At 50.6% G+C, this 288,358-nt stretch overlaps 1 non-coding gene and 1 pseudogene across 1 annotated transcript; both read right to left on the reverse strand.

Moving 5' to 3' along the window:
* Window positions 1-4,032: 4,032 nt before the first annotated feature.
* LOC140428023 (N-alpha-acetyltransferase 20 pseudogene) lies at window positions 4,033-4,945 on the reverse strand (annotated as a pseudogene).
* Window positions 4,946-157,718: 152,773 nt separating this feature from the next.
* LOC140428958 (U1 spliceosomal RNA) lies at window positions 157,719-157,881 on the reverse strand. The gene has a single exon (XR_011948960.1). It is a non-coding gene; the product is annotated as a U1 spliceosomal RNA (small nuclear RNA).
* Between the last annotated feature and the right edge of the window lie 130,477 nt (window positions 157,882-288,358).

The raw sequence follows: 288,358 nt of genomic DNA on the forward strand, positions 1-288,358 counted from the left end.
GGAAAATACAAGGCCAGTTTCCTCAATCCTTCCTCAAAAACAATCCTGCCATCCCAGGGATTATTCTGCTGAACTTCAGTTGCACTCCATTGATGGCAAGTATGTCTTTCCTCAGATAAGGGTCCACTGGCGCAGTGGGTTAGCCCTGCTGCCTCACGGCGCCGAGGTCCCAGGTTCGATCCCGGCTCTGGGTCACTGTCTGTGTGGAGTTAGCACATTCTCCCCGTGTTTGCGTGGGTTCCACCCCACAATCCAAAAGATGTGCAGGCTAGGTGGATTGGCCACGCTAAATTGCCCCTTAATTGGAAAAAATGAATTGGATGCTCTAAATTTTAAAAAAAGATAAGGGTCCACTTGTTTGCAATAGCCCTTCCATTATAAATCACATTATGTCCTAAAGACGTAACCATATTGCAATAAAGAACACTTTAAATGGTGAATTCATAAAGTTTATTAACCATTAAAAAGGTAACAAGTCAAAGATAAAAAACAAAGTATCAATTCACAGCATTTCGCAGTAATTAACAGTAAGAGTAGAAAGCTTAACTTTAATAATTGATTAGAATTCTCACCACCCATCTCAGACCAAGTCATGAAGTGACAACAGGCAGGATTCTCTGTTTGAGAGACTATGGGCTGGATTCTCCGTTTCAGCGGCTAAGTGCCGGCTTGAACGGAAAATTCGCGGGAGGTTTACGGCCAAAAGAATCAGCGCCGACCCCTCACAGATTCCGGGACCGGTGAGGGGCTAGCAGTTGCGGCAGGTGAAACTCCCGCCTCCCGCGCCGAAAAGAGCCGGAGAATGGCCGAGTTCCTGGTCGCGCATGCACATGGCTGACGACCTGCAGCGGCCGCGCCGTATAATATGGCGCCGGCCGTGAGCGGACCCGACCCAACATCCCCTTGCCACACACGATTTGGGCGTCGGTATGGATTCTCCGTCTGATTGCCGATTATGATATCGGCGGCGGGAAATGGAGAATCCAGCCCTATGTTCTCTTGCTGGAGCTGAATTGTGCCTGGTTTGCACTTAAATTAGGAAGCGAGTCCCAATCTTTAGCCATGCAAACGTTTGAATGCCGAAGACTGCGAGGGAATCCCTAGGGATTCCCTCTATAGGGCCGCCATTATGGGCAGGTGGCCTGATAGCGAGGTCCCGCGCCTGCCCCCCACCAGCAATGCAATTTAGCACACACCTGAGATTTTCTGGGTCACCTCCCCTTAAAAAAGAGAACCCCCACAAAGCCCCCCAAAATAAAGAGAACTCCCTACAAGCACTCCTGAAGAGAGATCCCTGTCAGGAACCGCACCCCTCCTCCCCCCCCGCCTGAAAAGATACCGCTGTTTAGAGAGCTGTCCAGACAGAGGCAGTGAAACAATCACTGCTTTAACATTCACCTGGGCAATACATCTGCTGGCTCAGCAGAGGAAGCATCATCTGTCAATTCCTGGAAAGAGAAAAACAGTCAGCTGGGTTTAAACGCCTTCAGATCTTTTGTTGCTAAATGTTTTCTCTCTTTCGTTGGCTCTGAATATAGCGGTCAGTATGGTCGCCTTCCTTAATTCTAATTACGTTTGCTCTGGAGTCGCCAGGTATCTTTCGATACCGCCACAAGGTTCAAACCGAATACTGACCAAAGACTCGATACACCAGTTAGTTAGTTCAAAGTCAAATGTCCTTTTTATTTACACACACAGTTAAATATACTCATGCACAAATACTACAGACTAAACTATCAGGATGGTCGTCTTCCTTAACTCTAATTACGTTTGCTCTCGAATCGCCAGGTATCTTTCGATGCTGCCACAAGGTTCAAACCGAATACTGATCAAAGACTCGATATACCAGTTAGTTAGTTCAAAGTCAAATGCTTGTTTATTTACACACACAGTTAAATATACTCATACACAAATACTACAGACTAAACTATCACTACTGTTAAAGCCTATACTTAGCTTCGGCCGCCCACTCAGTCAGAGGAACAATGGGCGTTGTTCAGATCTGAGGCTGTTGGGGTCGAAGTGGTGAAGGGGGAACAGTTAAGGTCATCTGTCGGGTAGCGTGCGTTGACCTTGGACTTACTTGCTTCTGGTGCAGCTGTTGAACAGGTCTCTCCTCGGTGAGAGCCAGATCCAAGAGAACAATTCTTTCTTGGGGGCTCCTTCTTATACCCAAAGGGGCTTCGCGCACTTTGGGGCAAGCCTTGAACTTGGCCCCAATCAATTGGGCTGTTTCTCGATCGTTCCTATCGATTTCATCCAATAAAGGGGTGGGTGCCCTGATGGTTGGGCATGTCCTAGGTGGCCGTTGGCCTGCTTTGTTCTGGTCTCCTCGGGCACTGGGGTATCTGCCTTAGTATCGGTTACTCAAATGTTACTCTTTTGTTCCCGGAGATGGGCCATTAGTATGCTAATTGGCCTACAGTTTTGGTCTTGTCTGGGAGCTGCGGCTCCAATATGCAGACACACCCTGAACCTGCTTGTTTTCTCAGTATTGTCCATTTTCCCTGCAATCTTTGCAAAGTGTCCATTTTGTAATCGGGAAGTGGCCATCCCAGATGGCTACCCTCCCTCCTTGTGATCCTCAACGCGAAGCGTGAAGGATCACATTACTGCGTGATCTTCATTCTCTGACCAAGTGGGGCACCCATAAGCAGTTCACGGGCTCTACACTGCCCTATCCTATGAAACTCAATTTTTACCTTAAATCATTTTACATACATAGATCATTATAAAACTCTATGGGGCGCTATGACATTCAGGCATACATTACAAAATAAAAAAACTGGAACCTCTAACTATCCTCAATAAACTATCCTCACTCAAACAATCAAAAATAATCTAGAACACTTTAAACTGTACAAATAGCAGCAACACAAGTTTATCTGGCTTGGCAGTCAAACACAGTGGTTTACATTGAACAAACAAAACACACATAAAGAAAAACGGATGCACTTTCATTCATTCAAGGGTGAAGGATCAAGGTTTGGTGAAGTCCGAAAATAGGGGACCTAAACGTGTATAATGGGGTGTGAGAGCGGGAGGCTCTCCTTCGCTATTTTCTGAGTCTAAGTGTCTGCACAACACTGCAGAGTATCATCAGTACTAAGAGTGATTTTACTATGTAAGATAGTGAATACCAGGTTATAAACTTCCCACACCAGGTTGGGGTGTCGGTAACTGTCTCGGGGGTAATTATCTCGGGGTTAACTATCTCGGGATTAACTATCTCAGGGTACAGTGTATGGCAGGGGTGGGAATCATTCACGGCCTGTGTTGTAGGGGTCAGGGGGGTAGCGTTCGCATGCAACTGAAGTGATCCCGCTAAGATCCAGGTGAAAAGCATGAAGGGTGTCTTCATCTTTCCTTTTGTCGGTCTTCTTCTTTTTCTTCCTCTGGGGTTCCTGAGGTTCCGGGGTTCTGTGGACACAAGCATAATATCTGTTATTATATTGCTTTTTTAAATTTTTTTTTTTTAGTTTCACAGTTTATTACAGCACCATGTTAATATTACAATAAAACAGAACAAATATTAAACTTCTAAAGAAAGTAATTTGAATCAACTCAGGAGATTCTCTGATCATCAAAATGTTGGACTGCCAAGACTATAGAATTTTCTTATCTTCCCTTCCCATTCTTCCTCACAAACCGCAGGTGTATCAGCTGATAGTTGGACTAACACAGCAAATGAAAATAATTGCTGTTTTCTGTGATACAGATTTCTGCTCTAGTTAATAGCATGAAAAAAACTCCATAAAGATACTACAGGCCTTGAGTTTAAAGTGCCAACATTATCAGTATAAATTCATTAGATAATACTTTTCCCAGTGATTAAATGCAATGGTGTTCTTCACCGCACTTGTATGCAACGTCAGTGTTGCAAATTTAACTCCACTCTCAGCTTTCCTGAAACATTGTCGTCTTCCTCAACAGAAAGCCTCGACACTTCTGCCTGCAATTGTTTAACCAAACAGAAACAGACTCAAAGAGTCAACATACAAACATATCACAAAAGTGATTTAAAAAATTAAATTTTACACAAAACATTTATGATGTAAATACAAAATCTCTTTGCAAACATACAGAATGCAGTTCCAAAGGCTATTATTATCTACCAGGGGGAGAAAAATGCTAAACAAACATTATGATAAAGCTGTGGCTCTTGGGACTATAAACCAAATGTGAGATACTAGGCCTCAAATTTCTCTTTAAAATATAAATTCGACGTTTACCTGCAGTACTGAAATACTGAGGAATACGCTGTCCTTTAATAAAATATTCAAACTTTCCTTGCAATTCTCAGCATTCTCATATTAAAACAGCAAAAGTAATAGTTTTCTCTTGCTTTACAAATTGCCCAAGAGCCACAGCTTAAGGTTATTCAATATCCTCAGGCCTGACTGGATGAGGAAGGGGTATTACTGATTTCTTCTCTGTATCTCTTGATAAGGCTTTTCTCATATCGTAAGCATCTTCATCAGGTTCTCCATTGCTAGCTGAGTAGTATTCTATCACAGTTCGGTAGACACTGTAGCCAAGCTGTTCGTACATGTTCACTGCGACTTGATTGGATACTCGTACAAATAGACCAACAAAGAATCCACCCTTTCTTTCAGATATTTCCTCCAGCAGTTCCATTAGTTTAGCTGCCAACCCCAAGCGTCTAAATTCTGGAGCTACAGATAAAGCCGTTATGTGTCCATGCCATTCCTCTCTTGCCACTGATCCTTCAGCTTTCCCCATAATGTATCCCATTAGCTCTCCTCCAGGAGCCTCCGCAACAATGAAATACTCTGGCCAATGAGCTAGATATTGCAGGTAGAAGGGAATCCCATAAGTTTCTGTAAGGGGATCCAGATTTATGTTGTTGAAGCGAAAAAGATCATCACAGCAGAATGCTCGTAACGTTGTCATTTCGCCAACCAACCTTGCACCGGAAACTAACCTTTCCCGTTATTATATTGCTTAAGATCGCGTATGTCTGTCTGTCTGTCCTTTGTTGCCAATTACCCATTATAATTGGTCACCATCTGTGACTCTCTCATGTAAAAAAATTTTTTTTTAAAAAACCAAATATTTGGGACAAGACATCCGAGAAAAATACTGACACAGTGCGAGCCATCTCGCAGCCTATGCGATCTACCATCCTAGTGTTTGAGGATGTAAATAGCATATGGAAGCAACCTAAGGGTCGCCAGAAATAAACAAAAGATTTTCGAACTGAAAGTGCCAAAATAGGGTGCGTATGGGCCGCGGCGGTTAAGAAATGGGTGGAATCCCCGGGTAGGATGGTGATCAGTGCCGTTTGTGCACTACCCGAGCGTAGCTGACCAAAGGGGGGGTCCTCAGGCAGGGCTGGGACCAGTGCCGTTTCTCCATTGCCTGAGCGACTGGCAAGAATGGGTAAGAATGTGGTCGTCGTGGGGGCTGCTTCTCGTGATAGAATCAGAAGATTAGCTATGAGTGGTGTCTGTTGACAAACTTGTTCCATTAACTGCCATTGGACGTCAAAAGGGTCGTGGCGTGGGGCCATGAAAAACTTTCAAATTCACAAACAACATTTAACATGTACGTTAAACGAACAAACATACGACAAACATGGTGCAGGTTCCATCAAAAAGGACATTGTATCTCTCCATCGGTTCCTTTTTGCCATCATGTGGATACCTCATTGCTCAGTAGCGAACAGAGTTGCAAAGGGATTCGCTTGGTGGGAGTCAGACTCTATGTCATCATCTTCTCCCGGCTGCCATACTCTTGACTGGAGTAGTTTGGCTAAAGCTGCTTGGGGCGAATTGAGGTCCATCTCATAATTCTGGATGAGCCTAAACAAATTGTCACGGTGCCAGAATCGTGTGTCGAGGTTGGAGCTACTAGGTTTTAATCCCTGATCGTTGGGCGGTGGGTCTGGGTCAGGGGCTTTGATGTATGTGATTTCGAAGGGGTCACTGGAATCATGCTCGGATTTGCTGGAAATGGGGCCTGGTGCAGGGGTATAATCATAACGTGGTGTGCTGTGGCTGGCGTCATTGCTATCACTATCACTGTCGCTGTCGCTGCTGGTTGAAGGAAGGGAGAGGCAGAGTCGTGCCTCTGGGGGTGGAGTTGAAGATGTGTCTGAGGACGGGCTGGACTGGCTGGGGGAGGGTAGGAATGCGTCATCTGTGGGCGGGGCGTGCTCGTCTGCTGCTGCAAGCGAGTAGTGCTATGCATGGTTGTTCTGCGAGCCATAAACCTTAAGCTGGTTTATGTGAGACCATGCAGACTTGCCATTGGAATATGTGATCTTGTATAGAGAGGGGCTGACTTTGTCCGAAATGGAGTACAGTCCGGAAAATATTGGGGAATGGAATGAACTGGGGTTGTATAGGGAAAGCATCACTAGCTGCCCTACTACAAACTCGGTGGCATGTACCATTTTATCGAAACAAGCTTTGCTTTGTTTCCTCCTGGTCCCAGGTCTCACAGCTGCTACGAGCTGGGCTGCCTTTATATTCTCAATAAGCTGCTGTACAGCATTTTCATGCGTGAGGGCTGCACGGGTTTGGCTGACTGTGTCATCTTTAAGTCGACCATCTAATAATAGCTGTGTCGGTGTGTGTTCAGTGAGAATGGTGATGGGGTTGAGTCCTGTAATGTAGAAGAAGTACTGCACTGCCCAAAAAACTGCGAGCAGGTGCCTTTCGCAGGCAGAAAACCCTTGCTCAACAGGATCTAACTCGCGTGAGGCGTATGTCATGGGGCGTAATTGGTCATGGCATTCCTGGAGGAGCACGGCTGAAAGGGTTCGGTTGGTGCTTGCTACTTTGATTGCGTACGGGGAAAGTGGATCTGGGACTTGCAATGCGGGGACTGTGCTGAGGGCTCTCTTTAAAGCATCCACGGCATCCGTGTGCTGTGGAAGCCATTCCCAAGGTGCCTGCTTCTTGAGAAGTTCGGATGGGGCGCTGCTTTTGAGACGAAACCGTCGCTCATTGTTTCGGCAGTAGCCAACCAGTCCTAGAAATGTCCGGAGGGCTGAGACATTATGGGGAAGGGGCAATTTGACGATCGAGTCAATTCTCTTTTGCTTGATCTCGCGTTTACCATGAGTGATTACTGTACCCAAGTAAATCACTTTTTCCTGCAAAATCTTGGCCTTATTTGACTTGAGTCCCTGTTTGAGCATGGTCTTGAGACTCGTGGCTATGGTGGGGACTGCTACTGGGGTTACTTTGTACAGTTCCTGGTAATCAATGGTCAGTCGCCATGATCCATCGGGTTTCCTGACGGGCCAAATTGGTGCGTTGTCCATGAAGGCTACTGATCTGAGTATGCCTTGATCAAGCAAAGTCTGTATTACCTTTGAGATTTCTCCCTCTGCCTCTTGGGGGAAACCGTACTGCTTTTGGGGTCTGGGGTCAGGACCTGTAATGTTCACCAAACCAGCTATTTTGCCTCAGTCGTGCTTGTGCTGTGCAAATGCTGCTTTATGTTGCTGCAGGACTTCCCTAACCTGTTTGTCCTGACTAATGGCTTGAGGGTCGAACCAGAAGTCTCCTACTGCACTAATTCTGTTTTCATACTCTCCAACTCTGAGCGTGGCGGGGGCTCGTGCTGCCTTTGCCATTCTCCATACACATTTATTAACCGGATTAAAAGAGAGATTGTGGAAGCTCATAAAATCGATTCCTAGGATGTGTTCAGCTGTCTGGGGTAGATCGACCAAAACTACAGGGTGTTTAGTCGTAATGTTCCCTATTTGTATCGCTACAGGGGCTGTGATGTGTCCTTGTTGTAAATGACCTGTAAAGCCGCTGAGTGTGATGGTGTCTGTTGTGGGTCACGTGTCTCGCTGAAACATCGTGGAGGAATTGAGTGTGGTGCGGGACCCTCCTGTGTCCCAAAGAAATTCTACGGGGTGTCCCCGGACTTTGCCTGCTACGACCGGTCTACCGGACTTGTCCCAAAGGGTGTCGCAGACCCAAGTTGGGGAGCCTGAACACCGTCAGTCGGTGCTGTTCATGTCTATGTTCTCTGAACGGGCGCTAACGCTATGGATTGGCTTTGCCCTATTCTTATTCATGGTGCCTGTCTGTTGGTTTCTCTACTAATTTGGAGGCGTGTTGCACTCTCGTGCATAGTGACCTAATTGTCCACAGTTGTAGCATTCCTGGGATTTAGGCTGCTGCGGGCTGTTCCTGCCCTCATTTACCCATGCGGGGTTCTGGTGCGTCCTAACTGGATTCATGTCTGCCTGCTCTTCCTCTGGTTTTGCAAATGTGGTTTTGCCTTGGACGGATTGTTTCCAATGGCAGGACAATCTTTTCAAAACCCATTTCTCGCTGTGGGCCTCGTCTGAGGGGGCGTAATTTGCGCTAGCTCTCTGTCCTGCCTCTGTCGCATGAGAGACTACGATTTGAGTCCATTTGGCCATATTATCTGCAGACAAATGGGCGTGGGCTAACTCTCCGAATACTGCTGTGAAATGTATCCACAAGCGTCCAGCAAACGATGTGGGGTGCTCTGTTTTCTTTTGCCTACACTTGTTTACGCCTTCTACGGGGTCTCCTCTGTTATCGCCGATCGCATCCAGGATCGCTGTGTGCATTTCTTGGAGTGTGCCTCCTCCTACATTCTGTGGGTCAGGAAGGGCTGCCACGACTGAAGGGTCGAGGCTTAAAACTGTGAGCTTCGTCCAGGCCGTACATGGTAGCCTGCTGTTTAACTCTAGTGAAAAACTGGTGGGGGTCTGATGTGGGAAGGAACGGTGTAATTTTTCCAGTCGCGTCCCGTAATTGGGTCACGGTTAACTGGGTTGTATATAGGAAATCTGTGTTTCCTTCTGCTGCGGCCCTGCGGTGTGTGGTTGCAGGGTTCATGGGGGTGTGTTCTGCCTGTTCAGTCGGGGATTGGGGTGCTTTTCTTTCCTGTGGTTTTTCTTGCATGCATGTCCCATGTACGTATCTGTGGGCAGTTTCATTTAACTCCTGCCAATCGGGGCCGTTTTCCTGGTCTAACTGGGGTCCAAACGTACTTTGAAACCCATTCTGGACAGAAAGCAGAGATTGCAATTCTGCAATTTGCTTCCGGCACTTTGCGTGATCTACGGAGCTTTGCCTTTGTTCCGTCGTGGAAGTATGGAAGGCTCGTAGGGCTGCTTTTAAATCATTGCACTGTTTCTGTAATTGCTCTACCTGTTGCTCGGTTTCTTGTCTTACCAAGACCGCACGTTGCGTCTCCTGGTAGGCCTTATCGTACTGGGTCTGAAAACTACTCAAATGGGCGAGAGAAGACTGGTGTGCCCACTTGGCATCATCCACCTCTCTGTTCCTCGCTGCTAACTGTTCTCTTAACTCCTTATTCTCCTTCTCAAATTCGCTCACATCTCCCTCACTATTTCTATCTCTCTCCTCAATCTCTCCACAGTGCGTCCTAACAACCTCCTCTGTGCCTCGCAATTGTGCCAAGCAGGACACGATTACCATCGGCTTGCGAGCTTTCCCTAAGCTCTTCTTGTGGATCTCTGACAGGTTCTCCTACCAAGTATGTTCTATACTCCCGGGACCTGTTTCATCATTGGTGCAGAATTCACTCCAAAGGGGCCATCCTTTCCCTTTGAGATATTTCCTGATCTCTTCTTCCCATACGGGACACTGTCCTCCTCTAGTGGCCGCTGCGACCATGAATTCCTGGGGGTTCATAAGGCGTTCCACTGCCTTCATTGCCATTTTCTCTCTATCTCTGGGTTCTCTACTGAATTTGGAACAGGGGGTGATAAAGTGGTGATGTAAACACGGGTACGGCTCACGCTATTTTCTGTCCTACAAAACTCCCGACAGTTTTACGCAACAAAATCTCTCAGGTTTACCTTATATCCCTGTTAGTACGCATGCATTAACACACTTCCGAATCTCAGAGCTTTGATCAGTATTGTTCTTCCACTTGTGGTTTTTCTGTTTCCAATTGGATTCCAATTCAAATTTGGGTTCTCTCGGGGTGACTAGGCCACTTCTAGGTCGAGTCCCGTCAGAGGTCGCCAATAAATGTTGTTAAATGTTTTCTCTCTTTCGTTGGCTCTGAATATGGCGGTCAGGATGGTCGTCTTCCTTAATTCTAATTACGTTTGCTCTAGAGTCGGCAGGTATCTTTCGATGCTGCCACAAGGTTCAAACCGAATACTGATCAAAGACTCGATACACCAGTTAGTTAGTTCAAAGTCAAATGCTTATTTATTTACACACACAGTTAAATATACTCATACACAAATACTACAGACTAAACTATCACTACTGCTAAAGCCTATACTTAGCTTCGGCCGTCCATTCAGTCAGAGGAACAATGGGCATTGTTCGGATCTGAGGCTGTTGGGGTCGAAGTGGTGAAGGGGGAACAGCTAAGGTCATCTGTCGGGTAGCGTGCGTTGACCTTGGACTTACTTGCTTCTGGTGCAGCTGTTGAACAGGTCTCTCCTAGGTGAGAGCCAGATCCAAGAGAACGATTCTTTCTTGGGGGCTCCTTCATATACCCAAAGGGGCTTCGCGCACTTTTGGGCAGGGCTTGAACTTGGCCCCAATCAATTGGGCCGTTTCTCGATCGTTCCTATCGATTTCATCCAATAAAGGGGTGGATGCCCTGATGATTGGGCGTGTCCCAGGTGGCCATTGGCCTGCTTTGTTCTGGTCTCCTCTGGCACCGGGGTGTCTGCCTTAGTATCGGTTACTCAAATGTTACTCTTTTGTTCCCGGAGATGGGCCATTAGTATGCTAATGGGCCTACAGTTCTGGTCTTGTCTGGGAGCTGCGGCTCCAATATGCAGACAAACCCTGAACCTGCTTGTTTTCTCAGTATTGTCCATTTTCCCTGCAATCTTTGAAAAGTGTCCATTTTGTAATCGGGAAGTGGCCATCCCAGATGGCTACACTTTGATCTGCAAGTCATTTGTGCATTTCTCTTTAATATTGATTTTACTCGTCTGTGATTGACAGCTTCCACACACCCCTAGCTGTCAGCATTGTTCCATTCATCTCTCTTCACGGATTGTGACTTTGAAGTGGTCAGCTGTAAACTAACAGCACTTAACTCTGTCTGAAGTGGTCCAGGAGCTGTCAATTAGAATTTGATGTTTATCTCTTTATTCTGTGGACTGAAAAATGCACAATAATCTTATTCCCACAGCATCTTAAGAGTCTGTATTAACAATTAAGTGTTAATAATGGCCAGAAACACCTTCTCCAGTTCGTGACTTAAGTCGCATGTCTGCCGCACATGCGCAGCATGAAGCCCCAGATGTGCGGGTGCACATGCATATGTGCTGGAAACATGCAGCATTAAAACCACTGGCCGGCTTTTCTTTCCTTTCTTGAAGCTATGCTTAAAGCGTTGGAGCTGCTCAATGAAAATTCAGGGACAGCGTTAACTTGGTCCACTTGCCCCGATGTCAGGTGAGTTTTTGCAACTTTATTATTTGCACTTTTATATTTCAGTCTAGGATAATTGAGCAGAGGCAGGAAGATGTCAGGAGACATTTTTTTGGCCGGTTAATGTTTTATATTATTAGTGTTTATAAATATGTTTAAAATGCAAATAAAGGGAAAGAAGATATATTTTTATTTTTTTTTAAACTTTGTTTTATCATGAGACTGTTAATCCCATTAAAAGGTAGTTTACTTTATAAAGTGGGTTTGGAGTCACAGAAAGTGAAAGAAAGGTTTATTTTTAACTTTGGTTTGTCATGAGGATGTTAATTCCATGATGGAACTATAATGAATAGAATGTGGCAATCATTCGCTAACGGGTACGATTGTCCACCTAAGATACTCCATGTTACTGGTCACAGGTTCAGTGGGTCTTTGCGTGGCTGATGAGCCTGATCTTAGAGCTGCATCCTCAATCACTCACTTGGCAGGAGTTTCCAAATGGTGGGATGGGTCCTTGGACGCGAGGTTACTGGTATTCCTTTCACCAGCTCCTTTTCTGAGCCTCCTCCTACCGCCCGGCGTTCTTGAAGAATTGTGTCCCTTCAATCAGTAGGTTCCTCCAAGTAGGTCTGTTCTGAGCAAAGGTCTCCCAGGCATTGACGTCTATGTTTCATTTCTTAAGGTAAGCCTTCAAGGTGTCTTTGAAGAACTTCATTTGTTCTCCTCTTTTTTGTGATCCTTTCTTGAGCTGGGTGAAGAAGATTTGCTTTGCCATTTGGCAAGCTGACATCCTATGGGGGGCTTGGCGGAGTTGGTTGTGGATGATCATGGCCTCGATACTGGTGCTATTGACTCCTTCAAGGACACTAACTATAGCACGCCTGCCCTCCCAGCTGATTTAGAGCTAAAGTACATTTGGGTTTTGCAATGTATTTTAAACTGTGTTGTTTAAGAGTCTCCCGGATGTAATGGTCCACCTTTCAAGCCTCAGTGATTACTTCAGATGCTTTAACAAAGTTTAATGCCTTAGTTGACATATGCAAGTCTCTTGTAAGCTAATGTGAACCATCTCTCTGACAGGTATCGCAGAATACAGTGCAGCTTCATAATCTGTAATCATGCTTCACCTCCACTAAGGTATCACATTCATAGTTTGCTTCTTAAAGTCCTTGAATTTCTTCTGAGGCTTTGACACAGGTGCAGAGATCAACAAAGAACAAAGGAAAGTACAGCACAGGAACAGGCCCATCAGCCCTCCAAGCGTACGCCGACCATGCTGCTCGTCTTAACTAAAATCTTCTACACTTCTGGGGTCCGTATCCCTCTATTCCCATCCTATTCATGTATTTGTCAAGATGCCCCATAAACGCCACTATCGTCCCTGCTTCCACCACCTCCTCCGGCAGCGTGTTCCAGGCACCCACTACCCTCTGTGTAAAAAACTTGCCTCGTACATCTCCTCTAAACCCTGCCCCTCGCACCTTAAACCTATGCTCCCTAGTAATTGACCCCTCTACCCTGGGAAAAAGTCTCTGACTATCCACTCTGTCTACGCCCCTCATAATTTTGTCGACGTCTATCAGGTCGCCCCTCAACCTCCTTTGTTCCAGTGAGAACAAACCAAGTTTATTCAACCTCCCTCATAGCTAATGCCCTCCATACCAGGCAACATCCTGGTAAATTTCTTCTGCACCCTCTTTAAAGCCTCCACATCCTGCTGGTAATGTGGCGACCAAAATTGAACACTATACTCCAAGTGTGGCCTAACTAAGGTTCTGTACAGCTGCAACATGCTCAGATCATGAGAGAAGTGTCAGGTATAATTTCCACCTGACGAGGAAGCAAGTCATTATCCACCCCTAAGACAAAGGACATCATATGAAATGATGTCAGAGGAGATGTGTGTCAGGTGACTGCACTTCAGCAAGGAAGCAATGGGACACCTTTGCGAAATGTTGAAGGAAGACCTGAAGCCGAAATCTGACTGCCACACAGTGGAAATGAAACTCACGACAGTGTTGAATTTTTTTGCGTCTGGGTCCTTTCAACGTGGCATTAGTGACATACGTAACATTTCACAGAATGCTGCGAGGACCTGCATCACAAGGTAATGAATGGAATTTATCATAAGGCTTTGGAGCTTATTACCTTTGACACATCCCCTGTGAAGATGAAGGAGAGATGACGATAGTGTGTGATGCACAAATGAGGATCCTCACTGTTAATGCAAACTACCGGGGAAGTTCCCACGACTCATTTGCCCTTGAATGTTCAGTGTTACACTGGTCCATGACAACATCACCAGGAATTAAAGGATTGTTACTGGACGATAAAGGACCCATTTTGAACATGGCTTCTGACACCATTCCGGAGGACCAGCAATGAACACAGAAATGATACAACTGTGCACATGCAGCAAAACATCAGGTAGTGAAGAGGACAATTGGTGGTTTGAAATCACGTTTTCGATGTCTGGACAGGTCAGGGGGCATGTTACAGTATGCACCAGAGATAGTCTCAAAGATTGTTACAGTGTGTGTGCAATGCATTACTTTGCCATTTAGCATGGACTGAGCATCCATCCAGACAATGATCTTGCCACCAGAAATGGGTGAGCTGGAGGAAGGCATACCTCCTGGTGCAGGAGTACAAGCCCAGGCTCCAGGTGATGCAAGAGACATTCAAGATCACCTGGCAGCTGCTGCTTTCGGACATTGAGCTTGTAAAATTAACAATTGATATGTCAAAACTCTTCCTCTCCCCTTCTGCCCCTTTGACCGCTCTTCCCTCCCCACCCTTTGCAAATAGTCAGAACCTTTGTGTTTATGTGGAAACATATATTTTATTGACCATTGTGTTTTAGTGAGACAATATATTTTATTGCAAGAAATTTGTAAAAGTTGAGGTATTTTATGTCGTTGTTCAACTGATAAAGTTAAGCGTTAAGTTCAATGTTAACTAGTTTTAAAGTTTTGCATTGATAAAATTATTTTTGTTAATAAATGTTTCTGTTAAACTTTACAAGCTTCTGCAAATGTCTTACTGAAACATGAGAACACAACATGGAATAATAAGATAATTATAAATGAATAAGATAATTGGAGTAAACAAGGCAGAAACATAAGAACATGATGGCACACTGGTTAGCACTCACAACATCAGGGGCCCTTGTTCAATTTGGACCTTGCGTGACTGCGGTGTTTGCACATTCTCCCAGTGTCTGCATGAGTTTTGTGGCACCACAGAATAGAACCATAGAATTCCTACAGTGCAAAAGGATGGATGGAATATCTGAGCCCAGTAAGTGCGCACATTTTCCTTTTAGAATCGGCGGCCCATGGGTTCCCGCCACTAGCCGGAGGTTACGGGCCAATATGTTTATAAAAGTTATAAACATTTGTGTTCGAAATAACATTTCTAGCCTTTATAACATATTTATTAATGAATTACTTATTATTTAGTTGTCTCATGATTAATGCTGTCGACTTAAGTAATCTGGCTGGTTTCCAATAATATTGGTTTAGTTTTTATCAAAATGGCTTCCATCAATTTTAGCAGAAAATGCTGACAAACATATTGAACCATAACTTCCTCTTCGCGAAGGAAAGCCATGGGTCACCAAAAATGAATGTCCTTTTTGCATACTTACCTCTGTTGAAAAGTTGCAATGGAACTCCTGATGATAGCAGCGGGCCAGAATACACAGGCCCCAGTGCGATGCAGGAGGTGTGTATGGTGTTCTTTGCGTTGCTTATTTCAGGATGGTTGGCATGGTTTTCACAAACACCACAAAATAGCTATAACTTCTACAAAGCTATGATTTTATTTATACTACTAAACCTGGATTCGTAGTCCGTAAGAATACACAATTGATCAATAACATTTAACTACACTCATCTACTGCTAATCTCACTCCTGGTATAAACTGTGATGCGGAGATGCTGCCGTTGGACTGGGGTGGGCACAGTAAGAAGTCTTACAGCACCAGGTTAAAGTCCAACAGGTTTGTTTGGAATCACTAGCTTTCGGGGCATAGCTCTTTCATCAGTTGAGTGAAGAGGTAGGTTATATAAACATATAAATAGACAAAGCCAATGATGCAGGATGATGCAAGTATAAATATAATCTAATCTTACTCACCCTATCTGTTCTTGTGACCTTCACTAGCTAACTCCTGCATACATTCCTCCCCTAAGGTCTAGTATCACTGCCTTATATAGTCGTAACTGTAGCTCCCTCTAGTGGCTACTCTCGACACTACATTAACCCTTGCAATGCTGATAGTTATGATAATACCACAGAGTACTGCCCCACCCCCTTATAACAGGGCCAGATTGAGAACATCCATTGAGGGTGTGTTGTAAAACAGCAGTTTTAAAGTGCAGACAGAGACAGTTAAAGATTCCCTGCTGTTATTAATGTATGTGGAAGTGATTTTTAGCAATTTATTTTGTCATTTCTTTTAAACAATTAATGTTTTGCCCCTGGTTCTTTTAAAGTGTAATTTTTATTTTTATTTTTCTTGATTTTTGACAATTAGTACATAATATTCATAAGTGAACATAAGTTTTGGTATTAGTTTTTAATCTATGAAACTTCTATGGCCGGAATTCTACGGCCATTAACTCGTGGCAGAATTCTCTCATCCCACTGACAGCAACCCCCCACCTGTGGGTTTCCTGGCGATGTGGGGTGGCTTCAATGGGAATTCCCATTGACATCGGCGGGAGCAGAGAATCCTGCCACCAGCAAACGGGTTTCCCGCCATTGAGAAACACTCGGCTGGGAGACTGGAGAATCCCGCCTTATATAAATCGGCAATATATTATTATCCAACTTTACGTGTGGCATGCTTAAAAGTATTCATATGTTTTAATTTAAAATATGGCAACTCAAAATTTAGCCGTAAAGAAGAGAAGTCAGAATGTCATGGGTGAGGTGTTGGATACAGTGTGTATATATCTTAATAGATAACTAATTTCTAAAACTTAAAATCCTAGTCTCTGACTGTAAAAGTTAAAAAGGGAATACTCAGTTTTTGATGTAGTTGAATGCAATCTTGGCAACACACAATGTTGTCTATTTGCTAACTTTCTGGTGTGTCATAAGATGCTTTCACCTTGCTCCTTTTTTAATTGTGCTGTGCAGCTTGCCGCCGACTTGATGGAAAGGGCTCTTCACAATAACTTCATTACAGTGTTAATGTAAGCCGACTTGTGACAAAGATTATTATTAGGCTGGTTTAGCACAGGGCTAAATCGCTGCCTTTGAAAGCAGACCAAGGCGGCCCAGCAGCACGGTTCAATTCCCTTACCAGCCTCCCCGAACAGGCGCTGAAATGTGGCGACAAGGGGCTTCATTTGAAGCCTTCTTGTGACAATAAGCGATTTTCATTTCATGTGTTTTGAAACAACTGATTTTTTTTGATTGGTGTTTATCATTTGCATGTTTCTGCCTTGTTTACTTCAAATATGTTATTCAATTATAATTTTCTAATACTTAAATGTTACTTTTTAATGTTTGAGTAAGACATTTGCAGCAGTTTGTAAAGTTTCATCGTGAACATTTATTAACAAATATCCTGTTAGAAATACAAAACTTTGATACCATGTTAACATTTAGGCTGAGGTATGACATTTTGTTTTATAACTACCTCAACTTTTCCAAATTTCTTGCAATAAAATGTATTTTTTGGCTTTCACAATGATCAATAACATATTTAGATTTACTTTAACACAATGGTTCTGTGGCTCTTTGTAAATTGGACAGGGAGGGAAGAGAGAGGGACGGGGAGGGAAGGGGATGGAAGGATGGAGGGAGCGGAGGGATGGAGGGAGGGTTAAATGTCGAAAGGCTGCAGCTGTCAGGTGATATTTAACTGCCCTTGTGTCACCTGGAGCCTGGGTTCCTCACCTGCACTGGGAGGTATTTCTGCATCAGGCTTCGTATTGCCCTCTTGAGCACCATTTCTTCCAGGTGAATGTTCAGTCAATGCTGATGGCCAAAGTTGAGAAATGCACAACACACTACAACTGCCGGGAGCTTCATCTTCACTGTGAAGGCACTGCGGTAATTAGAGTTCGGCTTCAGGTCTTCCTTCAACGATTCACAAAGGCATCCCATTCCATCCTTGCTGAAGCACAGTCTCCTGGCACACACCTTCTCTGACATCATTTCATGATGTCCTTTGCCTGTATACTCTCGGGAGGGGTTGATTCACTTTCTCATCAGGCGGGCATATAGCCTGACTCCAAATTTTGAATCTGCACTGGATTCTGCAATACTTGTCGGAGAGATAGTTCACATTTATTAGCTTACAGGAGGCTTGAATATGTCAACTAAGGCACTATGTCATTGCTAAAGCATTTGAAGTAATCAGAGGCTTGTAAGGGTCAACATTACATCAGGGTGACTCTTAAACAATGTACATTGCAAAATCCCAATGCACATTAGCTGAAACTTATTACACTCCAAACCCACTCTATCCATTATAGTTCCTTTAATGGAATTAACATCCTCAGAACAAACCAAAGTTTAAAGAAAATTCTTTCACTTTCTGTGAATCCAAACTCACGTTTTACATTAAAGTACTTTTTAATGGAATTAAAAACCTCATGACAAATCAAAGTTTAAATAAATGAGGGCGAGGTCTACCAAACGTCAGTGTGGCGCGGTGCAACTCGACCGATTGGTGCCGGGTAATCCCTCTTCCGGGATCTAACTGGCTTGCCACGCCTCACGAGATCTAACACGATCTTGCGAGACATCACAAGGTGAATCCCAGCCATTGTGGGTGCAATCACTGAATTCCTATGATCTACCCAAGTCATGGGATCTAACTCCTCGCCTTAATCTCGGGTGAGCGCATTCAGTGCTGGTCCCTACAAATGGGGACCAGACAGAACGGCACTTGAGGGGGTCTCCCTGAGAATCGAGGGCCCAGAGGTGCTTGTCATCAGGGCATGGTGGCACCCTGGCACTGCTGGTGCCACCTGGGCACCTTGGCAATGCCAGACTGGCACTCCAGCACTGGCACCCTGGTAGTGCCTCCTAAGTGTCAGCCGGGCATTGCCAAGGTGCCCAGGTGGTGCTGGTAGGGGCACTGCCAGGGTGCCAGGCTGGCATTTTTACCATCGGGCCTGAGGGTGCCCTGTGTGGGTGCAGGGTAGTGCGGGGGAGCCTGAGAACCCCATTATTAGTGAGTTGGGACATGGAGGGTTTCAAAGGTAACATCGGGGGTGGGGGTGGGCATCAAGAGATCGGGCAGGCAATTTTAAAGGAGCAGAGCTCCTCAGTGTAGAAAACGGGTCTAAGTTCCCTGCTGAGGCCCCCAATCTACCAGAATAGCCTGGCTCCGAGCATGCAAAAGTCCCGGCTAATCATGCACCATTCGGGTAGATTGCAACATATTTTTTTTACTTCATGTGCGTATTAAACATGATTATAGACATTATTATAAAACATTAACACACCAAACAAAATGGTCTCTGATGTCTCCTGCCTCTGCTTGATGATTCTAGTGGGAAAAAAGGAGCAAATAAACAAACATAAAAATGTATCCTGTCTATCTCCCTTTACAGCCTCTTTGGGCATGATCCAACGGCCAAGCTATGCCAGAAATGCAGCTCGCTGCGGTGCAATGTGCCCGTTGAATGCTGGGAGACCCCGATCCCGTGGTTCAATGCAAACTTGCAAGACATTGCAAGGGGAATCCCGTCCATGGTTTAGCAAATCTGCATATTAGAGAGAGGCAATAAGCCTCACTCTAATGTGCAGATTCCTGAGGTACCTGAATCTTTGGGATTCAACCCCTTTGCCTCAGAACCCTCAGCACTGGTCTCCACAAATGTAGACCAGGTGGGGTCTCCAAGGGTATTGGAGGCCCCCAGCTGCATGCTCTTTGGGCAGGGTGGTGACAAGGCAGTGCAAGCCTGGCACCCTGGCAGTGCTGCCTAGGTGCCAGCCTGGCACTGCCAAGGTGCCTGGGTGACACTGGCAGCTGGCATAAGCACTGCCAGTGTGGCAGGTTGGCACTGCCAAGCTGGCATTTTCTGCACCAGCACGATTGGGCTAGGGTTTCCTGACTTGGGTGTTGGGGGGGGGGGGGGTGTATTGTTTCGGGGACGTTGGAGATTGGGACAACATTTTAAAATGGCATCCCAAACTTTTGTTACAATGGGGAGTTCCGGTGAGCACTATGTGAGGCCTCGGCTGTGCATTCCCATTCAGGCCCCTTATTCAATGCGAGTTGCGTTGAATAACCATCTCTTTCTCAGCACTGCGAGTGCTGGGAAACAGGTGTCTAAATGCGCTCGCTAGAGGACTTTGTTCCCTTTTGGGAGAATCTCACCCTTTACCTCTTCTTAACAAATTCAGCTAATATTCATTCAGTCCCTTCAACCAGATATAGATTGTAAATAACTGAGGCCCCAGCACTGATCTGTGTGACACTCCACTAGTTACTGTTCGTCAACCCAAAAAAGACCCAGTTATTCCTACTCATTGGTTCCTGTTAACTAAGCAGTCCTCTATCTGGCTAACGTATAACCCCTAACACCATGAGCTGTTATTTTGTGTTGCAACCTTTCATGTGGCATATTATCAAAGGCCTATTAGAAATCCAAGGACATCCAATCTCCAGGTTTCCCTTTATCAACCTTGCTCGTTACTTCCCCAAAGAACTCTGATAAATTAATTGAACTTGATTTCCCTTTCACAAAACCATCTAATCTTATTACCATCTAATCTTATTATGAATTCCTCAACATCTTGCTGATGACCTCCTTAATAATGGATTTTAACAATTTCGCCATCACAGAGGTTAGCCTAACTGGCCTCTAGTTTCCTTCATTTTGCCTCTCTTCTTTCTTGAATAAAGGTGTTGCATTTGCTATTTTCCAATCTGCTGGGACTCTTCCAGAATCTAAGGAATTTTGGAAGATTATAACCAATGCCTCGACTATCCCTGCAGCCACTTCTTTAAAGCCCTCGGAGGTAGGACATCAGGGGCAAAATCCCCCTCCCCGGCACGGACCCCAACCTCCTCCCCAGCACGGACCCCCCATCCTCCTCCCCGGCACGGACCCCCCTCCCGGCACTCCCCCGGAGCCCAGCCCACTCTAACCACCCCCCCCACCCGCCGCACACACACACACACAACCCGAGACACACCTCTCCCCACACATTCAGACTGCGGCCACGCCATCACCTGCCCAGCGGCCAACCCCCCAGGCCTTCACTCACCTCCACGCTGGTCGGCGTGAACCTGGAGCACAGGTTCACGCCGATGAAAAGGAGGTTTGATTTACGTCGACGTGAATGGTCATCACGTTGACGGGACTTTGGCCCATCCGGAAGGGAGAATATCGGCAAGCCCAAAATCGGCTGCCTTGCGCAGACCCGTGCCATTCTTCGACGTCAGCGGCGCCATTAACGCCCCGCCGACTTTTCTCCCTTCTGAGACTTCGGCAACCGGCGGGGGCGGGATTCACGGCGGCCAACGGCCATTCTCTGACCCGCTGGGGGGTCGGAGAATGACGCCCCAGGTTCTTGAGCCTTTTAGTCTAACAGCTTTCTCAGTACCTTTTCCCTGGTGATGATTGCTTTAAGTTCCTCCTTCCCTTGCATCTCTTGATTTCTAAGTATCTTTAGGAAGTTTTCTAAGTCTTCTCCAACGAAGACAAACACAAAATACCTGTTTGACCCTGCCACCATTTCCTTGTTTTCCAGTATTAATTCCCCAGACTCACTCTCCAGAGGATCAACATTCACATTTTGTTACTTGTTTCCTATTTCAATGCTTGTGGAAACTTTTGGTATCAGCTTTTATATTTCTAGCTAGCTTTATCTCAAACTCTTTCTCGCTCTTCATTAAATTATATTTGTAGTCATTCTTTGCTAGTTCTTAAAATCTGTACACTCTTCTGACCTCCCACTAATTTTCACAGACACGTATATCTTTCAGTCTGATACTATCTTTAACTTCCTAATTTAGCCACAGAAGTTTGATCCTTCTCAAAGGGCCTTTCTTTGTCACTGGAATAATTCTTTGCTGAGAGTTATTAAATATTTCCTTAAAAGCCGGTCACTGCGTCTCTGCTGTCCTACCTTTTAACCTATTTTCCACTTCACTTCAGCCAGCTCGGATTTCATGCTCTTACAATTACCTTTATTTTGGTTTAAGTATTCTTTTTCCCAGAAATGAGTGGAGGTTGGGCAATTGAATTGATGCAAGGTGGAGCTAGGTTTTTGATGGACAAGTAAGCCAAAGGTTAAGGGGGAGGACAGAGAAGTGAAGCAGACGCCACAATCAGATCAGCCATGACCTTGTCGAATAGCAGAGCAGACACAAAGGGTCGATGGCCTACTCCTGCTACTATGTTCCTATATTTCTCCAAAAACTGCAAAGCAATGTTTCAGAAGGAAAAAAAAATCACTTGTAATAACCAAGGCTTTTCGTATGTAATAAATCATTCAGAGGATATTGCCTTGATTCAATTTGAGAAAGAAATTGACTCTAGATAGAGTACTTCTATAAAATTAACTAACTAGATCTACATGAGCTGGAACTCATGTAAATGAGAGTCAACATCGATAGGTTTTGCATTCAGTGATAGGATTCTGAGAACATCTGGATTTACAACTATTTGAGCCAGTATAGCTTGAAAATCAATTGTTTGCTATTTGCTGATTTTCAGATCGGTGTGATGTTGTGCGATGGTGGCATAGTGCTGAGCACTGCTGCCTCACAGTTCCAGGAACCTGGGTTCGATTCCCACCTTGGATGATTGTCTCTGTGGAGTTTACACATTCTCCCAGTGTCTGCGTGTGTTTCCTCTAGGTGCTCCGGATTTCTCCCACAGTCCAAAGATGTTCAGGTGAGCATGTGTAGGCCATGCTAAATTGCCCCTTAGTGTCCATGTACTGGTTAGGTGGGTTATCCATGATCAATGCACAGGGGTAAGGGTATCGGGCTGGGGAGTGGCCCGGGATACAGTGCTTTTTCAGAGGGTCGTTGCAGACTTGATGGGCTGAATGGCCTCCCCCTGCACAGTATGAATGCTATGGTGAATATATATGTAGCCCCTACGGAGGCCCGGACGGGGGCTGCGGAGCTAACCACTGGCCAAGGCAGCGCCAGCCAACAGTAGCCCTGGTAGCAGGGATGGGTGCCAAGGCCAGGGCAAGAGACCCCATGGTGCTGGGCAGCGACAGAGCCAGGGGTGCAAGGATGAGGGAGGAGGGACATGAGGGGCAGAGCCCGCAGTGCCAACCAGGGCCATCATGTAGCCCAGTGGACCTGGTTGGGCACTGCGGTATGCGCCATGCTAACACGTTGGCCTTTCACCCCCTTGCGACAATGGACATTGGATGCAACCAGCAATGGTTGCCTTCCTCCTAGTCACTGCAGCCCTGGGGAATGCCCTGTGGCTGTACAGGTTGGCAGTGCTCAAGGAGGAAGAAGCTACAGCAGCTGAGCATGCAGCAGCGGAGCGTGCAGTAGTGGAGCCTGCCCCAGAGGAACTGAAGGTAACAGCCCAGGATGGAGAGCCGGCCGCCCAACAAGCCGAGGAGCAGGAGGTGGAAAGGAGCCGGACCGGGCTAGATCATGGTGCACCTGGCACCATGGGGGAAAGGGGTAGGGCACCCGCTCGCAGTGACTGTCAAGGTGACAGTTTCCCTGAACGCTTACGCCACGGGGATCTTCCAGGTGCTGAGTAGGGACCTGTCCGGGACCACAGGTGCATCCGCGCCGTCACGGAAACCCTATATGCCCAGGTGGCACAGTACATCCATTTCAACGAGGACCCAGCCCACCAGGATGCCGGGGCAGCGGGGTTCACTGCCATCGACGGGATGTCCTGGGCTCAGGGGGTGATCGACATGATTCATGTCCCCCTACGAACACCTGCAGATGACAGGCTGCTCTACACCAACCAAAATGGGGTCTATTCAATGAACGGGCGGCACGACAGCACAGTGGTTAGCTCTGTTGCTTCACAGCTCCGGGGTCCCAGGTTCAATTCCTGGCTTAGGTCACTGTCTGTGTGGAAACTGCACATACTCCCTGTGTGTCTGCGTGGGTTTCCTCCGGGTGCTCCGGTTTCATCGCAAAGTCCAAAGATGTGCAGGTTAGTGGATTGGCCATGCTAAATTGCTCTTAGTGTCCAAAAAGGTTAGGTAGGGTTACTGGGTTGTGGGGATAGGGTGGAGTTGTGGACTTAAGTAGGGTGCTCTTTCCAAGGGCCGTTACAGTCTTGAGGGGCCGAATGGCCTCATTCTGCAGTGTAAATTCTGTAAATTCTGCAATGTGCAGCTGATATGTGACCATCAAATGCACATCATGCGCTCAATACCTGGGCAGTGTCCACGGAGCCTTCATCCTGGCACACTCTACGATTCTTGACATGTCCGAGATGAACCCCCGGCTCGGAGGTTGGCTCCTGGGTGACACGGGTTACCCACTGCGGTCGTGGCTGATGGTGCCTATCCAGAGGCCACAGACCGATGCGGAGGCGCACTACTACGATGCCCATTCAGCGACCAGGGGCATGATTGAGCGGTGCTTCAGCCTCCTGAAGATGCGATTCAGGTTCATGGACTGCTCTGGAGGGGACCTCCAGTATGACACTGAGAGAGTCGCCAGCATCGTAGCGGCCTGCTGCGCCCTCCACAACATCGCACAACAGAGGGACAACATGCTGGAGGAGGAGGATGAACACCAGTCCTCGTCCATTGAGGAGGATGCGGGGGAGGACGAGGATGGGCAGGGCATGGGCCCCAGGCAGGCACGGGTGGTCGCTCAATGTGTACGCCAGGCCAATGCGCACAGGATGTTCCGATCACCTACTGGGGGTAAGGAGGGAGAATTGGCCAGGGGCACAGAGACCACAGGCATCCAGGCAGGCAGGCATATCACTAAACTATGCCCTGCACCTGTGCCGACTTAACTGGTGTTTAACTTTCTGACCTTATGGGCTCTAGCGCTACGTCTAGGTGGATCCCCAGATGGTGCATCGGGAGTGGAAGCGGCCTGTTGTGATTCCCGCCCTGCGATTTGTGTCCCCTTGGCGGCCGTCTTCTGGGGCGACTGGGACTGGATGGGCCCGGCTGCTGCTTAGGTGTCCCAGGTGGCATGCTGCTGCTCTGTTCTGCCATGATGCTGCCCACCGGATGCACCAGGGACAGGAGGGGGGGAGTCCAAGGTTCTGTGGTGTTCCGGCCCCACCCCTGGGGAGTCAGCGGCACGGGCCCATCACCTCCTCCTCCCTCAGAATACCCAGTTTCCTCTGGGCTACTCCATGGGACAGTGTTGCAAGTGGAGCTATCCCCTGAGTCTCACCCGCCACCTGGCTCTACCACTCTGGTCTTGCCCAGGGTCAACATTCTTGCGGCCATGGAGCACAGGGAGTGGACCATCACCTTCTGAGCTTGTGTCACACCAGCTAATGAATGCGCATATCCCTCTGGGTCTGGGCCACCTACCTCTGTGCCTGCGCCACGTCGGCCAGCGCCTGGGCAATGCGATGTCCAGCTGACTCTGGCACATGGCTGCCTGTGAGGTGGTAACCCTGTCCTGGGCCTCAGCCAGTGCCTGCACAGAATGCCCCAGTCCTTGAACATGCTAATCCATCACCAAAATCCTTGCCCCCAAAGCCTTCACTGCGGACGTCACCCGTGTGGTGTTGACCTGGGTGGCAAGCATGGTCGGCATCACCTCATACACCTGCATGCAGTTGGACTCCTCCAATTGCATCTGCAGGTACTGGATGCTCGCCGACAGCCCCTCATGTTGTCCCTGGCTCTGCAACTGCATCTCCACAATTGATGGGACTGTCCAGTCCAGAAATTCGAAATGTTTCTGGACGGCAGCTGGTCCTGGGTTTGCTCAGCCTCTGACCGTCTGCCCCATCGGGAGTTCCGACCTCCATCTGATGTACTGGATCAGCTGTTTGGTACGCACCTTATAGTGTCCCAGGTGCCTCTTTACTAAAGTACCCAACCGAGGTGATTGTCTCTGGAATGATGGAGGCTGTTGGAGACAGGGGGCGGGATTCTCCGACCCCCCGTCGGGTCGGCGAATCGCTGGGGGGCGGCGTGAATCCCACCTCAGTCGGCTGGCGCAGGGGATTTGGCAGGGGTGGGAATCAGCGGCTGCTAGCAGCGCCCCCCCCGGCAAATCTCTGGCCCGCGATGGGCCGAGTGCCCGCCTGTTTTCGGCCGGTCCCACCGGCGTAAATTAGAGTAGGTACTTACCGGCGGGACCTGGCTGCGGGGCGGCCTCCGGGATCCTCGGGGGGACGCGGGGTGATCTGGCCCGGGAGGTGCCCCACGGTGGCCTGGCCCGCAATCGGGGCCCACCGATCCGTGGGCGGGCCTATGCCGTGGAGGCACTCTATTCCTCCACGTCAGCTGCTGTGGTCCTCCGCGATGGCCGATGTGGAGATGATCCCCCCTACGCATGCGCTGGGATGACGCCAGCACACGCTGGTGCTCCCGCACATGCGCCAACTCGCGCCGGCTGGCGGAGACCCTTTGCCGTTGGTTGGCGTGGCGCAAAGCCCCTTCCACCCTGGCCAGCGGGGCGCAAACCACTCCGGCGCCGGCCTAGCCCCTGAAGGTGCGGTGGATTCCACACCTTCGGTGCGGCCTGACGCCGGAGTGGTTCAGGCCACTCCTTCGCGCCGGAGTTGCCCGCCCCGCCGGTTCGTGGAGAATCCCACCCAGGAACTCTGTGACGGGAAAGCTGTGTCACCCTCGGACTCGAGCTTCGGGGTGTCTTGGGCCTCTTTTCGGGGGCTAGTGTCCGTGCTGCTCTCCTCATCGCTGGTCGGCACCCGGGGGGGCTTGGGCTGTGGCACTGGCTTGGGGCGAATGACACCAGATGGACCCACCCCATTACGAGCAGGACCGGCAAGATACAAGACAAGATGCATGATGAGGCCGGGGGTAGTGGTGGTGGTGGGTGTGAGGGTGAAGCCGAGGGTGAGCGTGGGGGTGAGGGCGGTGGAGGTGAGGATGAGGGTGGTGTGGGGGTGAGGGTGAGGGTGCTGTGGGGGGGGGGGGGTTGACACATGTGGCATGGGGAACCGCAACTCAGCAGGGTCTCACTTCCTCGTCCACGGTTGATCTCCACCGCAGCGACCTCCCTTTCCTCGTCCAGGGCCCTCTGCTCTGCCATGGTGAGGGGCCGCAGGTCTGGCCCCCCTCCAGTTTTCCCCCCGCTCCTGATAGTTATGGGCGGCCTTCTGGGTGGGGGGGAGGGGGGGGGGTGGAGACAGAAAACTACAGTGTTTGACAGTCTATATGCAGCCAAGGGGGTGGGTAGCTGGTGGCCTCAGTGGCCAGGGCACCCGGCCATGGCGGCCAGTATGTCAGGGGCGCAGTGTTGCCTACTCACCCTGGTTGCCCTGAGAATGTTGTGCAGTTCTCTACGGTTCTGCAGGCCAGTTCGGACGGTGTTCTGGTGGCGCTGACCGCCTCTCCCACCTGCGGCCAGGCACGGTGAACAGCAGTGGCGGCAGCCTCCTTCCCAGGCCGGGGTACAGGATCACCCACCTCTCGTCCACTGAGTCTAGGAGGGTCTCCAGCTCGGCGTCTGTGAAACGGGTGCCGCTCTCCTTGACAATATTGAATTCTTTACCCATCAGTCAGGCCTCAATAAAACTCGAGATATATTTGTAGGTATTATTTATTTTTAACCAACTTGCAAGGCTGACTCGCTCCACAGAGATTCAGAACACACAAGCGGTCTCCTGGAGCTCCAGAACCGAGTGAGATCGGAGACAAAGAAATCTTTACAAATCTCATTCAAATGGCATCAGGTTTCACATACAAGATTCTCATAGGTCATCCTATACACCTCCTGACCTGGCCATATATCCTGATTGGCTCACTTTGCATTCCTTAACCCTGGGCCTCTTGTTACCCAGCATCCTTTTCCCTCTCCTTGCCATGCTTTCTGTATCTCTTTGTCCTTTGTTTGTGAACTCACTACTATCAGACTGGCTCACATCTACATTATTGTAACTGATATTTGAACTAACTATTGTATATCACATTCGTTTGTTCAATTCCTCATTCCATCCTTTTATCATTTCATGATAACCTATCTGTCCAATCCGTAGCTACGGCCCCTCATCTAAGAAGATTTGTCGCTGCATTTCCAATTCCTGTTGCAGTCCCCCATCATCCGCTGCACCCTCGTGGATCCTGAGAGCCAAGATTCTCGGGGCGACTATCTGTTCCAGTGCACCCTGCATTTTACCCATCACACATTTAAGGATGGCCAGGCCCACAAAGATGCAGCCGAATGCCACTGCTAAATACATGGCCATATTTATCAACCAGTCCTTCCAACCTCCGAATCCCCAGTTACCCCAAGCAGCTTATCATACTGTGAGTGGGAATTATCCCGAGGAAGGGGAAGGCAAACAGCTGGTGGTGCTGAACCCGGATCGTAAGGAAGAGTGACTTGCTCGGGCGGTGGCTCGGAACGCTGACAATGAAATTGACAGGAAATAACCTAGACACCGCTGCGGGGTTCGGGTAGCAGACAACCAATCTCTGGCCATACAAGCGGTGGTAGATCTGGTAGAAGAGATTCATACTGCCCAGGTTTCCCTCATTCTGGGTCCTAAATGAATTAAGTATATCTCCTGATAACCTACGTTCTAGTTGTACTCCCCTTCTCACATGCTCCGTCCTCTCTCTAGCCCCCCTCTCTCTCTCACAACCTCTTCCTACCCTCTCCGCGCGGTCTGACTTTACATTTATGGCACCAATCCTAACACACCCAAAATCAAATTTACATGTCCTCCAAAAACAAGGCAATGTCCATGCAATGTTCACTTCCCATCGCCGGGACCGGTGCAATTGCTTCATGAGTCCTGCATTGTCCGTTAATCTGATAACCTTCCATGAGTCGATACCATGTCCTCATATATGGGGGCAGCGAAGAACGTCACCTCTGCATAAGTGAAATGTCCTTGTAGCTTGGTTGGGGTTACAGATGCAGATGATATTTCCCTTTTCCATTCCTGTCGCCGATGTCACTCCAAGCGAGGTGAGGCCGAAGATTACACAGGCGGTGCGTAGCCACCCCATCATGCTCCACACCTGTAAAACAGCACTGGGGAAGGGAGGCACGTTAGTGACCGACCTTTTTACAGTGGTGGAGGTGGACCCAAGCACTCCGCCCCTCCACTTTAACTGCAGTGGGGGTGGTAAGGAGAACTTGGAAGGGCCCCTCCCATCATGGCTCTGACCCTTTCCGAGTCCAATTTTTGACAATGACACAACTACCAGACTGCACTGAAAGCGAGCAATGTAATGGGGACGGTGACAGGTGAGCCGCGCGGACCTGGCCATGAAGCTCCTTGAGGACCTTAGTGAGGGCTAAAACATAGGTAGTCATTTCTTCAGTCATATGGTGAATCTGAACCAGTTTGGGAACATGCAGGTTCGAGGGAGATCTAAGGGGCGTGCCATAAAGGATCTTGGCAGGAGAGAGCCGGGCCGGTCCCGCAGGTGTAACCCGCAGCTGGAAGAGGGCAACGGGGAGCAACTTAAGCCATGTCAAAAATTGGACTGTGTGTGTGGGGAGTGAAGTGGGCATATGCGGCTGCAGCTTGTCAGCCTCCTGAGTGTCAATAGCGAAACCGGCGAATCCCGCACCGTTCCTTATTGGAGTCGATTGTGTTCCACGTGCTGCCGGTACTGGGCCTTAATTGTACCGGAATTGGTCCAGGTGCAGCGCCAGTTTTGCTGTCGTGGAACTCCAAGAATTCTGCTCTGGCGTCAACACTTAGTCTCTGGGACGGAGAATCCACCCGATATGAACTTCTTTGACATGTGCCTCAAAATCAACACTGTGGAAGTACTTTACACTGCTGCCATTGTACATATCACTGGAGTTGACTGTGATTTTTGTCTTGGCAATTTGCACCTGGCATCTATCTGAGTGATTAATGCTTGTTGCTTTATTTCTCCATCTGCTTGGTGACTTAGTTCTGGATCAGGTCTGCTGGCCCATTCTAAAAGACTACCTCGGTCCATGTTTTCTTCGGGGCTTGGCACTGTCAAATGTTAGATAATTGTTTTTCTATAATCTGTTATTTTGATTTCACAACCGGCAGCACTGAAATTACATATCCCTGCGTGTTTGTGTTGAGAGTATGTGCACAAAATCATCCACATATTTCAATCTTGTACTGATTGGTCTTTTGAATCACCAAATCAGAAAATCATAGACCATCATAGAATTTACAGTGCAGAAGGAGGCCATTCGGCCCATCGAGTCTGCACCAGCTCTTGGAAAGAGCACCCTACCCAAGGTCGACACCGCCACCCTAGCCCCATAACCCAGAAACCCCGCCCAACACTAAGGGCAATTTTGGACACTAAGGGCAATTTATCATGGCCAATCCACCTAACCTGCACATCTTTGGACTGTGGGAGGAAACCGGAGCACCTGGAGGAAACCCACGCACACACGGGGAGGACGTGCAGACTCCGCACAGACAGTGACCCAAGTCGGAATCGAACCTGGGACCCTGGAGCTGTGAAGCAATTGTGCTATCCACAATGCTAACGTGCTGCCCCGTGGCACAGACCAGAGGCTAATACAGAAAGGGGAAATTTACCCAAGCGAGTCTGCACCTGCTTTTCAAAGAATTTTCCAGAAAAGCCCTCTCACCTGCTCTTTCCCCATATCCCTGCAACTTTTTCTTATTCAAGTAATCATCCAATTTCCCTTTGAATGCTACAAATTTTTCAGTCAGCAGTTAGGAAGGCAAATTAAATGTTAGTATTCATGTCAAGAGGGCTAGAATACAAGACCAGGGACATACTTCTGAGGCTGTATAAAGCTTTGGTCAGACCCCAATTGGAGTATTGTGAGTAGTTTTCGGCCCCGTATCTAAGGCCTTGGAAAAGGTTCAGAGGAGTTCACAAGAATGATCCTGAGAATGAAAGGCTTGTCATATGAGGAGAGATTGAGGACTCTGGGTCTGTACTCGTTGGAGTTGAGAAGAATGCGGGGGAATCCTATTGAAACCTACAGAATATACTGCGAGGCCTGGATAGAGTGGATGTGGAGAGGATGTTTCCACTTGTAAGAAAAACTAGAACCAGAGGACACAATCTCAGACTAAAGGGATTATCCTTTAAAACAGAGATGAGGAGGAATTTCTTCAACCAAAGAGTGGTGAATCTGTGGAACTCTTTGCTGCAGAAGGCTGTGGCGGCCAAATCACTGAGTGTCTTCAAGACAGAGATAGATACGTTCATGATTAATCAGGGAATCAGGGGTTATGGGGAGAAGGCAGGAGAATGGGGATGGCCTAATTCTGCTCCTATGTTTTGTGGGGTTATGAACACTATCAGCCAGTGCATTCAAAATCCTAAAACTCCCATTGCAGAAAGACATTTCCGATTGTTTTGCCTCTGGTTCTTTTGCTAATCACCTTAAATCTGAGCCCTCTGGTTATTGACTCTTCAGCTATTGAAAATGTTCGGTAAGATTCTCTGGCCTCCCCTTGGTGTGCTTCTTGACAGCAGGATGCGGCCCACCATTGGCTGGTGGTGGGATCTTCTGGTCCCCCGCTGTCAATGGGATTTCTCATTGAATCCACCCCACGCTTCGGGAAACCCGCAGCGGAGGGTGCGCCATCAGCAGGACCGGAAGATCCTGCTGACGGGAACAGCCTGTAGATCCCACCCACCTTCTCTATTTTTTACTCAATCTAAACCTTTCATGATTTTATACACCTCTATCCCAGCTCCAGAGGGAAGAACCTCAACCTCTCCAATCCCACCTGGTAACTGTAACTTATCATCCTTGGAACCATGCCACTAAATCTCTTCTGTATAATCTCTAAGTGTTCACATCCTTCCTGAATGGTAGTGCCCAAAATTTAAAAAAATACTCCAGGTGAGGCTAAATTAATGTTCATACATTTAGTACAACTTCCTGGGTTTTGTGTCTCTGCCGCTATTGGTAAAGACCAAAATCACATTTGCTTTATGAACTGCTTCGTTAAACTGTTCTGCCACCCTCAAAGACTTGTGCACAAATACACCCAGATCGCTCCTTCCTGCACACTTTTAAAATTGCACCATTTAACTTATATTGGCTCTCCTCATTTTCCAACCAGAATGTATCAGCTCACACTTTTCTGCATTGAATTGCACCTGCCAAGTGTTCCCCCATCCCATCGCCACTATGTTCTTTTGGAATCACTGTCTTAACCACTATTTATAGCATTTCTGAGTTTTGCACCGCCTGCGCTATATGCCCAAACCCAAGTCTTTAATGCATATCAAAAACAGTTGTGGTCCTAATAGTTCATTCTGGAGAACTCTACTGTACACCTCCCTCCAATTGAGAAAAAAAGTTATTCACTATACTTCTGTTTTCTATTCCTTAGCCCTGTGTTTCCCAAACCTTCCTGGCCACAGAACCCTTTTGATCTCCCAAGAGAATTGATGGAACGTTAAGAAATATTCTTATTATGTAGAAGAGTTAAGCCACAAAAAATTGATTGATTTTGTGCAATAGGTACAAAACATATAAAAGCAAATTTAGAGCAGTATTTTCAATTATCATTTATTATAATTAAAAAGCTCTCTTATTCAACAAAGTACTTAAGTCTTACTTTTTGACATTTTTGAAGGGAGGAGTGATGCTACTTCTTTTACTCACAAATTCATTTAATATTAGGAGTGATGCTGGAGAGCTGAATTCCCATATTAGACACAGACACAGACATGCAACAAACGTGGGGAACAACCCGCTAATCCCACTGTAAAAAATCCTGGTGACAACCCCATGATTGCTGATCTCCTCTGCAACCTCCACCCAGGCTACTTTGGTCTGACTCGTAGGTCTGCTCTTCCTGTCATCAAGCATGAGGAACTCCCACCAATCATTCAGGTCACAACCATTATCAAATCATGAGGCCCCTCAACAACTCTTCCAGATCCTTTATTCCCGGGTGAGCCCTGACATTTTTCCTCTCATTCGGGGTGCGCCCACTTACTCTGAAGCAATGGAGCTCCTGAAAGGACATTACGTTCGGCCGGTCAACAAACTACATGCCAGGCACCTCCTGTCCACGAGAACGCAACTCCCTGGTGAGTCCCTAGACGATTTCCGGCGTGCCCTGCACATCTTGGCGAGGAACTGTGACTGCCAGGCAGTTTCGGCAGTCGAGCATACAGAACTTTTAATCAGAGACGCTTTTGTTACGGGCATGGGGTCCAACGCCTATTTGAGGGGGGTACGCTTGATCTTGCGGGAACCAGGCAGCTCGCGAACTAGTTAACAGTGGCCTCCCGTAACAGTGGCCTCCCGTAACGTCCAGTCGTACGCCCCCGACCGCACGGCACACTCATGGGCATCGTGGGCCCCACCAGCTACCGACCCCAGCCCACCGCAAGCCTGCGCTGCGTGGCAGCCAGCCAATCCCGGGGGGCCCAAATGCTACTTCTGCGGGCAGAACAAACACCCCCGGCAGCGCTACCCGGCTCGGAGCGCAACCTGCAACGGCTGCGGAAAGAAGGGACATTTTGCCGCTGTCATAGAATTTACAGTGCAGAAGGAGGCCATTCGGCCCATCGAGTCTGCACCAGCTCTTTGAAAGAGCACCCTACCAAGTTCACACCTCCACCCTATCCCCATAACCCAGTAACCCCACCCAACACTAAGGGCAATTTTGGACACTAAGGGCAATTTAGCATGGCCAATCCACCTAACCTGCACATCTTTGGACTGTGGTAGGAAACCGGAGCAGCCGGAGGAAACCCACACACAGACGGGGAGAACGTGCAGACTCCGCACAGACAGTGACCCAGCCGGAAATCGAACCTGGGACCCTGGAGCTGCGAAGCAATTGTGCTAACCACTATGCTACCGTGCTGCCCAGGCCCGGTCGGTCGCTGCTATTTCCAGGCCCGGCGTTCCTACACCCTCAGGTGCGGCCCGTGGGCGCCGCCACCTTCTTCTCCGCAGGCCACGTGCGGCCTGTGGGTGCCGCCATCTTTAATGCCGCCCGCCATGTGCGTCCCGTGGGTGCCACCATCCTCGGCGCCATTTTGGACGGCGCCTCAGGACCCCTGTCCGTCGGGAAGCACTTCCGGCCGCTCATTGCCTGCCGCCACCGCTGACCAGCCCGGGGCCTCCCAGCATCAGCCGCAGCTCACCTCGATCACCCTCGACCAGTCCCGGCCCCACAATCTCGCAACCGCAATGACAACGGTGAAAATCGATGGGCACAAGACTTCCTTCCTTTTTGACTCCGGGAGCACGGATAGCTTCATCCGCCCCACTACGGTAATGCGCTGCTCCTTCGCGGTACACCCCGTTAGCCAGAAAATCTCCCTGGCCTCTGGATCCCAATCCGTGGAAATCCGGGGGTACTGCATTGCCACCCTCACCGTCCAGGGCATAGAGTTTAGCAACTTCCGGCTCTACGTCCTCCCCCACCTCTGCGCTGCCCTGTTACTCGGCCTGGACTTCCAATACCACCTCTAAAGCATAACTTTAAAATTCGGCGGACCCCTACCCCCCCTCACCGTATGCGGCCTCATGACCCTTAAGGTCGATCCACCTTCCTTGTTTGCAAACCTCACCCCAGATTGCAAGCCCGTCACCACCAGGAGCAGATGGTACAGTGCCCAGGATAGGACTTTCATCAAGTCGGAGGTCCAGCGGCTGCTGCGGGAAGGCATCATTGAAGCCAGTAACAGCCCCTGGAGAGCCCAAGTGGTAGTAATAAAGACTGGGGAGAAACACAGGATGGTCATTGACTACAGTCAGACCATTAATCGGTACACGCAGCTCGACGCGTACCCCCTCCCACGCATATCTGATATGGCCAATCAGATTGGACAGTACCGGGTCTTTTCCACAGTGGACCTGAGGTCCGCCTACCACTAGCTCCCCATCCGCAAGGAGGACCGCCAATACACTGCGTTCGAAGCAGATGGCCACCTCTATCACTTCCTTAGGGTTCCCTTCGGCGTCACTAACAGGGTCTCGGTCTTCCAACGTGAGATGGACCGAATGGTTGACCGGTACGGACTGCGGGCCACCTTCCCATACCTAGACAACATCACCATCTGCGGCCACGATCAGCAGGACAACGATGCTAACCTTCGCAAATTTCTCCACACCGCCAAACTCCTTAACCTCACGTACAATAAGGAGAAGTGCGTGTTCCGCACCAACCGCTTAGCCATCCTTGGCTATGTTGTGGAAAATGGAGTTCTAGGGTCCGTCCCTGACTGCATGCGCCCCCTCATGGAACTCCCCCTCCCCCACTCCCCCAAGGCCCTGAAACGATGACTGGGTTTTTTCTCCTATTATGCCCAGTGGGTCCCTAACTATGCGGACAAGGCCCGCCCACTCATTCAGTCCACAGTCTTTCACCTGATGACTGAGGCCCGCTAGGCCTTTAACCGCATCAAGGCAGACATCACCAAGGCCACGATGCATGCGGTCGACGAGTCCTTCCCCTGTCAGGTCGAGAGCGAAGCATCGGATGTAGCTCTGGCCGCCACCCTCAACCAGGCAGGCAGACCCGTGGCATTCTTTTCCCGCACCCTCCATGCCTCCGAAATTCGGCACTCCTCTGTCGAAAAGGAGGCCCAAGCCATTGTGTAAGCTGTGCGGCATTGGAGGCATTACCTGGCCGGCAGGAGACTCACTCTCCTCACTGACCAACGGTCGGTTGCCTTCATGTTCAATAATTCACAGCGGGGCAAGATCAAAAACGATAAGATCTTGAGGTGGGGGATCGAGCTCTCCACCTATAATTACGAGATTTTGTATCGCCCGGGGAAGCTCAACGAGCCCCCCGATGCCCTATCCCGAGGTACAAATGCCAGTGCACAAGTGGACTAACTCCGGGCTCTACACGATGGCCTCTGTCACCCAGTTCTTCCACTTCATCAAGGCCCGCAACTTGGCCTGCTCCATTGAGGAGGTTAGGACTGTCACCAGAGACTGTCAGATCTGCGCGGAGTGCAAACCGCACTTCTACCGGCCAGATCGAGCGCACCTAGTGAAGGCCTCCTGCCCTTTGAGCGCCTCAGCATGGACTTCAAAGGGCCCCTCCCCTCCACCGACCGAAACACGTACTTTCTGGACGTGGTCGATGAATACTCCAGATTCCCCTTCACCAGCCCATGCCCCGATATGACGTCTGCCACGGTCATTAAAGCACATAACAGCATCTTCGCCCTGTTCGGTTTCCCCGCTTACGGCCACAGCGACCAGGGATCCTCATTTATGAGTGATGAGTTATGTCAGTTCCTGCCCAGCAAGGGCATTGCCTCGAGCAGGACGACCAGCTGCAACCCCCAGAGAAACGGGCAGGTGAAGAGGGAGAACGGGACGGTCTGGAAGGCCGTCCTGCTGGCCCTACGGTCTAAGAATCTCCCGGTCTCCCGCTGGCAGGATGTCCTCCCCGATGCGCTCCACTCCATCAGATCACTCCTCTGCACTGTAACTAACAAAACCCCCCATGAACGTCTTTTTGCCTTCCCCAGGAAGTCCACCTCCGGGGTCTCGCTCCCAATGGCTGGCAGCTCCTGGACCCGTCCTCCTTCGCAAACACGTGCGGACCCATAAGGCGGACCCATCAGTCGAAAGAGCCCAACTACTGCACGCGAACCCGCAGTACGCCTACGTAGCACACCCCGACGGGTGCCAGGACACAATCCCGCTCCAGGACCTGGCACCCGCTGTATCCTCATCCACAGCCCGCTACCCGAAACCCCCCCCTTCAGTCGCCCTTGAGCCACTCACCCTCCCCCCAGCGCACCTCACCGCAGCCCCTGCCCCAAGAAGATCCGTCCTCCCACTGGTTCCACTTGGGGGCGATGAAAACGAGGACAACATGCTCCCGGAGTCACAGGTGACCAAGTCGGTGCCCGCATCACCACCAGGACCGAGGCGATCACAGCGGAGGATCAAGGCCCCCGACAGGCTGAACTTGTACATTTTTCCACCCCCCCCCCCCCCCCCCCCCCCCCCCCCCCCCCCCCCCCCCCCCCCCCCCCCCCCCCCGCCGGACTCTTTTCATAACAGGGTTTGAATGTGGTAGTCACCACTAACTGTATTAGATGTATATTAGATGTAGTATGGTAAGACTCCTGTACTAGAGGTACATGGGTAAATCCCTACCTGCTGGCTCCGCCCAGTGGGCGGCGTATAAACGTGTGTGCTCGCCGGTGCTGCTCCCATTCTGGTAGGAGCTCCAGGAGGCCACACAGCTTTGCTCAATAAAGCCTCGATTATTCACTACTCTCATCTTTGTAGTAATTGATAGTGCATCAGTGACCATGACTGATGTCCAGTTCACAGCCTGCGACTCACCCCCCCCCCCCCCCGCCCCCCCCCCATCCCCTGTCCTTCGATGTCACACCCTGGAGGCCTGAATGGATAAATTGCCCACCCTTCCCTTACCTGGCTGGATGGCTTCCCACCAGGCAGCCATTAATTAGGTGCAAGACACTTTATTCGGCACCTTTCAAACTTGGAAGTGGGAATCAGTGGACTGCATACTTTTGCGTTGGACCCCGGCCTACCCCCAGATTCCCCCGTCAAGTCAAAAATGATAGTTTTGGGACTAATCCGCACTTTTGTGCAATTTAGTAGAGAGGTGGTTATCGTCAGATTACAGCCTTCCCTGATGGGGATTTATTTTATATCAACAGTATTTGAGGACTATACTTTCAAGCCCCACACAAGTGATGCAGGGTCACATACAAAGTCTGCAGCACAAGCTGTATATCTGTGAGTAGCTACACTCTCTCCACCTTAATCCTAAAATCGGAATATTCGTTCAAAGCTTGCAAAGGTTAGCTGCTCTCAAGTGCATCAGTTCCATTAATGATGTGTTTCATAATGGAAATTAAATCTATTATTTAATTTTGCAATTTAAAAAAATTAGAAGAGAACATTAAGTAGAACAGAAAACACCTTTTTATATGTATTTTTCCAAGTAGCTAACTGCTGAAGTTAATCCAATGTTCTGGGGTTCAGTGCCGAGAAGAATTAACATTAGCAGTGTCCCCCCCCACGCCTTCACCCGTGTGCATAGCATGTCTGTCAATACCTGACTACGTTGCTGAGACATCTCCAGCATTCTCCTTCTCAACAATGGCCCCAGAGGTCAGCATCTGTGTCCAGCTGAGCAGCATTTGGCTGCGGGTTTCCTGGCGGTGTGGAAATCCCATTGACAAGCAGGAAGACAATATCTCGCTGCCGCGAATGGCTGGGGAACACAGGGCTGGGGAACCGGAGAATCCAGCCACTTATTTCAGCCTCTATTAAGGATAGCTTCAACAATCCTTGGGAAAATTCCCAATGCATTAAAAGTAGTAATTTGCTTTAAAATGGATAGATACAGCATAAAATTAATTGGTATTCTTTTCCAAAATATTTGGAAATTGACCCACTCTCAAAAATGTAACAAAGCTAGATTTTAATGTATAAAACGTTTGGATGAATCCCATTGAGGCTTTCATGCTGCAAGCAGCAGGAAGGTTAATTGGAAAATCCTTACTTCTTTATGTTGAAGAAAGTGTGGAGAGATGCATACACATTTATGTTCTGTGAAGCTGTTTATATTTGTGACAAATTATTGTTGTGTTTTTTCATGCTGACTTATAAAAATATGTTCATTGTGAAAAATAACTCACAATATTGTGGGAGTAGAGCATTTGGCACAATTTAAAATTTGCACATTCCATTCCTGAAATATTTGCTGTGCGTGAATAGAAACATCGGTCCCAGTATTCCAATATTAATCTGAATTTTGGGGGCGGTGGGTTGTAATTATGTTGGGGGGAGGAAAACTTGCAAGTCAACTAAGTGGGTTGGAATTAGCTATGTGAATTCAATTTTACCAGTTCATTTTGACTTTTGGATTTCATATCTCCATGCCGTGCAGTGGTTAGTGATTGTGTTCCTGCATGATGGATTATCAGCTGTATTGAAAGCGACAGTACAGCAATGGAGATGTTCAGAATGAGTAACGGGCGTAGCAGAAAGGGAACCCAGCTTTAAATACTGTTGAGTGCAATCATGAGTAGGAGGGACATACCTTTCCCCAGCAATTGGAGAAAAAACATGTTGCACTCTCTAAGGTTTTGTGTGAGGTGCCTGAGGAGGTGAGCCAGGTCATGCATACAAGATAGTTTGCAGATATCACCAGGTCAGGAAAAATGAGCACATTTGCTGATGTACCTGCATCGCATGCTTTAAGCCCCCTTCCATTTCAATCTGTCTTGCCAAGTGTCCTCTTCACTCCTCACACGTCCTCAACTTTTAGTAGCCCCCAGCCTTCACTTCCAATGCACTCCTTTTCTCCATGGATCTATCCCCTGCTGCCATTCACCCCAGTCCGTACACACGTATTGCATCAGCCTCATAGTCACCTCAATTGAATAAACAGCATCCAACTGGAGAATATCTGACCTTCATTCACTCACAGGCCTTCTTTCTTGTCCCCGGTGGAGAAGAGAATATAAAATAGCTGGTGTCAGGATTATAAATATCACTGGCACAAATATGCTGATCTTATTTCATCAATGATGACATTTTGACTAGACTGGGTTTGGTGATTGTCAATATTGTGACTTTGGCATAATTAAATCATATCCTTTTCTTTTTTTCTTGGTGTAACTTAATTCATAAAGCAAGTGTTGCTGCACTGACCCAGGAGCATTCCTTTCTGAGATTGCACCATCGTAGGATGTAGTCATGCGCCAGCAACGATTCTTGCACTTTGGTGGGCCCAGTGAGAGAGTTAGTTGGGTTGTCAATTGGTCATTCACACCTCACAAGTGTATATGAGCAAACAGTATTGGTAGAGGCAACTGAGGAATATCCACATTCAGAGGGGAAGCAATTCTTTCCAAGTGCTGCTCAGCTGACCTCTGGGGGCCATTGTTGAGAAGGGAAATGCTAGAGATGTATCAGCAATGTAGTCAGGTATTGACAGACATGCTATGCACACAGCAAAGACAACAACGGGATCCAAATCTATTACTAATGGATTGATGAAGCAGGGAATTGTGAGCATGTCTGTCATGGAGACACAATCCGCTTCCATGGAACTTTATGCATGGCTCACAAATGAGTCCACTTAGGCCATGACCACATCTGTGCAGACTTTGGAGGCTAACATGTCTGCTGCCTCAAGCAGGTGAACTGATACTTACTTGTGACCTTATACCATGTCACAAATGTACACCAAGTTGTTTTCTAGTAGAGCTCAGGAGAGATGTGGTGCTAGCCCAGGTGAGGGATGATGGTGAAATGGAACGGGGAATTTGGAATGCTATTCAAAAGCTCTCACTTCTCAAGCATTACGCCACCCTCAGCCTGTCCTTGACATGATGATGCCTCTCGGTCATTGACTGAGTTTGCCTCTGCCCAGGTAAAGCTGGAGCAGTCATTGTCCGAGTCCTCAAGGCTCTAAAACCCAGAAGATGTGGGCAAAAGCATTTCAGCGGTTAGGACAGGGATCTGAGTGTCCTGCCTCTGCTAGAGCCACCTGTGATGCACCATGAGAAGTGGTAGGAAGAATTGAGTTGAAGAAATTGTACTTCCCTGAGGGTATGCACATAGGAGTTTGACAAAATGTTTATTTGTCGATTTTTCTTTTTCATTGGGCTGCATTAAATGTAATGATTTGTACACTTGCAGGTCTTAGTCATTATTATGTCCTGAGTGCCAGCTTGCCATCTTACTTCAAGATAAATGTCAATTCAATACTTGACCCATTAGGCAGATATGTACCAAATGAATGAATGGTTGTAGGTGTATTTTGTGCAAAGCTGGGTGGGTGTCGGGAGTGGGGGATGTGCTCTTCTTGTGCTGGTGGTGGGAGCAGGTGACAATATTTCAATTGTCATGAAATGACTACATATTTTGGCATTTGTGAGATCAGGTCAACCCTGGTATCCAGGACAGCAATGTAAACGGTGGGTCTGGCGATGGGTACCCCAACTTTATATATTTCATCCTGCTCCCCCATATTCTCTTCATCCAAAGCTGAGTGAGGAGCCTCTTCATCTTCCTCTACCTGGAAAGCTCTGGGCTGTGCAATGGTTTCCAGGCATACACATCATTATGATTCTGAATAGCCAAACTGATGAATACTTCCAGCCATAAAGATCATAGAATTGTCAGTGCAGGAGGCCATTCAGCCCATCGACTCTCCACCGGCCCTTGGAAAGAGCACCCTACTTAAGCTCCACACCTCCACCCTATCCCCTTTATCCCGTAACCCACCAAATTGCCCCTAAGGGCAATTTAGCATGGCCAATCCACCTAACCTGCACATCTTTGGTCTGTGGGAGGAAACCGGAGCACCCGGAGGAAACCCACACACACACGGGGAGGATGTGCAGACTCCGCACAGACAGTGACCCCAGCCGCAAATAGAACCTCGGACCCTGGAGCTGGGAAGCAACTGTGCTAACCACTATGCTACCATGCTGCCCAAAATATCTGAGCATCTGAAGCACATCTTTATCATTCCAATGGCTTGCTGTACGACTAACCTGGTGATCATTTGGCTCTTTTTGCAGTCTTCTTGTGCCTCATTGATGGGATTCCTCAGATCTGTGTCATGAGAGAAATTTGAAGTCGCTATCCCCTGTGTCCAAGAGTGAACCTTCTAGTTTGGTATTTGGAATGAACAAGTATGGAATGTTGGAGGAGCCAGGACTGCCACTGTGTGAAAGCATCATGATAGCTTACAGTAAACCCACTGCACGTCCGCCTGGACTTCTTTGTTTGGCTGGACACGAGTTGGCAGAATATGCAACGTGATTTATAAGAACTCCAAGGTTGGGATTTTGTGCTCCCATTTGCAGTGGGAATATTGCCAATGAGAGTGCAAAATATTGCGAGTGGCCCAAATCACATAATTATGCTAGTGGGATATGCGAGTGTTTCCACCTCCTGTCAAGACGTAATGGGTATCCTGATGGTTAATGTAGAAGAGCCCATTACAATGAATTTACATCTAATTATCAGGCCTTAATGCCCAATTAATACATAATCCATTTGTGAATTACGTCAGGTCTCCTATGGCGTACACCTGGCTAGCAAAACCCACCAGGCGAGTTCAGGTGAGTGCATCGCTGAGGGATGTTTCATTCGGGTTGGGTGTTGTTGGGTGGGGGAGGGGGGGGGGGCTCGGGTGTCATTCTGGGGGTTGTATTTTTAACATTTTATATTGGGCCGAACACTATGGCGGAGAAAGCCTCTGGCCCCCTGCCATTTTTCCTGTCTGCTCTGTCACTCTGCCAAAAAATTGGAAAGTTCTGCCCCGGTTCCTGTGGTCATGCTCTGATTGCTATATGTGCAATCATTGCCACCTTGTAACTGGTGAATTCAGAGGGAGACAATGTCTAGTGACCACTCGTTCTAGCCATTATCAGAGGAGAAAGTTATGTAAATATTAACCCCGGCAAACAAGCCAGCCATGATCTTCTTTATGGATTTTTCTTCCAGCCAAATGGAAGATCCTGCATATATTGCTAGGAGAACCCTAGAAAGGTCTGGAGGTGAGAGAAGTTGAGGGTGGACCTTTCCACTGCCATTGCTAATGTGTGGCCCAGCAAATCCAACAGAGGGCAGATTTTCCTAAAGGAGGCTACAAGTGCTGGCCATGACTTGATGTGATAACCTCAGCTGACTCAAGCATTGTGTTTCTGAGGGTCCAGGAAGCTGAGCTCTAAAACTGCAAATCCTGTGTTGTGGGTAGTGCCTGCTGTGGCCTTGTGGCCTTGTCGTCGTCCCCCCCACCCCTCCGCCCCCCCCAATGCATATCCCTCCTGCGCACCTGCTGATCCCGTCACAGTATGTCGTCTTGCTGTGGATGGTTAATGTCTTTTCTATTCTGTTGTGGTATCAGGCTAATAAGGTACCAACCATCCTGCTTTGGTTTGTTTGAAATCCTCAAAGGTTTAAAAGCAGCTGTATCCTCACAAAACCTCTCTGCCAAGTACTTGGTGGAGGGATTTCAAACATCATGCAATAAGTGAGCGTCTATTGAGATGAAACAATGACAAATTTAAGTACCCATCTGAATTTCTGTTCATATGCAAGCCCCCAGGAAACCCATGTTGTTCAAGTCAAATTTTGAATCAAGTTAAAAACATGTTAAAAATACCTCATCAAAATTGCCTAAGGAAGTTAATTGTGGTATCATCACCGCAACTTTGGTGTGTAGGATTCTTACCATCAGCTGAACGTGCCTCTGTTACACCCAGAGGTTGGAGCCGGTTTGCGTTGCATGCTGTAAAATGCAAAACCTTTCGCACCCCCTGACCCCAACATGTCCTGGTGATTAAAGTTCCTCCCACAGTGCACTTCAAGTCAAAGATCTTGAAAAGGTACCAAATGTACATGTGGCACATTATGCACACCCGGGTACTTTACCAGCGCAACTAATATTACTGGGTCATTTTTTTCAACTCTTCCTGAAAGAATATCGTGAATGTGGAAGAATGGATAATATAATTCCACAATGGGATCACATTTTACTTTCAGGGCAGCATGAACACACAGCCAAACTAATAATATTAGGAGATATAATGAGGCTGGCCTCTGAGATCAACATTAGTTTCCTGTTCTTTCAGTGCAGCTTTACTTATTTGCCCAATGACTGAAGTACCCAATATTTATTGTTCAGTGCTGATATGATTCAGGATTTTTTGGGATTTCATAGTATTTTAAAAGTTATTTCACCTATTCAAAAGGATTTGGAAGCTTCTTGCTGAATTCTCCAATTGTGAATTATGCAGTTAAGGGCAGCTGTCAGCAGTGGAGGTCCAAGTGAGGCATGTTAATAGCAGGTACCCAATTTGTAGCTGATCTGCCTCCATGCCTTGAAAGTACTGATCATCATTACATGCCTCATTTGTTGCACGAAGGATCTAATTGGACACCAATTCTATTTGTCATTGCTTATGCAGCTTCTTCCATCTTACAAAATCAATGTGTGAATTATTCTGTTCATTAATGTTTAATTAATATCTACGAATTAGCAACTGATGGAATTATGTATCATGATAAATCAAATGTTGTTATGCATTATACTGTACTTGCTTGAAAAGTCTCCATAAGTAAGGAAGTTAATTTAAAAGGTCTCACACGAAGAAACCAACACGACTAAAAACAATATGTTGGGCTGCATTCTCCATCCTGCTACGCCAGATTGCTGGTTCAGCACGCCGGTAGGATGCTCTGTTTTGCCGGCTGGTCAATGGGGTTTCCCATTGTGGGGCAGCTCCACGCCGTCGGGAAGCACCCGAGCTGCCGGAAAACGGAGCATCCCGAAGGCGGAGAATCCAGCCTGTAGTGTTTAACTTTGAAATTAAGATCCAAATGTTAATTATTGACGATCTGTAAAATATGATTCATATCTGTGGGTGAACAGACCTGACACATCACCAGGGAAGAAATTATGAGTGAATCCTGTTGTAACTGGAATCTGGGTCATATCTTATGAGTGTCAAATTTATTCTCCATATGTAGGGCTGAGTTCTCCGCTTTACAGTGTGATCGGTTGGAGAACTACACGATGACATGTTCTGATCCTTTGCTGGTGGCATTATCGAAGTTCGCCTCTCGCATCGGTGTCTCCATGTAAAACTGTCACTTGCATGGATTTAAGTATCATTAGCGGCTTGGACATGCCATGCTCCACCCCCTGTGATGCTCTGTCCCTCTTAGGCAGAAGACTCGCGGGTGTGAATTGGTGCAAGTATTTACAAGCGGACACTGGCTGCCATGGCTGCTGACGGGAAGCGGGAGGGTAGAGAAGCTTGGAAAAAGCCTCAAAAATTGTTGGGCTTGCTGGGGGTTGACTGGGGACAGTGGTAGGGAATGACTTGGTGTCAAGTACGTGGACTCAGTTGTCCCCCTCAGGATAGGGGGGGCCTGGCTCAGACCTCCATTGCTGCAGTATGTTGTGTAAATGCGCCCCTTTGGCACTACTTACAGGCTCCTGGCTTCTCACACTGCTGACTGCTCACTGTGTCCTGTGAATGCTCAGATTTTTCTGGTCATCTGGGTGCCCATCTGCGGCACATCCTGGGGAAGAGGGTGTCCCTTCTGTCCTGATTGGCTTTGAGCAGTGGGTCCTTGGGGCAAAGATCTTCTCAGAGCCATCTTTATAGCTGCAGTGAGTGTGTGGTAATTGGAGCGTTTTACAACAGCTCCAGCTGTCAGGCTCTTTAACGCTAAATCTGGCCCCAGCAGTTACAACAGCCACTGGGCCGGGAATTACTTTCAATTTGCGCCGGCAGAGTGCTGACCCATTTGCATGCACTTACTCATTTTCCGAACAGCGCCCCCAATAAAAAAGCTAATCTTATGCTATTCTGTCCCGGCGGGAACACGTAGGGCCAGATTCACCGTTTCTGAGGCTGCGTGCGGAGTATCTGTGGCATTTTATCTGGAAAGAAATCGGCGGTGCCCCCTAACCAATCCTGTGATCGGTGAGGAGCTAACAGCAGTCCCACATAAAACACCCGGCCTCCACGAAATAAACGGCCGGAGAATGGTCGGGTCCTTGGCCGTGCATGCGCACGGTGATGACCTGCAATGGTCGCGCCGTAAAACATGGTGCCAGCCGTGTGCGAACCCAAACTGCCAGATAGTGCCCCCCTGGCCACCCCTGGCCAACTTCTGGCCACCCCCACCAGTTCCCACAACGCCCGCAGAAGCCTTCCCAGCCAGCAGCATGGCTCCTGCCCGACTGTGGTGACACGGGACACAGTCCGCAGCTGCCACGCTGGGTTCCTGACCGCTGAAACCATACGTCAACTGCGCGGTCAGGAACCCGGTCCATTAGGGACGGAGCATCGGGGAGGGCCTCCAGGTGACGCGTTGAGGTCGTCCCAATGGCGTGCGCTGCACGCCAACGATTACGCCATTTTGGAGTAATCAAAACCTGCGTCAAACAGGCGCCGCCCCCAATTTCACCGTCAAATGGGATTCTCCGCCCGGTCGCCGATTATAAAATCGGCGCTGGTGAACGAAGAATCCCGCCTTAAGTCTCCCAAACGGAGAATCCCGGCCGTAGTGTCAGGTTTGTGACCAAAATAATATTAAGCTAATAGAAATATTCATCATAATTGCAATCCATGGGGCTCAAATTCTGCATTTGTGTATTGGTCACCCAGACACAGGATTGAATGATGAAACATTTAGGGTGTGATTCTCCGGCTCCCCAGCTGCTTGTTTCGTGAAGGAGCCCCATTCACTGGTGGTGGGATTCTATCTTACTGCTGCTTGTCAATGGGATTTTCCATTGTAGCCATCCCACGCTTTCGGGAAATCCGAATCAGCAGGAAAAGTGAATTGCAATAACTGCCGATACTGGATCACCGCCTCGCCTGTGGCAACAGATCGAACTGCATCTGCAGCTTGCCAGGAGCTCCATGGTAAGGTCACATGCAATCCATCTCCATGATATCATCCGCTAATCTCTGCCATTCCACTCTTACCTTGCTATCCATATGCACCTAATATGATATGATCTCTCCTCGAACAACTGCTTTCAAGGTCTCCCAAAGTGTGAAGGACGAGACAGACTTATATCTATTAAATTGTGCATACTCGCCAATGCCCTTAGACATACGCCCACAGAATCCCACATGCACCAATAACCCTACATCTAAACTCCATGGTGGGCGCTGAACGGTACTCCACTCCAAAATCAAATCCACCAGATGCAGGGTGTGATCCAAGATGACAATGACCGAATACTCTGCCCTCCTTACCCAAGGCAAAAGAGACCTATCCACCAGAAAAAAGTCACTCCTTGAATACACCTTGTGGATTGGAGAAAAGTGCATGAACTGCCATAGATCTCTCCCCCGACCCCCCGACCATCCCCTCCCCCCCATCTGTTCCATAAACGCTAACGGTGTCTTTGCCACATCCGAAGGAGCCAACGACTTTGGTCCAGAATGATCCAACTTCAGAGCAAGTACTCAATTTAAATCACCTCCAAAAATCAGTTGGTGGTATCCGCATCTGGAATGGAAGCCAACAGCTCTCCATGTTTCTTTGTTTCTTTTATAAATGTCATATTGTCCCAATTTGGTGCATATACATTAATCAATACCACCTGTGTACCTGCCAAGACCTGGAGGGGAGGGTTTAAACTAATATGCCAGGGGGGTGGGAACCGTTGCAAGGAGTCAGAGAAAGAGGGAGCATGGACAAAAACAAAAGGTAGAAAAGGGAATGAGAAAAGTGATAGGTAGAGAAACCAAGGGAAAAATTCAAACAGGGCAAAAGAGAAAAATATTGGGAGCAAGACAAACAATGTGAAGAAGACAAACTTAAAGGCTCTCACGGAGCATATGCAATAAAATGGATGAACTAATCACGCAGATAGATATAAATATAATTGGGATTACGGAGACATGGCTGCAGGGTGAGCAGGGATGGGAACTGAATCTCCCAGGGTATTCAGTATTTAGGAAGGACAGGCATAAAAGAAAAAGTAGTGGTTTGGCACTGCTGGTTAAAGAGGAAATTAACAGTAGTGAGAAAGGATATTAGCTCTGACAATGTGAAGTCTGTATGGGTAGAGTTGAGAAATACCAACGAGTAAAAAACATTAGTGGGTGCCATATATAGACCCCCAAACTCCAATGGTGAGGTTGGGAATGGCATTAAACACAAAATTAGAGATGCATGTAACAAGGGTATATTGGTGATCATGGGTGATTTTAATTGTCACATAGATTCGGCAAATTAAATTAGCCACAATGCCATAGAGGATGAATTCCTGTCGTGTATACGGGATGGTTTTCTTGACCAATACGTGGAGGAACCAAGTAGAGAGCAGGCCATCTTTGACTGGGTACTGTGTAATGAGAAGGGAATCATTGCCAATCTGGCTGTGCGAGACCCCTTGGGGATGAACGACCATAACATGATAGAATTTTTTATCTAGATGAAGAATGAAGTAGTTGATTTGGAGACTAGGATGCTGAATCTTAATAAAGGAAACTATGAAAATATGAGGCATGAGTTGGTCTTGATAGATTGGGGAGAGTTACTTTTTTCTTTATAAATTTAGAGTACCCAATTCATTTTTTTCCAATTAAGGGCAATTTGGCGTGGCCAATCCACCTAGCCTACACATCTTTGGGTTGTGGGGGCAAAACCCACGCAAATATGGGCAGAATGTGCAAACCCCACACAGGCAGTGACCCAGAGCTGGGATCGTAACCTGGGACCTCGGCGCCATGAAGCAGCAATGCTAACCACTGCACCACCGTGCTGCCCTGGGGAGAGTTACTTAAAGGGATGACAGTGGATAGGCAATGGCAAACATTCACGGAATGCATGAGGGAACTGCAGCAACTGTTCATTCCTGCCTGGCACAAAACCAAAATGGGTAAGAGGGCCAATCCATGGCTTACAAAGGAAATTAGAAATAGTATCCAATCCCAGGAAGAAGCATACAGATTGGCCAAGAAAAATAATAGGTCTGAGGATTGGGCGCAGTTTTGAATTCAGCAAAGAAGGACCAAGGGATTGATTGAGAAGGGGATAATACAGTACGAAAGTAAGCTTGCAGGGAATATAAAGACTGACACTAAGAGTTTCTATAGGTGTGTGAAGAGAAAGAGATTGGGAAAGACAAAAGACAGAAACAGGGAAATGCATAATAAGGGACAAAGAAATGGCTGAGCAATTGAATACATATTTTGATTCTGTCTTCACCAAAGAGGACACAAATCAGGGGCTGGATTCTCCATCCCACTGCGCCAGATTTCTGGGGCGAGATTCTCCGACCCCCCGCCGGGTCGGAGAATCGTAGGGGGCTGGCGTGAATCCCGCCCCAGCTGGTTGCCGAAGTCTCCGGCACCAGAGATTCGGCGGGGGCGGGAATCGCGCCGCGCCAGTTGGCGGGCCCCTCTCCACGCGATTCTCCGGCCCGGATGGGCCGAAGTCCCGCCGCTAAAATCCTGTCCCGCCGACGTAAATTAAACCACCAACCTTACCGGCGGGCTCCGGGGTCCTGGGGGGGGGCGTGGGCCGATCTGGCCCCGGGGGGCTGCCCCCACGGTGGCCTGGCCCACGATCGGGACCCACCGATCCGCGGGCAGGCCTGTGCCGTGGGGGCACTCTTTCCCTTCCGCTTCCGCTACGGTCTCCACCATGGCGGAGGCAGAAGAGACTCCCTCCACTGCGCATGCGTGGGAAGCTGTCAGCGGCCGCTGATGCTCCCGTGCATGCGCCGCCCGGAGATGTCATTTCCGCGCCAGCTGGCGGGGTACCAAAGGCCTTTTCCACCAGCTGGCGGGGCGGAAATTCGTCTGGCGCCGACCTACTCCCTCAATGTTGGGGCTCGGCCCCCAAAGATGCGGAGCCGTTTTGGGCGCTAGTCGGCGGACATCGCGCCGTTTCTGGAGAATTTCGCCCCTGGTTCAGCATGCCGGTTGGATGCTCCGATTCACCGGCTGGTCCATGCAGTTTCCCATTGTGGGGCAGCCCCAGGCCATTGTGAAATCCCCGGGCTGCTGTCAAAATGGAGCATCCCGATGGTGGAGAGTCCAGTCCATTATTTCTAATCTAATAACTCTGGTATATACTCATTCTAGTTTGGTGTATGCTTTCTGATACAACTGCTTTATCTCTGGATCCTTCTGTTGTAATTCTACCAACTTTCCTGAACTAAGTGGATCCACTTGATCCTCCACCTGATTTGTTCTTTATCAACCAGGTCAAAGGTTGTTTCTGATAATTGAACATCAGCCTCTCTACCTTTACTCCTCAATTTCTCCTCCTCCTGTTTCAATCTGTGGCTTTGTGATCTTGGGCAAAATTCTCCGGTATCGGCGCGATGTCTGCCGACTGGCGCCCAAAATGGCGCAAATCAGTCAGGCATCGCGCCGCCCCAAAGGTGCGGAATGCTCCGCATCTTTGGGGGCCGAGCCTCAACCTTAAGGGACTAGGCCCACGCCGGACGAATTTCCGCCCCGCCAGCTGGCGGAAAAGGCCTTTGGTGCCCCTCCAGCTGGCGCGGAAATGACATCTCCGGGCGGTGCATGCGTGGGAGCGTTAGCGGCCGCTGACGGCATTCCCGCGCATGCGCAGTGAAGGGAGTCTCTTCCGCCTCCGCCATGGTGGAGACCGCGGCGAAGTCGGAAGGGAAAGAATGCCCCCACGGCACAGGCCCACCCGCAGATCGGTGGGCCCCGATCGCGGGCCAGGCCACCGTGGGGGCACCCCCCGGGGCCAGATCGCCCGCGCCCCCCCAGGACCCCGGAGCCCGCCCGCGCCGCCTTGTCCCGCCGGTAAGGTGGCTTAATCTACGCCGGCGGGACAGGCATTTTAGCGGCGGGACTTCGGCCCATCCGGGCCGGAGAATCGCGGGCGGGGGGGGCCCGCCAACCGGCATGGCGCGATCCCCGCCCCCGCCGAATATCAGGTGCCGGAGAAATCGCCAACCAGCGGGGGCGGGATTCACGCCATCCCCTGGCGATTCTCCGACCCAGCGGGGGTTCGGAGAATCTCGCCCCTTGTTACTACACAATCTGGAAACACCCTGGATATGCTTCTTGCAACACCTCAGTTGTTTGACTTTCCAACGGATTTTCAACCATAATTGGCATCACTCCTACCTGCGATCCAGCCAAATCATTACGCAGAATAAACAGTACCCCTGAAAAAGGTATTTTTTTTGTTACTCTTACCACCACTACTTGCCAGACTCTCCAACCTTGCCTGACATAATGGAATACTACTCACTTCACCAGGAATCTCACATATTACCACCTTTTCTGGAAATACTCCTACTGAGTTACATGTGTCCTTATCTCTCACCATTAAAGATTGACTTGCTCTGTACCCCTTAAGATGTTAACCTCCTTACTTATTCCACCTTGTACACATGAGTAAACCTGACTTTCACAAATTAAATTTTTGGAAATATCTGACAGCTTCTTATCAACCAACCTCTGACCAAGCTGTGCACTTTTGCCTAAACTCCACTTATCCTGTTTTAAAAAACCAGTCTTCCCAGTACTTTTTTAAGCCACCAACACTGCAACTTTGTGTGTCCAACTTCATTACAATGAAAACATTTAAGACTTCATGGGCGGGGTTCTCCGCTCCCCCGCCGAAGTGCCCACGCCGTCGTGAACGCCGTCAAGGTCCACGACGGCGTGAAACGGCCCCGATCCCGACCGATTCAGGGCCCGAAAATGGGCTAGGATCAGGGCCGCGAGAAACTCGGGGGGGCGTGTCGCGGAAGCCGAATGACGAATGACGCGGCGGTGCGTCATAAATGGCGCGATCCGCGCACAGAGGACCCGGAGGAGAAGAGAGAGAAAGAGATGGCTGAGCCCCGACGAGCCACACCGAGGTTCCGGGACACGGACCTGGATACCCTGCTGGATGAGGTCGAGCAGAGAAGGCACACCCTCTGCCCAAGACGTGGGCATCGCCAGCCATCCAGCGCGGTGAGGCGCGGTTGGCGTGAGGTTGGCACCGCTGTCAGTGCTGTGGGGCAGACCCCCCGGACGGGGGAGCACTGTCGTAAGAAGCTGCACGACCTCGCTCGGGCTGCGAGGGTAAGTGCCATGAGGGTGCCCCCAGCCCCCCTCCCCCGGCACGAGGGGGGAAGTGGGGTGGTGGGGGGTCAGGGGGGGCAGGGGGGGTTTAGGGGGGTTAGGGGGGCATTGGGGCATCAGGGGTGGTTTGGGGGGGTTGAGGGGGTGTTGGGGCATCAGGGGTGGTTTGAGGGGTCAGGGGGGCATTGGGGTATCAGGGGTGGTTTGGGAGGTCAGGGGGGCGTTGGGGCATCAGGGGTGGTTTGGGAGGTAAAGGGGGCGTTGGGCATCAGGGGTGGTTTGGGAGGTCAGGGGGGCGTTGGGGCATCAGGGGGGGTTTGCGGGCGGTCAGGGTGCCCAACGATTTACTCGCCCCACATGAGCCCCGGGACCCCACCCGGAGCGATGCCATGGTGTGCTGCCTTGTGAACCAGCAAAAATGTAGTTTATATCTGCACGCCCTGATGATACCCGCCTAATTGTGATGCTTTATCCCCACCCCACCCCCTCCCCAGGACAAGACAGCTCACAACCAGCGTGAGCCTATAAGAACCGGGGGGGGTTCTCCGGTCCTGCACCCCCTAAACATTCACGAGCAGAGGGCCCTGGACCTCACTGGGGGATCCGCCACCCGGGAGGTCGCGACATGCCAGCTCGGAGGCGCAGAAGCAAGTGAGACAACCCTGCATGTCCTCACCCCCACCCCCCCAACCCGTCATCGTCTCCCTCACACATTGCCCACTGCAGCCTCGATCCCCTCCCCCCTCACACTGTGCACCCACCACCACCATACACCCGGGACACCGTGTCTAACGAACCCCGAATCTTTATGTTCCCCCGGGCCAGCCGCCGGAAGTCCAGGGACGTCTCGGCCAAGAGACAGCGGAATAGCACCCAACCACAAGTGCACCCAGGGACGCACGCCAGAGCTTGGCAGTCGTTTGGACAGGAGGGGAAACCTCTCAGTATGGGACGCATTACCAGGGACGTCACACCACGGAGAGAGACAATAGTGAGGGGCACAGGGCAGACATTGACGATGAATCGCTCATCACGGCCACACACTCGGTGGAATCACCTGGAGGTCAGCACGACATGGCCGGCATGGAGCTTGGGCCGGGCCATGAGTGGGAGGAGAACAGACCAGGATTCCTAACGGATGATGACCTCGAGCTTGCGGCACTGCTGTCTCCCGCACCATTCACCATCGCAGAGACACTCACCTCGGTTGGGTATATAAGTGATGAGGCTCCCGGGTCACGGTCTGGTGCGCACCCCACAGCCGAGCCGGTACAGCAGGTGGAGTTTGGAGCAGCCGAGGGGCTGGATGGTCGGAGGGCAGCCCAGGCCCAGCAAACAGCTGCCACCCAGACGGTTCCCAGGTTCCTGGATGTACTTGACCCACCCGGACAACCGATGCATGTGGACACCCAGGGACTGAATAACGGGATGAGGGCCATCTTCCAGGACCTGCACACACAGTTGGAGGAGTCCATCTGCATTCAGGAGTAGGGAGTGGTGCCACTCATCGCAGCCGCACGGGTGGCGTCCGCGGTGGAGGCAATGGGTGAAAGGGTTTTGGCCATTGGTCAGGTTCTGCAAGGCGTTGGGCTTAACGTGCACGCGTCATCCATGGCCCAGGAGAGGGCTGCCCTCTCACAGGTAGCCATGCGCCAGAGCCAACACGACATTGCCGCCGCTCTCCGGGCCCTGGCCGAGTCTCACCATGCCATGGCCCGGTCCCAGCAGGTGATGGCACAGTCCCAGCAGTCGGTCACGGAGAGCATTGACCGCCTGGCGCACGTGATGGATGGCGTGGCCCACTCACAGGTTGAGATCGCACAGTCCTTGGCAGGGATGTTGCACTCCCTGGGCTCCGTCTCGGAGAACATTCGGACCGTGGTCGATCCCGCTGCAGGCCTCCAGGACTGGCAGCGCTAGGTGTCGATGGTGCGACGGGGCATGTCTCCGATCGCATCTCCGTCCCACAGTGAGGCCCGGGGCCACCGGGCACCCCGAGGGAGGAGGAGGTTCTGGGGCCCGTCCCGGTAGCTCCATCAAGGGACGTCCCGGTACACTCAGCCTCCCCCCGTTCTGTCCCTGGTGCATCTGGTGGGCAGCGGGCAGGTCAGGGTGGCACAACGCCATCCAGCACGCCCGCCGAGCAGCCTGGCCCATCGAAGCCGGGCCGCCACAGGAAACACGTGCCGACGGGGAGCCACGTCGAAGGGCGTGATTCTCAGCAGTCCGCCTCCCCTCCTGCTGTACCATCTGGGAACTCACCTAGACGTAGTGGTAGGGCCCGTAAGGCAAAGAAGTTAGGCATGTAAGAAGTTGGCACGGGTGCAGGGCACAGTCTAGTTGTAGTGGGTAGGGCACCTATGTTAAACACACAAATAAACTCACTGTTGAATTTGACTTGTAAGACTGTGTGCTATGTCCGGTGCTAGGGGGCTCGGGAGGGTGACCGAGTGGCGTCGTGGTATACGAGCGGTTCAAGGTCTGTTCCGGATGTGCTGACCCTTTCCCCCCTGCCTCCCATAATTGGACACCGTTGGCCTCGGTACACCGACGCCAGCCACCCCACGGGCATGTGGTGAAATATCCATCACGAAGGCTGTGACCACCGGAGTGCATGGTTCAGCTATAGTCATGAGTCAGACCTCGGCTGGCGAATCTGAGCACACAGCTCATCGCAGAGCGGGCTGTCATCATTCAACATGGCACTGTTCACACCCGCTTACCCAATCATCACTGTTGTGCAATACCGTAGTGCCGCAGTGGTAAGGTGATGTGGAATTGGTGCCGTGAACGCGGTGCGGGGTCCGGGGATGTGGGGGGGGGGGGCTGCTGTGTGGTGCCCATGTGCAGGAGTGACAGTGCAAGTGGCAGTGTTCAGCGAATCCCACCCCCACAGTCCGTGAACCGTGCGGCCACCAACGCGTCGCATGCCCGCTGTCCGTGGCGGTGCCGTCGCGCAGCCTCCTGGACGTAACTAGCACCCGGGCAGTGTCTGTGTCCTGCGCCCCTCCCCCACCCTGATGCGCCCCATCATCCTCCTCCTCCGCATCCTCCTCTTCCCCATCCCCCTCCTTCGCGTTAGCTCCGGTGCCGTCGGGTCCTCCCTCCGGCTCCTCCACCAGGGCATCTCCCCTCTGCATGGCAATGTTGTGCAGCGCACAGCAGACCACAACTATGCGACTGACCCTGTCGGGCCGGTACTGCAGGGCCCCTCCGGAGCGGTCCAGGCATCTGAAGCGCATCTTCAGCAGCCCGAAGCACCGCTCCACCACACCTCTGGTTGGTGCATGGGCCTCGTTGTATAGGCTCTCCGCGTTAGTCTGAGGCCTCCGTATTGGCGTCATCAGCCATGACCTCAATGGATAGCCCCTGTCGCCCAACAACCAGCCCCTCAGCCGGGGGGGCATCCATCGAACATTGCGGGGATGAATGACTGTGCCAGAATGTAGGCGTCATGCACACTCCCGGGGTACTTTGCACACACGTGCATGATCTTCATGTGGGGGTCGCACACCACCTGAATGTTCATGGAGTATGCGCCCTTTCTGTTCATGAACACTTCCCTGTTGTCTGCAGGTGGGCGCATGGGGACGTGCACACCATCGATGACACCCTGGACCATCGGTATCCCGGCCACCTTGGCGAATCCACGTGCCCGTGCTTCCTGCTGTGCTCGTTCCTTGGGGAATTTTATGTACCTGTCCGCGATGGCGTACAAGGCGTCGGTGATGGCCCTGATGCACCTGTGGACCGATGCCTGTGATATCCCGGAGAGGTCCCCGCTTGGCGCCTGGAAGGAACCGGTCGCATAAAAGATTAGGGCCACCGTCACCTTGACAGAGACTGGTATCGCGTGTCCTCCACCCGTTCCAAGTGGTGCGAGGTGCTCCACGAGGTGGCATATATGTGCGACCGTCTCCCTGCTGAACCGTAGTCTCCTCCTGCATGTGATGTCCGGTAGGGCCTCGAACGACATTCTGTCACGGTACACCCTCGGCCTTGCTGGACGCCTGTGGCGCCCTGGCACCACCATCAGTGGATCCTCCTGCTCCTCCTCCTCCTCCTCCTGCTCCCCCCCAAGCACTTCCTGTGCATTCCTCGCCGCCAGGGGGTCAATGTTCCCCTCGGCATCCCTCTGTGCATTCGGGTTCTGAGCTCCTGCGGCCTGCGCGGTGACGACGGGCCACTCCGCAGCCATCCCCTCTGCTGCACCGGCAACCGCTGCATCTGCAGCCACTGTGGGCCGTCTGAGTCTACGCTGCCGGATGGCCACCTGCAGAGCTGTGGCTCCAACCACGGCAGTGAACATCGCTGTCTGGTTGGCATACATGGTGACCTGCAGGACGGTGGTGGGGGTCATAGAAACGACATGTTACACGGAGGTTCTTCCACACCTCGCCAGCCGGGTTGCATGGGATACCTGTGTGCCCCGGTGGGATGGTTGCGCTTCAGACACGCAGCCAGCCTAACACCTGGTCACTGTCAGCGTCCAACGGTCAGTTCACACCATACTCCTCCCAGTGTGCCAGTCGCCTGTGCCCATCAGCCACACGACAACCTGCGGCCGTGTCCTCGTCACCGTCCTGCCATATCAGGGCGGCTGACATGTTGCATCCGCGGATGGACGATACCATCCACACTCTCCCTCACCACCCCACCCTCCTCCCACCTGCACACTCTCCCTCATCCCCCCGTTGGCCGCAGCCTTCCTGGCCGAAGCCGACCTGGTCTCCAGGAGCTGCGGGTCAGTCCGCTCACCTCCTCACTGGTCAGCGGCTGGCTGACGACTTTAAATAGCAGGTGTGAACGGCGACGGCGCGAACTGGGTTCACGCCGTCGGTACTTCGGCCCATCCAGCCCTGAGAATAGCGGGGGTGCCGGAGAATCGCCATTTTGGGTGTCTCGGGCGATTCTCCGGCCTGCGCCGCGCGGAACTTGACGGGGCCGTTCTCGCCGCTCGGGAGAATCGCGGGAGGGCGTCGGACCAGCGTCGTGGGAAAATCTGGTGACCCAGGCGATTCTCCCAACCAGCGCGGGAGCGGAGAATCGCGCCCCATATCTCTCTTCCACTGTCAGAAGTTTCCATTTTAACCTGAGGCAAAATCTCTTTAATATCTCCAACTATACCTCCTTTGCCTCGACCACCTGTGGATTTCTCATTTCCACAGTTTCTACCCATCATAAACTTAAATTGATGTTGAAAACAACATCTTGATTTATGAACAAATTCAAAATCATCTGACACTTCAGCTGCTTGTCAAGCTGTTTAACCCTTTGCTCTTCCACATGACTTCTCACTACTAAAGTGAATCTTTAAATTCCTCCAAAACAATCATTTCCTTCATATGTTCGGTCTATTTTTAATGTTCTTATCCAACTATTTTGCATATCATAAAGAACTAAGTTAACAAGATAAAATTAACAGAGGGATAAATTAAGGGGACAGTCTAAAAAGGAAACTACCTTAAACAAAAAAAATGCATCACAAAGGAAATTTAAGACATTAAATCAAAACGTGATTAATGCGGTCAATAAGGCCCCTATCAAAATGGTTTTGTTTGATTGTTTCAAATTCAATATACATCTGACCTGGCTCTTTCTTCTGATTTCTAAATTTCTGCCTGTTGGCTTCTGGCACTAGTACATATACACTTAAAAGGCTTTTCTCACCTCATCATAATCCCTAAATATCTCCTCTGACAATGATGCAAACACTTGACTAGCTCTATCTACTAATTTTGATTGAACCAACAATGCCTCATGGGTTTAGGGTTTCAATTGTTTAACTACTTTCTCAAATGAGATTAAAAAAGGCTTTCACTTCTTTCTTGTCAAACCTTAGTAAGAAGTCTTACAACACCAGTTTAAAGTCCAACAGGTTTGTTTCGAATCACTAGCTTTCAGAGCGCATCTCCTTCCTCAGGTGAAGCTGGTGTTTTAAGACTTCTTACTATACACATCCCAGTCCAACGCCAGCATCTCCACATCTTGTCAAACCTTGGCAGTGCTGGAACATATTCAAACATATCCCCACTGGGTTTTTGACTAGGGAGGGGTCTCTCCTTCTTCTAGATTTTCCTCAACATCTGCATTTAACTGTTCACATCCCTCTTAAATGCTGTTGCAGGCTTCTTTCCTCCAAGCTGCTCTGTTCCTGCTCTTCCAAAATGTAAACAAGGGACTGGCAATTGGAAATCCTATAACCGTAACTCTTACGTGATGGGAATGAAGAAATATCCCCACAAACCTTCAGTATCATACAAGGAGAGTCAGCTGTTGAGGTGAAAATCACAAAAAAAACTGTTCAAAAAGCTCTTCTGTCAATGCCAACAAACAATCTTCAAAATTTCTTGAGGCCACAGCCATCAAAGTATAAAGCATTTCTGCTTGTGTCAGCTGATACTCACAATAGGTACCCGTATTTTAAATCACCATTAATTTCCATTGGCATTCCAATATTCTATCACAATCTTCACATGATATAACCTTACAGGGTGGCATGATGGCACAGGTTAGCACTGCTACCTCACACACCAGGGACCTGGATTCAATTATGACCTTGAGTGACTGGCTGTGTGGAGTTTGCACATGTTCCTGTGTCGGCGCGGGTTTCCTCCAGGTACACTGGTTACATCCCACAGTCCAAAGATGTGCAAGTTAGGTGGATTGGCCATGCTAAATTACCCTTAGTGTCCAAAACATTAGGTTGGGTTACGGGGATTGGGTGGGATTTTTAAAAAATCATTTACGGAGTGTGGGCGTCGTTGGTTAGGCCAGCATGTATTACCCATCACTAGTTGCCCTTCAGAAGGTGGTGTTCTTGAACCTTTGCAGTCCATGAGGTGTAGGTACACCCACAGTGCTGTTAGGGAGGGAGTTCCAGGATTTTGCCCCAGCGACAGTGAAGGAATGGCGATATATTTCCAAATCAGGGTGGTGAGTGACTTGGAGGGGAACCTCAATGTGATGGAGGGGAACCTCTGCTGCACTTGTCCTTCTAGAGGGGGAGGTTGTGGGTTTGGAAGGTGCTGTCTAAGGAACGTTGGCGAGTTACTGCAGGGCATCTTGTAGATGGTACACACGGCTGCCACTGTTCGTCGGTGATGAAGTGTTTGAATGTTTGTGGAAGGTGGAGCAATCAAGTGGGCTGCTTTGCCTTGGATGGGGCAAACTTCTTGAGTGTTATTGGAGCTGCACTCATCCAGGCAAATGGAGAGTATTCCATCACACTCCTGACTTGTACCTGGTAGACAGGCTTTGGGGGGTCAGGTGGTGAGTTACTCATCGTAAGATTCCTAGCCTTTGACCTTCTCTGGTAGCTATTGTATTAATATGGCTTCTCCAGTTCAGTTTCTGATCAATGGTAAACCCTAGGATGTAGATTGTGGGGTATTCAGCGATGGCAAAAGTATTGAATGTCAAGGTGCGATAGTTAGATTCTCTCTTGTAGAAGATGGTCATTGGCCAGCACTTGTGTGGCACATATGTAACTTGCCACTTGACAGCCCAAGCCTGGATATTGTCCAGGTCTTGCTGCAGTTAGACATGGACTGTTTCACCATCATTGTGCAGTCATCTGCGAACATCCCCATTTCTGACCTTATGACCGGAGTACCCGGAGGAAACACACGCAGACACGGGGAGAAAGTGTAAACTCCACATAGACAGTCACCCGAGGCTGGAATTGAACCCAGGTCCCTGGAGTTATGAGGCAGCAACGCTAACCACTGTGCCACCATGCCGCCATTTACGGGATGAGGGCGATCGCTGGTTAGGCCAGCATGTATTACCCATCCCGACTTGCCCTTCAGAAGGTGGCCTTCTTGATCCGTCGGAGTCCCTTGAGGTGTAGGCACACCCACAGTGCTGTTAGGGAGGGAGTTCCAGGATTTCACCACAAGTCAGGGTGGTGAGAGACTTGGAGGGGATCAGTCCAACTGTATGCGCTCCACGGGCCCTCAACAATGTTACAGCTTGGCGCTTGTTTTCTGCAATATTATTGGCTCTAAAGAAGTACCACATGTGCTCTGCTTACTGATGCCAGGTTTCCATACCAAGGTTAAAGGCATCCAAATGCCCAAACAGAGGCATTGTGAATCAGCCAACTTCGCAGTGTTGTCCAGAAGAAAAAAAAATCAACATGGGAAGGTGGTTCAGCTGGCTAGATTGCACATGAGCAGCCCCAGGTTTACCCTTTTTGTCAATTTAATAAGACTCAGGGAGTCCAAAATAAGCAAAAGTCAAAGTAAACAACATTTATTTTACAACTATATCCAAGATTAATATCTCACCAAGCACTCTCTCCTGCCGATCAGTTCCAGACTGGCTGACCTTTTATACAAATGCGGGTAAGCTCCCCGGCCCTAGTGGGGGAGCTCGTACTCCTCAAGGAGCACGGGGAAAACAGTCATCTCCATACCTTATGTCCCATGCAGATTATTACAGTGGGAGAGTGGGCCTTGGTAGGATGCTCCTTCGGAAGGTTGGTGCAGACTCGATGGGCTGAATGTCCTCCTTCTGCACTATAGTGATTCTATGTAGATGCATGTTATCAAAGACAGGACCAGACCACAGGAGTTAATTTGTCAAATACATTTAAGGATTGGTGGAGAGCAATAGAACTTAATAGTTTTAAAACGTGCTGTTTGACATGTGAAAGTTGCTTTTTTTAATTGTATTTTATTCCAAATGTATATGAAAAGTTACAACACATAAACAGTTCTGGAAACAAACTTCCCAACACACAACTATACAGTTTGTACAAATCTTTCCCCTTTTCTAGCTTAAATGGCATCCCCCCTAAATTGGCTCGCTGACCCAACTCATTCACGGGGAACACTTCGCTTTTCCCTACAATTAACTGATATCCCGAGAATGCCCCAAACTTCCCCAATAGGCACATGATCCTCTCCATGCACCCCAGTGCGTCCGAAACATACCACAGTCGGTTGTCAGCATAGAGCGACACCCGTGCTCCCTTCGTCCCCTCATAATCCCTAGCCACTCTGCCCACCCCCTAAATCTCTGTAAAGATTTAATCACCTGCTAATGCTCGCATTCCAAGCATTGTTTGGCATCTTTGAATTTGTCTATATATGTGTTTCTGGAACAGACCTCTTCATTCACCTGAGGAAGGAGCAGCGCTCCGAAAGCTAGTGACATCGAAACAAACCTGTTGGACTTTAACCTGGTGTTGTAAGACTTCGTACTGTGCTCACCCCAGTCCAACGCCGGCATCTCCACATCATCACCCCCTAAGAGCCATTGCCAGAGGCTCTATAGCGACCGCAAAGAGCAGAGGCGACAGCGGGCATCCCTGCCTTGTTTCCCCGTGCTGTTCAAAGTTCCGTGAACCCATGACATTGGTCTGCACACTCACCCTCAGTGCCACATACAGCATGCCACAAACTTCGGCCCAAACCCAAATCTTCCCAGGACCTCAAACAGATACCATCACTCTAGCCGGTCAAATGCCTTTTCCACATCCATGGACACCACTACATCCAGCACCTGAGCTTCTGATGTGGTCAGAATCACATTTAACAGTCTCCTTATATTACTAGAAAGCTGCCTGCCCTTTGCAAAGCCTATTTGGTCCTCTGCAACCAACCCCGAGACATAACCTTCCATCCCTCCCGCCACCAATTTAGCCAGCACTTTCACATCTGTATTTAACAGCGATATGGGCCTATACAACCCACATTCCAATGGGTCCTTCCACTTTTTTGGAATTAACATGAGTGTTGCCTTTGTCATCATCTCTGGCAGCTCCCACTTCACCACTGCCTCATTAAACCCCCCCGAGGAGATGTGGTGCCAGGTCCATTGCAAACTCCTTATAAAATTCTGCCGGGTAGCCATTGGGCCCCGGGGCCTTCCCCAACTTCATACCCCTTATACTGTCCAATATCTTCCTCAGCCCCAGGAGCTCCTCTATCACCTGCCACTTCTCTTCCTCCTACTGTGGGAACTCCAGTTTGTCTAAGAATCGTCCTATGCTCCCCTCTTCACTCCTGGGTCAGCCCTGTACAATTCCTTATAATAATATCTAAACGTCCCATTTATCTTCCCTGGCTCTGACACCACATCCCCTGTCCCAGTTCATATCTTCAATATTTCCTTGGACGCGGCCTGCCTCCGCAGCTGGTGCACCAACATTCGACTCTCCTTCTCTCCGTATTCGTACTGTACCCCTCTTTCCCGATGCAGCTATCATACCACCCACCCCATTGTCAGCCTATCAAATTGCCCCTGTAATTTTTTCTTCCTTGCCAATCGCTCCATGGTGGGCACCCTCGAGTACTCCCGACTTACCGCTACTACCTCGTTCATTAGCCGTTCATATTGCTCCCTCCTTTTCCTATCCGCATATGTCTTGAGATAATCTCCCCTCGGACCACTGCTTTAACGCTTCCCAAAAAGTGGTCGCCAACACCTCCCCGTTCTGGTTCAATTCTACATAGTCTTTAATCACAGCCTGCACTTTGTCACAAAACCTGCCAACAACCATGAATCGAGCAATCACCCTGGCCTCTAGTCCCAGCCCGATCTATGCCAAATCTCCAGCCAATGGGACGCATGGTCCAAGATTACAATCCCCACCTCCTCTGCCTCCTCCACCCTGACCAGAATCTCCCGGCTCACCACAAAAAGTCAATTCTGGAATACACCCTGTACACATGCGAAAAAAAGGAATACTCCTTTCCTCCTGGTTTCTTAAACCACCACGGGTCCACCATACCCATCTTTTCCACAAATCCATTCAGCACATTTCCATTCGTATCCTGCCCAATAACCTGGGGCTCGGTCAATCTACCCTCGGCTCTAGGACACAATTAATCTCCTCCCATAATCAACTGGTGTGCGGCCAAGTCTGGGAATGTTGCCACCAACCCCCTCATAAAACCTACATCATCCAAATTCGGAGCATATACATTCACCAACACCATCGGCGTTCCTTCTAATACTCTGCTCACAATCACATATCTCCCACCTGGGTCCCTCACTTCCTTCGCGCTCACAAATCCCGCTTTCTTACTCACCAAAATTGCCATGCCCCGCGACTTTGAATCAAACCCCGAGTGGAAATCCTGACCCACCCACCCCTTCCTTAGCCTAACCGGGTCATTCACGTGGAGGTGCGTCTCCTGCAGAAAGTCTATCTCCGCTTTCAAGCTCCTAAGTTGCGCAAAGACCTGAGATCTTTTGACTGATCCATTGAGCCCTCGCACGTTCCACATTATCAGTCTCAACATTATTCCTCCTCCATTCTCCTCTACCGTCCGCCATCCTCCCCTTTTGGCTCTACACCCTTTAATTTCACCCTATACCTGGCCCGTCCAACATGGCCGCTTTCTCCGCCCCTGACCATGTTTCTTCTCCAACCTCGCCTTCTTCTTCCCTTCCCCCCCCCCTCACCATCTTCCCTTCCCCCCCTCACCCTCCCATTCCCGCCTCCCCCTACGGCCACCACCCTTGGCTTTCTCCCCCACCTCACTTCTGTTCACCAGCATTACCTGCCGGCGTGGCAACTCCTGCCTAGAGGCTTCTCCCACTGACCCCCCACTCCTCCCCGCCCTCACTTCTCTGTTCTGTGAAGAAGGCTCCCTGTGATCCGCACCCTCCCGCAACTAAACAAAGTCTCATTTCGAACCACAGGTCACCTTCCCCAAGAACAAACGAACAGAAAAGAAAACAGCCCCAGAAAGCAGGATGGGAACAGCCGTCTCCTTACAAACATTTCACCTTTGCTGCCCTTTGTCAATCCAACAGTAAAAAAAGAAAAAAAAACTCCACATCGGAGGAAAAGAAAATCCCCCACTCCCTCCAACCCCCACTCTACCCATGTTCCCAATTATTTCAAAATGCCAGCACCTCAGTCTCCCAGAATTGTTCAGTTCAGTTCTCGCCCAGTTTATGCTCCTTGATAAAGATATTGGCCGCTTCTGGGGTCTCAAAATATTGTTCCCAGCTTTCATATGTCACCCAAAGCTTTGCCGTGTAGAGCACCCCAAACTTGATCTGCCGTCGATATAGCACCACCTTAGCTTTGTTTAACTCCGCACACCATTTTGCAAGCTCAGCTCCAATGTCCTGGTATATTCGCACCTTGTTCCCCTCCCATTCACAGTTGCGCTTCTCCCTGGCCCAGTGCAGAATATTCGCTTTCTCCACAAATTATGGAGCCTCGCGATCACCGTCTGTGATGGCGCCCTGCTCTAGTCTTCTGCCTCAGAGATCTGTGCGCTCTGTCCACTTCAGGGGCTGTATCCAACACTACCTCTGCCACCAGCCCTGCCAGCATCCTTGAAACGTACCTCGTGGCACTCGCACCATTCACTCTTTCAGGCAGGCCCACTATCCACTGATTGTGCCTTCTCGGTCTATTTTCCTGCTCCTCCACCTTTGCTCTCAACATCTTTCAAAGGTCTCCTAAGAGCCCCATCTCTGCCTCCAATGCCGCCACCTGATCACTGTGGTCCGACATCACCCTCTCAATCTCTCGGATCTGCGACCCCTGCACCTCCAAACATTTCTCCACCCTCTCCATCAAGCCCTGCAGGGGTGCCACAGCCCCTTCGATGGCCTTCGAGCAATCTCCTTGCATCTCCTTCCTCTGCTGGTGGAACTCTTCCTTGTTGAAGGCCATCAACTGTTCCATCTGGGGCTTTCCGACTTGCACTAGCCCTTCCTCCTCCGCCATCTTTCCACTGGCTGCTTCGCCATAGGTCTCTTCCAACTCCTTGGCCAGGTCTTTCACCTTCTTCTGCTGGGTTTGGTAACCAGCAGACATACCACTCCCGGGGAGGAACTTCTCCTCCGACCTTCAGCTACACTTTTCTGTTGAAGTTGCACCAAATTGCAGGTAAAAAGAGCTCTTTTTATCGCCTTCAAGCAGGAGCTGCCCTGTGTGCAAGCACTCACACCATGTCCGCCACCAGAAGTTCTGTAAAGGTTGCTTTTTTAAAAACACATTTTCGTTCTGATTAACTGCGGTCCAAGTGGTTGTGTGTCATAACCTGCACTGGACTTACCAGGTGGCAATGATTAAACTCCCCGTGAGCCTCGCCGAATATGAGCTCCCCTGTTAAAGGGGGCGGGGAACCTTGAACCATGTATAGTTTTCTTCTGAATAAAGTCGGCTAATTTTGGCATCGACAGGTGAAACCCGGCTGGGGACCTTATGCTGTGTAAATAATAGTTATCATCATCAACATTTATTTCCTTTCAACAACTCGGTGTGAGCTCTTTCATGGTCTACAAAACTGGAAATTCCTGATTTATAATATATCAATATTCGCAGGTGCTTCAATCTGAAAACAACCTGTCATATCATGCATCATGAATTTTTGTTCATGATTGAGACTATTTGCATTTTTGTGAGGCGGGTTGTAAAATATTAATAGAAACAATGTTTTGGTTATATTAGATCATATTATAGTGGAACAAACTTTATATGGAAGAACTGTGGTGATTTTTAGTTCAATATATATATATGCAGCAAATCAGATGTTCAGTCACATTTTGCAGTCCAATCTTCTTTAATATTTAATTGGTGAGGTCTTCACCTTGAAGGGCCTGCAGCAGCACCTTAAAGGGGATGGGTAAAAGCACTTTGATTGAACAGGAGATATGCTTTATGATGGCATGGTGAACTCCATTCTCTGGAGTAGCAAGATGAGCAAAGGTCTCTAAGGTCAAAATACACACACGTGCATGCCATAAAACTCAGCAACAGAACTGCTTTTGTTTTTTTGTGATTGCAGCAGGGAATCCTTTCCATCACTAGAACTCATTGTGTCCTGACCTGTATGGTTTGCAAGCAGATTTGTGCAACTCGTGGTAGCGGGGAAGGTATCAGGGTATCAATGACATCATTTGCTCATGAATTGCATTTATTGATTGGTCCTCCACCTGTTCCCAGTGTGACTTCTGGCTGCCCAAGTCAAGCCCTCCTGAAGAGTGGATTGGATTTGTTTATTATGTGTACCGAGGTAGAGTGATGTTGCTAACTTTTGCCTTAGTTTAATTGCTCTGTTTTATCACCTTTGCTCTTGAGTCGCCAGGTATCTTTATGATACCGCCACGTGGTTCAAGTCCGAGTAATGATCAATAATCCAATACACCGCTTAAAAAGATTTAAATCAAAGCACAATTATTATACACAGTAATCACTACTCATGCATAAATTCAATTCTATGTCTAAGCTACTTCTACGACTAACAGGCCTATACTTAACTCGGAACTGGCCCACCAGGTCAGGGAAACGAATGGCTTTTTGTTCGGGTTCTGAGCCTGCGGGATTCAAAGTTGGTACAGATTGATAGCTAGGAGCGCCTATCTCATAGCGAGCGTTGAAGTAAGACTTACTAGATTTCAGCGATGGCTGGACCGGTCACTGTCAAGGGTTGGTTCGCGTTGCTGGGTGACCCAGTCAAGAAGAACGATTTGAACTTGGACTCTATTCTTATAGTCCCCAGGAGCTTCCCGCCTTTCGGGGTGGACCCTGTACCTGGTTCCAAGTGATTGGACTTTGTCCCACTCACTTGGTTCGATTTTCTCCAATGCTGGAGCGATTCCTTGATCGATAGGCGGTCTTGAGGTGGTCGTTCACCTCCCGTTGTATAGGCTTCTGCTGGCACCGACGAGTCTGGGTTGGCTTTATGTATCTAAATGTTGCTCATTGTTCCCGGGGATTGCTCATTAATATGTAGATGGCTGGTGTTTTGTTATGCTGATGGTTGCCGGTATCGATCTTGTCTGGCCTTTCCAGAGGTAAATACACACTCAACCCACAGCTGCTTGTTTGTGTCCTGTTGGCTGACTTTCCCATCAGCCTTTGCCGTTCGCCATTTTAAATCGGGAGTTATCCATTCTAAATCGGGAGTTAGCCATTTTAACTGGCTAAAAACCCTCCTTGTGATCCTAACGCGAAGCGTGAAGGATCACTAACTATGTTGCTTTCCATCCCCTGACCTGGGGGGGGGGGGGCACTTCCTTCATGGCCTCTGCACTGACCATAGCTATGCAAAAACATTTTAACTAACAATTCTAAGGGCGCTATGTCAAACAGGGACATGCATTACAAAACAATAAACTGGGAACCTCTAACTATTCTTAATACACTACACTCACTTAAACATTTCATTATCCTACCTTCCTCAATCATACAACAAAATCATAGCATTTCATATAGTCTTTCCTGGCTTGGCAGTCAAGCTCAGGATCATACAATTTGCTCATGAACAGTTCTTTACATTTCTTTATTTACAATAAACGCAAGGGAATGCACTTTATTATAGATCGCGGGGGTCGGGGGTCTGGTCGTATCCGAACATAGGGGATCTGATCCTATATATCGGGGTTCGAGCGCGGTAGGCTCTCCTTCTCCATTTCCGTAGACGCATAGTCTGCACGATGCAGCAGAGTATCGCTAATGCTAGTAACGTTTTGATTACATAGGACAGAGAGTACCAGGTTATAAACCTGGCACACCAAGATGCTGTAGTGTCGCTGGTGACTGGGCTCTGGGTACTGCGGGGCAGTGAAACATTTTCGCCTGGGGGGCTTGAAGCCATGGGGTTCGCGTTCACACGCAACCAAATGTCCAAAATCATGGGGGTGATCCACGTGAAGGAATTCCTCATGGTTCTTCTCTTTCCTTTTCTTTCTTCTCTTCTCCGGTCCTGGAGCTTCTGGAGTTCTGTGGAAACAAGCATAGTGTCTGTAACTATCTTTGTTTAATGTCTTGTACGCTAGTGTGTCTGTCCTGTAGTGCCAATTACTCCCTTTATAATTGGTCACTATATGTGACTCCCTCATTTTTTTTTTCAAAAAACAAATTTTAGGACTTCCCAATAATGAACCAGTGCTGATTTACCATCCAAATGTTTCAGGATGTAATTAGCATGTGGTTGGCAACCTAAAGGTTACCTAAACAAAACAAAACTTTTTGAACTGAAAGTGCCAAAATGAGGTGCGTATGGGCCGCGACGGATAAGAGTTGGATGGAGTCCCCGGGTAGGACGGCTACCAATGCCGTGTCTCTCCTACCCGAGCGTAGTTGACCAGATGGAGGTTCCCAGGCAGGGCGGGTCCCAAGCCGCTTCTCCACTGCCTGAGCAACCGACAAGAACGGGCAAAAAATGTAGTCATCGTGGTGGGGCTGCCGTAGTGGTTCTATCCTTCGAACCAGAAGGGCAGTTACGAATGGGCGTCTGGTTCCGTAACCAGTCTCTGCAGACAAGCTCTCCGAGGTTTCAGCCGAACTGGTGTCTGGCAATGGTGAGTTTCTGTAGGCAAGTCCTCAGAGGTTTCGGCCGAATAGGCGTGGGGCAGTGAGAAATAAATTCTCCTGTCGGACATACAACATTTAACAAATGTACACACAACATAAAACATTCTGCAGGTTCCATCAGAAAGGACAACATTTCTCCCAAGCGGTTCCTTTTTAAAACATCATCTGGACACCTCAGTTCTCGGTTGCGAACAGGGTCGCAAAGGGGTTCTCGGTTTGGGAGTCAGACCCAAGGTCATCCTCTTCTCCCGGGTGCCAAACTCTTGAGTGTATCAGGGCTGAAAGGGCTGCGTGGTGTGAGGTGGGGTCGCTCTCGTCGTTGCGGACAAGTCTGAACGAGTTATCTCGGTGCCAGTAATTGGTGTCTAGTTGTGTGGGGACAAAATCGGGGTCGTCAGTGTGGTTCGGTGGTCGGTGGTGGGGTTTGTTCAGGAAAGTGATCATGAAGGGATCACTTGGATCGTAGTTGCAGTCGCTGGGTGTGGGTCCTGTTGCATGGGGATAGTAGGGAGGCGTGCTGTGGCTATCGTCCGAGTCACAGTCGCTATCTCTGCTGTTGCAGTCTGTGGGCGTTCCGGGGCGGAGTGTATATTTCGGGGGTGGAGTCGAGGTCGAGTCCGTGGCTGGGCTGGGCGTGGTGGGGGTTGGTAGGGTTACGTTGGCTGTGGGCAGGGTGTGGTGTGCTGCGTCGAGCATGATGTTGTGTGCGTGGTTCGACAATGTTCCAGCCTTCAGCTGGTTAATATGAAACCACGCAGTCTTACCATTGGGGTACTTTATTTTATAAACGGAAGGGCTTACTTTGTCCGCAATGGAATACGGACCCGAGTATTTTGGTGACAGGAATGTGCTGGGGTTATATACAGAGAGCATCACTTGCTGTCCGATACTGTACTCAGTCGCATGCACTGCCTTGCTCTGTTTCTTTCTGGTGCCCAATTTTACTGCGGCTGCTAGCTGAGCCGTTTTAACATCTTCCACTAATTGTTGTACTGCTTTCTCGTGTGTGAGGGCCGTCACTTCGGGGCTGGTCAAGTCCAAACCTAACAAATATTCTGTGCCTTTCATGGGGCGTCCGGTCATGAGGGTGTGTGGGGTGTAACCTGTGGAAGTAGAAATTGTGTTACGCAAAAACATCAGCGCAAAAGGGAGGTCTGAGTCCCAAGTGGTGTTGTTCTGCTGGACCATTTTTCTGAGGGAGGATTTTAGGGTCCGATTCATGCGCTCCACGATACCACTCGACTGTGGGTGGTATGCTATGAGGGATTTTTGGGTGATGCCAAATATCGTGAGGACGTTCTGCATGACACGTCCCGTAAAATGGGAGCCTTGGTCGGATTCAATGCTACGGGGGAGTCCCCATCTTGTAAAGATGTGGTGGGTCAAAATCTTGGCTGTGGTTTTTGCCGTGTTTGTGCGGGCCGGGAATGCTTCCACCCATTTTGTAAATGTGTCAATTACCGCAAGTACATATTTATAGCCATTCCTGCAAGTGGCAATGGTCCTATAAAATCGATCTGGAGGTTAGTCCAGGGGCCATTAACGGGTCGGGTGTGGCTGAGTTGAGCCTTTTTGGCATATCTGTCCGGATTATTCTGGGCACAGATAAGACAATTCTGTATGTAATGGTTTACATCTTCCTTTAAATTCGGCCACCAACAAAGCTGCTTGAGATGGGCTGTAGTGGGATCGATTCCCTGATGTCCATGACCGTCATGGAACAAGCAAATCAATTGATTCCTGTCCTGGTCAGGAACCACATAAAGGGTGTCTTTTAACACCACACCGTCATGTGTGGTCAGTGCATTTCTAAATCTCTCATAGGGAGCTGGATATTTCCCTTTTACAATCTCCCTGAGATTGCAGTCCTGCTTCTGGGCCTCCACTAGATCCTCGATCTTTGTCTGTGAGACCACTGGTGCGCTTTCGGGGGGTGTCCAAAGGTATCCGTGTCTGGAACCTGCTTTGGCCAGTGCGTCGGCTTTTACATTTCCAGGGGGTGAGGAACGATGGGTGGCTGCTGACTTTGATTATCCCATAAGTCCTGTTCTGGGTTCTTTCAAATATGACGGAGCAATGGGGCTGAGGGGAGGGTTTTTCCGTCTGCGGAAACAAATCCTCTTGCTTTCCACAGGGGCAGAAATTCCGTGAGGCTGTCCGAGTATATGTCTGCTGGGCTGGGGAAGGAATCTGGGTGCTCAACTATATATGCGACTGTCGCGAGCTCTGCTGCCTGCGCGCCTAAGTGTCCGGGTAGTTTTAACAATATTTCCTCGAGGGCGCGTCCCTGCGCGTCCTCGACATAGATACCGCAACCTGTTATGCGCTTCCCATCCAAGACTGTGGAAGATCCATCCACATAGATCTTTATGGGCTCACACGTGTCTGTGTGCTGGGGGGCTCTGGATTGAACTACCTATCTTTCTGGGGTTGTTTTAGCGATAAAGAGGCCTGTGTTGTGGTGTGGAGAGATCATCTCACATTCATGGGGGGTTCCGGGGTACTGTAAATTGTCGGCTAAATAGGTGTGTGTCTTTGTCCTTTTCTCAGTGATGTCCCGTCCCTGCAAGAGAAGGGTCCATCTAGCTGCTCTTATTTGACTGACGGTACCGTCCTTGAGTCGTCCGTCCAATAAAAGTTGGGTGGGGGTGTGTTCTGTGAGAATTGTGATGGGGTTCAGTCCGGTAATGTACGAAAAATACTGGACTGCCCAAAATACTGCGAGCAGGTGCCTCTCACAGGCTGAAAATCCCTGCTCCACAGCATCTAAAATTCTGGAAGCGTAAGCTACGGGCCTTAACTGGTCGTGCAATTCCTGAAGGAACATGGCCGAAAGGGTGCGGTCTGTGGTCGCTCCCTCTATGGCGTAAGGGGAAAGCGGGTCTGGAACTTGTAGTGCAGGGGCTGCTATGAGTGCCTGTTTTAAAGAGTCCACAGCATCTGTATGTTGCGGAAGACATTCCCAGGGGGCTCCTTTCTTTAGGAGGTCTGAGAGGGGTGCTGCCTTGCTGGCGAAACCGTCAATGTGGTTTCGGCAGTAGCCAACCAGTCCTAAAAATGACTGGAGGGCTGAAGCGTTCTGGGGAAGAGGCAATTTAGCAATCAAGTCAATCCTTTTATGCTCGATCTCGCGTTTACCGTGCGTGATAATTGTTCCCAAATATGTCACCTTTTCTTCCAAAATCTGGGCCTTTTTGGGGTTGACTTTACAACCGATTGAGTGTAATAGTTCCAGGAGTTCGGACAGAAGCTCAATGTGCTCTTCCTTGATGTCTGTCTGCAGTAGTAGGTCGTCTACATACTGTACCAGACATTCGGGGCGAGAGAATTTGGCTAAACCATTTGCCAGCTGTCGGTGGAAAATGGAGGGAGAGTTGTGGAATCCTTGTGGCAGGCATGTCCACGTGTACTGCTGTGCTTTAAAGGTGAAGGCAAATTTGTACTGGCACGCCTTTGCCAATGGAATGGACCAGAATCCATTACTGACGTCCAAAACCGTAAAGAATCGGGAATTGAGTCCCTGCTTGAGCATGGTCTCGGGACTTGTGGCTACCGTGGGGGCTGCTGTGAGGGTGACTTTGTTGAGTTCCCGGTAATCGATGGTCAGTTGCCATAATCCATCGGGCTTTCTCACTGGCCAAATCGGGGCATTATTAGTGGAGGCTACTGATCGAAGTACGCCCTGCTCTAATAAGCTTTCTATTACCTTGGAGTTTTCTCCCTCTGCCTCTTGGGGAAATTTATACTGTTTTTGGGGTCTAGGGTAAGGTCCTGTTACTTGTACGGAGCCAGTCATCCGTCCACAGCCGTGCTTGTGGGTCGCGAATGCTGCCCTGTTCTTTTGCAGAACTGTCCTAAACTGCTTGTCCGTACTAAGCGTGGTCGGGTTGAACCAAAATTCGCCTACGGCGCTAATTTTGTTCATGTACTCTCCTATGTTGAGCGTTGCGGGGGCTCTTGCGGATTTTGCCATCTTCCAGACACACTGGTTGACTGGATCGAATGAAAGGTGGTGGGAATTCATGAAATTGATTCCCAGAATGTGTTCTGCTGTGTGGGGCAGGTCAACTAAAACCACGGGGTGCTTGGTGGTGATGGTGCCGATTTGAATTGGTACAGGGGCTGTGATGTGTCCCTGCTGTGAGTGGCCTGTAAAGCCGCTGAGGGTGATAGTGGCTGTAGTGGGCCACGTGTCTTTTTGAAACAGGGTGGAGGAATTTATTGTGGTGCGGGACCCTCCTGTGTCCCAGAGAAATTCGATGGTCTGTCCCCGAATTTTTGCTGCAACTACCGGTCGTCCGGACCTATCCCAAAGGGTGTCGCAGACCCAACTGGGGGAGCCCGTACACCGTCTGTCCGTTCCGGTCAAGTTCGTCTGATCTGAACGGGCGCTAACGCTATGAATGGGCTCTGTCTTTTTCTTAATCAGAGTGCCCGTCTGCTGGGCTCTCTGTGGCTTTTTAGGGGCATTGCACTCTTTTGCGAAGTGTTCCCAACTGTCCGCAGTTGTAACACACTTGTGACTTGGGTGGGGGGCTGTTCTTTCCCTCATTCACCCATGCGGGGTTGTGGTGTGTTGTTTTTACTGTCTGCATATCTGCGGCGGCCTGCTTTTCCTCGCTATTCTTAACGGTGGGTTTACTTTGGACAGATTGCTCCCAAGTGCGGGACAATCTTTTTACTACCCACTTCTCGTTATGGGCCTCCTCTGAGGGATCATAACTCGCGCAGGCTTTCTGTCCTGTTTCTGTGGCATGGGAGATAAGGGTGCGGGTCCATTTGGCAATGTTGTCTGGGGACAAATGGGCACGGTCTACGTCTCCAAAGACTGCTGCAAAGTGAATCCACAGGCGTCCAGCGAACGCTGTGGGGTGCTCGGATTTCTTTTGCCTACATTTGTTGAGGCCATCTACGGGGTCACCCCGGTTATACCCGATCGCATCCAGGATCGCGGTATGCATTTCTGTAAGGGTGCCTCCTCCTACATTCTGTGGGTCGGGAAGGGCTGCTGCTACTGACGGATCTAAACTTAAAACGGTGAGCTTTACATGCTCTCGCTCATCCAGGCCGTACATGGTTGCCTGATGTTTAACTGTGGCAAAGAAATGGTGGGGGTCTGAAGTGGGGAGGAACGGTGTGATCTTATCGCACGCGTCCCGTCATTGGGTCACTGTTAAGGGGGTGGAATATAGAAATTCCGCATCGTCCGATGTGGCTGTGCGGTGGGTGGTTACTGGGTTCATTGGAGCCTGATCTATCTGCTGTGTGGGGGCATGGGGCGTTTTTCTCTTTTGTGGCTTTCCCTGCGCACATGTTCCCTGAACATATCTCTGCGCTGTTTCATTCAGTTCTTCCCAATCAGGGCTGTCTTCCTGATCGAATCTTTCTCCAAAGGTTTCCTTAAAACCTTTTTGAACAGAAAGCAGTGATTGCAGCTCTGCAATCTGCTTCCGGCACTTTGCGTGGTCTAATGTGCTTTGTCTATGTTCTGTGGTGGCAGCATGGAGTGCTCTTAATGCTGCCTTGAGGTCACCACACTGTTTTTGTTATGCCTCTACCTGTTTTTCCGTTTCTTCTCATACCAGGACTGCACGTTGCGTGTCCTGATAGGCCTTTTCGTATTGAGACTGGAAGCTGCTTAAGTGCGCCAGACAAGACTGGTGAGCCCTTTTGTCGTCATCCACCTCTACATCTTTTGCTGCCAATTTCCTTCTCAAGTCTAAATTCTCCTTTTCTACCTCTCTTACATCGACCTTACTCATCCGATGTATGCCTTCAACTTCTTTCTGGAGCATCCTAACGACCTCCTCTGTGCCTCGCAATTGTGCCAAGCAGGACACGATTGCCATCGGCTTGCGAGCTTTCCCTAAGCTCTTTTTGTGGATCTCGCTCAGGTTCTCCCACCAAGTATGTCCTATACTCCCGGGACCTGATTCCTCGTTATCACAGAAATCATTCCAAAGGGGCTATCCTTTCCCTTTGAGATATTTCCTGATCTCTTCCTCCCAAATGGGACATTGTCCCACTCTACTGCTGCTGGCCGCTGCGACCGCAAATTCCTCAGGATTCATTAGGCACTGCATTGCCTGCATTGCCATCTTTCCTATCTGAATGCTTCTTTTAAATTTGGAACAGGGGAGCTAAGGCGGTGCTGTAAATACGGGTACGGCGTTCGCTACTTTCCGATATACAAACTTCCGACAGTTTTGACGCAACAAAAATCTATCAGTTTTACCTTATAGCCCTGTTAGTTACGCAAGCATACACACACTTCCGAATTATGACTATTGATCAGAACTGCTTGAACACTTGTGGTTTTCTGTTTCCAATTGGACTTCTAATTCAAATGCTGGGTTCTCCCGAAGTGGTTTTCCACTTCTAGATCGGGTCCCATCAGGATGTCGCCAAATAATTTTGCTCAATTTTGCCTTAGTTTAATTGCTCTGTTTTATCACCTTTGCTCTTGAGTATCCAGGTATCTTTCTGATACCGCCACGTGGTTCATGTCCGAGTAATGATCAATAATCCAATACACCGCTTAGTAAGATTTAAATCAAAGCACATTTATTATACACAGTAATCACTACTCATGCATAAATTCTACGTCTAAGCTACTTCTATGACTAACAGGCCAATACTTAACTCGGAACTGGCCCACCAGGTCAGGGAAACGAATGGCCTTTCGTTCGGGTTCTGAGCCTATGGGATTCGAAGTTGGTACAGATTGGTAGCTAGGAGCGCCTATCTCGTAGCGAGCGTTGAAGTAAGACTTACTAGATTTCAGCGATGGCTGGACCGGTCACTGTCAAGGGTTGGTTCGCGTTGCTGAGTGACCCGGTCAAGAAGAATGATTTGAACTTGGACTCTATTCTCATAGTCCCCAGGGGCTTCCCGCCTTTCGGGGCGGACCCTGTACCTGGTTCCAAGTGTACCTTTGTCCCAGTCACTTGGTTCGATTTTCTCCAATGCTGGAGCGATTCCTTGATCGATGGGCGGTCTTGAGGTGGTCGTTCACCTCCCTTTGTGTCGGCTTCTGCTGGCGCCGACGAGTCTGGGTCGGCTTTATGTATCTAAATGTTGCTCATTGTTCCCGGGGATTGCTCATTAATATGTAGATGGCTGGTGTTTTGTTATGCTGATGGTTGCCGGTATCGATCTTGTCTGGCCTTTCCAGAGGTAAATACACACTCAACCCACAGCTGCTTGTTTGTGTCCTGTTGGCTGACTTTCCCATCAGCCTTTGCCGTTCGCCTTTTAAAATCGGGAGTTAGCCATTCTAAATCGGGAGTTAGCCATTTTAACTGGCTACAGTGAAAATTATTTTTCTACGAGCAGCTCAAACAGATCGTTTAGTACATGAAAATAAAAGGAAAGAGAAAGAAAATCCATAATAGGGCAACATAAGGTACACAATATAAATACATAGACACCGGCATTGGGTGAAGCATACAGGGGTGTTGTATTAATCAGGTCAGTCCATAAGAAAGTCATTTAGGTGTCTGGTAAAAATCGGGAAGAAGCTGTTTTTTAATCTGTTTATGCGTGTTCTCAAACTTTTGCATCTCCTGCGCGATGGAAGAAGTTGGAAGAGTGAGAAGGCTGGGTGGGAGGGGTCTTTGATTATGCTGCCCTCTTTCCCAAGGCAGCAGGAGGTGTAGGTAGAGTCAATGGATGGGAGGCAGGTTCGTTTGATGGTCTGGGCTGTGTTCGTGACTCTCTGAAGTTTCTTGTGGTCTTGGGCCGAGTAGTTGCCATACCAAGCTGTGATGCAGCCAGATAGAATGCTTTAAAAGTTGGTAAGAGTCAGTGTGGATATGCCGAATTTCCTTTGTTTCCTGATGAAGTATAGGCGGTGTTGTGCTTTCTTGGGGGTAGGATCGACGTGAGTGGACCAGGGCAGATTTTTGGTGCCGTGCACACCTAGGAATTTGAAGCTGTCAACCATCTCCACCTCGTCCCTGTTGATGCTGAGAGGGGTGTGTACAATACTTTGCTTCCTGAAGTCAATGGCCAGCTCTTTAGTTTTGCTGGCATTGAGGGATAGATTCTTGTTGTTGCACCACTCCACTCTGTTCTCTGTCTCCCTTCTGTATTCTGACTCGTTCTTTTTCGAGATCTGACCCACTATGGTCGTGTCATCAGCAAACTTACAGATGGAGTTGGAACCAAATTTTGCCATGCAGTCGTGTGTATCGGGAGTATATTGGGGGCTAAGTACGCAGCCTTGCAGGATTCCGGTATTGAGGACTATCGTGGAGGAGGTATTGTTGTTTATTCTTACTGATTGTGGCCTGTGGGTCAGAAAATCAAGGATCCAGTTGCAGAGTGAGGAGCCAAGTCCTAGGTTTTGGACCTTTGATATGAGCTTGGCTGGGATTATGGAGTTGAAGGCGGAGCTGTAGTCAATACATAGGAGTTTGATGTAGGAGTCCTTGTTGTCGAGATGCTCTAGGGATGTGTATTGGGCTGGGGAAATGGCGTCTGCTGTGGACCGGTTGTGGTGGTATGCGAACTGCAGTGGATCTAGGTGTTCTGGTGTAGCCATCTGGGATGGCCACTTCCAGAATACAAAATGGACAATTGCAAAGATTGCAGGGAAAAATGGACAATGTTAAGAAAGCAAGCAGGCACAGAGCCTGTCTTGCATATTGGAGAAACAGCTCCCAGACGAGACTGAAACTGTCGGCCCATTAGCATATGGATGGCCCATCTTCGGGAACAAAGGAAGGTACTTAAGTAACTAATCTGGCCCCAGACCTCGCGGTGCCAGTTCCCCAAACTGAATGCAGAAAACAAAGCAGGCCAACGGCCACCTAGGACACGCCCAGCCATCAGGGCACCCACCCCTTTATTGGTCAGGATCAATGCGAATGATCAAGAAATGGCCCAATTGATTGGGGCCAAGTTCAAGGCCCGCCCAAAAGAACGCGAAGCCCCTTTGGGTATAAGAAGGAGCCCCCACGAGAGAATCGCTCTCTTGGAATCGGCTCTCACAGCGGAAAGACCCTTCCACCAGCTACACCAGAAGCAAGTAAGTCCAAGGTCAACGCTCGATACCAGATGGACGACCTTAGCTGTTCCCCTCTACCACTTCGACCCCAGCAGCCTCAGAACCGAACAACGGCCATTGTTCCTCTGACGCCCGAAGCTAAGTATAGGCTTTAGCAGTAGTGATAGTTTAGTCTGTAGTATTTCGTGCATGAGTAGATATTACTGTGAGTGTAAATAAATAGGATTGACTTTGAATTAACTAACTGGTGTACCAACTCTTTGATCAGTATTCGGGTTTGAACCTTGTGCCGGTATCGAAAGATACCTGGCGACTCTAAAGCAAACGTAATTAGAATTAAGGAAGGTGACCATATTGACCGCCATATTTAGAAACAACCAAAGAGAGCAACACTGCGATTATGGAGATAATGCACTTCATGACCAACCTCTCAAAGCACTTCATTACGATTGATATCAGGGCCACTGGACGGTAGTCATTGAGGCGCGTTGCCTGATTGATTCCTGAGACTAAGCGTTGAAACTAGGATAGGATTCATGGACTTCCACGACAGTAAAACTGGCGTCGCACCTGGACCCATTCAGCGACCGTTGAGGGGCTAGCACCGGCACCACGTGCAACACAATTGATTCCAATGGGAAATGATGCTGGATTCGCCAGATTCACGATTGACACTCAGGAGGCCGATAGCTGCAGCCGCATATACACACTTCACTCCGCACACACACGAGCCCAGCCAACAAGATGACACTGGTTGCGCTGGAGCGCACCCATACGGCAGATGGGTCGGCTGGGGCCAGAGGGCACCTAGGGGGGTGGCCTGGGAGGACACCTATACATCCCTTGGCACTAAGTTCACAGTGGGCAGTCAGCGGTTAACGCAGCTGCATGGCTGCCTTGCATGCTGCAAAAATGGTCTTCCGAGCCCGTCCACCCTGATCCCACAGCCCACCTACTGGCCACCCACCACTATTACCCCCATCCCTGGCAGAAGCCGCACGGCCAGCGGCACAACTGTCAGCACATTATGGTGCTGTTGGACACTTTCCTTACCCCCTCTCACTCCCTCAGCAGCCACGGCACCTGTTTCACGATTCATAAAAGCACAAGTGATCCTCGCCATCGGGAATTCGGTCCATTGGAAGCAGAGAATCATGGAGGCCCTGGAGTATACCGGGTCAGGTCCGCTCATGATATGCCAAAGGTTGTTACTGTACATGCATTTTGGACATCATGATGGTGCAGTGGTTAGCACTGTGGCCTCACGGTGCCGAGGTCCCAAGTTCGATCCTGGCCCTGGGTCACTGTCCATGTGGAGTTTGCACATTCTCCCCGTGTTTGCGTGGGTTTCACCCCACAATCCAAAAGATGTGCAGGATAGGTGGATTGGCCACGCTAAATTGCCCCTTAATTGGAAAAAATGAATTGGGTATTCTAAATTTATTTTTTAAAATGTTACTGTACATGCGTTCTAGAATGCATTGATGCTGCTGTCGAGGCAACGGAGAATTGCGATTAGGCGTGAAATCTGCACCCGTCACGATTTTGACGTCGTAATCAATTCTCGATTGAATTCCCGACAGAGAATCCCGCCCTGGAATTGGGCTGACAAAGAATAGTAATTCAGTTGGTTAATCCTCCACCTGATGTGCTTTCAGTAGTGCTTCGTTTTCAAGGCACAAATTGGGTAAAGCTGAGACAAAAATTGCCCCATGGTAGAAGGCTTTTGATTGGCAACATAAAGCTGAATTGGCGATTGTGTCGCTTCATGTTTGTGAATCATCTCCCGAGAGTTTAATATGATACTTTAATGTCCCTGTGTTCATCAGGTTCAATACATTTCAAATTTCTAATACTTTCCATGTCTTCTGTACTATTCCTTGGTGGAGGGTAGGCAGGTGGCCTGATCTTAGGCTTCTGGCAGTTCCACTCTGTGGTTGCTCAGCATTATGTAAGACCAAACCATAATAAATTACCAATTGATGTGACTTCCCTTCCTGTGGGAAGCATAAAGCATTAAGCTTGGTATCTGCAATTACCCCTTAATCTGTTGCACAGCAGAGTTCAGAAGATAATCGAGTGGGAAAGTTTTATAGTACCAAATAAATGTAGCAGTTCAAAACCGCATCATGTTCATTCACACTTACTGCTTAAACAAGAGTAGAAATTGTTGCTTTAATTCCAATAATTGGAACTGCAGAAATAATTTTAAATGATTTTCCCAAAATTTGTTTTCATTTAGCAAATGTGAATGGGTTAAAACAACCTTATTTTGCAAACAAGTATAGTATTGAGAAAATGCCTTTGGGCTATTATTGGATTGAAACATGAAGCCATGTTAATGATTGCATTGTTCCTTGTCAATTAACCAACATTTCCTTAATTTTTCCCCTTTCATGTTTGCTTTTGACTGACTCCATAATAACTAATTTATTCTGATGACAAATTACTTTCCTGTTTTATTGTAGGCTTTATATTGCAGTAATGTACTAGTTTATTATAATGCTTATTGGATTAAATACACATTATTGGATTATTGTGAGTCTCTGTATTGAAGTTATAGTCTACTTAATGCACTGAGAGACTTAATTCAGGTTTGCCTTTGCTGCATTCAGAAGGCAAATCTGCCTCTGGGCAAGATTTTCCCTGCGGGTGCCTGAACCCTGCTATCTAGGCCCATATGGGGGTGAGAAGCTTTTTCGTGAGGGAATCAGTTGGTTGATGTGATTTTCCCAGGAACGGCCAGTGAATAGTCAAAGGGCAAGGTCTCCATCCAATTAAGGATGATCTACAGGGTCTCAAAGCTGGAGGGCCAATCAGAACCTTCCAGCTTGAGCATAGGTTCAGTAAACAATGGAAGGTAAGTGAAGGAGAGGACGCTTCAAAATGGAAGCACCCCCACTCCAACCTTCTTAAAGTTTAGATAAAAAATGACTTTTACAGTCACACCACCAATGCAGTATAACCTGTTGCTGCTACAGCACCCAGGCTGACAGGGAAAACCTCTAAGCTTGCCTGGAGTGCTCCCCCTCCTGCCAGCACCACTGCCAGGAGGCCTGCAGTCAGCTAAACTGGCCTCCACCACCTCTGGGTACTTGGGAGTTGATTTGAAAATCCCAATTAGCCTCCTTTAACAAGCCTTAATTAGCCATTAATTAGTTTAATTAGCCACCTGCACCATGCTGCCTTCCAGAAAATGGCCTGGGAGCGGGATAGATCTGGGGAACTTACATGCAGGCTGACTGGCCCAGAATTCATGCCCTTTAAATTGCTGGCTTCATATCAATTTAGAGCAGTTTCAGGGTGCATCAACTGCTCTAAATTGATATGAAGCCAGCAACTTATCAATTGTATATATTATTATATATTCAATTCTATATCTATTGCTCTGGAAGTGTTTTCAAATGACATCAAGGAAAGATCCTTGGGGACATCATGGCCGGGATTCACAGATATCGCGGGCAAGTATTGACGCCGGTGTCGAAACCGGCGTGAGAAACGCCGGCGTCAAAGGGCCTCCAAGCCCTGTACTTCGGCGGCTAGAACGGCGCCGGAGTGCTGTGTGCTGCACCGGCGCCGAAAACCAGCCCAACATGGCTGGCGCAGGCCCGTGGGCGTGGTTGCCGTCTCCGTGCCGGCCCGTGGGCGTGGTTGCTGTCTCCGCGCCAGCACGGATCAGCATGTCGAAACCGAACAGCAGGCCTGCACGGCAGGAGGTAGGCCCCCTCCAGATCTCGGCAGCCCGCAGATCGGAAGCCCCCGATCGTGGGCCTGGACCCCCTGGAGGCACCCCCCCCCCCACCCGAGTCAGATTCCTCCCCCCCCCACCAGGACGCCCACATCGGCCGTGGGTCCGGGCTCCCACCGGATGGTACCAGGTCTGAACCACGGCGGCGGGACTCGGTGGGAGTTCGGCCCATCGCGCGTGGAGAATCGCCGCGGGAGCCTATTTCAGCGGCACTCGACTGGTGCTGCGGCGACCGCGCGGGCGCGATTGGCGCCGATTCTTCGGTCGCCGGAGAATCGGCAGCCCGGCGTCGGAGCGGTGTGGTGGGATTCCCGCGCCCACCCCGGCGATTCCCCGACCAGGCGCGGGCTCTGAGAATCTCGGACCATAGGTCTCAGTACAGGAGTGAGGAGAGAAACCATTGAAAGTGATGATATGCCTACAACTGGATAGATAAGAATGGACGCAGGTGTGTGCAGTACGGCACAGCTGGGTAATGGTTCAGAGTTGTGGGAGGAGGATGGCATGGTTAAGATGAAAAGATGCAGATAGGTTGGGAGGTTTACCTTCATCGCAGTCACATAGAATGTCATTTGTGACTTTGACAAAAGCTTTTTCAATATTGTGACAGGGACAAAAACCTATTTCCAATTTGCATGTTGCCTCTCAGTGGCATCATCTAAAAGCACAGCATCATCCCACATGTGTGCTGATGACATTCAGCTGTACCTCATGACCAGCTCTCTCAATCCTCCACGGTATTGTAAACGATCAGACTTCGTGTCTGATATAGAATACTAAATTAGCAGATATTTCCTCCAATAAATTATGAGGAAGAACAAGACCATTGTTTTCAGAACCCGGCCATAAACTCCATTCCCTATCTGTACCGGATTCATCAGTTTCCCTGACAATTATTGGGAATTCAATTATTCCCGTCCTTGGTGTCATATTTGATTCCAAAATGAGCTTTTGACCATATGTCCTAGCATCATTACCATCTATTCCCACCCTTGTAACATCGCCTGACTTCACCCCCCCATCTGAACATATTTGCTGCTGAAACCCTCATTTCATATTTTATTGTCACTGGACTTGACTATTCTTTTTAAAAAAAAGATATTTATTAAAGTTTTTTAACACAATTTTTCACCCTTACAAACCCCCCCCCCTCGTAACAAAATAGAAAGAAAACGCACATAGCAAGATATAAACATGGTAAAACGATATGTTACAGAGCTTTGTACACTGGATTCCTCACGTACATGCCACTTTTCCAGATCTTTCATGTGTTCTCTTGCTCAAATACCCCCTAGGCAGACCCCCCTTCCCCCCCCCCACCCCCTTCACAAGACAACCCCCCCTCCCCACCCCTCTGGGTTGCTGCTGCTGCTGACCGACCTTCATCTAACGCTCCGCGAGATAGTCTAGGAACGGTTGCAACCGCCTGTAGAACCCCTGCACAGACCCTCTCAAGGCAAACTTTATCCTCTCCAGCTTAATGAACCCAGCCATGTCGTTTATCCAGGCCTCCACGCTGGGGGGCTTCGCCTCCTTCCACATTAGCAAGATCCTTCGCCGGGCTACTAGGGACGCAAAGACCAGAATGCAGGCCTCTTTCGCCTCCTGCACTCCCGGCTCGTCCACTACTCCAAATAGTGCTAGCCCCCAGCTTGGCTTGACCCGGACTTTCACCACCTTAGTTATTATTCCCGCCACTCCCCTCCAGAACCCCTCCAGTGCCGGGCATGACCAAAACATATGGACATGGTTCGCCGGACTTCCTGAGCACCTCCCACATCTGTCCTCTACCCCAAAAAACCTACTCAACCTCGCCCCTGTCAAGTGCGCTTTTTTTGTCTACTATGTACGTACTGTGTACATTCCCTTGGCCGCAGAAAAATACTTTTCACTGTACTTCGGTACATGTGACAATAAATTAAATCAAATCCAGATGTAAGAACTCCATAAGGTCACCGAACCAGGCTGAGGCACTGGGAGACCCCTCCACCCAAGCAGAACCCGCCTTCGGGCTATGAACGAGGCAAAGGCGGTGACATCTGCCTTCACCCCATTTGCAGCACTGGCGTGTCTGAAACCCTGAAAATAGCTACCAGCAGACATGGTTACAGTTCGATATCAAGAATCTCTGACATGGTGTTAAAGAAGGAGACTCAGAAACTTTCAAGTCTCAAACACTACCAGAACATATGGGCATGATTCGCCGGCCCCCAAGAGCAATGCTCACACCTATTGTTCACCCCCGAAAAAAACACACTCATCCTCACCTTGCTCACATGCACCCTGTGCACCACCTTGCACTGATTCAAGCTGAGCCCAGCACATGAGAAGGTAGAATTGGTCCTGTGAAGAGGTTCACTCCACACCTCCCATCCAAAACTGGACCCAGTTCACCCCAACACTTCATCTTCAACTCATCCAATGGAGGCGCCTACTCCGCAGACAGGATCAGGCCATAAATGTGCAAAATCGTTGCCTCACCTGCACCAGCCAGAGATAAGGGGTGGGATTCCCTGTTTGGCTGATGCCAAAATCGGGAAAAGCGTTTGGGCGGAGAATAGGTTCTGATGCCAAAATCGTGTCGGGCGCCGATTTGATGCCAAATCTGTTTCGGCCTCCAGAAGATATGGTCCAGGTGCCTGGAACGCATTGGAGGGGCCCTCCAGTATGATGCTGAGCGGGTCGCTCACATCGTGATGGCCTGCTGCGTCCTCCCCACCGTCCGTGGGGGAGGTGGGGAGCCTGGGCCACCCACAACACCCGCCCATTCCCCCCCTCCACCTCCCCCGACAGCCCAGACCAGTTCACCCCTCACACCCATCTGACAAAGCACCAAAGGCAGGTTGTAACCATGGTAACAGGTGTTTAATGTGGACAAATATATACAGGTTTGTGCCCTAGCCCCTATAACTAAACTGTGCCCTGCACCCATGCCAACTGAACTGGTGTCTAACTTTCTGGCCTTACGGGCCGTAATGCTACATCAAGGTGGTTCCCCAGGCGATACAGCAGGAGTGGAGGTGGCCTGCTGTGATTCCTGCCCTGTGATCTGGGTCCCCATTGGAAGGCGTCTTCTGCGGCGACCGGGCCTGGATGGGCCCAACTGCTGCTTGGGTGTCCCAGGTGGCGTGTGTGATGATATGCATAAAGTAATTATGTGGACAATATTATGCATGACCTCCGACCACCAGGTGGCAGTGTTAAACCATCACGGGACCCTATGTCTGGGAAGTTGGGAGTAAGTTGTGTTGGAGGATAGATGTAATTTGCAGCAGCTCTATAACAGTTAGTTAGTTTAATAATAATAATAACCTTTCACTGTCACAAGTATGACGTTACTGTGAAAAACACCTAGTCGCCACATTCTGGCGCCTGTTCGGGTAAGCTGGTACGGGAATTGAACCCGCCTGCTGGCCTTGTACTGCATCACAAACCAGCTGTCTAGCCCACTGAGCTAAACCAGCCTATTTTAGAAGTTCACTATTTTATTAATTCTAGTTGTCTTTATCACGCAATTGTCTCATATTAAATTATTTAAACTAGATGTTCTGAGGTTCATCGTTCTTATTGGCCAGTCTACAGAGCATGATATTGTGGCTCCGCCCTGATCCACCCGCTGCTCAGCAAATGCACCAGGGACAGGAGTGGGGGAGTCGGAGGGTCTGCGGTGTTCTGGCACCTCCCCTGCGGGAGTCACCGGTACGGGCTCCACCACCTCTTGGGGTGCCAAATGGCCCCCGGGCTATTCCATGGTATGGGCGTGTGAGCAGAGCTATCCCCTGAGGCTCCCCTCCACCTGCCTCTGCCAGCCCTGGAGGCCCGCTCTGGTCTCAACCAGGGTCTGCATGCTAGCGGACATGGAGCACAGGGAGTGAACCATCTCCGTCTGCGACTGTGCTACATTACGCTGCGACTGTGCCACCACTTTATGGGTGTGTGTCAAATTAGCCAGTAACTGTGCCATCTCCCTCTGGGACTGGGCCACCTCCTTCTGTGCCACGTTGGCCAGTGCCTGGAAAATGCTGCCGACATTCCCAGCCATGGCCTGCTGTGACTGGGCCATGCTCAGGAGCGTCGCTGTGATGTCCAGGTGACTCTGGCACATGGTCGCCTGTGAGGCGGCAATCCTGTCCTTGGCCTCGACCAGCACCCGCACAGAATACCCCAGGCCTTGGCCCATAGCCAAAACCATTGCCCCAATGCCTCCACTGCGGACGCCACCCGTCCGATGTTTGATTGGGTGGCACGCATGTTCGGCATCACCTCCTGCTCCTGCACGCGGTTGCAGTCCTCCAACTGCACCTGCCAGTGCTGAACGCTCACCGACAACCCCTCATGTAGTCCCTGGCTCAGCGACTGCATCTCCACTATGGATTTATTCCTTCGGCATAGGTTCCTTAGTCTGACTACGCTGATATCTTTGGCATCTTTCACAGTTATCCACCAGCATTTCAATGTCATGGTTTAATCCTGGCCAATAGATTGCCTCCCTGGCTCTATGCTTGCACTTTTCCATTCCCAAGTGCCTTTCATGCAGCTTCATGTGAATCATTGACTGCAGTGCCTGTAGAATCACAACCTGCTGATTCCGCAACAAAAATCCATTCACATCACTTAACTCGCACATTGTAGAAGGAAAAGAAAAAACGTTTATCAACACAACTAATGTTATAGGGCGGCTGAGGACCCGGGTTCGATCCTGGCCTTGGGTCATTGTCAGTATGGAGTTTGCACAGTCTCCCTGTGTCTGTGTGGATCTCACCCCCACAACACAAAGATGTGCAGGGTAGATGGATTGGCCACACTAAATTGCCCCTTAATTGGAAAACATTAGTTGTGTACTCTAAATTTATTTTTAAAAAACGAATTTTATAAATAAAAAACTTTGAAACTAGTTAAAGTTTAACTTAATGTTTAACTTTATCAGCTGAACAATGACATAAAACTATGTCAACTTTTACAAACTTCTTGCAATAAAATATATTTCCTCACTTAGGGTGGCACAGCGGCTCTGTTGTTAGCACTGCTGCCTCACAGCTCCAGGGATCCGGGTTCCATTCCCGGTTTGGGTCACTGTGTGTGCAGAGTCTGCACATTTTCCCCGTGTCTGCGTGGGTTTCCTCTGGGTGCTCCAGTTTCCTCCCACAGTCCAAAGATATGCAGGTTAGGTGGATTGGCCATTCTAAATTGCCCTTAGCGTACAAAAAGTTAAGGTGGGGTTACTGGGTTACAGGGATAGGGTGAAGGTGTGGGCTAAAGTAGGGTGCTCTTTCCAAGGGCTGGTGCTGACTCGATGGGCCGAATGGCCTCCTTCTACACTGTAAATTATATGATTATATGATAGCGGTACTTTAAGTTGCCAATATCCTAAGCCCTGGAATTTCCTCCATAAGCCTCTCCATTGAGGTTGGGAATTACATTAAACACGAAATTAGAGATGCATGTAATATGGGAATATCGGTGATCATGGGTGATTTTAATCTTCACATAGATTGGGCAAATCAAATTTGCCACAATGCCGTAGAGGAGGAATTCCTGGAGTGTATACGGGGTGGTCTTCAGTGGTGCCGCTGCTCTAGTTGCTGCTGTTTTCCCCTGATTGGCTATTTCCCCCCAACAGTATCCAAAATGGTATACTTGTTCGAGAGGGGGACGACCACAAGGGATTCCTGCACTGGCTGTCTGCCCCTTCTGGTGGTCACCCATCTCTCTGCCTGCACATTGGGTGTGACCACATCACTATAACTGCTATCTATGACGCTTTCCACCACCTGCATGCTCCTTAGGGCAAAGTACAGTATGAAAGAAAGCTTGCAGGGAACATAAAGACTGACACTAAGAGTTTCTATAGATTTGTGCAGAGAAAGAGATTGGTAAAGACAAATGTAGGCCCCCTACAGACAGAAACAGGGGAATGCTTAATAAGGGACAAAGAAATGGCTGAGCAATTGAATACATACTTTGGTTCTGTCTTCACAAAAGAGGACACAAATCAGATACCAGAAATGTTGGAGAAAGAAAGGTTTAGTGAGAGGGAAGAACTGAGGGAGATCAATATTAGGAGGGAAATGGTGTTGGGAAAATTGATGGGATTGAAGGCGGATAAATCCCCAGGTCCTGATAATCTGCATCCCAGAGTGCTCAAGGAGGTGGCTCTGGAAATAGTGGATGCATTGGTGGTCATCTTCCGGGATTCTATAGACTCTGGAACTGTCCCTGCAGATTGGCGGGTAGCTCATGTAACTCCAATATTCTAAAAGGGAGGTCGAGAGAAAGCATGGAATTATAGACCAGTAAGCCTAACATCAGTAGTGGGGGAAAATACTTGAATCGATTATCAAGGACTTTATTGTGGAACATTTAGAAAGCAGTGGCAGGATCAGTCAGAGTCAGCATGGATTTATGAAGGGAAAATCATGCTTGACAAATCTGTTGGACTTCTTTGAAGATGTAACCAGTACAGTTGACAAGGGTGAGCCAGTCGATGTGGTATATTTGGACTTTCAGAATGCATTTGATAAAGTCCCGCATAAGAGATTATTATGCAAAATTAAAGCACATGGGATTGGGGGAAATGTATTGAGGTGGATAGAAAACTGGTTGACAGAGAGGAAACAAAGAGTAGGAATTAATGGGTCCTTTTCAAATTGGCAGACATTAACTAATGGGGTGCCACAGGGATCGGTGCTGGGACCCCAGCTGTTCACAATACATGTTAATGATTTGGATGAGGGAACAAAATGTAACATCTCAAAGTTTGCAGATGATACCAAGTTGGGGGAAGATGCACGGATCCTACAGCATGATCTGGACAGGTTGCGCGAGTGGGCAAATCAATGGCAGATGCAGTATAATTTGGATAAGTGTGAGGTTATTCAATTTGGAAGCAAAAACAGGAAGGCAGATTACTACCTGAATCGTTGTAAATTGGGAGAGGGGAGTGTGCAGCGGGACCTGGGTGTCCTTGTGCATCAGTCCCTGAAGGTGAGCATGCAGGTGCAGCAGGTGGTAAAGAAGGCTAATAGTATGTTGGCCTTCATTGCGAGAGTAGAAGCAGGGATGTGTTGCTGCAATTGTAGAGGGCCTTGGTGAGGCCACACTTTGAGTATTGTGTGCAGTTTTGGTCTCCTCTGAGGAAGGATGTTCTTGGTTTCGAGGGAGTGCAGTGAAGGTTTACCAGACTGATTCCAGAGATGGTGGGACTGTCGTGTGAGGAGAGATTGACTAGGTTGGGATTGTTCTCACTGGAGTTCAGAAGAATGAGGGCGGATCTCATTGAGACTTACAAAATTTTAATGGGACTTGACAGGGTAGATGCAGGGAAGATGTTCCCAATGGTGGGTGCGTCCAGAACCAGGGTCACGGTCTGAGGATTCAGGGTGAACCATTTCAGACAGATATAAGGAGACATTTCTTCACCCAAAGAGTGGTGAGCCTGTGGAATTCATTACCACAGGAAATAGTTGATGCTAAAACATTGAATATATTCAAGAGGCAGCTAGATATAGCACTTGGGGAGAATGGAATCAAATGCTTTGGGGAGGAAGCAGGATTAGGCTATTGAGTTGGATGATCAGCCATGATCGTGATGAATGGTGGAGCAGGCTTGAAGGGCCAAAAGGCCTCCTCCTGCTCCTCTCTTCTCTGTATCTATGTATCTCCTTAACTCTCTTTATTCTTTTAGATGCTCCTTTTGACCAAGGTTTTGCCCTAATATCCTCTTGTGTGGCTCGGTGTCAAATGTTGTTTGATGATCACCGGTTGTGAAGTGCCTTGGGATGTTCTATGACATGACATGTGCTATGTAAATAAAAGTTGTTTTTCAAACTTATTTTCCAAACTTATTTGATATTAAACTGGAAAATAAGGTCTGCGTTTTAACATTCAGCTGCTTTCAGGAGATATGAAAAAGACCTTATAAGAAGACAAATAGATCTACTAGCCAAAAACATTCAAACATATTCCTGTGGCCAAATCTTATGTAGATCTCAAGGTCAATTAAGTTATTTCAAAGGCTACGAAAAGTTACAAACACAGCAATAACATTATATTTAACAGATAAAAGCGCAAGTATTTTTGTTAAGAAAGGCATCAAAGGCAGCAGTCGGAGTGGTTGATTTAGGAGGAAAGTTAGGACTCACAAGTATAAGCAGTAGGACTGACACAGATCTTCACTTTTTAAAAATAATCTTTATTAGTGTCACACGTAGGCTTACATTAACACTGCAATGAAGTTACTGTAAAAATGCCCTAATCCCCACACTCCGGCGCCTGTTCGGGTACACAGAGGGAGAATTCAGAATGTCCAATTCACCTAACAGCTTCCGAGACATGTGGGAGGAAATCGGAGCACCAGGCAGAAACCGGAGCACAGACAGTGACCCAAGCGGGAATTGAACTTGGGACCCTGATGCTGTGAAGCAACAGTGCTGACCACTGTGCTACCATGCCACCCTTGGTGACTGTCATAATATGCATCTATGTGTACAATGGAGTGCAGGCAGGCAGTGATTGACACACAGGATGACCAGTAAGCACACAGAACAGAGCAGCCAATCACCAGACAGGACACGACCACTGTGGTAGTATGCATTAGGGGTCATGTGGGACTGTGAAGCCATGATGTAATTGGCTGACAGATCCCGGGTCCTGGTTGGACGTTGACCTCTAGCTCCGCCCTGAAGGCGGAGTATAAGTACCTGGAGTCCTCCCCCGCAGGCAGTCTACTACTGAACTGCGGGGGAACAGTCACGCTTAATAAAGCCTCATCGACTTCACTCTATTCGTCTCTCGGAGTCTTTGTGCGCTACAATTTATTAAGCGTGACTAAAGGACTATGGAGCTCAGGATCATCCCGGAATGCCTGAGGATCAGCCCCCACGCAGTGAACGCGGCAGCAGCTTTCAAGCACTGGCAGACCTGTTTTGAGGCCTACCTCAGAACGGCCACCGGCCGGGTCACAGAAGACCAAAAACTACAGGTCCTGCACTCGAGGTTAAGCACGGAGATTTTCTCTCTCATCGAAGACGCAGAGGATTTCCAGACGGCGTTCGCAGCACTAAAAAGTCTCTATGTCCGCCCAGTAAACCAGATCTACGCTCGCTATCAACTCGCAACGAGACGGCAAAGTCCCGGAGAATCGATAGATGAATTCTACGCCGCGCTACTAATTTTGGGACGAGCCTGCAGCTGCCCGTCGGTGAACACAAATGAACACACGGACATGTTAATGCGCGATGCTTTTGTGGCAGGTATGAACTCCTCCCAAATCCGCCAAAGACTTCTAGAAAAGGAGTCGCTAGGACTCTCAGAGGCACGGGCCCTAGCAGCCTCCCTAGATGTGACCGCGCGAAATACCCGCGCCTACGGCCCCGACCGCACGGCAGCCCTTTGGGCTCCGAACGTACCCGTCGCGACAAACCCAGCCCCCCCCCCGGACACCCCACAGGCTTGCGCGGTCCAAACGCCAAGTCGCACCGGGGGCGCCCGCTGCTATTTCTGCGGCCGGGCGAAACACCCCGGCAGCGCTGCCCGGCCCGCGCAGCGATCTGTAAGAGCTGCGGGAAAAAGGGCCATTTCGCGGCTGTGTGCCGGTCCCGCGAGGTCGCCACTGTCCCGGGAGAACAGGGAGCCCTGCACGCCGCTTACGCTCCCCAACCCCCCCAGCGCCCCATGCACGACCCGCAGGCGCAGCCGCTCTGGGTCCCGACCACCGCTGTCCCGGGAGAACAGGGAGCCCTGCACGCCGCTTACGCTCCCCAACCCCCCCCCACGCGCCCCATGTATGACCCGCCGGCGCTACCACTTTGGGTCCCGACCACCGCTCTCCCCGGAGAAGAGGGAGTTCTGCGCGTCTCTAATGCCCCCCAAACCCCCCCCGTGCCCCACGTATGACCCGCCGGCGCTACCAATTTGGGTCCCGACCACCGCTGTCCCCAGAGAAGAGGGAGCCCCGCGCGTTCCTAACGCTCCCCAACCCCCCCAGGGCCCCATGTGCGACCCGCAGACGCCGCCATTTTGGTTCCCGGCCACCACGAGGGGAGGAAGGGCGCCGCCATCTTGGACCACCCCAGACCTGTACGACGCATGGGGGCGGCCATTTTGTCCACCCCCGCCGCCATCTTGTGACCCCCAGCCATGTGCGATGCATGGGGGCAGCCATCTTGTTCACCCCCGACGCCATCTTTGACGGCAACAACGGACCCCAGTGTCGACAGCTCCACGGGGTTCGAAGAAGACGCTCAACTACTACAACCACGTCTCGCTTCAATGACGCTGGACCAAGCTCGGCCCCGGACACTCCAGACGACGACGACAACGGTGCTGATAAACGGGCACGAGACACCATGCCTAGTCGACTCCTGGAGCACGGAGAGCTTTATCCACCCCGACACGGTAAGACGCTGTTCTTTGACCACCCATCCCAGCGCACAAAAGATTTCCCTAGCTGCAGGATCCCACTCCGTACAGATCAAAGGCTTCTGCATAGTTACCCTAACGGTGCAAGGGAGGGAGTTCAAAAACTAAAGGCTCTACGTCCTTCCCCAACTCTGCGCCCCCACATTACTGGGATTAGACTTCCAGTGCAATCTACAGAGCCTAACCTTCCAATTCGGCGGCCCAATACCCCCACTCACTATCTGCGGCCTCGCAACCCTCAAGGTGCAACCCCCGTCCTTGTTTGCAAACCTCACCCCGGATTGCAAACCCGCCGCCACTAGGAGCAGACGGTACAGCGCCCAGGACCGGACCTTCATTCGTTCCGAAGTCCAGCGGCTACTAAAGGAAGGCATAATCTAGGCCAGCAATAATCCCTGGAGAGCACAGGTGGTAGTAGTAAAGACAGGGGAGAAGCAAAGGATGGTCATAGACTATAGCCAGACCATCAACAGGTACACACAACTAGACGCGTACCCTCTCCCCCGCATATCCGACATGGTCAACCGGATTGCCCAATATAAGGTCTTCTCCACCGTGGACCTCAAGTCCGCCTACCATCAGCCCCCCATCCGCCCAAGTGACCGCAAGTACACAGCCTTCGAGGCAGACGGGCGATTATACCATTTCCTATGGGTCCCATTTGGCGTCACAAACGGGGTCTCGGTCTTCCAACGAGAGATGGACCGAATGGTTGATCAACACGGGTTGCGGGCCACGTTCCCGTATCTCGACAATGTAACCATCTGCGGCCACGATCAGCAGGACCACGACGCCAACCTCCAAAAATTCCTCCAGACCGCTAAAGCCTTGAACCTCACGTACAACGAGGACAAGTGCGTTTTTAGCACCAACCGGCTAGCCATCCTGGGCTACGTAGTGCGCAATGGGATAATAGGCCCCGACCCCGAACGTATGCGCGCCCTCATGGAATTTCCCCTCCCGCACTGCTCAAAAGCCCTAAAACGCTGCCTGGGGTTCTTTTCATACTACGCCCAGTGGGTCCCCCAGTACGCAGGCAAGGTCCGCCCCCTAATACAGACCACGACCTTCCCTCTGTCGACAGAGGCTTGCCAGGCCTTCAGCCGCATCAAAGCGGATATCGCAAAGGCCACGATGCGCGCCATCGACGAGTCCCTCCCCTTCCAGGTCGAGAGCGACGCCTCCGACGTAGCTCTAGCGGCCACCCATAACCAAGCGGGCAGACCCGTGGCCTTTTTCTCCCGAACCCTCCACGCTTCAGAAATCCGCCACTCCTCAGTGGAAAAGGAAGCCCAAGCCATAGTGGAAGCTGTGCGACATTGGAGGCATTACCTGGCCGGCAGGAGATTCACTCTCCTCACGGACCAACAGTCGGTAGCCTTCATGTTCGATAATGCACAGCGGGGCAAAATCAAAAACGACAAGATCTTAAGGTGGAGGATCGAGCTCTCCACCTTCAACAACGAGATCTTGTATCGTCCCGGAAAGCTGAACGAGCCGTCCGATGCCCTATCCCGCGGCACATGTGCCAACGCACAAATTAACCGCCTCCAAACCCTCCACGAGGACCTCTACCACCCGGGGGTCACTCGGTTTTACCACTTTATCAAGTCCCGCAACCTCCCATACTCTTTAGAGGAGGTCCGTACAGTCACAAGGAACTGCCACATCTGCGCAGAGTGCAAACCGCATTTTTTCAGGCCGGATGGTGCGCACCTGATTAAGGCTTCCCGCCCCTTTGAACGCCTTAGTCTGGATTTCAAAGGACCCCTCCCCTCCACCGACCGCAACATATACTTCCTTAATGTGGTGGACGAGTACTCCCGCTTCCCATTCGCCATCCCCTGTTCTGACATGACCGCGGCCACAGTCATTAAAGCCCTGAACACCATATTCACACTGTTCGGTTGCCCCGCATACCTCCACAGCGACAGGGGGTCCTCCTTCATGAGTGTCGAGCTGCGCCAGTTCCTGCTCAGCAACGGTATAGCCTCGAGCAGGACGACCAGCTACAACCCCCGGGGGAACGGGCAAGTAGAGAGGGAGAACGGCACGGTCTGGAAGACCGTCCTACTGGCCCTACGGTCCAGGGACCTCCCAGTTTCACGGTGGCAGGAGGTCCTCCCGGACGCCCTCCACTCCATCCGGTCGCTACTGTGTACTAGCACTAACCAAACGCCTCATGAGCGCCTCCTTGTCTTCCCCAGGAAGTCCTCCTCTGGAACGTCGCTGCCGACCTGGCTGGCGGCCCCAGGACCCATCTTGCTCCGAAAGCATGTGCGGGCGCACAAGTCTGACCCGTTGGTCAAAAGGGTTCACCTCCTCCACGCGAACCCGCAGTACGCTTACGTGGAGTACCCCGACGGCCGACAGGACACGGTCTCCCTGCGAGATCTGGCGCCCGCCGGCAACACACACACCCCCCCGACACCAATCACTCAACCCCCCCCCTTCCTGCCACCGCCGCACCCCGCGACCGCCACCTTCCCGGGAGGATCAGTCCTCCTCCCAGGCCCGACCAGGAATGAAGCCCAAGCTGAAACCGTAAGGCTCCCGGAGACGACAACACCGGAACAAGCACCACCACCACCACCGGGGCCGAGGCGATCGACACGGACGACCAGACCACCCGACCGACTCGTGGCGTCGATCTAACAGTACAATATGTGGACTTTTAACGAGAACATTTTGTCTTTTCCTGACGATTACTGTAAATAGTTTGAAACAAAAAAAAACCTTGTACATACTGTAATAACATGCAAAAGTTTTCCTCCCAGGACCAGCCTTGTAAACCCTTACCACCATGCGAAGCATCACCCCGCCGGGTTCATTTTTAACAAGGGGTGAATGTGGGAGTATGCATTAGGGGTCATGTGGGACTGTGAAGCCATGATGTCATTGGCTGACAGATCCCGGGTCCTGGTTGGACGTTGACCTCTAGCTCCACCCTGAAGGCGGAGTATAAGTACCTGGAGTCCTCCCCCGCAGGCAGTCTACTACTGAACTGCGGGGGAACAGTCACGCTTAATAAAGCCTCATCGACTTCACTCTATTCGTCTCTCGGAGTCTTTTTGCGCTACAACCACTATAAAGCCAGAGGGCACCAGTTTTCCCGCTCTCTCGGGACCTAGCCTCTGAGACAGTCAGAGTTAGTGAGCTGGCCAGTGCAAACACCATGTGGTAGCTAGTAAGTCTGGTTAGGCTAGTTTCAGGGCTCCAGTCAAATCAGCATATTGTCAACCCACAGTTGAACATGTATAATAGTTTAGATGTTAAATAAAATCGTGTTGCATCTTATCAAGTGTTGGAGGTCTGTCTCTCGCTACACTGCATCAAGTGCAGTCCACATCGACCCAGACTACCCAACACATCAGTGACGTGACCTGGAAATGACTTACTTTGGCATTGGTAATGAATTCCAGTAGTGGAAAAGTATCCCAATACCTATCAATGACAGTTTTCACCTTGAAAAACACAAATATTAGCGCTAAAATCTGACTAAAATATAAAGGAACCATCTAAGCTGACAGTGGGTCAGAATGTGTCATATCCCCAAGATGTAAGTTCAGCAAAACATCTGGACATTGATCTGAGTGACAGGTATGCCAGCAAATGCATACAAAACTGAAAGGTCAGCTTTGCTGGTACATCCAATGAGAGCACATCCAATGCCTCTTCGGTGACCTTCAGGAGCTTTTACCTCAGAAGGCACAATTACAAATTCCCCCATTTCAGCAATCACTGAGTCAGTCTGACCAATCTGGCATTCCAGCACCTGACAAATGCTGACTGTGTGGGAAATGGGGGAATAGGCACGCTGCCAGCTAGAGAAAGTGCATTTTCCATACTGTTACTGCCAGCATTGCGCTTCAGCACTCTCACTGATCTTTATAAGGAGAGTGCAGGAGGGATATGAAAGGAGGAACTTGTACCCTGCTTTTCTTCATGCTTGGAAGGTTACAAGTCATATTCCAATCAATGTCAGCAGTCCGAGCTGCCATCCAAACTATCAGAGCTGTTGCAACAGACTCTTATCAGGATAGCCCAACTGTAGTTTAGCTAGAGGTGATACATAATTGACTGCAATTCTTTGATGCAATACATGAGTGGCAGTTCAGTACAGCACCATGTAATACGCGGGTACGGCGTTCGCTACTTTCCGGAATACAAACTCCTGACAGTTTTTCGCAACAAAATCTATCAAGTTTACCTTATAGCCCTGTTAGTTACGCATGCATTAACACACTTCCGAATTATGAGGATTGATCAGAACTGCTTGATTGATCAGAATCCCGATTGGATTCTAATTCAAAGTATGGGTTCTCCCGTCAGGGTTCGCCAGTAAATGTTGCTAACTTTGGTTGGCTCTTAAATGTTGCTCTGTTGTGTCTTTACTTAATTTGCTCTGTTTCAATAACCTTTGCTCTAGAGTCGCCAGGTACCTTTATGATACCGTCACGAGGTTTAAGTTCAAGTGCTGATCAATAACTCAATACACCAGTTAGTAAGTTTCAAATCAAAACACATTTATTATACACAGTCAATCACTACTCATGCATAGACTCTACTTACTAGACTATCTCTATTACTAAAAGGCCTATACTTAGCTTCGGAACTGGCCCACCAGGTCAGGGAAACAAATGGCCTTTTGTTCGATTCTGAGTCTGCAGGATTCAAAGCTGGTATAGACTGGTAGCTAGGAGCGCCTATCTTGTAGTGTGCGTTGACTGGAGACTTACTTGGTTGATGCAGCAACTTAGGCAGGTCACGTTGAAGGGTTGGTTCGAGCTGCTGAGTGACCCTGCCAAGAAGGACGAATTGAACTTGGGGACTCTACTTTATAGTCCCCAGGGGCTTTGCGCCGTTCGGGGCAGACCCCGTGTCTGGTTCCAAGTGATTGGACTACGTTCCGATCACTTGGATTGATTTCTCCAATGCTGGAGCGGTTCCCTGATCGCTGGGCAGTCCGTGAGTGTCCATTGGCCTTCCTTTGAATTGGCTCCTGCTGGCGCCGAGGAGTCTGGCTTGGCCTTATTCACCTTAAATGTTTCAATTGTGCCCGGGGATTGCTCATTAATATGCAGATGGCTGCTGGATTCAGTGCTGTCTGGGTTTCTGTAAGTTCTAATACACAGGAAACTTTGCACCTGCTAGTTTTTCCTGGCTTGACTGAATTTCGCTGCATTATTTGCGGATCTCCATTTTAAGTCGGGAAGTGGACAACCCAGGTGGCTACAGTACCTTCTATGCTTGCAGGTTGCCCTCCATGCATTAAACCCCTGGTAGCCTCTTTCGTTGGTATGAACACTTAAAGGTTCAGTGAAATATGCTGTTGTGATTGGAGGAGATGAAAAGTGAGACAGGGAAGGTTTGTGACTGTTGGATCTACAGGTTGTGCAGGGCTGAGCAGAGAGAGATAAATCTGGGAATAAATGACTTATTTTAGCTGGTCCAGTAAAATCATTGGATTAGTTTGATACTGCTGGCAGCTGCTATACTGGGCACAGATACCTTCTTGACCACAAGGACGCTAACAATCAAAATGAGAAGACATTGATACTGACAACTGAGGGACAGTCACCGATGGCCATGACCTCTGAATGCTGACTGTTTGTAGGGGCATTTGAAGAGATAAGCAGAAACAAAAAACTTAGCTGTCCGAGGAAAGAGTCAGAGCAAACAGAAACCAGTGAATCCTAGAATCATAGAATTTACAGTGTAGAAGGAGGCCACCCGTCCCATCGAGTCCTGGGAAAGAGCATCCCACCCAAGCACACACCTCCACCCTATCCCGGTAATCCAGTAACCCCACTTAACCTTTTTGGACACTAAGAGGCAATTTAGCATGGCCAATCCTCCTAACCTGCACATCTTTGGATTGTGGGAGGAAACCAGAGCACACGGAGGAAACCCACTCAGACAGGGGGAGAATGTGCAGACTCTGCACAGACAGTGACCCAAGCCGGGAATCGAACCTGGGATCTTGGAGCTGTGAAGTGACAGTGCTAACCACTGTGCTAATGTGCCACCCTTCACAAGTGCTACTGTGCCACCCTTCTGCGGCAAGTGTGACAGTCTGTCATGCTAGACAGGGCTCCTGATCCACACTAGACGATGCTTAGCACAGAATTGACCACTACAATGCAAACCACCATCTCAAGAGACAGAAGGCTGCCGATGGGACACCATCATCTCATAATCTTCAAGTGAAGGCAAAAACTCCAATGGCACGATTTTGAAGAAGAGTAGAGGAGTTTATTCTGGTATCCCAACCAAATTATTCTGGTATCCTCAATCAAAGTCACTTAAACAAATTATCTGCTCATTATCACCTTGCTGTCTGTGAAACCTTGATGTGTGCAAATTGGGTACTGTGTTTCTCATAGAACAACAGTGACTACAATTCAAAATGGCTTAATTGGCTTTAAAGCACTTTGGGACATCCTGTGGTTATGAAAGACACCATTTAAATGCAAGTCTTTCTTTTCTGCAATGTTTAATTCAGGTTCAAATGTCAGCTTTTTAAAAACTGCTGTGATTGACTAAGTTAAAGAAAAGGTTAAACAGACAATTAATGTAAGAATAAGCTTTCAGTGAAATGTTCCGCTCATTTGGCTTCAATTCAAGCTAGGTAGGCACTACATTGTGAGCTTTTAATTGACAACAAATTAAGATAAATAAGGCAAATTATGCTTAACATGCTGATCGAGTTTGAAAAGCAATTAAAGAGTAAAGAACAAATCAAATAGACAACCAGAGATAACCTGAACTGACAATTATCTTGAAAAATATAGGGCGCAATCCTGGCCACGTTGAGCCCGAAAGGCGGCATGGCTGGTAGATGCTGGAAGATCCCTTTTCCGGGATCTACCCGGCTCGCCATTCCTCGCGAGATCTAACGCGATCTCACGAGATGTCGTGATCTGAATCCCACCCACAAGGGTGAGATCATTATTTTGCAAATCTGCACAACTAGCCTCACTCTAATATGCACTCCACTGCTCTACCCGAGGCGCTGAGATCTAACCCCTTCACCTTGGAATCTCGGGTGAGTGCCGTTCACTGCTGGTCTCCACAAACTGGGACCAGATGGAATGGCACTTGTGTGGGTCTCTCAGAGGACCACAGGTGCTTGCCCTCTGGGAAGAGTGGCACCCAGGCATCTTGGCACTGCCACCCTGGCTCTGCCAGCCTGGCTCTCTAGCAGTGCCCCCTGGCTGGCCATCTGGCCCGACCAACATTCCTGGGTGGCACTGTTAGCTGGCAGGGGCCCTGCTATGCTGTCAGTGCCAAGGTGCGAGGCTGAAATTTTTCCTGTGCCGGGAATCAGGCCAGGAGTGCCCTGTACATGTGAGGTGGGGTGTGGGGGGCCTGAGGACCACCGTATAGGTGAGTTGGGCTTGGGGGGTGGGGGGGTTTGGGGTCATGTCGAGGTGTTGATGAGATTGGGATGACATTTACAAATTGCGTCCCGATCTCTTCCCGCACAGAGAGGTTCTGGCAAGCTCCTCAGTGCAGGATACAGTGCAGCCTTGACGGGAATTCCCTGTTGAGGCTCCAACTTTAAGCAGAGTCCCGCTGTGAGTACCGGGAAACACCTGGCTAAACGCACTCATCGCGGGACTCTGTTCAAATTTGGTTAGATCGCACCCATTAACTGGTCTGACAAAGTGCCAGAGACCCAGCAAGTTTCAAACCCAAGTTTGTGCTGTGTTATTTTTTTAAAATAAAGTCAGCAAGGGGAATGGCACAGTAATGATCAGCTTCCCCAAATTAGGAAAGGTGGAAAAAATATTAGCGTTCTTGCATTTGATTGCAACCAGTGATTTTGTCTGTGTGTGTGTCAGTGTGTGCAGGCACTTCATGAGGATAGGACATTGGTTGAATTTACTCCCATGGTGGATGGACATTACATTCCCGCAGATAAACAATGATTTCTTGGGACAGATTGTAAACTAAATAATGACCGTACATAAAGATGGAAAGTTCATAACATTCTTGCTTGGTTGTCATAAAGCAGCACCACATGGAGGTAAACTCTTCAAGTAGGTAATTATTGCTGGTCATACGGAAAACAAATTTGGGGATATGGGAACATAGGTGCAAGAATAGGCCATTCAGCCTCTCAGGCCTACTTCACCATTCAACTAGAGCATGGCTGACCTTCTACCTCAACGCCATCTTCCCACACTATCGCCATATCCCTCAAAGGTTATTGATCTCTGCTTTGAACATACTGAATGATTGAGTCTTTACAGTCCTCTTGGGTAGAGAATTTCAAAGATTCACATCCCCCTGACTGAAAAAGTTCCTCCTAATCATGGTCCTAAATGGTCTGCTGCTTATTCTGAACACCCCCACCCTTTCCGCACCCAGTTCTCTTTGGACATAAACACTTCCCAATCTCTCCCAATTTAAGAAATATTCTGCATTTCCATTTTCCCACCTGATTGGATAACTGTACATTTTTCTGCATTATATTGCATCTACCATTTTTTGCCCACTCAGTTAGCCTGTTTAAATCCCATTGAAACCTCTTTGCATCTTTCTCACAACTCATCTTCCCATCAAGTTTTGTGTCATCTGCAAACTTGGAAGTGTTACATCTGTTCCCCACATTCAAATAATTGATGTAGATTATGAACAGTTGGGGCCCAAGCATTGATCTTACTAGTCACAGCCTGCCAACCTGAGAATGATCCATTTATCCCGACTCTCCATTTTTGATCCATTAACCAATCCTCAATTAATCCCAGTATATTTCCCCCAGCTCCATGTGCTTTAATTTTTCTTGCTAACCTCCTGCTTGGGACCATATCAAAAGCCTTCTCTCAATGGGCAGCACCATAGCACAGTGGTTAGCACAGTTCCTTCACAGCTCCAGGGTCCCAGGTTCGATTCCCGGCTTGGGTCACTGTCAGTGCGGAGTCTGCACGTTCTCCCTGTGCCTGTGTGGGTTTCCTCCGGGTGCTCTGGTTTCCTCCCACAGTCAAAAGATGTGTGAGTTAGGTGGATTGGTCATGCTAAATTGCCCTTAGCGTCCAGAAAAAGTTTGGGTGGGGTTACTGTGTTACCGGGATAGGGCGGAGGTGTGGTCTTGGGTAGGGTGCTCTTTCCAAGGGCTGGTGCAGGCTCAATGGGTCGAATGGCCTCCTGCACTGTAAATTCTTTTTTTTTTAATAAAATAACTTTTATTAAAGGTTTTCATAAAATATCAATAACAAAATGAAAAAGAAACCCAACAGGGTTAAGTACAAAACCCAGTCCAGAAAAACACCGCTCCATACCCCCCTCCCTCCCAAACATAAATAATAAATTAACATTAACACCCCGACTTAATACAACAAGTATATACACCCCCTCAGACCCTCCAGTGTAAATAATAAAAACAAAAAAATAAGGTGACCCCGCCCCCCCCCCCCCCCCCCCCACCCCCGAGTTGCTGCTGCCATTGACCAATGTCTACCGCTCTGCCAGGAAGTCTAAGAACGGTTGCCACCGCCTAAAGAACCCTTGTACCGACCCGCTCAAGGCGAATTTCACCCTCACCAATTTAATAAACCCTGCCATATCGCTGATCCAGGATTCCTGCTTGGGGGCCTCGCATCCTTCCACTGAAGAAGAATCCTTCGCCGGGCTACCAGGGACGCAAAGGCCAGAATTCCGGCCACTTTCGCCTCCTGCACTCCCGACTCCTCTGCCACCCCAAATATTGCGAGCCCCCAGCCTGTCTTGACCCTGGATCCTACCACCCTCAACACGTCCTCGCTACACCCTTCCAAAATTCCTCCAGCGCTGGGCATGCCCAGAACATATGGGTGTGGTTTGCTGGGCTCCCTGAGCACCTAACACACCTGTCCTCACCCCCAAAAAACTGACTCATCCTTGTCCCGGTCATGTGTGCCCTGTGCAGCACCTTAAACTGTATGAGGCTGAGCATTGCGCACGATGAGGAAGAGTTCACCCACCCCAGGGCGTCTGCCCACGTCCCTTCCTCAATTTCCTCTCCCAGCTCCTCCTCCCACTTACCTTTTACCTCCACCACCGAGGCCTCCTCCTCCTCCTGCATCACCTGGTAAGTTTCCGAGATCTTCCCCACTCCCACCCCACCCCCCCGAGAGCACCCTGTCCTGTACTGTATGTGGCCGTAGCCGCGGGAATTCCGCCACCTGCCATCTGGCAAACACCCTTACCTGTAAGTACATGAAGGTGTTCCCCGGGGGGGAACCCGTACCTCTCCTCCAGCTCACCCAGGCTCTCGAACTTCCCGTCCACAAACTTGTCCCCCAACTTTCGTATCCCTGCCCTGTGCCACCCCGCAAACCCCCCACCTGTTCTTCCTGGAGCGAACCGGTGGTTCCCCCATAATGGGCTCCCCACCGAAGCCCCCACTTCCCCCCTGTGCCGCCTCCAATGCCCCCAAATTTTGAGGGCAGCCACCACCACCACCGGGCTCGTGGTATACCTCCTTGGAGGAAGTGGCAACAGCACCGTTGCCAGCGCCCCCAGACTCGTACCCACACAAGATGTCATCTCCAGCCTCTTCCATGCAGCCCTCTCCCCCTCCATCACCCACTTGCGCACCATCGTTGCATTGGCGGCCCAGTAGTAGCCACAGCGGTTGGGCAGCGCCAGTCCCCCCCTATCTCTACTCCGCTCCAGGAAAACCCTTCTCACCCTCGGAGTCCCTCGTGCCCACACAAACCCCATTATACACCTGTTAACCCGCCTGAAAAAAGCCTTCGGGATAAACACGGGGAGGCACTGGAACAGGAACAAAAACCTTGGGAGCACCGTCATTTTGATTGACTGCACCCTACCCGCCAAGGACAGTGGCAACGCGTCCCACCTCTTGAACTCCCCCTCCATTTGCTCCACCAGCCTTGTAAAATTAAGCCTATGCAGGGCCCCCCAGCTCCTGGCCACCTGGACTCCCAGATACCTGAAGCTCCTCTCCGCCTTTTTTAGTGGGAGCTCGCCAATCCCCCTCTCCTGGTCCCCTGGATGAACCACGAACAGCTCGCTCTTCCCCATGTTGAGCTTGTACCCCGAAAAGTCCCCGAATTCCCTAAGAATTCTCATTACCTCCGGCATTCCTCCCACCGGGTCCGCCACATACAGGAGCAGGTCGTCCGCTTAAAGCGACACCCTATGCTCCTCCCCACCCCGCACCAACCCCCTCCAGTTCCTTGACTCCCTCAGTGCCATAGCCAGGGGTTCAATCGCCAGTGCGAAGAACGGGGGGGGGGGGGGACAGGGGACACCCCTGTCTCGTCCCTCGGTGCAACCGAAAGTACTCGGACCTCCTCCTGTTTGTGGCCACACTCGCCATTGGGACCTCATACAACAGCCTAACCCACCTGACAAATCCCTCCCCAAACCCGAACCTCTTCAGCACCTCCCACAGGTACCCCCACTCTACCCTATCGAAGGCTTTCTCAGTGTCCATCGCCACCACTATCTCCGCCTCCCCCTCCCTCGCCGGCATCATGATAACGTTCAAAAGCCTCTGCACATTCGCGTTCAACTGCCTCCCCTTCACAAACCCCGTCTGGTCTTCATGGATGATCTGCGGCACACAATCCTCAATCCTTGTGGCTAAGACCTTCGCCAGCACCTTGGCATCTACATTTAGCAAGGAAATCGGTCTGTGAGACCCACACTGCAGGGGATCCTTGTCCCGCTTCAGGCAAGGAGATCAGTGCCCGGGACATCGTCGGGAGCAAGGCCCCCCACTCCCTTGCCTCATTGAAGGTCCTAACTAACAGTGGGCCCAACAGGTCCATATATTTTTTATAGAATTCGACCGGGAAATCGTCCGGCCCCGGTGCCTTCCCCGCCTGCATGCTTCCTATCTCTTTGATCAGCTCCTCCAGCCCAATCGGGGCCCCCAATCCCGCCGCCAGTCCCTCTTCCACCTTTGGAAACCTCAATTGGTCCAGGAAGCGGCCCATCCCTCGCTCCTCCCGTGGGGGCTCGGATCGGTACAATTCCTCGTAAAAGTCCCTGAAGACCCCATTGATGCCAGCTCCACTCCGCACCACACTCCCCCCCGCCCCCCCCCCCGTCCTTAACTCCCCCGATCTCCCTAGCTGCGTCCCGCTTCCGAAGCTGATGCGCCAGCATCCGGCTTGCCTTTTCCCCATACTTGTAAATCGCCCCCTGACCTTCCTCCACTGCACCTCCACCTTCCTGGTGGTCACCAGTTCGAATTCGGCCCGGAGGGTACGCCTCTTCCTCAACAATCCTTCCTCGGGCTCCTCTGCATACCTCCTGTCTACCCTTACCATCTCCCCCACCAGCCTCTCCCTCTCCCCCCGCTCCCTCCGCTCCTTGTGGGCCCGAATGGAGATCAGCTCTCCCCTCACCACCACCTTCAGTGCCTCCCATACCATCCCCACTCGGACCTCCCCATTTTTGTTGGTCTCCAGGTACCTCTCTATACTTCCTCGGACCCGCTCGCTCACCTCCTCGTCCGCCAACAGCCCCACCTCCAAGCGCCACAGCGGGTGCTGGTCCCTCTCCTCCCCCATCTCCAAGTCCACCCAATGCGGGGCGTGGTCCGAAATGGCTATCGCCGAATACTCAGTATCCTCTACTCTCACTATCAACGCCCTACTCAAGATGAAAAAGTCGATTCGGGAATAAGCCTTATGGACATGTGAGAAGAATGAAAATTCCCTAGCCCCCGTCCGTGCAAATCTCCAAGGGTCCACCCCTCCCATCTGGTCCATAAACCCCCTCAGCACTCTAGCCGCCGCCGGCTTCCTACCCGTCCTAGACCTGGAGCGATCCAGTGCCGGGTCCAGCACCGTGTTAATGTCTCCCCACATTATCAGGCCCCTCACTTCCAAGTCTGGAATCCGACCCAACATACGCCGCATAAAACCTGCATCGTCCCAGTTTGGGGCATACACATTGACCAGTACCACCCTCTCTCCCTGCAACTTACCACTTACCATTATGTACCTGCCGCCATTCTCTGCCACAATGCTCGACGCCTCGAATGACACCTTCTTTCCCACCAAGATCGCCACCCCTCGATTTTTGGCATCCAGCCCCGAGTAAAACACCTGACCTACCCACCCTTTCCTCAATCTTACCTGGTCTGCCACCATCAGGTGTGTCTCCTGAAGCATAACCACATCCGCCTTGAGCCCCTTCAGGTGCGCGAACACGCGGACCCGCTTAACCGGCCCATTCAGTCCCCTTACATTCCAGGTTATCAACCAGATCAGGGGGCTACCCGCCCCCTCCCCCACCGACTAGCCATGACCCCTCCTCAGCCAGCCACACGCCCGCACCCCACACCCCGCCCGATCCCCACAGCAGCATACCCCCGTCTCGACCCACCCCACTCGCTCCAGCTCCTCCTTGACCATAGCAACTCGATCCCCCCCCCCCCCCCCCCCCCCCCCCCCCCCCCCCCCCGGGCTGGGACCCATCCTAGCTGATTTACTCCCCCCATTGCACTTCCGCAAGTCAGCTGACTCCTGCTGACCCCGGCCACTCCCACCTCTCCTTCGACTTCTCCCATTGTGTGGCACACCCTCCTCTCCCGTCCTCATCTATAGGCTCTCCACTTCCCCTTCTGTTCTAAGCGCGGGAAACAACCCTCGCTTCCCCGCCCCGGCTCCGCCCCCTCCAGTCTTCAGCGCAGGATAAAGCCCACGCTTTCCACCTACCATGCCCCGCCACCTCTGACGCGCTCCTTTTACAGGCCCGGTCCCCTCACCCCTGACTCGGGCCTCCCCCACGGGGCCCCATCTCACCTCCAAGAGTCCCCCCCGACCAACCCAACCAAAACAGTGCCCAACCCACCCCAGCCACCCTCACCGACCCAAAAGAGAAAAAACACAAAGTAAAAGAAGCCCGGGGCAATACAAAGGCCCCCTCCTCGAAACAAAATTAACCATAGCATATCAACCGTAGTCCCCAATCGCCCGTCCCGACCCTCAATCTGTTCTCCAACGTTTCGGCCTGAACAAAGGCCCACGCCTCCTCCGGAGACTCAAAATAATGGTGCCGGTCCTTGTAGGTAACCCACAGTCGCGCCGGCTGCAACATGCCAAACTTCACCCCCTTCCTGGGCAGCACCGCCTTCGCTCGATTGTACCCGGCTCTCCTCTTCGCCACCTCCGCACTCCAGTCCTGATATATTCGAACCTCCGCGTTCTCCCACCTGCTGCTCCTCTCCTTCTTGGCCCACCTGAGCACACACTCCCGATCGACGAACCGATGGAACCGCACCAGCACCGCCCGCGGAGACTCGTTAGCCTTGGGCCTCCTCGCCAGCACTCTATGGGCCTCTTCCAGCTCCAGGGGCCCCGGAAGGACCCCGCTCCTATCAGCGAGTTCAACATGGTGACCACATAGGCCCCCACGTCCGGCCCCTCCAGCCCCTCCGGGAGGCCCAGAATCCGCAGATTCTCCCGCCTTGACCGATTCTCCATCTCCTCGAACCGCTCCTGCCATTTCTTGTGGAGCGCCTCGTGCGCCTCCACCTTTACCTCCAGGCCTAAGATCTCGTCCTCATTGTCAGAGATCTTTTGTCGAGCCTCGCGGAGCGCCACTCCCTGGGCCGTCTGTGTCTCCAGCAGCTTATCAGTAGACGCCTTCATCGGCTCTAGCAGGTCCGTTTTAATCTCTCTGAAGCAGTGCTGGATACCCTCCTGCTGCTCTTCCGCCCACTGCATCCACGCTGCCTAGTCTCCGCCCGCCGCCATCTTGTCACCCCGCTCCTAGTTGAAGCCATATACTGATGGGGAGCTGTTGTAGACTCCTTCCCACAGCGGGAAACGTCGAAAAAGTTCCGTTGGGGGCCCTGAAAACAGCCCAAAAGTCCGTTTTTGCGGGAGCCGCCGAATGTGCGACTTAGCCCCGCATAGCCGCAACCGGAAGTCTAAATTCGATGATTCTATGAATTCCTTCACTATTGCTAAATTGTCAAACTGTTTATCTGGCATTCAGTACTGGATGAAACAAAATTTCCTCCAATTACGTATTGGGAAGATTGAAGTCATTGTTTTCAGCCCCCAGTCGAAACCCCATTCATGAGTTGCCAAATCTATTCATTTAATAATAATCTTATTGTCACAAGTAGGCCTAAATGAAGTTACTGTGAAAAGCCCCTAGTCGCCACATTCCGGCGCCTGTTCGGGGAGGCCGGTACGGGAATTGAACCCGCGTTGCTGGCATTGTTCTGCATTGCAAGCCAGCTATTTAGCCCACTGTGCTAAACCAGCCCCCGGCAATAATTAGCTGGCAATAACTTAAGACTAAACCAGTCTATTCACAATCTTAATAAAGTTGACCCTAGAATGAGTTTCCAACCACATATTTGTGCCATCAAGAAGACCAATGACTTCCACCTCTGTAACATCATTCAACTTTGCCCTTGTCTCAGCTCATATGCTGCTGAAACTCTTGTTCTTGCCTGAGTTAATTCCTGTTCCGGCCTCCCCGAACAGTCGCCGGAATGTGGCGACGAGGGGCTTTTCACAGTAACTTCATTGAAGCCTACTTGTGACAATAAGCGATTATTATTATTATTGATTATTCCAATGCAGTCCGAGCTGGCCTCCCACATTCATTCCTGTCTCTATAAACTTGAGGTAACAGAAACAATGTCTTAACTCGCACAAAGTCCTGTTCACTCATTACCCCTGTGCTCACTAACTTACATTGCCTCCTCAAGACACGTCATAATTTAAAATTCTCATCCATGTTTGCAAATCCTGTCATGTGCTTGACCCTCCTATCAATGTAATCTCCTCTAGACCCACCACCCTCTGAGATATCTGCACTCATCTGATTTGAGCCTCTTCACCATCCCTGAATTTAATCGCTCAACCTTTGGTGGCCACGCCTTCAGTTTTTGAGCCCCTATGAATTTCTTCTCAAAACCTCTCGGACTCCCTATCTCACTTTCCTCGTTTAAGACATGATAATTAGATTTGATTTGACTTAAAATCAAATCAAACCCTGATCAAACTTTTCATCGTCTCACCTAATAACTCCTTTATGTGGCTCGGCGCCACATTTTGTTTTTATAATGTTCCGCTGGAGGGCCTTTGGGTGTTTTATTCAGTTAAAGGTGTTATATAAATAGAAGATGTTGCAGACTTGCTGCCATCCCAGCCTCATTCAACAAATTCAGTACAGACTGTAGATCGAATTTCAGGCATCCCTCATCTGGTTAGACTGTTGTTGACTAAATTCACAAAACCGCTAGAGGAGCTTTGAGGGTATGTGGGTCGTAAAATACCTTAATGAGTTTTGTGGCAAACCAATGGCTGAAATGTGTGAAGACTTTAAGTGGAAGCTTTGGTTCCTCAGAAGAAAACTAGATAACTGACATGCACATTCCTGAAATATTATTAACTTAGCAGCCTCTTGACCACCTACAGACATCTGTTTAATTGCAAAAATGTTTTACATTCTACAAGATATGATTAGCAGGAAGTGAGCTTATATTCTGTCATCAACCTCCATTTAGAGTGTCATTAAATGCTTCTTATGATTTTGACAGTGTGCACAGCACAGTAAATAAAGGTTATTAAGTGACAATATTGCATTGCTCATCACAGAGTTTTATACGTCAAGTGAGTTTTATACGTCAAATGATAATGTGAGGGCCACAAAGAATCCAGCATGTGTTTGTAGAGTCAAACAGAAAGTTACTTTATTTGCAACAATATGTACACAATACCAGTCATTCACTACTGGTTCCCTCTCAAACCAATACATTGGCCAGCTCTATTTATACAGCTACACTGCTAACGATCTACACCCCCCCCCCCCCCCCCCCACCTCAGTCGAGGAACTCAAATGCCCGAAGGAACAATTTTCTCCAGCCAATATGATTGGGCAGGTTATAACAGAGTGAAACAATGATGAGTGAAATTCTTAAATACTTAAAGATATGCTGGGAAGAATTGCAGATATGTTTATTTGCACAGCTTTTCCATTGGGAAATTTCCAACTACAAATACCATAGCATTTTTCGATCTACATTGTCCACACATGAAAACAAACAGTACACCTATTGTTAAGCACATGGAAAATTGAACCAAATAATGCATTTTTATTGCATTAACATTTTTCACAGGTAATATTGATGAAGGCTTGAGAGGCCACTCAGCAGACAATGAATAAGCATAATTCAGCAAGCAAGTGTATGGAGTACAATTACTTGAAGTAGCCAGGGTGTGAAAAGCACAATTTTGGCCTACTTGCTGACAAGCACAACATAACATGGGCCTGCAAGTTGCCTTGTTTCACTACTCAGAGGTCATTTGTAAATCATTAGGAATCTTGGGAGTAAAACAGCCAGAAGGTTTGCATATTCATTTGTGAACTTCACTTTGTGGGTTAAAAAAAATCTGAGGTAACTTCCATAAATAGTGGCTGCTCATGAAAATAAGTAGAAGCACAAATCTTTCTGCTCAACTGTGAACTGGAATTAGGTGTCAATAAACAGGTTTACCAGGAGTGTCAAAAAAAGCACAGGTGTCAAGCTTAAGAAGCAAAATGGGATGTTACAGTGTGGCATTAATTGAAAAAAATGGCAAGGGGTTGTTTGGGACGTCCTCAGGGATAACCAACATGGAATTAATGCAACGTAGTTCTTGAAATATTGTTAACATAGCAGCCTCTTACAGACAAATGATTAATTGTGAAAATATTTTGCATTCCACAAGATATGATTAGCATGAAATGAGCATAAATTCTGTCATCAGGGTCCATTTAGATTTGAAAAATGATTTTTACCACTCTGTCAGAATGCACTGGCTTAGAACACAAAACAGTGGGTGAAATTATCCATCTTGCGTTGCCGGAAACGTGAACCGTGATCAGGCGGAGAATTGGGTGTCCAACGAAAATCGAGGCCCGATTCGGACGCCATACTCCGGTCCCTCTGGTGGCGATAATGAGGTTTGCGCCCTGCACCAGTGGCTGCAGGCAAAGCCAGCAATTGCTTCATTTAAATGTGATTGGTGCGTGCGCCAAGCCTCTGCGATGTTCCGCTCCTCTCAGGCAGAAGTCATGTGGGCGGGATTTACTGCAGGTATTTACAAACGGGGACTGAGTGCCATGGCTGCTAAGGGGGAGAGATAAGGTAAACAAAGTTTGGAAAAACTGTTAAAAACTGTACCGCTTTAAAAAAATTCATTCACATAGAACATAGAACATTACAGCGCAGTACAGGCCCTTCGGCCCTCGATGTTGCGCCGACCTGTGAAACCACTCTAAAGCCCATCTACACTATTCCCTCATTGTCCATATGTCTATCCAATGACCATTTGAACGCCCTTAGTGTTGGCGAGTCCACTCCTGTTGCAGGCAGGGCATTCAACGCCCTTACTACTCTCTGAGTAAAGAACCTGGGAGAAATTCTCCGGTATCGGCGCGATGTCCGCCGACTGGCGCCCAAAATGGCGCAAATCAGTCGGGCATCGCGCCGCCACAAAGGTGCGGAATGCTCCGCATCTTTGGGGGCCGAGCCCCAACCTTAAGGGGCTAGGCCGGCGTGGGATGAATTTCCGCCCCGCCAGCTGGCGGAAAAGGCCATTGGTGCCCCGCCAGCTGGCGCGGAAACGACATCTCCGGGCGGCGCATGCGCGGGAGCGTTAGCGGCCGCTGACGGCATTCCCGCGCATGCGCAGTGGAGGGAGTCTCTTCCGCCTCCGCCATGGTGGAGACCGTGGCGAAGGCGGAAGGGAAAGAGTGCCCCCACGGCACAGGCCCGCCCGCGGATGGTGGGCCCCGATCGCGGGCCAGGCCACCGTGGGGGCACCCCCTCGGGCCAGATCACCCTGCGCCCCCCCCAGAACCCCGGAGCCCGCCCGCGCCGCCTTGTCCCGCCGGTAAGGTAGGTGGTTTAATTTACGCCGGCGGGACAGGCATTTTAGCGGCGGGACTTCGGCCCATCCGGGCCGGAGAATCGCGGGGAGGGGCCTGCCAAACGGCGCGGTGCGATTCCCGCCCCCGCCGAATATCCGGTGGTGGAGAATTCGGCAACCGGCGGGGGCGGGATTCACGCCAGCCCCCGGCGATTCTCCGACCCGGCAGGGGGTCGGAGAATCTCGCCCCCTACCTCTGACATCTGTCCTATATCTATCTCCCCTCAATTTAAAGGTATGTCCCCTCGTGCTAGACATCACCATCCGAGGAAAAAGGCTCTCACTGTCCACCCTACCTAATCCTTTGATCATTTTGTATGCCTCAATTAAGTCACCTCTTAACCTTCTTCTCTCTAACGAAAACAGCCTCAAGTCCCTCAGCCTTCCCTCATAAGATCTTCCCTCCATACCAGGCAACATTCTGGTAAATCTCCTCCCCACCCTTTCCAATGCTTCCACATCCTTCCCATAATGCGGCGACCAGAATTGCACCAATACTCCAAATGCCGCCACACCAGAGTTTTGTACAGCTGCAACGTGACCTCATGGCTCCGAAACTCAATCCCTCTACCAATAAAAGCTAACACACCGTATGCCTTCTTAACAACCCCCTCAACCTGGGTGGCAACTTTCAGTGATCTATGTACAGGGACACCGAGATCTCTCTGCTCATCCTCACTACCAAGAATCTCACCATTAGCCCAGTACTCTGTCTTCCTGTTATTCCTTCCAAAATGAGTCACCTCACACTTTTCTGCATTAAACTCCATTTGCCACCTCTCAGCCCAGCCCTGCAGCTTACCTATGTCCCTCTGTAACTTGTAACACCTTCTGCATTGTCCACAACTCCACCGACTTTAGTGTCATCTGCAAATTTACTCACCCATCCTTCTACACCCTCCTCCAGGTCATTTATAAAAATGACAAACAGCAGTGGCCCCAAAACAGATCCTTGTGGTACACCACTAGTAACTGGACTCCAGTCTGAACATTTCCCATCAACCACCACCCTTTGCCTTCTTCCAGCTAGCCAATTTCTGATCCAAACTGCTAAATCACCCTCCGTATTTTTTGCAGTAGCCTACAGTGGGGAACCTTATCAAATGCTTTACTGAAATCCATATACACCACATCAACTGCTTTACCCACATCCACCTGTTTGGTCACCTTCTCAAAGAACTCAATAAGGTTTGTGAGGCACGACCTGCCCTTCACAAAACCGTGTTGACTATCTCTAATCAAATTATTCCTTTCCAGATGATTATACATCCTATCTCTTATAAACCTTTACAAGACTTTGCCCACAACAGACGTAAGGCTCACTGGTCTATAGTTACCGGGGTTGGCTCTACTCCCCTTCTTGAACAAGGGGACAACATTTGTTATCCTCCAGTCTTCTGGCACTATTCCTGCAGACAAGATGACTTAAAGATCAAAGCCAAAGGTTCAGCAATCTCCTCCCCAGCTTCCCAGAGAATTCTAGGATAAATCCCATCCGGCCCAGGAGACTTATCTATTTTCACACTTTCCAGAATTGCTAACACCTCCTCCTTATGCACCTCAAGCCCTTCTAGTCTAGTAATACTGAATCTCAGTATTCTCCTCGACAACATTGTCTTTTTCCTATGTGAATACTGACGAAAAATATTCATTTAGCACTTCTCCTATCTCCTCGGACTCCACGCATAATTTCCCACTGCTGACCTTGACTGGCCCTACTCTTACCCTAGTCATTCTTTTATTCCTGAAATATCTATAGAAAGCTTTAGGGTTATCCTTGATCCTACCTGCCAAAGACTTCTCATGTCGCCTCCTGCCTCTTCTTAGCTCTCTCTTTAGGTCCTTCCTAGCTAACTTGTAACTCTCGAGCACCCTAACTGAACCTTCATGTCTCATCTTTACATAAGTCTCCTTCTTCCTCTTGACAAGTGTTTTGACTGCTTTAGTAAACCATGGTTCCCTCGCTCGACAACTTCCTACCTGCCTGACAGGTACATACTTATCAAGGACACGCAGTAGCTGTTCCTTGAACAAGCTCCACATTTCCATTGTGCCTATCCCCTGCAGTTTCCCTCTCCATCCGATGCATCCTAAGTCTTGCCTCATCGCATCGTAATTGCCTTTCCCCCAGATATAACTCTTGCCCTGCAGTATATACCTATCCCTTTCCATCACTAAAGTAAACGTAATCGAATTGTGATCACTATCACCAAAGTGCTCACCTAGCTCCAAATCTAACACCTGTCCTGGTTCATTACCCAGTACCAAATCCAATATGGCCTCGCCTCTCGTTGGCCTATCTACATACTGTGTCAGGAAACCCTCCTGCACACATTGGACAAAAACGGACCCATCTAAAGTACTTGAACTATAGCGTTTCCAGTCAATATTTGGAAAGTTAAAGTCCCCCATAACAACTACCCTGTTGCTTTCGCTCCTATCCAGAATCATCTTTGCAATCCTTTCCTCTACATCTCTGGAACTTTTTGGAGGCCTATAGAAAACTATAGAGGTCTATAGAGGCCTATAGAAATGTCACTGGTTAGGCCAGCATTCATTGCCCATCTCTAGTTGACCTTCAGAAGGTTTTTAAAAGTTAATAACGGGATGTGGGCATTACTGGTTGAGCCAGCTTTATTGCCCATCCCTAGTTGCCCTTTAGAACGTGATATTGAGTTGCCATCTTGAACTGCTGCAGTCTTTGAGGTGTAGGTACACCCATTGTGCAGTTAAGGGGGGAGTTCCACGATGTTGCCTCAGCGACAGTGAAGGATATATTTCCAAGTCAGGGTGTTGAGTGACTTGGAATGGAACCTCCAGGTGGTGGAGTTCCCATGTATCTGTTGCACTTGTCCTTCTAGATGGTAGTGGTCATGGGTTTGGAAGGTGTTGTCTGAGGAACCTTGGTGAGTTACTGCAGTGCATTTTGTAGATGGTACACATGGCTGCCATTATTCGTTGGTGATGGAGAGGTTGAATGTTTGTGGAAGGGGTAGCAATCAAGCAGGCTGGTTTGTCCTGGATGGTGTCGAGTTTCTTGAGTGTTGTTGGAACTGCACTCATCCAGGCAAGTGGAGAGTATTCCATTGGACACTTGACTTGTGCCTCATAGGTGGTGGTCAGGCTTTGGGGGGAGGGGGGGGGGGGGTCAGGAGGTGAGTTATTCGCCCTAGGACTCCCAGCCCATGACCTGCCCTTGGTAGCCACATATTAATCTGTCTCGTCCAGTTCAGTTTCTGATCAATGGTAACCCCCAGGATGTTGATTGTGGGGGATTCAGTGATGCTAATGCCATTGAATGTCAAGGGGCAGTGGTTAGATCCTCGCTTTTCGGAGATGGTCATTGCCTGGCACTTGTGTGGTGTGAATGTAACTTCCCACTTGTCAGGCGAAGCCTAGATATTGTCCAGGTCAGAAGTGGTGCTGAAGTGGTGCTGAACATTGTGCAGTCATCTGAAAACTCCCCACTTCTGGCCTTATGATGGAAGGGAGATCGTTGATGAGGCAGCTGAAGATGGTTGGGCCCAGGACACTACCCTGAGGAACTCCTGCAGTGATGTCCTGGAGCTGAGATGATTGACCTCCAATGCCACAACCATTTATTGCCCATCCCTAATAGCCCTCCAGAAGATAGTGGTGTGTTTCCTTCTTGAGCTGCTGAGGTGTAGGTGCACCGAATATGCAGTTTGGGAAGGGTTCCAGAATTTTTTCCCTAGCAACAGTGAAGGAATGGCGATATATTTCAACGTCAGGGTGGTGAGTGACTTAGAGGGGAACCTGCAGATGCAGGGGTTCCCAGGTATCTGTTGGTCTTGTCCTTCTAGATGGTAGTGGTTGTGGGTTTGGAAGGTGCTGTCTAAGGAACCTTGGTGAGTTACTGCAGTGCATCTTGTGGATGGTACACATAGCTGCCATTGTTCTTTGGTGGTGGAGGGTTTGAATGTTTGCGGAAGGGGGAGCAATCAAGCATGCCGCTTTGTCCAATGGTGTCGAGCTTCTTGAATGTTGTTTGAGTTGCACTCATCCAGGCAAGCTGAGATGATCCACCTGAAGGTGGTTGGAGTCCTCCAACTGCACCTGCAGCCGCTGGAAAGTTGCTGAAACCCCCTCCTGTGGATCCTGGCTCTGTGTCTGCATCTCCACCAGTGATGGGATCATATGTTCCATAAGTGTAATACCTGTCCGGACTACAGCTGTTTCCTGGGATTGGGTAGCCCTCCGACTGTCCAATCCTTCGGGAGTCCCTACCTCCACCTGATGTGCAGATGCACGTGTGATGTGTGCACCAGAAGTTGACCCAAGAGCCTCTTCACTAAAATGGCCCACCGAGGTGATAATCTCTGTGATGGCAGAGGGTGCAGGTGAATGCAATGACGAGAAGTCGGTGTTGTCCCCGGACTGGTCCTTCGAGGTGTGCTGGGGTTGAGGCTGGGGGGTGAGGTACCCCAGACAGACCTACATGGTCTGATGGTGATCCAGTAAGACAAAACACATGGTGAGATCTTGGGAAGGCGTGGTCTGGTGGAGAGGGGTGACTCACTTGCTATGGGGACATAATTTTGCATTATGGGTTCACTTGGTTGTTGCATGCTGACCTCCACCTCGGAGATAGCCCTCTCCAGCACATCCCCGAATAATTCCATCACCCTCTGCTTGGCAGGCTGAGAGCCCTGAGGTCCGGGCCACCTCTCTGGTCTTCTCCTGCTCTCTTATATTATGGGCCGTCTTTTGCTAGGGGACACATAAAGAACATGGTGAGGCGCATGGAGGTTACATAGGGGCTGTGCAGCTGGCGGTATGTGTGAGCAAGGTACCTGGCCAAAGAGAACAATACAAGTGTTGGAGTTTGGTGCAGAGTGGGATGGATGTAAGAGAGATGTGGGCAGATGGGTTTTGATTGGCCTCTATGGGAATGGGGGTGTGATGTGAGGAATGAAGTACAGGAATGATGCCAGGGGAACAAAGATGGTGACCCACCTCTCCTCCACTGCATTCAACATGCTATTGAGCTCTGTGTCCATAAAGCATGACGCTGCTCTTCTATGGGCCATCTTCTTGGCTGGAATGAGAGTGTGTAGGGGGTGGGGTGCTTATAGGCAGTTCCAGCTTGTCAAGCTCTCCGGACCCAGCAAATTCAAAGCCAGCAGGCATGGGAATTGCTCTGGATTCACGTGGGCAGAGTGCTGGCCCATTAGCATGCCCCGAGTTGCTCCAGAAATGCAACCTGCATGCAAGTCAGTCCCGAATGTCCCCCATACGAAGAATTCCGCCCAGTAAATTAAGGCCATTAAATGACAATATTTTGTTGCTGCGTACAGAACTTTATACGTAAGTTAAATCACTTGATAAACTTAGTTTGGGCATTGCTAATTTCCCCTGAGAAGGTGGTGGTGAGCCTCCTTTTTTCAAATATAAATTTAGAGTACCCAATTCATTTTTCCAATTAAGGGGCAATTTAGCGTGGCCAATCCACCTACCCTGCACATCTTTGGGTTGTGGGGGCGAAACCCACGCAAACACAGGGAGAATGTGCAAACTCCACACGGATAGTGGCCCAGAGCCGGGATCGAACCTAGGACCTCAGCGCCGTGAGGCTGCAATGCTACCCACTGCGCCACCGTGCTGCCCCTGTGAGCTGCCTTCTTGAACCGCTGCAGCCCATGTTTTGTAAGAACACCCACAATCCCCGCATATTTTCAACTGGAAACCTGAGGCAGAACAACCTGATGAATGGTAGCTTGTGCAAAAGAGAATTAGACTACTGTCAAACAGCAATTTGCATTGTAAAAGGGTTCTCAAATTTCAGGACTGGAAAGGTGTCTTCTTTTTTATAGCTGTTGGCTTGCTGAGATTACAGAAGCTGAAGGCACCCCTCATGTTTGCCATCTGTACGTGCTGATACAGAAATTTGTTGCCTGAATGCAGACATGAACAAATGGATATCACAAAAATAAAAATAATGCAAGACTGCATTTTGTATTAATCCGCGAAGCAGTTAGAAGGTTTTGACGTTTTTGGGCCACCACACTGTAGTTAGAATCAGTTGAATGTTAACACGTGCCCAAGGGGCATAAAATACGATTCAGTTAAACCTCAAACATGGCAAAGGAACTCAGTCACTTTATGGAACAGATGGGAGCGGTGGACCCCTGGAGGTTCATCCACCCAGGGGAAAAGGAGTTCTTCTTCTTCTCCCCAGTGCACGACGTATACACCAGAATTGACTTCTTTGTGGTGGGGAAAACGGTGTTTCCGGGGATAGACAAAGTGGAATACTCCGCAATTGTGATATCCGACCACGCTCCACACTACATGGACGTGAGGCTGGAGACGGGCAGGGCCCAACGCCTCACATGGGAGTTGGACACTGCCCTACGAGCTGACAAGGCCTACAACGAAAAGATATCGCAGGCCATAGCAGAGTACACGGAGAACAACCAACAAGGGGAGGTTGCACCCTTCACGTGCTGGGAAGCGCTGAAGGCTGTAGTAAGAGGGGAAATTATCGCTTTCAAAGCACGAAGAGAAAGGGAGGAAAGGGCGGCTAGGCAGCAGCTGGTCGACTCCATACTGGAGGTAGACCGTAAATACTCTGAGGCCCCGACCGTAGAGCTCCTGGCGGAGAGGAAAGAGCTGCAAAGGAACTTCGATCTGCTCTCCACCAGGAAAGCAGTGCACCAACTCCGCCAGGCACGGGGACCCTATACGAACACGGAGACAAAACCAGTCGCCTGTTAGCAGACCAGCTGAGAAAGCAGGCAGCCTCTAGAGAAATTGCCCAAATCAGGGATACTAGAGGCACATTAGAAACAGAACCAGAAAAGATCAACAAAACCTTCAAGGGCTGTACACCTCAGAGCCCCCAATGGGAGAGTCCAGGATGAAACGGTTCCTTGATGGACTGGACATACCAGTCGTGGGGGAGGGCAGAAAATGGGGCCTGGAAGCACCACTAGCACTGGGAGAGATCATGGACAGCATTAGCTCCATGCAGGCGGGGAAGGCGCCGGGACCAGGCGGGTTCCCGGCAGACTTCTACAAACAATCCCCGCTGCTGTTCGCTCTAGCGATCGAGCCATTAGCAATTCTGCACCTTCGGGAGATGTTCATAGACTCGCTAGTTAGGGGCACACTGCCACCTACGCTAGCACAGGCCCCAATCTCGCTGATACCTAAGAAAGATAAAGACCCAACGGAATGTGGGTCATACAGACCCATCTCACTGCTGAACGCAGGTGCCAAAATATTGGCCAATATCCTAGCCAAAAGGCTAGAAGACTGCGTACCAGAGGTGGCCGCAGGGACCAGATGGGCTTTGTCAAAGGAAGACAGCTAACCTCGAACATCAGGCGCCTGCTGAACGTGACCCCATCCGGGGAGAGAATACCAGAGGTGATCGTCTCGCTGGATGCAGAAAAGGCCTTCGACAGAGTCGAATGGAAATACCTCATAGAGGTACTGGAGTGGTTCAGGCTTGGAACAGGGTTCACCTCCTGGGTAAAGCTCCTATACAACGCTCCCATGGCGAGCGTACGGACCAACAACACCAACTCCCGATCCTTCCAGCTGCACAGGGGCACCAGACAAGGATGCCCACTATCCCCGCTGCTGTTCGCTCTAGCGATCGAGCCATTAGCAATTGCTCTCAGAGCAACAAAAAGCTGGAGGGGGATCCGAAGGGGCGGCAGAGAGCACAGAGTCTCACTTTATGCAGATGACCTGCTCCTCTACATTTAATACCCACAAAGCAGCATGGACGGAATCATCGCGCTCCTGAAAGTGTTTGGCGCCTTCTTGGGCTACAAACTCAACATGAGCAAAAGCGAGATCTTCCCGATACACTCACAAGTAGGGGGGGCAGCACTAATGGGACTGCTGTTTAAACAAGCACAACACAAATTCTACTACCTGGGGATTCAAATAGCCCATAACTGGAAAGGAATCCACAAATGGAACCTCACCAGTCTGACAGAGGAAGTAAAAAAGGACCTGCAAAGATGGAACACACTCCCACTCTCCCTCGCTGGGAGACTCCAGATGATCAAAATGAACCTACTGCCCAGGTACCTCTTCCATCTAGATCTATCCCGATCTACATCCCCAAGGCCTTTTTCAAAGCACTAGACAAACTAATCATGGCGTTCGTATGGGGGGGGGGGGGGGGGGGGGGGGAACGCTAGGATCCCAAAGAAGGTCCTACAAAAAACAAACTCCAGGGAGTGGCAAGCCCTCCCAAACCTACAATTCTACCACTAGGTGGCGACAGCCGAGTGAATAAGGGAATAAGGGGATGGATCAAGGAGCCAGAAGCTGAGTGGGTACGCGCGGAGGAGGCCTCCTGCAAGGAAACCTCTCTCTGGGCCCTCACCACGGCAGCACTCCCATCCCCACCCAAAAAACACTCCAGCAGCCCGGTGGTGGGTGATAGCCACCCTCCAGTCCTGGAACCAACTACGGCAGCTATTTGGCCTGACCAAAATGTCAGACAAAGCTCCCATCTGCAACAACCGTAGATTCACACCAGCGCTGACTGACGCCACCTTCAAAAAGTGGGGACAGGGCGGAAGGACACTGACAGTTAGGGACCTACATATGGACGGCAGGATGGTAACACTGGATGAACTGACTGAGAAATTCCTGCTAGCCAGGGGGAACGAGCTAAGGTACCTGCAACTCAAAAACCTCCTACGAAAGGAGACAAGGGCATACCAACAACCACGACGACAGGCATTACTGGAAGGGTTACTGGACGCAAGCATCCTAGATAAAGGGAACTGGTAGAAAGGGCCAACACCGTACTGGACGCAACAAGAAAGAAATGGGAGGAAAACCTGGGGATTGAAATAGGGTGGGGACTCTGGAGCGAAGCACTGCATAGGGTCAACTCCATCTCCACGTGCGCAAGGCTCTACCTGACGCAACTAAAAGTGGTACATAGAGCCCACTTAACAAGAACCTGAATGAGTAGGTCCTTCTCGGAGGTGGAGGATAGATGTGAACGGTACCAAGGAGGCCCAGCCAACCACACCCATATGTTCTGCTCTTGCCCCAGACTTGAGGGGTATTGGACAGCCTTCTTTGAGGCAATGTCCAAAGTGGTGGGGGTGAGGGTGGAGCCATGCCCGAAAGTGGCGGCCTTCGGGGTATCAGACCAGCTAGATCTATTCCTGGGTAGGAGGGCGGACGCCCTTGCCTTTGCCTCCCTGGTCACCCGCCGTAGAATCCTGTCCGGCTGGCGGTCAGCAGCACCACCCAAAGCTGCAGACTGGCTGTCCGACCTCTCGGAATCTCTCCAAATGGAGAAAATCAAACTCGCCATCAGAGGGTCAAACGACGGCTTCCACAGAACGTGGGAGCCATTCACCCAACTGTTCCGGGACCTGTTTGTGGCCAAAGAACAAGCAGAAGAATAGCCAGGTCGCCACGAATCAGGGGAAAGTAGCCGAGGCGTGAGAGGGAGGTATAGACCGGGGGATGGGGTGGGGGGGGGGGGGGGGAGGGGGGGGACCGCTAAACTAAGAAAAAAGAAAGATGAACCACTGGATAATGGGAGGGGGGAAGGGGAAGGGGGGGGGAAGAGGGAAGGGACAGGGAACAATAGAGGGGAACCAGAGGTGGGGAGGCAAGGGAATGATAGTTGGAAGGAGAGCACGGGAAACGATAACAAACTTGGCAAACACAGGAACAGAGAGCAAGGAAAATACGGGCGATAGGACGGGACCAACGGCTGAAGCGGAGGTGAATGCGAGATGACAACTGCATCAAAAATCGTCTGGGAGAAGCAAGGAACAACACCAACACCAGATCCATTCCCATATTGTCCTCTCTGTATTGGACATAACCAATGTAATTGTTTCTCCGGCACCCAAATGTATATGTACCTCCCCAGTCCCCCCCCCCCCGTCCCCCCCGTCCCCCCGTCCCCCAAACAGGTGCCTACTTATGTGTTAAAAATATTGCTAACTGTACAGAGTTGCTGTTGTGGAGCTAGTGCACAATATCCTACCCAGTTTTATTTCCTTTAGTTTTCTTCTCTTCTATGAATATGAATTTTATTCTGTGTACATAACGGTAAATATACTTTGTACAAAAACCCAATATAAAAAACTACGATTTAGTTGAATGAACGGTGGCCTTGAGTTCCTTCATGGTGCGTGACTACTGAACTTTCACTGTAAATTTTTTTTTTTTTTAATTCCCTTTTGCCAGGTTGACAGCCAAATAAAGTATAAAAGTATTATTGTAATGGGCCCCTTGCATGGAGATCAAAGGGCACGTGACTTGGGTCTCAGGAAGAACAACATTTTTGCATAAGTGCTGCAATAGCAACAGCAACAAAACAACTTGTATTTATATAACCCCCTGATGCAGAAATATGCCCCAATGTGCCCCATAGAAGTAGAATCAGAGAAAGGTCAAGCTGAGACAAAGAAAGAGAATGTTGGAGGGGAACCTGCAACAGCCAGTGAGAGGAGATTATAAAGTCCTTTGAGGTACAACTGAGAACCTGTTCAGCATTGTCTGCTGCTTCACTCCTTTCTCCATTCCCACCAAGTGGGACTTCCCACAGGCTCCGAGCTGCTCGAGCTCAAAACGCACACCCTTCTTTAGTTTTTCTCTCATCTCTGCTTATGCACTCTCCGCTCTCACCCTGTCCATGTGACCCACCTCCAATCTCTTGACTCTATTCCCATTAAGCTGCTGATCACCTAAAATAATTCCCTGACCACCATGTTGGTTGCAATTGTAAATGTTTTCTCTCCTCTGCTCCCGTCCCAATCCCCTTCAAATCTGCTCTCCTTAAAAATACAAAACGTGTAAGCTCCTGCACTATTTCCATCCCCTTTGCCTCTTCATAGTTTTAAAGGTGTTGTTGCCACCCAACTACATCCCTAACAATCCTGCAACTCCATGTTTGAAACACTTCAATCAGGTTTCCACCTCTCTCACAGCATTGAAAGGGCATTGTTCAACATCACAAATTACATCCTCTGTAACTGTGACCATGGTCTGCTCTCCATTCTCTTCCTTCCCACAGCCGTTGATAAAGTTTACCACGCCATTTTCGTCCATTGTCCTTCATTCATTGTCCAGCCACATGGGACTACCCCCCTTGTTCCATTGTTGCCTATCTGGCCATAGCCAGTAAATCTCCAGCAATGGGTTCTTTTTCCACCCCAGCGCCATTAGCTCTGGATTGCCCCTTATATTTCTCATGAACATGCTTTGCCTCCACAATATCATCTGAAGATGATATCAGGTTTCGCATGTACCCTGACGATATGCAGCTCTTTCAACGCCCCTACTGCTTCTGCGTTGTTAAACATAAAACACGAACTGAGGCCCATGAATAGGAGGCCAGCCAGGAAAACATTGAAATAATCAAATCTAAAAGTGACAAAGGTGTGCATAAGATTTCAGCAGCAAATGTCCCGAGGCAGGAGCAGAGACGGGCAAAGTTAGGGAAATGGAAATAGACAAATGGAGAGGATATAGGCTTGAAAAGTCAGCAAGGAGTCAGATTGGATGTTAGGGTTGCAAATATTGTCATCCAGCCGGAGACAACTTTGATGGAGGTTCTTCCTTAGATTGTCAGTATTCCAAATCATCAGGAGTGTGATTGCATATCTCACAGATGTCTAATATAGGCGCAGTGTGATGCTCCCTCGGCTAATAATCTAATTTGCACTGTCCCTATGATTCTGAATGAGCTTATTTTTGTTATTTCAGTGGACAAAGTTAGAATGGTCACAGAACTATGTAGAATTAATAATCATATTCATCGATGTTCATTCTCACAGAACTGGGATAGTATTGCCATCAATGGTGATTCTCAAAATGTAAATACCGAAAAAGTAACTTCCTGTCCGTTTTCAGACTTATGTTGATTGTCCGCCAAACATGTGCAGTGCAACCAGCCGGAAGTGTAGACCCACAGACATGCATACTGGAAGCGTGCCATGTTTAAAATTCCAGTCCGTTTTTTTTTACTTGCTATCCTTCCACCACTACTGAACGTGTTGTATTAAAATTCCAGGGACAGCGCTAACTTGGCCAGCTTGCCCCGATGTTAGGTGAGTGTGGTGAATGTATAATTACTGATAATTCACCAGTGCACTGTATTATGTTATGTTATGTTAATAACCCTGTGGGTTCCACCTATGGGCCATTGTGTGGCTTCACCCACAGGGGGATATGTTGGGGCATGTACGGGCTCCGCCCATGGCTCCACCCCTTTAGAGGACGTATAAGAGCAGCTGACCTGCGGGGCCGCCTTCAGTATTGTACCGGTCGCAGGCAGGCACAGTTCTAAGCTGATTAAAACCACGGTTTACTTCTCCACGTGTCTTCGAGTGAATTGATAGTCGCATCAGTGAGTTTCTACACTTTTTTATTTGCGCTTTTTTTCCCTCGGTCCAGGAGCATTGAGCAGAGGCAGGAGACATAGGAGAGCAGGTTGAGAGCATACCATCGAAGACGCTGGCTAGGCAGGGGGACAGAGAGACATATCTGCCAGACCATGGCACACTTGGCACCGCAGGGGAATGGGGGAGCACACGCGCTCCCGGTGGGCATCAAGGTTACGGTTGCCCTGAACCTTTATGCCTTGTGGTCCTTCCAGGCGTTGAGTGGGGACCTGTCCAGGATCTCACAGAGCTCGGTGCACAGGTGCATCAGTGCGTCATGGAGGGCTTATATGCCTGGTCGACACAATACATTCTTTTCAATGTGGACCGAGCTCACCAGGATGCCCGGGCAGTGGGATTCACCGCCATCGCCAAGATGCCCCCGATCAAGGGGGTGATCGACGGGATGCATTTCCCCCTATGAGCACCTGCAGATGACAGGCCGGTCTTGACAAACCAAAAGGGGTTCCACTTGATGGGGGTGGGACACTGAGCGTTGAGCGCTGGCTGAACTGTGATCCCTGGGCCAAGCCCACCCACAACATCCGCCCAGACTAGACCATCCCTCAAATCCTTCTGACAGAATACCGAGGCGGGTTGTAACGTTGTGCACAGGTGTTTAGTGTGAATAAATATATACAGGTTGCCCTAACATTGCCCTAACATTGTACTGTGACCTGCACCCGTGCCAACTTAACTGGTGTCTATTTTTCTGGCCTTATGGGCACTAATGCTACACCTATGTGGATCCCCAGATGCTACACCAGGAGTGGAGGCGGCCTGCTGCGATTCCTGTTGTGTGACCTGGGACCCATTTGGTGGCCGTCTTCTGGGGCGACCGGGCCTGGAAGGGCCCGCTGGTGCTCAGGTGACCCAGCTGGTGGGGTGACACCCTGTTCTGCCTGCTGCCAATGTGTTGCGCCAGGGACAGGAGGGAGGAGTCCGAGGCGCTGCAGTGTTCTGGCACCTTCCCCTGCAGGAGTCACTGGCATGGGCCCCATCACCTCCTCCTCCCTCGGGGTGCCCAATGGCCCATGGGCTACTCCATGGGACTGGGGTGCGAGCAGAGCTGGCCCTTGAAGCTCCTCCGCCACATGCCAGTCCTGGAGGCCCGCTCTTGTCCCGAATAGGGCCTGCATGCTTGCGGCCATGGAGCACAGGAAGTGGACCACCTCCGTCTAGGACTGCGCCACCACCTTCTGGTTCCGTGACACATCAGCTAGTGACTGCGCCATCTTGCTCTGGGCTAGACCACCTCCCTCTGGGTCTATGCCACCTCGGCCTATGCCTGGGCAATGCCGCTGTGACTGGGCCACGCTCTGGAGCACCGCTGCAATGTCCAGGTGACTCTGGTATGTGGCTGCCTGTATAGGGCAGCCTTGTTCTGGGCCTCGGGCAGTGGCTGCTCAGATTGCCCCCAGGTCTTGGACATCTGGCGAAACCTTCACCCCCAGACCTCCACTGTGGATGCCACCCGTGCGGTGTTGGCCTGGGTGGCGTGCATGTGCCAGCACCACCTCCTGCTCCTGAATGCGGTTGTCTCCTCCAACTGCACCTGCAGGTACTCGATGCTCGCCGACAACCCCTCATGCAGTCCCTGACTCTACGAATGCATCTCCAAGATTGATAGGACCATCTGTTACAGAAGACCGAAACCCGTCTGGATGGCAGCTAGTCCCTGGAGGCGGCCCGCCCTCCGACTGTCTGCCCTTTTGGGGGTTACTACCTCCACCTGCTGTACTGCTGCACCTGTGTGGTGAGCACCATAGTGCCCAAGAAGCCTATTCACTAAAGTGTTGAACAGCGGCGAGTGTCTCTGGGATGGGAGGGTGTTGGAGACGGCTGTGATGGAAAGTGTGTCTCTTCTCCGGACTCGAGCTCTAGGTTATCAAGGGATGCGGGTCGATGGTTCCGGTCCGTGTCAGTGTCATCGTCATCACTGCATGCCACCTAGGGGATATGGTTGTGGTTGGGTTGGGGGTGGGGGACACCAGAAGTGCCCGCCTCATCAGCAGCAGCTCCTGCAAAACACAAAACAAGATGCACGATTGCATCGCAGACCGGGGGAGAGTGGGGATATGTGGTGGGAAGGGTGTACGTGGGGAGGAGGTGTGGGGTTTGGGGGTGGCGGAGCAGGGTTGGTGGTGGGGTGGTGGTGGGTGTGGGGGGGGGCATGCGTGCCATGGGGAACCGCAACTCAGCGAGGTCTCGCTTCCTCGCCTGATGCCGAGCTGCATCCCGGTGACTGCCCTCTCTTCGGGCCCCCCGGCCACATCCAGTGCCCTCTGTTCTGCTACAGTGAGGGGCCATAGGCCCAGCAGTCCACCTCTCTCGGCAGTTGTGTGTGGCCTTATCCCGGAGTGGGGCGGAAAACAGAAAATGCAGTGTTAGACAGTCTGATGTATGCAGCCCATCTGGTGGGTAGCTGGTGGCTTCAGTGGCCAGGGTGCCCCACAATGGCGCCCGGTATGAGTGCGGGCAAGTGGTGCAATACGGGGATTTTGGCTACACTTCGGGTGGGGTGGGGGGTGTGGGGTTACGGGTGTGTGGGGCGGAGGTTGGTTCTAGGGGCACAGTTCTACCTACTCACCCTGGCTGCCCTGAGGAGGTAATGCAGGTTTTTTCTGCACTGTTGTCTGGTCCTCGTGGTGTATGACCTCTGCCAACTGCGTGCAGGTCCGGTGAACAGAGGCAGCTGACAGCCTCCTTTCAGCCTGGGATACAGGGTCACCCGCGTCTCTTCCACAGTGCCCAGCAAGGTCTTCACTTCAGCATCTGTCAATCTTCATAGATTATCATAGAATTTACGGTGCAGAAGGAGGCCATTCGGCCCATCGAGTCTGCACTAGCTCTTGGAAAGAGCACCCTACCCAAGGTCAACACCTCCACCCTATCCCCATAACCCAGTAACCCCACCCAACACTAAGGGCAATTTTGGACACTCAGGGCAATTTATCATGGCCAATCCACATAACCTGCACATCTTTGGACTGTGGGAGGAAACCGGAGCACCCGGAGGAAACCCACGCACACATGGGGAGGATGTGCAAACTCCGCACAGACAGTGACCCAAGCCGGAATCGAACCTGGGACCCTGGAGCTGTGAAGCAATTGTGCTATCCACAATGCTACCGTGCTGCCCCTCTTGGTGCCGCTCTCCTTGCTGCCATCTTGTTGGTTGGGATGAGTGTGTGTGTGGGGAGTGGTGTGTATATGCAGCTGCAGCTTGTCAGCCTCCTGAGTGCCAATCCCGAATCCGGTGAATCAGACGCCGTTTTTCATTGGAAGCAATCGTGTTCCACGTGGCGCCAGTGCTAGCCCCTTAACAGTCGGTGAATTGGTCCAGGTGTGGCGCCTGTTTTGCTGTCGCCGAAGTCCACGTAATCCTGCCCCGGCATCAACACTTAGTCTCAGGAACAGCAAATTCTTCCCAATGTGTTTCGCGTTGTCATGGGGAAGAGGAAATGGGAAGCCATTTGTGAGTTCAGGTTACAATCTTTGGCACAAATCCATGAACATCACCAAAAGACTGCAGTTTTGTTTTGGTGTGGTATGCAGTCATAAATATAAAAGTAGAATGTTCCTCTCGCAAGTTGAAAGTATAAATTAATTACAAAATTAATGCTTAGTCAGTAGTGTTTTAGCTACGTGTTACAGTAAAAGTTTAAAAACTTGAAATCTTGATGCATCACGCTTTCAGCTGTTATCTTAAAAAAGTTTGAAATTCTTTTTTAAAGTTTCTCAGGTCTCCACAGTGATTGCAACATTATTTGAAATCAGTTATTTTGAAAAGGAGTGGACTCGTGAGATTTGCACTTTAAATAGTTCAAGTGAAGACAGCTTGTTGACTTGTCACCATAATTTCTTCCTGTTCCTAATCATATTGTTTGGACTTCCCAAAATGATTGGCCTTTATCATGCTCTGAATTGTTTCAGGCATTTGGCCCCATAGATACTGCATTGGGATTGACTGCGGAGCCGTCATATTTCCTTCTGCCATGTTACTTTCATTATTCAAATATATTTTTAGGCTTTTTTAAAAGAATATTCTGTGAAGCACTAGTTCCCTTACTGCCAGTTCTGAAAACAGAGAATCTGCCCAACCTGAGCAGCAGTAAATGTCCGATCGGGATGCAGGTTCATACATTCGCCCTTTTCACACATGGAGCAGCTGATGGACTATTTAACTCGTCTAAATATTGTGCAGCTGTGAGCCGAGGAAAGCAAACCTTTAACACAGTGACTGAGTGTTGCAGATGGCAAGCAATGTTTCACTGACAGGAGAGCTTGAAATGTTATTGGACAGCAGCAATTCAATACATGAGCAGCTGTTTGGGGCTAGGAGGAAAGCAAGAAAATTGCTTTGTGGAAAATGATTGGAAGCATCAACACCCAATGAACCAGAAGACGAATTTAGAAAGGAATAAGATACAAGGTCAATTCCTTGACAATTGTCACAAAGGTCAGTGAATAATCCTGATGATCTATGTGAATGAACAGGAAATATATCCAGCAATTTTAAGAGGGTACTTAATAGAAGTACAAGGAATATACAGAAATAAAAATGTCAAAATTATGATCATTATGTTAGGTTGGTATAGTATACTGGAGTAATGAATGGTACTAAAATGCCATATATATTATACTGTCCTAATGTGCACCACAGCTATTGAATCACAGACTGGTTACCGCACAGAAGGATGCCATTTGGCCCATTGTGTCTGTGCTGGTTTTCTCGAGGAGCAATCCCCTTGTGCCATTCTCTTACCTTCGCTCCATAGCCTTGCACATGCTTTATTTTCAAATAAATAATCCAATTGGCTCTTGAACCTGCATCTACCACACCCTCAGCCAGTTCATTCCAGACACAAACCAGCATGAAGAAAGATTTCCCCATGTCGCAATTGCATCCTTTGCTGACTACCTTAAATCTGTGCCATCTGGTTCGAGAAGTTTCCACCAAAAGAAACAGTTTATTCCTGTCTATTCTATCCACAGCCCTCATCATCTTGAATAGCTGTTTCAAATCTCCTCTCAACTTTCTCTTCTTGAAGGAAAACTATTCCAACTTCTCCAACCTGTCCACACAGCTGAGGTTCCCAGCAATCGTTCTCATTAAAATGTTCTTTGCATTCTTCGTAATGCCTTCACGTTCTTCCTAAATTGTGGCACCCTGACCTTGACGCATATTCCATTTGAGGCTGATTCAGTGGGTGCGATTTAACCAAAACATTTCCAAGTGTCATTTTGGGCATGTTCGGTGGCGTGGGGCTTTTCACAGTAACTTCATTGCAGTGTTATGTAAGCCTACATGTGACAATAAAGATTTTTTTTTTAAAAAGTGTTTCATGTGGCTTTTTGGGTGAAATCCACACTGGTATTTACCCACACTTAGGCCGGATTCTCCAGTTGCTGCGATTCAATTTTCCCACCAGCAGCGTTGCCCTGCAGCAGGTTTTACGGAGACGTGGGGTGGTTACAATGGGAAATCCCATTGACAATTGGCGGGAAGATAGAATCCCACTGTCAGCAAACAGTATGCGGCTGAGAAACACACAGCTGGCGGACCGGAGAATCCTGTCCTTAGTCATTTTTATGGCTTTGGGGCATTTCTCCCCGGTCTAGCCCACACTTAGAAATGTTTTCAGCAATGAGGAGCTGAACTCGGTGGCGAGACCAGCTCCTCAGCAATCGGGCTGCCATTTTGAAAGGGTGTCCTGATCTCTAAGTGAGCTTGAGGGCCGCCCCACACGCCGCACCCAGGAGCACGTCATACATGGACATTACCCCATACCCCCAGAAGTGAGACACCCTGCTATGGAGCCGCTGAGGGCCTCCCCTTTCCAGGCTTACCCACTCCCGTTTGGCCCCCCCCCCTTTCAGGCCACCCACTGTTCAGACCCCCCCCAACCTTTATGCGACTCCTTCATACTCGGACTTCAGCCCTCCACCTGTCATACCCTCCCGCACTCCCCACTTTCATGGCTTTGCCCCACTGAGGCCCTTTACCTCGGCAGTGCCACCCTGGCAGTGCCCATTAATGGCACAATCAGGCACATTAGTGCCAGATTGGCAGTGCCAGGTGCCCAGCTGCCAGAGGGAGAGCCAGGGTGCCACCCTGCCCAGTCGCTGAGCATCCAGGGGTCTGCACTGGCCGGGGAAACCCCCCAGGTGCTGTTGTGCTTGGTCTACGTTTGTGTGGAATAGTTCTAAATGGCATCTGATCCAGGCCTTGCTGGAGAGGCTGTTAGTTCTCGGACGCCGGGAGACTCGGTGCAAGCATATTGAACATAGCCATACAAATTATTTAATATGTATATCTGGACTTTGCCCAGTGTGGGTGAGATCTGGATCACGAGTTCTCGCGAATCAAGCATCGCAAATCACAAAACAGTGAGCATTGCCCTTGAGTGTGACGCCTGATGCGCTGCCGGCTGGTGACAGCTGGGTGGAGTGTCTAGTGGAGTGTGCAGTGGGGGGGTAGAGGCACCCATGCGGCCGGAGTCACTCTACAGAACCAGGGCCAAGGTGGGTGGTCAGTTGAGTGCGCAGCAAGGTGGCTGCCCTGCAGGCTACAGAAATTCCGGTCTGTGCCTGGACTCGTTCCGGTCTCCCCATGGGAGGTCCCACCTATGGCCCGTTCCCATGTTACCCACCCACCCCGGCTCTTGCAGGGCGCCCCCTCCTGGCCAGTGTTCAGCCCGGCAGCCCATAGTCGCTCCTCTCCATGTCCTACCTCCTCTCTCTCCCTCATCAGCCACGATGCCGGTCTCACAATGTTTAAAAGCACAAGTGAACTGCACCGTCGGGAACTCGGCACATCAGAGGCAGAGAATCACGGAGGCCCCAGAGAATACTGGGTCGATTACCATTAATGATATGCAAACGGTGTTTATTGTACATGCATTCCCTACCGCATTGACGCCGCTGTTGCGGCAGCAGAGAATTGGGATTTTGCGTCAAATCAGCACCCTCTGCAATTTAGGCATCGGAACCGATTCTCTGCCCAATCACGTTTCCAATTCCGGCGTCAGCCAAAGATGAATCCCCGCCTGTTGTTCTTTGTGGCAACAAAACACCTAGGTGGCCATGTCTGCAGTTTTCAACAAAAAAGACGTGCATTTACATAGTACCCGTTCTGGCCACCAGATGTCCAAAAGTGATTTGCAGCCAATGAAGTACTTTTGAAGTTTCTTACGCCTCAGACAATCTCTCAGAATTGAGAATGATTTGGTTCCACTCCGGTTTATACATGTAATGCACGATGTGCAGGCACTGCCACATGTAGGGCAGGTGGTTCTTGAAGGGAGCAGGCAGAAGAGGTCTTTGGAGGTTTGTACACTCCCTGATGCCATGGGCTGGATTCTCCAATTTGGAGATTATGTCCCCACGCCGGCATGGGAATGGTGGCGTTTTATGGCAGGAAAACTGGTGCAAAACGACCACCAACTCCCCGTTTTGCTGGGGGCTAGCAGAACAGCATTGTAGAGCACCAGGCTTTAGCTGCCGATACGGCCTGGAGATTTGCTGGGTCCATGGCCGCGCATGTGCACGGCGATGGCCTGGAGAGGCTGCGCTGTGCTTCATGGCGGATGTCTCTAGTGGAGCCGGCCGGCAAAGTAGTCCCTCCCTTCGGCCGGCTCGCGTGCCCCGGACCGCCCCACCACAGTGACCCCAGCCCTGAATATGTCCACCCTGCCCACGGATCAGCCCTTTCCCGGCTGTGGCAACACTGGACTGAGTCCGCAGCCGTCACGTTGAGTTCCCGATGGGTGAGTCCACACGTGACCCACGCCGTTCGAAACTCGGCCGGTTGGGGGCGGAGCATCAGGGAGCGGGCTTCAGGCAATGGCCCTGAGGCCGTGGATACCTGGCCTCTCCGCTTTGGAGGGGGCAGCGCATCGTGGAAGTGGCGCAGTCCCCGATTCTGTCGGGAATTTGGATTCTCCAGCCCGTCGCCGAATGCGATTTCGGCATCGCCGACCGGAGAATCCAGCCCCACAAATTAGTCTCTGTGTGCTCCTGATAAAGCCTCAATGTGTTTGTTGCCTTCGCAGATGAACCTTCTTTTTGTCAGTCACAATTCAGGGATATTGTGAGGACCTCCCTAATGTACTTCTGCTCTCCTCCTTTGAGACTATTGTTATGACTGAATTCTGAATAGAGCAGTTGTTTCAGGAGTCTGGGGCGAAATTCTCCTACCCGCCCCGCCACATTTCTGCCCCGACCGGCCGGCGGGAGTCTCCGTAACACCGGCCGGTCAATGGGGTTTCCCATTGTGGGGCAGCCCCACGCCGTCGGGAAACCTCCCGGCGCCGGCAAAACGGAGACTCCAGCCGGCGGAGAATGACGCCCCAGGTGTCAGGCTTACAAACAGTATGTCCTGCCCAATGGAGTTGGTTTTGTAGGTTGGCCAAGTTGCCAATGTATACAGGAGTGTGGAGATCACTGCCACCAAGTAAACTACAGACTGACTCGGATTTGAGATCCTGGTCCTGAAGTACTCTGGGCGGGATTCTCCGACCCTCCGCCGGGCCAGAGAATCGCCGGGGGGGCGGCATGAATCCCGCCCCGCCGCCCCACTGCCGGATTCTCCGGTGCTGGTTTATCGGCGGGGGTGGGAATCGCGTCGCGCCGGTCAGGGTATGTTGGCAGCGGCAACCCCGCAATTGGCCGAGTGGCCGCCAGTTTTCGCCGGTCCCACCGGCGTAAATCAAACCAGGTCCGTACCGGTGGAACCTGGCTCTGCGGGCGGCCTGCGGAGTCCTCGGGGGGGGGGGGGGGGGGGGGAATCTTGCCCCGGGGGTGCCCCCACGGTGGCCTGGCCCACGATTGGGACCCACCGATCCGCGGGCGGGCCTGTGCCGTGGGGGCACTCTTTCCCTCCGCGCCGGCTGCTGTCAACCTCCGCCATGGCTGGCGCGGAGTAGATCCCCCTGCGCATGCGCTGGGTTGACGCCAGCACACGCTGGCGCTCCCACGCATGTGCCAACACGCACTGGCTGGCGGAGGCCCTTCCGCGCCGGTTGGCGTGGCGCCAAGCCCTTCCGTCCCGGCTGGCGCGGCGCCATCAATGCCGGCGCCGGCCTAGCGCTTGATGGTGCGGAGGATTCCGCACCTTCCGGGCGGCCCGACGCCGGAGTGGTTCACGTCATTCCTCGGCACAGGTACGGTCCGCCCCGCCGGGTAGGGGAGAATCCCGCCCTCTGTTTCTCAGGCTGCAGGCTAAGATGGCATATTGGAGGAAATTATAAATTTCATCTCCTGTGTCTCCCTTCATTTAAAAAAAATTTAGAGTACCAATTCATTTTTTCCAATTAAGGGGCAATTTAGCATGTCCAATCCACCTAGCCTGCACATCTTTTTGTTGTGGGGGCGAAACCCACGCAAACATGGGGAGAATGTGCAAACTCCACACGGACAGAGACCCAGAGCTGGGATCGAACTTGGGACATCGGTGCTGTGAGACTGCAGTGCTAACCAGTGCATCATCGTGCTTCCCTCTGTGTCTCCCTTCATTGAGATCCACATTTTCCAATATCTTAATCGATGGTGGAGGGGGGTGGGGGGGTGATGTGCTTTGGGAGCTAGTTGGAAGAGGACCTTTGTTTTTCCAAGTTTTAACTGAAAGGCCCATTTTTTAATGTGCTTTATTAATAATAATAATAATAATAATCTTTATTGTCCCAAGTAGGCTTACATTAACACTGCAATGAAGTTACTGTGAAAAGCCCCTAGTCGCCACATTCCGGCGTCTGTTAAGGTACACGGAGGGAGAATTCAGAATGTGCAAATTACCTAACATCACGTATTTCGGGACTTGTGGGAGGAAACTGGAGCACCCGGAGGAAACCCACGCTTTGGCGAGAGAAGGAGTTCACGGTGACCTGGAGCTCAGTTTCTGAGTGAGCACACAGACGTTTCATCTGCAAACTGATGCTCTGTGAGTGAGGATGGAGTAACTTCTGGTTTGGGATTGAAGGTGACATAGATTGAGCAGTTTCTCATTTTCCTGCAAATTAGCTCCATGCTTGTGGGTAATTTACTGGAGGTGAGGTGCTTAGTGAGTAAGATGGGGAAGACAATTGGTGCAATGATACAGGGCCCAGTCTTCACTTAGATGTGGTCTCTGGTGGTTCCATCAGTGAAGATCATGGGGCGGGATTCTCCCCTCACCAGTGGTGCGGGCCATACCGGCGCCGAGGAGTGGCGTGAAACACTCCGGTGTTGGGCCGCCCAGAATGTGCGGAATCCTCCGCAGCTTCAGGGGCGAGGCTGGCTCCGGCAGGGTTGGCGCGCGCCGAAGGGCCTTCGCCAGCCGGCGCAAGTTGCCGCATACGCAGGAGCGCCTGCGTGTGCTGGCGTCAACCCAGCGCATGCACAGGGGGGGGGTTCTTCTCCGCGCCGGCAATGGCGGACTGTTACAGCGACCGGCGCGGAGGGAAAGAGTGCCCCCATGGCACAGGCCTGCCCGCGGATCGGTGGGCCCCGACCGCGGGCCAGGCCACCGTGGGGGCTCACCCTGGGGCCTGATCCCCACCCCCCCCCCCCGAGTACTCCGCAGGCCGTCCACAGGGCCAGGTCCCGCCGGTAGGGACCTGTGTATTTCACCCGCCGAAAACGGGCCGGCGAATCGCTGGGGGGGGGGGGGGGCGCTGCCCACGGCCCCCGACCGACGTGGCATGTTTCCCGCCCCCGCCGAAATACCGGCGCCGGAGAATCCGTCATCCGGCATCAGGGCAGGATTCATGCCGCCACCCCCCCCCCCCCCCCCGGCGATTCACCGGCCCCGGGGGTGGGGGGGGGGGGGGGGTGACTTCCGCCCAAGGTTTGCATGTCACTGTGGGGTAGCTGAAGGGCGGTGAAAATTTCTGAGGGCAACCAGAGTTGAGGAGAATATTCTTTAAGTCTTCAAGGTTGACAGATTCAAAGGCTTTCTGAGATCAAAAAAGGCCATGTGGAGCAGTTGGTGCTGTTCATTATCCTTGGATTTGCTTATCAGTGAAGATCATGGGCGAAATTCTCCCCCAACGGCGCGATGTCCGCCGACTGGCGCCAAAGACGGCGCCAATCAGACGGGCATCGCGCCGGCCCAAAGGTGCGGAATGCTCCACATCTTTGGCGGCCTAGCCCCAACATTGAGGGGCTAGGCCGATGCCAGAGGGATTTCCGCCCCGCCAGCTGGCGGAAATGGCGTTTGTTGCCCCGCCAGCTGGCGCGGAAATGCGGCGCATGCGCGGGAGCGTCAGCGGCCGCTGTCAGTTTTCCGGCGCATGCGCGGGAGCGTCAGCGGCCGCTGACAGTTTCCCGCGCATGCGCAGTGGGGAGAGTCTCTTCCGCCTCCGCCATGGTGGAAGCCATAGCGGAGGCGGAAGGAAAAGAGTGCCCCCACGGCACAGGCCCGCCCGCAGATCGGTGGGCCCCGATCGTGGGCCAGGCCACCGTGGGGCCACCCCCCGGGGTCAGATCGCCCCGCGCGCCCCCCCCCCAGGACCCCGGAGCCCGCCCACGCCGCCTGGTCCCGCCGGTAAATACCAGGTTTGATTTACGCCGGCGGGACAGGCAATTTCTGGGCGGGACTTTGGCCCATCCGGGCCGGGGAATTGAACGGGGGGTCCCGCCAACCGGCGCGGCCCGATTCCCGCCTCCGCCCAATCTCCGGTACCGGAGACTTCGGCGGGGGCGGGGGCGGGATTCACAGCGGCCAACGGCCATTCTCCGACCCGGCGGGGGTTCGGAGAATGACGCCCAGTGTCTGTACTGCCTCCTCATGGGTAAAATGTGGACTGGGATTCTGGAAGGAGCGCTTAAGCAACTGCGCTTGAGGAGGGTCCTTGCAATGATCTTCCCTTTGGTTGTCTAGCAGGGAAACTCTTCTGTAGTCACTCGCAATCAGACTTCTGTTCTTTTGTGAAGACAGTCATGATCAAAGCATCCCTGATATCCCTCAGCCTGCATTTCTCTTCCGAGATGAGGGATATGACATTGTGCAGCCCTGCCAGGAGTGTATTTCCAAAGTGTTTCAGAATTTCAACAGAGATTCCAGGCTGAATTCTCTGCCGTCGGGATTCTCCATTTTGCCGGCAGGCCGGGGGTTTCCCACAATGGGAAACCCCATTGACCAGCCGACGAAACGGAGAATTCCAACGGCGTGCCGCATCAGAAATCTGGTGCGGCCGGTCGGAGAAACCTGCCCAATACTACTCAATTCAACTGACTAGAAACTGAATGGAATGAGCCATATAAACACTGTAGCTACACAATCAAATCAGAGCCTGGGAATTCTGTGGAGGGTAATGAAGCTCCTGACTCTCTGAAGCCTGTCCACCATCTTCAACCAAAAATCAGGCTTGTGATGGAATACCCTCCTTTTGCCTGGATTTGTGCAGCTCCAACAACACTCAAGGTGCTCATAATCACCCAGGACAAAGTTTGATTGGCACCCCTTATACCACCCAGAGCGGGATCTTGGTCCAATAGCAAGGGACATTCAAAGGTGATTGGAGGCTAGGCTCTGCTGTGGAATATTAACACAATCAATGCACGATCGGAATTTTTTTTTTTCATTTTGTTCCTGTGCAGACAGCTCCCCAGGGAGCTCCTCGTTATGTCCATCTAACCATGCACCTCAGTTGCTATCCATTGTTCTTTCTTCCCTCTAAATTCTCACTTCTGCTGATTAAGTTCCCTTAAGTCTAACAGTGGGTGCATTTTAACCCAAACTTCAAGTTAGCTGCTCGTTTAAAAACCCTCTGTCAGATGTTCAATGGTGAGTCCCCAACCTACCTTGTGAGCTCTGTTATAGATCTGAGGGAAAAAAACATGGCTGTGGATTCTCAAATCTGGCTTCAAATTCCTGGACTTCATTGGCCACGTTTCTGCACTGGAGTACAGTGGAAAGAAATGTCAGACTCTGCTTCTTCACAGAATCTCCTGCTCTCTTTTTTGGATCTGTGACCTATGGAAAAGGATGGAAAAATCTAAATCTATATCGTCCTTCAAGCTGAACTTCAAATTCCTAAACTCCTCTTGACATCAACAAGATGTTTCTGCTCTGGGCTTCACTGGTTATATCGGAAGATCTAACATTTGTCTCTGTCTTGGTGCTCTTTTGCAATTTTTTTCCCCCAAAGTGTAATCACTTGTTTAATATAGAAAATGCAGCAGCCAATTTCCACACCGCAAACTATCACAGACTGCAAATTCATAATGACCATGTTTTTAATGGCGTTAACTGAGAGATATATATTGGCCAGGACATCGAGGACTTGCTTGCTCGTTTATTAAATCCTGCCATGGGCTTTTATTTATGCTCACCCGAGTGGGCAGATGGGATTTCGGTTTAACATCTCATCCAAAGTACAGCTGCACTGAACAGTAATCTTTCATGATTCTGTTGAAGTCCTAGAAAGAGATTGAAAACACAATTTTCTGACTCAGAGGCAGGAACACTACCAACTGAGCCATTGGCAACTTGCTATATACACTGCAGATATCCCTCCTGCTGTGTTGTTGCCGTTTCTCCAATCTGCTGGGTTGGAGTCACTGTGTTGGACTAATCCCTTGTTGGGAAATAGGGATGGCTATATGCAAAATATCTCATTGCCTACTTAACAATCACAATTGCCTTCCTGCCGCAACCTCAGGGGCTGTCGGCTTTCCTCCCTGTCCAAACCTGGAAAAATGGAAAAAAGAAGGAGCATGAGGAGATATTGGCCTGGCAACATTGTTTTGCAATTCTCCTAGCCTCTCTCCACCCTGCCTCCATTTGTTGAGGAAAACTCCCACAGTGTCTGCTTTCTGAGTCCAGCAAGTTTTGTTTGTGGGCTAATTTGCGAGGTACAATAGCTATTCTGAGTAATCATACCTCCTAACTTTGGAGGATGTGAAGCACTGGAGTTTATATATCAGACAAGAGTATTTGTACCCGACACTTCATTGGAACCTATTTCTAACTGCCTATCTTGCCATTCTTTCGAAACCCCACACATCCAACCCCTCACGACTCCGGGGGTGGGGGCCTCCAGGGTGGCCAGGCCCGCAATCGGGGGCAACCGATTGGCGGGCGGGCTCATTCCGGGGGGGGCCTATGTTCCTCCATGCCGGGTGTTGTGTGACGTACTCTGGGATAACACAGGCTGCAACTCGATGCAGCTTTGACCAAAAGATACTCCAGACTTTGAAGTAAGTTCAATGTGATTTATTGAACCATTAGCACAGTTCTCTATGAGTTTGACTCTCCTGCTAATCTTGCTATAGTAACTCAGTCTAACTAACCAGTCTGCTCTAAGCCACGTGGTGGGTGTGATGCTTCTGATCTGCCCCTGTGCTACTCTCTAAGTGTCGCCTGTGGAAAGAGACAGAGCATGTGTGCCCTGTCCTTATATATGGGTTGTGGAATGCCCCCTTGTGGTAGTGTCAGCTCTGAGTGTCTTGACTGCCCATTGGTCGTGTCCTATTCTGTGTGTTCATTAGCTGTATGTCTGCATGACATGATGTCTCTGGTGCTCCCTCTAGTGTTTACTTAGTCGTAGTGTACTTACATTAACCCCTTGTGTATTTACAGTGATGCATATCACCACATACGGCTCCGCCGTGTAGCCCGCGGGCCACACGGCGATGATCGTGGCGCGCATGCGCGGACCCGCGCTGGCTGTGGCAGGCCAGCGTTCGGCGCTGGAGCAGCGCACAGCACTCCAGCGCCGTTCTAGCCACCTAGGAAGGGGTGAATGCCTGGGCCTGGAGGTCCGTTGATGCCGGCGTCGCTCGCGCCGGTTTCGATGCCGGCATCAATACTTGGCTGGGATTTCGGAGAATCCCGGCCGTCGAATTTTCTTCAAGGCAGTAGGCAAAATTCTCCATTTGGGAGACTAAATATTGACGCCGGGACTGAATTGCATGCTGTTCTCGTTCCCGTTGGGGGCACTATTCAGGGAACAATTCAGGACATGCTAATGGACCAGCAGTCTGCTGGCACAAATTCCGAGCAATTACCAGCCTAGCGGACGTTTTAGCCGCTGCGGCCAGAGTTGGCGCCAAAGACTCCGACAGCTGGAGCAGCTTTTAAATGCTCCACTTACCACACATTCACTGCAGCCACCAAGATGGCTCAGAGAAGACCCATCCCCGAGGTTGGAAGTCTGAGATGGATCCACAGCTCCACGGCAGTGAAGAGTGGAGGGGCACTCTCTTCTGTGGATGGGCCACAGACTCAAATCTGCCCTCCTGAACACTGCCTGGGAGGTGGTGGAAGAGGCAGTGAGCGCTGGAGGAGACAGCTGGTGATCCGGAGGGTTGGGGGTCACTGGTGAGTTCACTGCTCTGAGATGGGCAGCAAACCAGGGAGGGTTTCAAAGGCCACAGTGCAGGTGTCCTCTGTTTGGAGTGAGCTCTGCTAATCCCCTGCTTCCTCTGCAATGGGGCAGCGTTTCTGAGGAGTGTCAACACTGGGTGGGCTCCTGATTAAGCTTGGTCCTTGATGATACAGCTACGGTATAAGGGTGTCCAGAGGGGAGGCCTGGATGGGCTACCTGATGACCAGAGGCCTTATGAGCATTTAATGGACACAAGTAACACTCAGCAGTGTGAGCAGCCAGGAGCCTATACCACCAAAAGGTTGGCCATCCCGATCCTGAGGAGGACACCCCGAGTCCACTGAGTTGGCAACACGTCACTACCTGCTACTGCCTCTGGCCTGGGCAGCAATACCCAGCAAGCCTGACAGTTTTAAATGGCTTTTCAGTGTTTCTTAGCCTCCACTCCCCCTCTGCAGCCATGCTGCCCAGTCATTCACACCCGTGACTTCCACCTGAGAGGAGCGGAGCATCATGGAAGGACAGAGCATACCGTGCCCAACCTGCTAATCACATTTAAATGCACGCAAATGCTTGTTTTGCATGCCGCTGCCGGCTTGGGTGGCAAACCTCATTGTCGCTGTCATAATATGCAGCCATGCACATCATGAGGTAAAAGCAGGCAGTGACAGACACCCAGGTGAGCCAATCAATGTACAGAACAGAACACGACCAATCACAAGACAGGACACCAGAGGGGGACTTACACCTATAAAACACACGAGGCATCAGCACTCTGCATCTTTCCACTGGTGATGGCTATAGTGATAGTCAGGGTGTACAAATCATTCAACACCTCCAACACGTGGATGAGAGCTAGCCTGGTCTAGATAGTTAGCTTTAGTTTACTTAGGGTAGTAGAGAGTCAACCCACAGGCAGCTGTGTGTTTTGTTGCTAGAGTTCAATAAATCTTTTATTGAACCAATGCCTTTGTTTGGTGTATACTTGATCAGTTAATTGCATTGTGTGCAATCCGTGTTACCCCAGGGTGAACAACACGACAATCGCCACCAGCGAGGACTGGAGCATGGTGCACGAATCGGAGCTGGGTTGCAGACTTTGATTTTGGCTGGATGCCCAATTCGCCGCCCAATCGCAGTTCGCGTTTGTGGCGTTGCAAGGCAGAGAACTTTGCCCAGTATTTCAGAAGATTTCCAATCTTACCTGCATTGCCATTAAATTTGCAATTCAACCCTTTCTATTATGTTTTTTAATCTGATCTACAAAAGACCGTTCATATTGTGGTCCGGATTCTGTAGTTCAGAAGCTTGAACTCAACAGTTTGATTGACATTCAGACTGCCAACGTATCTACACCAACTTTTACATTACACCAGAGTGGAAATCACCACATTGTCATGCTAAAGCTGATTAGTAAATGCTGCTTAAGATCCGCAACGGGAGCCAGCACAGCCATTCATTAAAAAAAAAAATTTGCAATTAAGGGGCAATTTAGCGTGGCCAATCCACCTACCCTGCACATCTTTTGGGTTGTGGGGGTGAGACCCATGAAGACACGGGGAGAATGTGCAAACTCCACACCGACAGTGAACCGGGGCCGGATTGAACTCGGGTCCTCAGCGCCGTGAGGCAGCAGTGCTAACCACTGCGCCACCGTGCCGCTAACACAGCCATTCATATTCCTGCACGAGGGCTTGGGATTAATTTCCAGAATAGAGCGATTATTTTTATAGCTGTGATCGGTGGTTGAATTATCATGTGTTAGATTCCTTCAAAACAACCACAGGAAATTTCTCACACATCTCTCATTCTTGCATCATACAAGGTACTGAGGAATTATTTTCCAGAGCTAATGAATCATCAATTACCAGATTCAAGAAAGAGCCTGGAATGCAACACATCGGTGATGATATTTGCTTAGCTGTATGTGCCCCTATGCTCAGTCAGACTGCATTCATGAAAATCAAGAATTAACACTACACAGTTGTGCAGGCAGAGAGAGAGAGAGACTGATACTCCATTATCTATCCAATATTGACTTTTCGTCAGTTTGTCAAACAGAGGAAGTTGTCTTCCCCTCTCAAATACCTTCAAAATGAACAAAGGAGGTCAGTTGTACAGGAACTAAAGATCAATCAACAGTCAATGTATTTCTGTGACAACTATTCGATAAAGAATAATATTACACATTTGCTCATCCCTGAAGGTGGGTGGTAATTAGCACGGCTTCAATTTATTTGCTTGTTTGGTTATTGGAGGCTTCAGTGGTTTCATGTGGTCCTGCACATTTCTGACTTGCAGCTGCAACTTGCCCCTGAAGCCCATTACAAGATCTCCATCAATGGTAATGTGATGATAACAGGAAGTAGACAGATAATGTCTCATTTTTAATAAACATTAATCAGATAAAGCATCTGAACATTTGGCTCACTGCAAAACAGTTTTGCTCTACGATGACCTTGGTGCTTGCATCTGCTTTGCCATACTGCATGGGCTTCACCAATGAGGTGGGCAGCCCTAGCTTGACTACACATCCAGATTAAGAAAGCACTCTCAATTCTTCCTTCTCCTTCAAACTGTTGGGTTTCATTGTATCAGTGCATAAAAGTTGGAAATTTTGTATTCACATATAATCTTTCAGATTGACATATGTCTGAACTATTAAATTAATATATACATGGATTCAATTATGTCTTGGATTGCACAGTAATTTACTCCTTATTTGCCTCCAGTAACTACCTGCAATGTAACTGTCATAAAAAAATTAAGCTGCATTGACCTTACCTCCATTAAAAGTTGACACTTGACTGTTAATCAGATGGATAAAGTTCTCCCTGTGCCTCATTCCAAAGCTTTGGCCTTGTAATGTGTTGCTCTTTTTTATCTTCAGGTACTTTTGTCTTGAGATAGTTGTGCCTCACCCTAGGCAGGTTTCTAGTAATGATGGTGTAGATATTTAATTTCCAGTAAACTGCTGACCATTCAACATCACTTCCTGGCTCCAATCTGATGTTCTAATTAGTTTCCTCTCACTTTCAAAACCACCTTCAATATCCTCTCCTCAAAGAAACCCTTAAAGCCTCTGTGTTTGCAAACTACTGCCCTTGGCAAAGTTCCTGAATATGTTGACACCTCCTAAATCTGTGACCAACGTACTTACAGCACCGAGTTGGAAAATCTCCAACTGGGTTTCAGTCCCTGCCATAGCATTGAAACAGTCATGGCCAAGTCACAAATCTCACCTTTTGTACTTTCCATGGCACATTATTTCTCCTTGAGCACTCTGCAGCCTGTGACACATTCAATGACACCATCCCTCTCTGACACTTTTCCTCTATTGTTCAGTTCAGTCAGATTCCCCTTGCTTAGTTGTCTGAACATTGCCAGAGAATCTATATCATTCCTTTCCCTTCCTGTCTCTGCACCATTATCTCTGGAATCCTCCAAGTTTATGTATTTGCTGTCTGTTCTTCCTCTGCTACATTCTGCCCCTTGGTAATGTACTCTTCTGGCATGGAGTCAGCTTCCACATTGACACTGAGAGAACTGCATCACCTCTTTCGGCCCATCCATTGCCTCGTCTGATATTCAATTACAACTTCCTCTAGTCAAACACGAGGAAGCCTGAAACCAATATCTTCGGCCCCTGCCACAAATTCTGTGCCCATGTCACTTATTGCAATACCTTTCTCATCCATTATCTTTGGTTGGAGCTATTAGACCCCATGCAGAGATTCTGCTCCATCAGAGCACCAATTGTAACATTGCCTGACTCTGCCCCTCCCTCAGTTCATCTGCCATTGACATTTTCACCAATGCCGTTGGCATCTCCAGGCTAGACTACTCCGATGCTCTCCCAACCTTTTCCTTCCATAAACTTCAGTCAGCCAATTCTTCGCTGCACATCCATCATCTCAACAACGACTTACATTTATTATATCATCTTTATTGGAATAAAATGCCTCTCTGAAAAAAAATCAAATCTCTTGTGTTACTATGTCCTAATATTCATAAATAATTAGGAACTACTTATTGTGGAAATGTACACCCGGGATGCCATATTTACTGCTGCACTGCAGTAAGGTGCCAAACAACAATGTATCAGTTTACTGGCCACATAGAGAACTGAAAGAAATTCACTCGAGGATGCTCCAGCATTTTGAGTCTAAAAGTGTGATTATTTGAAACTCTGGGACCAGAAGACACTACACTTAGCAATCTTTACTAGATCTTCAGCCTCTTCATTTTAATGGGCACCTATAAAATTATAAGACATTGGAGCGGAATTAGGCCACTCGGCCCATCGAGTCTGCTCCACCATTCAATCATGGCTGATATTTTTCTCATCCCCATTCTCCTGTCATCTCCCCATAACCCCTGATTCCCTTATTAATCAAGAACCTATCTATCTCTGTCTTAAAGACACTCAGTGATTTGGCCTCCACAGCCTTCTGCGGCAAAGAGTTCCACAGATTCACCACCGTCTGGCTGAAAAAATTCCTCCTCATCTCTGGTTTAAAGGATCGTCCCTTTAGTCTGAGATTGTGTCCTCTGCTTCTAGTTTTTCCTACAAGTGGAAACATCCTCTCCACGTCCACTCTATCCAGGCCTCGCAGTATCCTGCAAGTTTCAATAAGATCCCCCCTCATCCTTCTAAACTCCAACGGGTACAGACCCAGAGTCCTCAACCGTTCCTTGTACGACAAGCTCTTCATTCTAGGGATCATTCTTGTGAACCTCCTCTGGACTCTTTCCAAGGCCAGCACATCCTTCCTTAGATACGAGGCCCAAAACTGCTCACAATACTCCAAATGGTGTCTGACCAAAGCCTTGTACAACCTCAAAAGTACATCCCTGGGCTTGTATTCTAGCCCTCTTGACAGGAATGCTAACATTGCATTTGCCTTCCTAACTGCCGACTGAACCTGCACGTTAACCTGAAGAGAATCATGAACAAGGACTCCAAGTCCTTTTGTGCTTCTGATTTCCTAAGCATTTCCCCATTTGGAAAATAGTATATGCCTCCATTTCTCCTTCCAAAGTACATAACCTCACACTTTTCCACATTGTATTCCATCTGCTACTTCTTTGCCTACTTTCCTAGCCTGACAAAGTTCTTCTGCAGCTTGCCTGCTTCCTCAATATTACCTGCCCGTCTCTTTGCAGATGATACAGATGTTTGGATCTGTTCCTTCTTCAGTTCCTTCTTCCAGATCATTAATGTATATTGTGAAAAGTTGTGGTCCCAGCACCGACCCCTGCGACACACTACTAGTCACCGGCTGCCATCCGGAAAAACACCCCTTTATCCACATTCTCTGCCTTCTGCCAGGAAGCCAATCCTCTATCCATGCCAGGATCTTACCCCTAACACCATGGCCTCTTAACTTATTTAACAGTCTCCGAAGCAGCACCTTGACAAAGGCCTTCTGGAAATCTAAATAAATCACGTCCACTGGTTCGCCTTTGTCTAATTTTCTTGTTACTTCCTCAAAGAACTCTAACAGATTTGTCAGACATGACCTCCCCTTGACAAAGCCTGACTCAGTCCTATTTTATCAAGCACTTCCAAACACTCAGCGATTTCATTTTTAATAATGGACTCTAAAATCTCACCAATGACCGAAGTCAGGCTAACCGGCCTATAATTTCCCGTTTTCTGCCTCCCTCCCTTCTTAAACAGTGGTGTTACATTAGCCACTTTCCAGTCGTCTGGGACCCTTCCTGCCTCCAGTGATTCCTGAAAGATCACCACCAATGTCTCCACAATCTCCTCAGCTATCTCTTTTAAAACAGTGGGGTGTAGTCCATCCGATCCAGGTGACATATCCACCTTTAGACCTTTCAGTTTCCCCAGAACATTCTCCTTAGTGATGGTCACTGCACTCACCTCTGCTCCTGATTGTCCTGGAGCTCTAGCATCCCACTGGTGTCTTCCACCATGAAGACTGATGCAAAGTAACTATTCAATTCCTCTGCCATTTCTTTGTTTCCTATTAGTACATCTCCAGCCACGTTTTCCAGTGGTCCAATGTCTACTTTTGCCTCTCTCTTACCTTTTATATATTGAAACAAACTCTTCCTAGTTTCCTTTACATTACTAGCTAGCTTGCACTCACATTCCACCTTCTCCCCCCCTTATTACTTTTTTAGTTGTCCTCTGCTCACTTTTAAAGGCTTCCCAATCCTCTGGCTTCCCACTAATTTGTGCCACTTTGTATGCTTTTTCTTTTTCTTTTATGCTGTCCATGACTTCCCTCGTCAGCCATGGATGCCTTGTCCTCTCCTTAGGATGTTTCCTCTACCATGGGATAAATTTCTGTTGTGTCTCCCGAATAACCCCCCAAAGCACCTGCCATTGCTGTTCCACTCTCTTCCCTGCTAGGCTCCTTTTCCAATCAACTCTGGCCAGCTCCTCCCTCATGTCTTTGTAGTTACACTTATTTAATTGTAATACGGTTACATCTGATTGCAGCTTCTTCCTCTCAAACTGCAGGGTAAATTCTATCATATTGTGGTCACTGCTCCCGAAGGGTTCTTTCACCTTAAGTTCCCAAATCAAGTCTGCCTCATTACACATCACCAAATCCAGAATTACCTGTAATGGGCAGCATGATAGCACAGTGGTTTGCTCAGTTGCTTCACAGCTCCAGGGTCCCAGGTTCGATTCCCGGCTTTGGGCACTGTCTGTGCGGAGTCTGCACGTCCTCCCCCGCTTCTGCCTGGGTTTCCCCCGGGTGCTCCCATTTCCTCCCACAGTCCAAAGATGTGCAGGTTAGGTCGCTTAGCCATGATAAGTTGCCCTTAGTGTCCAAAAAAGGTTAGCTGGGGTTACTGGTTTATAGGAATAGAATGGAGGCGTGGGCTTAAATAGGGTGCTCTTTCCAAGAGCCAGTGCAGACCCGATGGGCCGAATGGCCTCCTTCTGCACTGTAAATTCTATGATTCCCCAGTAGGCTCTCTCACAAGTTGCTCCAAAAATCCATTGCTTGGACATTCCACAAGTTCCTTTTCTTGGGATCCACTACCAACCAGTGCACCTGCATATTGAAGTCCCCCATGATTATTGTGATATTGCCCTTTTTACATGCCTTTTCTATCTCCTGATTTACCTTCTGACCCACATCCTGAGTACAGCTAGGGAGCCTGTACATAACTCCCATCAGGATATTTTTACCTTTGCGATTCCTCAACTCTACCCACAGAGATTCTATGCCTTCTGATCCTATATCACTCCTTGCTATCGATTTAACTTCATTCCTTACTAACAATGCAACCCCGCCGCCTTTACCCATCTGCCTGTCCTTTCGATAGGACATATATCCTTGTATATTTAGATCCCAGCCCTGATCCCCTTGCAGCCGCGTCTCTGTGATGCCCACAGTATCGTACCAGCCAATTTCAATGTGCGCAACAAGCTCATTTACCTTGTTCCGTATGCTGAGCACGTTTAGGAACAACACTCTCAGTCCTGCATTGACCACCTCCCTGCTTACACTTGCCACCTTTTTTTGCTTTGCCTGAGGGTGATGTTGTTCTCTTATTTTGGTTCTCTATTTCCCCTTCAGTTATTACACCTGCTAAGCTAACGTTCTGGTTCCCACCCCCCCGCCATACTAGTTTAAATCCTCCCGAGTGACTCCAGCAAACCTCCCTGAGATACTTCCCCTAATACCTACCTTTGCAATGAATGCACCTTGCTCCTGATCCCAATGCCTGTTGGAATTTTCAAAATAATATATGTTTATTCTCCTTTTTCACATTTTCTCCCAAATTTACACCCACCAACAATAAACAATAATCAGTAATGACTGCAATGCCAATCCCCATCTCAATAACAACAATCGCAAACCCCCAAACAACAACCCGCATTTTAACATAAACAAATAACAAAAAGGAAACAGGAATCACCACAGTCACCATTAACACATACAGCCAGTCGCCCTCCCCCCAAAGCTCCCAACACCCCCCCCCCCCCCAATGTTCGATGTAATCCAATTCTCAAACATACATAATGAATAATGCCCATGAATTGTAGAACCCCTCCATCCTTTCCCTAGTTCAAATTTGACCTTCTCAAGAGTCAGGAATTCCAGCAGGTCCCCCCCACCACGCCAGGGCACAGGGTGGAGAGGTTGATCTCCATCCCAACAGGATCCGCCTTCTGGAAATCAATGAGGCGAAGCCTATAACATCTGCCTCCGCAATGTTTCAACCCCGGCTGGTCCGACACCCCGAATATGGCTTCCAGAGGGCCCGGGTCCAGTTTTACATGCACCACTTTAGCGATTATCCTAAAAACCTCCTTCCAGTAATCCTCCAGCTTTGGCCAGGACCAAAACATATAAACATGGTTTGCGCCCCCCACCCCTGCAACATTCACACACATCTTCTACCCCCTCAAAGAGCCGGCTCATCCTCACCCTTGTGAGATGTGCTCTATATACCACCTTCAGCTGTATCAGCCCCAACCTCGCGTACGAGATGGAGGATTTCACCCTCCGGAGCACCTCACACTAGAACCCCTCCTCCATACCCTCTCCCAACTCTTCCTCCCACTTTGCCTTAATCCCATTCAGCGGTGCCTTCTCCTCTTCCAAAATAGCTCCGTAAACCGCCGACACTACCCTCTTTTCCAGTTCCCCTGTCATCAACACCTCCTTCAGCAATGTAGAGGCCGGCTCCACCGGGAAGCTCTGTATCTCCTTTCTGGCAAAGTCTTGAACCTGCATGTATCTAAATATTTACTCCTGCTCCAGCCCCTACTTCGCTTTCAGCTCCTTCAATCCTGCAAACCGACCCCCAAGAAACAAATCTTTTCGTGTCCTAATTTCTTTCTCCTCCCATCTCTGAAAATTTCCTACCCACTTCCCTGGCTCAAATCTATGGTTCCCCCGAATCGGCATTTCCCTTGACCCTGCCCCAAGTGCTTGCGAACCTGCCTCCAAATTCTCAACGAAGCTATTACTACCGAACTCCCTGAGTATTTCCTGGGTCTGTTGGGAGCGGCGCTATTGCTAGCGCCTTCAATCCCGAACCCCTACACAAACTCTCCTCCATTCTGATCCACTGGGAATCAACCCCTCTTACCCAGCTCCGCACCTTCTCCACATTCACCGTCCAGTAATAATACATCAGGTTCGGAAGACCCTAACCCCCTGCCTGCCTTCCTCTCTGTAGTAGCACCTTTCTAATTCTGGCCATCTTCCTTCCCCATATGAACGAGGTAATCATCCCTTCAATCTCTCTAAAAAATGCCTTTGGCAGGAAAATTGGCAGGCATTGAAAAATGAACAAAAATCACGGCAACACGTTCATTTTAACCACCTGTACCCGACCCGCCAGTGACAGAGGGAGACCATCCCACCTTGCCAGATCAGCTTTCACCCTCCCCACCAAGCTGGAAATGTTGTATCTACGGAAATCCCCCCAAACCTGAGCAAACTGCATCCCCAGGTATCTAAAGCACTACGGAATGGCAGCCCCCCCACCCCTCCCCCCAGCACGGCCGAGACACCACAAAATATTCACTCTTGTCTAAATTTAATTTGTACCTCGAGAAAGACCCAAACACCCGAAGCAGCTCTAGTATTCCCCCTATTGCCACACTCGGTTCAGACACATATAACAAGTCATCGGCATATAAGGACACTCTATGCTCTATTCCCCCCGCACTATTCCTTTCCATACCCTCAAACTTCTTAACGCGATGGCCAACGGCTCAATCGCGAGTGCAAACAGCAGGGCGGGGGACATAGGACATCCCTGCCTAGTCCCACGGTGGAGAGAAAAGTATTCCGAGCTGATGTTATTTGTGCGGACACTCGCCCTCGACTCCTTATATAGTAGCTTTAGCCAGTCCACAAATCTTGGTCCAATCCCAAACCGCTCCAGAATTGGCATCAAGTACCCACATTCTACCTGGTCAAATGCTTTCTCGGCGTCCAATGCCATAACCACCTGTTTCCTTCCCCTCCGCCGGTGCCATAACTACGTTTAATACCCTCCTAATGTTCGAAAAGAGCTGCCTCCCTCTCACAAACCCCATCTGATCTTCACCCATCACCTTTGGGAGGCACTCCACCAGCCTAGCTGCCAGTACTTTCGCCAATATCTTTGCGTAGATGTTTAAAAGTGACACGGGCCTGTACGACCCACACTCCATTGGATCCTTATCTCTTTGAAGCAACAGGGAAATCGATGTCTGCCCCAAAGTTTGCGGTAACACCCCCTTCCCTACCACCTCCTCAAACATCCCCACCATGAGCGGTACCAGCTTATCTTTGAATTTTTTATAATATTCCACCGGAAACCCATCCGGTCTTGCCACCTTCCCCGACTGCATCCTCCCAATCGCATCTTTTATCTCCTGCTTCACTACCGCCCCTTGTAATGTAGCCCTGACCACTTCCCCAAACCTCAGGTACTCCAACCCATCTAGAAATTCCTGCATTTCCCGGCCTCCCCCAGGTGGCTCTGACCTGTATTACCTCTCATAGAACTCCTTAAAGACCTTGTTAATCTGATCTGGAGCTACCACCAACTTCCCTACCCTGTCCCGCACCTGGACAATTTCCCTTGCTGCAGCCTCCCTCCGGAGCTGACCCACCAACATTCGTCCCGCTTTCTCTCCATGCTCGTAAACTGCATCCCTTTCGCGCGTCAAATGGTGTCCCGCCTTCCTGGTAAATAGTTGGTCAAAGCTCACCTGTAGTTCCTTCCTCTTTTCCAACTTTGCTGGGTCCCCATCTTCTGCACACATCCTACCTACCTCCAGTATATCATCTATTACCCTCTGACGCTCCAACCTCTCCTCTTTGTCCACTCTGGCCTTAAACAAGATCACTTCACCCCTCACCACCACCTTTAAAGCCTCCCAGACAACCGCCTTTGACACCTCACCCATGCAGTTGAAACCTACATATTCCTCGATTAATTTTTCAATTTTGGCACAGAACCCACGGTCCCCTAACAGTCCCACATCTAATTTCCACCCTGGTCTCTGTACCACCCCCTTCTCCAGTACCATATCCACCCAATGCGGAGCATGATCTGATATTGCAAGTGCCGAGGATTCTGACCCCTTAACCCCAGCCAGCAGTGCCTTTCCCATCACAAAAAAGTCAATCCGTGAGTATACCTTATGGACTGCTGAGAAAAACGAGTACTCCTGCTCCCTCGGATGCAGAAACCTCCAAGGGTCCACTCATCCCATTTCCTCCATTAGTCCAGCCAATGCCTTCACCCCCCCTGATGGGACCAGCGAGCACGGCCGTGACCTGTCCAACCTTGGCTCCTGCACCAAATTCTAGGGCCCCCCTCACCACTATCAGTTCGTGTGAGTCCAAGTCGGGGATCGCCCTGATGCACGATCAATTGGACAAAGACAAGAGTTGAATACAACTGAGGCTTTGTTACTCTAAGATGTGTGGCCTCTCACAGCAGCTGGCGAAATGGCTGCTGCACGGAGGACACACATATTTATACTCCGCCTACTGGATGGAGCCAGCATGCAGGGACTACCGCTGTACCTGTAGTACAGGGTCTTACCGTACATCTCCTAATATATGTACAACAGTTGTTTGCCACATTCACCCCCTGTTAAAATTGAGTCTGGCGAGGGTGGTGGAGAACTATGTACAGCAAGTTTGAGTTTAATGTACAGTATTGCAAGGAAAAAAAAAATTATTTTGAAGTCCTGAACCAGTTATAGGTTTAGTCGGTCTGGGGCCTTGATGTGCCGCTTGGAGCGACGCAGTGGTGGCAACAATTCCGATGTTGGTCTGGTCCTCGGTGACTCTGGGGGCGTGCCAAAATCCTCTTCATCCTCGGGTGTGGGCAGGGGGAGAGCAGATGGTCCTGGGGGGGGTTGCTGCTGGGAGCACCGGGGGAGAGGGGGTGGAGCCGAGCCAGAGGTGTGTGTGTGGAACCTGCTGGTGCCAGGTCCCTGAGGGAGACAGTATCCTGGCGGCCGTCGGGGTATGCTACGTAGGCAGACTGGGGGTTCGCGTGGAGCAACTGCACCCTTTCTACCAACGGGTCCGCCTTGTGGAGTCAGACGTACCTACGGAGGAGTATGGGTCCTGGAGCTGCGAGCCAAGCCGGGAGCGACACCCCGGACATGGACTTCCTGGGGAAGGTAAAGAGACGTTCATGGGGTGTGTCGTTAGTGGTGGTGCACAGTAGTGACCGAATGGAGTGCAGTGCATCGGGGAGGACCTCCTACCAGCAGGAGGCCGGGAGATTCCTGGACCATAGGGCCAGTTGGACGGCCCTCCAGACCGTCCCGTTCTCCCTCTCTACCTGCCCGTTTCCCCGGGGGTTATAGATGGTCGTCCTGCTGGAGGCGATACCCCTGCTGAGCAGGAACTGACTCAGCTCATCACTCATGAATCATAGATTATCAGAGAATTTACAGTGCAGAATGAGGATCCCTGTCACTGTGGATGTAGGCGGGGAAACCGAACAGAGCGAAGATTGTGTTGAGGGCTTTGATGACAGTGGCAGATGTCATGTCAGGGCGTGGGATGGCAAAGGGGAATCTGGAGTACTCATCGACCACACTGAGAAAATACGTGTTACGGTCGGTGGAGGGGAGGGGCCCTTTGAAATCCACGCTGAGGCGTTCAAAGGGGTGGGAGGCCTTCACCAGGCGCGCACGGTCTGGTAGGTAGAAGTGCGGTTTGCACTCCGCACAGACCTGGCAGTCCCTGGTGATTGTCCCTACTTCCTCAACGGAGTAGGGCAGATTGCGGGCCTGTATGAAATGGTACAACTGTGTGACTCCCGGGTGACAAAGGCTGTTGTGCAGGGTCCGGAGTCGGTCTACTTGTGCACTGGAACATGTACCTCAGGATAGAGCGTCTGGGGGCTCGTTGAGCTTGCCGGGGCGATACATAATCTTGTAGTTGAAGGTGGAGAGCTCGATCCACCACCTCAAGATTTTATCATTTTTGATCTTGCCCCGCTGTGTGTTATTAAACATGAAGGCTACCGACCGTTGGTCATGAGGAGCGTGAATCTCCTGCCGGCCAGGTAATGCCTCCAATGCGGCACGGCTTCAACGATGGCTTGGGCCTCCTTTTCGATGGAGGAGTGCCGAATTTCGGAGGCATGAAGGGTACGGGAAAAGAATGCCACGGGCCTGCCTGCCTGATTGAGGGTGGCAGCTAGGGCGACGTTTGATGCGTCGCTCTCCACTTGAAAGGGCAGCGTCTCATCTACTGTGTGCATCGCAGCCTTGGCGATATCGGCTCTGATACGGTCGAAGGCATGTTGAGCCTCGGCCGTCAGGGGAAAATGGGTGGACTGGATGAGTGGGCCGGTCTTGTCCGCATAGTTTTGGACCCACTGAGCATAGTATGAAAAGAACCCCAGGCAGCGTTTGAGGACCTTGGGGCAGTGGGGGAGGGGAGCTCCATGTGGGGGCGCATGCGGTTGGGATCGGGCCCCAGAACTCCGTTCTGGACCACATAGCTGAGGATGGCTAAGCGGTTTGTGCTGAACACACACTTCTTGTTATAGGTGAGGTTTAGGAGAGTGGCGGGGTGGAGGAATTTTGCAAGGTTGGCATCGTGGTCCTGCTGATCGTGGCCGCAGATGGTGACATTGTCTAGGTACGGGAAGGTGGCCCGCAATCCGTACCAGTCGACCATTCGGTCCAGCTCCCTTTGGAAGACCGAGACCCCGTTGGTGCCGCCGAAGGGAACCCTAAGAAAATGGTAGACGCGGCCATATGCCTCGAAGGCAGTGTATGGACGGTCCACCTTACGGATGGGGAGCTGGTGGTAGGCGGATTTGAGGTCTACAGTTGAGAAGACCCGGTACTGTGCAATCTGATTGACCATATCAGATATGCGTGGGAGGGGATACGCGTTGAGCTGCGTGTACCTGTTGATGGTCTGGCTGTAGTCCACGACCATTCTGTGTTTCTCCCCAGTTTGAACTACTACCACTTGGGCTCTCCAGGGGATGTTGCTGGCCTCGATGATGCCTTCCCGAAGCAGCCGCTGGACATCTGACCTGATGAAGGTCCTGCCCTGGGTGCTGTACCGTCTGCTCCTGGTGGCGATGGGTTTGCAATCCGGGGTTTGATTTGCGAAAAGGGAAGCTGGGTCGACCTTTAGGGTCGCGAGGCCGCACACAGTAAGGGGTGGTAGGGGCCCGCCGAATTTCAAGGTTAGGCTCTGGAGGTTACATTGGAAGTCCAGTCCGAGTAGCAGGGCAACGCAGAGATTGGGGAGGACGTAGAGGCAGACGCCGCTGAATTCCAAGCCATGGACCGTGAGCGTGACTATACAGTACTCCCGGATCGCCACGGAGTGGGATCCAGAGGCCCGGGAGATTCTTTGATTGATGGGATGTACCGTGAGGGAGCAGTGCCCTACCGTATCAGGGTGGATGAAGCTTTCGGTGCTCCCGGAGTCCAGTAGGCAAGAGGCCACGTGCCCATCGATCTTAACGCTGGTCGATGCGGTGGCCAGGTTGTGCGGGCGAGGCTGGTCGATGGTGACTGAGGCGAGTCGTGGCTGGTCGTCGGATGATGGGGTGCCCGGGGGGCACGGGTCCTGGAACGATGGTGGTGTCCATGTGCCGTGGGGGAGACAAGATTGCGGTGCCTGGAGATCTTGAGGTGGACAAAATGGCGGCCGCCACTGGCCGCACGTGGCGGGGGTTGAAAAAGATGGTGGTGCCCACTGACCGCGCGTGGTCTGAGGGGGAGATCATGGCGGCGCCTACTGGCCGCGCATGGTCCGGGGAGGCGAAGATGGCGGCGCCCATTGTGCGTAAACGAGGAGAGTCGGTCCGATAGTGGCGACTGCGCGGGCCTGGCACACTGCGGCGAAGTGCCCCTTCTTACCGCAGGCCTTACAAAGGGCAGCGCAGGCCGGGCAGCGTTGGCGGGGATGTTTTTGTTGGCCGCAAAAGTAACATCTGGGACACCCGGGGTTGGCTGGCCGGCGCGTGGCGCAGGCGTATTGGCTGGGTAAGGCCCCCGCTGCGGCGGCCGTCTGTGGGGTCCACGATGCGTAGGAGGGGTGGGCCGTGCGGCTGGGGGTGTAGGCCTGAATATTGCGCGAGGCGACCATCATGGATAGCGCTAGCTTCTTTGTCTGCGAGATCGAGCGTGGCCCCCTCTAAGAGTCGCTGGCGTATGAGGTCTGACCCAATCCCCAGAACAAAAGCGTCCCGCATAAGGAGGTTCGAATGTTCCGTGGCCGTAACGGCCTGACAGTCACAGTCTCTGACTAGTGGAATTAAGACATGTCAGAAATCTTCTACGGACTCACCAGGGAGCTGACAGCGAGTGGAGAGTACGGGTCTGGCAAAGAGCGTGTTCGTCCGCTGGGCGTAACTCTCTTTCAGTAGCACCATGGCTTCGTCATAGTTCGGCGCATCCTGGATTAGAGGAAAGATGTTGGAGCTCAACCATGAGTACAGTATCTGTATTTTCTGATCTTCCGGAATTGGGTCTGGTGCAGACCTGATGTATGCCTCGAAACAAGCTAGCCAGTGTTGAAAGTTCTTTTTGGCGTCGCTTGATTGCGGATCCAGCTGCAGGCGATCCGGCTTGATGCGGAGGTCCATCTTCTGAAAATCTTAGAGTAATAAATTGATGCACGATCAATTGGACAAAGACGAGAGTTGAATACAACTGAGGCCTTATTACTCTAAGATGTGTGGCCTCCCACAGCAGCTGGCGAAATGGCTGATGCACGGAGGACACACTTATTTATACTTCGCCTACTGGGCAGAGTCAGCAGGCAGGGACTACCACTGTACCTGTAGTCCAGGGTCTTACCGTACATCTCCTAATATATGTACAACAGTGGTTTACCACCTTCTTCACGAATCCCACATCGTCCCAATTGGGACCATATACACTTACCAGCTCCACTAGCCTCCCCTCCAGCCCCTTGTCACAATCACATATCTACGCCCCTGATTTGCTACCCCTCGAGCCCTTCCGTCAAATCCAGAGTGAAACACCTGGCTAACCCAGCCCTTTTTAAGTCTCACCTGGTCCTTCACCCTCAGGTGAGTCTCTTGCAGCATTGCTACATCGGCCTTCAAACTTTTAAGATGCGCTAGCACCATTTACCTCTTGACTGGACCTCCCAACCCCCACACGTTCCACGTGACTATCCTAACTGGGGGTCTCTCACCCCCCCCCATTATTCTTATCCACCATCATCATACCACCAGGCCCTGCCCCATGAGCCTGACTGACCCCTATCCATTATTAACATCAAACCCCCTCCCCCCCCTCCCAGAATCACCCCCAGCACTCGAAAAAAACTCACCCAGTATCGATCCTCTTTCCCCCCTTGTTCGCCTCGTAGGCCCATCGAAACCAGTTAACCTGGCTCCAATGTCACCCTTCTTCACAGCTGCTTTTCGCATCATTTAACAACTTATTATTTTTCCCCCTTCTTTCTTCAATCCTAAAATAAATAAATAATATATATATTTTTTTTAAATTCAAATATCTCTTCCCCCCGGGACCGGACTTCGAAGTTCTCAAAGACCCATTTTCAGCGGGAGCCACCCGATGTGCTCTGCTCCTCCTCTACATTGCGCCCTGGATTCGGGCCTCACCTCGTGTCAAATTCTGCTCCGCCGCTTGATGCCCCCCGTTCCAGCCACCGAACACTCACGCTCCAAACCGGCCCGACCCGGCGCCCGTCCCTCAGGCCCCAAAGGCCGAAGGAATTTGAATTGCAAAAAACAACGGGTAAACCTCGAAAAAGACCAGAATATCATGGACCGGCGGGAGCCTCTTAACGCGGCCGCTTCGCTCGCGAGTGCCACAGGAAGTCTCACGCCTGTTGGAATTAACGGCAGAGGTTCCCAGAGGACTCATCTCACCCTATGCTTCAGAATTTGCAGCAACACAGATTTCTGAGATCCACTTGTTTCATATTCTAATATTTTTTGCATCAGTTGCCTGAATTATGCTTCATTTAATGCATTATCTAACAATTGTTAACATACAACAAGCAAAGCAAAGTATCAGTCTTGGACTTTAATGCTGTTACTTTTAAAAATATCTTCCCAATGCCTACTGGCCCAGAAAATAGGAATCATCAGTAGAGAGGTTCTATTTTTATAACTCAGAACAACACACCCTTTGAAATGCATCCATGGCCATTCATTACACCACATATAATATTGCAGTCACTGGTTATTTATGGTATCCTCAGTACATCTCACATACATTTTTTTTTAAACAGTAAAATGTTTGGCAGGTACATTACACAGGCTCTATAACCACAAAGCTCATACTGAGACAGGGTGGTACATTCAGTAATGGAACATTTGGCTCTGAACATTGCAGTTTAATTCCAAATCTTTGCTGGCAGTCAAACTGTGCGAGTTTGCCCATTCATTATTTGTCTGCCAGATAGGACCATATTCAAAAAACAAAAGTTTTCCATCTTTGAAATGGGTCACAGAACTGGGACAATAAGTCACTCTTTTGAAAACAGCAGTATTTAATAACCCATTGTGGAGTTTCAGAGGCGTTAGCTAGAAAGAGTCTCGCTCGCTCTACCAAAGTTGGAAGGATGGTTGTGTTACTCAGCAGAAGCAGACCTAAAATATTTATTTCCTGTCATAGAATCATAGAACCCCACCAGTGCAGAAGGAGGCCATTTGGCCCATCGAGTTGCACCAACCCTTCGAAAGATAAGTCTACCCATGTCCACTCCCCCGTCCACCCCACCCTATCCTCATTATCCGACATTATCCCCTGTCATTTGAACCTAATCCATTTCTTCATTTCTCTTTATAGGTCTCTCCTTTTGTCTGTCATCTTAAAATGTCACCAACAGCATCAATGAACAAATGGACCCAATTTTTATGGCAATTCTTTGGATCAAGATTCAAAGAAGTACTAATATATTTGGGGAAAACACAAAATTTGTTTATCTGTCCATTACCACTGCTGTTTGTGGGAACATTCTGCCCACAGTTTTGCTGTTGCGTTTCCTACATTACATCAGTGACGGCAATTCAGAAGTACTTCATTAGCTGTAAAGTGTTTTGGGAGGGGCAGCACGGTAGCATTGTGGATAGCACAATCGCTTCACAGCTCCAGGGTCCCAGGTTCGATTCCGGCTTGGGTTACTGTCTGTGCAGAGTCTGCACATCCTCCCCGTGTGTGCGTGGGTTTCCTCCGGGTGCTCCAGTTTCCTCCCACAGTCCAAAGATGTGCAGGTTAGGTGGATTGGCCATGCTAAATTGCCCTTAGTGTCCAAAATTTCCCTTAGTGTTGGGTGGGGTTACTGGGTTATGGGGATAGGGTGGAGGTGTTGACCTTGGGTAGGGTGCTCTTTCCAAGAGCCGGTGCAGACTCGATGGGCCGAATGGCCTCCTTCTGCACTGTAAATTCTATGATAATCTATGACCTGTGGCTGTTAAAGACACAACATAAATTCATGTCTTTTCTTTTCTGAACTAGTTGCAATCAAAATTAAAGAACCCACTTGACTGTTACAGTTTCGAGGGGGTCAGCCACATTTGCTCTTCTGCTAGTATCTTCTATGGCCCCCAGCATTGTGTTCACAGATGGCAGTCCAGTCTCTTTTCAATTGAGCACTTTGGAGTAAAACCCAAAGCACCATCATTTTGACACACAGGCGGGATTACTTTCACTCAACCAGCGATTCTTTCCAGATGAGAGTATCCCATTGGCAATTAACCCAGCATTTAGAGGCCATTTTCTTGGGAACAAAAAATCTGTTATTGAGAAATAAAATGGCCAATTTCCTTTTCAGAAAGCAAGTGAGGATGATCAGCCAGCTAGTGGTCAGATTTGTAATTGCAAGTGACTAGTTTTTATATCGTCAATTATAAAGCTGGACAGAGACATAATAGAAAATAGTTAACACGTGATGAAAGTAGTGGCATGTATTAGGAATTTGTAGACAGGAAATATTTAAGGGCAGAATTTTTTTAATGTGAGAAATACATGCAATCTTAATTTCTATACTTTTCTTTTATCTCTCTCTCACTTTAGTGTTCTGTCACCCTGGGTAAGTGCACGGTCAATTCCAGCCCACATGCCCCAGAGTCACAACACAGATGAATTCACCAACAATTCTCATGAAAATACCCGAAGTCTTTGGCCCTTGGCTGCCCAATAATTATAATCACCGTGATTGTAAGTTTAAACAGAATTTCTGTTTATTTATTTGAAGAAATATCATGAATTATGCAGTAAATACAACTGAATAACTGCTAATACCTATTACCCACATTAACTGTCCCACACTCTTCTCACACACATAAGACAGACAAACACTTGGGGTGGAAAGGGGTAAACATAACAAGGTGAAGGTCAAAGGGCAAGAGTCTTTGCTTCAAATGGTGGTTCTTTAGCACACCTGCTGATTAAAGTCTCTGGTTTACAGCTAATAAAAGCCTTCTTTGCACAGGAATTCATTCATAGTCCTTGTAGTTTAGTAAGAGAATTCAATACTTACAGGCAGCATTGTATGCCTTCCAGAGAGACACTTTAATTCTTATCAAACTGGGCCTTCAGCTTGAGGTTCATATTCAGGTCTACACCTTTCTGGAGCCACATTTTATTTCACATCAAACATTGCTGCAAGCTCATGGTTTGACTTCAACCCTCTGCAATATCGAGAATGGCACCCAGACTTGCTGGAGAGGGAGTACTGGCTATCTGAAGAGAGTTTAGCTGGATCTTTTGGGAGAAAGTTAGCAGCAGCGTTCTGGAGAGGATTTAGCTGGAACCTCCATGTTGCCAATATAAAACTGAAAGCACCTTAGGTCTCTGAACTATTTTAGTGGGATAAGATCCAATCACCACCCATTACCAGGCAAAGTATAGCCTTTTGGGCCAATTCATTGGCCACCAGCTAAATCAATCAAACCAAGTCATCACTGATGCCGGCCAGTCTGCAATCACCAGCTTAAATCAGCATAGCCTGAAAGGATGGGATAGTTAAAGTGGGTAGGAGGTAATAATAATAATCTTTATTATTGTCATAAGTAGGCTGACATAATAATAATAATCTTTATTGTCACAAGTAGGCTCATATGAACACTGCAATGAAGTTACTGTGAAAATTCCCTGTTGCCACATTCCGGCACCTGTTCGGGTACACCGAGGGAGAATTCGGAATGTCCAATTCACCTATCAAGCACATCTTTTGGGACGTGTGGGAGGAAACCGGAGCACCCGGAGGAAACCCACGCAGACACAGGGAAAACGTGCCGACTCCATACAGACAGTGACCCAAGCTGGGAATCAAACCTGGGACCCCGGCGCTGTGAAGCAACAGCGCTAACCACTTTGCTACCATGGTGCCTATAAAGTAAGTAAAGTCGCCATACTATAGGCTGCTTTTCACTTTAAGGGAGAAAGCTGCCCAGTGGTGGTCTAACTTGAGGATCACCACACCTGGGGTTAGGGGCAAGGTTAAAAGGTGGGGCCATCATGAATAACCTTAGTTGGTACGGGAATTGAACATGCTTGTTGGCCTCGCTCTGCATCATGAACCAGCTGTCCAGCCCACTGAGCTAAACCATGCTCCCCCCAAAAAATAAAATAAACAGGGGGAGCGCGAACGCAGTCCCCCACTACCATCAATTTTTCAGTTGCGTATCCCGCATTTGGGGACATCGCAGCCATCAGCACACTCGAAGTTCAATGGGCTAGCCTCATCCTGGATGAACCACCTTCTTGATCACGGTTTTACCGACCCATTGTCATCATTTTTGGTGTTTGAATTAAAGGCACAGGTTGCTGCTTTTCAGCCTGAATTAAAGTTACAGGCTGCCTTAAAGGCACATGTCCACAAATCATCCATGGAGCAAAATGTAACGGCAAAAATAAAAGAAAGCGGAAACACGCAAATAAACAAGAAGGAACAGGAAGGACCTTTGCATCAGTTATGGCTACTTTTCTTTTATTTTAATAAACGTTTTATTGAGGTATTTTTGATTTTACAACAACAAAATAAACAATGTACATGAGTTCATAAACATAGTGCAAAAGCCGTCTTCCTCCATTACAGGTCCCACCTTTATTAACCCCCTACACTAAACTAAGCTAACCCCCCACCTTCTGCTGACAATTAATTTTCCGCAAAGAAGTTGACGAACGGTTGCCACCTTCGGGCGAACCCTAACATTGACCCTTTCAAGGTGAACTTGATTTTCTCCAACAGAGAAAGCTAGCCATGTCAGATAGCCAGGTCTCCGACTTTGGGGGCTTTGAGTCCCCCCAAGCTAATAGTATCCGTCTCCGGGCTACCAGGGAAGCAAAGGCCAGAACGTCTGCCTCTTTCTCCTCCTGGATTCCCGAATCTTCCGACACCCCGAAAATCGCCACCTCTGGACTTGGTACCACCCTTGTTTTCAACACCGTGGACATGACATCTGCAAACTCCTGCCAGAATCCCCGAAGCTTTGGGCAAGTCCAGAACATATGAACAGAGCTTGCTGGTCCTCCCGCACACCTTGCGCACCTATCTTCTACACCAAAGAACCTGCTCATCCGGGCCACTGTTATGTGAGCCCGGTGAACGACCTTAAACCGTATCAGGCTGAGCCTGGCATATGTTGTGGACGCGTTGACTATACTCAGCGCGTCCGCCCATAGACCATCCTCTATCTCTCCGCCCAACTCATCTTCCCACTTGCGCTTCAGCTCCTCTGTCTGCATCCCCTTTGACCCCATAAGTTCCCTGTAGATGTTGGAGACCTTCCCTTCTCCCACCCACACTCTGGAAACTACCCTGTCCTGTATTCCCCATGGTGGTAGGAGCGGGAAGGTTGAAACCTGCCTACGTAGGAAGTCCCGCACCTGCAGGTACCTAAACTCGTTTCCTCTCACCAATCCAAATTTCTCCTCCAGCTCCCTCAGGCTAGGAAAGCTCCCCTCTGTAAACATGTCTCCCATCCTCTCAATCCCCGCTCTCTGCCATCTCTGAATCCCCCATCCATCCTTCCCGGGGCAAACCGGCGATTATTACAGATTGGAGACCAGGCCGATACTCCATCCGCTCCCACATGTCTCCTCCATTGCCCCCAGACTCTCAGGGCCGCACCACCACGGGGCTGGTGGAATGCCGTGCCGGCGGGAACGGCAGAGGCGCCGTTATCAGCGCCCCCAAGCTGGTGCCCTTGCATGAAGCCGCCTCCATATGCTCCCATGCCGACCCCCCCCCCCCCCCCCCCCCACTTCCTGATCATGGCTATATTCGCCGCCCAGTAGTAATTACTGAAGTTTGGCAGCGCCACTCAAGCATCCCCTTATTTACTCGCGGGGTCTTTCCCTCCCAAACGAAGCCAGTGATCGCTTTGTTGACCCGTTTAAAAAAGGACCGCGGAATAAAGATGGGGAGACATTGAAACACAAACAGGAATCTTGGCAGGACCGGCATCTTCACCGTCTGGACCCGCCCAGCTAATGACAACGGGAGCGCGTCCCACCTCCGAAATTTTTCTTCATTTTATCTACTAGCCGGGCCAGATTTGATTTGTGCAGCCGGTCCCATTCCCGCGCCACTTGGATGCCTAGGTACCTAAAGCTTCCCCCTACTAATCTAAACGGCAGCTCCCCCAGTCGCCTCTCCTGTCCCCTCGCCTGGACCGCAAACATCTCACTTTTCCCCATATTTAGTTTATACCCCGAAAATCGGCCAAATTCCCCCAGAATCCTCATGATTTCTTCCATCCCCTATCCCCTCTGCTGGGTCTGATACATACAGGAGCAGGTCGTCTGCGTAGAGCGAGACTCTGTATTCTCCCCCCACACCCCCCCCCCCCCCCCCCCCACACCCCCGGACCAGCCCCTTGAGGCCCTCAGTGCAATTGCCAGCGGCTCGGTGGCTAACGCGAACAACAGTGGGGAGAGGGGGCATCCGTGTCTCGTCCCCCGATGCAGGTTAAAATAGCCCGATGTTGTCCTATTCGTCTGTACACTCGCCACAGGAGCCTGATACAGCAACCTGACCCATCAATAAAGCCCCGCCCAAATCCGAACCATCCCAGGACCTCCCACAGATATTCCCATTCTACCCGATGAAAAGCCTTCTCTGCGTCCATTGCGACCACTACCTCCACCTCTGTACCTTCCGGGGGCATCATGATCACGTTTTAACAACCTTCTTACATTGGCCACCAACTGCCTTCCCTTAACAAACCCCATCTGGTCCTCCCCAATAATGTCCGGTACACAGTCCTCAATCCTAGAGGACAAAATTGTGGCCAGCAGTTTGCCATCCACATTCAATAGGGACATCGTCCTGTAGGACCCACACAGCTCCGGGTCCTTGTCCTGTTTCAGGATCAGCAAAATCATGGCCTGTGACATCGTCGGAGGAAGCACCCCACGCTTCCTTGCCTCATTGAATGTCCTCATCAACAGCGGCCCCAATATCCCAGAGAACTTTTTATAGAACTCCACTGGGTACCCGTCCAGCCCCGGGGCTTTACCCGACTGCATGGCCTTCAGACCCTCCGCTATCTCTTCCATCCCGATCGGGGCCCCCAACCCTTCTTCCAGCTCCCCGTCCACCTTCGGGAAATTCAGCCCTCCTAGGAAGTGCCTCATCCCCTCCGGCCCAGCTGGGGGTTCCGACCCATACAGCCTACTATAAAACTCCTTAAAGGGCTTATTCACCTGTAGCGCACAATGACTTACGAGAGAGACGAATAGAGGTGAAGTCGATGAGGCTTTATTAAGCGTGAGTTGTTCCCAGCAGTTCAGCAACAGACTGGAGCTGCGGGGAGAAGCCCAGGTTCTTATACTCCGCCTTCAGGGCGGAGCTAGGGATCAACAGCCAACCAGGACCCGGGATCTGTCAGCCAATAGCATCACGGCTTCACAGTCCCACATGACCCCTAATGCATACTACCACATTCACCCCTTGTTAAAATGAACCCGGCGGGGTGGTGCTTCGCATGGTGGTAGGGGTTTACAAGGCTGGTCCTGGGAGGAGAAAATTTTTGGCATGTCTTTTCAATGCTCTACACTTTGCCCTACATTGGGCTATGTACAGGGTTTGTGAACTATTTACAAAATTCGTAAGAGGAAAAAAGAACATTCTCGTTAAAGTCCACAACATTCTTGTGTTACACCGATGCCACGAGTCGAGCGGGCGGTCTGGTCTTCCTTGTTGATCGCCTCAGCCCCGGTGGTGGTGCAGGTGCTTGTTCCCGCGTTGTCGTCTCCGGGAGCTTTTCGGTGTCTGCTTCAGTTTCACTCCTGGTCGGACATGGGAGGAGGACCGATCCTCCCGGGAAGGGGGCGGTCGTGGGGTGCGCCGGTGGCAGGGAGGGGGTGATCGGTGTCGGGGGGGTGTGCGTGTTGCCGGCGGGCGCCAGGTCTCGCAGGGAGACCGTGTCCTGTCGGCCGTCAGGGTACGCCGTAGGCGTACTGCGGGTTCGCGTGGAGGAGATGAACCCTCTCGACCAACGGGTCCGAATTGTGCGCTCGCACGTGTTTCCGGAGCAAGATGGGTCCTGGGGCCGCCAGCCAGGTCGGCAGCGAAGTTCCGGAGGAGGACTTCCTGGGGAAGACAAGGAGGCATCATGAGGCGTTTGGTTAGTGGTGGTACACAGCAGCGACCGGATGGAGTGGATAGCGTCCGGGAGGACCTCCTGCCACCGTGAAACTGGGAGATCTCTGGACCGTAGGGCCAGTAGGACAGTCTTCCAGACCGTGCCGTTCTCCCTCTCTACTTGCCCGTTCCCCCGGGGGTTGTAGCTGGTCGTCCTGCTCGAGGCTATGCCCTTGCTGAGCAGGAACTGGCGCAGCTCGTCACTCATGAAGGAGGACCCCCTGTCGCTATGGATATATGCGGGGCAACCGAACAGTGTGAATATAGTGCTCAGGGGTTTAATAACTGTGGCCGCTGTCATGTCGGGGCAGGGGATGGCGAAAGGGAAATGGGAGTACTCGTCCACCACGTTCAGGAAGTATGTGTTTCGGTCGGTGGAGGGGAGGGGCCCTTTGAAATCCAGACTGAGGCGTTCAAAGGGGCGGGAAGCCTTGATCAGGTGCGCTCTATCTGGCCTGAAAAAATACGGTTTGCACTCAGCGCAGATGTGGTAGTTCCTGGTGACAGTACGGACCTCCTCCACGGAGTAGGGGAGGTTGCGGGACTTTATAAAATGGTAGAACCGAGTGACCCCCGGGTGGCAGAGGTCCTCGTGGAGGATTTGGAGACGGTTTATTTGTGCGTTGGCACATGTGCCGTGGGACAGGGCATCGGACGGCTCGTTCAGCTTTCCGGGTCGTTACAAGATCTCGTAGTTGAAGGTGGAGAGCTCGATCCTCCACCTTAAGATCTTGTCATTTTAAATTTTGCCCCGCTGTGCATTATCGAACATGAAAGCTACCGACCGTTGGTCAGTGAGGAGAGTGAATCTCCTGCCGGCCAAGTAATGCTTCCAATGTCGCACAGCTTCAACTATGGCTTGGGCTTCCTTTTCAACTGAGGAGTGGCGGATTTCTGAGGCGTGGAGGGTTCGGGAGAAGAAGGCCACGGGTCTGCCCGCTTGGTTAAGGGTGGCCGCTAGAGCTACATCGGAGGCGTCGCTCTCGACCTAGAAGGGGAGGGACTCGTCGATGGCGCGCATCGTGGCCTTTGCGATATCCGCTTTGATGCGGCTGAAGGCCTGGCGAGCCTCTGTCGACAGGGGGAAGGTAGTAGTCTGTATTAGTGGGCGGGCCTTGTCTGCATACTGGGGGACCCACTGGGCGTAATATGAAAAAAAACCCAGGCATCGTTTCAGGGTTTTGGAGCAGTGGGGAAGGGGAAATTCCATAAGGGGGCGCATGCGTTCGGGGTCGGGGCCTATTATCCCATTGCGCACTACGTAGCCCAGGATGGCCAGCTGGTTTGTGCTAAACACGCACTTGCCCTCATTGTATGTGAGGTTCAAGGCGTTTGCGGTCTGGAGGAATTTTTGGAGGTTGGCGTCGTGGTCCTGCTGATCGTGGCCGCAGATGGTTACGTTGTCGAGATATGGGAACGTGGCCTGTAACCCGTGTTGATCAACCATTCGGTCCATCTCCCGTTGGAAGACCGAGACCCCGTTTGTGACGCCAAATGGGACCCTTAGGAAGTGGTATAGTCGCCCATCTGCCTCGAAGGCTGTGTACATGCGGTCACTTGGGCGGATGGGGAGCTGGTGATAGGCGGACTTGAGGTCCACGGTGGAGAAGACCTTATATTGGGCAATCCGATTTACCATGTCGGATATGCGGGGGAGAGGGTACGCATCTGGCTGTGTGTACCTGTTGATGGTCTGGCTATAGTCTATGACCATCCTTTGCTTCTCCCCGGTCTTTACTACTACCACCTGTGCTCTCCAGGGACTATTGCTGGCCTGGATTATGCCTTCCTTCAGCAACCGCTGGACTTCGGACCGGATAAATGTCCGGTCCTGGGCGCTGTACCGTCTGCTCCTAGTGGCGACGGGTTTGCAATCCGGGGTGAGGTTTGCAAACAAGGATGGCAGTTCAACTTTGAGGGTTGCGAGGCCGCAGATAGTGAGTGGGGGTATTGGGCCGCCGAATTGAAACGTTAGGCTCTGCAGGTTGCACTGGAAATCTAATCCCAGTAATGTGGGCGTGCAGAGTTGGGGGAGGACGTAGAGCCTGTAGTTTTTAAACTCCCTCCCTTGCACCGTTAGGGTCACTATGCAGAACCCTTTGATCTCCAAGGAGTGGGATCCTGCAGCTAGGGAAATCTTTTGCGTACTGGGACGGATGGTCAAAAAACAGCGTTTTACCGTGTCGGGGTGGATGAAACTTTCGGTGCTCCCGGAGTCGATCAGGCATGGTGCCTCGCGTCCGTTGATCTGCACCGTTGTTGTCGTCGTCTGGAGCGTCCGGGGCCGTGCTTGATCCAGCGTCACCGAGGCCAGATGTGGTCGCAGTATCTCAGCGTCTTCTTCGGACCCCGTGGAGCCGTCGATGCTGGGCTCCATTGTTGTCATCCAAGATGGCGGCATCCATGAATCGCACGCGGCCGGGGGTGGACAAAATGGCCGCCCCCACGGATCGCACATGGTCGGGGGTGGACAAAATGGCCGCCCCCATGCATCGCACATGGCTGGGGGGTCACAAGATGGCGGCGCCCATCCTCCCCTCGTGGTGGCCGGGACCCAAAATGGCGGCGCCCGCGGGTCGCACATGGGGCGCTGGGGGGGTTGGGGAGCGTTTGGGATGCGCTGGACTCTTTCTTCTCCGGGGACAGCGGCGACCCCCCGGGACCGGCACACAGCCGCGAAATGGCCCTTTTTCCCGCAGCTCTTGCAAGTTGCCGCGCGGGCCGGGCAGCGCTGCCGGAGGTGTTTCGCCTGCCCGCAGAAATAGCAGCGGACCCCCTCGGGATGGTCTGGCGTCTTAACCGCGCAAGCCTGTGAGGGAGGGGGGGAAGGGGGTTTGTCGCGACGGGGGTCCACGGAGCCCAAGGGGCTGCTGCACGGTCGGGGCCGTAGGCGCGGGCATTTTGCGAGGCCACATCTAGGGAAGCTGCAATGACCCGTGCCTCTGAGAGTCCTAGCGACTCTTTTTCTAAAAGTCTTTGGCGGATTTGGGGAGAGTTCATACCTGCCACAAACGCATCGCGAATTAACATGTCTGTGTGTTCCGTCGCGTTTACCGGCGGGCAGCCGCAGCCCCGTCCCAAAATTAGCAGCGCGGCGTAGAACTCTTCTAGCAATTCTCCGGGGCTTTGCCGTCTCGTTGCGAGTTGGTAGCATGCGTAGACCTGGTTCACTGGACGAACGTAGACGCTCTTTAGTGCTGCGAGCGCCGTCGAGAAATCCTCTGCGTCTTCTATGAGAGGGTAAATTTCCGGGCTTACCCTTGAGTGCAGGACCTGTAGTTTCTGGTCTTCTGTGATCCGGCCGGGGTCCGTTCGGAGGTAGCCTTCAAAACAAGTCTGCCAGTGTTTAAAAACTGCTGCCGCGTTCACTGCGTGGGGGCTGATCCTCAGGCATTCCGGGGCGATCCTGAGCTCCATAGTCCTTTAAGCACGCTTAATAAATTGTAGCGCACAATGACTTACGAGAGAGATGAATAGAGGTGAAGTCGATGAGGCTTTATTAAGCGTGACTTGTTCCCAGCAGTTCAGCAACAGACTGGAGCTGCGGGGAGAAGCCCAGGTTCTTATACTCCGCCTTCAGGGCGGAGCTAGGGATCAACAGCCAACCAGGACCCGGGATCTGTCAGCCAATAGCATCACGGCTTCACAGTACCACATGACCCCTAATGCATACTACCACATCACCCCTGCTGGGTCTCCATCTAGGCTCCCGTCCCCATCCTTTACTTTCCCTATCTCCCCGGCTGCCTCCCTCTTTCTAAGCTGCTGTGCAAGCATTCTGCTTGCCTTCTCTCCATGCTCATAAGTCGCCCCCCTCGCCTTTCCCAGCTGGTCTACCGCCCTCCCTGTGGTTATCAAGCCGATCTCTGCCTGTAGCCTTCGCCGTTCCCTTAAAAGCTCTGCCTCTGGGGTCTCCGCATACCTGCTGTTGACCTGTAATATCTCCTTTACGGGTCGGTCCATCTCTGCCCTGTCTGCCTTCTCCCTGTGGGCCCGTATTGAGATCAGCTCCCCTCTAACCACCGCCTTCAATGCCTCCCAGACCACCGCTGCCGAACCTTCTCCCGTGTTGTTGACTTCCAAGTAGTTCTGAATACATTCCCTCAGCCGCCCGCACACCTCTTTGTAGTGATCTCTGTAGGTGCATGCGCATAAGGGGTTAATGGGTAGATAGCAGCACCACATGATCACTAGAGGACTGGACCAACAGGGGTATAAAAGGCAGCCACACGGGGTCTCTGTCTCTCTCTTGTGGGTGTGCTGTGAACAGGGTAACATCAGAATCACATAGATAGTTAGTGGAATTACGTTTAGTTATAATTGTTAAATCTTGTTAACCAATTCCTAGTTTACGTGTTAAGGTAAAGAGCTCATGCATTAATAGTTATTGTCATGTGAGAACACCTTTAAGGCATGGATGTTCAAGCAATGTACCTTTAAGAAAACAGTGATGTCAGAGAGTGGGTGGAGCTGAGGTCAGGTCAGCCATTTTGCAGTTTAGTTTTGCAGTTGGAAAAAGAGCTGGTGTGTTTCTAGGTGTTTCCAGAGAGCTGCAGTTTTAAAAAGCAGCTTGTATGTGTCTGTGTATTTCCAGAGAGCTGCAGTTTGGAGGAAAGAGCTTGGTGAGTTTCTGTGTTTGCAGTGAGCTGGATATCTGCCATGAAACACTATCGCTTGATTATTTGGGTGATTTAAACTCATAATAGTAAAGCCTTTAACCTGATGTGATTCTGTTTAAAGGTGTTAAGTCTCTTGGAAGTTTGAAGAAACATTTTAAGGAATTATTTACTGTTGCAACATTTTCTGAGTTATCTTTGAAGTAAGGGGTGTTAAGAGATCCAAGGTTTATTTAAGATGTTAAGTTGAATTCATGGAATAAACATTGTTTTGTGTTTAAAAACCTACGTGTCCATGATTGTAATCCCACACCTAGGGAACAAGCCGTGTGCTAGGAAAAGCAACAAATACATTAAAGGGAGAGGTTGGATGAACTCCATGATACATTTTGGGGTACTGAAAATGCCTCGCCCATAACATTATAGTTACTCAATAAATCTTTGTTGTTACTGGACGAGTTTGAGTCTTCTTCAACAAGATTCAGAGGACCTCACCATCAACCAAGGATTGAGTAACACGTGTTATCAACCACACAGGTAACACCACATGGTACCAAGGAGTGTTGGCCTTAACAACAAAAACAGAAACTAGCTAGATTAGGTTCTACAGCCAAGAAAAAAAAAAAGGAAGAAAAAAAACTCGGATAAGATATTCGGCCAAAGAAGGCACCGCTACACTCGGATCTCTCGGGCACAAACTGGTAAGATGGAATCACTTCTAGCTCCAGAACATCTCAGAACCTCTGGTAATCTCCAGTATAATTGGAAGATTTTCCTGCAACAATTTAATTTGTTTCTGGAAATTAAGGACATGACCATTGCGCCAGATTCCAGAAAAATAGCATACCTCTTAGCTGCGGCATGGAAACCGGCCACGGAGATATATAACTCATTTACCTACGCCGAAGGGGAGGACAAGGATAAGTGGGACACAATTATAAAAAAATTCGATGCCCACTGCAAATCGGAGGTGAATGAAACATTTGAACGCTTCAAGTTCACCAGGCGTATACAAAGACCAGGAGAATCGTTCAGCAACCTTCTCACTGACTTAAAGCTGCTGGCCCAATCCTGTAATTATGAGACCCTCTGTGACTCCCTCATCAGAGACCAAATTGTCAGTGGCATCTCTGATGAGGGACTCAGAAAATCTCTCCTTAAGCACAAAAATCTTAATCTTGAAATGGCTACACAACTACGTTCTGCTCACGAAATCACTGAAGCACAATATCAACAGTTTACTTACAGGGACCAAGGCCTCCACCACGAGGCTGGAGCTGTCAAAATGGTGGCCCAGGCTTCTCGAAGGCACTCCTCCACCGGCAATCCTCCGCACGTGAATCTGCAAGTGGCCCACACACATGCGCAGTTCGCACGGAGACTGGAATCGGCTGAGAACGCTTCTGCGCATGCGCAAACGTGGCAGGACGGCGTCATGATGTGTCATAACTGCGTACACGCCCACTTATAAGAGCAATGTCCAGCTTATGGCAAACAGTGTCTGAGGTGTGGAAAGTACAACCACTATGCCTTCAAATGTCGAGCTGTGCTACAGATGACTTCTACGGGACGACAACTAAGACCCTGCGACGTTTGGAACGTGGCATCTATGGACCGCCAACCAATATTCAGTGATTACCTGTCCGAAAATGATGACTTGCCTATGATGACTCTTACGGTGTGGACAAGGTTACAGTAACTGAGGAACCTTACATCCCCACGCCGCATCCAAAATGCCCGAGAGTGAACAAAAAGAGGTTTAAAGTCTCAAAACAAAAAATTATTTTCCCCAGTGACAGAATGAAGCTCGAGCCTCCACTCACAGTTAAAGATCACTGCCGCAGCACCCTGAAACATACCGTTTGCAACACCCAAAGAGAAGAGCACAATGACAAATCCATAGCAAAGGATTTGTTCATTGACGATGATTCTCAGGGGATGAGTTCCTCATTGGACAAATAGAGCACCATGACACATCCTTGATAAGAAGCGATGATTTGCTCGCTGACGAATGCCACTCAGCCATGGATCAGTTCTCCGCATCTGATGGTCATTGCAGCAGCAACATGGGTGCCAAGCCCCATACGAGTGTCATGGTGGGAGAATCCAGTACCATGATGACATGGCAGCTCGTCAACAAAATGGATGACAACCACATGTCACATATCCTAGCAGAAGGCGACGCCACGCAGAGAGCACAGATTGACTCCACTGAGGGAGTGATACCGGCCTCCATAGTGAGCTCGTTGACAGGCTCCAGAATGGCCACAAGCAACGACTCCGGAGTGGCAGCCATGAACAAGGAAGACTATGAAGGTCTATCTGCCTTGTATGAGCAGCCAGCAGCAGACGTTAAATATCTACCCACTGTTGATAAAAGCAGTGAACAAAACCACAATAACAACAACCGATCTCATGATTTCGTGTCTGCGCCGCAGCAATCACCCAACCCAGCTTGCAAAAAAGATGACATCCGGGGTCAACACTGCAAGCACAAAAGAAACTCCGCTACTAACATCAAATTACTTCGAACATTCCGGTGTCTCGTGGTGTCCTCACGGACACACATCAACACTGACGGTGGTCACAACGACATGGCGACATCAACACTGCCACCTCAACGACAGGCGAAGAGACCAACCCACCTGATCAAACTCAGACAGTCTGGACTCACAACGTTTTTCGTTAGAATTGGACTTTTTAAACATTGATTGACTTTGTGCAGTCATTATTACCATCACATTCTGTACACAGCGTTACTTGTTTTATCTGTTCTCAGTTGACTTAATTCATTGTGTTTGTTCAGTTTTCGTTCACCATACAGAAAATCTGTAACACATTATAAAGGGGGGGGATGTAGTGATCTCTGAAGGTGCATGCACACAAGGGGTTAATGGGTAGATAGCAGCACCACATGATCACTAGAGGGCTGGACCAACAAGGGTATAAAAAGCAGCCACAAGGGGTCTCTGTCTCTCTCTCGTGGGATGTGCTGTGAACAGGGTAACATCAGAATCACATAGATAGTTAGTGGAGTTACGTTTAGTTATAATTGTTAAGTCATGTTAACCAATTCCTAGTTTCCATGTTAAGGTAAAGAGCTCATGCATTAATAGTTATAGTTACTCAATAAATCTTTGTTGTTACTGGACGAGTTTGAGTCTTCTTCAACAAGAATCAGAGTGCCTCACCATCAACCAAGGATTGAGTAACACGTGTTATCGACCACGCAGGTAACACCACACTCTTTGTCAGTTAAAAGTCCCATGTCTAACCTCCAGTGCGGGCGCTGGTTACTGTCTTTACTAACCTGTAGGTCAACCCAGTGCGTGGCTAAGTCTGAGATTGTGATCGCCGAGTACCCCGTGTCCACCACCCCCGTCAGTAGAGCCCTACTCAAAATGAAAAAATCAACCCGGGAGTACACTTTATGCACTTCAGAGTAGAAGGAGAACTCCTTTACCCTCGGCTGCCCAAATCTCCATGGGTCCACCCCCCCCATCTGCTCCATGAACCCTTTAGTTCCTTTGCCATTGCTGGCACCCTGCCCATTTTGAGCTTGACCAGTCTAAACCAGGGTCAATAACTGTGTTGAAGTCCCCTCCCATGACCAACTTATGCCAATCCAGGTCCGGTATCTTCCCCAGCATCCTCTTTATAAACTCCACATCGTCCCAATTTGGCGCATACACATTTACTAATACCACCTGCACCCCCTCCAATTTCCAACTGACCATAATGTACCGGCCTCCCACACCCAAAACTATTCTTCCCGCCTCAAACACCACTCGCTTGTTGATCAGGATTGAGACTCCTCTAGTCTTCGAGTCCAGCCCTGAGTGAAAAATCTGTCCGACCCATCCCTTCCTTAATCTAATCTGTTCAGCTACTCTAAGGTGCGTCTCCTGTAGCATTACCACGTCCGCCTTCAGTCCTCTCAATTGCACGAACACACGTGCCCTTTTGACCGGCCCATTTAGCCCTCGTACATTCCAGGTGATCAGCCTAGTTGAGGGGCTCATCGCACCCCCCCTTCGCTGATCTGCCATCCACTTTCTTGGGCCAGTCTCCAGCCCGCGCCCCACGCTTCCACCGGCCTGCCCCCAGGCAGCCTCCATCCCCGACCTCCTCTCTGTCCCTAAGCAAAAGTCCCTCCCTCATCAGCAGAACAATTCCCCCCCCAGTAACAGCACAAAGTAAATCGACCCCTTCGATAAGCCTAACATCTGCTCACCCCCCCCCCCCCACTGCACTTCCATGAGCTAGCCCGCCCAGCTAACTTGGTGGCCAACGCCCCTGGTGCCAGACATTCTCCCACCTATTGTTCCCCCCCCCGCCCCCCCCCCCCCCAACCGCCCCGCTCATACACACATATTCAAATGAAAGACAATCCCAACACAATTGCCTGACAATAAAAATCGCTAAACAAAGAAAAGGTCAAGCAAAAGATTCAGCATCTAACAAACACACCTCCATCCCCCAACAGTGCAAATGTAAACTTTAACTCACTCAGCTCTGCAACTGGCCCCAAATCAATACAGAAGGCATTACAAATAACGTCCACAGAATGAAAAATGAGAAACTTTTTAAAACATGAACGTTGAAGCAAAGTTCAAAGTTCTCAGTCTGCCACCAGCCCTTTCCTTTTCGCGAAGTCAAGCACTTCCTCAGGCGACTCAAAATAGAAATGTTGCTCCTCGTAAGTGATCCAGAGACGGGCCGGATACAGCAGTCCGAACTTCACCTTTTTCTTAAAAAGGCTCAACCTTATCTGGTTGATTCCCGCTCTTCTCCTGGCCACCTCCACACGCAGGTCCTGATAGATCCGCAGGATACTGTTCTCCCATTTACAGCTCCGTGTCTGCTTGGCCCACTGTAAAATACGCTCCTTGTCCAAATACCTGTGGAATCTCACCACCATTGCCCTCGAGGGGTCTCCCATTTGCGGTTTCCTCGCGAGCGCTCTGTGAGCCCTGTCCACCTCCAAGGGTCGAGAGAATGTCCCCTCCCCCAGCAGCTTCTCAAACATGTCTGCGATGTATGCCCCAGCAACCGCTCCTTCGGACCCCTCTGGGAGCCCAACGATTCTCAAGTTCTGCCGGCGGGACCTATTGTCTAGGTCCTCCACCTTCTCTCGGAGCCTTTTCTGCTGGTCTTGCAGCAGCCTAACTTCCATCTCGACCGCAGTTTGATGTTCCTCCTGGTCAGCCAGTGCCTTCTCTACTTTCTGGATCGCCCGATCTTGGGCATCCAATCTAAGCTCCAGCCGTGCAATTGACTCTTTAATCGGGTCCAAGCAGTCCTGGAAAACCTGCATCAGCTGTACCGTTGACCGCTGGGTCGACAAGACAGAGCTCCGGTCATCCGCCATTCTTTCTCCCATTGCAGCCTTTGCGATCACTTCTAGTCTGCCTCTCCGTGCACTGATATGGGAATCCAGTACACAATTGCCTCTATCATCAGTTTTCTAAATCAAGTCCGGTAAAAAATCGGGGTGGAAAAGGTCCAAAAGTCCGACCTGAGTGGAAGCCACCAATTGTGCGACTTACTCCTTCATAGCCCCCACCGGAAGTATGGCTACTTTTCTTAATCACCGGTATTCCTCTTTACCTCCAAACATTGCTCTTCATAATGCTTGAGTAACCCCAAAGTCTACTGTTGAATTATTTCCACAACCTTAAATTCCCAGTATTTTTATGCTCTGAATGCCAAATTTCCTTTTGCCAGTTTAAGTTGGAAAGAATCCTTTCATACCATGCCATAGGAATGGTGAAAGGAAATTCAGAAGAAATAACTTATCCTCAGCATTATGAAATGGTATAGGTAACTTGCAGTTTGACATCTCTGGCACTTATTGCTTTCTGATGTGCATTCAATTAACCAAATCTCCAAAATAATTTGGCTCCTGAGATTCCACACCTGTGCCCAGTTGAATAGGCCTGAGTCTGTCCTCTGTCCTCAGAGCTCGCTGACACTTCCTCCTGCACACTCATGTGATGGTGCTTTGCCTGTTCCTTGCTGAAATTCTTGGGTTTGGGAGGAAGAAGGTTTCCTTGGGTGAAGTGTGCATCTGTGGGAACCACAAGAAAAGATCATGAGAACTAGACTTGGGAAACCTAAGCCTCTGCAGTTCTGGGGTTTCCCAATGCAACACAGTGTTCAGCATGCTGTCAGGAAGGTTAGAGTGGAATGTACTTACTTAACGAGCACATTGCCAACTGTAATTACCATCTCCACCATGATCACCCATTTCACCAAGGCTGACTTCCTCCTGCAAGAAGTCTTACAACACCAGGTTAAAATCCAACATGTTTATTTGGAATCACTAGCTATCGGAGCGTAGCTCCGTCATCAGGTGAGTGAAGACGTAGGCTTCACAAACGCAGCATATAAAGACAAAGCCAATAATGCAAGATGATACTTTGAATGTGAGACTTTACAGGTCCAGATGGTGTGACTGGAGAGAGGGATAATGACAGGTTGTAGCACGATCAATCACTCACGAGACGAGATGACAAGGAGTCAATCGATGGCTTTATTACGCAGACTTGTTCCCCAGCAGCACAGTTACAGAATGCGGCTGCTGGGAGAACCCGGGCTCTTATACTCTGCCTTGCTGGGTGGAGCCAGTAGGCGGCTGATCCAATCGGGACCCAGCATCTATCCACCAATAGCCTCTTGGCGTTACAGGGTACCGTAATACCCCTAATACATACCACCACATTCACCCCTTGTTAAAAAAGAACCCGGCGGGGGTAGTGGGCCGTATGGTGGTAGGGGTTTACAGAGTCAGTACCTAGGATGGTGCTAACATGGCGGCTATGCTCCAATATCAACTACCAGTACTATTTACAATGCCACTTTTACTGGGCAACTGAATTATTTACAGAGGCATTTCTTGCTTTGTTATACGGATTTGATGAGTCGAATGGGTGCCTTGGTCGTCCTTGCCGATCGTCTCAGCCCCAGTGGTGATGCCGGCGCTGGCTCGGGCACCGTCATCTCTGGGAGCGTAGCGACGCCTCTTCCTGCTCCACTACCCCAAGTCGCGATTGTGGGGAGGACCGATCCACCTGGGAAAGGGGCGGCTGTGGGATGCGCCGCTGGGAGGGAGGGGGTGATTGGTGTTGGGGGGTGTGTGGAGCTCCGGAGGGGGCAGCTGTGGGGTGCGCCGGTGGGAGGGAGGGGGTGTGTGGAGCTCCGGCGGGCGCCAGGTCCCGCAGGGAGACCGTGTCCTGTCGGCCATCGGGGTACGCCACGTAGGTGCATTGAGGGCTCGCATGGAGGAGATGAACCCTCTCAACCAACGGGTCCGATTTGTGCATCCGCACATGTTTTCGGAGCAGGATGGGTCCCGGGACTGCCAGCCAGGTCGGAAGTGACGTTCTGGAGGAGGACTTCCTAGGGAAGACAAGGAGGCGTTCATGAGGTGTTTGATTCGTTGTTGTACAAAGCAGCGACCGGATGGAGTGGAGGGCGTCCGGGAGGACTTCCTGCCAGCGGGAAACTGGGAGACTTCTGGACTGTAGGGCCAGCAGGACGGTCTTCCAGACCGTTCCGTTCTCCCTCTCTACCTGACCGTTCCCCCGGGGGTTGTAACTGGTCGTCCTGCTCGAGGCAATGCCTTTGCTGAGCAGGAATTGACGCAGTTCGTCGCTCATGAAGGAGGACCCCCTATCGCTATGTATGTAAGTGGGGCAACTGAACAGTGTAAAGATGGTTTTAATGACCGTGGCCGCGGTCATGTCGGGGCAGGAGATGGCGGAAGGGAACCGGGAGTATTGTCAATCACGTTCAGGAAGTACGTGTTGCGGTCGGTGGAGGGGAGGGGGCCTTTGAAGTCCAGATTGAGGCGCTCAAAGGGACGGGAAGCCTTTATCAGCTGTGCTTTATCTGGCCTGTAGAAGTGCGGCTTGCACTCTGCGCAGATTTGGCAGTTCCTGGTGGCTGTCCTGACCTCCTCGATGGAGTAGGGCAGGTTGCGGGTCTTTACGAAGTGATAGAACTGAGTGACCCCCGGGTGGCAGAGGTCCTCGTGGAGGGTTCGCAGACGGTCCACTTGTGCGTTGGCACATGTGCCGCGGGATAGGGCATCGGAAGGCTCGTTCAGCTTTCCGGGACGATACAAGATCTCATAGTTATAGGAGGAGAGTTTGATCCTCCACCGCAAGATCTTGTCGTTCTTGATCTTGCCCCGCTGTGCATTATCGAACATGAAGGCAACCGACCGTTGGTCGGTGAGGAGAGTGAATCTCCTGCCGGACAGGTAATGCCTCCAATGTCGCACAGCTTCCACTATGGCCTGGGCCTCCTTTTCCACTAAGGAGTGGCGGATTTCGGAAGCGTGGAGGGTGCGTGAAAAAAAGGCCACGGGTCTGCCCGCTTGGTTGAGGGTGGCCGCCAGAGCTACGTCGGACGCGTTGCTCTCGACTTGGAAGGGGAGGGATTCGTCGATTGCGTGCATTGTAGCCTTTGCGATATCCGCCTTGACGCGGCTGAAGGCCTGGCAGGCCTCTGTCAACAGGGGAAAGACCGTGGACTGGATTAGCAGACGGGCCTTGTCCGCGTAGTGGGGGACCCACTGGGCATAATAAGAGAAAAAGCCCAGACAGCGTTTTAGGGCTTTGGAACAGTGAGGGAGGGGGAACTCCATAAGGGGGTGCATGCGTTCAGGGTCAGGGCCTATAACTCCTGCTCTATAACGTAGCCAAGGATGGCTAGACGGTCGGTGCTAAACACACATTTTTCCCTGTTGTACGTGAGATTCAGGGCATTTGCGGTCTGGAAGACTTTTCGGAGGTTGGCGTCGTGGTCCTGCTGATCGTGGCCACAGATGGTGATGTTATCGAGGTACAGGAACGTAGCCCGCAAGCCGTACTGGTCAACCATTCGGTCCATCTCCCGTTGGAAGACCGAGACTCCGTTAGTGATGCCGAATGGAACTTTTAAGAAATGGTAGAGCCTCCCATCTGCTTCAAAGGCATTGTATTTGCGGTCGCTTGGGCGGATGGGAAGCTGGTGACATGCGGACTTAAGGTCCACCGTGGAAATGACCTTGTACTGTGCAATCTGATTGACAATGTCGGATATGCGGGGGAGAGGGTACGCATCCAGTTGTGTGTACCTATTGATGGTTTGACTGTAGTCTATGACCATCCTCTGCTTCTACCTGGTCTTTACAACGACCACCTGAGCTCTCCAGGGACTATTGCTGGCCTGGATTATGCCTTCCCGCAGCAGCCGACCGGATAAAGGTTCGGTCCTGGGCGCTGTACCGTCTGCTCCTAGTGGCGACGGGTTTGCAATCCGGGGTGAGGTTCGCAAACAAGGAAGGCGTGTCGACCTTGAGGGTCGCGGGGCTGCAGATAGTGAGTGGGGGCATCGGGCCACCGAATTGGAACGTTAAACTCTGGAGGTTGCCTGAAAATCCAACCCCAGGAGTGTGGCAGCGCAGAGGTGGGGGAGGACGTAAAGCCAGTAGTTCTTGAACTCCCTCCCCTGCACCGTGAGGTTCGCGATGCAGAACCCTTTGATCTCTATGGAATGGGATCCTGCTGCCAGGAAAATGTTTTGATTACTCGGGTGGATCGGAAGAGAACAGCGTCTTACCGTATCGGGCTGTATAAAACTCTCCGTGCTCCCAGAGTTGATCAGGCAGGGTGCGTCGTACCCGTTGACGAGTACCGTCGTTGTTGCCGTTTGGAGCGTTCGGGGCCGCGACTGGTCCAGGGTCACCGAAGCCAGTCGCTGTTGCTGCATCGGGGCATTTTCTTCAGGCCCCGTGAAGTCGTCCATTCCGGGGTCCTTGGCCGTCAACCAAGATGGCAGCGTCCACGGGTCGCACACGGTCGGGGGTGGACAAGATGGCGGCGCCCCTCCCTCCCGCATGGAGTCCGGGACCCAAGATGGCAGCACCCCTCCCTCCCGCATGGAGTCCGGGACCCAAGATGGCGGCGCCCGTTGGCCGCAAATGGATCGTTGGGGGGGGTGGTGGAGGGGTGCCGGGGGGTCAGCCGTGGTGGGGGTCCACGGTGCCCAAGGGGCAGCCGCGCGGTCGGGGCGTATGGAGTCCGGGACCCAAAGTGGCGGCGCCCATTGGTCGCACATGGACCGTTGGGGGGGGGGTTGAGTTTGGGGTCCTGGTTCTCCCCGGTAGATTGCGGCGACCCCCCGGGCCTGGCACACCGCTAAAAAGTGCCCTTTTTTGCCGCACATTTTGCTGAGCGGGTCGGGCAGCGCAGCCGGGGGTGTTTCATTTGCCCGCAAAAGTAGCAGCGGGGCCCCCCCGGGTGGGCTGGTGCTCTGGCAGCACAGGCCTGCGGGGGGGTGGGGGGTGCCGGGGGGTCGGTCGTGGCGCGGGTCCACGGTGCCCAAGGAGCAGCCGCCCGGTTGGGGGCGTAGGCATGGGCGTCCTGTGACGCCACATCGAGCGAGGCAGCGAGGGCCCGTGCCTCCTTGAAGCCCAGTGAGTCTCTCTCCAGCAATCGCTGGTGAATTTGGGATGGGTGTATACCTGTTACGAAGGCATCCCGAACTAATAGTTCCGTATGTTCATTAGCCGAAACCAATGGGCAGTTGCAGTTTCTCCCCAGTATCAACAGCGCACTGTAGAATTCGTCCAGCGATTCCCCGGGGATCTGCCATCTCATCACAAGCTGGTGGCGTGCGTAGACCCTGGAATGCTGGACTTGCGTTTTCTGGTCTTCTGGAGGCGCGCAGGTGGCTGTTCGGAGGTATCCTTCGAAAACACGGTGGCCAGTGTTTAAAAAAGTGGCCGCTGAGTTTGCCGCGTGGGGGCTGATTTGCCGGAGTGATTCGGAGCTCCATGTCCTTTAAAGTCACGTAATAAATTGTAGCACGATCAATCACTCACGTGACGAAATGAGAAGGAGTCAATCGATGGCTTTATTACGCAGACTTGTTCCCCAGCAGCACAGTTACAGAATGTGGCTGCTGGGAGAACCTGGGCTCTTATACTCCGCTTTGCTGGGTGGAGCCAGTAGGCGGCTGATCCAATTGGGACCCAGCGTTTGTACACCAATAGCCTCTCGGCGTTACAGGGTACCGTAATACCCCTAATACATACCGCCATACAAGTTAAAGAGATGTGAATTCACACCTGTTGGACTTTAACCTGGTGTTGTAAGACTTCTTAATGTTCCCACCCCAGTCCAACAGTGGCATCTCCACATCATAACTTCCTCCTGGTCATTGATCCTGGCTATTTCCATTTCTCCCTCCGCCATGGGTATTATCATATGAAATCAGGGGAAATCTCCTCCCAATTGAGCCTTCTCCTTTGCATTGTGTATTTGTTTCTCTTGCATAGACAAAAGAGAGCAAGACAAGGCACGACAGTGCTGTACGGCAAATGCCAACTGCTCCAGTTAATAAACATCTGCATGTCTCAGTGGTCACAAGTCCTCTGTAGAGCTATGGCTCGGAGCCAATCTGAGAGGTTATTAAGTGTCTTCGGCACACAGCCCTCCCAGGTTCAGTTGCAGCAGGCGGCCTCACAGTCTCTTGTGGGGCATCTACTGGAGGGTAAATACATAGGGATCTGTCCTAAGGGTTGTGGACACTCCCTGCCCAGAGTATCGGGGACACTCCCTTACCAGAGTGTATGAGGTCAATGAACTATTTCCGGCACTGGATCCCAGATTTCTTATGGATGTTTCTGCCCTGCCATGCCTTTATTCTCTGTGTGGGTCACCGCCTCCAGGAATGGGGCTCTCTTACAACCTCCAGTATAGCCACAAGTTCAAATCGAGGAAATGAGTGGCTGCCCTGTTCCCGAATCCAGGCTACTGGCTCTCTTGGGGCATCTTGGAGGCAATAACAAATTGGATTAAACAGCAAACACGATGATGGCCAGTGGGGATGGATTTGTGGCTTGAAAATTAAAGTGCAAGTCAAATCACTAATTGTGATGATTGCATATGCAGAGAATGCAACAGTGCACCCCATCGATCAGCAGGGTCTTGGTGACAACACCTTTGGGATTTCAGCACTTTGACTGTACATGAGGACCCCAAACATTGCAATGCGTTTTCTGAAAATTCCTGCATTGGGCACCATGAAGAAAGCTTTGTAGTCTTAAGTATACTCTCAGCAAGTGTTTAATAACTCATAACTACATACATATTGACCGTAGAGGGTACAGGCATGGAGCTGACTCCAGTCCAGGAGTGAATTCTCCATTTGGAAGTCTATGGGCAGATGGGCGGGAGGGCGGGAGTCGCGGCAGACGACAAAGTGATGGACCGTGGGGTTGGGGTGACCCCCCCTGGGATCAGGGTGGCCAGGCACGGACTGCCATTGCCACGGCCTGTAAGGCAGCCACCTTGCTGCACACCCCACTGACCGCCCAGCGTGGCCTGTTGTTGCACAGAGTGACACTGGCCGCATGGGTGCCCCCACCCAACCACCCCCACACTCCAGCCCCTCCACTCCACCCCACCAACCCCCCCCCCCCCCCCCCCCCCCACACACGCACAACTGAGCGCCATACACCAACGGGGCATCAAGTGACCCACCCAAGGGCAATGCCTACAGTAGCCCCTACACTAGGGTGTTAGACGGGGGCCGCAGAACATGCCACTGGCATAGGGGAGTAGGGAGAGGATAACATGCAGGGGCAGGGGCTGCAGTGCAGGCCGGGGACACAGTGTATCCCATTGGATCTAGTTGGATACGGGTGTTGCGCACCATGCTAATATGTCTGCTTTTCCCCCCTGCAGACAACGGACTTCGGAATCCAATCGGGAATGGTGGCCTTCATCCTAGCCGCTGCAGCTCTGGGGGATGCACTGAGGCTGTATGAGCAGGAGCTGCTCGAGAAGGACCCTGCAGCAATGGAGTCAGCCCCAGAGGAACAGGAGGCAGCTGGTGAGGATGGAGAACCAGCCACCGAATAGGCCAAAGAGATGTGAAGGAGGCGCCGCATGAGGCCTCGTGTGTACCGGCAATGCCTGTCATTAGGGAACGTGCTGGACCTGTCATGCCGCCGAAGACTGAGTCTGAGCTAGGGAGCGTGCGACTTGCATGCCGGATCATGGCAAATCTGGCACTGCAGGCGTATGGAGGTGGCCATCAAGATGATGGTTGACCTGAACTTTTACGTTACGGGGCCCTTCCAGGCGCCAAGTGGGGACTTGTCTAGAATCTCACAGAGCTCAGTGCACAGGTGCATTCATGCGTCATGGAGGCCCGAGTTGTCCGCTCGGCACACGATATCAAATTCAATGTGGACCGAGCCCAACAGGATGTCAGGGCAACGAGGGTCACCGCCATCCCTGGGATGTCCAGGTCCAGGGGGTGATAGACAGAATGCATGACCCCTTTGAGCACAAGCCCATGACGGGCCGGTCTTCACAACCTGAAAAGAGTTCCAGTCGATGAATGTGCGGCCCGTTTGTGAACATGAGCTGCACATCATGCAGTGTGAACAACTCCTTCATCCTGGCACACTAGTTGACAGTTCCTGACACCATTGAGGCGCAGCCCCTGATGAGGGGTTGGCTACTAGCGACAGGAGTTATCTGCTGCGGTCATGGCTGATGACACCTATCCTGAGGCCACAGAGCGATGCGGAGACCTGCTCACGACGCCCATGCTGCGACCAGGGGTGTGATAGAGTGGTGCATCAGCATGCTGAAGATGCGGTTCAGGTGCCTGAACCACTCTGGAAGGGCCCCCCGGTGTAGCGCTAGGAGGGTCCACCACATCGTAGTGGCTTGCTGCATCCTCTACAACAGCGGGGTGATGTGCTGAAGGAGGAGGATGAATGCCAGGTTTTGCCCAATGAGGAGGATGCGGAGGAAGGCCACTATGGGCAGGACATGGGATACGGGCAAGCACAGGAGGCCGCACAATGTGTGCACCGGGGCCGGCACGCACGGGATGCTCCAATCGCCTCCAGGTTCACCGACCAGGGGACCTGGCCGATGACACAAACATCCCATCCCACCCCCAAACCTCCCACCCTGACCGACCACCCTCTCCCTTGACCACCCTCCCAGCACCACTTGCCTCCGCCTCCCCCCAAACCTCCTCTGTAATTCCGTGATTCCTACCTGCCTCACGATGAGGTGAGGCCCCTGGGTTGGCAGTAACAGCAGGTCTGGCCAATGGGATGGAGGATGATGGTGGCCCACTCTGCAATGAGCTCTGGCGCTGTGTGTCATTTGACAATGTCTCACTCCTGCCCACGGTACCACTTTTCACCGCCCAGCTGGCCATTCCATTACACAGTCCCACCGAACCCTTGGGGTGGCAGAGGGGGGGAATGAGATGTGGGGTGGGGGGAGGGGCTGTGTTGGGGTGGAGAGGGAAGGGGAGGGGTGATGTGCAGTGTCCGACCTTGGTGCCCCGGCCATGCTCAGATCCAACGTCCGCACATCTCCTCCACCCTTGCCCCGCCCCATCACCCCCTCTGCAGCCAGCCCAGCACAGCCCTCACACCCTTTTGAAAAAGCACCAAGGAAGTTTGGAAATTTTGTGCACTGGTGTTTATTTTGAACAAAACAGGTGAACATTTCTATAATGGTTTGTGCCCTAGCCCCTAATGCTATCCCATGTCCTGCACCCATGTCTACTTAACTAGTGCCTACCTTTCAGGCCTGACAGGCCCTCATCCTGTGTAGGTGGATCCCCAGGCGACACATCAGGAGTGGAGGCGGCCTGCTGCGATTCTCGCCCTCTGATCTTGGACTCCTTTGGTGGCCGCCTTGGAGTGACCCGGCCTGGATGGGTCCAGCTATCACCCAGGTGTCCCGGGTGGTATGGTCCCCATGGGGACCGCAACACAGCGGGGGCTCACATGGTTGCCCGATGCCTACAGGGACACCTGCAATATGGAGACCTCCCCAGGGATACCTGCAATGGGGTGATCCCCCAGGGGCACCTGTAATAGGGAGACCCCCCAGGGGAACCTGCAATAGGGAGACCCGCCGAGGGGTCCCTAACTAAAATGGACCTCCACAGAAATACCCTAACTGAAGGCACCCCCCCCCCCCACGGAGACCCTAACAAAAGGGACCCTGTACATGGTGTCCCTGATGAGAGGGACCACCCAACAGACTGCTTACCCCAGAAATGGATCACTGACTCTAAGTGGTGAAAGCACACTGTTTACAAGCATTGCCATATCAAAGAGAGGTAAGTGCATGGCAATTACATGCCTGAGTGATTAGAATGCACGTGGTGCTTGGAATGCACTCTCTTTGATGTGTTCAATGTCTACAAGCATTGGGGCTTCACCACTTAGGTCACTGAATTGTGAATGGAGATGAATGAATCAAAGCTGCAGATGGTTTGTTGAAGTTAATAACAATCTTTTTACTGTCACAAGTGGGTTTAACATTAACATTGCAATGGAGTTACTGTGAAAATCCCCAAGTCGCCACATTCCGGCGCCTGTTCGGGTACACTGAGGGAGAATTCAGAATTCTCAGCTGGTACGGGAATTGAACCTGCGCTGCTGGCCTTGCTCTGCATCACAAACCAGCTGTCTAGCCCACTGAGCTAAACCAGTTGTCAATCATTGCTAGAAAGCTATGAATGGCTTGCAGCGAATGGATCTGTGGGAACTAGATGGTCACAGCTGTTCTCCTTGCGGAATGGACACATGGAGCTTCAGGGTGAGTGTTACAGCTGTAATTCTTCTCACTGCCCCTGCTTGACTGCTCTCTGGCTTCCAAATAGGGGTCTCTTTTCTGGGGGAGAGGGGAGGGATCTGTGTGGAGGGGTCTGTGAAGGGGGCCCCTATAGGAAGGAGGTCCCTGTGGGGTCCCCCTGTTACAGAGGGGCCCCTGTGGGGGTACCCCTATTCTAGGGGTAACTGTGAAAAGTCCCCTATTACAAGGGTCCCTCTGGATTGGTCCCACATTACAAGGGTCTCTGTGGAAGGGTCCCCATATTTCAGGGGTCCCTGTGGAGGGGTCTCCCTATTACAGGGGTCTCTGTGGAGGGGTCTGCCTATTACAGGGGAGTGGAGGGGCCTGCCTATTACAGGGGTCCCTGTGAAGGGGGTCTGCCTATTACAGGGGTCCCTGGGAAGGGGGGGGTGGGGTCGGGTCACCCCTATACATGGGGATTGGGGGGGGAGACAGGCAATCAGGGGGTAAGGGGATTGCTGTGTAGTGCGGTGTGGGGTAGGGGGGCTTTCAGGGCCAATTTGCATTGCAGGGGATGGAGTTCGGGGCCGATTTGTGGTGCAGGGTGGGGGTGGTGGCTGACCACCCAACCTCGCTATCGGGTCTCCACTCAAGGTGGTATCCCGATAGCGGGATTCCCTGGGAATCTCTCGTGTTCCACACCATGCATAAATGTGTACAGCAAGGAGCACTTAATTTCTTACCAGTTTGCGATCCCAGGGGATCGTAAACAGGTTGAAATTCAGCTCTGGCTGGAGAACATAGGGCGCGATTCTCTGCCAGCGTTGCGGCTGGAGAATCGCGGGTGGAGCCTCTTGCGACTTCCCGGCAGCCTCTGCGCCTTGTGGGCTTCGCCCAAGTCCTGTGAGGTGTCGGATTCGGAACTCCGCCAAAACGGCGGGACCAAATGGCGCTCGCGGAAGTAGGTCGTAATCCTACTTAAGTTCCATCTACCCGGGATACACCAGCCTCCCTCGATTCTCCAGCCTCCTCAGAGAGGCTGCAGCCGGGCGCCGATCAATGCTGGTCCACAAGAACGTGGACCAGGCGGAACGGCACCCATCGGGAGGTGGGGGGTATCCTAAGCTGTCGGAGACCCCTGGGTGATCAGGATCAGTGCAGGGATGCGGGTACCTTGACACTGCCCAGCTGGTACCTTGGCACTGCCACTGTGCCTGGATGGCATTGCCAAGCTCATTGGAGCACTTCCTGGGTGCCAGGGTGCCAGTGCAAGGGTGCCCAGGTGCCAGGGTGGCACTGCCAAGGGTTAGGGGCTGAGGGGGGGGGGCATGTCCATAAAAGGAAGGTGGAGAGGCGATTGGAAGACTGGGGGTGTGCAGGGCAGGTATGTAGAGACCTCAGAGGTTGGGGGGGGGTGATGGATGGCGGTCCTAGAAGGGAGGGGGTGCTGTGAAGGGGCTTAGGTGGGCCTGAAGAGGGAGGCCCCTAGGGATCCCATAGCGGGTGTCCTCACATGGGGTGTATGGGGTAGTGCCCATATGTGTGTGGGATGACATTGCCCATGCGTGGGGTGGGGGGGGGGGGGGAACACCCATAAGCTCACTTCGAGATTGGGGTACCCTTTCAAAATGGTGGCCCGATCTCGGAGTTCAACTCCCGAGTGCTAAGAAAACTTCTAAGTATGGGCTAAACTGGTGAGAAACTCCCCAGGGCTCAGAAAGTGATGAAATGTCATTGAAAAGCGGTGCGGAACTCGCCGGCAGAGCCAGCAGGAAACGCCCTGAAAGACACACCACAAATTAACTTAAATATATTTGGGGAGAATCGCTCCCATAGGGCGGCAAAATTAGATTTTGCGATCGGCCTGTTCGCACTGAAATCGGGGACAGCACCCCTATGCTCCGCCCTCTCGAAAACGACGTACTCGAAGAGTACGCCGCATGTCAGGACATCACCTGAGACCCTCTCTCGATGCTTTGCCCCCGATAGGCCGAGTTTCCGACGGTGTGGGTCACTCTCGCTATTTTTTACATGAACCCGGCGTGGTGGCTGCGGACTGAGTCCCATGCTGCCACAATTGGGGGGGAGCCGATCCGCGGGCTGGGGGGGGGGGGGCTTTGGCGGGGGCTTGGGGCACTGGTGGGGGTTGGTCCGGGGATGGCGAGCGAGTTACTGGGGGATAGTATGTGGCAGGCCAGGTCAGCGTGCGGCCGGTGCCATGTTGCACGGCACAGCGCTGCAGGCCGCCAACATGCACACGCGTGACCATGGACAGAGCAATTCTCCAGCCCTATCCGCAGGTAAAGCCAGCTGCTATACACTGCGTGCCTGCTAGCCCCCCACCAGACGGAGGATCGGTGCAGCTTTTGCTGTTCCCACGCTGGCATCAGCATTTTGTCTTCAAATCGGAGAATCCAGCCCATAGTCTCCCAAACGGAGAATCCAGCTGTTGTGTTCCAATTTGTGGACAAAAACATTATTGAACTCATTTATAATAGTTAAATGATTCAATAACTGTTGTGCAGTTTGCATGTAGAATGGTCACATGAGTGTGATACTGGTGAAAAGCTGTACTCCAATATGATCGATTAGCTTTGGAAAAGGGACAAGAGAAAGAAAATCAGAGGAAAAATTTGAGACCGAAAATTTAAAGAGAAATCTTCAGAGGACTGCAATCCTTTTTGTGATTCATTGTATTTCTGTGGCAGTGAGCTCTGCATAATGCCAAGAAATAACCTCCCAACCCTTAAATACCATCTGCATGGAAACAAATACTTAATGGATAACATCTTGCTTAAAACCTTTGATGGATGGTTCGGGGTGCCAGATCATTCCCCTGCTTTGAACTGTTGGAAAATAAATTGTCAGGAGAGAACAAAAATCAATTGTGGAACTGTTCTGCAGTCGGCATGACATTTCTGGTATTTGAAACATTTGGTGAATGTGAGCTTTGGGAGCATACCCATTTTCATTTCTTTTAATGTGGAGATTACTGATTTGTATTATTTGGTTGGGCCACCTTCTTTACAAAATTCCATATTTAACAGAACACCAATATTTTGTCCTTCCATTACAAATCTCCAATCCCTTCACTTGTGAGTTGAAGGAAATGTAATTTATCAAATATCAGGGCGAATGAGTGTTATAAAATGTATTTTTGATCGCAGTAATTGTGATTTACATGATCATTTGGCTATGTGCCCCTGTGATTTCAGTCAGAAACTGGCAGAACCCCTGGAGAAATGGCATAAATAGCTTCAAAGCAGTCACTTACACTGGTCTGCAGGGATTCTCTTGAAGATCTAGTAGGTGATTGGGGAATCCCACAGAAACTCAGGGCTGCAATGGATTTTAAACTTCAGAGGAAAATAATGAGTCTGACACTTCAACTTTAGGTTGCTGGCAGGAATGGGGACAAGGGTGATATAATTGAAGCAGTATTGAAAAGGTGGTCGGAGCCACCTCGGAACATGATTTGGATTAGTTTGGGGAGATCCTCACCTTGGGGCAGGCAGTCAGAGCAAAGTTGGTAGGAGGGGGCAGGAGGTGGAAAGTAGCCGGGGGAATCGTGATGCCATAGTCTGACGCTAGAACTCCACCATGCTACCTGCATAACTCGGAGGACAATTGGGAAGCAAGAAAAATGCAGGTAAATTTCTGCAGGTAATTCCAGAATTAGCCCAGCCAAACTAGTATGATACAAGGAAGTTGTTACGTATGTGGTTGTTGTGTCGTTGCTGCATGGTCCCTTTAGTCACTTGATGATCCGTGATGTCATTGGCTACTTTGCGGCTTTCTTTTTTTGATAAACAATTTTATTAAGACATTTTGGCATAGTAAACAACAACAATATAAAATAGTGTGCAAAGAACAATCAATATAGCGCAAGAAAACCAGCTCCCCACCTGCAAGGACCAGTCTAACTGCCCTCTTAATCTACGTTACCCTAACACTCCCCACCCAGCCCCCCATGCTGACGATTAATTTTCCGCGAAGAAGTCGATAAATGGGTGCCACCTCCGGGCAAACCCTGACAGTGACCTCTCAAAGCGAACTTAACTTTCTCCAGTCCGAGGAAGCTCGCAATATCCGATAGCCAGGCCTCCGACTTTGGGGGCTCCATGCCAACAGAATTTGTCGCCGGGCTACCAGGGAAGCAAAGGCCAAAACACAGCCACTCTCCCCTCCTGGACTCCCGGGTCCACCGAAACCCCGAACATAGCCACCTCTGGACTCATCACCACCCTTGTTTTTAGTGCCCGGGGCATAACGTCTGCAAATCCCTGCCAGTACCCCCTGAGTTTTGGAATGCCCAGAACATGTGGACATGGTTCGCCGGTCCTCCCGAACATCTGGCGCACCTGTCCTCCAATCCCCAAAATTTACTCATCCGGGCCACTGTCAGGTGGGCCTGGTGGACTACTTTGAATTAAATCAGGCTGAGCCTAGTGCATGTTGCGATCACGTTTACCCTACTCAACGCCTCCGCCCATAAGCCCTCTTCTATCTCACCCCTGAGCTCCTCTTCCCACTTAAGCTTCAGTTCCTCGATCTGAGTCTCCTCTGCTCCCATAAGTTCCTTATATATATCCGAGACCCTCCCCATCCCCACCCATCCACTGGACACTACCCTGTCCTGGATCCCCCTAAGTGGCAGGCGTTGGAAGGATGGAATCAGTCTGCGTGAAAAGTCCCGCACCTGCAAGTACCTGAACTCATTCCCTCTCGCCGGCCCAAATTTCTCCTCCAGAGCCCTCATGCTCGGGAAGCTCCCTTCCAAGAACAAATTTTATTGACCTTCTTGAAAAAAGACCGTGGAATGAAAATGGGGAGACACTGGAAGACGAACAGGAATCGCGGAAGGATTGTCATTTTAACCGTCTGCACTCTCCCCGCTAGTATCAGTGGGAGTGCATCCCACCTCCGGAGCTCAGCCCTCATTTGCTCCACCAACCGAGATAAGTTCAACTTGTGCAGACGGCCCCAGTCCCACGCCACCTGTAGCCCCCTCAACCGACCCTCCTGGCCCCTCGCCTGGACTACAAACAACTCACTCTTTGCCATGTTCAGTTTGTACCCCGAGAACCGGCCGAATTCCTTCAGGATTCCCATGATTTCATCCATCCCAGCCACTGGATCCGTGATGCATAAGAGCAGTTCGTCGGCGTACAATGAAACTCTGTGTTCCACCCCCCCCCCCCCCCCCACACCCCCCCCACACCCCACACCCCCACACGTACCAGCCCCTTCCAACCCCTAGAAGCTCTCAGGGCAATTGGCAGCGGCTCTATTGCTAGCGCAAACAGCAGTTTGGCAAACAGCCTTGTCCCTCGGTACAGTCTAAAATAGTCAGATGTCGTCCTATTCGTCCTCACACTCGTCTCCGGAGCCTGGTACAACAGTCTAACCCAGTCGATAAAGCCCTCCCTGAACCCAAATCGTCCCAACACCTCCCATAAATTGTCCCACTCAACCCGGTCAAAAGCCTTCTCAGCATCCATTGTCACAACTACCTCTACCTCTCTACTCTCCGGGGGCATCATGATCACATTCAGCAGCCTTCTTAGGTTGGCCACCAACTGCCTGCCCTTGACGAACCCAGTTTGATCTTCCATAATGACGTCCGGCACACAGTCCTCAATCCTAGCAGCCAAGAGCTTGGCCAGTATTTTAGCATCTATGTTGAGCAGAGGTCGGCCTATAGGACCCACATGCCTCCGGGTCTTTGTCCCGTTTCTATATCAGAGAGATGATGGCCTGTGACATCATCATGTGTCTCTTGCCTCATTGAAAACCCTAACTATCTCGGAGAACATTTTGTAAAACTCCATCGGATACCCATCCGGCCCCAGGGCTTTACTCGATTGCATGGCCCTCAAGTCCCCCAATATTTCTTCGGTCCTGATCGGGGCCCCCAACCCGTCTATCAATCCCCTGCCCACTTTTGGGAAGGTCAATCCATCCAGAAAGCGCCTCATTCCCTCCGGCCCCGGAGGGGGTTCAGAGGTGTAAAGCTTACTATAAAAGTCCCTGAACATCTTGTTCAGCCCTGCTGGATCCCCTACCAAGTTTCCTCCACCGTCGACTACCTTCCCTATTTCCCTGGCCGCCTCCCTTTTCCTCAGTTGCTGTGCCAGCATTCTACTGGCTTTCTCCCCGTGCTCATAAATCGCACACCTATCCTTCCTAAGCTTCTCCACAGCCTTACCTTTGTGGACAACACCCCAAACTCAGTCTGTCGCCTTCGTCGTTCCCTTAATAGCTGATGCTCGAGCAATAACTCCAGAAGCGAGATTGGATGACAATTGAAGGTTTTATTGGACTCGATGTTTCCCCCAGCAGTGCAGGTACAGAATGCGGCTGCTAGGGAGACACAGGCTCTTATACTCCGCCTTACTGGGCGGAACCAGCAGGCTGGCTTCACCAATGATATTGCTGTCTCAGGTACCTCCCACACCAATGGTCTTACAGCATCAACCTGGGTACCGTAATACCCCTAATACCGACTACCACAATAGCTCTGCCCTCGAGGTCGCCGCATATCTCCTGTCTATCCCCTCTAATGTTCCAGGTGATCAGCCTGGTTGAGGGGCACCGTGCCCCCCCCCCCACGATCAACCATCTCCTTTCTTGAGGCCCCCCCCAGCCCATGTACCAGTCGGTCCATTTCTGCCCTGTCCGTCCTGTCCCTATGTGCTCTAATCAAAATCAGCTCCTCTCTCACCACTGCCTTCAGCCCCTCCCAAAGCACCGCAGCTGAGACTTCCCCTGTGTCATTGGCCTGCAGGTAATTTTGCAAACATTTCCTCACCCTCTCATACACCGCCTCGTCCGCCAACAAACGAACCTCTAGCCTCCATTGAGGACGCTGAAAACTTTCCTTGCAGACCTGCAGGTCAACCCAGTTTGGGGCATGGTCCGAAATAGCGATCGCCGAATATTCTACGTCTGTCACCCCCGCCAGCAAATCCCTGCTCATGATGAAAAAATCAATTCGGGAATACACCTGATGAACATGTGGATAGAACAAAAACTCCCTCCCCGTTGGCCGACTAGCCCTCCATGGAGCAGCACCCACCATTTGCTCTATGAACCCCCTCAGTTCCTTTGCCATTGCCTGCACCTTACCCGTTTTTGAACACGACCGGTCTCGGCCGGGGTCAAGGACTGTGTTAAAATCCCCTCCCATAATCAGCCATGCGAGTCCAGGTCAGGTATCTTCCCCAGCAGTCTCTTAATAAAATCCACATCATCCCAGTTTGGGGCATATACATTGACCAAAACTACCCTCATCCCCTCGAGCTTGCCACTCACCATGACAAATCTGCCTCCCCCATCCGAGATTGTGCTGCCCACCTCGAATTGCACCTGTTTGTTGACCAAAATCGCGACCCCCCTGGTTTTAGTGTCCAGTCCCGAGTGGAAGACCTGGCTGATCCAGCCCTTCCTCAATCTGACCTGGTCAGCTACTTTCAGATACGTCTCCTGAAGCATTATTACGTCCGCCTTCAGCGTCCTCAGATGCGCGAACACACATGCCCACTTTACTGGCCCGTTTAACACTCTAACGTTCCAGGTGATCAGCCTGGTTGAGGGGCACCGTGCCCCCCCCCCCCCCCCGCCGATCAACCATCTCCTTTCTTGGGCCGCCCCCAGCCCATGTGTCGCGCTTCTCCTGGTCTGCCTCCTGGCAGCCCCCACCTCCGACCTCCTCCATGTTCCCAAACCCAAGTTCCTCCCTCGTCAGCAGATCAACTACCCCCTTCATCACCCTAGCAACAACACCCTGTAACCTGACCCCTACCATAAACTAGCTATATACAGCCCCCCACCTGCCTTCCGTAGACCAGCTCACCCAGCTAGCCTGATGACTCTCGACTCAGGCGCCAACAAGTCTCCCACCTATTGTTCCCTCTGACCCCCCCCCCCCCCGGGTCGTAATCGTAGGGCGGTGGTCTTTGGTGGGGTTTATTGAGGAAAGTGATGAGGAAGGGATCACTCGAATCATGGTCAGATTCGCTGGGTGTAGGTCCTGTTGCCTGGGAATAGTAGGGAGGCGTGCTGTGGCTATTGTCAGTGTCACAGTCGCTGTCGCTACTGCTGCAGTCTGTGGGCGTTCCGGGGCGGAGTCTAGAGTTCGGGGGTGGAGTCGAGGTTGAGTCCGTGGCTGGGCTGGACGTGTTGGGGGAGGGTAGGGTTGCGTTGGCTGTGGGCGGGGCGTGGTCTGCTGCGTCGAGCATGACGTTGTGTGCGTGGTTGGACTGTGGGCCATATGCCTTAAGCTGGTTAATATGAAACCACGCAGTCTTTCCGTTGGGGTACTTAATTTTGTACACGGAGGGGCTTACTTTGTCCGCAATGGAGTACGGACCTGAATACTTCGGTGACAGGAATGTGCTGGGGTTGTATATGGAGAGCCTGACTTGCTGTCCTACACTGAACTCAGTCGCATGTACTGTCTTATCGAAACAGGCCTTGCTCTGTTTCTTTTGTGTGCCTAATTGTACCGCGGCTGCTATCTGAGCCGTTTTAACGTTCTCTACCAGTTGTTCTACTGCTTTCTCGTGTGTGAGGGCCGTCACTTCGGGGCTGGTCAAATCTAATCCCAATAAAAAATCTGCGCCTTTCATGGGGCGTCCGGTCATGAGGGTGTGTGGGGTGTAACCTGTAGATGTTGAAACCGTATTTCGCAAAAACATCAGCGCAAAAAGGAGGACTGAATCCCAAGTGGTGTTGTTCTGCTGGACCATTTTTCTGAGGGTGGATTTTAGGGTCCGATTCATGCGCTCCACGATACCACTTGACTGGGGGTGGTATGCGATGTGGAATTTTTGGGTAATGCTAAATATAGTGATGACATTCTTCATGACACGTCCCGTAAAATGCGAACCTTGGTCGGATTCAATGCTGCGGGGGTGTCCCCATCTCGTAAAGATGTGGTGGGTTAGGATCTTGGCTGTGGTCTTTGCCGTGTTTGTTCTGGATGGGAATGCCTCTACCCATTTTGTAAACGTGTCTATCACAACGAGTACATACTTATAACTATTCCTGCAAGGGGGCAATGGTCCTATAAAATCAATCTGGAGGTTAGTCCAGGAGCCATTAACAGGGCGGGTGTGACTAAGTTGAACTTTCTTGGCGTATCTGTCCGGATTGTTCTGGGCACAGATAAGGCAATTCTCAACGTAGTGCGTTACGTCCTCTTTTAAACTTGGCCACCAACAGAGCTGCCTGAGGTGGGCTGTAGTGGGATCAATTCCCTGATGTCCATGGCTGTCATGGAACAAACAAATGAGCTGATTCCTGTCCTGTTCAGGAACCACATAAAGGGTGTCTTTCACTTTAAGAAAACACAGCCCACCGTCATGTGTGGTCAGAGCATTTTTAAATCTATCGAAAGGTGCCGTAAACTTTCCTTTCAAAATCTTCCTGAGACTGCTGTCCTGCTTCTGGGCCTGTACTAAATCCTCGATATTAGTCTGCGAGACCTGAACTGCATTCACTGGTGCGCTCTCGGGGGGTGTCCAAAAATATCCGTGCCTGGAAGCTGCTTTTGCCAGTGCGTCAGCTTTTACATTTCCAGGAGGGGAGGAACGATGGTGACTACGAACTTTAACTATTCCAAAAGTCCTGCCCTGGGCTTTTCCTAAAATGTGACGGAGCAATGGGGCTGAGAGGAGTTGTCCTTCTGCGGACAACCACAGGGGTAGGAACTCTGTAAGGCTGTTGCAGACATAGAGGTTGTCCGAGTAATGACATCGGCCATATTGCCCTCAGAAGCAGCTTCTACACTGCCCTTGTTTGCCCACTTCTTCAGCTGTTACTTTGCTGCTTTCTAACAAGATCTAGATTAAGCCTTTGTACCGTTCACAGTCATCTAATTTTTTTATGAAGGGTCAATTAAGTGTGGCCAAACCACCTGCCCTGCGCATCTTTTGGTTGTGGGGTAAGACCCACGCAGATACGGGGAGAATGTGCAAACTCCACACCGACAGTGATCTCTGTATATGTAAATACATGATTGGTTAATGCACAGTCAGTACAGTCAGATGATCACTCGATGGCAACACTAACAGGAACTATAGAAGGAGTTTCCCGCTCTTTAGGTTAGTGTGTGTGTAGTGCAGCTAGAGTAAAGACGTGACAGATCAGAGTGTAGTGCATTATCATAATTGTAAGTTTAATCTAATCTTAGTTAATTATATTACTAGTCAAAGTATTAAAGTGAAAGAACTCACGAGCATATTATTTTATTACTCAATAAATAATTTGTCATCAACTGGAAGACTTTGACTGTATATCATCAAGTTAAATACAACTCGGCCAAACAAACATTTCAGTAATATAACAACCTGGCGCTGAGGTCGAACCTGGGTCCTCAGCGCCGCGTGGCAGCAGTGCTAGCCACCTGCCGTCCTACAATCATCTAATTAACCTCTGTTGATTATTACATTCAACCCACGTGCTTGAGCATTTCCGTTCTTTTATCTTGCAATTACAATACACAACAGAACTAATTAATGGTGATTCACTGTGCACACAAATGCATCACTATTAGTAGTAGTGTATTTCTAATGCTGTTGCCCTCACAGTGATAACGAATTTGGTGCGAATTTTTTTCTGTCAGATTATCTATGTGGATTAACTGATTTCACTAGGCACTGCTCATCATGAAAGAGGGTGCGAGGTTTTAAAAGTGCTCTGTCATGTGGGACATAACACAGCAGGGCAACTGGTTTATGGCGACTGATTTCAATTTTAGTAGCTAGTACTCTGTTGCTTTGGAAATTGAACTCTACCAATTTGTTCATTATTTGGTGCGAAAGGTAAATGAATTGTCCGAATTTTACATAATAGTTGGTCTCCTGGGGTGTGGCAAACCAGGAGTCAAAACCTGTAGAATGTGAAAAATTGTTTCAAGGTGTTCCCAAGGAAGTGCACCTAAAAGAGTGGAGGAGGTTGGAACTACCAGAGATAAACCTAAAAAATAAAGTGGAGAATTAAAGTGAAAGTCATTTGCAGCAAGAAAACACAGCCCATAAAAGCCAAACCAAGCCATATTCATTCACAGCAAGAAGGAAAGAAGGTTACAGAGGAGTTAAGTGGGCACCGGTGAATTAAATTAATAGAGAACTGGTCGTTCCTTAAACAATAAATGAATAGAGCAGCGGGAACCAGAAAAATAATAGACAATTGTAGATACAACAGTAAATTAAAATTTAATGGAGCAGTCAGCAATGATAAATAAATTCACACACCATTTAGCCTAGCTACAAAATTAATAAAGTAATGCAACAGCAAGTTCCAGGGAATTAATACATTAATGTAACAGACACACCAAATAATCAATAAATTTGTGAATCAATATGCCCTTCATATCTTTGCTCCACAGTTGACAGGGGAGGGAGGCAGGGAGAAAACAAGGAGAGCGAGGATACCTTCTCCTGCCTCATTACCATGGCTTTATTGCTACTTCACCCTGTGTCGTTCCAACTCTACAACCCAAAGAGCTTTCCATATTTTGATACTTTACTAATTAGAATTTTGTTTTAGTGATGTACAGTGGTACAGTGACCTTTGGTAGTGTCTCAAATATGACTATTCAAAAGCCATACATTCTTAGAATCTTCCATTCGTCAATGGGTGGCACAGTGGTTATTGTGGTGATAACTTGGTTGTCTTGTAATTCGCTGACTGACCACTCAGAGTCTCAGTAGTATATAAGTGAATGTTAGAGTCAGGTGACCTCATACTGACTGGAGAGCTGGAAGGGAGAGATTGCTTGTGCATGTTAACACTGTTATTCATCTGTTGTTTTGTATATGGTTGACCCACAGTTAAGGTTCATAAATTATTTATAGCTTTAGCTACAACTGTTCTTGTAATATAAATCAGGCCATCCGACAAGAACATTACAGTTATCACTGTTGCTTCACAACGCCAGGGACCTGAGTTTGATTCCTGGCTTGGGTCACTGCCTGTGTGGAGTCTGCACGTTCTCCCCTTGTCTACGTGGGTTTCTTCCCGGTGCTCTTATTTCCTCCCACAAAGTCCCGAAAGACATGCTTGTTAGGTGAATTGGACATTCTGAATTATCCCTCAGTGTACCCGAACAGGCGACTAGGGTGGCGACTAGGGGATTTTCACAGTACTTCATTGCTGTGTTAATGTTAGCCTACTTGTGACACTAATAAAGATTATTATAAATTTTAATTTGGTAAAATAAAGAAACCACTAATTGACCTGGACCTCAATTGCACAGTGGGGCACCAGACCTGTTAATTGCTTTGCCACTTGTGCTGCAAGGGACCCATGACCCCACCTGACCCAGCTTGCCCTGAACTGCCCAGATCCCGAAATGCCTGACCCAAGATCCGAAATCCAGCATTGGTTATGGCCTGCTCCAGGTATTGCTTCCATTCTTCTACTTAAAGTCTGATTGTTTATCATTGCTTCATCAGAATGAAACCTCCTTCTTTTCTCTAACCAGTATGCTTTTAAAACCTCCTCACGGATACAAAAATTGAATAGACAAACTATGTTGGTCCAACAACATTCATAGTATAAACTGCCTGTGTGGAGTCACACCTGTGTTCATGGCCCACCCACTTTTATGTTAAACCAGTAGGCAGAAAACATGATTTATAAAGTCTCAGGGAAATCTGCACTCTGTGGGCGGGATTCGCCATTTCTGAGACTAAGAGCGTGATTCACCATTGCCCGACGCCAATATCGTAATTTGGGGCACCCTGAGGGAGGAGGAGGCAATGGGGCCCATGCTGGTGACTCCCACAAGGGAGGTGCTGGAACACTGCAGCACCTCAGACTCCCCCCATCCCCTCCTGTCCCTGCTGCATCTGGTGGGCAGCGGGCAGAACAGGGTGGCACCACACCACCTGGGATACCTGAGCAGCAGTCGGACCCATCCAGGCTCGGTCACCCCAGAAGACGCCCGCCAACGGGGACCCTTGTCGCAGGGCGGGAATCATAGCAGGCCCCTCCACTCCTGCTGTATTGTCTGGGGATCCACCTCAACATAATATAGGGCTCGTAAGGCCAGAAAAGTAGACACCAGTTAAGTTGGCATGAGTAAAGGGCAGAGTTTAGTTATAGGGGCTAGGGCACAAACCTGTACACAGTTGTTCACAATAAATACCTGTCACCACTGTTACAACCTGCCTCAGTGCTCTGTCTGATGGGTGTGAGGGTGAGCTAGTCTGGGCTAGGGGGCGGGGGGGAGAATTGGTGAGCATTGGGAGGGGAATGGGCCGACGTTGTGGGTGGACCGTGCTTGCCCCCCCCCCCCCCCCCCCACCGTCCCCACAACCACCACCCCACGGATCCGATGGCACCATGTGATGGAATGGGGAGCTCGTATGCAGGGATCAGCCAGGTGGATGGTGAAAAGTGCTGACATGGGCAGGAGTCAGACATTGTCGTACGATGCGGAGTACCAGAGCTCATTGCAGAACGGGTTGGCATCATCTCCCAACCTATAGACCAGACCCAGTGTTACTGCCAACCCAGGGCCCCCACCTCGTGGTGCGGCGGAGTTGCAGGCAGTGGATAGCCGGTGTGGGGGGGGGGGGTCTGAGGGTGTGTGGTGTTAGGCTGCTGTGTCCGTGCCCCTCGCCAGTTTCCAACCCCCCTTCCTAGTCGGTGAATCTGGAGGTGATCAGAGTGGCCCGTGCGTGATGGCCCTGGTGCATATGTCGTGCGGCCTCCCGTGCCTGTGTGGGTCCCATGTCCTGTCCATCTTCTCCCTCCCCCGCATTCTCCTCCTCCTCCAGCACATTGCCCCTCTGCTGTGCAATGTTGTGGAGGACGCAGCACGCTACCACGATGCGGTTGGCCCTCTCAGCATCATAATGGAGGGGCCCCCAGAGTGGTCCAGGAACCTGAACTGGATCTTCAGGAGGCCGAAGCACCGCTCGATCATGCCTCTGGTTGCAGTATGGGCATCGTTGTAGCAGATCTCCCCATCAATCTGTGGCCTCCAGATAGGCATCAGCAGCCGCGCTGGCATCGGATAACCCTTGTCACCCAGGAGCCAACCCCTCAGCCGGAGGAGTCTCGAACATGTCAGGAATCATCGAGTGTGCCAGGACAAAGGCGTCATGCACACTGCCCGGGTATCGGGCGCAGAGGTGTACACGTGCAGCTGATGGTCACATATCAGCTGCACGTTCATTGAGTGGGAACCCTTTCGGTTTGTGTAGAGCGGCTGTCATCTGCAGGTGCTCGTTGAGGGACATGCATCCCGTCAATTACCTGGACCCAGGGCACCCCATCGATGGCAGCGAACACTGCTGCCCGGGCATGGTCCACGGGGATGTATTGAGGCGCCTGGGCATATAGGGTCTCCGTGATGGTGCGGATGCACCTGTGCACCGAGGTCTGTGAGGCCCGGACAGGTCCCCACTCAGAGCCTGGAAGGACCCCGTCGTGTGAAGGTTAATGGTGACCATCACCTTGACGGCCACCGGGAGTGGGTTTCCTCCCCCATACCCCAGCGGTGTGAGATGTGCCATCATCTGGCAGATATGTCGCGCTGTCTCTGCTCAGCAGGAGTCTTCGACGGCATGTCCGGCCCAGCAGGTCCTCGAATGACAGGCGATGCCGGTACACAGCAGGCCTCATGCGGCGCCTCCTTGGCACCTCCTCTTCCTTGGTCTGTTGGGTGGCTCACTCTTCATCCTGGGCAGCTGCCATCTGCCCCTCTGCTGCCCGCTCCACTGCTGCATGCACCGCTGCTGCCTGCTCCTCGTCCTCGAGCAGCACCTCCTCGTATAGCCGCAGGGCATCCCCCAGGGCTGCGGCGAACAGCAGGAAGGCCACTATTGCTGGTTATATTCCAATATCCATTGTCTGCAGGCGATGAAAGGTTGATAAGTTAGCATGGGCATATCCCCATGCCAACCAGATCCACCCGGGTATATGGTGGCCCTGGTTGTCACTATGCGATCTGCCTGCGCATATTCCTCCCCCCCCCCCCCGCCCCCCCCCGCATCCCCGCATCCCTGACCCCGTCGGTGGTCAGTGTGTGTGGAGCAAGATGGCCACCGTAATGGTGGTCCGTGCCTGTGCACTGCCCCAGTCCCGTGGGGGGGGGGGAGGTCACCCCGGCCACTTGGCAGCCACTTGGTTTGTTCCCCCACCGCACCCCCCCGGCCCTGGCAGGGCCTCTCCCCCCCCTTCCCCTCCAGCCCGCAGTCGCTCCTCTCCGGGTCCTACCCCCTCTCTCTCTCCCTCAGCAGCCACCACGCTGGTTTCACGATTTTTAAAAACATAAGTGAACAGCTCCATCGGGAATTCGGCCCATTGGAGGTGGAGAATCGGGAAGGCCACAGAGAATACCGGGTTGGGCCTGCTAATGGAATGCAAACGGTGTCTACTGTGCGTGCGTTCCGGAACGCATTGACGATGCTGTCGAGGTGACGGAATCGCGATGGTTGGGCCTACGCTACTACTCTAAAGAACTCCTGCACTGATGTCCTGGGACTGATATAATTGACCTCCAACAACTGCAACCATCTATATTTGTGCTTGGTATGACTCTAACCAGTGGAGAGTAATCACACTCAGTCAAGAACTGTCACTCTCACTTCACTTCTTGAATTCTGCTCTTTAGGCCATGTTTGGACCAAGGCTTTAATGAGGTCAGGAGCTGATTGGCCATGGTGGAACCCAAACTGCATCCCTGATGCACAGTGGCAACAGTGTGTCCCACCAACAAGATGCACAGCAGCAATTCACCAAGACTCCCTTGACAGCACTTTTAAACTTGCAACCTCTACCACCTAGAAGGCCAAGGTTGCATGGGAACACCACCACCTGCAAATTCCCTGCAAGCCACGCACCATCCTGAATTGGAACTATAATCACAGTTCCTTCACTGTCAGGGCGATTAAACCTGCAACTTCTTCCCTAACAGCACAGTGGGTGTACCTGCCATATGGATTTCAGCAGTTCAAGAAGGCAACGCACCACCACTTTCTTGAGGGAAATGAGGCAATGTGCAATAAACACTGTCCTGGTCAGCAATAATCACATCCTGTGAAAGAACTAAAATGAGACGGGACCTGAGGAACAACGCAGATTGTGTGACACTAATTGAGGATGATTGAAATTTGTGCAAAACTAATTTTGGTTTCAGTAAGTTATCATGTGGGTACGCGGTTTATTGCTTCAATAATTTAAGTAACCATGGTGATAATCAAGGAATCTTTTCAAATCAAACTAATTGATGAGAGAATTGCAAATGATTTGGCCAAGGTATGGTTACATACAATAAAATTCTCTTTGGAACGCAAGATGATTTGGAGGAAGGTAAAATCTTCTTGGAGCAAGGCTGGTCAGACACATTCAGTGGTTGTGAAGATTTCATGTTACAAACGTGGTAGGGATTAATAATTTTATATTTGAATTCTCATTGGCATTCAATTCCCTAATATCTCATGTGACTAAGTGTCAAACGTTGTCTGCTAACACTTCTGTGAAGCACCTTTGGAATTTAACTATATTAAAGGTTATATATGAATGTAAGTCACTGTCTGACTATTCACTTTGACTTTACATTCCCAATGCACAAAAGAGAAAAGATGTTCTGCATTAACTGTCACCGACGTGATCATATATCCAGTTTAAAATATCTGAAACTGGGGGCGGGGGGGGGGAGCGGCAGCAGTGGTTAGCACTGGGACTGCGGTGCTGAGGACCCTGGTTCGATCCCGGCCCCAGATCACTGTCTGTGTGGAGTTTGCACATTCTCCCCATGTCTGCGTGGGTTTCACCCCCACAACCCAAAGATGTGCAGGCTAGGTGGATTGGCCACGCCAAATTGCCCCTTAAGTGGAAAAAATAATAATTGGGTACTCTAAATATTTAAAAAAATATCTGAGACCACTTGCACCATTATAATGAGAAAAAGGGCAGAATCTTCCCCTCCTGTCAGAAGTTCCATCGTGGGATAGAAAGGTGGAGTGAATCCAGTCCTGGAATGGGGCAGGCTATTATGTTCAATCGTATTCCCCTGCCTCCTTAGTTATGCATGCGAGAGTCCCATGTCGAGTCTCGTGGTGGGGCGGCAGGACATCAGGTACCCTGCCGTCATCTCCGGGTTCCATATTTAAAGGCACCAGGACAGTCTTTCGCTGACAGAAAGAAGGATCAGCAGGAGAAGGCAGCAAGCCACACAGGTCCCCACTCCAGCCAAGCACCCCTTGAGCAACTCTTGGATGCCACATAAGAAAGGTGGGGCATCCCCTTCCCCAGGTGTTGCTAACTTTTGGTTGGTTCTTAAATGTTGCCCGTTGTGTCTTTACTTAATTGGCTCTGTTTCTATAACCTTTGCTCTAGAGTCGCCAGGTATCTTTATGATACCGCCACGAGGTTCAAGTTCAAGTACTGATCAATAACTCAACACACCAATTAATAAGATTCAAATAAAAACACATTTATTATACACAGTCAATCACTACTCATGCATAAAACTCTACTTACTAGGCTATCTCTATCACTAAAAGGCCTATACTTAGCTTTGGGACTGGCCCACCAGGTCAGGGGAACAAATGGCCTTTCGTTCGATTCTGAGTCTGCAGGATTCAAAAGCTGGTATGGACTGGTAGCTAGGAGCGCCTATCTCATAGCGTGCATTGACTGGAGACTTACTTGGTTGGTGCGGCAGCTAGGCAGGTCACTGTCAAGGGTTGTTTCGTGCTGCTGAGTGACCCTGCCAAGAAGAACGAATTGAACTTGGGGACTCTACTTTATAGTCCCCAGGGGATTTGCGCCATTCGGGGCGGACCCCGTGTCTGGTTCCAAGTGATTGGACTACGTTCCGATCACTTGGGTCGATTTCTCCAATACTGGAGCCGTTCCCTGATTGTCCGTTAGCCTTCCTTTGTCTTGGCTCCTGCTGGCGCCGAGGAGTCTGGCTTGGCCTTATTCACCTTAAATGGTTCAATTGTTCCCGGGGATTGCTCATTAATATGCAGATGGCTGCTGGTTTCAGTGCTGTCTGGGTTTCTGCAAGTTCTAATACACAGGAGACGTTGCACCTGCTAGCTTTTCCTGGCTTGGCTGAATTTCCCTGCATTCTTTGCGGACCTGTATTTTAAGTCGGGAAGTGGCCAACCCAGGTGGCTACACAGGGATGGCTGCAAGAGGCCATCCCTGCTGACCACTGTGGCCTGGGAGGAGGTAGTCAGGACGGTCAGTGCCTGCAGGCGACGACTGCCCTAGAGCACACAAAATGGGTCAACGATTTAATCCATGCCACGAGGGTAAGTGAACCATCTACTCTTCCAACCCCCTCATCACATCTGTGTTTGTCTCATGGGACCTGGACGTTATTGGCAAGGTCAGCATTTCTCTTGCCTGTCCCAAATTGTCCTTGACAAGGTGGTGAGCTGTTACCTTATTTAATCCCTGCAGTCCATGTGCTGTGCCAATAGCAGTGGAACTGCACGGTTTCCAACTAGCTACAGTGAAGGCACAGCCATGAGGTGGAACTTGCAGGTTCTGCACTCCCATGCATCTGTGCCATGTCTGTTATGTTCCTTGTATTGTTCTCCAAGATAGCCAAAGTTGTAGCGTTGACAAAGAACATAAAGCTATTGGTTTGAATAAAAACTAGTTTATTTTACACTACTTTTGTAAGGGCCACGAAGAATCCAGCACGAGTTTTAAGGATACAAAGTAATAACATTTATTTACTATAACATATATACATAACAGTAGCAGTAACTTCCCTTGCTACATACCCCTTCCTGCTGGTTCCTGAACTGGCCAGCTTTATTTATACTAGGAGTTTACTAGTGGTTTCTCCGCCCCCCTCATTGGGGAAGCTCATACTCTCACACGATTGTGGGATAGTCATTAGTCCCCAGCCAATGGTAAGTAGGCAGGTTCTAACATCCCTCCCCCCCAAAGTCCAAGGAATCCACCGAAGACCCTGGCGAAGGAGGGCGTCGGACTCGTTTGGCCGCAGGCCGGACACCATTTGCACGCGGCGCTGGAACAGGCGGCGTGTAACGAGACGGAGACCGGCGCTTCCGTGATGAACGGCGCGGTTGTACATCCACGGCCCGTGGACCCGAGGATTCCCCCTCTGATGCATCCTGTGTCTCCATCTCAGAGTCAGAGTCTGCTGCCTCCGTCATGTCAGCGTCTCTATCTCCATTCGGTCCCGTGACGACCTGCGCAGGCTTCGAGTGAGGCACCAGTGGAAGATTGTGAGGACTACCTTCTCTTGTCTCTGGTCTCTGCGGCTGTTGAAATGAGCTCCGGGGGCGGGGAATCTTTTGAGGGGATGGTCTTCTGGACCGAACGTGGTCTACATGTTTTCGCTGGAGACGACCCTGGGCTTGCACTTGGTAAGATATAGGGCCTGTTTGGCGAAAGATTACCCCAGGAACACTGGGTCACCGGGCGCAAACTGCCGAATTGGCCGATGGCGAGAAAATCCCTGTCCCTGCCGTTCTTGTGTGCGGCGTACTTTTGCGCCAATGTCCGGGAAAACCATACTAAGGCGGGTGCGAAGTCTCTGGCCCATTAGGAGTTCTGCGGGAGCTACCCCAGTCACTGCATGGGGGATGGTCCTGTACGCAAACAAAAAGCGAGCCAGTCTCGTGTCCATTGATCCGGAAGACTGCTTCTTTAGGCCTCTTTTGAATGTCTGCACTGCGCGCTCTGCCAACCCATTTGAAGCCGGGTGGTAAGGGGCAGTGCGGATATGGCGGATGCCGTTCATCTTCGTGAACCTCGCAAACTTCTCACTCGTGAATGGAGTGCCGTTATCCGTGACCAGCACCTCGGGGAGGCCATGCGTACTAAACGATAAACGCATCTTTTCAATTGTTGCGCAGGACGTTGTCCCCTGCATCTTATGCACCTCTAGCCATTTGAACTGGGCGTCAATTAGTAGAAGGAACATGGATCCTTGAAAAGGGCCTGCAAAATCTGCATGCAAACGTGCCCAAGGCCGCCCTGGCCATTCCCAGTGATGTAGGGGCGCGGCCGGCGGAAGCTTGTGTTGCTCCTGGCAAATGGAGCAGTTTTGGGCCACCTTCTCAATGTCGGTGTCGAGGCCTGGCCACTAGACATAACTCCGGGCCAACATTTTCATTTTGGTCACGCCTGGATGCCCATTGTGCAAGTCTGATATTATCAGCTCCTGGCCTTTTTCCGGGACAATCACACGGTCCCCCACAAGAGGATGCCGTCTTCCACGCTGAATTCTGACAGCTTGGAGGAAAATGCCCGCAACTCAAAGAACAAAGAACAAAGAAATGTACAGCACAGGAACAGGCCCTTCGGCCCCCCAAGCCCGTGCCGACCATGCTGCCCGACTAAACTACAATCTTCTACACTTCCTGGGTCCATATCCCTCTATTCCCATCCTATTCATGTATTTGTCAAGATGTCCCTTAAATGTCACTATGTCCCTGCTTCCACCACCTCCTCCGGTAGCGAGTTCCAGGCACCCACTACCCTCTGCGTAAAAAACTTGCCTCGTACATCTACTCTAAACCTTGCCCCTCTCACCTTAAACCTATGCCCCCTAGTAATTGACCCCTCTATCCTGGGGAAAAGCCTCTGACTATCCACTCTGTCTATGCCCCTCATAATTCTGTAGACCTCCATCAGGTCGCCCCTCAACTTCCTTCATTCCAGGGAGAACAAACCGAGTTTATTCAACCGCTCCTCATAGCTAATGCCCTCCATACCAGGCAACATTCTGGTAAATCTCTTCTGCACCCTCTCTAAAGCCTCCACATCCTTCTGGTAGTGTGGCGACCAGAATTGAACACTATCCTCCAAGTGTGGCCTAACTAAGGTTCTATACAGCTGCAACATGACTTGCCAATTCTTATACTCAATGCCCCGGCCAATGAAGGCAAGCCAATGAAGGCAAGCAACTCGCCTGGGAGCTGTCTATGCTGCCCACCATACAGGATTATGTGCCGAACCTTTGACAGGACTGGCTCCGTCTGGGTCCACTCACGGATCTGTGATGCCGTGACAGGCAAGGTGTCCATCAAATTTAGTGTTGCAACCACTTCACCGGTCGTGGGGGTCGACATGGGGCCGGTCGATAAAGGCAATCGGCTCAGTGCGTCGGCATTTGCTATCTGCGTACCTGGTTTGTGCTCCAGAGAATACTCGTATGCAGCAAGCAACAAAGCCCAGTGCTGGATCTGTGCAGAAGCAATGGGCGGTATTGGCTTATCCTCTCTGAAAAATCCCAGCAGGGGCTTATGATCAGTCACGATAGTGAAATGGCGGCCGTAAACGTACTGGTGGAAGCGTTTCACCGCAAAAACCACTGCCAGGCCCTCCTTCTCGATCTGCGCGTACTTTTTCTCCGCTGCAGTCAATGTGCGGGAGGCCAAAGCTATTGGTCGTTCGGCCCCGTTCTCCATCTTGTGGGACAGGACGGCCCCAATACCATACGGGGATGCATCACATGTGACGAGCAAAGGCTTTCCAGGATCATAGTGGGTTAGTAACCCAGACAACGACAATTGTTGCTTTACCCGCCGGAAAGCGGTTTCTTGCGGCTGACCCCAAACCCAGGTGTCATTTTTCTTTAGCAGAAGGTGCAAAGGGGCCAGCATAGTTGCCAGATTGGGGAGGAACTTCCCGTAATAGTTTACGAGACCGAGAAAAGAACAAAGATGCGAAGTGTCAGTCGGGGCGGGGTCATGTTGAATTGCACGCACCTTCTCTGCGACGGGGTGCAGACCTTCGCGGTCCACCTGATAACCTCGGTAGACTACTTCCTTTGCCTGAAATACGCACTTTGTACAACGTAAACGGACTCCAGCCTCCGAAAGGCGTCTAAGGACAGCCTCCAGATTTTCCAAATGTTCCTGCTCCGACGTCCCTGTAATCAAAACGTCATCTAGGTAGACAGCCACACGTGGTAAACCTCTCAAAATGCCCTCCATAACACGTTGAAAAATTGCGCAGGCAGAGGATACTCCAAAGGGCAACCGTGTATATTCATACAGGCCCCGGTGTGTATTAATCGTTACATATGGTCGGGAGGCAGGGTCCAGCTCCAACTGCAGGTAGACGTGACTCATATCTAATTTTGTGAACGAGAGTCCACCTGCAAGTTTTGCGTAGAGATCCTCTATGCGAGGCATTGGATATCGGTCGAGTCGGGAAACCATATTCACTGTAAGTTTATAGTCGCCACACAAGCGAACTGTGGCATCAGGCTTCATTACAGGTACAATTGGTGCTGCCCAGTCAGCAAAACGGACAGGCCTGATAATACCCAAACCCTCCAAACGAGTGAGCTCCCGTTCTACCTTCTCGAGCAAGGCGTGAGGTACTGGGCGCGCCCGGAAATAGCGTGGCGTGGCTCCTGTTTCAACTTGGATACGGGCTACGGCCCCTTTTATTTTCCCCAAACCAGGCTGGAATACATCTGGGTATCATCCTAGTACCTCAGTCAACCCTTCAGAAACTGTTTGGAGGATGTGCTGCCATTGCACCCGCAAATGGCGCAATCAGTCCCGACCCAACAGGCTGGGCCCATGGCCGTGCACCACGATAAGTGGGAAACGCCCCTCCTGGCGTCCATAGACAACAGGGGTCATTGTAGTTCCTGCAATGTCCAGTGGTTCCCCCGTGTAGGTGGCCAACCTGGCCTGTGAGTCGGTTAATGTAAGGGTCTGTATACCCTGCTTGATGCGGTCGAATGTCCTCTGGGCGATCACGGAGACCGCTGCGCCAGTATCCAACTCCATCTCAAGCGGGTGACCATTGACCTGTACTGTCACCTTAATGGGGGCCACACGGGGAGTTGCCACACAATGCAGCTGCAGGCAGTTGTCCTCCCTCTCCACGTCCTCAGGAGTAGTCGCCGCAGGTTCATCCACATGGAAGGTACGGCCTCTGGGCTGGTCCCAGTTACGGCCCCTGGGCTGGTCCCAGTTTCGGTCGGAACGACGGCGCCTCTGGCACCCCTAGGACCGCCGTCCATGACGGGGTCGGCGCCTACAAGTCTGACACGGACATGGCTCCTCATCCATTGGCTCTGGAGAAGGCTCCCTTCAGGGAGGAATGTCCGACGGCCACTGGCGTCGGTCCGGACGTTGCCTCGCCCAAGGTACCGCAGGAGTGCGGGGGGGACATTTTCAGACGGAAGGTGTTGCGACCCAAGGCATGCACTTCCATTCCCTTTAGCTCCTGCACTCCTCGCTCTGCGCTCTCTCGGGACAATACTATTTGAATGGCCTGTTGAAAAGTCAATGTTGGCTCCGCTAACAACTTTCTCTGGGTGGCCACATTGTTAATACCGCAAACAAAACGGTCGCGTAACATTTCTGACAAGGTCTCACCATAGTCACAGTACTCCCCAATCCTGCGTAGCCTGGATAGAAAATCGGCAAGGGATTCTCCAGGGGTCCTCTCAGCGGTATTAAATCGGTAACGCTGGACTATCGTGGACGGGGTTGGGTTAAAATGTTGCCCCACTATATTCACAAGTTCATCAAACGTTTTGGTGTCCGGCGCAGCTGGGTGCATAAGGCTCCTAATTACCCCAAACGTATGCGGGCCGCAGGCGGTGAGCAATATGACCACCAGGCGCTCGTTTTCGGTGATATTGTTTGCCCGGAAATAGTAACGCATCCGTTGTGTGTACTGGTTCCAGCTCTCCAGCGCAGCATCAAAAACATCCAAACGTCCGTACAGAGGCATGGTATAATAGAAAACAACTTCCAACCTGTATCCAACAAAAATCCAGGAGGTGGCTTCAGCAGTGTAGACAGCTATTCACTTTAACCTTCGTCGCCAGTTTTGTAAGGGCCACGAAGAATCCAGCACGAGTTTTAAGGATACAAAGTAATAACATTTATTTACTATAACATATATACATAACAGTAGCAGTAACTTCCCTTGCTACATACTCCTTCCTGCTGGTTCCTGAACTGGCCAGCTTTATTTATACTAGGAGTTTACTAGTGGTTTCTCCACCCCCCTCATTGGGGAAGCTCATACTCCCACAGGATTGTGGGATAGTCATTAGTCCCCAGCCAATGGTAAGTAGGCAGGTTCTAACATCCCTCCCCCCCAAAGTCCAAGGAATCCACCGAAGACCCTGGCGAAGGAGGGCGTCGGACTCGTTTGGCCGCAGGCCGGACACCATTTGCACGCGGCGCTGGATCAGGCGGCGTGTAACGAGACGGAGACCGGCACTTCCGTGATGAACGGCGCGGTTGTACATCCACGGCCCGTGGACCCGAGGATTCCCCCTCTGATGCATCCTGTGTCTCCATCTCGGAGTCAGAGTCTGCTGCCTCCGTCATGTCAGCGTCTCTCTCTCCATTCGGACCCGTGACGACCTGCGCAGGCTTCGAGTGAGGCACCAGTGGAAGATTGTGAGGACTACCTTCTCTTGTCTCTGCGGCTGTTGAAATGAGCTCCGGGGGCGGGGAATCTTTTGAGGGGATGGTCTTCTGGACCGAACGTGGTCTACATGTTTTCGCTGGAGACGACCCTGGGCTTGCACTTGGTAAGATATAGGGCCCGTTTGGCGAAAGATTACCCCAGGAACCCATTGGGCACCACCAGCAAAATTCTGAACAAACACTGGGTCACCGGGCGCAAACTGCCGAATCGGCCGATGACGAGAAAATCCCTGTCCCTGCCGTTCTTGTGTGCGGCGTACTTTTGCGCCAATTTCCGGGAAAACCATACTAAGGCGGGTGCAAAGTCTCTGGCCCATTAGGAGTTCTGCGGGAGCTACCCCAGTCACTGCATGGGGGGTGGTCCTGTACGTAAACAAAAAGCGAGCCAGTCTCGTGTCCATTGATCCGGAAGACTGCTTCTTTAGGCCTCTTTTGAATGTCTGCACTGTGCGCTCTGCCAACCCATTTGAAGCCGGGTGGTAAGGGGCAGTGCGGATATACTACTTAAATTGATTTGCATACTCTACTGAGTAACAGTTAACAAAATAACAGTATTGAATCTACGATACACAATTAATTATCTCTCTAATATATAACCTACACTCTAACTCAACTTCACACTATCCTTCTACATCAACCTCTCCAACAACTTCTCCCAGAATGCCCAGAGATGCAGCCTTTAAAAATGAAATGAAAATCGCTTGTCACAAGTAGACTTCAAATGAAGTTACTGTGAAAAGCCCCTAGTCACCACATTCCAGCACCTGTTCGGGGAGGCTGTTACGGGAATTGAACCATGCTGCTGGCCTGCATTGGTCTGCTTTCAAAGCCAGCGATTTAGCCCTGTGCTAAACAGCCCCATACTATTCAGTGAAGCCATCTCATGTTGACATATATGAACATCATCTTGTTAACCCTTTACTCTCCTTAGAGTATACATATCATTACATCCCCCTTTTTTTTAGACGTTTTGTACAGTACAAAAAGGAAAATATGAGTGACATTATTACATGATACATTGATATGTATACCAAAAGTTAACAAGTGAGTTAAAATTTGGTAAACAGTTAATTTGTTTCACTTTATACATTCAGTCTGTCGGGTTTCTTTTTGACTCCTCAATCCAGTCAGTGAAGTGGTAGATGTTTTTAAGGGCTTCTGGAAGTCATCTTGTAGCTTAGCAGATGCTGTAGTAGTACGAAATAAATTATTATCAAACTGAAGACTTGGAAATAACGTACAAGAAGATTGAACTTTCAGAAGAGCATGTCGATTTCTTCTAAGAACAGAACCACTTGAACATTGTATAAATGAGGTGCTGCTTGAGGTATGACATTAGCTAGATCAGACCATCCTCCAATGGGAATCTGAATTCTCACCAGATCATCTGGATTCAGCGGCTCCAATGATTTTGCATGTTCATTGCAGCATTTCTCCTGAAGATGCTTTTGATGTTGCATTTTCTTTATGACTGATTAGGATCAGGTAGTCATAGACATGGACGAGTTGTTACCAACAACTTGCTTTAAAAAGAATAAATTTAGAGTGCCCAATTCATTTTTTCCAATTAAGAGGCAATTTAGCATGGCCACTCCACCTCTCTGCACATCTTTGGGTTGTGGGGGTGAAACACACGCAAACATGGGGAGAACGTGCAAACTCCACACGGACAGTGACTCAGAGCCGTGATCGAACCTGGGACCTCGGCGCCGTGAGGCAGCAGGCTAACCACTGTGCCACCGTGCTGCCCTAACGATCTGTTCATTAACAACTGAGCAGGAGATAAACCAGTTGATAGAGGAGTAGCCCTATAGTTCAATAAAGCTAACAACATATCTGAGTCAAGTGCTTTCTTGAAAAGTTGTTTCACAAAGTGAACACCTTTTTCAACCTTGCCATTAGATTTCGGATAAAGAGGACTAGACGTGATATGAGTTAAATTGTAGCTATGAGCAAATTCTGTCCAATCATTGCTATCAAAGCAAGGCCCATTGTCTGTCATGGCTCTGCAAGGTATACTATAACGAGCAAATATTTCTTTAGTCACTTTAATCACAGATCTCCTCCCCCTCATCCCTCTCTTCCGCCCTCCCCTTCCCCTTCTCCTCCCCGTCCCCCTCCCCTTCTCCTCCCCACCCCTCTCCCCTTCTCCTCCCCCTCCCCTCTCTCCTCCTCCTCCCTCCTCCTCCTCCCTCTCCTCCCCCTTATCCCTCTCCTCCCCCCTCTCCCCCCTCCCCTTTCCCTTCTCCCTTCCCCTCACCCTTTCCCCCTCTCCTCCCCTTCCCCTCTGCCCCCTTCCCCATTCAACCTCTGCTCCCTCTTCTCCCCACTCCCCCTTCCCCTCCCCTTTTTCCCGAATCCTCCCTTTCCCCTCCACCCCTCCCCCCCACTACCCATCCCCTTCTCCTCCCCATTCCCCCCACCCCTCCCTTCCCCACACACTGCCCCCTCCACCCCACTCACACCCCCCTCCCCCCACTCACACCACCTTCCCCCCACTCACACCCCCATCCCCCCCTGCTCACACCACCCTCCCCTGCCCACCCACCCCCCTGCCCTTCCCAGCCCCTCCCCCTGCCCTCCCCCTGCCCTCCCCCTCCACCCTCTGTCCCCCACTCCTTTCCGACATTTCTCACCAGGCTGTGGCGGGATCTGGATCTCACCAATGTAAGTGAACTGGTTAGATCGGAAACCGATCGGGTCCGACGCGGTACTCGATTCCGGACTTTCCCGCAACCTAACCAATTCGCTCGGATCCACGCCCGGCATGGCCGTTAGATCCAGCTCCAACCAGGGGCGGGATTCTCCGACCCCCCCGCCGGGTCGGAGAATCGTCGGGGGCTGGCGTGAATCCCGCCCCCGCCCGTTGCCGAATTCTCCGGCACCGGATATTCGGCAGGGGCGGGAATCGCGCCGCGCCGGTTGGCGGACCCCCCCGCCCGGCAATTCTCCGGCCCGGATGGGCCGAAGTCCCGCTGCTGGAATGCCTGTCCCGCCGGCATGGATTAAACCACCTCTCTTACCGGCGGGACAAGGTGGCGCGGGCGGGCTCCGGGGTCCTGGGGGGAGCGCGGGGCGATCTGGCACCTTTGGGGTGGTGTGATGCCGGAATGATTCGCGCCGTTTTTTGCGCCGGTCGGCCGACATCGCGCCGATTGCGGAGAATTCCGCCCCCTCCTGCCCAAGAATCCCCTCCCATGTCACAGTCAGGCCCATTGTACCGTGCAGGCTATGCTCCTCATGACATTTGTGTGCCAGCCACCAGCACTACCTTGCGAGTGAGTAAATTCACTATTCCTACTGCAGGAAGTCAGTGTCACCTCCCACCACCCCCCCATCAGCCCCCCCATAAGTAACATTGTAAAGGGCTGATAGAGGCTCTCATCCCTGCAAGGGTGAACAGGAATTATAATCAAAGTTTGGGAATAGAACCTGGTGTAATTCAGCCTTATCCTGGACTACACTTGGATGTATTGTGGGACTGAGACAGAACAGCTGAGGCGACTTAGTCCTCAGGTATTTGTATCAATGGACAGGACTGATATACACAGTTGGCTGGCTAGCATTATCACTGCCAGTGTATACCTTCTGTGAACAGATGGTACGGGAATACATTGTATAACTTTTATTACTAGGTTCTTATATACAAATCTGAATATTTTTAAGACATATTTTATAGCGTGCACACTGGTTAGCACTGTAGTTTCACAGCTCCAGGGTCTCAGGTTCGATTCCCAGCTTGGGTCACTGTCTGTGCAGAGTCTGCGCGTTCTCCTTGTGTCTGCGTGGGTTTCCTCCGGGTGCTCCGGTTTCTTCCCACAAGTCCCAAAAGACGTGATGTTTGGTAATTTGGATATTCTGAATTCTCCCTCAGTGTACCCAAACAGGCGCCATTGTGTTAACGTAAGCCTACTCGTGACAATAATAAAGATTATAATTATTATTATTGTTATTATTATTATTATTATTATTATAGACCTTGGTGTCCTGCTGACTATTAGCTGCAAAGCTGAGTTCAAAATGTTTAGTAAAATCACTTTCATAGAATCTATTCAGCCCATCAAGTCTGCATCGGTCTTTGGAAAGAGTATCCTACTTAAGCCGACACTTCCACCCTATCCCCGTAACCCAGTATCCCCATCAAACCTTTTTGGACACTAAGGGCAATTTAGCATGGCCAATCCACTTAACCTGCCCATCTTTGGACTGTGGGAGGAAACGGGAGCACCCGGAGGAAACCCACGCAGACACGGGGAGAAAGTGCAGACTCCGCACAGACAGTCACCCAAGCTGGGAATCGAACCTGGGTCCCGAGCGCTGTGAAGAAACAGTGTTAACCACTGAACTACCGTGCCACCCAGTTTTTGCTCCAACTCCTGTGTTCAAGTTTAATTTCAGTCAATTACCTTTATCCACAGTACAGTATCTTTCCTGTTTGACTTGGCATATGATTGAGATTAGTTATTTCCTCATATCATACAACACACCCAGACCCACTCGTCGATGCCCATTCATAATAGTTAGAAATATGCTGTATATCCTCCACGACTACTCATGCAACAATAGAAAAAATCCAACAAAGTTTCTGTCCCCACAGCATACCAGAGGTCCTCGTATCAGATACATATAGACCCCCTTTACCAGTGGAGAATTTCAGGCATTAATTAAGTTGAACGGCATTAAACACATCTGAATGGCATTGTACCATCCATCGTCTAATGGCCTGGCCAAATGGTCAGTCAAACATTCAACACTGGAATGGAGAAACAGCCTGCTGGTTCCCTGGATTCAAAATTGGCCTGGTTCCTCTTTGATCATAGAAGAACACCATGGACAATGACGCGAGTCACACCAGTGGAATTGTTAATGGGACGGGGACTATGTACCAGGCTCAGCCTGTTGTTTCCCAACTTGGAGAGGGGAGGGAAGGTGGAGTCAAAGCAGGAGACCCAAAAAAGTAACTACGTCATCAGGAGACCTGAACGGACAGAACAGAAAATGGCATCTACGTGCAGAACTTTGGAAATGGCTCCCATTGGATCCCAGGAGTCATGCTGGAAAGGATGGTCCAGTTTCTTACCAAGTCAAAGTCCAAAGGAAGGCCATGAAAAACACCTGGATGATCTGAGAAACAGGGAACTCCATCCAGCGGAGACAATTTCAACAGAAGCGATGTCCTTGACGCCTGTTGAGACCAGCTACCTCCGGCCAAGGAACTCAGCTTATGGGGGACCTAAGAGGTGTTCCCCCGACAATGAAGAGCCAGAGTCCGAAATGGAGACTGAGGAGATTGACCCTCTGCTGGCGGACAGCACCGAAGACAAGCTTCCATCTATACAGAACATAGAACATACAGTGCAGAAGGAGGACATTTGGCCCATAGAGTCTGCACCGACCCACTTAAGCCCTCACTTCCACCCTATCCCCGTAACCCAATAACCCCTCCTTACCTTTTTTGGACACTAAGGGCAATTTAGCATGGCCAATCCACCTAACCTGCACGTCTTTGGACTGTGGGAGGAAACCGGAGCACCCGGAGGAAACCCACGCAGACACGGGGAGGACGTGCAGACTCCACACAGACAATGACCCAGCGGAGAATCGAGCCTGGGACCCTGGCGCTGTGAAGCCACAGTGCTAGCCACTTGTGCTACCGTGCTGCCCTTTGGCGCTCAACAAAGAAGCAACGATCCCCAGTCCGCTTCATGCCCCCTATTCAGCTCTACCTGCTACCGACTCAAGGCCTTGTGACAAGCAATGAAAGAGGCCCCATCGCCGTGGGAGTAGGAGGGTTGATTCGGAACTGAGGGGGGAGGGATGTCATAATTCTCTTGAGGACCACTGAGGATCGGTGATTGATTGCCCAGTGGGCATCGTAGAATACGTGTTCCCTTGATGAGCAGGCGAAGGCTCGCCATGCTGGGGCTCATTAGCGGGGCCTTTAAATGTGGGTCCAAGAGCCGGACCGGCAGTTCCTGATCATCCTGGGCTGGAATGTTTGTTTAGTGTTCCGTGGTAGCAGCTTTATTTTCAGTTTAAAATAAACCAGTTTGGCCCTTCATTCCACCCCTCCTGGAATTATTACACTTATCTGATAAAAAAATTGCAAAAGCCTTGTGGTAGTATGCATTAGGGGTCATGTGGGACTGTGAAGCCGTGATGCCATTGGCTGACAGATCCCGGGTCCTGGTTGGCTGTTGATCTCTAGCTCCGCCCTGAAGGCGGAGTATAAGAACCAGGAGTTCTCCCCGCAGCTCCAGTCTGTTGCTGAACTGCGGGGAACAAGTCACGCTTAATAAAGCCTCATCGACTTCATCTCTATTCGTCTCTCGTAAGTCATTGTGCGCTACAATTTATTAAGCGTGACTTGTTCCCCGCAGTTCAGCAACAGATCCCTTTCGCCATCCCCTGCCCTGACATGACAGCGGCCAAAGTTATTAAAGCCCTTAGCACCATATTCACACTGTTCGGTTGCCCCGCATATATCCATAGCGACAGGGGGTCCTCCTTCATGAGTGACGAGCTGCGCCAGTTCCTGCTCAGCAAGGGTATAGCCTCGAGCAGGACTACAACCCCCGGGGGAACGGGCAAGTAGAGAGGGAGAACGGCACGGTCTGGAAGACCGTCCTACTGGCCCTACGGTCCAGGGATCTCCCAGTTTCACGGTGGCAGGAGGTCCTCCCAGACGTTCTCCACTCCATCCGGTCGCTGCTGTGTACTACCACTAATCAAACGCCTCATGAGCGCCTCCTTGTCTTCCCCAGGAAGTCCTCCTCTGGAACGTCGCTGCCGACCTGGCTGGCGGCCCCAGGACCCATCTTGCTCCAGAAACATGTGCGGGCGCACAGGTCGGACCCGTTGGTCGAGAGGGTTCACCTCCTCCACGCGAACCCGCAGTACGCCTACCGTACCCCGACGGCCGACAGGACATGGTCTCCCTGCGAGACCTGGCGCCCGCCGGCAACACGCACACACCCCCCGACACCAATCACCCCCTCCCTGCCACCGGCGCACCCCGCGACCGCCCCCTTCCCGGGAGGATCGGTCCTCCTCCCATGTCCGACCAGGAGTGAAGCAGAAGCAGACACCGTAAAGCTCCCGGAGACGACAACGCGGGAACAAGCACCTGCACCACCACCGGGGCTGAGGCGATCGACAAGGAAGACCAGACCGCCCGCTCGACTCGTGGCATCGGTGTAACACAAGAATGTTGTGGACTTTAACGAGAATGTTCTTTTTCTTCTTACGAATATTGTAAATAGTTCACAAACCCTGTACATAGCCCAGTGTAGGGCAAAGTGTAGGGCACTGTAATGACATGCAAAAAGTTTTTTTCCTCCCAGGACCAGCCTTGTAAACCCCTACCACCATGCGAAGCACCACCCCGCCGGGTTCATTTTTAACAAGGGGTGAATGTGGTAGTATGCATTAGGGGTCATGTGGGACTGTGAAGCCGTGATGCCATTGGCTGACAGTTCCCGGGTCCTGGTTGGCTGTTGATCTCTAGCTCCGCCATGAAGGCGGAGTATAAGAACCAGGAGTTCTCCCCGCAGCTCCAGTCTGTTGCTGAACTGCGGGGAACAAGTCACGCTTAATAAAGCCTCATCGACTTCATCTCTATTCGTCTCTCGTAAGTCATTGTGCGCTACAAGCCTAAACAATGAAAAATAAATTTTCATTCGGGAAAAGTCAGTACATTAACCATTTTGTGCTGAAGTACCTAAAAATCAAAATGATCACGAAACCCATGCAGACACTAATGAAGCTTGAAAGAAATAAGAAATTGATAAATAATAATGGATGAGAAATAACGTCAAATGTTAAATATAAAAGAACATGAGCCACAGATACAACAATAATGAAGAAAAATGTAACGCATTCTAATTTAAATGTTAATTTAATTTGCACTGTTTCACGAAGAAATGATTGCCACTTAACACCAGAACAACAGTGGTGATGGAAATCCGGAGTTAGCATGCAAAATAACTGTAGTGAATGTATTCAACATAATGCATGCATGATACAATAACCTGTGATCTATGACCTGGAAGTGGTGATATGAACTGCTTCCAGGTACTGTACTGTAACCCTGGTATTGCTCCGCCTCTGGCTCCACCCACACCGGGGCATCTAAAGGCCAGCCTCTTGTGGGCGGCATTCATCTGTACTATTGACTCGGGCTAGGCAAGTTCATGACTAATAAAGCCTTATGTTCACTCGCTCTCGCCGCCTCTCTGTGGATTGAAGGTACATCAATTTATTAGTCATAGACAGCACCATGGAAGCCGCTCTAAAGCCAGACAGGCTCGAACTCGACGCCCGCGCGTCCGAAGCCAAGGAAATATTTGAACATTGGCTTTGATGCTTCGAGGCCTACATCGACTCCTCAGCAACAGCTCCCTCGGAGACCCTCAAACTGCGACTCCTCCACGCTCAGGTGAGCCATCGAATCTCAGTAATGATTGAGAAAGCGGCCACGTATGAGGAAGCAGTCACAACCCTCAAGGCGCACTTCATGAAGCCCGTGAATGAGGTGTTCGCTAGGCACCTCCTCACTACTCGCCGTCAACGCGCCGGAGAATCGTCAGACGTGTATCTGGAAATCCTGACCCTACTCGCAAGAAACTGCAGCTACCGAAATGTGATGGCGGAGGAGCATGTGACCTCACAGATCCGGGAGTCTTACGCGACGGGGGTCCGCTTGAACTATATCAGGCTGCGCCTGCTGGAAAACGGGACCTCCGACCTGTGGGACACGGTAAAGCTGGCGACCTTGCTCGAGGTGGCCTACCAGAAACTCAGCACGTTCCCCGCGGGCCCAGCGACCCTCTCCTGGACACTATTGTCACGGCCCCCATCGGACCCGCCTACACCGCGCGTCTGCCAGTCCAGCCCGGAGAACCGCAATGCTACTTCTGTGGTCAGGGCCAACACCCCTGGCAGTGCTGCCCAGCTTGCATGGCGACGTGCAGCGCCTGGGCCGATCTAAGGCCTAGAAATCGAAAACGCATCAGGCCCGACCCATGGACTCACAGCCCCACAGACCCCGCAATATGTCTGCGTGCCTGCCCGGAACGCCCACCCCTGATGCGTCATCAGAATCGTGGGGAACACCGACCAATACGTGTGACTCATGGATGCCGCCACCTTGGCCACCGGCCCCAACACCGACCAACACGTGTGACCGATGGGGGCGGCCATCTTGGTCTCCATCTTCAACCCCGTCCAACACATGGAGGCCGCCATCTTGCGACTCCACTGACCACACAGGTTACCCACAGCTGGGCGCGGTGACCCTCGACCAGTCGCAGCCGAAACCACTGAGGAACTCCATGATGGTCTTTGGGGTCAACGGGCACGAGACCTCCTGCCTCTTCGACTCCGGGAGCATGGAGAGCTTTGTCCGCCCTGACACGGTAAGACGCTGCTCCCTCCACACCTATCCCACCTCACAAACAATCTCCCTTGCCTCCGGGTCTCATTCGGTCCAGATACGGGGGTACTGTATCGTCAACGCAGGGCGCAGAGTACACCCGTTTCAAGCTCTACGTCCTCCCCCACCTCTGCACCCCCCTACTGCTCAGATTGGATTTTCAGTGCAATCACTGAAGCCCGACCTTTCAGTTTGGCGGACCCTTGCCCCCCCCCTCACAATATACAGCCTCGCGACCCTCAAGGTCTCCCCCCCCTTCACTCTTTGCGAACCTCACTCCGGACTGTAAGACCATTGCCACCAGGAGCAGGCGGTACAGCTCGCTACACATGGTATTTATCAAGTCAGATGTCCAGCGACTGTTGGGTGAGGAGATCATAGATGCCAGTAACAGCCCCTGGAGAGTGCAAGTGGTGGTCGTCCGGACCGGGGAAAATAAACAGATGGTTGTGGACTACTGCCAGACAACTAACCAGTTCACGCAACTGAATGCGTACCCCCTCCCCTGCATAGTGGAGATGGTCAACCAGATCGCACAGTACCGTGTGTTCTCCACGGTCGATCTGAAGGCAGCCTACCACCAGCTTCCAATCCAGCCGGAAGAGCGCCACTACACTGCCTTTGAAGCAGCAGGCCGACTCTTCCACTTCCTCAGAGTCCCCTTCGGCATCACTAATGGGGGTCTTGGTCTTTCAGAGAACGATGGACCGAATGGTGGACCAGTACAGTTTGCGGGTGACATACCCGTACCTGGACAACGTGACCATCTGCGGCCATGACCAGCAGGATCATGACGCCAACCTTCAGAGGTTCCTCCAAGCCGCCCAATCCCTCAACCTTACATACAACAAAGAATAATGTGTCTTCCGTACTACCCGACTGGCCATGCTCGGCTACGTCGTGGAGAACGGAGTCCGAGTGCCCGCTGCCACTCACAGTGCCCCATATGCCCCCCTGGGTCTCCTGTATTGTCCCGCACCAACACTGCCGCCACCCATCACCCCCCACCCTACCCCCGCACCCCAACCGTCTCCGACATCCCAGACTGAGGCACAAGCTCCAGACGCAATGCCCCTGGAGTCACCACCTGCGACAACTGTGCCCGCCGCACCACCAGTGCTGCGGAGGTCGAAGAGAACGATCCGGCCTCCAAATAGACTGAATATGTAATGACCCCACATCACCCCTGCTGGACTTGATTTTTTTGACAGTGGGTGAATGTGGTGAATGTATTCACCATAATGCATGCATGATACCATAACCAGTGACCTATGACCTGGAAGTGGTGATATGAACTGTTTCCAGGTACTGTACTGTAACCCCGGTATGGCTCTGCCTCTGGCTCCGCTCACACCGGGGCTTATATAGGCCAGCCTCCTGTGGGCGGCATTCATCTGTACTACTGACTCTGGCTAGGCAAGTTCATGACTAATAAAGCCTTATGTTCGCTCGCTCTCGCTGCCTCTCTGTGGATTGAAGGTGCATCAATAACTTTGCAGTAAAATAGAGTGCATGTTTCTACATAGGGTCCCTAACTTCAGTAAGTTCTGAAATCAGATGCGCTCTCTCCAGAACATCAAATATCTCACTCAGCAAACAATCTTGTAAAATGTCTTTAAATATTTGACATTGTCTACCCCTAATGGTACATTGCAAATTGTATGCAAATCATTATCCATATATATGTATATATATATATATTAACTTTAGACCTGTGAGGTGCACACAGAAAATGTTTAATGGGGTGACCCGGGGATTCACAGTGTAAGGAATTGGGCTGGCCTTGAAAACACAGGGTAAGTACTTTCAAGTTAGGCAGTCATGAAGTGTACATCATGTGTGAACGTAATGAAAGTGCATGGTGGGACTACGGCCTCAGGATCTTGAATAGTGCAAAAGGCAGTCTGGCATGTCAAACTGCTGACAGTGTAGCTCCAACGGTTGTGATTGGCATACTGCCATCTGTGCGTAATAGCTCTGGTATCAGAATTTTGAAGCACATAAAAAGTTGGCGATTGAAGGAAGATGAACTAGGGTTTCAGAGTCAGGAAGGTAGGTTTAAGATTTTGGGCCATTGGGGCACATAGTTTCTGGGGGGTTGCGGGGGGGTGGGGGGGGGGTCAAAGGACAGTATGAGACAGTATGGTCTAGGAGCACCACTCCCGTCTTTGGGAGGAATACAACTTGAAAGGTATCTTGAAGTCTCTGAGTTCCAGGAACCAGTTATGGGTGCATATTATAAATTTTCATTAAAATATTACTGTTAAAGTGCACTTATATTGATATGATTAATTAATTTTAAATTTCACTGGCTATGACTGTAAATGTTGTAAGTTCTTTAATATTGCTTTTTATGACTTGAACCTGTCTTTCATCTTTTTCAAGAGGTGACTGAATGCATTTCTGAAATTAGTTTGAACTGCAATCATAACAGATACACATAAACTTATTTAAAAAACTATTTAGCAATAGAATTTGTTTTTAGCTCCATGAGGCAATGGTTTAAAATAAAATGAAACTGATGACATTTAACCATTTGGATGTAAGGGAATAAAATTAGATTTTACTCTTTCAACTCTGTAAACTATTTTTTTCTTGCAGACCCAACAAGACTGAGCCAGTTTTGCTGTAAAAATAACAGTGCGTAAACAGTGCTCACCATTATTTACATGCAAGTTAGAGAGCAATTCCAACAACTGCATATGTATAGTTAACAGTGGAAATCTGGAAGATGCTCATGCCCTCTTTCTCCAACAGTTTCCAAATAAAACGCACTACTGACTGACCCAGCATTAAAGCATAATGAATGACATGAAGTTGCTGTGGTAGATGGTAACATCACTCACGTTACACAAGAATGTTAATGTCTTATCCAGTTCAGTCGATGCACCGCTTTATAAGACCTGAGTCTTAATTAATGCCATACAATCTCTGTGGCACTGAAAATTAACTTTTATAAATGTGGAGTCACATTCTTTCAGATTTTAATTGTTAGCAATAATTCCTCAAAGAAGTTTTACTTTCTGATTTTCCTCTCTCTCACCATTCAATCTTTCTTCTCTCTTTGTGTTTGCTTGCTGTACCTAATATGACATTGAACCCATTATTCTAATTTTCACTTGCTAGCTCATGCTCTCTCCATTGACACTCCTCAATTCTCTAATCCCATTGATTAATAAGGTAAACAGAATTTACAATAAGTGATATTGTAAACCCCCATAAGCAATCTTTTGGAAAGTGTAAGCATAATAAACGGTTGGCGTTGTCCATTGATCACTCAGAGCAAAGTTGAAGCGTTAACAAAGTAATGTTCTTGTCGGATGGCCTGATTTATATTACACAAACACTTGTAGCTAGACGTATAAAAAATTCATTAACATTAACTGTGGGTCAAATATATACAAAACAGCAGATGGTTACTTTTAATTTTGTCATTCCGTCTAGCTCCTTTTTGAGGCGATCGCGAAGAAGTGCAGCTGTTTTTCTTGGTGCCTGTATCAAAGCTTTTGCATCCTCTATGAGTTGTATCTTGTAGGCAAATGGTAGTGCACCAAAACCTGTGAACACATCGCTGAATTTGTTGATAATGTTCTCAGAATCTTTGGAATGTTGATTCAATCCTTTGTGGATGCTATATACCAACTGCACTAAAGCAAATTCTTCACAGGACTGATCACCTAATAATGAATCCAAGCCCTCGGATACAATACAGAATGGGGCGGAATGAACTGTGTTCTTCACCACCGCACTCAGGTCACAAGCACCATAACATTTAATGCTTGAACCATTATAATCTCAGAGATATTTTGTAATTTCTTGTAATTGGCTGAATTTTTAGATTTTTTCAATCAGTCATGCTGATTAAATTATCTTTGGCATCAGTGTCTAACTTCAATTGGACCACTGTACCGCCCACTTCAAGTGGTAGCAGCCATTTGTCCTCATCAAATGCATTTATTTTAAATGGAGCATCAGTTTGCATTTTTTTAAGTCCTGGAGAATATTTTGACGTCGCCACAAAATTATTCCTCTCTGTTAGTACTCCAACAAACAATGTCACTTCATCATTGGAGACTGTGTCTTTCACTGTGCTGACTGATTTGGGGTTGAGTTTCGAGTAACAATTCTGAGCAAAGTGATTTTTTCCCTTTCTATCTGGAACAAAATTTACCAAACGCTGGACATTGCCTTAATTTGTCATCTTTAACTTGCCACATCTTTTACACAGAAATACTTTGTCCTGTCCTTTACCTTTTTGCTGGTGTGCGAGGAGCTGCAGGAACTTAGCTGCCTTTTTTCAGAGGTTTCCGCCTTTTTGGAAAAAGGGTGGCAACCGGAGGTCTTTCCTCCAAGAAGACGGCGCCATTGCTGCGAAACATTTTAGAATGCTGTTGCAAATTTGGAGCATCGCTACCATACGCAAATCTGATTGATCTCCTAAATTTACTGCAGTAAGAAACAGGGGCGAAATTCTCCGGAAATGGCGCGATGTCCGCCGACTGGTGCCCAAAACAGCGCAAATCAGACGGGCATCGCGCCGCCCCAAATGTGCGGAATGCTCCGCATCTTTGGGGGCTGAGCCCCAACATTGAGGGGCTAGGTCGGCGCCGGACAAATTTCCGCCCCGCCAGCTGGCGGAAAAGACCTTTGGTGCCCCGCCAGTTGGCGTGGAAATTATATCTCCGGGCGGCGCATGGGCGGGAGCGTCAGCAGCCGCTGACAGCATTCCTGCGCCTGCGCAGTGGAGGGAGTCTCTTCCGCCTCCGCCATGGTGGAGACCGTGGCGGAGGCGGAAGGGAAAGAGTGCCCCCACGGCACAGGTCCGCCCGCGGATCGGTTCGCAGGCCAGGCCACCGTGGGGGCACCACCCGGGGCCAGATCGCCCTGCACCCCCCCCCCCCAGGACCCCGGAGCCCGCCCGCGCCGCCTTGTCCCGCCGGTAAGGTAGGTGGTTTAATTTACGCCGGCGGGACAGGCATTTTAGTGGTGGGACTTCGGCCCATACGGGCCGGAGAATCGAGCGGGGGGTGGGGGGGGCCGCCAACCGGCGCGGCACGATTCCCGCCCCCGCCGAATCTCTGGTGCCGGAGACTTCGGCAACCGGCGGGGGCGGGATTCACGCCAGCCCCCGGCAATTCTCCGACCCGGCGGGGGGTCGGAGAATCTCGCCCCCAGATTAAATTGTTGTTTAAAACACGCCAGTTGCTGTCCACATTTCCATGAAATCTGAAAGTCATCGGTGGCTTCAACGACTCCATGTAGTTCATTCGTGCAATCTGCAAAATCTTCAAATCGCTGTGGACCTCGTGGCAGGTTTCACCTGCCACGGTGTTTTTTCTCCGAGATACCACCCCAACCTGGTACCATATAATGTTCTTGTTGGATGGCCTGATTTATATTACAAGAATACTTGTAGCTAAAGCTGTAAACAATTTATTAAAATTAACTGTGGGTTAAATATATATAAAACAACAGAGGAATAACAGTATGAACATGCACAAGCAACCTCTCTCCCAGCTCTCTAGTCAGTCTGAGGTCACCTGAGTCCAACATTAATTTATATACGAAGAGACACCTAGTGGTCAGTTGGTGAAATACAGCACAACCATGATATCACTACAAACACTTTCAGTGACTGAGTTGTTTTTTTAATCTTAGGCTTATATCTTCTCAATCAGACCTTGTAGAGGAAAATCTTCTTCTCATCTTCTTTATCAGGGAAAGGTTTGTAAACAGTTGGCAAATTCTTTAACAATTTTGTTGGTTAGGCCAAATATCAATTTCCAGTTTTCAATTCAGGAAAGTCCATGTTTTTCAGGGCAGCTAGATTTCCAAGTATTTCTAAAATTACAAGAACCTAGATATTCTTGTGAATTCATGATCCTTATCCTTCAATGAGGTTGCTCAAGTTTCATATGAACATTAGGATTTCTTCTTCATTTTTCAACTATCCCCCAAAATGAAATACAATACAATGCAATACTTCAATTTACTTTTAACCTTGCAAACTTCATTCAGTTTCTTCGGAAACTTAGTTACCAATTAATTTTTCTGATCGCCTGGTTCGGGAGAATCTGGCATCTTAGACCTTCTTAACATCCTTCAAATCATAAAAATCTGGCTGAGAATCAGGTCATCAAGATTGGAATTAATTTTACTGTGAACATCAACTACACTAATGAATAACTTTGCTTCTCTTAATTAAATCTGCCCCTTTCGTCAATCACATTGAAACCTACTGTTTGGGAGACCAGTTAACTTTTCTACTTTTTCCTAGCAGTTTGTATCGTGTATATCTTGTTACATCTCTCTTAACTGATCTTCTCCTATTCAGCTTTCTCCCACCTTCATGAAAGAATAAATCACTCCAATGGGGATGTGCTCCAGGTCACAGCAAGGCTATGAATCCAGACAAAGCAAATAGAACATCTGTTTCGAGATTTTCTTCCAGGTTATGCTCTGTTCATGACCAAGATGCAACCCCCCGCCCACCCCAGACCTGCCACCCCTGTGAGTTTGGTAATTAGCCTAACTGATATTTGTTTATCTTGGCTTTGAAATAATGCTTGTTGAGATGATTTTGAATTCTTTGTACCATTTTATGGTTCGTTCAACTTTAAAAAACGAATGCCGTGGGACCCTGGTAAGAAGGGAATAGCTACAAAGTATATATTTTTTAAGGTTATGCCAAAATTATTTTTAAAATTGCAAGTTTAATTTTAAGAAGTACCCCAGAAATTCACTGGATCACCTGAGCAGGTTTTAGTCCCAGTTTAATACTGCACTGGAGTTTCATTCAACGTCTTCCTCTCCTGAACTTTGCTCTTGGGAGTGGAATATCTCTCATTCAGAGCATAGGTCATCGAATCAGGCATTGAGAACCGGGGGTCTGAGTTGCGGGACAAGACTTTACAAAGAATATTTTCAAGTGTCTTTTGGGGTTATCTTTTTATTCAGTGCAAGCCTCATATCTTTTAATCCTATTTATGGAGGATAAATCTTCTGATTTTGTGCAAGCCATGTCTCCTGAAGTGCTGATCATACCCACAAAATTGAGAAATTATTAGGTTGGACGGGTCATCAGTTAGAATGCCGAAGATGCCCGGACATTTTATTTTATTGTACCTGAGGTGAGTTCACATTTTGTGGAGTATTAACTCCTATTGATGTCCAGACATGGGGCTGGATTCTCCGTAGCCCGACGCCGAAATCCTGATCGGCGATCGGGTGGAGAATAGATTTGACGACGGTCCTCCTGGCTCCGCTCCCTCCAATCCAGCGTCATTGTGACGCGCACAGTGTGTCATTTCAATGCCGTTGGCGTGTCATCAGCCGGCCCACCCGTGATGCTCCACGCCTGATGGGCAGAGTGCTCGACGGTGCGGACCCAGCAGCCGGCATCCCAGCGCGCTGGCTGTGGACAGTATCCAGCACCGTCACACTCGGCTGGGATTCATGCCATTGGCTGGTGGGGGCTTCTTCTATGGCTCAGGGGACTGGTGGGGGGTGGTCTGGGGTGGGGTCGCGGTTGCCGGTTTAGGATTTACGCATGGCCGGCGCCATGTTTTATGCGCAACCGGTGCAGGTCGTCAGCCCTGCGCATGCGTGGCCCGGGCGCCAGCCATTCACCGCTGGGGGTTCACGCAGCATACTGGTGCTAGCCTCTCACCAGTACCGGAATCGGTGAGGGGTTCATGCCGATTTTCCTGTCGTGAACCTCCCGCGGATTCTCATTCGCGCCGGCATTTAGCCGCAGGAATGGAGAATCCAGCCCATGATCTTGCATTGCAAACCAATTATTTTACAATCTTTTATCTTCAATAGTCTTCTTCCTAGCTGCTAGTTCACCTGCAGCCAACATGGGAGGGGGTCCAATAGCGTTCCAGGATCTTGATTAGATTATGATGGGACAACAAGGCAGGCATGAGACCTTAAGCATTGTGTATCTGCTCATGCTTAACAAGTGACACACATTTAAGATGGAGGCAGCCCAACGTTGGCTTAATTGTTAGATCAGAACAGGCTACGTCAGCTCTGACTCAGAAGGAAAGCTGTCACAGAACCGCACCAGCTGCTTGAAGCTGATCTACTGACAACTTTTACCAAAAAAACAACTTCTCCTGTAGCTGTAGCATTGCATTGAGGTTTTACCCCCTTATTCTTCCTTTTGAGCCACCACTGATGTGACTTTAAAAATCAAAAGTCTTCTACAGAAGCATCAAGCAGTGGACAGGCATTTTGTGGAAAATAGAAATCAGCATGATACAGAACAGAAGACCTCCTGCTGGTTGTATCATGAACGTGTGCTGAATTGAAGTATGGCCCTCGTGAGACACAATAAAACAGTTGCAAGGCCGTGGAAAGGCTTAACATAGGAAAATGGTATGTGTGGAAACAGCTGACAGCAACACATCATAGCCCAATCCTGAGCCTTACAGTGGGAAAGACAGAGGTTTGGTCTATCATGAAATCAAACAATATGGGGAGCGGGCAGGATGAAGGTAAAGCCCAAGGTCAGCTTCACCACATTGGACGATGGAGCAGGCTCAGCGAGCCATTTAATCTTCACCTGCTCCTTTTTTTTAATACTCTTGCGTGTTCTTGTTGGCATTTCTTGGGCGGGATTCTCAGTCGACCGACGCCGGAATCGGGAAACGCGATTTGCGCGTACAATCGCGCGTCAGCTGAAAATTGTTGCTGGTGCCAGGCACCAAAGAGAATGCCATGCTCCGGCCCCTTGATAGCGGCGTGTATGCATTCAGCGCTGCACGTCAGCGTGACCTTGCAAATTGTACATTAAACGCCATTGGCATATCATTAAGAGGCCCGCCCCGGTATTATCCAGGCATTCAGTGTAGATCCTACTGCACGTGGAAGCGCATTCCACCGTCCATCCGGGTGATCCCTACATGCGAGCTCGCCATTGCACGGCATGTTCCCATCAACCCCTTCAGGTGGCAGAGGTGGGGACGAGTTCCGGCCTACGGTGGCCGGGGTGTGGGAGGGGGGCTGGGCTGGGAACCGGGGTGGTGTGCGGAGGCTGCCCTGGGGACCCTGGCTTGTCCTCACCTCCGATTTCTGAGACATGTGACATAGAATTTACAGTGCAGAAGGAGGCCATTCGGCCCATCGAGTCTGCACCGGCTCTTGGAAAGAGCACCCTACCCAAGGTCCAAACCTCCAACCTATCCCCATAACCCAGTAACCCCACCTAATCCCCATAACCCAGTAACCCCACCCTACACTAAGGGCAATTTTGGACACTATGGGCAATTTAGCATGGCCAATCCACCTAACCCGCACATCTTTGGACTGTTGGAGGAAACCGGAGCACGCGGAGGAAACCCACGCACACACGCGGAGGATGTGCAGACTCCGCATAGACAGTGACCCAAGCCGGGAATCGAACCTGGGATCCTGGAGCTGTGAAGCAATTGTGCTAACCACCATGCTACCGTGCTGCCTGCCACCAGTGGCCTCCCGCCCCCCCTACCAAGCACACCCTCTACTCCCAGCCCAGCCCATCCTTCACATCCTGCAGACAGAGCACCGAGGCAGGTCAGAATGTTAGTGTACAGTGGTGTTTATTGTGATATATACATGTGCCCTTGCCCCTAACACTATCCTATCCGCTGCACACTTCCAACTTAAATGGTGTCTATCTTTCTGGCTTCACGGGCCCTGATGCTCCGTCTACGTGGTGCGGCAGGCAGTAGTTACATCAGGAGTGGAGGTGGCCTGCTGCGAACCCCGCCCTGTGACCTGGGACTCCTCTGGAGCGACGGGGCCTGAACAGTCCAACATTTGGGAAAGTATGTTCCAAGTGTGGCTGTACAAGTCATTTTGCGAAGCAAAGTTTGTCGTGTCCTACAGTGGACCAAACAGGGTCAGTCAATGCAGTGGATGAGATGTGCCTTGAAGAACAGTTTTTCGTTGATCTGATTTCAACTAAGGACACGATGAGTCTGACAATGAAAAAAGTGAAGAAGTCTTACTGACCAGTTGTGACAATAATGATGGTGAAGCTGATACCATCGAAGGCAGATGGCCAATTCCAGTGATGCTGAATGACACATTGATAAAATGCAAGCTCGACACAGGAGCGAGGGCCAACCTCCTCAGTCTATCCGATTTGCATGGGCTGCGAGTCAAACCGAAAGTCGTCAATCAAATGAGACTGCTCATTGAATACAATGAGAATGAGATTCTGTGTGTATGTGAACGCAAAGCACGGGTACACAGCAAAAATCACATAATAGCATTTCCATGTGGACACAAAACGCGAGTCCATCAGAGGAGCAGACGTGTGTGAGGTGCTGAACCTAGTTGAGTGGCTGTACATCCCAGGAAGCCCTGCAACCGTGGATCATTGTGACTGGCAACGAGATACAATGGCACCGTTATGTGATGAGATACAAGCGAAAGTTAGAGTGGAGGGCAACAAACCAGATGAAGAGGTGGAAGAGCCAAAGGTAATTCCAGACTTCTGGTTAACAGTGTTAAGTGTATTTACTCATTGGTATGATAGAGGAGCACGATGAGCCTATCTTAAAGCATCTACAAGATGTGAACATTAAATGTTCAGAGTGTGAACAGCCAATGAGCTTCACTCTGGAGTTTAGGTTTGAGCCAAATGAGTATTTCACAGATGAGGTAGTCACGAAAGTAAACCAGGTGGAGTCACAGCCTAACGAGTTTGACTCTTTATTCTTTGATGAACCAGAAATCACGGGATGCACAGGGAGCCAGATCAACTGGAAGAAAATAAAAAATGTCACTCTGAGGACTATTAAAACAAAGCTGAAGCATAAGGGTCGGGTTACTCGAAAACAGTCACAAAAACTGTACCAAATGACTCTTTCTGCAATTTCTTCAGTTCTACTGAAGACCCAGAGCATTTGTGTTAAATGAAGGTTCTGCAGCAAGACTCGCTGCTGACTTTGAAATTGGTTGCCTCCTGCGTGAACACAGAATTCCGTGTGCAATGTCGTATTTTACAGACGTCTTTGCAGATGATACTGACTCCGATGATGAGTACTACGATGATATTTACGAAGATCAGCGCCGGGTTTCTCCGCGCCGCCATCGCGCTCCGACCGGAGAATCGGCACCAGTTGACACGGCGCCGGTTGGAGGCCGTTGAAAGAGGCCCCCGCGGTGATTCTCCGCGGATGACCGGCCGAGTTCCCGCCGGCCTGGTTCACGCACGGTTTCACCCGGCGGGAGCCCGGAGCCGCGGCTGCTGTGGACGTCCTGGTGGGGAGCGGGGGGATCCGTCCCCGGGTGGGGGGGGGCCCTCCACGATGGCCAGGCACGTGACCGGGGGCCACCGATCAGCGGGCGTGCTCGATTTTGGAGGGGGCCTACTTCTTCGGCGCCGGGCCGCTGTGTGGGTCCGCCATGTTGCGCGGGGCCGCTGCCGCAGGCGACCGTTGCGCGCATGTGCAGACCCGCAGCCGAAAGTGCAGGGCCCCGTATCGGCAGCCAGAGCTGCGAGGGGCACTCTGGGGCCCTGCTCGCCCCCTTAAAAATGAAGATTCCCTCCGGACTTTCTAGGAAAAAGTCCAGAGTGATTCGCGCCCGTTTTCTCGCGGGCGTAGGGGACATAGCCGCTTTATTGGAGAATCCCACCCCATGAGTACGATGAGGAAAGTAGATACTTAGATGGTGAACTAGATGAGGACGACCATGAAATGCTATTCAGGTGGTTTGGCGAGAGTGAAGAGGCTGCCCAGTCTGTGCAGCACAACGATAAGAGGCATATGGTGAATCTTCTCTTGACCACAAAATGGTTCCTGCAGTGGACTCCCCAATACTCGAGGCCACTCCACTGAGAGATGTGCTAAAAGAGCAGATGGTTACATCTGCGTGCAGTTCTACTACGACAGATGAAACATATATCATCCTATCAGATGAGGATGAGCCACTAATCGGCTCTTCAGCAAATGACAACCCATACATCGTCATATCAAGTAAGGATGAGCCACCAATTGGGGCTCAAACACAAAATGAAGGAACAAAATGAAGAAAATGAAGGGGACATTGATCCAGCCCCATCACCAGAGTGCAAGGCTTTGCAGATTTCTCCTGAAGTTGAAGCCTTGACTGCGACCGCACAGTCATCCAAAAGTATGTCGACACTGGACGTTTGACCAGGTGAAGGGCAGCAACTCAGCATGTGGACACAACCATGGATCAATCAAAACTCATCGGTCCAGCTCAGGCTCCGAAAGCAGCTATGGTAGAGGAAAAGCCAGGGTCAGCCTGCACAGCAGACGATCCACAAGCAACTAGTCCCATGGCACAGTCCAGCAGCATGACGGGTGCCACCAATGCAATAGAGAAAAAGAACGGCAGTCAAAAGATCCCTCCCATGAAATTGAAGAAGAAGAGAAGAAAAGTGGAGGACACCGTGTGTCGCACCTGTTGTACTGAAGAGGAAGGCATCGGCAACGTGGCCGACTGGTCAGAAAAAACACGATGACGCAGTGTAGCGCACAAAGACTCCGTGAGACGAATAGAGTGAAGTCGATGAGGCTTTATTAAGCGTGTCTGTTCCCCAGCAGCCCGATAGTAAACTGGCCTGCGGGGGAAGGCACCGGCTTCTTATACTTCGCCTTCAGGGCGGAGCATGAGGTCAACGACCAACCAGGACCCGGGATCTGTCAGCCAATGACATTAGGGCTTCCAGTCCCACATGACCCCCAATACATACTACCACATTCACCCCTTGTCAAAAATGAACCCGGCGGGGTGATGCTTCGTATGGTGGTAAAGGTTTACAGGGCTGGTCCTGGGAGGATAGAACAGTTACATGGTAGTACAGTATTGGACAGTATCGTCCTGTTACAACTATTTACAGAGGGTATAGGAAAAACAAAATGTTCATTGGACAGTCCATCTTTGTTCTACATCGACGCCACGAGTCGGTCGGGCGGTCTGGTCGTCCGTGTCGATCGCCTCGGCCCCGGCGGTGGTGGTGGTGCTTGTACCTGTGTTGTTGCCTCCGGGAGCCGCACGGTTTCAGCTGTCGGTGCAAAGGGGAGGGGGACTGATCCTCCTGGGAAGGGGGCGGTCGCGGGGTGCGGCGGTGGCAGGAAGGGGGGCGGTTGGGTTGATGGTGTCGGGGGGGTGTGCGTGGTGCCGGCGGGCGCCAGATCCCGCAGGGAGACCGTGTCCTGTCGGCCGTCGGGGTACTCCACGTAGGCGTACTGGGGGTTTGCGTGGAGGAGGTGAACCCTTTCGACCAACGGGTCCGCCTTATGTGCCCGCACGTGCTTTCGGAGCAGGATGGGTCCTGGGGCCGCCAGCCAGGTCGGCAGCGACGTTCCAGAGGAGGACCTCCTAGGGAAGACAAGGAGACGCTCGTGCAGCGTTTGATTAGTGCTTGTACATAATAACGACCGGATGGAATGGAGAGCGTCCGGGAGGACCTCCTGCCACCGTGAAACTGGGAGATCCCTGGACCGTAGGGCCAGTAGGACGGCCTTCCAGACCGTACCGTTCTCCCTTTCTACTTGCCTGTTCCCCCTGGGGTTGTAGCTGGTCGTCCTGCTTGAGGCTATGCCCTTGCTGAGCAGGAACTGGCGCAGCTCGTCACTCATGAAAGAGGACCCCCTGTCGCTGTGGACGTATGCGGGGTAACCGAACAGCGTGAAGATGCTGTTCAGGGCTTTAATGACTGTGGCCGCGGTCATGTCGGAGCAGGGAATGGCAAAAGGGAAGCGGGAGTATTCGTCCACTACATTAAGGAAATACGCGTTGCAGTCGGTGGAGGGGAGGGGCCCTTTGAAATCGAGACTGAGGCGTTCAAAGGGGCGGGAAGCCTTAATCAGGTGCGCTCCATCTGGCCTGAAAAAATGCGGTTTGCATTCAGCGCAGATGTGGCAGTCCCTTGTGACTGTACGGACCTCCTCTAAAGAGTATGGGAGATTGCGGGACTTGATGAAGTGGTAAAACCGAGTGACCCCCGGGTGGCAGAGGTCCTCGTGGAGGGCTTGGAGGCGGTCAATTTGTGCGTTGGCACATGTGCCGCGGGATAGGGCCGGTACAAGATCTCATAGTTGAAGGTGGGGAGCTCGATCCTCCACCTTAAGATCTTGTCATTTTTAATCTTGCCCCGCTGTGCATTATCGAACATGAAGGCTACCGACCGTTGTTCAGTGAGGAGAGTGAATCTCCTGCCGGCCAGGTAATGCCTCCAATGTCGCACAGCTTCCACTATGGCTTGGGCTTCCTTTTCCACTGAGGAGTGGCGGATTTCTGAGGCGTGGAGGGTTCGGGAGAAGAAGGCCACGGATCTGCCCGCTTGGTTAAGGGTAGCCGCTAGAGCTACGTCAGAGGCGTCGCTCTCGACCTGGAAGGGGAGGGACTCGTCGATGGCGCGCATCGTGGCCTTTGCGATGTCCGCTTTGATGCGGCTGAAGGCCTGGCAAGCCTCTGTCGACAGAGGGAAAGTCGTGGTCTGTATTAGGGGGCGGGCCTTGTCTGCGTACTGGGAGACCCACTGGGCGTAGTACAAAAAGAACCCCAGGCAGCGTTTCAGGGCTTTTGGGCAGTGCGGGAGGGGAAATTCCATGAGTGCGCGCATACGTTCGGGGTCGGGGCCTATTATCCCATTGCGCACTATGTAGCCCAGAATGGCTAGCCGATCGGTGCTAAAAACGCACTTGCCCTCGTTGTACGTGAGGTTCAAGGCTTTGGCGGTCTGGAGGAATTTTTGGAGGTTGGCGTCGTGGTCCTGCTGATCATGGCCGCAGATGGTTACATTGTCGAGGTACGGGAACGTGGCCCGTAACCCATGTTGATCAACCATTCGGTCCATCTCCCGTTGGAAGACCGAGACCCCGTTTGTGACGCCAAAAGGGACCCGTAGGAAATGGTATAATCGCCCGTCTGCCTCGAAGGCTGTGTACTTGCGGTCACTTGGGCGGATGGGGAGCTGATGGTAGGCGGACTTGAGGTCCACGGTGGAGAAGACTTTATACTGGGCAATCCGATTGACCATGTCGGATATGCGGGGGAGAGGGTACGCGTCTAGTTGTGTGTACCTGTTGATGGTCTGGCTATAGTCAATGACCATCCTTTGTTTCTCCCCTGTCTTCACTACTACCATCTGCGCTCTCCAGGGACTATTGCTGGCCTGGATTATGCCCTCCTTTAGTAGCCGCTGGACTTCGGAGCGAATGAAGGTCCGGTCCTGGGCGCTGTACCGTCTGCTCCTAGTGGCGACGGGTTTGCAATCCGGGGTGAGGTTCGCAAACAAGGACGGGGGTTGCATCTTGAGGGTGGCGAGGCCGCAGATAGTGAGTGGGGGTATGGGGCCGCCGAATTTAAACGTAAGGCTCTGTAGGTTACATTGAAAATCTAAGCCCAGCAAGGTGGGGGCACAGAGTTGGGGAAGGACGTTAAGTTTGTAGTTTTTGAAATCCCTCCCCTGTACCGTTAGGGTAACTATGCAGAATCCCTGGATCTGTACGGAGTGGGATCCTGCAGCTAGGCAAATCTTTTGTGCGCTGGGGTAGGTAGTTAAGGAACAGCGTCTTACCGTGTCGGGATGTATAAAACTTTCCGTGCTCCCGGAGTCGACTAGGCATGGCGTCTCGTGGCCGTTAAGTAGGACCGTTGTCGTCGTCGTCTGGCGAGTCCGGGGCCGAGCCTGATCGAGCGTAACCGAAGCGAGCCGTGGTTGTAGTAGTGGGGTGGGGTCCGTTGTTGCCGTCCAAGATGGCGTCGGGGATGGACAAAATGGCCGCCCCCATACATCGCACGTGGCTGAGGGGTCACAAGATGGCGTCGGGGTGGACAAAATGGCCGCCCCCATGCGTCGTACAGGTCGGGGGCGGTCCAAGATGGCGGCGCCCCTCCTCCCCTCGTGGTGGTCGGGACCCAAAATGGCAGCGTCTGCGGGTCGCACATGGTGTGCTGGGGGGTCTGGGGAGCGCTAGGACAGCTCGGAGTTCCTGCACTGCGAGCGCCAGGGCTGCGGGCGCTAGGACCGCGCGGAGTTCCTTCACTGCGAGCGCCAGGGCCGCGGGCGCTAGGACCGCGCGGAGTTCCTTCACTGCGAGCGCCAGGGCCGCGGGCGCTAGGACCGCGCGGAGCTCCCTCGCCGGGGACAGCGGTGGTCGGGGCCCAGGTCGGCGGCGCCGGCGGGTCAGTCGTGGGGCCGCGAGCGCTAGGACCGTGCGGAGCTCCCTCGCCGGGGACAGCGGTGGTCGGGGTCCAGGTAGGTTGCGCCGGCGGGTCAGTCGTGGGGCCGCGAGCGCTGGGACCGCGCGGTGCTCCCTCGCCGGGGACAGCGGTGGTCGGGGCCCAGGCCGGCGGCGCCGGCGGGTCAGTCGTGGGGCCGCGAGCGCTGGGACCGTGCGGAGCTCCCTCGCCGGGGACAGCGGTGGTCGGGGTCCAGATAGGTTGCGCTGGCGGGTCAGGCGTGGGGCGCGGGACGGGGGTGAGGGTGGCATTCGGGACGCGAAAAACCCCTTCCTCTCCGTGGAGAGTGTTGGCCGGCACCCAAATCGGGAGCGCCGGCGGCGGGTCGTACATGGACTGTGGGGAGGGGGGTTGGGGAGCGTAGGCGGCGTGCAGGGCTCCCAGTTCTCCCGGGACCGCAGTGGTCGGGACCCAAAATGGCGGCGTCTGCGGGTCGCACATGGCGTGCTGGGGGGGTTGGGAGGCATAGACTGCCTGTCGGGCTCCCTGTGGCCCCGGGACGGCGGCGACCTCGCGGGATCGGCACACCACCGCCTAGTGGCCCTTTTTCCCGCAGCTTTTGCAGATGGCTGCGCGGGCCGGACAGCGTTGTCGGGGGTGCTTCGCCTGGCCACAGAAATAACAGCGGGCGCCCCCGGTGCAACTCGGCGTTTGGACTGCGCAAGCCTGTGGGGTGTCCAGGGGGGGGTAGGGGGTTTGCCGTGACGGGTACGTACGGGGCCCAATGGCCTGCCGCGTGGTCGGGGCCGTAGGCGTGGGTATTACGCGCGGCTATGTCCAGGGAGGCTGCCAGAGCCCGTGCCTCTGAGAGTCCTAGCGACTCTTTTTCTAGAAATCTTTGGCGGATTTGGGAGGATTGCATACCTGCCACAAAAGCATCGCGCATTAACATGTCCGTATATTCGTTTGCATTCACCTTCGGGCAGATGCAGGCTCGTCCCAAAATCAGCAGCGCGGCGTAGAACTCGTCCATCGATTCTCCGGGAGCTTGCCGTCTTGTCGCGAGCTGGTAGCGAGTGTAGATTTGGTTAACTGGGCGAACGTAGAGACTTCTCAGTGCTGTGAACGCCGTCTGGAAATCGTCGGTGTCTTCAATGAGGGTGAAAATCTCCGTGCTCACCCTCGAGTGCAGGACCTGCAGTTTTTGTTCATCTGAGACTCGGCCTGTGGTCGATCTGATGTAGGCCTCGAAGCAAGTCTGCCAGTGTTTGAAGGCTGCTGCCGCATTCACTGCATGGGGGCTGATCCTCAGGCATTCTGGAATGATCCTGAGCTCCATAGTCCTTTTTAGACACGCTTAATAAATTGTAGCGCACAAAGACTCCGTGAGACGAATAGAGTGAAGTCGATGAGGCTTTATTAAGCGTGTCTGTTCCCCAGCAGCCCGATAGTAAACTGGCCTGCGGGGGAAGGCACCGGCTTCTTATACTTCGCCTTCAGGGCGGAGCACGAGGTCAACGGCCAACCAGGACCCGGGATCTGTCAGCCAATGACATTAGGGCTTCCAGTCCCACATGACCCCCAATACATACTACCACACGCAGCAAGAAGCATCGCGGTAAAAAAGACCAGCAAAAAAAACAGGGGCTTCTGGACACATCGCATCATAAGGCAAAACAAGCTGATAATACACAATGGACCTGCCATAAAATCGGTCTTCCGGAAGTTAAAATGACATTGAGCAGCTGATAAAAGTTCAGAAGACCAACGGGGCGATGTTGTCATGAATGCTCAATAAACTGTGCACCAGGGACACGTCCATCACACATACCATGTTGTGTGAAGCACAGGTGCATCTGTATATATGACATGTGTAAAATGATAATGCCGATCATGTTTTGTAAAACACAGTTATATTTGAATACAAATGTTAAAAGTTCCAGAAGATGCGGTGATATACCTGTGCACAGTACTCATAAAGTCAGTAATGCAACCTCCAACCAGCTGGTGGCGATAGAGATCTATCACGTGACTCAAGACATCTGCCAGTTGATAGTAAGACGTACAAGAAGATGGTCACACTAAGAGAAGCTCCAGGAGAATTCACTGAATTCATTTAGTAGCCATTGTCTGCACTGCAGTTCCTTAGTTATCTTTTCCACGTGTTTATTAATAAATCATCTTTATAGTTAATCAACTATATGTTCTGTGTACATCATTGCAACAGGTACATCACAGAACACAACAGGCCCCAGCACCTCTCCCTCCCTCAGGGTGGCCCCCAGATTACTCCTGGGGATGGGGGTATGGCCGGAGCGAGCTTTCGGGGGTACCCTTGCCACCTGGCACTGCCAGTCCTGGAAGCCCGCTCTCATCTCGATTAGGGTCTCGGTGGTTGCAGCCATGGAGGGTTTGTGCTATGTCCCTCTGGGACTATGCCACGTCATTCAGTGATCATGCTAGGTCCTCTGTGACTGGCTCAGGTCAACCAGCGCCAGGCCAATGCCGTTGATACCTGCAGCCATGGCCTGTTTTGACTAGGCCAAGCTCTGGAGCGTCGCAACAATGTCCATGTGGCCCTGGTACATGGCTGTCTATGACAGGGCAGCCCTGTCCTGTGCCTCAGCCACTGTCTGCAGAGAATGCCATAGGTCTTTGACATCTTGACCCTATGATGAATATCATGTTTGCCGCAGAATTTGGTTTGAAATAAGACAACAGAAATTAATACAACCAGTATTTTAATTCAAAGTGGAATAAAACCACTTCAGCTAAAGGTCGTGCAGAAATCACCATTTGCTGGGAGAAACTCTAGGCTGACTTCAAGAATCATTAATACATTCCAAACAAATACAGGAGAAGGAAAACCTTGCTTTGACACACCGTAAATTTTTTAGATCACTCCCCTGCACCTATAATTATTCAAACCACGAGGATAGGAAATTCTTCTGATGAATAATACACAAACCCTTCCTTAACTATATAACTCTTGACATTTAGAATAGCACCCTCAAAGAAGTGTCTGTTTGACAATCTATATATCTAATAAACATGGCAACACTGAAAAGAGGCAGATCTCTATACGAGTCCCTCTTTGCTAATATATCTTTTTTTTAAATTTTTTTTAATTTAAAACAGATTTGTAACATTTACAGAGAGAAAAGACCATATACAAAAGCCTTAACATATTGAAAACGAACAGTGGGAGAGAATAAACATATTAATAAAGCACTTCCCCAACCAGCTCTATTTACCCATGCCCCACGTGCTCAACTAACCTAATGTGGCTCTAACCCCCCCCACTTTCCCTCCCTCCCTGGTGCTGCTGCTGTCGGTTTCCTATGCTATTCCCTGCAAGCGACTATCTCCCCCGGGGATTTCTGATCCCCCCCCCTTACCCTCTTAAATCTTCTCTGCTCTCCCTCCCGGCTGTCCCCCCCCCCCCCGACCCCCCGAGGCCTGCCCTGCCAGGTCCGCCCCGCACTTGGGCCTAGCCCGCCCCTTCTCCTACACTCCCTGGTGCCCCCCCGACATACGCTACCTACGTTGACCCCCTGCCCTTAGCGCCTGGCTGTCTCCCGCCCGAATGCTAGGGCCCTCCCCCCACACCCCAAAGACCCATTAACCTAATTGTATTTCCCTGTGCCCTTTCAAGTCCCTTACCCAGCCCCTAGCCCATGCCCCTATCAGAGGCCCCGGTCTCCCGCCAAAAGGTACCAAGCGCGGGACCCCCTTTACAGGGCCCCTCTTCTCCCCCCGCCCCCCGCCCCCCGGTGCAAGCTCCCAAACTCACCCTAAGCAGTGCGCCCTCCAGTCCCCCTTCTCTGTCCAGGCTGAATACAATCTTAAACAAAACATTACAGTGCAGGATAATTTAACAGACCGCCGCCACACAACAGCTCTGTGAGCCCAGAGTCCTTTAGTTCAAGTCCAGCTTCTTCTTTTAATAAGAGTCCATTTCTAGTCTAACCAAGTTAGGTTAACATACCGCCGCCACTGTAGAGCATTGAAAAACAAACCAAATGTCCGTTAGTTCAAGTCCAGCTTCCTCTCTTTAATAAAGGCCCAAACCTGTTCTGGTGTCTCGAAGTAGTAATGAAGTTCCTCAAACGTCACCCAAAGCTTCGCAGGATACAGCATTCCAAATCTCACCTGCTTTTTGAAGAGGGCTGCCTTTACCTTGATGAATCCTGCACGCCTCTTGGCCAGCTCCGCTCCCAAGTCCTGGTAGATGCGCACCTCGCAGTTCTCCCATCTGCTGCTCCTCTCTGCCTTGGTCCATCGCAGCACCCGATCCCTGTCGGCAAGCCGGTGAAAGCGAACCACCAAGGGCCTCGGTCGGTCACCCGTCCTGGGCTTCCTTGCGGGGGCTCTATGCGCCCCATCCAACTCCAGGGGTCGAGGGAAGGCCTCCGGTCCCATCAGCGCCTCGAGCATACCCATCACGGATGCGTCCGCATCCGATCCCTCACAGCCCTCGGGGAGGCCCACGATCATCAGGTTCTGCCTCCTGGCTCTGTTTCCCAGCTCTTCAAGCTGCTCCTGCATCCTCCTCTGGCGGGCGTTCAGCTCCTCTTCCTCGTGCTCCAGCTCCGTTACTGTGTCCGCCTGGGTGGAGAGCTTCACCTCGACATCCTTGAGCGCCTTCTCTTGGACCGCCTGCGCCCCGACCATTCGATCCATCACCGCCCTCATCGGGTCCAACGTGTCCCTCTTCAAGTTGGCGAAGCAGCTCCGGAAAAACTCCATCTGCTGCTCCCTTGGCCAGTGAGTCTCCGCTCCCTGTTCCCTGCTGGCCGCCATGCTTCGCCGCCTGGTCAGAGGTCCCCGCTGCTCCTGCTTCGAACTTCGCCGCTCCACTCGACCACTTCTGGTCCGACTGTCCATACCCCGGGAGGAAAACCTCTTCTTTTCGTCTCCTCCACCGATTCAGGCCGCCAGGTCTCGAAGAAATCCTGCAAAACAGGTCCGTTTGCCTATCGCGGGCTGGAGCGATCCGACCTGCGACCTGCTTCCTCGAGGGCGCCACCGGAAGTCTCCTTTGCTAATATATCTTAAGACGCCTGACATTCACGCAGACACTAAGATCATTAAAACATATATTGATGACAATACATCAAATTAGCCATTTGGCTATAGGCAATTAACCAACAATAAGTGATAAGATAACAGAAGCAGTCCTTGACCGATTAGAAGATTTTATGTATAAAAAGAGGGGCGTTTTGGCAGAGAGGTACCTTCTCACTCCCCTGCAGGAGTGTGGGTCAAAGCTCTGTTCTTCAAGCTTCCCTCATCAGACAAAGACCATCATGGTTTTGTAAGTATGTTTCTTTAAAGCTTCTTAGAAATGTATTAGAAATTGATCGGAGATAATTTAGGATTTTCCATGTTTTAGATATCACATTCTCTTACGAGAAGTTAATGTATTAGCAGATAACAAAGGACTGTTAACGGGTTTTTATATTATTAACAGATAACAAAAGACTGTTAATCAATTTATATTGTTAACTCTGCAACTCTGCATGTATTTATTGGGAGTATTTTACAATAAAAATACTTTGATTAAAATTATACTGTGTATACTTACTCTCAAAGTTTAAAATCCTAGACACTCACTCAGGAAGTCTTAAATGGCTAGGGCCCACAACGACAGAGGTAACGATTTAGTTATGAGTGACGTATCTGAACTTTTCCCATAAAAGGTAACTGAGATCCTGTTTAACTGTCTGAGACCCGGAAAAGCATTCTCCCATTGTGAGATCTATTTTGAGTCTTCGCAGAGAAACGGATTTCTCTCTTTTGGTGGGTTAACCGAGAGCATAGGTTAATAATAAAGTATTATCAGGTCCGGAATAACCTAAATCCGTCACAACCCATGGCCGATGCTTTCACCCTCAAGGCCTCCACTGCGGCTGCCACCCGTGCAGTATTGGCCTACGTGGCACGCATTGTTGGCACCGCCTCCTGCCTCTGCAGGTGGTTGGACTCCTCCAACTGCACCTGCAGATGCTGGATGGTTGCTGACACCCCCTGATGTAGTCCCTGGCTCTGTGTTTGCACCTCCAGTATTGATGTGGCCTCCATTTCCAGAAGCCCGAGATGCTTCTTGACGGCAGCTAGTCACTGCGATCGGGCCACCATTCGTCCGTCCGCCACCTCGGGTTTCCCACCTGGAGCACCGCAGCATGTGTGTGTTGAGCACCAGATAGTGCCCCAGAAGCCTCCTTACTAAAATGCCAAGGTCAGTGTGTCTGGAATGGTGGGAGATGTGGGACGTTGGGGGGGGGGCTACCACAAATGTCATAGGGACATCGCAATCCATCAGGGGTTCACTTGCTTCCCCGATGCCGATCTCCACCTCAGCGACTGTCCACTCTCCCCCCCCACCGACCATGTCTGACGATCTCTGCACAGTGGTGGTGAGGGGCAGCAGGTCTGGCAGGCCTCTCCGATCTGCTCTCTCTCTGCGGTTGTGGGCCACTTTCCCCTGGGGGACAGATAATGCACAGTGTGAGACACGGGCAGCATAGGGGGTCTGCAGCTGGTGTTGAGGGCACCCGGCCATGGCAGTCAGTATGGTTGTTGGCATGTGGTGTGGGCTGGCGGGATGGGGTCCATCGCCCTCTGGGTAGAGGGGGGGTGCTGCGGATGTGAAGGATGGTGGTGGTGGTGGCCCACCCTTGGTTGGCCTGGGGGGTTGCCCACCTGCTCCCATCGCGAACTACCAGTCTGCCTGTTGGGGGCCACATGGAGTGGGGGCATGAGGGGGTATATGGGACGGGCATGTTGCCAAGGATGTGGGGCTGGTTACTCCCCCTGGCCTTTTGATCCACACCGGAATTCACCCACACTGAGGCGCAATTGAACAGAAAGGTTTTGATGTGTAATTTCAGGCGGGTTTGGCTGGGGGTTTCTCCAGCTCTGTCAGCGAGTTCCCCACTGCTATCTAACCACACCTAGTTTTTTTTGGGAGCCTGGGGAATTTCTCACTGGCTAGCCCACACTTAGAATTTTTTTCATCACTGGAAAGCTCAACTCACTGGCCAGACCTGCTCCTCAGAGATCAGGCCACTATTTTGAAAGGGTGTCTCGATGTCTAAGTGAGCTTGAGGGTCCCCCACACCCCTCCACCCATGGGCAATGTCACCCCCCACACACATGGGCATTCCCCCACCCCCCCCAAGTGAGGACACCCTGCTATGGGGTCATTGAGGGCCTCCCTTTTCAGACCTCCTCATGCCCCCATAAAGACCCCTTTTCAGAACCCCCACCATTCACTCCCTCCCCAACATTCCAGAGGCTCCTTCATGCTCAACCTTTACCGCCCCGCCCACACTTCATACCACCTCATTCCTTCTTCCATGGGCATGTCCCCCCCACAGGCCCTGACCCTTGGCATTGTCACGCTGGCACCCATGCACCATGGCACTGCCATGCTGGCACCACAGCAGTGCTCCTGCCAGCTTGGCAGTGGCACCCGGTCACCTTGCCAGTGTGAAGGTGTGTCAGTGCCAGGGTGAGAGCCAGAGTGCCACCCTGCCCTGTCCCTGACTACTAAGGGGCCTCAATGGCCTGGGAGACACTCCAGGTATTGTTCTGCATGGTCCATGTATGTTTGGACCAATACTAATTGGCATCCGGCACGTGTCTCGTTGCAGAGGCTGATAGATGCAATTAGATTTGGTGTCAGCACGATTAAGTGGGAAGAGATCTGGAGATCTAGAGATCTGGTTAGATCTCACAAGGCGTTGTGGCTGTTGGGATCCCAGGGAAGACCTCTCCTCTCCGATTCCTGCTGGATGCGGCCAGCAAATTGCACTCTTAGTCATTTTGTTGGGCCTTGGGAAGTTTCTCCCCTGACTAGCCCAGAGTTCGAAATCTTTTCAGCAGTACATGGCTGAACTTGCCAGTAAGACCTGCTGCTCAGAGATCGGGGCGCCATTTTGAAAGGGTCCCCCACAACCCTCTGAGGGTCCCCCATAACTCCCACCCACGGGCAATATCACTCGTCTCACACGGGCATTGCTCCAAACCCCCCTAAAGTAGGACATCCTGCTGTGCGATCACTGAGGGCCCGCCTGCCTTCTCAGGCTTTCCCACCTCCCCCTTTCAGAATGCACACCCTTCACCTCATCAGCCTTTATGAGGCCCCTTCATACCCGCCTTCATCCCTCCACCCCTTCATACCCCACCTCATCCCCCCTTTCATGGGCAAGGCCCCCCTCAGGCCCTGATCCATGGCAGTGCCACCCTGGCACCTGGGCATGCTAACATTGCCACCCTGACAGTGCCCCTGACAGCCTGGAAGTGTCACCTGGGTGCAATGGCAGGGCCAGGATGGCAGAGCCAAGGTATTAGTCTGGCAGTGCCAAGGTACCTAGGTGCCAGCAGGAGTGCCAGGTGCCCTGTCCCCGACCATCCTGGGGTCTCCACGGAACTGGGAGATTCACAGGTGCCATTGCACCTGGTCCATGTTTGCGTGGTCTCCCAGGCAAGACTGTTAGGTCCCGGGCAGCAGGTGAATCCGACACATGCATATGTAAATATGCCGAATGGCTCATTATGATCTGGATTGCGCTCAGTGTGAGCGAGATCTAGATCGCAACATCTCGCGAGGTTCGGTTGAATTTCACGACACATTGCGGACATCGCAAATTTTGTGGGAGGCCTCTTGCAAGATTGAATGGCCTCATCCCGACACCAAGTCAGGCACGACGAGGCTGTTAAATCGCGCCTCAAGACTTGTGTGAAAGGCTGATGTAGTCGGTTAAGTTTATCAACGTCCTGAGTAAAACTTGGAAGTCAATAAGGAATTGACTGAAATAGAAGAGCAGCTGGTATTAGTTAGTGGAGTGATACCCATTTGGGGAGATGTGGTGAGTGGAGTGTTCCAGGAATGGACCCTGGGGCTTGTACTGTTCCTAATCTACATAAACAACCTTGTTTCAGAAATGTAGTGTGAATTGGTTAATTTTGCAAATGACAATCAGAAGGAAGCAGTCAAGCTTGATAAACCAATGAAGGAACTATAGACAGACTGAGTTGTATAATTGTTCAGAATTACAGCCAGTTAAATATAATACAGATAAATGCCATGGGTTACACAGTAGAAGAAAAATGCAGTTGGTGCTCACTCAATAAATAGCACTGAACTGGCGAGGGACTGAACGATCTCTGTGAGTACTCATCAACTGCAGGGACTTAAACACCATCAATACACATAAATATCATCCTGTGGGTGTGGTTAAGATCTGCTGGCAGCTTCTTTGTTCCTGCAGCAGTCTACCCTACACAATCTATATGCAGCTTGAAACATAGGTACCAGCAGATTATTGAAGACAAGGGGCCCGATTCAAACGTTGAAACACAAGGGGCGGGATTCAACATTTCTGAGACTAAGTGTTGACAGCCACCCAGAAAAATTGGCGCCGCACCTGGACGGATTCCGCCACTGTTAAGGGGCGAGCACTGGCACCACGCGGAACACAATCGATTTGAATGAGAAACGGTGCCGGATTCGCCGGTTTTGAGATTGACACTCAGGAGGCAGACATGTCGCAGCCGCATATTCGCACTTCACTCCCCACACACACCATCCCGGTCAACAAGATGGCAGCAAGGAGGGCGGCACTCCGTTTCACTGACGCTGAGCTGGAGACCCTGCTGGGCACCGTGGAGGAGAGGAGGGTGACCATGTACCCCATCCTGGAAGGTGGCTGCCAACTGCCGCCGTTTGTTGTGACTGGGCACAGGTGGCAGAGGCGGTCACTGCCAGTAGTAAACCATCCGGAACGGCTCGCAGTATCGGGCGCAACTGTACAACCTCCTCCAGGGTGAGTAGGCAGCACTGTGCCCCTGGCACTAACCCGCATCCCACACACCCGTAACCCTACCCTCCTCCAAACAGGAGGGCGGCCGAAACCCCACCCTGCCCCACATGCCGGCACCCATTGCAGCTGCCATGGCCAGGTGCCCTGACCACTGAGGCCACCAGCTGCCACCCCCCTGGGCTGCATTTTTCAGACTTGTCTAACACTGTCTTTTTCTGTTTCTCTTTCCGCAGCCTCTCCCAGCCCCAGGAGAAGGCCGCGCACAACCACCGGGAGTGGGAGAAGACAGGAGGGGAACCGCCCGACCTGCGGCCCCTCATTGTGGTCGAGCAGAGGACCCTGAAAATGGTCAGTGGAATGAAAGAAAGGGAGGTTGCCGAGGTGGAGCTTGACCACGAGCAAGGAAGTGAGACCCAGGCTAGTTGCGGTTCCCCATGTGATGTGTGCCAACCCTACCCCTCCAACACCACCCCCACACCACCCTCAACCCCACACCACCCTCACCATACACCACCCCCACACCACCCTCAACCCCACACCACCCTCACCATACACCACCCCCACACCACCCTCACCCTAGAGCACCCACATCCCTAGCCTGATCTTACACCATCCACACCCCTACCCTCATCTTACACCACCTGCACCCCTACCCTCAGCTTACACCACCCCCACACACCACCCACACACTCCCCCACCCTCCCCGGCTCTGGTCCACTTATTACTTCTTGCCTGGGTCTTACAGGAGCTTCTGGAGAAGGGGAGGTTCCATCTGGCATACCCACCCCCAGCCAGTGCCACCGTTGGAGCCCCACCCTGAACTGGGCACCAATGCTGAGAGCAGCTTGGACACCGGCTCTCTGCCCGAGACTCAGGAGGCCCCGGGGCTCGGGTCGGAGGATGACAGTGATTTCCCATCACAGCTGCCTCCAACACTCTCCACCATCCCAGAGACACGCACCTCGGTTGGGCACTTTAGTGAAGAGGCTCCTGGGACACTCTGGTGCTCACCACACAGCTGATCCAGTACAGCAGGTGGAGGGAGGAACACCCAAGGGGGTGACAGTCGGAGGGTTGGCCGACCTGAGGAACTAGCTGCCAACCCATCAGGTTCTGGAACAGACAGTCCCATCCATAGTGGAGATGCAGTCACAGAGCCAGGGACTATATGAGAGGTTGTCAGCGAGCACCCAGTACCTGCAGGTGCAGTTGGAGGAGTTCAACCGCATGCAGTAGCAGGAGGTGGTGCTGACAATGCGTGCCACACAGGTCAATGCCACACGGATGGTGTTCATGTTGGAGGCACTGGGGCCGATGGTTTCGGCTATGGATCAGCATGTCCAAGGCTTGGGGAATTCTGTGCAGGTGCTGGCTGAGGCCCAGGACAGGGTTGCCGCCTCACAGGCCATGGAAACCTCAGCGTGGCCCAGTCACAGCAGGCCATGGCTGAGAACGTCAGCGGCATTGCCCAGGCACTGGCTGATGTGGCGCAGGTACAGAGGTAGGTGGCTCAGTCCCAGAGGGAGATGGCGCTGTCATTGGATGATGTGACAGAAACTCAGAATGGTGGTGGCACAGTCACAGCGTGATGTGGTGCAGTCCCAGATGGTGATGGTCCACTCCATGTGCTCCATGGCCGTGTGCATGCAGACCTTGGTCAAGACCAGAGCGGGCCTCCTGGACTGGCAGCGCCAGGTGGTAGAGGAGCCTAAGGGGACAGCTCATCTCCCACCACCATTCCATAGAGCCATTGGGCACCCTGAGGGAGGAGGAGGTGATGGGGCCCATGCTGGTGACTCCCACAGGGGAGGTGCCGGAACACCGCAGCACCTCGGACTACTCCCCCCCCCTCCTGTCCCTGGCACCCTGGGAGCCTCTGGCCTTGGTGCCAGTCTCTGATGCCAGGGGTACCATCGGCTGGCACTGCCCTTGCCAGGGGTATGCACCACGGCCCTCATAGAGGCTACTGTGGATGTTGCCCTATGTGGGTGTGGGCCGCCGGCGGGTGGCGGCCAGGTTGGGGGGGGGTGGCAGAGGTGTGGGGATGAGAGGTGGGTGTGTGTGGCGGAGAGTGGGGCTGTGGGGTGGGGGGATGGGGGCACCCAAATGGCCAGTGTGACTCTGCAGAACCTGGGGGCCAAGGTGGGTAGTCAGTGGGTTAGCTGCAAGATGGCCACGATAATGGCGGGCCATGCCTAGGCACCCCCCCCCCAGTTCCGTGGGGGTCACCCAGGTCAATCGGCCTGTGCCCCAGTTGCTCCCCCTTCCCCCGGCCATGGCAGGCCCTCCCCCACCCCCCCAAACAATCACTCCAGCCTACCCAGCCAGTATCCGGCCTGGTAGCCCGCAGTTGCTCCTCTCTGTGTCCTACCTCCTCTTTCTCTCTTGCATCAGCCACCACGCCGGTTTCATGATTTTTAAAAGCACAAGTGAACCGCGCTGTCAGGAATTGGCCCATCGGAGGAGGAGAATTGCGGAGGCCCTGGAGAATAGCGGGTCAGGCCCGGTAAGGATATGCAAATGGTGTTTACTGTACGAGCGTTCTGGTATGCATTGACGCTGCTGTCGAGGTGACGGAGAATCGGATTTGGCGTCAAATCGGCGCTTGCCACAATTTTGGCATCAGAAGTTATTCTCTGCCCAATTGCATTTTGTGAATTCGACGTTGGCAAATAGAATTTCCCACCAAAGGAGTGAGACATCAGAGTGATACAATTGTTGTAGGGTGTTGTATACAATTGAGTCTGGCTGAAAAGTCTACATAGTAATGTGAAGGTTAATTGTAAGTCTTTATAGACTCTCAGAATTATTTACAAATATACAAAGAATACAAACTACGAGCTGTCATCACGCTTTCTTCAATTGAGCTAGGGTCAGAGTTCTCTTACATTACTGTGTGGATGGTACTGTACTCAGTCCCGCAGCCACCCGATATGTGACAGACCCTTATACTACACCTCCCCGCCAAGCCTGTCACAATGTATTTTAAGTGATTATTGTTTAACTTATGTCTTAGATTGTTATCACGATAATATTACATTGTTATTACTAAATTATCACTACCCCATCTCCCCCCTTCAAGTTCTTGAACTTAAAAGTTCAGGCAGAATGGTGACCGTGGCTATTTTGGATGGCCCCTTAATAAAGGGAAATACTGGAGTGCAGGGGCGCATCCACCAGGTAAGTATGGTTGATCCTGCAGGAGGAGGGGGCACAAAACCCCTCCCATCAGGATAGTCACCTGGAACAGCAAGGGACTTAATGGCTCAGTGAAAAGATCCAGAGTCTTCACCCATCTGAAAAGTATGAAAGCCAAATAGTCTTCCTTCAAGAGACACACCTGAGGGAGAAGGACCGACTGAGGGTAAGAAACGAATTAGTGGGACAGAGCTACCATTCCCGCTATGTGATGAGAGCCATGGGGATAGCCATACTGTTAAATAAGAGGATGATGTTTACTGCGAAGAGGACGGTTACGGACCCAGAGGGACGGTACGTCATGGTCAGGGGTGCCCTAGATGGGACACCGGTGGTCCTTGTAAATATGTACGTGCCCATCTGGAATGACACGGAATTTATAAAAAATACCATGCCGGAAATCCCCAATTTAGACCCGCAACGACTAATCATAGCGGGGCGAGGGGGGACTTTAAATGTGTACCGGGCCCACGGACAGATAGGTCGAACCCCAAAATAGGGAAGACCTCTAACATGGCAAAAGATCGCGGCATATTCATGGAGCAGATGGGGGCAGTGGACCCATGGTGGTTCACCCACCCAGGGGAGAAGGAGTTCTTCTTCTCCCAGGTACACAACGTACATACATGGATCGACTTCTTTGTAGTGGGGAAATCGGTGCTTCCTGGACTAGTAAGAATGGAATTTTCCGCGATCGTAATCTCTGATCAAACTGCACACTACATGGATGTGAGGTTGGAGACGGGCTGTGACCAAAGCACCTCATGGAGGTTGGACACGGTCCTCCTGGCCGATAAGGCTTTCTGCGAGAACATATCACAGGCCATAGATGAGTATATTACTAATAACCAAAATGGGGAGGTCTCGCCCTTCACATTCTGAGAGGCGCTGATGGCTGTGATCAGGGGTGAAGTTATTGCCTACAAAGCACAAAGAGATAGGGAAGTGAGGGTGGCTATGCAACAGCTAGTCAACTCCATATTGGAGGTAGATCGGCATTAATCCGAGGCCCCGGCAGTAGACCTCCTGGCGGAGAGGAAAAAGCTGCAACTGGGCTTTGACCTGCTCTCCACAGTGAAAGCAGTGCACTGATCCGGCAGGCACGGGAAACCCTGTATGAGCACGGAGAAAAAGCCAGCCGCCTGCTGGCTCACCAGCTGAGAAAGCAGGCAGCCACGAGGGAAATAGCTCAGATTAGAGACAATAAAGGCAAACTAATAGCAGAGCCAGAAAAGGTCAACAAGACATTTGAGACCTTCTACCGGGGACTGTAAACCACCGAACCCCCAGCAGGGGACTTGGGGATGAAACAGTTCCTCGATGGACTGGACATGCCAGTCGTGGGATAGTCAGGAAACGGGGCTGGAAGCACCATTAGAACTGGGGGAAGTCATGGAGAGCATTAACACCATATAGGTGGGAATGGCGCTAGGATCAGACGGATTCCCGGAGGACTTTTACAAAAGAATTGCGACAGCACTGGCCCCATACTTGTGGGAGATTTTCACAGATTCTGTGGCAAGGGGCACCCTGCCGCCTATGCTAGCACAAGCCTCAATCTCGTTGATACCCAAGAAAGACAAAGACCCCAACAGAATGAGGGTCCTATCGAACCGACTCAAATTCCATGAACTGGGGACCCAAAGTGCCCATGTCTAGACACAAACCCATAAGTGGAACTTGACCAGCCTGGTGGAGTAAGTTAAAAAGGACCTGCAGAGTTAGGACACACTCCCACTCTCTCTGGCAGAGAGAGTGCAGACAATCAAGATGCCCAGGTTCCTCTTCCTGTTCAGATCCACAACGATCTACATACCCAAGGCCTTCTTCAACTCATTAGAAAAACTGATCATGGCATTTGTGTGTGTGTGTGGGGGGAGGGGACCTAGAATCCCCAAAAGGTTCCTGCAGAGAATGAGAACCATGGGGGGCCTAGCTCTCCCAAACTTGCAATATTACCCCTGCGGAAAGGGTAAAGGGGTGGATAAAGGAGCCAGAAGCCGAATGGGTGTGAATGGAGGAGGGCTCCTGCACGGGGATCTCCCTCCGGGCCCTGGCCAGGGCAGCGCTGCCAACTGAACAAAGACTCAACGAGCGCAGTGGTGATAGCCACACTCCGGTCATGGAACCAACAACGCCAGCACTTTGGGCTAACCAAAATGTCCATTAAGACCCCCATCTGCAACAACCACAGGTTCGAGCCAGCCATAATGGATGCCACCTTCAAAAGTTGGAAACAGGATGGTGGAAACGTTGATAGTTAGGGACTTCTACACAGCCAACAGACTGATAACACTAGAGGAACTAACAGAGAAGTTCCAGCCGATGGGGGAAAATGAGCTAAGATACATGCAGATCAAAAACTTTGTACAAAGGAAAACAAAGACATACCCACGCCCACCGCAACAATCACTGTTAGAGGGCCTACTGGACACGGATATCTTAGGGAGGGGGAACTGCAGCGATATGTATGGGCTCCTACTGGGAAGAGCACACACCACTGGAGGAGACAAGGGAAAAGTGGGAGCAAGACCTAGGGTTTGAAATAGAGTGGGGACTCTGAAGCGAAGCACTGCACAGCGGCAAATCCAAATGCGCAAGGCTCAGCCTAATGCAGCTGAAAATGGTACACAGAGCCCACTTAACCAGAACCCGAATGAGCAGGTTCTTCCTGGAGGTGGAGGATAAATGCGAACGGTGCCAACGAGGCCCCGCCAACCATGCCCACAGATTCTGATCTTGCCCCAGACTAGTCAGGTTCTGGACAGATTTCTTCCAGACAATTTCCAAAGTAGTGGGGATGAGGGTGGAGCCATGTCCGAAAGTGTCAGTCTTCGGAGTATCAGAACAGCCAGATCTCTTCATGGGGAGGAGGGCTGTCGCCCTTGCCTTTGCTTCCCAAATCGCCTGCCGGAGAATCCTGCTCGACTGGCGATCAGCAGCACCACCCAAAGTTGCGGACTGGCTGGCCAACCTATCGGAATTTCTCCAGATGGAGAAAATTAAATTCGCCATCCGGGATTCGGAAACGGGCTTCCACAAAACGTGAGAGCCATTCACCCTGTTGTTCCAAGACCTGTTTGTAGCCAAAAGCCAATAAGCCGGAGGGAGGGAGGGGGAAGCCATGGCAACACAACAAACACAAACAAAAAGAGAGGGGGGAAGGAGGAGAGCAGGGGGGAGTAAAGAGACATGGAGTCCAACCATGCCCAGCACATAACATATTCCACAGCATCACACCACCCCAACAGGAACATGATAAAAGAACCGGAGAGGGAAGAAGGGGAGGGGGGTCAGGAAGAAAAGGGGGAGAGGGAAGCAGGGGACCCAACTAGAACTAAACGCCTACTGGAAAACGAAAAACAAGAAGCTGTAACCGTTAAAAATAACAAAGACCGATGCACATGATGGAAGATGGCCGATATATGTAGATTTTTTCAATGTATATTCACACTTATCTTTGCTCTATGTAATATAAAAAACTCACAATAAAAACATCTTTTAAAAAGTTCAGGCAGTCTGGAGACTTTATAATTTTTCCATATCTGATTTGCAGGACTGTCAGAGGAGAGGTCAGTTCTGTCGCTGCTGGTTCTTCTTGCTGGCCTGTAGGTTGTTCTGGTATCTGGGTACGTTTTCAGCATTTTCTTCCATTCTTTCACGTTAAATCGCATTTGTTTGGTTTGGCTATTGCGTTGGTCAGTGATTGCTACTCTTACTAATTTCTTATGCGGTGGATGAACAGCATATTTGGCTCCATGTAATTTCTTTCACTACTTCTATCATTATGTGGGTCATGATGATTTTCCCTCTGGTAGAGGAGGAGCATTCCTGTGACTAGAATGAGGCTTATAAGTACACTTAATTCTGGGCTTCACTGTCGGCAATGCATGCCCACGGCCAGGTTCCAGCACCTTTTGTGGCTTTGGCATGCTGACCAACAGTTACAGCATGTGTTTGGTGGTTGCAGTGTTGACCATCATCAGAGCCAAAGGTTGAGACTCATCAGACTGCTGTCATTTTCTTTTACATCCTCCACTGGAGGTGTTGTGGTTACCGCCTGGGTGGTTGGCTGGTCTGACCATTGGCGGTTTCCCATCACCTGTAACAAGAATGGACAAACCTGCTCCTCAAAGGGAAAAGACAATTCAGAGCGGAAGTCCCAGTCAGGATACGAGAATCATAAAATCATAGAATCTCGACGGTGCAGAAAGAGGCCATTTGGCTCACTGAGTCTGCACGACCATCTCAAAGAGCACCCTACCTAGGCCCACTCTCCACTCTCTGCCCATATCCTGGGCATGAAGGTCTGAGGTCTAGGGGCTCTTGATGTGGCTGGGGGTGTGTGCAGAGCAAGGTTTGCCAGCACAAGTGGCTCGCTAGGCGGCACTTTGAGAGAAGGTGGGAAAGTCATGGTAAGGATGGGGCGGGGGAGGCTTTGCGATTTGAGGGTCCCCTGATGGAAGCCCTAATGGATTGTCGGTCTCTCTCCTTCTCCAATCCCTTCCAGATTAAAAAATATTTGCTGGTGCGGATCTCGGAGAGGCTGCCCTCGCATTGCTGGTAGCAGACAAGGCAGTTAGACACCGGAGAAGACGGCAGTGACATCACAGGCCGGAAGCAGCCCTCCAAACAACCTGAAGACATGGCTGCCTATCAGGCCAAGGAGGAACCCAAACGGGGAGGTCAGCGACGAACCAAGGTGTACAGGTGTTGTTGGTCTTTCAATGAGATGACGGACAGTATGTACCACAGGAGGCTCTATCTCAACAAAGAGATAGTGTGGCACGTCCTCACAGATATGGCGTCCCATGAAAGAGGAGCGTACCCGCTTCTGGTGGCCGCGAAGGTCACCGCAGCCCTGAACCTTTATGCAACCGGACCATTCCAGGGCTCAAGCGGGGACTTGTGTGTCATTTCACAAGCTACAGCCCACAGGTGCATCCGGGAGGTCATGGATGCCCTGTGTGCCCGGGTATCCAAATACATCACCTTCAACCTGGACCAAACTCACCAAGGCACCTGGGCAGCAGGATTCAAAGCCATCGCCAAGATGCTCCAGGTTCAGGGGGCAGTAGATGACATGTAAAATACTAAGGGAGGCAAAGGAGGAAATTGCTCGGGCCTTGACTGAAATCTATGTATCTTCACCGGCTACAGGTGAGGTCTCAGAGGACCGGTGAATAGCGATTGTTTTTCCTTTGTTCAAGAGGGGTAGCAAGGATAAGCCAGGCCATTAAGCTTTACGTCAGAGGCAGGGAAATTATTGGAAAGGATTCTTCGAGACAGGATTTACTCCCATTTGGAAGCAAGTGGACGTATTAGCGAGAGGCAGCATGGCCTTGTGAAGGGGAAGTCGTGTCTCACGAACTTGATCGGGTTTTTGAGGAAGTGATGAGGATGATTGATGAGAGGAGGGCGGTGGATGTTGTCTACATGGACTTCAGTAAGGCCTTTGACAAGGTACCTCATAGCAGGCTGGTACAGAAGGTGAAGCCAGATCGGATCAGAGGTGAATTGGCAAAATGGATACAGAGCTGGGTCCATCATAGAAGACAGAGGGTAGCAGTGAAAGGGTGCTTTTCTGAATGGAGGGCTGTGACTTGTGTCAGGGATCAGTGCTGGGACCTTTGTTGTTTGTAGTATAGGTGGGGTTATTGGGTTACGGGAATAGGGTGGAAGTGAGGGCTTAAGTGGGTCGGTGCAGACTCGATGGGCCGAATGGCCTCCTTCTGCACTGTATGTTCTATGTTCTATGTTTACATGTAAATGATTTGGAAGAAAATGTAGCTGGTATGATTCGTAAGTTTGCGAATGACACGAAGATCGGTGGAATTGCGGGTAGTGATGAGGACTGTCAGAGGACATAGAAGGATATAGATTGGTTGGCGACTTGGGTGGAGTAATGGCAGATGAAGTTTAATCTGGGTAAATGTGAGGTAATGCATTTTGAAAGGTCTAATACAGGTGGGAAACATACAGTAAATGGAAGAACCTTAAGAGTATTGACAGGCAGAGGGATCTGGGTGTACAGGTCCACAGGTCACTGAAAGTGGCAACACAGGTGGAGAAGGTAGTCAAGAAGGTAAAAGGCATGCTTGCCTTCATTGACTGGAGCACTGAGTATAAAAATTGGCAAGTCATGCTGCAGAACCTTATTTAGGCCACACTTGGAATATAGGCCGGGATTCTCCCTTCTGGGGACTAAGTCCCCACGCCGGCGGGAAAACCGGCACCAACCACTCCGGCGTCAACAGCCCCTGAAATTGCGGAATTCTCTGCATTTCCACGGGCTAGGTAATCGGCGGAGGTGTTGGCGTGGCTCCTGCCAGCATCGAAGGGCCAGCGCGAGTTCGCACATGCGCAGAATGGTCGGCGTGATTCCGCGCATGTGCAAACCGGCCGGCGTATTTTCACGCCTGCACGGGGAGGTTCTCTTCTCCGTGCCGGCCCCCGGGCAATATGGCGGAGCCGTACAGGGCCCGGCGCGGAAGAAAGAAGGCCCCCAACGGAACAAGCCCGCCCGCAGATCAGTGGGCCCCGATCGCGGGCCAGGCCACCATGGGGGGCCCCGCCAGGGTCGGATCCCCCCGCGCCCCCCCAAGGACCGCCCCCGCATACTCACCAGCCAGGTCCCGGCACTGCGTGAGGTGAGTGTTTCACGCTGGCGGGACTGGCCAAAAATGGAGAACGGCACCCCGTATCACTAGGGCTAGAGACCCTCCTGGATGCAGTGGAGGAGAGGTAGGTCACCCTGTACCCTGCCCTGGGAAAGAAGCTCCCAGCCGCCGTCATTATTCGTGCCTGGGCGCAGGCGGCAGAGGCGGTAAACGCCAACAGCCGGAAAACACTGCACTGTCATAATATACACCAGTATATCATGGTGCAGATACACACACACTGATGGACACACAGCGGGACCAATCAACACACACAACACCGCTGCCAATCGCCAGTTAGAGCACACTCACTATAAAGACAGGGGCATCAGAGTTCCCGCTCATTCGGGATGCAGCCTCCTACAAGGACAGAGCTTACAGCTTACAGCACAGATCCTCACCATGTGCTGAGTGCATAGACTGGTTCGGACAGGCATAGGTCTTCAGTTTAATCTAACATCGTGTTAACCCACAGTGAAAGTATGATCAACAGTTTCTAACTTAATAAAATAGTGTTGCACTATTTTAAGTGTTGGTGGCCTGTATGTGTTCCGCGGATTCAGAGCACCCAACACATCATGATACCAGGAGTTGAGGGATATTAGAACTTTGTAGACCTACCTGCAAGTGATCTGCCTTCCATCAGCATACAGTCATCCTGCAAAATGGACAACATCTGCCCATCGCCGCCGCTCCGCATCACCGGTAACCTGAGGGCCAACTGGAAGATATTCAAACAACGCTTCCAGGAGGATGCCTGGGACACCAGGAAGATCGCTCTCTTCCTATCCATGGCCCGAGAACATGCCATCCACATTTTCAATTCTCTCACATTTGCTGATGATGAAGATAAATCAAAATTCAAGACGGTCCTCCTCAAGTTTGACACTTGTTGCAACATAGAGGTGAATGAAAGTTTTGAGCGCTATGTATTCCAACAGCGTTTGCAGGGTAAGGATGAACCTTTCCAGTCCTTTCGCACCCACCTTGGCATCCTTGCGCAGTCCTGTAATTACGGGCCCACCTCCGACTCCATGATACGCGACCAGATCGTTTTCGGTGTTCAGTCGGACCCCCTACGCCAGCATCTCCTCAAGGTAAAGCAGCTAACCCTAGCGACCACCATCGAGACCTGCGTGCTACACGAGAATGCCACGAGTCGGTATTCCCACATCCAAGCGGCTGAAACGGCGCGGCGAAGTCCTCATGAGGCGGAACGGGTTCAAGCACTCGAGCAACTCCAGGGCCTCAGCCTGGATGAGGGCGGCCATTTTGCGCGCTTTTCTCGGACTCCCGCGCTTGTGCGCACCGAACGAGGGGACGGCGAAGTCGATGAACGTACTGCGTAGGCGCGCACCACGTACGGCCGCACCGCCCACTTAAAGCGGCAATGCCCTGCCAAATCCCGACAATGCCCGAGATGTGGCAAACTTGGCCACTATGCTGCTTTATGCAGATCAGCTCGGCCTGCCAATTCGTATCGCTCCGGCCAGCCTCGCAGGAATGTCCGGGCCATTCAACCCACGGTCACCGAGTCCGATGCGGACCTACTACCCCAAGGACCTGAAGGCACCTTTTCGAATCGGTATCGTTACAAAAAACAGGGTGTCCCCGAAGCAAAGAATCCAGCCTCTGTCGGTTTACAGCATCGATCTGGATGATGAGTGGTGTGCCACCCTTACGGTCAACCGGTCCCAGATACGATTCCGCCTGGACACTGGTGCCTCCGCCAATCTCATTGCGCGGTCTGACCTCCAAAGCCTTTGTGTCAAACCAACCATCCTCCCATCGGCCTGCCAGCTATTAGATTATAATGGCAATGCCATTGCTGCCAGCGGCTCATGTCAACTTGAAGTGATGCACAGGTCACGCAAAGCCATCCTTCCCTTTGAAATCGTGGGCTCCTCGAAAGCCTCCCAGCTTGGCGTGCAGGCATGCAAGCTGTTGAACCTAGTTCAGAGAGTTCACTCTCTCTCTCCTGCTGACGTGTCTGCCTTTCAGGACACCGACTTCAGGGCGCAGCTCGACGCCATTATCAACCAGTACCACAAAGTCTTTGAGGGCATGGGCACGCTCCCGTACACCTACAAGATTTTATTAAAACAGAATGCCACGCCTGTGGTAAACGCACCTCGCAGGGTCCCAGCACCCCTTAAGGACTGCCTCAAGGAGCAGCTGCAGGACCTCCAGAACCAAGGAGTGATTTCCAAAGTCACGGAGCTGACCGGCTGGGTCAGTTCCATGGTATGTGTAAAAAAGCCTTCCGCCGAATTGAGAATCTGCATTGATCCCAAGGATCTAAATCGCAATATCATGAGGGAGCATTATCCAATTCCGAAGAACTCACATGTGAGATGGCTCGCGCCAAGCTCTTCACCAAACTCGACGCCTCAAAAGGATTCTGGCAAATCCAGCTCGATAAATCCAGCAGGAAACTTTACACATTTAATACCCCCTTTGGCAGATATTGCTACAACAGGATGCCGTTCGGGATCATATCTGCATCAGAAGTGTTCCATAGGATTATGGAACAAATGATGGAAGGCATTGAAGGTGTTTGCGTCTATGTCAATGACATAATCATTTGGTCCACCACCCCGCAGGAGCATGTTAGTCGCCTCCAGCGCATATTCAGACGGATACATGAGCATGGCCTCCGCCTCAACAGGGCCAAATGCTCTTTTGGTCAGGCAGAACTCAAGTTCCTCGGGGACCACATCTCCCTATTGGGTGTGCAGCCGGATGCGGATAAGGTAGCTGCCATCACGGCTATGAAAACACCAGAGGACAAGAAGGCAGCCCTCCGATTTCTGGGCATGGTCAATTTTTTAGGGAAATTTATCCCTAACCTCGCCTCTCATACCACGGCTCTCAGGTACCTGGTCAGGAAGACAACAGACTTCCAATGGCTCCCTGCCCACGAGCGCGAATGGAGAGAACTCAAAGCAAAACTGACCACGGCCCCGGTCTTAGCTTTCTTTGATCCAGCAAAGAAGACCACAATTTTGACCGATGCCAGTCAATCCGGCATTGGGGCAGTGCTCCTTCAATGTGATGAGGCCTCATCATGGGCCCCCATTGCATATGGATTACGTGCGATGACCCCCATGGAGCAACGGTACGCGCAGATAGAAAAGCAGTGCCTGGGCCTTCTGACCGGTGTGGTTAAGTTTCACGATTATGTCTACGGATTTCCTCAATTCACCGTCGAGACCGACCATCGCCCGCTGGTCAATATAATACAGAAAGACTTGAACGATATGACGCCTCGCCTCCAGCGTATTCTTCTCAAGCTCCGGCGATATGACTTCCAGCTGGTCCACACCCCAGGCAAAGACCTCATCATTGCTAATGCTCTCTCCAGGCCAGGGCAGTCAACACTCCATGTGACCCAGCGGGGTTTGTCTGCCAGGTTGATGCCCATGTGGCATTCGTGGCCTCCAATCTACCTGCCTCGGACGAACGCCTCGTCCAAATTCGCTGCGAGACGGCGGCTGACCCCTTGCTACAGCGTGTCATGCACCACCTAACGGACGGGTGGCTCAAGGACCAAAGCCCTCAGTTCTATAATGTCAGAGATGATCTGGCCGTAGTAGACGGGATTCTTCTAAAACTGGACCGCGTTGCCATCCCACATAGCATGCGCCAACTTGTCCTCGAACAACTACACGAGGGCGACCTTGGCGTGGAAAAGTGCTGCCGACGGGTCCGAGAAGCAGTGTATTGGCCCGGCATTAATGAAGACATAGCCAACACAGTGCCCAACTGCCCCACTTGTCAACGCTTCCAGCCGGCCCAACCACGTGAGACCCTGCAGCCCCATGAGTTGGTCACGTCACCATGGACCAAGGTGGGCATCGACCTGTTCCACGCGCTGGGTAGAGACTATGTCCTGATCGTGGACTACTTTTTGAATTACCCTGAGGTGATACGGTTGCACGACATCACCTCGTCTGCCGTCATTCGTGCATGTAAAGAAACGTTTGCTCGACACGGCATTCCGCTCACGGTTATGTCAGACAATGGCCCTGCTTCGCCAGCCAGGAATGGTCCAACTTTGCCAGGCGATACAATTTTGCCCCTGTGACATCCAGTCCCCTGTACCCCCAATCCAACGGCAAAGCGGAGAAGGGAGTACATATAGTCAAACGGCTCCTATGCAAGGCTGCCGATGCTGGGTCCGGTTTCTACCTTGCCTTGCTGACCTATCGCTCCGCCCCGCTGTCCACTAGCCTGTTGCCAGCCCAGTTACTCATGGGTCGTACCCTGAGGACGACGGTGCCGTCCATCCATGTCCCAGACCTCGACCATGTTCCGGTCCTTCGCCGGATGCAACTGTCTCGTGCACAGCACAAGGCGGCTCATGACTCCCGTGCAGCTGATCTCCCTGCTCTGCCTCCAGATGACAACGTCTGCGTCCATCTTCCGGATGGGGGCTGATCTGCAACCGTTGTTGTCCTTCGGCAGGTGGCCCCCCGCTCGTTCCTGGTTCATCTACCGGACGGCTCTATTCTGCACCGCAATCAACGCGCCCTTCGTCTCGTTCCACGCTCGCCACGTGATCCTCCACTGTCGCCTCGCCCTCCTGCTGACCCTGCCACGGACTATGCAGAGCTCCCTGTCACTCTGCATCCCCCTGACTCTCACGCAGTCCAGCCCGCTCCTGAACCGGCGGCTCTCGACCCACCCTTGAGGCGGTCAACCAGAATTCGTCGCCCACCTCAGAGACCTAATTTATGAACTTTGCGGACTTATAGACTCTCTGAATTGTTTTGTTGCTTTGTTTGATCGTTCCCTGGTTTGTATATAGTGTTGATCTTGTTATTCTTGTTGCATACTGCTTCTCTGCACCAGGCACCTTCCCATGTAAATAGCTTAGTTCTCATGTACGTAGTCCTGTAAATATGTCTTCGCACCCCACACGTAGTTAGGAACATTCTCACCATACATTATTTATTGCCACACACATACATTCTTTTATAAAAGGGGGATGTCATAATATACACCAGTATATCATGGTGCAGATACACACACACTGATGGATAGACAGCAAGAGCAATCAACACACACAACACCGCAGCCAATCACCAGTTAGAGCACACTCACTATAAAGATAGGGGGCATCAGAGTTCCCGCTCATTCGGGATACAGCCTCCTACAAGGACAGAGCTTACAGCTTACAGCACAGATCTTCACCATGTGCCGAGTGCATAGACTGGTTTGGATAGGCATAGGTCTTTAGTTTAATCTAACATCGTGTTAACCCACAGTGAAAGTATGTTCAACAGTTTCTAACTTAATAAAATTGTGTTGCCTATAATCGACAGGAGCGAGAGAAAACTAGAGGGGGTTGACCCAGACCTGCTGCACCGACCATGACAGAGCAGAGGGCCCTAGACGTGGTCAGTGGCCCGGAGGCCAGGGAGGTCGTTAGGGTAGAGTTCAGCCGCGGATGAGGAAGTGAGACCCTGATGTGCTGTGGTTCCCTGTGTCACGTGTGTCAACACCCCCTCACACCACCCCCACACCACCCTCACCATTCCCTCACCCCCCCTACCCCCACTCTCACCCCATACCACCCTCACCTCACCCCCCCCCCCCCCATCACCCTACCCTCACCCCACCACGCCCACTGTCCCTCCGGCCCACGGTCTCATCATGCTTCTTGTCTTGTGTCCTGTGGCCTGTTGGAGATGGGGTGGTCCATCTGGGTTACTCCGCTCCCAGCCAGTGCCACAGCCATTGCCCTATCTCCATGAGTCGAGCACTGACGACGAGATCAGCTCGGACGGCAGCCCTCGACCCAAGACCCAGGACACCCTGGAGCTCAAATCTGCGGATGACACAGATTTCCCGTCACAGCTGTCTCCAACATCCTCCACCATCCCAGAGACACTCACCACGGTTGGGCACTTGAGTGAAGAGGCTCCTGGGACACAAACTGATGTGCACCACACAGCTGCTCCGGTACAGCAGGTAGCGGTAGGAACACCCGAGTGGTCGGGCGGTCGGAGGGCAGGCCAACCCAAGGAACTGGCTGCCATCCAGACGGGGTTCGGGCTTTTGGAAAGGGCGATCCCATCTGTAATGGAGATGCAGTCGCAGAGTCAGGGACTACATGAGGGGTTGTCAGTGAGCATCCAGTACCTGCAGATGCAGTTGGAGGAGTCCAACCACGTGCAGGAGCAGGAGGTGGTGCCAACCATGTGTACCACCCAAACCAACACCGCACAGGTGGTGTGCACAGTTGTGGCATTGGGGGCAAGGGCTTTGGCTATGAATGAGCTTGTCAAAGACTTGGGACATTCTGTGCGGGCACTTGCTGAGGCTCAGGACAGGGTTGCCAACCATGTGCCAGAGCCACCTGCACATCACAGTGGCGCACCTGAGCATGGCCCAATCATAGCAGGCCATGGTTGGGAATGTCGGCAGCATTGCCCAGGCACTGGCCAACGTGGCACAGACACAGAGGGACGTGGCCCAGTCCCAGAAGGAGATGGCGCAGTCATTGGCTGATGTAACACAGACCCAGAAGGTGATGGCACAGTCAATGGGTGATGTGGCACAGTGCCAGATGGAGATGGTCCACTCCCTGTGCTCGATGACTGCAAGCACGTAAACCCTGGTCACGACCAGAGCGGGCCTCCAGGACTGGCAGCGTCGTGTGGCGGGGGGAGCCTCAGCAGATAGCTCTGCTCGCAACCCCTTCCCATGGAGTAGCCAGAGGCCATTGGGAACCCCGAGGGAGGAAGAGGGAGGAAGAGGTGATGGGGTCCATGCCGGTGGCTCCCGCAAGTGGGCAGAATAGGGTGGCACCATGCCACCTGGGACACCCGAGCAGCAGCCTGGACCATCCAAGCCCGGTAACCCCAGAAGACGGGCACCCAAGTCGCAGGGCGGGATTCACACAGGCCGCCTCCACTCCTGCTGTACCAACTGGGGATCCACCAAGACGTAGCATTAGGGCCCATAAGGCCAGAAAGTGAGAAATCAGTTAAGTTGGCATGGATGCAGGGCACAGTTTAGTTATCGGGGCTGGGGCACAAATCTGTACATACATTGTCACTTTAAACACCTATTGCAACCTGTCAGATGAGTGTGAGAGGTGGGCTGGTCTAGTCTGGCCAGAGAGGAGGTTCAAATGGAAGGACGTTATGGGTGGCCTGGACTCCGCAACATCCCCCCCTCGCCCCCCCCCCCCCCCCCCCCCCCCCCCCCCCCCCCCCGACCATCCCCACCACCGTCAACCCGGGAATTTGATGCGACTGTGTTTTGCAATGACCAGCTCGCATGCAGGATCACCCAGGTGGACGGTGGAAAGTGCTACCATGGGCAGGAGTCAGATGATATGGAGCACCAGAGCTCAACGCAGAGCGGGCCATCATCACCCTCCGTCCCATGGACCAGACCCGGTGTTACTGCCAACCAGGCCTCTTGCACGTAGTGCGGCAGGTATGTACCACAGAGGGAGTGCAGGCAGTGGGGGTGGCTGGGGGGGGGGGGGGGGGGGGGGGTGATGCAGGGGGGCCGGGGGTGGTGGTGATGCAGTGTCCATGCCCCTGGCCAGTCAGTATTCCATCTCCCCACAGTCGGTGAATGTGGCACTGCCTGTACACATGAGGTCTCATGAGGCGCCTCCTTGGCACCTCCCTCTCGGCCTGTAGAGTGACTGGCTCTCCATCCTGGGCGGCTGCCTCCTTTTCCTCTGGGGCTCCTAATCGGACAGCGCCAGCTCGTTCAACCACAGGGCATCTCACAGGGCAGTGGTGACTAGCAGGAAGGCCACCTTTGCTGGTTGAATTCTAATATCCATTGTCTGCAGGGCGTGAAAGGCCGTCATGTTAGAATGGTGTGTACCCCCGTGCCCAACCAGGTCCAATGGGTGCATGGTGGCCCCAGTTGTTAGTGCGGACTCCACCCCTGCATGTCCCCCACTATCCCTGCACCACTGGCCCCACCCTTGCCAGGCGCATGGAGGCCTCTGGCGCTGGAGCCTTTCCTTGATTCCAGGGGTACCGTTGGCTGGCACTGCCCTCACTAGTGGCACACTCAGCAGCCCCCACCCAGCGCCCCCGTAGGGGCTACAGTGGACATTGCCCTGGGTGGGCTGCCTGACGCCCCAACGGCCTGAGGCATCTGGGTGGAGGGAAGGCGGTGGGGTATGGGGTAGGGTGGGGTGCGGTGGGGGGGGGGGGGGGTGGGGGCAAATATCCGGCCGATGTCACTCTGCAGAACCAGGGGCCAAGGTGGGTGGTCAGTGGGGTGCACAGCAAATGGCAGCCTTGCAGGTGGCGGCAATGGTGGTGCATGCCTGGAACCCTCCCCCAGTCTCATGTGGGAGGCACCTCAGCCACTTGGCCAGTTCCCTCTTCACCCCACCCCACCCCCTTCCGGTGCTGGCAGCGCCCCCCCACCCCAGGCAGCCCGGCAGCCCACAGTCGCGCCTCTCAGTGTCCTACCTCCTCTCGGTTCCTCAGCAGCCACGTGGTCAGTTTCCCGATTTTTAAAAGGACATGTCAACCCCGCCATCGGGAACTTGGCCATCGGAGGTGGAGAATCGTGGAGGCCCTGGAGAAAACCGGGTCAGGCCCGCTCATGATATGCAAAAGGTGTTTACTATACATGCGTTCTGGACCGCATTAACGCCGCTGTCGAGGTGACGGAAAATTGTGATTTGGCAAAAAATTGGCGTCCGCCATGATTTTGGCATCGGAACCTATCCTCTGCCCAATCACATTTCCTGATTTCAGTGTCAGACAACAGAGAATCACGCCCTAGTTTCAGGACTTCTGGCAAGATTTTGCCTCTCTGGTGCCCTTGTGTGGTTTGGTTGGGTATTGTCTCTTTCTCTTCTGTAGCTTTAATGGGGGTTTTCTATCCTTTTCAAGCTCCAGTGGAGGATTCATCAATACTTTGCATGAGGATTACATCATCTGCAAGTTTACCAAATTGTATAACAAGGTATTAATCGGGACTTCTTGGCGGGATTCTCCGGTCTCTGATGCCGAAATCACATTCGGCGATTGCCCGGAGAATCCTCGTTTGCACCGAAATCAGGGGCGGCGCCACTTTTGCGATGCTCTGCCCCTCCAAAATGGCGTACCACGCCGAATGGACGGCCTCAGGACGTCACCTGATGTCCTCCTCCGATTCTCCGCCCCGATGGGCTGAGTTCCCGACAGTGTGGGTCACTCGTGCTATTTTTTTTCGGGAAGCCGACGTGGTGGCTGCGGATTGAGACCAGCGCCGCCACAGTCGTGTGGGAGCCGTTCCGCGGGCAGGGGGGCTTTGGCAGGGGCTGGGGGCACTGGTGGGGGGTTGTCCGGGGGTGGTGAGCCTGGTCAAAGGGGAGCATTATTTGTCAGGCTGGGTCCGCGCACGGCCGGCGCCTGTTGCATGGCGCAGCAGCTGCAGGCCACCGCCATGCGCATGCGCAGGCACGGACCCGGTAATTCTCTGGCCGTATCCCCAGCTAAAGCCGGGGGCTTTATGCTACGTGCCTGTTAGCCCCCACCAGACAGAGGATCGGTGCAGCTTTTGCACCATTTCTTCGGGTGTAAAACGCCACTGTTCCCACGCCGGCTTCAGCACTTAGTCTTCAAATCGTAGAATCCAGCCCCTTGTTTTTCTACTTTAGACCTGATGTACTCCAGCTATTTAGATATTCACTTCTCATGGATGCCAAATTTCCTGTTATGTTTGACCCTTGGATAAGGCCAAATTGATTTGGAAGTGTTGAATTTTGATTCATGGTCAAACTTTTAAAAATGCAGTTTCTGCTTTAAGAGTTTTGTAAGAAGTATTCCTGGTCCTCTGTAATTTACCTGTATGTCTTTATTGACTCAGAACCATTTCCAAATATACAGGGAAGTGCATGCACCTGGAGCTGTCTTCATGCTTGTCGATTGATTGATTGATTGATATTTATTGTCACATGTACCGAAGTACAGTGAAAAGTATTTTTCTGCGGCCAAGGGAACGTACACAATACGTACATAGTAGACAAAAGAATAATTAACAGATTACATTGACAAATGGTGCATCAACAAATAATGATTGGTTACAGTGTAGAACAAAGCCAAACAGAGCAATACACGAACAAGAGTAGCATAGGCCGTGATGAATAGTGTCGTTACAGGGAACAGATTAGTCCGAGGGAGAGTCGTTGTGGAGTCTAGTACCTGTGGGGAAGAAGCTGTTCCTGTGACTGGATGTGCGGGTCTTCAGGCCTCTGAATCTTCTGCCTGATGAAAAGGTCGAGAAAGGGCAAAGCTGGGTGTGCGGGGTCTCAGACAATGCTGTTTGCCTTCCAGAGGTAGCAGGAGATGTAGACAGAATCAATGGGAGGGTGATGCGTTGGGCTGAGTTCACCACACTCTGCAGTTTCTTGCGAGCTTGGGCCGAGGAGTTGCCATACCAAGCTGTGATGCAGCCGGATAGGATGCTCTCTGTGGCACATCTGTAGACGTTTGTGAGAGGCGATGCAGACATGCCGAATTTCTTTAGCTTCCATAGGAAGTAGAGACGTTGTTGGTCTTTCTTGACTGTTGCCTCAACATGAGTGGACCAGGACAGACTGTTGGTACACCTGGCTCTGTCCAACACTCAACTGACCCTTGGTACAGGTCATGTGCACTTTTACTTCATTGTGTGGTTGGTACTGTATTCAGTTCCATGTTAACCCCCTGTATCAGATCCTTATACTACAGCTGTACGTCAAACAGCTGTTTCATTCAACAAGCCACCAGGATGCTTAGGATGTACTTCAGATGCATGGACAGATCTGGGGACATCCTTCAGTACACACGAGCCATGGTTTGCAGAATGGTCATGGTGAGCTGTGCTCTGCGCAATATTTCTCAGCAGCAAGGTTTGGACACATGGGAGGAACAAGCCACAGGACACAGATCTTCTTTGGACACTTCGGAGGAGGAAGAAGGGGTTAACGGCAATTCACCATCCCTTTAAAAGTCCGTTGTGCTCAGCCAGTTTAAATTTTAACTTTGAGCAACCACTGTGGAGTTGGGCACTATTGAAGTGGGACCGGATCTGTGTGATACTTTCCAGGCTGCTGGGTGGCTGAGCATGTTTGCATCCACCAGCACTGCACATGGCTTCCTGCTATTCCCTCAATTTTGTGAGGCTCATTTAGGTTTCACCAGTGCACTCATCTTACAAGCACAACCAACAGGTAATTTTTCACACCGTCCCCAATACCATTTAAAAAGCTCTCCTCCTAACAACTGAGCCTCCCTTTCATAGCCACCGCAGCCCCCCCCCCCCCCCCCCCTCCCCACACACACATTGCCTAATGCCAATTTATTTCTTCCCATTCACCATCACACAAATAAAACATTTTGAGCCAGCAATCAAGAATGGGCAAGACAGTTTAAAAGAATAATTATGTGGCTTAAGTACAAAACAGTAAATTCACTTTTTAACAATGTGGAACACTCATGCATATATCCTTCTACAATCATAAATATTTACTCTTTTTTTTGTTGGTCTCCTACACGGTGCTACCCTATGGCTTCAGCAAAGTTGAGGCAAACGTCTTGCTCTAACTGCTGAGGTATTCTTGGCTGACGTCTTCTGGGATTTGGAACCGATAGAGTTCTGCCAAGGACTGCTCCATTTGCACCTATGCAGGGACAGACCTGGCCATTGGCACAGGAGGCGCTATGTTGGGTACTGACTGAGGTATGGGTGGGAGGGAGAGGAAGGGGGTGCAATGGGTGAGAAGGGAGGTTTTCATCAATTAAGTGATTTCAAATTGGTTGTAAACTGGAGGACTTCAGTAGTGCAACCCATAGAGAAACATAACAGTGTCAGCATTTTCTGGGTATCCACCCTTAACTGCATATGTGTGCTCTTCACAAGTTGCTGTTGTCATAATATACACCAGTATATCATGGTGCAGACACACACTGATGGACACACAGTGGGACCAATCAACATACACAACACCGCAGCCAATCACCAGTGAGAGCACATGTACTATAAAGACAGGGGACATCAGAGTTCCCGCTCATTCGGGTAGCAGCTAGCTAGGAGCACAGAGCTCACAGCCTGCAACACAGACATTCACCATGCGCTGAGTGCATCGACTGGTTAGGATAAGGCAAAGGTCTTTAGTTAAAGCTAGTATCGTATTAACCCACAATCTGAGTATGTTTAAACAGTTAATGATTCAATAAAATAGTGTTGCACTATTTCAAGTGTTGGTGACCTGTATGTGATCCAGAACACCCAACACATCAGAATAGAGCTCCCAAAGAAAGGTCCAATGCGTTGTTAGATTGAGCGATTCCACCTTCAGGAGTCAAAGTTTTTTAAAATTCAGACTGCATGTGGTTCCACATTTGAGCTGAGAATGATGCTGAGAAATTTGTGAGAGTTACGAGTCTCAACTATTTAAAAGTGAATTCATCGTTTCTATTGAAATTCCATTTATCGTATTTACCCACAGTTCAAGTATGTTTAAATAGTTAACCTTTTAATAAAATAGTGTTGCACTACTTCAAGTGGTGGTGACCTGTATGTGATCCAGAACACCCAACACATCATGATACCAGGAGTGGTTGCATACTAGCACTTCTTAGACCTACCTGCAAGTGATCTGCCTTCCGCCAGCATTCCGTCATTCTGCAACATGGACAACATCAGCCCGTCACCGCCGCTCCGCATTGCCGGCAACCTCAGGGCCAACTGGAAGATTTTCAAACAGCACTTCCAGCTCTACCTCGAAGCCACGGACACGGAGGGCGCCTCGGAAGATTCGCCAGAAAGATTGCTCTTCTCCTCTCCACGGCCGGGGACCATGCCATCCATATTTTCAACTCTCTCACCTTTGCAGATGACGAAGACAAGACGAAGTTCAAGACGGTTCTCCTCAAATTTGACACTCACTGCAGAGTAGAGGTGAATGAAAGTTTCGAACGCTACGTGTTCCAGCAGCATTTGCAGGGTAAGGACGAACCTTTCCAATCCTTTTTAACACACCTCCGCATCCTTGCGCAATCTTGCAGCTACGGGTCCACCTCCGACTCCATGATACGCGACCAGATCGTTTTTGGTGTTCAGTCGGACCCCCCATGTCAGCAGCTCCTCAAAGTAAAGCAACTCACCCTAGCGACTGCCATCGAGACCTGTGTCCTACATGAAAATGCCTCCAGTTGGTACTCCCATATACAAGTGGCTGAAACAGCGCGGCAAGGTCCCCACGAGGCGGAACGGGTCCAAGTGATTGAACACCTCCAGGGCCTCAGCCTGGATGAGGGCGGCCATTTTGCGCGCTTTTCACGGACTCCCGCGCTTGTACGCACCAAAGGAGGGGACGGCGACATGGAGGAACGTAATGCGCAGGCGCGCACCACGCAGGACCGCTCAGCGCATGCGTGGTGGCGCAGCAAACATGCTGACGTCACGACGTGCGGCAACTGTGGCTCCGCCCATTTAAAGCAGCAATGCCCCGCAAAATCTCGACAATGCCTACGATGTGCAAGACTTGGCCACTATGCTGCCTGCTGTCGAGCAGCTCAGCCTTCCAATTCATATCGCTTCAGCCAGCCTCGCAGGAATGTTCGGGCAATTCAACCCACGGTCACCGAGTCCGATTTCGACCTCCCACACAGCAGTGACACCAAGGACCCGAAGGCGCCTTTTCGAGTCGGTGTCGTAACGAAAAACAGACTGTCCCCGAAGCAACGACACCAGCCGCAGTTGGTATACAGCATCAATCCAGCCGATGAGTGGTGTGCCACCATGACGGTCAACCGGTCCCATATACGATTCCGCCTGGACACTGGTGCCTCCGCCAATCTCATGGCGTGGTCTGCTTTCCAAAGCCTTCATGTCAAACCAACCATTCTCCCATCAGCCTGCCAGCTATTGGGCTACAATGGCAACATCATTCCTGCTACCGGCTCATGCCAACTCGAAGTGACGCACAAGTCACAAAAAGCCATCCTTCCTTTCGAGATTGTGGGCTCCTCGAAGGACTCTCTGCTTGGCGCACAGGCGTGCAGATTGCTAAACCTCATTCAAAGAGTTCACTCTCTCTCTCCTGATGACACGTCTGCCTTCCAGGATGCTGACTTCAGGGTGCAACTCAATGCCATCATCGACCAGCACCGCGACATCTTCAAAGGCATGGGCACGCTCCCATATACTTACAAGATCATACTCAAACCGAACGCCACGCCTGTGGTGCATGCACCTCGCAGAGTCCCAGCACCCCTCAAGGACCACCTCAAGCGGCACCTGCAGGACATCCAAGTCCAAGGAGTGATCTCCAGAGTTATGGAACCAACCGATTGGGTCAGTTCCATGGTGTGCGTAAAGAAGCCTTCTGGCGAGCTCAGAATCTGCATTGATCCAAAGGATCTGAATCGCAACATAATGAGGGAGCATTACCCAATCCCCAAGCGCGAAGAGATCACATGCGAGATGGCTCGGGCCAAGCTCTTCACCAAACTTGACGCCTCGAAAAGATTCTGGCAGATTCAACTAAACAGATCCAGCAGGAAACTGTGTACCTTTAACACCCCTTTTGGCAGATATTGTTACAACAGGATGCCGTTTGGGATCATATCGGCGTCAGAAGTATTCCACAGGATCATGGAACAAATGATGGAAGGCATTGAAAGTGTTTGCGTCGATGGTGTCGACATAATCATTTGGTCCACCAAATGATATGCAGGAGCATATCAGTCGCCTCCAGCGCGTGTTCAAACGCATACGGGAGCAGGGCCTACGCCTCAACAGAGCCAAATGCTCCTTCGGCCAGACGGAACTCAAGTTCCTCGGGGACCACATCTCCCAGTTGGGTGTACAGCCGGATGCGGACAAGGTGGCTGCCATCACAGCCATGAAAAAGCCAGAGGACAAGAAGGCGGTCCTCCTATTTCTGGGCATGGTCAACCTCCTAGGGAAGTTCATCCCTCACCTCTCATACCACAGCTCTCAGGAACCTGGTCAGGAAGACGACAGACTTCCAATGGCTTCCTGCCCACAAGAGCAAATGGACAGAACTTAAAACCAAACTTACAACGGCCCCGGTATTGGCCTTTTTTGATCCAGCGAAAGAGACAAAAATTTCGACCGATGCCAGCCAATCTGGCATAGGGGCAGTGCTCCTGCAACGCGATGAGGCCTCATCATGGGCCCCCGTTGCATATGCGTCACGCGCCATAACCCCCACGGAACAGCGCTACGCGCAGATAGAAAAGGAGTGCCTGGGCCTGTTGACCGGTGTCGTGAAATTTCATGATTATGTGAATGGCCTTCCCCAATTCACCGTCGAGACCGACCATCGCCCGCTGGTCAATATAATACAAAAAGACTTGAACGACATGACGCCTCGCCTCCAGCGCATTCTGCTCAAACTCCGGCGATACAACTTTCAGCTCGTTTACACCCCGGGCAAAGACCTGATCATAGCCGACGCTCTGTCCAGGGCAGTCAACACCCCGTGTGACCCAGCGGGATTAGTCTGCCAGGTTGACGCCCATGTGGCCTTCGTGGCCTCGAATCTACCGGCCACGGATGAACGCCTCGTCCAAATTTGACGCGAGACTGCGGCTGACCCCCTGCTACAGCGTGTCATGTGCCACCTAACAGACAGGTGGCTCAAGGGCCAATGCCCGCAGTTCTACAACATCAGAGACTAACTGGCGGTAGTCGATGGTGTCCTCCTGAAGCTGGAACACATTGTTATCCCGCACAGCATGCGCCAGCTCGTCAAGGAACAGCTACACGAGGGCCATCTTGGCATAGAGAAGTGCAGCCGACGGGCCCGAGAGGCAGTGTACTGGCCCGGCATCAATGACGACATCGCCAACACAGTGCTCAACTGCCCCACCTGTCAGCGGTTCCAGCCGGCCCAACCATGTGAGACCCTACAGCCCCATGAGTTGGTCACGTCCCCGTGGTCCAAGGTCGGCATCGACCTGTTCCACGCGCTGGGCAGGGACTATGTCCTGATTGTAGACTATTTTTCAAACTACCCGGAGGTGGTACGTTTGCACGACATCACATCGTCTGCAGTCATCCGTGCCTGTAAGGACACCTTTGCTTGTCACGGCATCCCACTCACTGTGATGTCGGACAATGGCCCCTGCTTCGCAAGCCAGGAATGGTCCAACTTTGCCAGGTGGTACAACTTTGTGCATGTGACATCCCTGTAACCCCAATCCAACGGCAAAGCAGAGAAGGGCGTCCACATAGTCAAACGACTCCTCTGCAAGGCTGCCGATGCTGGGTTCGATTTCTACCTCGCCCTGATGGCCTATCGCTCGACCCCACTGTCCACAGGCCTGTCGCCAGCCCAGCTGCTCATGCGTCGCACCCTGAGGACGACGGTGCCATCCATTCACGTCCCAGACCTCGACCACGCTCCGGTCCTTCAACGAATGCAACTGTCTCATGCACAGCACAAGGCGGCTCATGACGCCATTGCAGCTGATCTCCCTGCTCTGGCTCCAGATGACAACGTCCGCATCCATCTTCCGGATGGTGGCTGGTCTGCAACTGCTGTGGTTCTTCGGCAGGTGGCTCCCCACTCATTGCTGGTTCGTCTACCGGATGGTTCCATTCTGCGCCGTAATCTCGTGCCCTTCGTCTCGTTCCACGCTCGCTACGTGATCCTCCGCCAGTGCCACGCCCTCCTGTTGTCCCTGACCTGAACTGTAAAGAGATTCCGGTTACTCTGCATCCTCCTCACTCTGATGCAGTCCAGCCCGCTCCTCAGCTGGTGGCTCCTGACCCACCCTTGAGGCGGTCAACCAGAATTCGTCGCCCACCTCAGAGACTTAATTTGTGAACTTTGCACTAATCGACTCTCTGGTCTGTTCTGTTCTTCCGTTTAATCGTTCAAGTGGTTTGTATATAGTGTTCATCTCGTTATTTGTGTGACACAGTTTTTTTCTGCCCCAGGCACCTTCCCATGTAAACAGCTTAGTTTTATGTACATAGTCCTGTAAATAATTTGCACACACGTAGTCAGGAACATTCACCATACACTATTTATTGTCACGCAGGCACATTTTTTTATATAAAAGGGGGGATGTCATAATATACACCAGTATATCATGGTGCAGACACACACTGATGGACACACAGTGGGACCAATCAACATACACAACACCGCAGCCAATCATCACTGAGAGCACACGCACTATAAAGACAGGGGACATCAGAGTTCCCACTCATTCGAGTAGCAGCTAGCTAGGAGCACAGAGCTCACAGCCTGCAACACAGACATTCACCATGTGCTGAGTGCATCAACTGGTTAGGACAAGGCAAAGGTATTTAGTTAAAGCTGGAATCGTATTTACCCACAGTTCATGTATGTTTAAATAGTTAACCTTTTAATAACATAGTGTTGCACTACTTCAAGTGTTGGTGACCTGTATGTGATCCAGAACACCCAACACATCAGCTGTCAGTTCAGGTGGTAAGAATGGTGAACAGACCTTTATTTTAGCCTTTATACAGACTCAAATTAGGTTGCACTCCATGGTAGCCTATTATAAGGTTGCGAGGGTTGGGGGACATAGCTCTCTCTAAGCAAAGGAGGACAAGCCCATTGTGCAAGTACAATCATACAGTCATAGAGATCTATAGCACAGAAAAGGCACTTTGGCCCATTGCATCTGCACCGGTCAAAACCAACCACCATCTATTCTAAACCCATTTTCCAGCACTTGGCCTTGGCCTTGTATGCTTAGGCATTGCATGTGCACAATATGGGATCTATGGCCAAATGATGGCTTGGCACAACATTTTACAGTTTGTTGGCTGGCGAAGTCATGGTGCTGCTGCATGAACTGTTTTGCACTTATAGGCACACACCCTAGACGACAACAGTGCTGCCTAGGTAGGGAGGAACCCAGTTTCAAATTATGTACATTATCTGCAAGATTTTGGGTCAGATACAAGAAAACATGACTGACTTTTTTTTTTAATAAACAATTTTATTGAGGTATTTTTGGCATTGAAAACAGTTACAGTGTACAGTAATGTGCAAATATCAACACAAAGCAGAAACATAGTGCAAAAGACCACTCCTCTCTCATAAACAGTACCCGCCTTTTTATCCCTCCTATTCTACTCTAATCTACCCCCCCCCCCCCTCAACCCTGCTGACATTTAATTCCCCACGAAGAAGTCGATGAACGATTGCCACCTTCGGGCGAACCCTCATACAGATCCTCTTAAGGCGAACTTAATTTTTTCCAGCCCTAAAAAGCTCGACATGTCCGAGAGCCATACTTCAGTGTTCGGGGGCTTTGAGTCCCTCCATGCCACCAGTATACATCGCTGGGCTACCAGGAAGCAAAGGCCAAGACGTCGGCCTCCCTCTCCTCCTGGACCCCCGGGTCTTCCAAGACCCCAAAAATTGCCACCACTGGACTCATCACCATCCTAGTTTTCAGTACCTGAGACATGACGTCCGCAAATCCCTCCCAGTATCTCTTAAGTTTTGGGCATGCCCAGAACATGTGGACGTGATTCGCTGGCCCTCCCGCACACCAAGCGCATTTATCCTCCACCCCCAAAAATTTACTCATCCGGGCCACCATCATGTGGGCCCGGTGGACGACCTTGAACCGAATCAGGCTGAGCCGAGCACATGTTGCAGTTGAATTTACTCTACTCAGGGCTTCTGCCCATACCCCCTCCTCCATCTCCTCGCCGAGTTCCTCCTCCCACTTGAGCTTCAGTTCCTCTGTCTGGGACTCCTCCCCTTTCATCAGTTCACGGTAAATATCCAAGACTTTCCCCTCTCCTACCTCTCCCCTAGACACTACTCTGTCCTGGATCCCATTTGGTGGGAGGTGTGGGAAGGAGGGACCTGTCTACGTATGAAGTTACGCGCTTGCAAGTACCGAAAGTCATTCCCTCTGACTAGTCCGAATTTCTCCTCCAAGGCCGTCATGCTCGAGAAGCTCCCCCTCAAGAACATATCACCCATCCTTCCTACCCCTGCCCGCCGCCACGCTCGGAATCTACCGTCCATACTCCCAGGGGCGAATCGGTGGTTGTCGCATATTGGAGACCAGATCGATGCTCCCACTTCCCCTACAGGGCAGCACGGTAGCATTGTGGATAGCACAATTGCTTCACAGCGCCAGGGTCCCAGGTTCGATTCCGGCTTGGGTCACTGTCTGTGCGGAGTCTGCACATCCTCCCCGTGTGTGCGTGGGTTTCCTCCGGGTGCTCTGGTTTCCTCCCACAGCCCAAAGATGTGCAGGTTAGGTGGATTGGCCATGCTAAATTGCCCTTCGTGTCCAAAATTGCCCTTGGTGTTGGGTGGGGTTACTGGGTTATGGGGATAGGGTGGAGGTGTTGACTTTGGGTAGGGTGCTCTTTCCAAGAGCCGGTGCAAACTCGATGGGCCAAATGGCCTCCTTCTTCATTGTAAATACTATGACTATGATAATCTATGAAACATGCTTCCTCCACTGGCCCCAGATCCGTAGGGCTGCCACCACTACTGGGCTAGTGGAGTACCTGGCCGGCGGGAGCGGTACGGGGGCCGTGACCAGGGCTGCCAAACTGATGCCCCTGCATGAAGCCGCCTCCACTCGCCCCCAAATAGACCCCGTACCCACCATCCAACTCCTTACCATGGCTATGTTGCCGCCCAGTAGTAGTTGCGGAGGTTCGGCAGCGTCAGCTCCCCCTCGCTACGGTTCCTCTCAAGCATCGCTTTCTTCACCCGCGGGGACTTCCCCGCCCAGACAAGGCCCATAATAATCTTGTTGACCCTTTTGAAGAAGGATGAAAATCAGGAGGCACTGAAAAGTAAACAGGAATCTTGGGAGGATTGTCATCTTTACCGTCTGCACTCTCTCTGCAAGCGATAGCGGGAGTGCATGCCATCTCCTGAACTCGCTCTTCATTTGTTCCACCACTCTAGTCAAATTTAGCTTATGCAGCCTGTCCCAGTCTCATGCCACCTGTATCTCTAAGTATCGGAAACTTTCTCCAACCATCCTAAATGGCAGCCCCTTCAACCTGTTCTCCTGGCCCCTCGCCTGCACTACAAACATCTCACTCTTAGCCATGTTCAGTTTGTACCCTAAAAACCTGCCAAATTCTCTCAATATTCCTAGTATACTGTCCATCTCAGCCGGCGCAACCTCTTGAGATGCTTCAGCCCCATGAGCTGGTGACGTCCCCCTGGGCGAAGGTGGGTGTGGACCTTTTTCACGCGCTCGGCAGAGACTATGTAATCATCATTGATTACCTTTCAAACTAAGGTCATACACCTGCACGATTTGACATCGTCCGCTGTCATAAGGGCATGCAAAGACACCTTCGCTCGCCACGGCATTCCGATTACTGTCATGTCGGACAATGGGCCCTGTTTTGCCAGCCAGGAATGGTCATCCTTTGCTGCTTCGTATGGCTTCACACACGTGACGTCCAGCCCTCTGCATCCCCAGTCCAATGGAAAGGCGGAGAAGGGCATTCACATCGTCAAGCGGCTCCTCTGCAAGGCTGCTGCTGCCGGATCGGATTTCTGCCTAGCCCTGCTAGCCTATCGCTTGGCCCCACTAGCCACTGTCCTCTCATCAGCCCAGCTGTTGATGGGTCGCGCCCTCAGGACCACTGTGCCGTCCATTCTGGTACCCACAACCAACCATGCTCCTGTACTGCACAGGATGCAACAGCAGCGCGTTCGCCAGAAGGTGGCATATGACACACGGGCAACTGATCTTCCCGCCCTGGCGCCTGGAGACGACGTCCGCATCCACCTACCAGAAGGTGGCTGGTCAGCACCTGCCGAAGTTCTCCGATGCGTGGCTCCCCGCTCGTTCCTGGTTCGCATGCCTGATGGCTCCATTCGCAGGCGCAATTGCCGGGCTCTTCGCCTGCTTCCATGCTCGCTACAGGAACTTACACCGGTACCTTGCCCTCCTGTTGTTCCTGATGTCGACTTCGTGGAGCTTCCTGCCACCATGCCCATTCCGTCGTCGCCCGTGGCCAGGCCCATTCCTCAGCCGGTGAATCCTGACCCACCCTTGAGGCGGTCAACCCGAATTCATCGCCCACCTACCAGACTGGACTTATGAGCCTGTTTGAACATTGAACTCACAATACCACTGTGTTAATATGTTTCTATTTTTCCTTGTCGTTACAGGAGTTCGATTTGACGTTCAACATTTCCCCGTCTTTTGTTTATGGTACAACCTCATTGCTATGTCGCACCTGACATCGCCCCTTGTATATAGTTTAGCCTCATGTACATGCTGTAGATATTGCACACACACACATTCAGCTGCACTCAGTACACATCTCTATTTATAACCATATAGGCACATGTTCTTGTAAAAAAGGGGGGATGTCATGATATTCAGGTAAACATCATGGTGCAAACATACATACATACTGATGGACAGATCAACAGACCAATCAATACACACACAACACCACAGCCAATCACAGGCAAGAGCATACACACTATAAAACGGGGAACACGACACTTCCCGTTCATTCCAGCAGGAGACAGCTCAGGGCACAGAGCTCACAGCAAGCCACTCAGACATCCACCATGGCTGAGTGCCACTCCAAGATAGTGTTAGGAATAGGTCCACAGATTCAAGGGTTATGATCGAACCACAGTAACCAGTTTACCACTGTAAATATATGTTAGTAATAAAACTGAGTTGTACCATCCGCAACCGTGTTGGTTTGTCTGTGTAGCACAGCACCCAACACATCATACATGACCCACACGTTTCCGGGTCTTTATCCCGTTTTAATATCAGCGAAATGGTAGCCTGTGACATCGTCGGGGGTAGCATCCCTCTGTCCCGCACCTCGTTAAATACCCTAGTCAGCACCGGCCCCACTATCTCCGAGAACTTTTTGTGTAACTCCACTGGGTATCCATCTGGCCCCGGGGATTTACCCGACTGCATGGCCTTCAAGCCCCCCAGTACTCCCTCAGCTCTGATCGGGGCCCCCAGTCCGTCTACCAGCCCCCTACCCACTTTTGGGAAGGTCAGTCCATCTAAGAAATGCTTCATCTCCTCCAGCTCCCCAGGGGTTTCCGAGGTATAGAGCTTGCTGTAAAACCCCTGTAGCCACCTGGGTTGGCCACTTCCCGACTTAAAATGGAGAACCGCAAAGACTGAAGGGAAATTCAGCCAACACAGGCAAAGACTAGCAAGTGCAGAAATCATGTATATTGGAACCTGCAAAACAACCAGACAGCACTGAAACCAGCAGCCATCTGCATAGTAATGCAGCAGCCATCTGCATAGTAATGAGCAATCCCAAGGCACAATGGCAACAGTTAAGGTGAATAAAGTCAAGCCAGACTCCTCAGCGCCAGCAGGAGCCAAGACAAAGGAAGGCCAACGGACATTTAGGGACCGCCCAACGATCAGGGAACAACTCCAGTATTGGAGAAATCGATCCAAGTGATCGGAACGCAGTCCAATCACTTGGAACCAGGTACGGGGTCCACCCCGAAGGGCGGGAAGCCCCTGGGGACTATAAAGTAAAGCCCCCAAGTTCAAATCGTTCTTCATTGGCAGGGTCACTCAGCAACTTGAATCAACCCGTGACAGTGACTGCCTCGCTGCCGCCAACCAAGTAAGTCTTAAGTCAACGCTCGCTACGAGATAGGCGCTCCTAGCTACCAGTTTATACCAGCTTTTGAATCCTGCAGACTCAGGACCTGAACAAAAGGCCATTTGTTCCCCTGACCTGCTGGGCCAGTCCGAAGCTAAGTATAGGCCTTTTAGTGAAAGGAATAGCCTAGAAAGTAGAGTTTATGCATGAGTAGTGATTTACAGTGTATAATAAATGTGTTTTGATTTGAATCTCACTAATTGGTGTGTTGGGTTATTGATCATTACTTGAACTTGAACCTCGTGGCGGTATCATAAAGATACCTGGCGACTCTAGAGCAAAGGTTAAACAAACAGAGCAAATTACGAATTAAGAGCCAACCAAAAGTTAGCAACACTCCCGAAACACCCTGTTCTGTCCTGACTGGTCATCCACTCTGTTCCCCATACCGTCCACTACCTTGTCTATTTCTCTGGCCGCCTCCTTCTTCCTGAGTTGCTGCGCAAGCATTCTACTGGCTTTTTCCCCATGCTCATAGACCACATCTTTTGCCTTCCTAAGTTGTTCCACTGCCTTGCTCCTGGACAACACTCCCAACTCGGCCTGCAGTCTCCGTCTATCTCTAAGTAGGTCCTCACTCGGGGCCTATCTGTCCGGTGAATCTCCTTGACCAGTCTGTCCATCTCCGCTCTGTCCGTTCTATCTCTGTGGGCCCGAATTGAAATCAGCTCCCCCCTCACCACCGCCTTCAGTGCCTCCCACAGGGTCGGTGGTGAGACTTCCTCTGTGTCATTAACCTGCAGGTAGTCCTGCATGCACTTCCGCAGTCTCTCACCCACCCCCTCCTCCGCTAGGAATCCTACGTCCAACCTCCATTGCGGGCGCTGGTAGGTCCCTTTGCAGACCTGCAGATCAACCCAGTGTGGGGCATTGGCGGCCTTAAAAGTGGACAGATTTCCAGGTCTGGATGAATTATGTCCCAGGTTGCTGTGGGAGGCGAGGGAGGAAATTGCTGAGGTGCTGACCCAAATTTTTAATTCCTCTCTGGCCACGGGGGAGGTGCCAGAGCACTGGAAAACAGCTAATGTGGTCCTACTATTTAAGAAAGGTTGTGGAGACCAGCCAGGGAACTACAGACCAGTGAGCCTCATGTCAGTGGTTGGGAAAGTTCTGGATAAGATTCTGAAGGAGAGAATCTACCTCCACTTGGAGAGGTAAGGTTTGATCAGGGATAGTCAGCATGGCTTTGTCAGAGGGAGGTCATGCCTAACGAATTTGATTGAATTTTTTGAGCATGTAACCAAGTGTGTAGATAGGGTAATGCAATTGATGTAGTTTACATGGATTTCAGCAAAGCATTTGACAAGGTACCACATGGGAGCCTTAGTAAGAAGGCAAATGCATATGGGTAGCATGGTGGCGTAGTGGTTAGCACTGCTGCCTCACGGCGCCGAGGTCCCAGGTTCGATCCCGGCTCTGGGTCACTGTCCGTGTGGAGTTTGCACATTCTCCCTGTGTTTGCATGGGTTTTGCCCCCTCAACCCAAAGGTGTGCAGGGTAGGTGAATTGGCCATGCTAAATTGCCCCTTAATTGGAAAAAATGAATTGGATACCCTAAATTTATTGTTTTTTAAAAGGAAGGTAAATGCACATGGGATACAGGGTGATTTGATAAAATAGATTCATAATTGGTTTAGTAGTAGCAGAAAGAAGGTGATGATAGACGGCTGCTTTAGTGACTGGAAGGCAGTGACAAGTGGCGGACCACAGGAATCCCTGCTAGCCCTCCTATTGTTGGTCATTTATATAATGACATAGATAACTATGCGGGGGGTAGAATCAGTAAGTTTGCGGATGACACAAAGATTGACCGGGTGGTGACCAGTGAGGTTGGGTGTCTTGGGTTACAGGAAGATATAGATGGTATGGTCAAATGGGCAGGAATTTAATCCTGAAAAGTGTGCGGTGATACACCTTAGAAGGAGTAATTTGACAAGTAAGTATATTATGAAAGGTCTGACACTGGGAATTCTGAAGAACAAAGGGATCTTGGCATGTCTGTCCACAGATCTCTGAAGGCAGAAGGGCAGGTTAATAGGGCGGTGAAACAGGCATATGGGACACACACTTTTATCAATTGCGGCATAGATTACAAGAGCAGGGAGATCATGATAGAGCTGCTTAGAACTTTGGTGAGGCCACAGCTGGAGTACTGTGTGCAATTCAGGTCGCCACATTATAGGAAGGATGTAATTGCACTGGAGGGGGTGCAAAGGCGATTCACCAGGGTGTTGCCTGGGATGGAACATTTAAGTTGTAAAGAGAGGTTGGATAGGCTTGGGTTGTTTTCTCAGGAGCAGAGAAGACTGAGGGGTAACCTGATCGCGGTGTACAAGATTATGAGGGGCATGGACAGGGTGGATAGGGAGCAGCTGTTCCCCTTAGTTGAAGGGTCAGTTTCGAGGAGACACAAGTTCAAGGTGATGGGTGGGAGGTTTAGGAGGGATTTGAGGAAAAATGTTTTTACCCAGAGAGTGTTGACGGTCTGGAATGCCCTGCCTGGGAGGGTGGTAGAAGCGGGATGCCTTACATCCTTTAAAAAGTACCTGGATGAGTCCTTGGCACGCCATAACATTCAAGGCTATGGGCCAAGTGCTGGCAAGTGGGATTAAGTGGGAAGGTCAGGGCCTTTCATGTGTCAATGGGCCGAAGGGCCTTTTTTGTACTGTATTATTCTGTGATTCTGTGATTTGTGACTTTTAAAATTGATATTCAAATGCTTAATGGTAATTGATTTGTCGCCCAACATTACAATATTGATCTTAGAGGCTAATTTCAATTAGTATTCCAGCTGTCCTAGCCTTTATTGATGAAGGGTATAGCAGCAGCCCAACATTATGAATCTCTTACACACAAAAGCCAATATTTCAACAGCATCTGTAACATAAATACAGGGAGCTGAAAATAAGGGTGAAGGTCCTCCCTTTCATTTTGCCACTCCTGTACTGCTGCCCATGAGCTCAGCATGAACTGAAGAATCTCAGCAAATGGCATGCATGTACAGTGTTTTGATATTGACTTTTTCTTTCTCTAGGGCATATTAAGATGAGATTGTTACCATATATGGATCTAATAATAAGCTTTTTTAAGCCAAGGAGCTTACATATAGAAAAGTATGAATATTTTAACCATAGAGAAATCAATGTAAATATCATCATAGATTTATAATTTTAATCTGAATACAGTGCCGCAATTATGCTAAATTACTGCTGCAGTAAATAGCCCTGGAAAAACATTTTGAAATAATTAAGATCTCCATATTTCAGTGTATACTCGATACACTACCAGCCAAAATCCATGGATACACCGAAATATTTACTAGTCTGCATTGAAATTCTATTATCCAGTAAGTATGGGAAGTGCTGTGATAAATTGTGTCCTGATGAAATATGAAATCATGAATATTTTATTAATTTTTCTAATGTTTTCAGCTCATGTGCTCCTTTTAGTGAATCAATGAAAACAGTACTGCATTTTGGAACATCAGATGGAATAATTTCAAGTTCTAACCATTGTAAAAAAATTATAATTTAGCATGCTGTTAAAATAGCAGGATAACAAGACTAACATGTTATTTAATCAGATCTCAAGTAAGAGAAGTTAAAGTCTCAGAAACTCTTGAATTACATTCAAAGTAAAATAAACTAGCTTCCACTGAACAATTGTGCCCTTAAATTTGCTTGGTATCAGAACAAGTTTCATGGTGTATGGTACTATCATTTGTCATAGCAAAAAGAATATTAATAAAAACAATTATTGTGGATATTCTCATCAACCAGCTTGTGCAATCCAATGGAATCGCCATAAACTGTAATACTGGATAAAGAAAATATAATGATGAGAGAAATGATAGTCATTTTTGTTCTATAAAATTGTGCAATAACATGTGTAAATTAATACAAAGACGCAGAATGAAAGCACCATAAAGCCTGTTTGCTCAGCAGCTCACCCACCAACCTAAAGATTCGCTCCTTCCACTGACACACAGTGGCAGTGGTGTATACTACATACAAGATTCACTGCAGCCTCTCACCAAGGATCATTCAACAGCAACTTCCAAACCCACGACCTCTCCCATCCAGTAGGGCAAGGACAACAGTGGCATGGGAACCCAGCGCCTGCAAGGTCTCCTCTAAGCCACACACCATCCTTTTTTATACAAATGTTTTTTATTGGTTTTTCAACAAAGTATATTTACCGTGATGTACACAGAATAAGATACATATATATATACATAGAAGAGAAGGGCACACGCACAAAAAACAAAATAAACAGCAACAAAAGAAAAGTTAGAATAAAATAACTGGTAGGGTATTATGTGCTAGCTCAGCAACAGCAGCTTTGTACAATTGGCAATATTGTTTTTAGCACATAAGTAGCCATCAGTTTGTGGGGGGGGGGGGGGATACTGGGGTGGTACATATACATTTGGGCATCGGGGAAACAATTACAGAACAATTACAGAGGGCAATACGCAAATGGATCTGGTGTTGGTGTTGTCGCTTGCTTCTCCCGGACGGTTTTCGCTGCCGTTGTCATCTGCGATCACCTCCGCTTCAGTCATTCGCCACGTCTGTCGCCCGGATTTTCCTTGTTCTCTGCTCCTGTAGATGCCAAGTTTGTTATCGTTTCCCATGCCCTCCTTCTGGCTGTCATTCCCTTGCCTCCCCCTCATCTCTCTGGTTCCCCTCTATTGTTCCCTGTCTCCTCCCTCTTCCCCCCCTTCCCCCCCCCCCACTTCTGTCTCCCCCCCCCCCCCCCTCCCCTTCCCCTGTGGTTCGCCTTTCTTTTCTCTTAGGTTTAGCTGCTATCCCTCCCCCCTGGTCTATCCCTCCCTCCCCCGCCTCGGCTACTTTCCCCTGATTCTTGGCTACCTGCTTATTCTTCTGCTTGTTCGTTGGCCACAAACAGGTCCCGGAACAATTGGGAGAATGGCTCCCACGGTTGCTAACTTTCTCCTTGGTTCAATTGCTCTGTTTTATTACCTTTGCTCTCGTGTCGCCAGTTATCTTTATGATACCGCCATGAGGCTCAAGTCCAAGTAATGATCAATAACCCAGTACACTGATTAGTAAGATTCAAATCAAAGCACATTTATTATACATAGTAATTGCTACTCATGCACAAGTTCTACGTCTAAGCTACTTCTATAACAAACAGGCCTATACTTAACTTCGGACTGGCCCACCAGGTCAGGGGAACAAATGGCCTTTCGTTCGGGTTCTGAGTCTGCGGGATTCGAAGTTGGTACAGATTGGAGCGCCTATCTCGTAGCCAGCGTTGAATTAAGACTTACTTTTGTCGGGGGTCACTGCACCGATCACGGTCAATGTTGGTTCGTGTTGCTGGGTGACCCGGGCAGGACGCAGAGGTGAAGAGAGCGATTTGAACTTGGGGCTCAACTCTTATAGTCCCCAGGGGCTTCCCGCCTTTCGGGGTGGACCCTATACCTGGTCCCAAAAGATTGGACTTTGTCCCAATCGCTTGGTTCGATTTCTCCAATACTGGAGCGGTTCCCTGATCGATGGGCGGTCTTGAGGCGCTCGTTCACCTCCTTTGTAATGGCTCCTGCTGGCGCCGAGGAGTCTGGCTTTGCTTTGTGTGTCCAAAATGTTACTTATTGTTCCCAGGGATTGCTCATCAGTATGCAGATGGCTGCTACTTTGTTATGCTGATGGTCGCTGGTATCGATGTTGTCTGGCCTTTGTTGAGGTAAATACACAGCAAACCTGCAGCTGCTGGTTTCTGTCTTGTTGGCTGACTTTCCCATCAGCCTTTGCTGTTCACCATTTTAAATCGGGAGTTGGCCAATTTAGGTGGCTGCACCACGTTCTGTGGAAGCCGTCGTCTGACCCTCGGATGGCGAATTTGATTTTCTCAATTTGGAGAGATTCTGAGAGGTCGGACAGCCAGTCTGCAGTTTTGGGTGGTGCTGCCGACCGCCAGCCAAACAGGATTCTAGGCGGGCGATTAGGGAGGCAAAGGCAAGGGTGTCTCCCCAGGAATAGATCGGCTGGTCTGATACCCCGAAGCTCATCACTTTTGGGCATGGCTCCACCCTCATCTCCATCACTTTGGACATTGCCTCGAAGAAGGCTGTCCGGTACCCCGCAAGTCTGGGGCAAGACCAGAATATGTGGGCGTGGTTGGCCGGGCCTCCTTGGCACCGTTCACATCTATCCTCCACCTCTTGTTAAGTGGGCTCCATGTACCACTTTTAGTTGCGTCAGGCTGAGCCTTGCGCACGTGGAGGTGGAGTTGACCCGATGCAGTGCTTCGCTCCAGAGTCCCCACCCTATTTCAATCCCCAGGTCTTCCTCCCAATTCTTTCTTGTTGCCTCTAGTACGGTGTCAGTCCTTTCTACCAGTCGGTCATACATGTCGCAACAGTTCCCTTTATCTAGGATGCTTGCGTCCAGTAAGTATTCCAGTAATGTCTGTCTTGGCGGTTGTGGATACGTCCTTGTCTCCTTTCGTAGGAAGTTTTTGAGTTGCAGGTACCTTAGCTCATTCCCCCTGGCTAGCTGGAATTTCTCTGTCAGTTCGTCCATTGTTGCGATAGCCACACACCATCCTGACTATCACTGTTCCTCAAAATCCTGGAACTCCCTCCCTAACACTATTGTAATTGTACCTCTTTTTAAAAAAATTTCATGGGATATGGGCATTTCTGGCAGAACCAGCATTTGTTGCCCTTGAACCAAGGTGGCTCACTCGGCCATTGCAGAGGGTAGTTAAGTGTCTGGAGTCACATGTAGACAAAAAGGGCACTAATGATAATCAATGATAGATTCATGGTCATTATTACTGAGGCTAGCTTTTAATTACAGATTTATTCATTGAATTCCACCAGCTGCAATGACGGGATTTGAACCTGTGTTCCCAGATCATTAGCCTGGGCCTCTGGATTTCTAGTTCAATGACATTCCCATTGTCTCTGCACCTACCTATTGACATCACATGAACTGCAACAGTTTAAGAAGGCAGCTCACCACCAACATCTCAAGGGCAATTAAGGATGGGCAAGAAATGCTTCTCACATCTCATAAAAGAATTGTAAAAAATTGCTGGAATCGAAAATAAGAACAGAAGAATTACTCAGCAGGTCTGTCAGCATCAAAGAGAATTGATGACCTTTCATGCTTCGGATAATATTGTTTTAATTTATTCATAACATTTATGAATTAGTCATCAGCTGATTCATACCAAAAATTAATTTGACTGGAAATGGCATTTTCAGGCAGGTGCACTTCTACTATGCATGGAAACCCATTACCAAGTTTATGACTCTCCGAGCCAAGTTCCACAAATTACACCTGTCGAGTCTGTCTGATGTGACTGTTACAACACCAGGTTAAAGTCCAACAGGTTTTTTTGGAATCACTAGCATTCAGAGCGCAGCTCCTTCCTCAGGTGACTCACCAGAGGAAGGAGCTGCGCTCCGAAAGCTAGTGACTCCAAACAAACCTGTTGGACTTTAACCTGGTGTTGTAAGACTTCTTGCTGTGCCCACCCCAGTCTAACGTCGGCAACTCCGCATCATGATATTAGTGTGTACTCTGTCTTCATTGGCATACATCCCACTTCAACCACGAGGACTTAGGGACAGGCTGGCAGAACCAAATGTAGGCATTCCCAATTATAAAGCATTTATACCAGTTACAATCACATGGCTTAATAATAGGAACACAGATCAATCTCTTTCTACTTCTCCAGCGAGGACAAGCCTACATATTGGTCACTTTCTTACGTAAATACCTGGAGTTGGCCAGCTGCAATTGAGAAGTCTACTACTCCAGCTTTCTCTAGCATGTCAGGATAATTGATCAATCATTAGCAGACTTCACTGATTCAGGGAGTGGATTACAAGGTGGATTACCACAGATGCTGATTTAGTGCCACAATGTGTATCATCTTAGGGCAAGATTACCTGAAACCTCTCTGGCTCTGCAACCACTCCTTGGACAACTGCGGCTGGGCACGTGGCAGTTCCTCGGTGTCTTAAATCAGGAACTCAGAAGGAAAAAGTTAGGATGGGGAAGAGAAAGGAGCAAGAAAAGTACACGAGCATGACACTCTGCTATTTAAGCTAGATCAGAGAGGAAAACGGGAATAGTAGACCAGTTAGCTCTGCATCTGTTAAACATGTCAGGAAATTGCTGGAACCTATAATTAACGATAGGATGACTGAACACCTTGAAAGTTTAAAGCTGATTTTAGAGTGCCAGAATAGATTTGTGCAGGTTAGGTCATATCTGGTGCTTTTTTTGAAGTACTGCCTAAAGCTGTGAACAAGGGAATGCCCTTGGATGTTATTTACATGGGCTTCCCAAATCCTTGGATAAACTATTTATTAAAAGACTGTTAGCTAAAGTTGAAGATCATGCAACTAAAGGCAAATGATTGACCTGGTTTGAAAACTGGCCAAGCAGCAGTAAACATAGAGTAGGGATAATTGGCAGGTGACCTAAATTGTAACAGAAGACCAGTGAAGTCCCTCAATGTTATCTCTTAACAATTTACTTCTTAACAATTTTGATGATGGAATCGAAAAGCACATAGTTACATTTACCATTGATAGAAAGGTGGCATTGTCAGCAGTGTAAATGGAAGGTTCAACTACAAAGTGATAGTGATAGATTAAGTTAATGGGCAAAATGGTGGCAATTGGATTTCAATTTCGGTAAAGTGAGATCATTCACTTTGGACTGAAAAAGGATATAACAGGGTATTTTCTAAATGGTGAAAAGCTAGAAACAATGAAGGGCCAAGAGACGTTGGGATCCAGGTACATGGAACATTAAAATATCATGGAGAGGTGCAGAAAATAATCAAAACAATTAATGGAATGCTGGAATTTCTATGCAGGGGAATGAGAGTGGAATTCATTTCTCGGTGATACAAAACCCTGGTTAGACCACACCTGGGCAACAGTGAGTAGTTCTGAGAAACCTATCTTTGGATGGATATATTAGCTTTGGACATTGTGCAACCAGGCTGTATTAGAATGATACCAGGACTCCATAGGATATAAATTACAAGGAGAGATTGCACAAACTAGAGTGTAACCCCTGTTACTTATGAAGTTACTGTGGGCAATCAGCAGCAGAATTGTATTCAACCACAATCTGTAATATCCTGGCCCAGCATATCCCCCACTCTACCACTGCCATCAAGCCAGGGGTCAATTTTGGTTCAATGAGGAGTGTAGAGGTGTATGCCCGGAGCAGCATGAAGCATACTTAAGAAATTAGGTGCTAACCTGCTAAATCTGCGACATTAAATAGCGGAAGCACCATGTGATAGATAGAGAAAAACAATCACACGACTACCAGATCAGATCCAAGCTCTGCAGCCTGGCACTCTGGTTGTGAACGATGGTGGACAATTAAATGATTAACCAGAGGGAGAGCCTCCAATAACAGCACCACCCTCGATGATGGGGGAGCATTACATTGCAAAAGACAAGGCTGATGCATTTGCAACCATCTTCAGCCAGAAATACAAAGTGGAGGATCCATGTCAGCTTCCTTGCGAGATTCCCAGCTTCACTGATGCCAATGTTCAGCCAATTCACTTCTTGTGATGCCAGGAATGGATGGAGGCACTGGATATGTCTAAGGCTATGGGTCCCAATAACATTCTGACTGTTGTACTGAACTGAAGGATAATTGAGTCAACTAAAAGCAAAATACTGTGGATGCTGGAAATCTGAAATAAAAACAGAAAATGCTGGTCAGCCTCAGGAGGTCAGGCAGCATTTGTGGAAAGATAAACAGAGTTAACAGGTACGACTTAATGGAAGTGAAACAGAGTCCTGTGTCAAGCGTGTTTAGCAAGGTTTTTCCTGGTACTGGCAATGTTGAGACCGACCCCACTGTTAAAAGGGTAAAAGGGACTCTGCTTCATTTCGGGGCCTCAGCGAAGAACTCCCCGCCGAGGCCGTACTAAGGCCCATTTCCTGCACTAAAGAGTTCGGCTCACAAGTGCAGGAAGAGATCCCCACCATGGCCTCCGGACATCCCAACACACCAATCAGGGTGTCCTTGAGCCCCCCGCATGCCACATCATAAGGGCAAGCCATCCCAGGCCTGATTCCCAGCATGGGCAAAATGCCACCCGAGCACCTTTGCACTGCCATCCTGGCACCCGAGCAATGCACCTGCCAGGCTGACAGTGCCACCTGGCCACCCTGACAGTGCTAGTGTGGCCACCCAGGTGGCACTGCCAGGGTGCCCAGGTGACACTGTCAAGGTGCCAGTTTAACAGTGCCAAGGTGGTATCAACATTGCCAGGGTACCACCGTGCCCAGAGACCAACAACCGGGGAATCTCCGATTGCCTGGGAGATCGCATCAAGTGCCGTTCTGTCTGAACCACATTTGTGGTGACCAGTGCTAATTGGTGCCCAGCGAGGTCTCCAAGGCAATGGGGATTCGATCCCGGACAGTGGGTAAATCCGGCAAGAGCATATTCAAGTGAGGCTAACTACTCACTTGAATATGCAAATCTGGGTCCCACCCACAGTGGGCAGGAACCAGATCGTAGTGTTTCACGAGATCCTGTTAGATCTCGCGAGACCTGACAAGCCAGATAAATTTCATGAGAGGTCTCTCGTGCGGTTTACCAGCTATGTTGTGTCCGTAGTCGGGCGCGGCCATTAGATCGCGCCCAATGTTTTGAGTTCACATGACCCTTATTCAGAAGAGCCTTCAAAACATTAACACTGTTTCTCTCTCCACAATTCTTGCCTGATCTCTTGAGTATGACCAGCATTTTCTGTTTACATCATAGTTCAGGGTCAACCAGTTTGCTGTGAGTCTGGAGTTACATGTCGACCAGACCAGGTAGTCACAGCAGATTTCTTTCCCTACATGACACTCGTGAACCAGAAGTTTTTTACCGACAATGTTTAATGGTCACTATTGCTGGGACTAATTTTCAATTCCAAATTTTATTAATTGAATTTTAAATTCTACCAACTGGCATGATGGGATTTAAACCCATATTCCTAGACCATTAGCCCAGGCTTCTGGATTGCAGTATCAGTCCAATCATATTCTCATTATACCATGGTCTCCCCACCAGTACACCTACATCACATGGACTACAATGGTTCCAGAACTAGCCTGCCTCCCCCTTCCCCCAGCCTGTATTCACTGGAATTTGGAAGAATGAGAGGTGATCTCATTGAAACATATAACATTTTGGCAGGGCTGGACAGACTGGATGGGTTTCCCCTGGTTGGGGGGTGTCTAGAACAAGGGGTCACAGTATCTGGATATGGGGGTAGGCCTTTTAGGATTGAGATGAGGAGAAATGTCTTCACTCAGAGGGTGATGAACCTGAGAAATACCACAGAAGGCTGTGGAGGTAAAGTCACTGCATATATTTAAGAAGGAAACAGATAGATTCCTAAACTCTAAAGATGTTAAGGGATATGGGGAAAGCGTAGGAGTATGGTGCTGAGGTAGAGGATCAGCCATGATCATATTGAAAAGCAATGCAGGCTTGAAGGGTTGAATGGCCTACACCTGCTCCTATTTGTTTCTATGTTTCTAAGCTGCATCCTGTACGACATTTGTGTCTGTTCCACAGTATGGAAAACTTTGCAGGTATATTCTGACCACAAAAAACAGACAAAAACAATCCACCCTATTACCACCCCATCAGTTTACCTTTGATGATCAGCAAAATGATGGAATGTGGCGTTGACAGTGTTATCAAACGACACTTATGCAACAATGACCTCCTCACAGATACTCAGTTTGGGTTCCACCAGAATCTTAGTCCACCAGCCTTAGTCCAAACATAAACAAGAAGCAGAATTCCAATGGTGAAGTGAGAGTGACTACCCTTAACATAAAAGCAGCATTTGGCATCAAGAGTGCGGCATCAAGGACCTCTAGTAAAACAGGAGTCAGTGGAAATCAGGGGAACTCCTCACTGGTTGCAGTCATTCTGAGCGCAAGGAAGATAGCTTTTGTTGGGGGCCAATCATCTCAGTCCGAAGACATCACTGCAGGAATTCCTCAGGCGGATGGCCTGGCCCAATCATCTTCAGCTGCTTTAGCAATGACCTTCCAGACATCATAAGTCATAAGTGGGGGTATTCACTGCTGATTACTATGTTTAGCACGGCTAGTGACTTCTCAGATACTGAACCAGTCCATGTCCGCATGCAGCAAGACATGGACAACATTCAGGCTTGAACTGATAAGTGGCAAGTATCATTTGTGCCACGCAAGTACCAAGAAATATCATCTCCAACAGCAAAGAATAAAAGACATCTTCCCTTGAAATTCAATGGGCGCGATCTTCTCGCCTCGTTGCCCACTCGCTCAAGCGAAACGAGGCCGGTGAATAGCAGGGAAGACCAAAAAATGAGATGCGCGCCAGGCGCCAAGCAGTTAGGAATGCAACCAGCCCGCTCCCCTCGGGATCTAGGCTTAGCGTGGTGAGAAACCAATTATCACCACTTAAGCCCTATTTATTTCCAAACAATTAACGAGAGCCACCCCATATCCAACGGCCACCAGGCATTCAGCGGCTTCCCCAGCAAGTGGTCACGCTGGCGCCGATTAGTACTCTTTGTTAAAAATGTGAACCTGCTGGAAGGGATTCTGCGGGGAGCTGAGGAGGTGTGTAGCCATCTTTGCTCACAGGCAAAGAGCCTGGGGGCACTGGGCTTGTTGCTTCTGATCTCGGTGGGGGGTTGGGTGGGGGACCCTTGGCTGAGGGTGTGGGACCCCCCCACAGGGGTAGGCCGCCATGGGAGAGAGTGGGAGGGCAATCGGGGGGCAACCGCTCGTGGCACCACCATGCCAACCCATGGATCATGTGTACCCGTCCTGGGGGCAACCCTTGTCCCTGCCCATCTGCCGCAAAGACCACATAGCTCCCATCGACTGCCGAGGCCTCTGGCCGTGCAGCTGAAGGTTATCGTTAATAGGGAATTGGTTAAGTGAGCACTTCATACCTGCCAATTGGATTCCTGTGGGTGGGCGGGCCATGTAGCATGTGGGAGTCATTGCCTAGCATCCCAATCAGACCGCGGTGCCTGGACAGTGCACCTGAACACTGCGGGAAGTAACACCACACACGCAGCAGCCAACATCTAAACACCCAGGGGATGGGACACAGTTCCGGGGGACATGTCCATCGCCGACGGGTGGGTGAGTGCCACGGGGAGGGTGTCAGCGTCCGGTCTGGTTGACAATGTGAACCGGGTGTCCGGGGTACAGGGTCTGGGGTCTGGTGAGGGTAGCCCGCTGTGGCTGGCTGTGCGTGGGCAGGGTGTGGGGTATGGGGGTGGAGGGGCGGAATCAGTGGGGGAATGGAGGGTCCGGGGGTGGGAGGAACTCCTTTTTGTTGCCTGACACCCTTTCCCAATGCCTTGTGATTGAGATCACCACTCTCCGCAGAATTCGGTTTGGAATAAGGACATGTATAAGCAGCAGAAATTAATGCATTAATGCATTTTAATTCAAGTAGAATAAGACCACTTCAACGAAAGGTCTTTCAAAGTCACCATGAGTTGCAAAAAACTTTATCTGACCCCGAGGATCATTAAGCCATCCCAGACAAATGGGGGATAAGGAAGATCCTTGAATTGACAACCCGTAAATTCTTCAAATTACCTTCCTGCAATTATAACCAAAAGCTAGATCGCGGGAAGGTACACTAGAAGATAGCAACTAGAATAAATTAACAAACCTCTTTCTTAGCTATATAACTTTTGACACTTAAGATAACACCATTTGGAATAGTGGCTATCTGAACATCTACATATCTAAGAAACTTGACACATTGAAAATAGACAGAAGTAGAAATGTTTCTCAAACAACTCCCTGTCCGACCATATATCTTGGACACCTGACATTCAAGCAACACTAAGATCATTAAATCACATATTGTTGATAAAGCCACAAACCTCACCATTTGCCAACAGGAAATTAGCCAGTATCAAAAGATAAGATACAGGAAAGCCCTTCCCTAAATAGGAGAAAATACATATAAAAAGAGGAGCAGTTTCGCAGAAC

This window comes from Scyliorhinus torazame, chromosome 8, assembly GCF_047496885.1.
Source record: "Scyliorhinus torazame isolate Kashiwa2021f chromosome 8, sScyTor2.1, whole genome shotgun sequence".
Lineage (NCBI taxonomy): Eukaryota > Metazoa > Chordata > Chondrichthyes > Carcharhiniformes > Scyliorhinidae > Scyliorhinus > Scyliorhinus torazame.